General features: G+C 41.2%; 1 protein-coding gene across 4 annotated transcripts; it reads right to left on the reverse strand.

The window, feature by feature from the left end:
- Positions 1–1,237: 1,237 nt before the first annotated feature.
- On the reverse strand, positions 1,238–182,127 carry LRRC7 (leucine rich repeat containing 7). 4 transcript variants are annotated; one of them, XM_064454840.1, is made up of 25 exons: positions 182,032–182,127; positions 107,427–107,629; positions 101,732–101,849; positions 100,772–100,850; positions 99,925–100,014; positions 96,767–96,823; positions 74,008–74,071; positions 69,789–69,863; positions 66,949–67,093; positions 64,847–64,919; positions 59,035–59,164; positions 58,512–58,627; positions 50,430–50,499; positions 48,281–48,380; positions 47,411–47,535; positions 41,708–41,908; positions 32,860–32,971; positions 32,459–32,639; positions 29,785–31,462; positions 27,866–28,015; positions 23,228–23,347; positions 17,985–18,203; positions 16,610–16,702; positions 13,931–14,005; positions 1,238–8,539 (listed from the first exon to the last, which is right to left on the reverse strand). In XM_064454840.1, the coding sequence occupies exons 1-25, from the start codon at positions 182,054–182,056 to the stop codon at positions 8,432–8,434; spliced, it is 4,407 nt and encodes a 1,468-aa protein (XP_064310910.1). In that variant the 5' UTR covers positions 182,057–182,127; the 3' UTR covers positions 1,238–8,431. The 4 variants fall into 4 exon arrangements, with proteins under 4 accessions (XP_064310910.1, XP_064310907.1, XP_064310908.1 ...); XM_064454837.1 differs by lacking the exon at positions 27,866–28,015; XM_064454838.1 differs by lacking the exon at positions 27,866–28,015 and having other exon boundaries at positions 8,529–8,539; positions 13,931–13,988.
- Positions 182,128–219,885: the final 37,758 nt, after the last annotated feature.

Genomic DNA, 219,885 nt, shown 5'->3' on the forward strand with positions numbered 1-219,885 from the left:
GTCCTTACGGCCGCGTCCCTGTCCGTAGGGCGTGGGGGGTGCAGGCAGGGTGTGCGCAGGGCCCGCAGCCGCACCCTGAGCAGCACGGGCTGGGTGGCCAGGCGTGACGCTGGGCCAGGGTCGCCGCGTTGCTTCTGGTTCTGGAGCAGCGTCACCAGTGGCTCCCCAGTACTGCACTGTCCGCTCCTGCCAGCAAACGGGATTTACTGCTGTCCCTATGTATGGCCACAGTGGCTAACTGCAACCTGCTGACAACTTTGCATCTAAAATTTAAATAAAGCCAAAGCTTTCAAGTAAAGGGCATCCTCGCTGAACATTAGGGACAGACCCACACCTCACTCGCCCATTCTGTTCCATTCAGCCTCTCTATGATGGCTGACATCGACTGGGTATGTGTTTAGAAGGAGAAAAATACGTCTAACATCAGCATTTTCCTTTCTGTAACAGCAAAATTTAATATGGCTCAAAGTTAAACTTTCCAGGTTTTTAATGTGTCTGGAATTAACATAAAACACGCTTACTCAGCCTCAGGGTCTTCAGCTTTAGTGCGCGCCTTTCAGCACGCGGGAGGATGTGTAAGGCCCCCCAGGCCCCGCTGCGCTGGGCTGCGGCCCTGGTGGAGGCGGCCCAGAATGGGCCAGCACGGCTGGAGGCACCGGGGCCCTCAGGCCTGGCACGATCCGGCTCGAGCCGGAGCGGGACTGGGCGGTGGGGGGGAGGGGGACAGGCTACCTGATCGCATCTGTGTGCAGAATAATGGCTTGTTGGAGCTTGAACAGGAGCTGTTCTGTAGTGACTTGGCTGATGGAGCTGCTGCTCTCTCACCCCCCCCCCCAACCTGTCTTTTGCTTCCCTGGCTTCCACAAGGCATTTGTACCCAAAAAGCAGCAAATGCTCAGCTTTTCTTCACAGGCTTGCAGTCGCTCTTCCCCATATTTGATGTCTCACCAGTATCTAGGGCTGAACAAGGGAAACTGCTCAGTTTTCAAGTCCTTTTCTGACGTATCTTGTCACTAAACGGCGTCTTTCCCTCAACCACAGCTGTGTTGGGTGGTAGATGCCGTGGCGGTTCCTGACGCTGTACGTTACCTGGCTGATGAGAGGGTGTCGGTCCCAGAGACCTGCACCAGTTCCAGAGCGATGGGGCAGTTACAGCCCTCTCGCTGCCCGCAACTTGCAGAAGAGGGTTTTTGGAAAGCTCAAATCCTTTCCAGTAGTAAAAGATGACAGAAAGTAATTACAATAAGGTGACATTTTTATTATTTATACAATAAAGAGACCTTTTTCATGTTATTCAAAACACTTTTTTTTAAATACTGAAAAAGTTGGGTACACCAAAGCCGAAAAATGGCTCTGCTATACACTGCACAGCATTGTTTTAGTCCCTGTATTTGTTTTATGTACAGAAGCATCTGCAAAATGCATTCTAAACACAATATGCACCTTACGGATAAGTGTCATACATGAAATAAAACCGGAAGGATACAACCTGCGTGTGCAAATGAACTAACCATATAATTGATTGCACTGAATCAATAGATTTAAAATATAGTTTCGAAGTACCTTTTTGCACATAAAATGAAGCAGCTTTCAAGTTCAGTAAGTCTTTATACTGCAAAAAACATTAAGTACATTCACAATCTATGTTAATAAAGTAGTAAATAGTTCTTCAGTCAGCTTTATTTACATTAATACTGTAACTAAACTGAAAAGTACAGTTAGTCATTTGTAATATAGCAATCTTTTAACACATACAAAAATGACCATTTTTCTGTATATAATTTAAGCTCAAAATCACAATTATCTCAAAATATTAATTACAATACAGCCATCTCCATCATAATTAAACATGTCTTTTATAAAATGGTAAAATTTTTAATAAAGTAAGCTGTTGGTTCTGAACTGGATACAGTACTCACAAGTAGAAAACTGAACCAATGAGCGCGTTGGTTCTGCCCGGGGGCTGGGGCAAAGCCACGCGTGCCAGCAAAGAGACAGAGAAGGCCCCAGTTGACGGCGATGAAGCCTCTTGTGCTGCAGGGCTGTGGCTGGGTTGGTGGTGCTGCAGAAAACGCCTTACAAGGGCCGTGGAAAGTCGTATGCAATGCAGTGATGTCATTCACTTCCAGAATATTTGCTGGAATCGTCCAGGAGGAGGATTGGCAAAAGGCTTTTTTTTTTTTTTTTTTTTTTTAGGAGAGGCTATTGAAATGCCACGATTCGCTAATATTGTCTTTTGACATTCGCTTTCCATGCTGGTTGCCGTTGGCCGCCCTGCACGCCCTCCGCGGGGCAGAGCGTGGGCGGCCCTGCCTGGCCTCTGGGTGCCACTGCCGCGCCGCACACGTGGCTTGATGCCCGCCATCACACATACCCGAACCACAGGTGTTAAAAAAAAAAACAACCCAAACCATCAATTAATTCATATCCTATCCGAACTACTGGCCTGAAAGTTGTATCGTTACGTTGTATTCCACTCACACTGGCAAGACTGACAAGTGAACTAAATCCTTAGGTCTGATTTGCCTGAAAATGACGTGGTACGTCTTTGTGCGCCTGCTTGAAGTGAAATGTTTTGAAGGCAGACGACTGGGGGAAGAGCGCTGAGGCAGGATGGGGAGTTGGTACACGCTAGCCCATGGGTAGGGAGCTCAGACTTCAGATAAAATCTTATTCTCATTTGGAAATTCTAAATGTAAAATCCCACCAGTTAGTTAAAAATCCTGCTAAGGTAGGGGGTGACTCCGCAGCCCACGGCTGAGGCTCACCCCCACCTCTGCCCGGTTATGAATCTGGGGAGACGGATACTCGTGTCCAACCCTACTTGTCCTTCAAAGGGCTCGCCTGGCTGTGCGGGAGGGGGGTAGCGCTACGGCGCCACGCAGCACCCCACCTGCTCGTGAGCGTAGCTTCCGTGGAGGAGCCTGGGCAGCACGGACCCCGAGCGCTAACCCCGCTCCCTGCGCGCCCCGGGCACAAACACCCGGTACCCGGCCAACCCGGCACCGCCCCCGGCTTGCCTCCTGAGACCAGGTCCCGCGCCTGAGCAGGTTGAAATGTACGGTTTTTCACTTCATGCTGTCTTTGCATTTACTGTTGCATATATCTCCATCAGATATATACATATATACATGCGTAGCTATAAATAAGCATTTTTTTTGATTGCATAAGGTCATTAAATGCTATATTACAAGCCAGGGAGGTTTAACCAAGGACATCTTTACATTCAAAGTGCTTACTAGCAACAGCGAACCAATCTCCTGAACATTTCATGCTGTAATTTTTAGGTTTTTGGCTCATGAAGATTAGTGGTGTTCTATAACGTTAGTAATTTCACGTTTCAGGTGTTCCTATAAGAGCTAAAAATACAGCTGTTACAGCAATGTTTCCAAGGTCTTTCCATTCCTGTTCAGAAAAGGCCACCCTGGAAAAGCCTCGGCAGTCCTTCAGGCTGAGGGTTCCCAGTGAACCCCTGGAAGTTGTTACAGTTGCTGTCCCGCGGACACACTGCACTCAGCGTTCGGAACTTACCCCTCGGCTCGGCTCCCGGCTGTCCCTCACACCCTCAGCTCTGTCCTGCCCAGGCACCGCGCCGAGACAGCGGCCAGGCACGGCCGCCCTGGCTGGCACACCTTGTCCCCCTCCGGAGCTACCCTAGCGCCACGGAACAGAGGTGCAGACGTGGACGTGTTAAAAAAGATATCTTGGAAAACATCAAACCAGAGTTGAAGATGTTCAATAATCGCTATTATGAACAGCTGGTTACTAAATATCATAGTTTATCAACACCCAGATTTAAACTGCAAGCTGTGAATGGGATAACGGGTAAATTATCAAGCCTAGAGAGTCCTGCAGGCCTCCTGGTCTCAACGTTTTTCTCAAAATAAGAAAAGCATTTTGGAAGCAGCTGTTTTCCTCTTTTTTTTTTTTTTCTTCTTTTTTTCTGTATTTCCCTTTCTTTTTTCCCCTTAAGAGCTGCCTTGTAACATGACTGCAGAAAAGCAAACGAGTTCCTGCTGGTCTGGCCGCTGGGTTTTCGGCACACCTCGTACTCGGCAGCAGAGGCCCCGCAGTCGGTTCCGGGGTACGAGCGTAGCACAGGAATTGGAGCTCTGGCACCAACCACTGAGCTCCTTAAAACTTGTTGCTAAATGAGGAAAAGGGAATTACATCACAGGCCTTCTTTTTTTAACCTAACCCTTCCCTGAGGATCGTTAGTGAAGTGTTTATTGCGTGGGAAAAAAAAACACACGTAAAAAGGCCGGACTGCGGCTCCCAGCTAACAGCCCTGTTGCCGGGGGCACGCGTGCTGCAGCACCACAGCGGAAGCCTGGCCGAGCTTCCCCAGGGTACTCCTCACACAGGCAGTACCAAAATGCCCCTTAGGAGCTTCCGAAAGATACCGAGCGTGAGCGCCTAGCGCCTGCACAGTCAGTGTGGGAGAACAGCCGCTGCGTTCGGGAGTGCTGAATGGCCTGGAGAAAGGAAACCGCCTGCGCTCTGAGACTGTGTGGGCTGGATCAAAATTCATTCACACCCATGAAAGTGAACCCACGCGTGGGATTCACCTCAGGGTGAGCTGCCACCTGCCTCCAGCACTCGCCATCTAATCGTACTGAGTTAAAAAAAAAAAAATCCTAATTACGTTCAACACACGCACGTAACCTGGTACCCGACCGGCAAACCGGGTTGTGCGTGAGAGGTTACAGGAGACCTTCCAGGAAAGACAAAAGGCGCAAGTTATTTTGAAGCACTGAAGGAAAAATCCCAAGTAGTCCCATTAATTTTAATTGCTCATGGTACTAGAGCTAGTTAAAAAATCATTTTAGCCAATCTGAACAAAAATAACACCAAAAAGAAAATATTTGGCATTTTTTGGGCAGTGGGGATTGATGTTAAAGTTCCGCTACTGTATGTTTCAGCTGGGAGTCCAAACTCTCCCTCTAAGCCCCCTTCTAGGGTCGGCAGGAGTTTTGGCTAAGCTAAGGAGTTAAATGTGAAATTCTACTGCACTAACACAGCCCCGACTGATTATGCCACTGCGCTTTAGATCTAATAAACTCAGCATGCAGAAAAACACCCGAGCACAAAATACGGTATTAACAAGCACTAAAGCTCACTTGTTTTTTTCAGTTTACCAATTTTTACCTTTAAGTTGTTATCTTGGTTCCAGGCCCTAAGGCAGAGCCCTCCTCATCCTTCCTATATCTGCAACTCCCTACCACATTTTTAGTGCTACGTACATAAGATGTATATTTAATGCTGCCCAGGCCCCAGGAGTCTGTCTTGTCATTCTGCTTGCGGGGGCGCGGATGGGCGCACTGGGCTCTGCACGATGGCATCAGACAGCGTTACAGCATGATTCAAAGCTGCTGTAGTCATTTACTCCATGTTCCTGCCCGAAGCAGAGTCACGGGACGGGTTGCTGAGCCGGGGAGCTGTGCTGTCACGACATGCCCGTGGGGTGTGTAACACCAGACGCGCTGGTACTGGCTGCGCCGCCGCCTGGGTGCGCGTGCGGTCCCATTCAGGAGAGTGATTTTCTGCATGAAAAGCCAAAGGCAGCTCCACAGAGGAATTTCGGTGCATAAATGCCCATTCAACATAATTAACTGAAAGCTACGTAGGTGTCTACAATTTTCTGAACATGATGTTGAATAAACCCTTATCTCTCTTTTGAAATGGCAATGAGGATATAAGAATGGAAATTTTGGCCTCTGGAATGCCATGGAACGTTAGAAAAATTCTGGATGGGCTCTGCCAGAGCCTGGGTGATTTGTTGGCATGTTACGAAATTACACCCCTGTGATGGAAAACTGAAAGCTGAAAAAATTGAGCAAATCGCAATCCAAAACCAAATCGTGTGAATGCAGCAAGCTTTTTCAGCTTGTGGTATCAAGATGATTTTCATTTACTGGAAAGTATTAACTGTTTTAATTTATGTTCTGAATATCATAAAATCATTTATTCAAATCGTAAACTTTAGGATTAGCCCCAGCTACGACTCACTGTGGCGTCTGGAGGTGTGTGGCCACTCTGGTGGTGCAGAAGCTCTTCCGGTAGGAGCGCTTGCACGGATAAAGTAAAATTAATGTGATATGGGAACCTGCTCAGTTGGCCTGGCATTCATGTTTCATAAATATTTATACTAATAAACTTAATTGTTCCTGTTGATTGAGGACAAAAAGGGAGATGCCAACAACCAGAGCATGGGACTCACAGGCAAATGGAGAGGTGTCACTTTCCAAACGATTGCTAAAGCAATCCCTTAGTGCGGCCAAGCCCAGGGCTGCAGCTCCGCTCTGACCCAGCACGTGGGCTGCAGTGCCACAGCCCAGCCAGACTCTACTTCTCAGCAGTTGCTATGCAGTTTAAAAAAAAAAACAAACAAAAAAAAACCCAAAGGAAAAAAATCCAAACAGTTAAAAAGCTGGTGCTTCATAATACTATTAGAGGAGAGTTCCTACTGTACTAATTTGTCATTCAATTTTTATGTACGGGGTACTTTCTCTCTCTCCTTTCCTACGTGCGCAGGTGGTCTCCATAACACCACCCTCTCCCAGCAGGCGAACCCAAGCGATTGCTAGGCATTTTGTAACCTCAGCAGATTCCTCTCCCATGAATTCGTCTGGTTTTCCTGGAGCCTGGCGTAAGCCCCCTGCGCACGAAACCTCCTGTGCAGGAACCGCCTCCGAGTACGGGTGGTTTCAGTGACGGCAGGGACACATCGGCCAACAGGAATGCTGACAGCACCTGTCGTAGCTCAGCCCTTCTGCCTACTCTACACAAGACTGCAGCAGAACTCCACAAAGTATATTTATACCTCTGTGGGAGAAACATGAGGTCCACACAGCAGACAGGGCTTTATACGTGACAGCAGTGTCGTCTTTTGACGTTTAGCTTAATTTGAAGTATGATTACCTCGGTCAGTGTGCACTTGATGAGAACAGAAGAAAGGTTTAAGACTTTCTAGAGGCTCTTGCAAGCAGAAAAGTAAGATGTTCCTGGCGGTGCCCATGTGCTATAGCTACGCTCCTCTGACCTGGGTTTTTCAGGGTGTTGCTAATCCAGCTGGAAAAGGTGCGGGTGAGCCTGGCTCTCCCACAGCACGTCCCGGCTCTCCCCGCAGTCTATTGCCATCGGTGTCACTCCGGTCAATGGAAACTGGATCCCATGAAAAAATCTCATGGGAGGTTTTCTTACGTTTTCCCGTCTTGCTGTCAGTTATGGACATGACGGACACTTGAACTGCTGAACCAAAGGCAGTTTTGCAAAGTTCTGTGCTGTCAGTGTTCTCTGTTGGGAACAGCACCAGGACCTTTACCTTAACGGTTTTCAAAGTGCATACTTCCATGGGAAAGCTTTTCCAAAGCTCGCTCATCACCATTTGCTGCTCCCCCTGTGATGCATCATATCTTAGATTAAACCTGCTCCCATTAATTATAAAGAGACTATTACTCAAATAAAGGATTATATAAAGGTTAAAGCCTCACTGATAGCAAATGTAGTGAGCAGGGGCTAGCACAACCTGGACCAGAGTGAAAATGCAGAACAATGTAAGGCTGGAGAAATGGGGAATGCAAGTAAAGGGCCTATAATTTTAAATTAAAAAGTTAAATAATAAAATTAGCAGCAACAGAAGCAGCTTTACTGCCACCCATCACGACCTCCTTCCAGTGATGAGGCACACCTGTCTAAACTCACTGTTCGTCCATTTGGTGTGTTCACATGGAATCAACTGAATGTGTCAAACAAAAGGAAGTTAACCAATTTTTATGTAGGTTGCTTGTACCTAGGTCCCAGAGTTGACAGTACAATTTATTAAGTATCTCACCCTGTATAGTGACATTTTTACTAATTAATATGGAGCCAGCTATACACACTGCATATGTACAGGTATTTTCATAAGGCATATAATATCTTTGCATTGAAAATAAATGAACATTATTAAATTTAATTTAATATATACTTTCTTCGAGGTGTTTATGAAAATATTTTTTTCTCTATATTTTTGTATGTGACATGATAGAAATATTTCATGGGAAGTACAGGTTAATATATTTTATCTTTATAAAGGCATATACAACTTTGAGGCAGTGTTTCTGATGGACAGCAGAATTCCTAAAGAATTTGTATGTGCTTCTGTGTTTTGAAATCATATGAAATTGACCTTAAGAAGTAACTTGATTAAAAAAACGCACCAATGCACAGCCAGAGGCTGACAATTAAAACTAATACATAGCCACATGAACCATATATTTATATAGTTAATATATTTTTTTCGAGATGATTGGTACTAACATATAGTATTATACATTTGGCACTACTGTTTGCCATTGGTCCAGCAATTGGCAAAAAATTTGTTTCCTATGTATAAATCTGTCTGAACATTAGATCTGGCTAGACATATTTACTATTTATAAAAAAATATTTAGACAGTAAGCTCACGTTGAATAACTAGGTCTACTGTATTCTGGAAACTCTTCAGTAGTAATACAGCTTTCTCATGTTCCATATGTACAAAACTATGTCCATTTGCCTGTAACACAAAAACAAGAAGAGAAGAAATCAAATGATATTCTATTCAGTGTCTTCATTTTAAGGGTGCAAAGGGATATATGAAAATTAAAAACACAGCTAAGATAAATAGCAATCATATAATGATTTCCCGCAAAGAGGAGTTTGCCTGTACCACTGACAGAACACATTTCCCTCTTCCTGCGTTGCACAGGTACTGCACACCCCTGGTGACTCCATGATATTCCACGTATTTTCTTAAGAAACAATATCTCTGGGCTGTAAAAGTTTCAAATGCTGTGAAGCCCAAAGAAAGTTAATGCTGTCAGAAAGCATTGCTGACTACAAAGGAGGCTCTGGCTCAGATCAGATGCAGACATATTGCATATACAAAATGGAAAAAATTACTGAATAAACTGTTCTCCTTTAGTGCTAATTAAATCTTTCTATAACTCGTCTGCTACAGCACTACTTAAAATAGTCAAATTTTAAACATAACTACCAACAGTTTCTGGAGTGTGATCAATAAGCCGAAGTAGAAGATCCACCATTCTACAGAATAAAGCCAGCCCATGAAGGTGATCAGGCACCAAACAAAGACAGCGCTTGCTGCAGACACCGCACGTTTAGCCATCCATGAGAGCCTCAAGACTACCCCCTAGGTGCCAGGTAAGGCCTCAGACTCCCGTGGCCCTAATTCCAGGCTTGTAGAGAGCTGGGTAAATGCTCAGCTGGTTCAAAGCTCCCCCTTCCCTCCCCAAAGTCACCAGTGGAAACCTCCACTGTCCTTTGCCCGGGGAGCCCATTGCTGAAGGCACAGCAGGACCACGTCTGGGAACACGCGCGTGTGCAGCTGGGCCCAGCCCATGCAGCGCTTACGGAGGCTGCCGGGGCCAAGAAGGGGATCAAGAGACAGGCTATAGGGCTGTCCATGGCAGAATCTGGTCTTTCTAGCTTATAGCAATTCTATAAACACACTGCATTTTAACAAAATATATATGTATTTTAACTAACATTTTACAATAGGTTAGCAAAGCCTTCATGCTTCGGTTAATAACCCACCACTGCTGCAAAGTTACAGCCCCATAGAACAACTACCAGACATCTGGTGCACATATCCAGACCATCATACATTGATACCTTCTCGGCCACAACAAATCCATACTACGCCACATGATGTATGGAAGACAGACTTCAAGAGCCGCCCCTTGCCAGCAGTCAGCACGGCTGAGGTATTGGACAAGCCACACGAAGTGGCTGCCAGAGCCCCCCAGGGTGCTCACATCTCCCCCGCTCACCCGTGCCCACTGCTGGTCGTCTCCTCGCAGAAGTTAAGATCCTCTCCCTGGACCAGGCACTTGCTGAAAGGATGCCCCATGCCCTCTTGCTGTATTAAAGGATGGCCAGCCCAAAATTATAAATAAAAATGCTGCGCACAAATCTCTACAGGAAGCCTGTGAGTGCGGTGGTGCTTTCTTGGCACTTAAGGTTTCTGTTCAAAGGTATCAGCCGCTGTGAGCTCTAGTGCGGACAACTGCACAGGAACGGCAATGGGCAGGCACAGAGCATGGAGAAAAGGCAGCATCCAAGCAAGAGCGAAAAGTAGCTCACTTTTGCTCAGCTTAATACAGTAAAATATATTTTTACTGAGAAACAAGAATACAAATATCAGGCAGGAAAAGTTTTAAAGACATTGTCTTATGTGCCAAAATTAGGCAGCCATTTGGCATTCAGTTTGAGGTCAGCTCGGACTCTGATGTAATTCAGAGGGAAACTGAAGGAGTTCCAGTTCATTCACCACACAGCTCACTGGGACCTGTATTGTTAATTTGGGGAGAAAAAAATAAAAGGACCTGGAAATAAACCGAAGAGCAGGCCAGCTCTGCCTACTCCCCCTCTCATTTTCAAGCTGTGCAGTGAGGGGACAGGAAAACGTGCAGGTTCAGCTCTAGCTAGCAGAGAAACCTCTTTGCTGCAAGAAGTTTCTCAGTGGAAGAGGGCTGTAGGAGATACTCATCCAAAAATACCTAAGCAGGCCACACCCAGAGGGATTTGTTATTTAACATATAAATAAATGATAACTGGAATCTACTACTTTCATTCCTGGTGTGGTCTCACATTCCCCACAAAATACGCTATGAAGATTGAGTTATTATTTAGTTCTAGTCATTAGACAGAAAGCATGGTTTTTAGCTGAATCATGGAGCCACTAAAACGAGACTTCTTAGAACTGAAGGGCAGACTTTAACATATGGTGGCAAAATTGCACGACATGGCTGCTATTGCTGCTCTCTCCTTGCTGACAGACTTAGCAGCCGTACAACTCTGTTCCTCCTTAAAAGTCGCCTACTAAAACTGTGGCTAATTTTATAACAGAAGAATCATTCTTACTTATCAAATAAATAACTTAAGAGCTTATGACACAGAAAGGAAAGATACAACAATTTTGCTCCTCCCAGGATCCCAGCAGGGCCATAGGCTTCTGGACTTGTCAGGACCAGAATTTGTTCACTGCAGAAGACACACACACCCTTCTATCAAAAACAGGCAACGGGCAAAACCGTGTTTAAGAATGACAGTTTCTCAGTGAGTTGGGTAACTCCACCCAGGGAATGTCAAGCCTTTTAAAGCTTGCCTCCCTCTTTTACCAAAACTGCTTGGGGAGACGCATAAATGTGTGACAGAAACATGACTGCTTCTCCTGAAAACATCCTGCTAAGCAATTTCTTCTATGTAAATACTTTAAAAATTTCCCCTTGGAGTCTTGGTCTTCCTGCGTATCATCTTGAGTAAACTGAATTCACTGCATGGGGGCATAAAAGGTGCACGGACATTGAGGTGCTCCAGTAATGGTGACCCTGGGGTTACCTGACGTGATAAAATATAAAGGCATCAGCCAGTTACACTGCGGGAGAAAGCATCAGACAGACACGACAGGAGGGAGAGTCTGTAGCATGGATGATTTAGATGACACTAAGAGCAGACCATAGGGCAGACAGCATGAGGACAGAGTGGGCTAACACTGAGGAAACACAGGAATATGGTTCCTCCCTCAGAGACCCCGCAGCAACTGCTGTCATAACCAGGGCATCTGTGGAAGCCGAGTGGCACAGACAGCTACCGATGCCAAGGAAGAGAGACTATGGGTGAAGAGGAACCTCCTTCTGCGTAGTAACTGGTATAACAATGCCCTAGTCTCTGGCAGGGGATTGTCTCATAAGACAAACACAAACAGAGGTGCTAGTAATAGTGGAAAATAGGGGTGGAGGTGAAGTGATGCTAGTAAGTATCAATGATTTAAAGTTCTCATTGCCTAGGGACTTGGATACTTTTAGCTAAAGGCATTGTTTATATTTGAGAAGTAAAATATCCTTCACCATAGTTATGGATTTTTTTAATGTTAATTCCTTCATGAGATTAATGACCGCCCTTTTACTTGCCACAATATAAATCAACACCTGGTGATAGGTATTATGCATGGGTAGAAGTAATTACAAATAAAAGGAAAATGTTATTGCCAGAGAATTTGAAATGATATATGTACTGATAGTGACAAATGAGAAACACTGCTCCGACTGATCCACAATCCTACGAGAATGAGAGTGCAAAGTCAAACAAACTTCATCAGTGTAAGTGACGAATAAATTAGGAGAGTGAAATTTGCTATGTAAAAAAAAAAAATGCAGCAGTACCTTAAATGTGACTATAGAAATATAGGTAAATGCTCCTATTTTAGGACCACATGCTGAAGTATGAGAAATGCCAGCTCCTGCTGGTCTGTGCCCCTCAGGAGAAATGATTTGACATAACAATAGCTGTAAAATAAACGCAGGTCAAAAGTGTACATCTTTGATGAAGACATGCTGGGTCCACACACGCAACAGACCTGTCCCTGCAGAAAATAACACAGCCCTCGCACGACTCCGTGCGGACTACTCTCACGGCGTAGGCCCACTGCTTGTCCCCGCAGGCAATCTTATCCCCTTATTTTGATGTTACTTTTTAATATATTTTACCTATTTTTGTTTCTGTTACTAAGCTCAGCTTTCAGCACAGCACCTTGATTATTCTAAGTATCTCTAGTTAATTTTGTACTTCATTTAGCTTCACTATTTTATTTCACTGTTTTTTTAACATACTAGCAATTAAACATGGGTTGCCTGTTGTAGACTTCAGAGCTGATAACCACTGCAGTGTCCATGCTGGGTAGTAGGAGGGGCAGGGGGGGGCGTGAAGTGAGAGAGGGAGGCAGGAGGAGGGAGGCTACCGAAGATGTTTGAAACATCCTTGGTTTGCTGACTTTCATCATATAACTGATTAAAACACAGTTAACCTCTTACCCTTGATCAGTGTGAATGGCTTTAAAAACTAAGTGTTTCAGACAACTATAATGACCCTCTTCCTTTTGTCAAAAGTAATATTATTTGCTGCCAGTGGTAACACATTTTTCCAGGCTTAACAAAAAAAGAAACAACCTTGCAGGACATGGTAGAAAACCCTTTTCTACACGGACAGCTGTTATTTTCTGTGGATGAGGCATTGTTGAAAGGTATGTTCAGGAATAGCCTGTCTTTCTAGGTAAAAAGTTCACTGGAATCAGAAAATACTTGTTACAGAAACAAAAAAAGAAAACAAAAAGCTGAGATTTCTCTGTAAATTATGCAAATGCTTCCACGATCCAGTAGCGGCTCTGGTAGTGGCTGTTTTTCATGTGAGTGCATTCAAAAACGCTGAGGCAGTGAAAGAGAGGCAAAAATATTGCCAGATACAATTCTGTCAAAAAAATGTGCACATAAGCTGAAAAGGTGAAAATTACAAGCGTGTCTTGCTTTGTCCTGCACTTATGCTGTGAAACTGCTTGTAAAGCTCGTATCTCCCTGCATCTTCTTGTGCTGTTAGTGTGGGAAAGCTGGATATGATGTAAGGATTATTTTTACTGCAGAGTTTAAATTGTGTCACCTGGATCATTCATGTGACAGACTGTAAGCATTAACCTTTTCCCGCAGTGCCATGCCCTCCCAGAAGGCTGTTGCTGGCATCCTTAGTCAGTATCCCTGGGGAGGGAGCAGAAACTGCCAGGCAAAATGGACAGCCCAGCTCCTTGCTGTGCTGTGGTCCCTCTGCTCCCAGTGTGTTCCCTGGGTTTAATTCAGCTCCTCACTGGCAGCAGGGGAGGTGTTGGACAGCACACCCCAGGGCCTCTTTTTCACATCCTCAGTTTGTTTTCAAAGGGCTTTATTCCTTCCTTCTGAGACCAATTTTCAAAAGAACTGCAAGTAACACTCTGTCCTAAATCAATATTAAAGTACCATAATAACAACACTAGCAGTTAACTTGTACTGAAAACAGTATCACTGTACTTCTAAGATGCAAAGACTCCGTTCAGTTACAAAGCAGTTAAATCCATCCATACCTGGAGGATCTTATCGCCAGGCTGGAGCAGGCTGGATGCTGGTCCGTCAGGCTGAACCCTAGTAACAAAGATACCCTATAAGTCAGAAGTAACAGAGGTTAGGATGCTATCACCAAGAACTAGTTCCCAAAATACAGGTGTCTCCCTAACTGGTGTCTCGGGGCTTTGTATACTCTGGCAATAGTCTAAACACTAAACTCTTTTTTAAATCTGTTTGTAATCAAACAGTAGTATGGGTTTGTAGTAGCTCTCCATGACCTTCAGCTAGTTATCGCCTGATACAAATATAATTTTGAGTCATCTGAGACTAAGGTGCCACGTCACAAAATAATTTCCAATTTGAATAGGGCAAGGGTGACAGGGTTATCAGGATGATAATTAAAATGCAGCAAGCATTAATTTATTAATGTGTACCATAATCTATACAGTAATCTTTGTTTACTTCCTCTATGATAAAAAAAATTGAAAACTATTTCTAAAAAGCAGTCTTGATACTCAGCCCTTGAGATGTTCAGTACAATGGTCTGTAGGACTGTCACTTAATCCAGTGTCTGACGAGTGAATGACTTTGAAAGGGGAAAAAATTTTAAATAATAAAGGATATTTTTAGGTCTGTTTTCAGAATTTCAATAAAATACAGTAATGAAACCCAAAATCAAAGACTGAGTAGCTAGATGATGAACACATTTGAAATATTTCCCGTACAGCTCATGCCGTCCTGTCCTGTGCCATCAGTCTCACTTTCCCTGCTGCGCTTACCCTGCTGCTGAGGGGTTAATACCTTTAAGCAGACTCTAGAACTGAGCAAAGGCTAAATTTTAGCCATTTACATTGCTCCCAGAGACAGCAGAGAAATTCCCTGTTTGGTATCATCATGCAAATCATGGGCATCCTTGAGGGATTTTATAGCCTTCTGGAGCAAGGCACTGTCCAGTATTTCTGTTAACCTTATAAAAACCTGACCTCCTCAAGGGCAGAGCGATGTGCTGCTTATATTTCATCCACATGCCATTAACTTGCGACACAAGCCTGCCGTTCAAAATGACTGATTGTTTCTGTGCTTTCTACTGATTTTCCTGTCTTCTCCTCTCACCACAGTACCACCAGTGTGTCAGGACAAGGGAATATCACTCTGCTGAAGAGTGCTCACTACCATCCCCACTGATTTAATCTTACAGACAGAATAGTACCATATGTGTGACTTAAAACCATCACAAATAACTGGCATGTACGATGAGGGACAATATCACCCTCTTACCACTTCTGTGATATTTAAAACCTGATAAATCTGATTTAACAGTGTGGGAAACAATTTTTCAGAGTAACAACACATAAAAAAACTTTTTGAACTATTAATTCCTTCAATATAACCACGCTATCGCTCCCTTAGTACAGAATTTTGTATTTCTGTTATTGATAAAATCAAGTCCATCTACAGCTGTTACTGCACTGCACATATTACTGGTGCAGGCACATTCATAGTGGGATGTAGACTCTTTAATAATATCAGGCAAGTGATAGACACTGGAAGTATAGCTTAATTCTAACATCATACATTAAACTGTGGAAAAAAAGACCATGACGGTATAAAGTGTAATTCCAGTGTGCAGTCTCAAAGAAGGACACCAAAAATGAGCATGATTTAAGGGGTAGTCATTAAAATGCCTGATGGTTATGTACATTAAATGGAACTATTCTTGAAGCTCAAAAGAGGGATTATCAACGAGAAAACTAAAAGGAATCGTGATTGTGTTAAACTGACATTTCCAAGCATATTTTACAAAGGAAGGCTAACTGGAAATGTAACTCAGAGTGGTGGTGAAATTATTTTTGAGAACAGATGAAAAGATAGTTTTAATTTAAACATTTGCCATATATTATGGAAGTTATGACTGCCTCTTAAAACTGAATCCAGTATTATCAAACAATATAAACTATAAGAATATGTTTAACATACAGGTGCCCACAGTACTTATTTTTCAACAAACTCCAGTCAGTTTTACATCACAGAACAGATGAATTCAGAGGTCCAAGAGTCCATTTCCTAATCCTAACGCCCTGTGTAGCTGATAATCACCCGATGTTGTATTTTCCCTAGGCTTCCTTTTACTGTAAAGAGATTTACCAACCTCTTAAATGTGTAATTCCCAGAATCAATACTAAGTCTCCCTGACCATCATGTACCATAATGGTGTAATTTTTAAATAGCATTACAGAATAGAAATTGCTTGCCATGGTGCTTGTAAGAAACCACTGATCTCCAGACCAGTTTGCAGGCCAGACCGATTTTATTTGATACAGCTGCTATGAACTCTGGCATTTCAGCTACCTAGTAATGCTATTACTGGCTTAGTATTCTCTCTAATGACTTCAGTGAAAGTTTACTCAGGGCCTATATTGACTCTTAAAAGAAAAGATTCTCCAGAAAACAGTCTTAAAAACTTTCTTATAGATGGAATACAAGGCAGACACCCATGTGATTTCTGTTCTGATTCTCTCTTCTTCAACAACCAGAAAAAAAAGTGAACAACACTCCCCTAACAAAAAAAAAGCCAAGTATGGGAAAAATTCTTTCAGTTATCATAACAGAAGTGCATAAAAATTTCACTCATGTTATCTATGTCTTCACTATATGGCACTCTAAAATAAGGACCATTTAGAGAGAAATTTATAACTTACCTTATCAGACGGTTTGAATGGATTTCCTTGTCCACTTATTCCACCACTGATACTAAAGCCAAGGCCAGGATTCTTCTCTATTCTCACACAAAACTAGGTTAAAAAGATATGGCAAGATAAGTCAATGCCACCATTAAAGCCTATCTAAATAATGGCATCTTCTCCTATATCCCATTTCACCATTAACAAGATGAGTTGACCCTCTCAAAAGCTGTATTGCACAGTACAGTAAAAGTCAGTAGAATATTGTTATAAACTGGAAGTATTTTCATTATTTTAGCATGTTGTCATAATATTCACAGTGCTGCATGTATTTTTGCCTGCATCTTAAAATTTTATTTTCAAGAAGGAAAAAAAAACCCTTTAGACTTGTGAAAGAGCAGTTCATATTGGCCAAATGTTTCACTTAAACATTGGGATAAATCTGTCAGTGAGGCTTCACCTTGTGCACTTTTATTTTTCCAGAAGGTGTCACACGTGCAGCATCCCCGGGCGCCATGCTTGGGACAGACCCAGGGAATAAGTACTCTGAAGCTCAGAGATCTTCAGTCTCTTGTCACTACCAGGGCCACAGTCCTGACAGCCTGCACTGAGCACCAACCATTTTTACAAGTGTCTTTCTCAGAGAAATAGTGCTGAATCTTATCTTTTAGTCAGGATGACTCTAAATGGCATTGGGTAATTGAACACAGAACAAAAATTACTTCAGTGTAGCTTAATGACTACTCATTGAGCCAGTCCGAGCATGTACTGTGAGCCACACAAGCAATTGCTTCTGAATCTCAATGCTATACTCAAGGACTTAATACAGGCAGCTACTTGCATGGATCGTCCAACACTTTGCACAAGAGAAAGGTTTAGTAACGATTCTGAACCTTATTCTGCAAGTCAGGTGCTTCAGTTATTGCAGTCATTAAGTCCAAATATAATGGGAATAGGACCGCTTAATGAAGAAACTCATCAGCACCCGTTTTGTTAGACTGGAGCTACAGCTGGTCTTTCTTATGGCTAAACCAGAGCAGCCGATACAAATCTGAGGTCAGCACCTTGCCAAACATTCTGCACTGTTAGCGTTAAACAAGATTACCGGGGAATTGGCAGAAATTGCTAATTAATTCAATATGACCCAGTGATGTCAGCTCTGTTCAGGAATTTCAATGCCAAACTGTATTGCTTGGTCAATCCAAGAAAAAAATGGTATCACTCCCTGGTGCTGGGGGAGAGGATAGACCTGCTCACCTGCCTCCATCCAGCTCAACCATACCTCCCCCCGAGGCAGTCTGTCTCGGCCGCCCTCTGGTATTGCCCTAGGCTCAAGGCAGAAAAAACCAGAAAGTTTTTGTCAAAGAGTTATGTTATAGAGACACTTTCTCACCTGCTCCTGATACGCATCTGTGCTTCTCTGACCCTTGGTTTGGATTAAACATCGCCCTGTCTGAGGTGCTCGAGAGCTCTGCGAAGAGGGAATCTGAATAGGCAGTGGTGGCTGAAACTGCTGAATGGTGACTTTGTTCATGTTTCCTTCATACTGCTGCTCGCGGCTCCGATGCTGTAGACTTTGTGATCCCATTAAAGTCTGGATATGGCTACCTGCCTGTGGGTAATGTAACCCGTTAGGCCAGAAATTCAGGAAGCTGAAAAGAAGCAATTATTACAACTTACAGAGCCAAGTAAAAGCAAACCTCTTAAATCATTTCTGAGGTTTGCCTTTTGACCACAGCTGGAAACAACCGTGATTAAAAGCAGCATGGATATGCCCACAGCATTTAGTGATCCTAGGAGGTTTAAGGGAAATTGGCCGCACACCATACGTTTCACAAACAGAAAATATTTTTTTTTTCATGTCATGATATATGCTTCTGCTCCAGATGTTTTGTGAACAATTTAACAAATTGAAGTAGGATGGATTGTTTACCACAGCACACTCTGAAGATACTGGAATGTTTTGTTTTTTTTTTTTTCCTGGGGATAGTTTGGAATAAGATTTATAATCAGATTTATAACTGAAATACAGATATTAGCCAGCATTGCGCACTGTGTATGGAAAGCATAATCTGTTAAATCCTATGCCTTGGTCCTAGGAACAAATGTAGCGTTTACAAACTGTAACTAATCAAATTATCAAATTTCTATGATAATATCTACTGATTTGAAGCTCTAGTATTTTGTAAATATAAGTGAAATACTGCATTTACATTGACTTGGCCTTTTGATATTTTCAGGATAAAAAAGATGACTGCTATCATTCTTCTGTCCCTCCATCCCCATTGCCTTTCACATTTGCAGGTGAGGTTTGCTTTCTGTATTCGGTTCTTGACATGGTAAAGTTGCATACTTGCTTACTCTTCAATACACAGTCTCTCTTTAGACACATGAATTACATGAACATTTGAAGCAAATCTTTGCAAACAAACTCAGTTGAAACAATTTTATACATTACATATTCACAGGATTCAGATGTTGCTTCTAAATAATCACATGCAATTTAGCAGTAAGGGAATGAGCAAAATTCATGCTCCATTGTATGATCGAATATTATTACCTCCACAAAATATCACACCGTTACTACTGAGAGTTTTCAGATTAAATGTACCCATCAACCAGTGCTATTATTTGAACAGCCTCAATGTGGAAAAGCATTATGATTGCATGTTGCAATATCTGCAAGTCTCCATGGACAAAACAGACCTACTTAAACGATGTTTCACGTTAAGTTTACACCAACCAATGACGCAAACACATCTCATCATGAAGGTCTAATCCTCAGTACTACTGAACCTTTATGATCCTGGTAGAAGAGTCACCAACTGTGAGACTGTATTTTAGACAACATTAAATTTAATACAGCAGAAGATCAAAATATTTCTTACCCATTGGCCAATCATCTGGCCTCAGAAGTTATAGCAGCCAGGGCGTTAGAATGAATTGCTTGTTGCCATAGCAAAAATACATCTGAATGGATTTCCAAGATTTGTCTGCACAACACATCATTAATACAGATGCAGTTTGAGCTACTCATGTTACTGAATACAGAATCCCAGCAAGACACACAGTGGCTGCAAGCAAAACTGAGCTGCTCTTATTTTTTTGCTGACTACATTTGAAGAAAGGGACTAGGTCAGACTATGTCTGACAGTTCTTCATTGTAGTACAAGAGGGATAGTCCCAAAGTGAGTAATGACAGAGTCGTCTCTTGCTCCTTGTTCCCAAATCTTCAATCCGCAAACTCTTCTTAAAACACAGCTCACCTGTGTACATGAAAGTGCTTAATAGACATTGACAAACTTACTCCAAGAATAGCCTGGTGAAGTCAGTCTTTACTGCGAACATCCCCCTTTACAGGTCAGAGAGATCTTCAATTCATCCAAGATCAGAAGGGAAGAAAAATGCTCAAAACAGATGTTTTAGCTATTCATTAACAACCTAGCAGCAACAAGCCCTGCCTGCAGCAGATTGCTGAATCCATGTCACCTTGCACTGTGGAGATGCAAGGTGAGCAGGTGACCATATGCAGCATGGTTCTGTACTTCCTGTTGCGTCAGATACTCACCACAAGAGAATCTAAAGAAAGCAGAATCTCATTAATTCTGCTATTTGCCCCAGATACAATCCCATATCCACCACAGCAGTCCACAGCAGGTGCATTGCCTGCCTCAGAGGAAGATGCCTATTTCAAATTTTAAAAAAAATTTTGCTTCTTCACTGAAAAGCCTCAAATCTTCATCAGGTTAAAAGACCTCCGTACTGAAGAGCAGATGATGGCAACAAAACAGAAAGAGCCTCCAGCCTCTCAGTCACGACTAACAGAAATACTCACAAGTTGAAAGGGAGAGAAATGGTGACTCAGACACTTTTATGTGTCCCGGTTTTGAGGCAGCTGCCTTGCTCCAGTTCCATAGCATATGCTCCTTCCACATCCACTGAGACCATTACAGTCCATGCAAGGATCTCTAAGAGTTTGAATTGCTTCAGCCTTCATGGGGGCTGCTGTGATCCTGCAGCAGAAGAGGCCAACTAACAGAGTCCTATGCATCCCCAAATCTGTGTAGCTCATCATCTTAGAGGGTCGTCACCCTGCACCCAGGTTGGCCAGCCTGATGTCTGTTAATTTTCCATCTTCATTCTCACTCTTCAACCTCTCTTTTTCATAAGGAGTGATTTCCAGGTTCCCTTTTGGTAATCCCACACCACACTTCTAACCCTTCCCTTTTTATGGAGGAGCAGCTAACTCAGAATACAACTGATTTAATCAGGCAGGTAGCTGACTTCGGTCTTGTTGACATGACAGAAAAAGTCATCTTCCAGGAAGTATAAATACCGTGGTCTTCTAATAAATCAGTGGGTTATTCAATTTCAAGATTAAAATATCCAACTTTTCCGTAGGAGAAATAGCCCAGAAATTATGGGATGATCACATAAATGATCATACTTAAAATAAAACTAGCATTTAATCTGTATTCTGAACAGCAAAAAGGACAGCAACAACTACTCACACCCCACATAATTATGTAGTAATTACTGTGTAGTATTCCCACCCTACATAAGACCAATAAATAGCTACCACTACATGTATAGTAGCACTCTACGTGTGGATAATTTAGGAACATGTATTATTGTGTCTATAGACGTACTACATCAGCTGGAGTACAGAGTCCATCTGTGTACATGCTCTCCCCCTTGGAAGAACAAGTCCCAGCTCTTCTTCCAGCGATTTCCCAAGTACAGCTCTACCATGTAGTGACTCTGGTCTGCAGGTGTCCATTCACACTAGTACTATTATATTAGTGGAAAACCAAAACATATACTACAATTTATATTTACACCATTTAATTGTTTGTAATGTTGAACTTCAATTCTATAGGAGATTTCCTGAGTCTGACTTCAAATAATTGCTGTATTTTAATCCCCAGATGCTGGGAAACCAAGACACTAGGTCACTTTCAATGGATTAGCATTGTCGTAACAGCACATTGCAAACCACCTCCTGAGGATGGTGAGTAAACAATTTTCAGAATTCATTTTTCTCACTGCTCTTAACAGACTTTGAAGAGATCATATCACTACTTCTTGTGTATTCACACTGTGGCTCTTGCTGGAGGTGGATAAGCTGCCTTTCTTGGCAATGGTAATTATTTATTCTGCAGAAAAAAAATCTTGATTATGCAGACTGCTTCCCCAATTTCATTTGTATTCTTTACTTTAACATCCACCACAAAAGTTAATAATTTTCAGCTCAGTGTCCAATATTTACAGTATAATTAAAGTAGCTGACAGCGGATGTAACAATGGATTGCTCCACTGAGTTAAGCAGATTTCAGTACGGTTATGCAATGTTTGCACTTACCACATCTGAGCGGCGAGATTCTGAAATATTCAGAACAAAAAAGAATCTGCATTTTCCTATTATAGTAACACTGATGATGCACAAATGCACAACATAGACTGTGTTACGTTTGTGTGAATGGATAAAAGCTGGGTTTATCCCAATAAGCCAGTGAAGATAAGCAGTGACTCCTCTTAAATCCCTTATCCTAGTTTCTTGCATATGGGAGGAAAAAGAAACCCTTTGAATAACTTGGCTGTCAGAGCCAACTCCATCAAACAATGTCAGGGCCCCCTCCTCCTTGCCTTCCTATGCCTGGGAAGAAGACCCTGGGCTGCTTTAGGTACAATGGCTTTTGCCTCCCATTTCAAGCAATTCTCTTGTACAGGTGTATCTCTTGTCGCTACTTTTGTATTAAGGCAAGGGCTACTGCTTCTGAAACTATCTTTGGTAAAAAGATGTGGAAGCCAGTAGGGAGATATTTGCCTCATCGGTGCTGACAGTTAATTACGCTACAGAAGTTATTAGTGTGCACATTACAACTTTCACACCAGTTTTATTCACTCGTAAGATTTCATTTCAGGAACAAGCAGGACCGATCTCCACATAGATAGCAATCAATGCAATTATTGCTGCTTACATGTGCCGCCCCACCTTCTAAAGCCAATTGGAAAAACATTTTAGTTTGTCAAGATCCTCCAGTTTTATGATTAGAGCATCTAAAAATGGCAGTTTCTCAGTCAATGAGCAGAGCCAAGTTGGGGCTGTGAGAGAGCAGCCACTATTTTCACAGAACAGGCCAAATGCAAGCACTGTAATTTAATATCTACCACCACAAGGTACTAGAAATTAGACCCCTTTCTAGTGAGTTTATCAGCAGATGATGTGTGCCTAGGATGTCTCTGTGAAAATATCTGTAACTGTCCAGCCACTGGGCTGGCCTCCATCTCGACACATTTATTTTTGTTGTGAACTGAAGAATGTAATTGAAATGAAACATTTGTACGAAGACTTTTCAGGACAAGAGGGAGCTGACGGATGCCTGATATGTGCAGAAATACACCTGCCAAGCCCACTGTGCCCATTTCACACTCTATCGACTAGCATCTGCATAAATACAAAAATGGGTTGCAGGCATGAAAATACAATCCTTAGTTCATAATGATTACTGCTCTAAACTTTGAAACAAAAATATGTATTTCCCAAACCTGACCTCATTAACCTGTTCTCCTCCTTCCAGTGATTTGCTGGGAAGACAACCGCAGCTATGCCAGCAGCTTTGCTGTGCTGCTTACCTTCTTCGTGACAGTGTCGGGCGGCACGTCCCGCCGCCCCAGCGGGTAGGGGTTCCACTGGCTGCTCACAGACACCTCCTCCTGCCCGTTGTCCAGAATGCTGCTCTGCTGCGACGGGGTCTGTTGCAGAAATGGTAGGGCAGCCTTTAGTCGACACACCACAACAGAAAACTCTGTCCTCATATTTATTTCAGTAATCAACCCAGCTGAACTGCAACACAACATTGCTAAAATGGAAATCCTCTTAAATTTGTACAATATTTCATTAACTTTTAATCACATTGCTGTGGAACTCTCTGCAAGCAGGAGTTCTTGAAAGATATATATGAGAAATAATGAGAATAATGAATGATGAGAGAAAAGAAAATATTAATTTAATGTAACTCATTATTTTCAAATAAACAAATTTTGGCAAAGTTCCACATTTAAACGTGCAGTCTGCCATTAATCATTTGAGTTAGAACTTTCTTACTGGTCATTCAAGCATCAAAAACTTTTTTGTTAAGTATTTGCCACCAAGATAAATTATATGCTTGTATATTCTTCAGAAAAGATTCCTTACTGGCAATATTGAACTTGTGACTACTCTTACCTTGCACTATGCTCTGTGTATTACTGTGTGTGGTGTGCTTCACACAGACCTCTCTCTAGGCTGTGGCTGGTTTTGTTCTAAGTTAACAGGGTATCATATGTACAATGTTAAGCAGTAATTAAATGCTTCCCTGAATATGAATGGACATAACACACATTTAAAGTTTCCTAAATGAGCTTGACACTTTCATTATTATTTTCCACTTTTCTCTCCTTTTACACGTTTCTTCTTTGCCACTTTCCTGATTTATTTTACTCCTGCTTTCAGTACTTTTGAGGACTTTTGCTAACATGGGTATGTTTTTTTTGTGTCAGACTTTCCAAAATGCCAACACACTACTACCACTGACAGCACTTAGCATTATGTAATGCTTATTCAGTTAACTGCTTACTCAGTTCTGACTAACGGTAATCTGCAAAGAAAAAAAAAAAAGTCTATTCTTTCCCTCTGACATTCAAGCAGTTTCTTCTTCATCTTAGATTAAAAAAAAATCAGGAAGCACTTCTTTAGATGACTGAAGAACAAATGAAACTGTTGCTTTGAAATATTGAAACTGCTAACTGGCCACTTAAGAACTTCTTTTTATGCAAGCTTAAAAGTCCTTTAAAAGTAAATAGAAGTAAATTGTGATTTAAATCACTCTTCAGAGCTTAAGTAAAAAAATTCAACCATAATTATTTAAAATCAGAGAAAATTTTCATAATAATTCTCTCATCATTCAAGAAGTCTTCCAGAAAAATCAGGAAAGTTGTGATTTTCCTTATATTAAAAACCACTAGAAAACAATTTCCTGTTGAAACTACAAGACCTCCCTATAGAGCTTTCCTTATGCACATTAAAAATGGAAAAATGAGACCAATCTTGGCACTTTTTCCATAGATTACCCCTCACAGCTCAACAGACACTGGTCCCAGTGCCTGACACGGCAGTTCTGCTGCTCTCTCAGACAGCACACTACTCTCGAACGCTGGCAAATTTGGGCCCAGAGCCGCACGCTGGCGTACAGACATGCATGAAACCTGACGATATGGCTTTAAGTCCCTCACACACAGCTAAACCTTTGTGTCCAGACAGGCGTCCAGGACTGTGAGCAGCCTGCCTGAACACACTGCCAGGGGTTACCCATGCTGAGGCTTCCCAGCCCCGGCCATGCTGACCTGTTTGTCCATATCTCAGGATTTGGGTCCCAGTTTGGGCCCAGGTAGGGCTCTTTGTGCCTACGTAAACTCAGGAATCAGCCATTCTGCCTGCTTGCTGCACATCCCCACATAACTCTCACCCAAACGGGGGGGTAGACCACCTGAGACCAGGACAGCAACCAACTTCTAAAATGAAAAAGTACAATTGCAAAAATTTCTGCTCTGAGTATTAGTAAAAATACAATGGAAAAGAAAGACCATCATCATTGTGATGTGAATCATCCCTTCCAGAGACACCCACAGACCAAGGTGCCCAAGGCTGCGCTGGAAATATGCTCACCTCCCAGAGAAACAAATTTATAAAACGTGCTATGTGCCTTCACCATGCAGAGACAGAGGGGATTAATGAGGCAGCTTCCTGAGGGAACTTCTGTTTTTCCTCCTAAGTGATTATTCCTAAAGGGAGGTGGTACTGTACACTTCTGAGAATGAAGTGCACCAAACAATAAACTTTTAAAATAACTGTGAGATGGATGCCAAAAATTGAAAGCTTTCTTCTGAAAAGTGTTTCTTTTGTCACTGCAGACAGTGTTGTGCTGTTTTTATAAGCAACTGACTAATCCGCAGAGGTGAGTTCGCACTCAAAATGGAAAAAGAAAAAATATAGAGGGCGCTTTCTGCTTTCTCAATAAATATGAAAATTCTGTGATAACAGGTTTTTCTTTTCATTTTCTGCAGTAAAATGAATTTGTCTTCTTGTAATATTATTCATTTACAGAGCTCGGACAGACTGCAAACAAACTACCTGTCTATTAAGTCCAGGTAAAAAATGAAAAGCAGCAGTTCAAACATTTTATATATAGAGCAGAATCAATGTAATAAACTTCCTCAAAATAAGTAATTGCTATACTTGATTTCCTGATCTTCCACTGGACAAACAGATCTCACTCATTACTCTCTTGAATCTAGGCCACAAGAAAGAGGAAGAACAAGAGGTAAATATTAAGCTGCTGTGGCCTGGATTCATTAAGAAATGCAAATCCTTTAGAACATGTGAAGGAATACAATTAAACAATGCTAAACATTCATATTATTTGTTCAACAATTTTTCACTGCTCTCCAAACAGTACAGTATTAGAATACACCCCCTTCATGCAGTTGAGCATCACATTTCATATGGGTTTGTAGCAATGAAATGCTGGCGAAATATAAAGCAGAATAATTCACATAAGACCACACCCCAAAACATGTAACTTTAAGCAGTTTCATGAATTTCCTCAGACGTCCATTTATATTCATATATTCACTAGTATCCATATTCATCTACAGCCTAAAATTCTTAAAATGATATATAATACCTTATTCCTAAATGTGTGTGGAAAAATAGTACCATTATTTGCAGCTGATGTCAAATGGGCTTCTTTCAAGGAGTTGTGACAAGAATCAGTATATACCCAAGTAGACAAACAAATTCTTTGAAAGAAAAAAACAGTATGACCAACACTGGAAGGCTGTCTGTGTCCAAACACACACACATCTACAGTTAAGATGTCACCTGGATGTCATCAACTGAACAACAGAGAAGCACACACTGACATCAGGACTTCTTTAAACCCAGGGACAGCTGCATAGGACGTGTAAATGAAGTTAACATAAGTAAGTTACAGCAGGAGAAACCTGACAACGATCTCTGTGTGTGTGTGTGTGTGCATGCACGCGTGCACTGTTAACTTATCACAGCTTTGCTTGGAAATCCAGTGTACGATGCATATGCCTGTATTAGTATGCTAAGCAGTGCTAAGGCCTGTCCTCCAGCCAACCAGCACAATCTGGTCATGGTGCTGCCATTAAATTATCTTTCTCTTTTAAACAGGCTTGGATCCAAACTCTTGAATCAGGCACTGAAACCCTCCTTTGGGAATTTCTGGCCAGTGCTGGCTCCAGAGGCCGGCCAGGGATTGCCTGGGAGGGTGCCAGTTGGCCTGGGCCAAACCACGCCTGAGGCTAGTCCAGGAATTAACAGCGCAGATGATCACATTTCAGCGCCTAGATCTATGCTCTGTTACCCTTTAATTACTCACAGAGATGCTGCTAACTTGTACCAACAGCTACTGATGCTAATGCAGTATGACACTTAACGATGCTCATCACTTCTAGCACTGCAGCAGCCCCCTGCCATTACACTCAATCCCGACAGTGCGACTGCTTGCAAGTGTCTGGCAACTGGTTGTTGCTGTGACTCCGTTGTGGCCATACGTGACACAGACTAAGATCTCAGCATCCCCTCTCTGATACTCTGAAAATATTTCAGCAAGGTCCCTCTCTGGATTGTCATATGGGCTTTTCCCATCAAGCATTTGTTTGTATATAATTTTGTATGCATGTACTTATCAACAATATATCGTTAATAGTTGTAAAATAAACAGTAAAAATTGAGAAAATTATTTTCTTTCTATAGGCAACAAAAGTTTAAAATTCATTTAGGTGTGGTAGACACCGACTCAAAACTCATCAACTATTACCACGTAACCAATTCAAGTTCATATGTTAAAATCCCTGCCTCTTGGAGCCTATTTGAATGCACATTAAACATTTCTATGTTAATTTTTCTAAGGATCAAACAGTCACAAAACAAAACATGTTCTCCATTTCTGTGCACAGATTAAGTCATTGAAAAAAATGATTGCATCAGTCTAACACGAGAGCAGAAAGCAGTAATGACAGCCATGTGAGCTACTTAATCCAAAAAGCAAGATTATTGAGCAGGAAAATTGTATTATCATCTTTGCTTTTTGGATTGTGTATAATATAAGCATGAATAATAGGCAAAAGCTAAACCAGGAAAAAGCAAGGAGTATTATTAATTTATTTCGTAATGCTGGTATATGCTGGCTATCCCATACTTACTTTCGGTAGAGGTAGCTCTTGAAGCATTTGGTTTTCAAATTTAGATTTAGTCTGCAAGTTTAAAGTCATGCTTCTGCCGGCATGCATTGCTGAAAAACCTCCAGAGTGCAGCATGCCAAGGCTAACTGTGTTGTGTTTGTAAGCAGCGGTCTGAGTAGAGGAAACAACCACGTGACAGGATATGAACACACATGCTCATTGAATTAAGTATCACACATATATGGTTAATTTCACAAAGTTTTAGTTTAAGCAAACGAACAGTACCAAGGAATAAATAGCTTCTTGATGCATGCACTGGGTCACACGGAAGCAAATACATTGCTAATTATACATAAAATGGATACCATAAAAGACTTCAACGCTGACAGCAGATGAAATATGTCATTATCTGTAGTTTGAAAACTGCAGTACATAACACAGTACAAGTCTTTATTTTGCAAATATGGCCAAATTTTGGTACGTCTGCGCAACCATGGATGGGCCAGAAAACATGTATCTAGCACAAAAGAGCATCAATGGCAGAGGAGAAAACCCTCTACAGGAAGGCTCTGCACCATCTTATGAGCTTTGCCACTGCTCCCTGGCTAGCAGCTGCCCACAAGGGACAAGCTGCGGTTGGGCCCAGCACAGCAGGTACACAGGTCCTGCACAGACTGGCACCTTGCTGGCCATGGGCAGACGGGCAGCGTCTTCTCCTGCAGCAGCTGCTGCTGCAGCGCAGTGCCCAGGCATTCTCGTTGGCAAAATCTCCACTAGACAGCCCAGCTTCTTAGAGCTTTGCAATGTGTGTACATTGTTAACAACCAGAAACTAGCTCGCTGGCATCTGCAGGGATTACTATGAACTCAGTTTAACTAGATAAAATCACCAGTGTCAGCCTTCCACAAGAGAAAGTATTTCTTAAGCAAATAAAAAGTGTAAAGATATTTCTGAAACAAACAACATCTGGGAAGTGTTTCTTTCCACCAGAAATGTCTCTACTTGGGGTGCACTATTTTGCCTAGGTATTATGTATTTTCCAATCAGTTTTACACAACACAATGAAAATAGCTGAAGTCAGGAAAAAACTTCAGCCTTCAAGCCAGGTTTTAAAGTTTATCCATTTGATCCTTAATATTATTTTAATATGCATCACATCCAAGCAACTGGAAGCTAATGAATATATTAACACCAAACTCACGAGCATCTAGCATAAAATAGATATATGGACACATTTTGAAACTAACTTATGCATTTGATGACAGTAATTTTTCACAACCACTTCAGATTATGAAGTAAACCCGATTCATGAAGTAGGTCATTAAAAAGTCAAGATCATTATTGAAATCATGCGCTATAGTACTTGTTTTGTATAGAAGGTAAATAAGCATAACTTCCTACTGCTAAAAGGAGTTATAATCATATTCCTTGTTAAAAATAGTGGCAGTGTATATCCAGTGATATTTTTCAGAGGTAAGAGATACCTTTAAATCCCCTCCACTAACAGTGATATGAAAGCTAAAATACATTATTTTACTTTTTATCTGTTTTTCTTTATTGCCTTTTACTGCAAAGATGTACCTGGCGTATTTTAAAGCTCTGAAGTCATTACTGAAGTGGTAGACTTCAGCAGCACGTTCACATCTGTTGATAAGGAGAGATTTTTATGGTTTTTATTACTTCAGACAGTGCTGCAGCATTTACTACATTAGTAACATGCACTGTGGTGCGTTACTCATGTAGAGACTCTTTATCACGCATTTACCCCTCACTCCAGCTGCTTTTGAGCAACCCCAGACCCTTTGCGGGCCAGTCCCTCTGACACCAATGCAAAAATTTCATTACTGGGAATTCTGGTGGTTACCACTGTATGTGCAAATAGTTTGAAATACCGAAACACACAACTAAAGGCATTAATTGCAGAGAAGCGCCAAACATACCCTGTCTAACCTTCTAGCTTCTATATGTCTAAGTAGCTGTTGTCTCCAGTCAGCAGGCATTTTAGCACAGCTCTCATTTCCCTTCACAGGGGTAGGCCTTGTCTTTATATCACTGTTATCGGAAGGCTTGTCGCCATAGTTACCCAAGTTATAGTCTGACGGTATCTTTTCCAGCAGAGCTGCCATTGTAGGCCTCGCTGAAACCGGCCTGGTTTGCGATGTGCCGTAACTCTCTGTACTGTAGCTTCTTGCAGACAACGGCCTCCTTTGTGTAAGGTTTTTAACTGGAAAGCTTCCAGTCTGGGCTTTCACTTCTTGGTAGGAAGGATGCTCATCTTCATACCTGCCGTTCCTCTTGAGGAACTGAGACTCAGAGACCGAGATACTGCCTTGCCGCTCCACAGCTCCTCGGTACGAAGGCCTGCCATACCTATCACTCGGGGGCAGGTCATGGGGCTCACTGACTCTCCTGAACATGGACATCTCGGTGGAGCTGGCCAACGAATCCGCCCTCCTCAAGAACCCCGGCCGAGACCCCTGGCTCGCAAAGGGGGCACTGACTGCCTCCTCGTTCACCGAAGGCTGGGAGAAGGAGAACATGTGCTCCACGGGGGGGTAGCCGCGGTAGGCCCTCGGGCTGACCAGATCCTGGGGCAGGTTTTTACTCTGCTGGGGAATGTACTCAGGGTTGAGCTGGAAAGGTGGCGGTAGCCTCTTCTCCGCTGTGACCTCCACTGCTCCCTGCGGGTTGAAGCTTTGGTCGAACTGGTAGACCTTCTTCGTGACAGATGACTTCTGCTGCGGCTGCACCTTGACGCTGCCATATGTCAGCAGCTCATCGTCCAGCATGGGGACCGACTGGCTGCGGGACATGCTCAGCATGCCGTGCTCCGGGCCCAGGAGCTTGTCCACCCTCTCATGGGTTCCTACAGTATCGTTACCAGATGCATAGTTTTCTAAGGGTATATTATACACTTTGTATGTACCAATGTCTATCTCATCGATACTTTGTGACTTCTTAAATTTGTTAGTTTTTAAATCCCTCATCATTGGAGAAAGCCGTTCTGTACTCTTGCTGATTGAAATAACGCTTTTGGAAGGATCTGGGCGACAGTGGATATGGGAAAAGACATTTGTGAGGCTTCTGTTAGCATTTGAATCATGATATTCCCATGCTATTCCTGGAGTGAAGGTGCCAGTCATTTCAGGAGACTCTTTGACATGATTTTTCCGCTCAGGCAAAGGGCTGGTGGTGGGGGTGCTTTCCAGTTTGGAAGGAAAAGCTGTCCTGTCTTCAAAAGGACTAGGAGTTCTGGTCCAATTTTGCCAAGGATTGGGAGGAGGCACTTCAGATTCATGTGTGTTTCTGAGGGTCGGCTGCTCCAGCTCCAGCGGAATGCCAACTATCCTGTCTTGTCTAATCAACGGCCTGCGTCCGTGCGCAGATGTGCTTCTGGATTTCGTGCTCAGGAGGGGGTTAGCACTCGGATTCTCCATCGTGTTCTCCTCTGCAACGAACCCTGTGTTATCGTAATGCGAGCTGTCGTTCCAGCTGTCGGTGAAGGTGTCGCTCAGTGGGCGCCTGTCGGTGCGCTGTGGCAGGTTCCCCGCCGCAGTGGATTCCCGCTGGCTCAGCAATGGCTTTGTTTCAAGGGGCTGAGGAAATGACTGTGCCAGCCTGCAAAAACAAACCAAAACAAAACACGATAAAATGTCCTCTATTAGAGCACATAAGCAGTCATCAGAAAGATGCAATTATAAACCTATCTAGTATTCTCCAATCTATACCCTGACTTTGGGATGGTACTATGGGATGTGCACCTTGTGCCACTGGTTTGGCATGAATGCGTGCAGGAGTTCTTTGCACTGGAGCACAGATTCTGTAAGTACATACACAGAGAACCTAAGAAGTCAGTCAAAAGTCCTGGGTGGCTCAATGCCATGTTCATATAAATCCAGCTGAACATATTTTCCTGCTGTAAAAATAATCTTCTATGAGAACAGGGGAAGATTTTTCTAAACTTACATGATTCTTTTTTTAAACAAAAATACCAGATTCAGTTTGTGAGTGTTCTCAGCATCAAGATTTTTTGCATCTCTAGTGAGCAGGCTCCAGCTCTTTTTAATAGGGAAGAGCCTGTGGATGGAACTACCTTTAGGATGGAACTACATTAGGTGATTTATAGCAGGAATAGACAGGGCAGGGTATTTCTGGTATGGTACGAGAGTGTTTTCAGGTTGCTGACAGACAGTGCAAATTACAACTTTCAAAGAACTGTGTTTTCTTGGAGGTCCAGGGCAGAGTGAGCCTCAGGACAGCAATAATATGAGAGACATACACTCTGCTATCTATGCTAAACTACAGCCAGCTGCAGCTCAGGACCACACAGAGCAGAATAACTGCAGCCCAATTACTAGGCACTTTTAATGCATGGTTACGGCACATAGTTGAAAAACCAGCTGTAGAATTACTGACATTTATGGAGTGCGAGCGCGTGGCCAACTCTGCACAGCCTGGATTTGAACAGCTGTGTACACCTCTGCACAACTGGGGTAAAAACACTGTAATTTTGTAATTGAATGCCTTAACAGATAGCATATGATCACTTTGAATGCATATGACAACATAAAATGAAAGGCAACCAGAAGCTGTGTTAAGAAAGAAAGGAAACACCTGTTCCCCCACAAAGAGTTATTCACTGCTTCTTTAGCCGTTGTCTGCAAGGACCCCATTTTAACATGCGCGTTGGAGGACCCTGAGGAAGCCTGGGAAGGGGAATAGTCTGAGTAAGTGCCTGAGGAAACGCTGTTATTCAGACAATGGATCTTATCTGCTTCAGACTCATCTGTCGATTCTGAAACAAAACACAGCAAACATTTTCAGGATGTAGTATCTGAAAACTAAACTCCAGAAAACATTTTTAAATTGATACTACGGATGTATATATACACATGCACAAATATACACGTAATATGTTTTAAAATCCAAGTGAAGTGTAGAACATCTTAAGTAACATGCTTATCTGTGTACATTACATATGCTTTAATCTAAAATGTTGTAAGTCAAGTTAGTACCTTTCTTCTCTTTACCCAGAAGAACAAGTTTGGGTGGGTACAACGGAGTCTCTGGCATGGAAGGACGAAGTTCCCCTATCCTCATCTCACTGGCGGGATGTCCAAAGGCATCCTGAGGAATATAATAATGTAGAGTAAACACAGGAAAGAGAAGCCACTTCAAGCTGCAACAAAAAAATATTTCACAGCCTTCTTTTCATGAATGTGACAACACACCAAAACCCCACCATACGGGTAGTGTCTACTCATGCTGATATATCAGCTGAAAATTCTAATTAGTCCTACATAAACACTTGTAAAAATTATGGTGATGTGTTCATTCTGAAAATGTGGACAAAACAGATGGAACTTGCAAGATATATCAAGGCCCTGTAAACATTTTTGATGAAGTAAAGGTCACAAATGCAAGCTGCCAGTAGAAATAAATAAAGTTTAGAATAAACAACTACTTCTTATTTCTGGAGTAAGTATTCCTGATTTATTTATTCATGGCACAAGTCCTTCCATAGATTCAAGTGTCCCTATAGCTATATTTAATGAAAATTACTTTGTTGCTAAAGATATTTGCTAAATTAAAATGATTCAGATTTCATAAAGTTCTCATTGAGAGTTCAGCAAATCCTGACCTTCAAAGACTGCCCCGCACAACTATTTTGCTGTTCTACCCAGCAACCAGATATAAACTGAAAATAACATGACTTAAAAAGTGGAAAGTGAGATGTAGTCTTAGAAAGAGATATTTTAAATTAGGACATTTAAATTAGGTTCATAGGATAGCTAGAAGGGAATGAAGACACAAACAGGGAATCCATGGCATTTTTTACCCCTGGAAGAAAGTCCAGAAGTGAGAAAGACGCTGACCTCAAGATAGGTGTCTTGGGGAGAAGAGGGCAGGGCATGACACTGGGGGAATGATACTGGTAACACAGCCCTCAGGAGGGGACTTAAGGAAAGGGAGGTGGAAGAACGAGCAATATGGGAAACACACTTTGTGGGTGTTGGTGCATGGGCTCAAGGAAATGCAATGGAAAGGGAACTGATGGAGATGGGCATGGCAACACTGGGAAGCCGTGCCAATGACAATCAAGATCCTTGTGGGGAGGGGTACAGGGAACATGCATCATCTCAGAAGTGAGAGGACAAGCTGTGATTTTGTAAGAGGATGGAAGTTGGAGAAGAGTATCTAGTAAAAAAGAGGAAGTTTGGGAGAGATACTAGGAGAAAATCAATTAGTAGTATAAATCAGGAAGGAAATGATTAGGAGAAATATATTTAGGAGGGAACTTACACTAAAGGAGACACTATGAGGATCTCTGTACCCTGACATTTTGTTGTTAAAGGTACTCCAGTGATTTTGCAGACTGAAGTCAATAAAGGAAAGAGATGTAATATTTAGAGAAACAATTTAAAATGGAGTACCAAAATCAAAACCACATTATTAAAATGTAAAATGCTACAATATTTTCAAAATTTACTTGCTTTAACTCATAAGGAGAAAACTTTTAGAGGTTTACTCTCCATAAACTATTTTTTGTAGTAACAGTGGAAACAGATTTGTAGAAGTATTTGCCATGTCATTTATCCTTGAAGAATATTATTATATTTACACAACAGATATTTTAATCCTCTGCATTTGGTGTTCTACTGGAGGTAGTAGCATACCTAAACAGCAAAGAACAGGTATCTTCACAGCCCATTTAATTAATCCTCTCACTGCTAACGTTTAAGCAAGTATAGCTACACACTGATTCTTACACGGTGTAATATATCCAAGACTTCAAACTATTTCCACATGCAAAGACCCCTTGTTGTGTGGTATTTCTTACATAACAGTAGTGATGTACATACAGGTCAAAGCTAACAATAGTGCAACAGCATGTTTCCAGTGCAGCACAATCACCTTCTGGTGCAGTGTAACAAGCTTATGTAAAACCATTTTTGACAAATAAAAAGGTGCATAGCATTCGCAGAGTGTGATGTTCTCCACCTTGGAAGCACAGTGCATGTTAAGTTTCTTGTTGTACCTCTGAGCTTTTTGTATGCTCTTCTTTCTCCTTCCTGTCTGGGATTTCCAGAGTCGATTTATGAGCGTTGTCTGTATCAGACAGGTGACTCTTTTGGAATTCTTTAGTTTCTCTATCTTGAGCCTAGAATCCCAATATTGTGCCATGAAAATTCCAAAAGCTATAAGCTTAAAATAAAACTACTTACTGTAAGATAGGAAGAACCAGCAGTTCCATTTTTGACATAATGATGAACACAGGTTTTTATTTCAGGTGCATGATTTTATGAAGTTTTCTTTCTTTCTTTCTAGCCCCTAGTCCAGCTATTCCAATAAAAATCAATACACTTTTGAAAGAACTAGTCTGGCATTTGTGATTATGCCACGAAAGTGGAATGTGTTGTAAATAAACCAAACTCATATTCCATTTAATTCTACTCTGTTTAAGAGGACCTTTTTTGTTACAAGCCAAAGAACAAAAAGGTCACTAATGTGGGGGGGAAAGGACCAATTACCAATTACAAGAACAAAGGGAGGAGATAAATGCAACTGTGTTGTGTCAGAACTTATTCCTCAGGACTAACCAGAGAAAGATATAGGTAGAGGACAGAAAAATATGGTGAGCGATTTCCCAAGAGAAAATACCTGGTAACAACCATTAAAATAACTGGGAAAGAGAAATATCACCAATTATTCATGCTGACAACATAAGAACATTAAATTATAACCTGGAGATATGGAATTTTTTAAATACCCTCACTCTTAGAGTCTGCTTGGAAAGTATATAAAGCCTCCAAATAGAGCAGACTGGGGCGGGACTCTGGGCAGATGCAGCATGCACAAGGCGGAGGAATGCAGAACCATTAATGATATATTTATTCCAGAGGAACAATTAAATATACATAGAGGGCTGGCAGCACTTGTAAACTGGAGAAGGCTAGGTCAATCTGAAGAATGAGAAGCTGGCTATAAAGAAATGGAGAAGCAAAGAAATAAGCAGATTAAGGCAAATGTTACTTGGCCCAGATTTTACTAAAACTTTAATGAAAGAATAAAGGAGATCACGGAAGGTCTAGGGACAAATGCAACCAGATAGCTGTCAGAATATCCCTAGATACAAGCAAGACTAACTGAGGCATAGGCATCTTGCCTGAGAATCACAGTTAGTGCTGCGGTTTTTTAACAAAACCTTGCCGAGCCACTTACCCACATTACAGTCCTGCACAGAAAATAGCAGTACTTTCACCTCTCAGCTCTGTATGTCAGTAGCTTCAAAGTCCCACTAAATAGTCTTCTCCTGACAAAATCACAAAATGAATTCTATCCAAAGGTCAGCATGTGAAAGGCAGTCACGGTTCTGGATATTTTGCTGTCTAAGCTAGCTATTATCAGACTGATCTAAATAAAACTCAGTCACCAGTCCAGGAATGCAATGAGAGTCACCCCAAAACATGGGATTATCCCAGAAGAAAGCAGAGTGGAGGATCTTCCACCTGCTCCTACATCACTCCCACTCTTCTGGCTGCAGTGGCAGCATCCAGAAAGGCCAGTTTCAGCAGCCATTAGATCTGAAGGTTGTCCCAGACAGGATGTTAATACAAGATATAACCGAACCGGTAGAAGAAAAACTTCCGACTGTGGATATGGAATCTGAAAGTGGGAGAATGAAGGAATCCCAACACACTTCCTACTTGCAGAGGAGATAGAGCAGCCAGCACAACGTTATGGCACTGATGCAATGAGCTCTCACCTTTTCAGCTCCAGCACGCAATCTCAGATGTATGATAGAGTTTTCAAAGGACACATAAGTACATGAGGAACAGAGTGGGGCAGAGTTAGTTTTTGGAACTCCACATGGAAAGACATGGTAGATCCTGGAAAAAAGTTGTCATCTGCAGGTAGGGCATAATGATTATTTCTGCCATGTGTCTTTCTGCCTTGCGGTCCGGTGGACGGCAAGCAGCTGGAAGAATGCACACATTAACCTTGCATATTCAAGTGATCAGAAACACAGCCAAGGAGATGCATCCAAGAACTGACCAGAACTACCCATCACCAGATAAATCAAAGTTTAAGATCCCCAGTCTACAAAGATGTATTTTAGAATGAAAGTTTCCATTTGCAGTAGTTTAATCCCATACGGCCACGGTCAGGATTCTGCAAAAGTAAACTGCAGGTACTTATCCAGCCAGTTGTCAGTCATGTACTGCAGAGGATGGAAGACGTTCTAACAGCATCCTCAGTTATAAACAATGGAGAGGCTCTTGTCCAGCTCTGTATGTGGTCTTCAGTGTGAGGACAGAAATCTCAGTACTGCCCGGAGCTACAACACCCTGATATTATAATTGTGCTCTCTGTGCTCTCCTGCCTCTGGAGAAAACGAGCTCTTTATCTAGCTGGAAATGCACCCAACTCCATACATCTCACCAAGGCTGCTGCCAATAGAAAGTGAGTCTCGGGCCTTTTGCAAAAAAGCCACTTCGTGGTCCACCTAACATAAACCAGGCCTATATGCCCTGTGTATACGAGTTTATACAGAGTGTCATGTCCAGACACGTAATACTGCACCTCCTGAGTTCTCATGCAGGTGGGGACAGACAGAGCAGTAGCCTCAGGGGTCAACTAATGTCTCGGACTATTTTATGGAAAGTAGGCTTTATCTGGGAGGCAGCCCCAAATAATGCTCCTCCAATCCAGACACCTAGATATGGTCAAGCAGAAGTCAAAGTAACTCAGAATGAACTTTAAGACATTTGACATCCTGTCTGAAGAAAGGTCCCTTGTGAGTCAGATCTCCAGATGAGTAAATCATTACCTCCTTTCCCCTTTGAGAAGAAGGCACCAACGTCATAACCTCAGTAAAGATCTTTTTTTGCCATGGAGAAAACAGAAAATCTATAATGCTGAAGATATTTCTGACCCCTGGTAAAAGATAGGTAATTCTGTTGCAAAAAGCTTATCAAGGTATGGGCTTAAAGTAGATACAAACCAAAAATCTTTAGCATATATTCCTCCCCCAATCAGGAGAGACTGTCATTGTGCATCTCATTAGTGGAAAACAGCTCCCACAATAGACACATCAACTGAATCAACTGAAGCCAGGATCCTGAGGGAAATAGACGTAAGTCTTCCTAGAAAGGCAAGATGATCTTTTAACACAGTCTCTGAAACTTTTACTAAAAACAAAAGAAAAAGAACACTCTTCTTCACCCACACCCACCCAAAAGAATCCCACAACCCAAACCCACACAGTAACAAAGTCAGAAGTTAAAAGGATTGAGGTCTTATTTTGACTGAGACAAGATGGAGGTCTCAGAAGATCCAATACAGCTGAGGCGGTATTTTTCTAGCTGTTAGCACTAGCATCTGCATCAGATCACTCAAAGAATAACAATCTCTCCTTTTTACACAGTATTAATAAACCTGCTAGGAATTAACACAAAGGATGGAATGCTTTAGGTTGGACTAGAAAAGACTTTTTAATCCAAAACTGAGAGTTATATAGAAGTATTTCCAGTTTATTTGTCAATCCATACATATCAAGAATATTAACTATAAAGATCTTAATTGCTGATTTGTGGTATTTTTTCTCATAGAAAGGCTACACAACACACTAAGTTATCACAGACTTCTTTTTGTCCAAAATGCACATCTTTCAAAATGACTTAGGACAACAAGGAGGTTTATTTTAATTGATGATTAATTAAGAAATCGTTTGCTTTTTATTCCTGAAAGTAGAGGATGATACAGGGGATTTGAAATGTTGCTTGTTACTCATTTCAGATGCTCCCTTTAATTATTTAGAAAGAGTTTTGTGAAGAGACACGTGTAAATTAATTGCAAGAAAACCCAAAAGAGATCAGAAAAGAAACCAGCTTATCTGGCCTCTGACGATGAAAAAGAGAGCATTGCACCTGAAATTAAATTACCTTGTTATTAGAAACTCTCTTCAGTCTAAATGTATATCAGAAAAGACCTGTATTTTCAACCTGTATTTTAACTTGAAGCTTCAGATCATGTCTCCTAATTATCTGAAAAGCAAATGGAGCTCAATTATGTTTTATTTAATGTGCTACAACTGAAATCGTGCTAATATTCACCAAATTGTTCACACTTTTTCTACGATTTCCCATACCTCTTCTTTATCTGCAGGCAGGAAGCCAAAGAGAGTGAAATGTATACATCATTCTGCTTTACAGCCATAAAATTTTCCCAGTGTCATTATCTGTATGAATGACAAGAACACTTTTTCTTCTTTTCTTTAGTTGACGAGATGGTTGTGTTACTAGTCTTGACCAAGTACTAGGGAAATTAAAACCTGAAAAAGTTCCATCATCTTCACTATTAAAATAATAGAAGATGAAAAATACTTCTTCGTTGATATGATGGAAATACTCACGCACTCACATCAGTTGCTGTGGTAGAAAATTAACTAGGAAATTGCAATCACATTATTTAATTGCACTTCAGGAATTACCACAGGTTCTTCAGTAATTCAACTATTTTCACAGAATGCTTTTTGTGACACTCATGCAATTAACAGTTCATGTACATTCACAGAAAAACTAGATATGATTATTTTTCTGTTGCAAAAGTGAAAGCATTTTTATCAAAGAATGAAATTCCAGAGAAGGGCCACCAAGACGATCAAGGGACTGGGAAGCCTGCCATACGAGGATAGGCTGGGAGAACTGGGTTTGTTCAGCCTTGAGAAAAGGAGGCTTAGAGGGGATCTCATCACCATGTACCAGTACTTAAGGGGCAGCTACAAAGAAGATGGAGACTCCCTTTTTACAAGGAGTCACATGGAGAGGACAAGGGGGAATGGACACAAGTTGCTCTTGGGGAGATTCCGATTGGACACAAGAGGGAAATTTTTCACTCACATGAGTGAGAACAGTCACCCATTGGAATAATCTCCCCAGAGAAGTGGTTGACTCAGCCATGTTGGACACTTTTAAGACTCAGCTGGACAGGGTGCCGGGCCATCTTGTCTAGACTGCACTCTTCCTAGAAAGGTTAGACTAGATGATCCCTGAGGTCCCTTCCAACCTGAGATTCTGTGACTTTTCTTCATTAGAACACAGTATGTGGTCACACAAGCATTTCAGAGTAACTGTATTATTTTATGGTGTTGCTGCCATTTACTCTTTCCTTATACCTCCATAATGGAGGCTTCACTGGGCTCCGCATAATCACAGGACTCTGCTGTGGCTCAGGTAACTGGGATGTTGACATTTTAGTTTAATACCTTAACGTTCAGTTTAACAGCAACTATACCAGTGCAGCCACCTATTTCTGAAGTCTGCGCCACCAGACACAGCCACAAGACCAAATATCTAATGTCTTTGTCAGGCAACATTGATTCAAATTCCAGCTAGATAATATGTATGTGTTCACAGTAAGGATAATTAAAATCTGCAGAAACCTATTAAGAATACTGAAGTTCAAAAGCTAGATGAGACAAAATAAATCATATGTATTCAGCAACAACAGCAGAATATGTCAATACTCAGTCCACAACACATAAGTTGGTTCAAAGGCCAAATTTACACAGTAAGAAACAATTTAGTGAGTAAAAAGGAATAACGGTGGAATTTAAGATTTCAGATTTAGATAAAAACATGAATGATTTAACTTAAATATTTGAGTTTGAAGTACTAATCAAAACTGTGCCTAGATTTGAAGAAATTCTTCTGAAGCCATCTTAAGAGAAAACTTTTGTTTTGTTTTTAAGAAATTAAAATGTTTAACTGTAAATAAAAACACAGCACTGACAGAGCAGCTACAGCGCAGCATTCAACAGTGACTGTTGAATATGTGAGAACGGTCAACCTGTGTTAAGGATATGAAAAACTGAGAAGGAAAAATTCATGCATACATGACTAGCCAGACACAGGATATTTCAAGGACAATGAATTTATAATGTTTAAATAGCAAAGGAGCGAAAAGATAATGTGATAACTTTTTTCCTCGTTCATTTCTTTTGAACATTAAGACTTCATAAAGATTTTCAGGAATGCTGGTATCCTTGTAGACCTGTCCAAGCTTATAAACTATCAGTACATACTGCCAGCGTAACAGATTTCCCTTATTTATAAATTGTGCCTGCACAAGGTAAGTCATTAGTTTGAATGTTAATGAGTAGATGCCCTCTGAGATCACGCTTCAGCTATTTGTAACAGCTTTGCAGAAGACTGCAGTATTTAGGAATTTACCTTTCAGTAACCGTATTCATGTTAGAATAGAAGACTTTGTTACTATGCATACTGATCTACTTCTGGCAAACATACTAAGGGCTACATTCTGCAACTCATTGTAAGTCCCTATTCAGGGGGTGCCTGATGTAAAGTTCCCTGCAGTCGAAGAAGCGCTCCTGCTGACTTCATTAACTCTTGACAAAGTTAATTGGCTATCTACTACATGTAATGTGAATAGAAGAAGCAGAACCTAATGGCATAGCAGGGTCAGAGCGATCAACTAATTTGTCATGAACATATTTGGCGTAGAAATACACTTACTTAAGTCTGAGATGTACATCGTGATCAGGTCCATTCTCCTGCTAATATGCAAGTCTCTCATATCATTAAAATTTAGGAGAGTGCTTGTATATATCAATACCAAAATTCAGATCTAGGTAGATTTAAAACCAAAATTCAGTCTGATAAACTCAGCAGTATTGGGAAAAACAGCAACTCAGTATAAAACTAAATTAACTTTATGGAATGAAACTAGAAACTATTAGGTATGAAGTTCACAGCAGATGCAGAATATCATTTATTTGATGGAGTTATGTTAAAACCCCATCTCGAACTCTTGAGAGGAACAACGATCCTTTTACATTACCTCCACTGAAATCTCCTTTGGTGCCATGGGCCACTTGTGCTCATACTTTTCTTTCACAGTTTGTTCACTGTTCGCAGTTGGTGTTGAGTTCTCAGGCCGTACTCCATGGCTTGTTTTGCCCACCAGATTTTGAACTGATTTTACCATATTCTTTAAATCCTCCGGGTATGGAGTGGGATAACGTTTTAGATTTATTTCAACCTGAACATTCATAAAAAGAATTAAAGCACAAATACAAAATGAAAACAGCATGCAAACTAAAACCATGGTTACAGTACTATGGCTAAGTGTAAATTCCTCAAATTTTTAATTAATCTATTTGAGGTAATGTGTTACATATAGCTATCTTCATGGATTTTTGGACTGCAGTTTGCTCTCAGTTACACTATGTCAACCTATAATGGAATTTCAGTGACACAAAATAATGGATGGGAATGGTTCCCTATAAGCCTATCTTTTACCCTGTGAGAGTATTGTATTTTAATTCTACACTGTGCTTGAGAGTACTGACATATTAAATCACATTTTTTCAAAACAAAACTGATGTAAATGCAGAATTAATTTAGCTATGTTCAGTGTACTGAATTAATCTGAATTATCTATGGCAGCTGAGAACAGAATCTGATCTACTGGGAGCTATTTGCTCTTTGAGATGTAAAATGTACGTACATGCACTCAAGTGTATCTTACTCTTTTTATATACAGAAAATACAGGAAAACAGACTCAAACCACTACAGAAAAGTCACCCTAAGTCACACTGAATAGTACTTTAACTGACAGACCTACACATTTTCTAGAAAGCTCCCCTTTAAGTTTATAATTTTTATCACTCAGAAGTAGAGAAACATTGTATTTCCCAAGTCCAAAGCAATCCTAATTTGAAGACAATTCTACAAAATCTCAGGGTTGAGTTGCTGAGTTGAGTGACTGAGAAGGCTCATGGGTGACATCACCCCCTCCCCGTAATCTGGTAAGACATTACTCTATCAGCAAATCACTCTGTGGAGACAGTGCAGCAAATGACCATGTCAGGAATAATCCAAGCAGTAAAGATGGCATACATGATGCTGACCTCTACTTATACCTCCCCACCTGTGTACAGACATATTTTGTCTGCTGAACATCACACCACACCATGAGAAGAGAGGCTGAGGAATCTGAAGTGTGCATCCAAACGAAGCATGACCTTGGCAAGGCTTCTTGGGCTGTGGAGAGAGTGTGGGCAGCTTGTAGGTCTGTCCCTTGAGCCTAGCCTACGGCAGATGCTTCCCTCGCAGCACAGGGCCCTCTCCTCCACAGAGCATCTCCTGCCCTCCCCACTCTGTTCTTCATGCTGCAAGCCCACCCTGTCTCCACCGCCTTTGTCTGAGGTGTGAAAGATGGTTGTGGCTTAAGCACCAAACTTGGGACTCACAAGGTGAACCAGAGAGCACACCCTGCAGAGCAGCAAGCCCACTTCTAAGTGCATGTAACAGCTACCAAACGCAGTCAGCTGAAATGCAGAAGGTGCTGGCTGAGGCTACCACTCTCTCTGGGCCTGAATTTGGGGTGGAAATGCAATAAAATAATTCAATGGAGTAAAATTACATCTCCCAGTGCAACCTGTGTGTGCGAGGATAACTGTTTCTGATTATGAGGCTGTGAAATCTGAAATTACTCCACATTTACTAACCGATAAGTATTTGGAAGCATTTACCACAAAGAAGCTTTTACCTCATTGTGTACATGAGGTAAGCAAAGAGAGCTTACTCTTAGTAGCTCACTGCTATAGCTGTTGGATTTTCAATTCCTAAAGAGTAGGAAAAATGTAATTTTGGATTCAAATGAATACAGTCTGTTGATAGGAATATTTTAGAAGTACAAGCATGATCGATTTGGAAAATAAAACTATACGAAATACTAGCATACAATTCTGCACCACAATAGAATAAACGTTACGGATAATAGATTCTGACATGACTTTAACATAAAACATCAAAATGTATGACTATGATATCATATGTTAATAAAGAATTTCAACAGAAAAAATAAATCAAGTCTTTAAAGTGTTACTAAAGCTCTGGTTGATTTACGGTTGAAAGAAATCGTATTTAGATGTTGCCCAATTAGGCAATTGCTTTTTTGCAAAATTCAGGCAATGAGTTAAGTATAAGGTCTACAGACCAGCATAGCTACAAGTCAAGTCATAGAGCAAATCCTCAATACGTACCAGTCAAGGAAAAATTAACGGAAAGACTTCCATGAGATAGACAAGTCACAGACAGGGATTTCAGCAAGAGTTTCATATCACTGTGAGTATTAATATTAAACAGTAAAAATACTGGCAGCTGTGGTAGGTGATATCCACTAGAATGCAGGTATTTTCATCACTGATTGAGACTTATCATTACAGAGGAAATCTGTACTCCCTGACGATATAATTCCTGTATGTTTAATACTACATCAAAAGTAGCATGACCCTGAGAAGAGATTTTTGAAGATCAAAATTCTTGACGGAAGAAGTTAGTGAACAATTTCAATTACCAAATCTATTTTAACATACGAAATCATAGCTTCATACAGTGGTTTGGGCTGGAAGGGACCTTTAGAGGTCATCTAGTCCAACCCCCCTGCAGTGAGCAGGGACATCCTCACCTAGATCAGGTTGCTCAGAGCCCCCATCCAGCCTGACCTTGAATGTTTCCAGGGATGGGGCATCTCCCACCTCTCTGGGCAACCTGTGCCAGTGTCTCACCACACCCATTGTAAAAAATTTCTTCCTTATATCCAGTCTAAATCTACCCTCTTTCAGTTTAAAACCATTACTCGTTGTCCTATTGCAACAGGCCGCGTTAAAAAGTTTTCCCCTATCTTTCCTATAAGCCCCCTTCAAGTATTGGAAAGCCACAATAAGGTCTCCCTGGAGCCTTCTCTTCTCCAGGCTGAATAACCCCAACTGTCTCAGCCTTTCTTCATAGTTGGCTTTCATACAGCTGGCTGAGGGCTGTTTTATGAAAGATAAGAAGTGAAAACTATGTATGCTTTTACAGAACTCTACCAATGTTTGTGGTTACTGCCTATTGATAATTCAGGTTAACCTTCAAATTCATCCCATAAAGGTCTGACGAAACTGCTAAAACCAAATATATCAAAACCTCCCTAAGACCTCTTGCAACACACGGATAGAGTGACACACACCAAGTTCTCAAAAGGCTCCAGCAATTAGCTTTCAGTTCATGTGCATCCGTCTAAACACAGGCTGGTGAACAGTTCAGTCAAAGAACTCTTTACAACACATCTACGGTCGTTCATATACAGAGATGAATCGGCATTACTGGGAGAGAGCACAGACATACCAGAAGGTTGTAAATAAGCATTTCTATCTTATTAAGAGTAATTGAATTTGAGCTCATTTTTTCATGGCTTGGGCAAAAAGGTTGTTTTCCATGATAGGGGGAAAACCCACATACACTTTCAATGGGAAATCTTTTCCTTTCAGAGCCTAGCAAGATTTCCCAGGTTTGAATACTATTATTTCCCTACTTTCAGTTTTTACAAACTTACAGGTATTTATAGGTATCTGGTGTACACACAGTGAGATACAAGAGACCAGAGATGCACCCTTCAAGATACACAGATGGGAGGAAATATCTGATCAGCTCCAAGCTCCCTGCTTAGCTTTTCATTTAAGAATTCTTCTCTAGAAGCAGTAACTATAGCATCAGCTGCAACATCTAGTGTCTTGGCTGATGAGAAGACATTAGGATCATTATGGAGGAGAGGAACATTGGAAATGTATATGAGAATAGAGGAATCTCATGCAGAAACAGAGTCATGTACTACAGCATTGGTTTATACCCACTCTTTATGGATATGAGGGAGAACAGGTAAGAACAAACTCCAGGAAATATATCTTAGTGTTGGACTCTTCTACAACTAAGCAGCAGTGATACAAAAGAAAAAGACTGTCTTGACCTTTGGATGGCCAAGCCAGAACGCTTATGGAGAGATGCAGCCCTGTGGGCTGTGAAACACCCACGTGGTACAAACCACTCCTTCTGCTGGTAGCACGACTGGCTGCAGGCTGCCCCTCTCACGTTCTGCTGCAACTGGTCTGCGACTGCAGGTGACCAATGCACACCTCTGGGAATGCAGACGCTGCTTCACAGCGCATGACTTTGGCAGCAGCTGCCAGGGATGAGCAAACAGCCCAGGTAAGAAGCACTGCAACCAGAGCATCCACTGCATCCTGAACAGCTCTGGTACGGCCTGGGATCACACCACACAGAGACATCTGCCCACAGCATGGGCACAGGCCAACTATTTTTGTTAAGTGCTTTTCTAGGAAACCTGAAAATGTGGTACTGTGTCCCGGCTGTGTTTGCCTCCTCATTTTCCATACAGCAGATGGCAGCATTTGAACTGAAGTACAGGAACAGCATTCAGTGGATGAAGGGTTTATTTTTCCTACAAGAACAGTTTACTGAAAAGAAACATTTGTTTCATTCATTCATAGTGTTCTGAAATATATTAAAACCAAAATGGCTAAGTGATATAATTCATGTATTGCATTTCAATATTTAAAATAACGCTTGCAAATAACAATACTATTAAATTCAGTGATCTTAGAAATTGATATGTATTTCTCTGTTAATATTTCAATTGTTCTGCACATTTGGACAGCCATATTACCCACAGTTAAAATTCTGACAAGAAGTGGTGGAACAATATAAAACTCTCCCAGATGCTCTGTTTTCTATATATGACCCATAAATCTGCAGTTCATCTGGGGTAAAATTTCAGTTTATTTATTGTCAGGCAAAGGTTGTTTTTTTATTTAATCTTCTGTTTTACTAAAGCAGCAGAGTCCATTATCTCTGGTTACAAGAGGTAGATGAAAATTCCTAACAGGGAAAAATATTAAAAAGAAATATCAAAATTTTCCAAGATGATCTAAATGGAATGTTAAATAACTATTAATAATAGTATTTTTAATTTTAAAATTAAAATATTTTTGTCTCTGGCAATACATTTTACATTGGGTATCCTACCACAGTTAAAAATTTGCAATGTTTAATCATTTGATTTGGGGTAATTCCTTTATATTATTCAAGAAATAGAAATTTTCATGCCAGGTAAATGTAGATGGTCCTGACGATATCCTTATAACAATGTAACTGATCAAGAGCTCAACTGAAAACTCTACAATTATATTAATTTCAGATAAATGGAGGAGGATATTCATGTTTTGATTTTCATTTTTGGTAGGTTACAAAATTGATAAGAGATACCCTCTCCAGTGCACATTTCTGTGTAACTCCATGAAGTTGCAAAGCTCTTGTCCACTTCCACTTTGAGAGGAATATGGAATTCCCTATGTCGTCTAAATATTTCTAAAGAACCAGGTGGACATTAATTCTACATCTCCCAACATTTTGCATTAGTTTTGTCTTCGTGTCACAGCAGGAACCCAACATTAGGGTTATGGGCCTGAACTGACTTATGAAATCAAGGTTTTGCTGTCTAGACAATAGCAAAAGCAGACATCAATCATGCGTACTTTGGGGAGAACAGATATATTATTCTTCCTCAACTGCTGTACTTGAAACATGCTGATGAGTATTTTCTGGGTATTTAGAGAAAAAAACCAGTTCAAGTCAAGGTCTGTAAATTGGATCCTGTCCATAATACATGAATACCAGAATAAATCAAGCAGAACTTACCTTGACTTTCCCTGCATTTTCCTCCTCTTCCTTTTTTTCTTCAAATTCAAAGGCAACAGTCATACGTTGTTGTCTCTGCTCCTCCCATAAAGTAGGGTTAAAACTATCACTGTCTGACTGGAAATCTACAGTTAAATAGCAAGCAACAATGCACAAGAACAAGTAATTAGCGCACCCAACAGAAGAATGGAAATGATCCGAAAAGACACGCGCATAATTGATCATGTAATCTTGGGTTATTGTTTTAAAACCGTTGAAGGGGGGCAATGAGAGTCGTAACTGACAAACCATTACAAACAGAGTTTAGTATTAAAACTGGAATGAGAGTGATGGGAAGCAACAGGGTTTCAGGGCAGACGCAAAGCTGAGGGGCAAACTCTCTAACTTAATATAGGAATATCAGGAGCCAAACCCTCAATTCTGCCAGGCTCAGAGCTCTGAAGCCCCCACGCCTATGAGCTGGCCCACCCCCCAGCTCTCTCAGATGGGTCCAGTGTCTCTGCAGGTTGAGCTGGCTCTGGCCAACAGCCTGTCCACATGGCAGCAAGGCATATCATAGAATTTCTGTCCCGTGCACACTCAATTCACGGGTTGAAATTTTTTATACAAGGCCATTCTTCTGAAAATAAAAAAGCATTTAAGAAAATGTAAATCTGGTGGCCTGAGAATAACGGATCTGCAAACAGGATTCCTTTGTGTATGACAAAATATAGACTGTTATGTGTGCACCACTGGCTTTATGTATCAGAAGAGACACTCACACACAGAACCACATCTGAAACCCCTTCCCTCTCCCTCCTTCTGTTTTTTCCTCCACTATCTGAACAAGCGCTGTTCCTGCCTTTGTAGGAACTGCTGATGGCGTTTTACCTTCATCACTGCGGGGTTGCTGGGGAAACATGTAGTTAGTCAGTACTCTCTGCTTTGTTTCTGGGTGAGCCTCAGTTTGCAATGGAATGAGAGCCTTGGACTGTACAGAAAAGGCAAAATAAAGAACTGTTAACTCAGAGCGTGTCTTAACTGAGACGGGATTTTAGCATTTGACAAATAGAAAATACAAGATTAACTAAAATTTGTATAAAAATAAACTTCTCTATGGACTAAAAGAAGTATTAATCTGGTGGAAATGCCCCCTCTCCCATTCCTCACTTCTGTAATTTCTACCAGCATCAACAGAAGAACACTAAATGTCAGAAATACTGTCTGCATGTTCAGAGTCATATCAGTGAGGAAGTTAAAGGATCAGCAGAAGAAAGCTGCAACTACACAGTTAAAACACCCACATTATGGCTGTGATCTCTTTTAAGCTAGGGATAACAAGGAGTAAATGATAGTCATGGTTAATGAGAGTTATTAGTTCATCTGAGGGTAAACCTGGTGCAAGATACTGGAGAATTTACATGAAAGTACTCTGACTATTTGGATGTTTTACTTCAGTTGATTATTTTTTTATTATTGCTTTGGTCTAATGTAGTATCTAGGAGTGACTACCATAGTTCACAGAACAGAAATTGATCTATACTACATCGTAGAAAAGTCCAAATGCCAAAAAAAAATTGTATATTTAAAAGGAAGTGTATGTTCTGTGGCTGGGCTGAGGAATCATGCAATGTTATTTTTTGTAGTGGAAATTAGAGTGAAAAACCCAAGAAATCTATTTCAACTCATTAAAATTTACTCATAATTTTCTATTACCCCTTCTATTAGTCTCCCCTCCCTTCAGCTTTAAAATTTTTTGCTTAGCTATAAAAGTCGGAAGTACATTTAAGGAGCAGTGCAATAAGCATGTACCAATGTAAATCTATAGACTGCACGGCATTTGACTTTTCTATGATTTAAGGGCACAGCTGAATGGTACACAGTGGCCAGGAGTCAGCAGGAATTTAATCTGACATCTTGACAAAAAAACGACCCCGTCTGCTGGGCCATGCCCCGTGGACAGGCATGGGCTCTGCTCTGAGCAGTTCTGCAACCAGCAGTGCTCAGCACAGCCGTACGCACATGATCTCCTGCAAACAGGCAGCTGCAGGACCTGAGACCCTGTGGCTCTTTCATACGGATAAAAGGATGGATTAATTTCCAGTAGTATGATAATTGGCCCCTGAAGAATTATCCTCATCAGCTTCACTTAAAGAGGTAAAATATCTGACCACAGGCACTACTGCAAAGTGAGAAAGACGAGACTATGTGAATTTGAGATTATTAAAAACTGTTAGGTATGTCAAACATGTCTAACATTGAACAAATTGAGTTTTTCTCCTTTTAAAATATGGAACAGCAAAATTATTCTATCTACCAATTCTGGAAAGGATCGAGACTTATTTTAGTGCTCAGAGGCTGGTTGAACTGTTACATATCTCAGTGTTCATGTTACATAATTTGTTTTAAAATGGAATCCTATAGAATATATGGTAGTGAAACCAAACCCCTCAGAACAAAGAAAGGCATACTTAAATTTAAAAGTAACTTTTAAATGAGAGTTTTATCTAAAACAAGACTAAAAGTTCTTGTGCATCTTTTACATGTTTAAACTCCCACTGACTTTTAATGGAGTTTAAAACATGCAGGAATGGAAGCAAGGAAAAGGGAAAGGGAAGATGACAAGACTAGAGGCATAGATGGAGTAAAGGATGGGACAAACTAATAGCAAGTTTGATAACAAAGTCTTACCCCTTGATTTTCTATTTACAAAATATTCTCTTGACACTTTTGGCCTTGATTTACTACTTTTGTACGGACAGAGAAGCTTAGCTAGATGCAATAATGATGCAAGATGTATAAGGATAAGATGATATAAAAGATTATGATAAGATGTAATAAATCCTGCAAAGGTGATCTTTCCAACTTAATAAATGACAGCCAGCAGAAACTTTATCTTGTTATGAAAGTAGAAAGCTGGACCGGGAGCAAACACGTCTAAAATTCTACTACAATCATGTATTAAATTATAGGCTTCATTTACAGCCCTTACTAAGATCACTTAGTTACTAAAGAAAATATGAATATTGAAAGTAATTACCTGGTTGTCAGAAAGCCACAAAGCTGCAAGTTCTTTAAGCTTAGTAAAAGTGAATGGTAAATTCTTCAGTCTGTAAATGATAATATTGGAACAACATGAATCCTTCATTTTAACAATAGTTTCTTTTAAAGATTTGTATGTAGCATGTTTATCTTGATCCTACCGAAATAGCTATCATTTCATATCTTTATTTTCTCTCACTTTTTACTAAAATATAGTATTTTATTAAAGGCGTTCTACATTAAGAGTGACATGAAACAGTAAAAAAAAATTAGCATTTCAATTATACATGTAAACGCATTTCCTAAAAGTGATCTGAATGTCAGAATGGGGAAACGATGACTAGATACTTCTGGAAACTTCATTCATGTTTTTCCCACTAATTCTGAACTTATTATTTTTACTTTTCAGTCTGTACCACATGAGAGGTCTGTCCTAACCACACACCTTCATCTTTGTGTTACAGAAGGAGCTGGAGGACTGTAGGAAGAAATGGACTGACCAAAGGACTGTATTACAAAGACAGAAGTTAAACGTCATTTAACAAAAAGAAAAGAGAAAAAGCCCTTTTCTAAGAGAGTCAGATAACCCCATACCGTGGAAAAAAAGGGTGTTACAGATCTGTTCACTCACACCTCAGACAAAAACAGGCAATCCACCGTCAGGTACTCCACCTGCACGGCATCACCCGGAAAATCCTTTGCCCCTCTACCGGCAAATAACCAACAATACTCCTGAACTGCCTTTATATTAAAAACCTATGTGTATTTCTGGGAGATGAGCACCCCACAAGCTTTTGTACCATTGCCTTAATTGAGCGCTTTGAAAGTGCATCCATTATGGAATTACTTTAGATAGATTTTTGCCACAAAGTCATTACCATTACAAATTGTGCTATTTCAGAAAGCAGTGTGTACCTACTGCAAGTAACAGATTTTAAAGATTTTAATAAGAATACCTTATACTAAAAATGACTTATCTATAAAAGTGAAATAAATTGACACAACTGTATACACATACATAGTGTACTATGACATAAACTCCAATTACATGCCTGTATAGATTAGTGCAGCTTTACATGCATGTGCATGTTTAAACCTAGAATTAATTCCATAAGAAAGTAAGGAGTGCCTAAACTACCTGAAATTTAGTTTTCATTCCTGTCTCATAATAAAATGAATACTGCAATGTGGAATAGTGCAGTATGTTACATTTTTTTATAAATTCAGGTTACAAGTTTAAGCTTTAATAGTTAACATAAAGATTCTTAAACAGTGTTTATCCAGATGTTTTATTCAGAACTTTTTTTTATTGTGCAAAAAGAGACAAACTTTTGCTTTGCAAGTGATATCTTTGGTTTTTTACACTTTAGGATTCAGTACCTGTAATGTAAGTTTCAAAACTATACAGAAACCTTTGTCTGTAGAGGGTTACTGGTGATGTCTCCAATGCACTGAAGTTGAGAAGTATGTATCAAAGGGAGAAGCAAAACTGGTAAGTGTGCTTCAGAAATTACGTACGGCAAGGGGGTCTCCAAGCTGGTTTTCCATTTCCAAATTAAAACAAAACACAGAATTCTTGATTTTTAATTCTTCTTTGCCAATAAAGCCTGGATACCTGTTTTTAAACATCTGAAAAGGTCCAATTTTAAGGAGTCTTTAAAAGAAAAAATCTCAGCGATCAAAGAATGTAGGCACCCAAAATCATTCCTGTTTTTTGAAAATTTTCAACCAAGATAAGCCTCAGCCTCTTTTTCTAATTGCAATTTGTTTTTGCAAGTTTAAGACTGCTTTTTAAATTGTGTATTTTAGGAACATTCCTCCTTCATCTGTACTGACAATGCACATACGAAGACTCCGACTTTCATGAACAACTGAATTACTAAGTGATTTTGTATTATACCCACTTTCTAAACAAGGCCCATGATAATTGTCACTTACACTATATTAGTTTAACCATGAAAGGTAAATACATAAATGTTTTTCTAGCTTCATCAGACAAAATAAGGGTATAATACAGCTACAAAGGCTCTCAAATATTAGTTATGCATGGATGTGGGTTGATTACTTTCTACATACTATAGGCTAGACCCTATTTGGTATGAATCAGCATAACCCTGCTGATTTCAAAGAGCTAACTCACATCATCCTCAGTAAAGGATTTGGCTTCCTCTGAAGAGAAAACTGTTCATCAGTAATTGAAAAAAAGTGATTAATCTTCACTGCTTCCATTGATCTAATACATGACAGCAATCAGATATCACTACAAAGAAATGAGAAGTTTATGGCTGTGCTATTCAACAGAGTTTCTTCTTTATGCTTAAATGCTGAAACTTCTCACTGGACAGTTTGGAAAATTACATATGTAATTGTTTTTATAAATCTAAGGGAAAATATATTCACAATACTAGATGAAACTTTAATTGGTGCATAGATAGTTAATTAAGATGATGGCCAAATTAAATTAACTTACAATTCAAAGGCAAACTACGCTGTACCAAAATGAGTCATTCTTACTATGGATGGTATTTTACTCAGTCTGAATAAATAGCCTTTGCATGAGGCAATTTCTCTACTGGAAGGTGCTGTTTGATTGTTTCAGAGCAACTGTATCCCAGCAATCAGGACTAGGAGTAGGAATAATAGAAATATAGCCACAGACCCTGCACCCATTCCTTCAGGCGTCAGTTGAATGGCATCCAAAGACATGCAGTCTGTGGGAAAACAATATCTCTGAACCTTCAGAGCAGTTACACTAGTTCTAACACATGGCAGCCAACCACTGCGCATGCTTTCCTGCGTGAGCAACAGCTTCATTCCTGTGCCGTTTTTTAATCACTAGTAACTTCAGTTTGCAACCTCTTGAACTGATTTGTAAAAAGAGCTGAAAATGTGATAGCCAAATTAAAGAAATCACTTAGTGCTATAGAGATTATCTGTATTCATATTAATTAGGTAAAATTACAGGTAAAATCGTGTATGCCATTGGTAAATGTAAAAGTTTAGAAGTTATTAGTAAAAATTTTTCTTTTAAGGTAAATCCTGAAGCACTAACTGATTTTTCAGGAAAACAAATGTCTGCAGTAATAGTTTGGAAAAGCATGAAATGCATATATTAATTTTATAGTGCTTAATTTTCACATAAAAATGTTTTCTTATGAGAAAAAATGAGAAGTTTCCCCTGAAGTTCTTCAGGTAAATAAAACCAAACTAAACCAAAACCAGCACAGTTTATGAAATGACACCCCTAAACTAGTTCTTTAAGAACAATCTAAAACTAAAAGAAAGGTTACTTACCAGTAACCGATGCTCTTTGAGAAGTGTAGCCCAAATGTACATTCTAACAATTCTACCTCTCAATCACAGGACTCATACCTGGAAGGACTCTGAGGAGAGAGGAGAAGCAGATGGAAGACAAATGTATATGTGGACTACACATTGTGAAGAACACCGGTTACTGGTAAGACATCGTTTTTTCTTTGAATGAATCCCATGTGCACTCTTAACAGTGACTGAATCCAAGCAGCTATCCCCAATGACTCATTACACGGTGGAGGTCTCAATATCTTTCGTGCAAGTAGTAATTGCACAACTACTTTATCAAATGCTGCATTGGTTCTTGAGGCACTGGAGACAGTGTTATGCCTGGCAAAGGCAAGGATGAATCTCCAGGTAGCTGCCTAGCAAGTACCTGGAATCAAAACCTTCCTCACTGCAGAGGGTGAAGCCACCTAAGTTCTAGTGAGAGGCACACTAGCCCTCATTAGACTCCACCTTTGCAATCTGATAGCAAGTCAGGATTCAACCCATCACTGCCTTTTATTGTGCAGAGACAACTACATACTGCATTTCCCAGGGATGAAGAGCCTCTAACAGGGTTGAAAAGGTTTGGACCTGTAAAGATAAAAGGAGAGTGGACTCCCAACTATGGAGATGAGAAGTATATAGTCTTAGACTGTATGGCATGGGAAAGAAAAGCTGGAGTCTAATTCCCTGGTTAAAATGAAATTCTGACATGAATATTTGAAGAAAGTCCTAAACTAAACCAGTTTCTGGTCAATTAAGATCAGCAAGGTCCATCTTACAGTGATGAGGGGCTTCGGAAAACTTGGAACAGGAGCAAAAACCCATAGTAGCTGAAACCATAGTATTAAAAATGCACTAGAGAGTAACTCCAAACACTGACCCACCTTCGAGCAAAATGTTTCAACTCACAAAAATTTGGGATTCTCATTAGCCTGAGTGGCAAAAAGTCAGGTTTGCCTCCTTCCTGAAAGACATCCAATCGGGATTTTAGACCAATGCTCCCAAAACATTTTTGACTTTCATACCCAGACAGGCTCCAGGTAATGCGAAGAGAGAGAAGTCCTCTTTTCCTCTTTACATGCTACATCTCTTCATGTGTGCCTGACCATTCTGAGAGTACACCACAAATTTTCTACACCCTCTGGCAGGGCAAGTTCAAAGCCACCAATATCCCTGTACTCTAAATGCCTTGAGTCAGAATGCACTCCCCATGCCATGAGGACCTAGTCTATAATGAACAGTTTTGGTGGCAAAAGGACATCTCTCAATAAACACTTGAGTAGCTCAGCTATTAGCAGAGAAAGTCACCGGGATAAAGGCAATGACGTAAGAGGCTAATGGATACACAAGTGCACCATTTACAGTCACAGTTGTAGACAATGGAGGTGAAATTTAGCATGTGACAAAGTAGAAGGAGATGACCCTGAGGTATCATTCACTAGGATTAACTTGCAGTGGACAGATCCCCAGTGGAAGATTGCGTTTCTTTTGTAAAATTATACATCCATGATGATCAGCATGGATTGACAGTCACGGTGATGAGTCTGTTCCCTCTGCAAGGAAAATAACAAGCAAAGATGCATAAGCAACTGGACACCTGCCCAAATGGACATGGAATCCTCTCTGTTGTCAGGAGAAAGTCATCAAGGACTGACCAGATAAATTGCTGAAAGAATATGCAGTCATATGCACAGCCCATCCCTGTTTGTTATATAGTACAGGGAGTAACAGCTGCTCTTCAGAAGGTTTGTGCAAAGGTTGGAGCTTTCATGCAAAGAAGGCTGCATCAGCAGTGTTCGGTGTGACTGGGTCTGCCTTACCAGCGGAGCCCACAGAGGCCAGGGCTCAGCAGGTCTCGTAACAGGCTGACAGGGAAAAGGCTGACCCACATCCTAGGACCCAGGAGCCCAGCACCGTAGGGTGAAGCATATGCACTGACCCCTTGGCTCTAGAACTGCCTTTCCGCTCTGCTTGCGTGTCTGCGTCTCTTCTTACAATGGCTTGAAAGGGTATCCAAGAAAAGAGCTGGTGTGCTCTACCTCCTCTGTCATATCCAAAGCAGGAAGAGTAGAGGGACAAAACTGTTCTGGTAACATGGAAAGGTTCCTAGCAACAAGTGGAGCCCAAGTACACTCCTTATTAACATGTATATGTGGACTCATTCAAAGAAAGAATGGATATTACCTTAATGTTAATATGAATGTGAAAATGGGAAAACAGAAAAATGGAAAAAAAAATTTCAACATTAGGATGTTATCTGAATTTTGTCCAAACCCTTTGGTGCCAAAACGTTGAAACTTTTAAATTTTATTAAGGTGGGAAATTCCGTAAGAAAAGCATTACCACAATGTCTCAGCAGGACAACCTTTAACCTTAGCCAGAACTGATATCAACAAAGGAGTTAAAATTTACTCCCCAAACCACTCAAGAAAAGCACAAGACAATTCAACCAGGTTTAAAGGTTGAAGGTCTACAGTCTGAGTCAGTTCCTATCCCTCCTAGTCTCCACTGTGCTCTCCCATTAGTACTACAACGCTCACAACTCACTGTACAGTTTTTCAGGTGGTCTTGAGAGAACAGCTTCCCACCCCAACAGGCAAAGGCCCCGTTCTCCTGCCCTCCTCACACGTGCTGTGGTGCACAGCCGCTGTTTACCTTTAGCTGGCTTTGGTGTTTGCCAGACTCCATGGTGAGCAAATGGGCCATGAGGAGTGTCATAAAACGAACACAACAAGAAGCACAGTAGCTTCTTCCATTTCCAGTGAGATAAGTCAGCTCAGTGACTTGTCCAGTGAGCCCTGAGCAAGCATAAGGGCAGATGCTGGGCTACCAGCCAGCACTGACGGGGAGTGGGAACAACAGCAGCTGACACTTTCCACCCCAAGGAACATCACATCACTGGAATCCTGGTCCCATAATCAGCTTCCTCCGCAATGGAAATCCCAGTCCTTTTTTACACATGGGCAGCTGGAAAAAAGGAAGGTGGGACAGCACTGCTGTTCTAGTGACATCCAGCTGTCAGGTCAGCTTGGTCAGGAAACCTTGCCTACTTTTACCACCTCCACTGCTTCCTCCCAGCAGTAAGCCACCTCCTCCCTCTCTCTCCCCAGCAACAGCACTCATAATCAGTAATTACACATGAAGTCACATGCCTGAAATCAGCGGCTGACCTGACTGAAAAGTAACTTGGCAAAAAAGACTAGTTTTCTGTTTCCTCAGTGCAAACTCATTGCACAGTTACGGGTTTGAAAACAGGGCAAATGGTGATCCAGCTCAGACTGGTTTAATGTGCCAGGGAAGGCACCCTGCAGCTGATGATCCTTGGAATCTCAAGAGGCCCCGAACCAGCACCATCCTTTTGCCTCCCCACTCCTATGCCCACTCTGCGCCTCCTCCTGCGTGCCTCTACAGCTGGCTGTGCGGCAACAAGGTGGACCAGCCGCTGCAAATGTCCATCTGAAAATTCACCATATCTCTGATCAGCTGCTTTCATCTGTATCACTTAGGTATTCAAGATCACCATACGCCTGGACAAAATCACACTGGGACAGGACAGAGTATACGAATGCAGGAACTGTGAGGGGAAGCTGGACTGCCTTTGTTGGCAAGAATGTCAGCCTGAGGGAGTTTAAAGGGTTGCCTGAAATACAGTTTCATACTCTAGCTGTACAGATAAAAAGCACAACTGTAGACAGCTGTGTTGAGATACTGATGGAAGAGAGTAGTCCCTGTCCCTCGGAAAGCACTGGAATTTGAAACCCAAAATCAAGAGACCCAATATTTGATTCTGGGGCTTGGACAGTTTCAACAGAAACTAGAGTTAAGTTTAACTTTATATTCTGGTCCATACATAATGTATTTTATGATACACAATTGCAACGCAGAAAATCATCTAATAAAATTAAGCAAATAACTTTCAACAAATACATTACAGGGATTTCTACATTACTTCATCTTGTATATTATGGTCAACCTTAATTTCAACAATGAAACTGCTGACAGTACATCAGACACAGTCCTTCCTCTAATTTTTCCTGAGTACATAGGATAATTACCGGAAGCAAAATGGCATTCACACACCATTTGTTGCACTACTAAGCAAACTTCTATTTCGGTGGTTATACTGAAAATTAGCATATTCTTGGAACATACATATGGGTAAGTTTCAAGGAAAAGTCAGTCTTTACTGATGCCTGTGGCAGCACAGGATAGGTATCAAGAGAGGCTCACTGTAAGCACTCCTTTTCTCAGAGGAATAGTCATGTGCATAGGAACAAGAATCAGGTTTTTTGACAAAATCTTTACTCTGCTGAAGAAAATACAAAATTTTCTTTTCATTTCAGTGGAGTCAGGATAACATGCTAGTGTGCTTGCATTTAATGATTTCCTATATATCAGCATGTCACAATTTTTTAATCATTAAATATTACAAAGTCATATACTATTTTAAAGCCAAATATCACACTTTCACATGAAAACACCAGGAGATAAAAGAAGTAAACAGGTTTTAATCTATTGAAATACACTGAGACCCAGATCTTGGCCCCATTCAAGCTTTTCTTTGGATGTCAGTGGGACTAAAACAAAACAAAAATTAAAAAAAATCCACCAAGCTTTTTCCTTATAGCTTAAATAGTTTAAATAAAGTAATTAAAAATATAAAAATTACATTTAGAAATATATTTTATATATATGTATTTTTACAATTACATAGAAATAGTTTAAAATTAAAAAAAATAATTCTTAAAATGGCTTAGAAAAATTATGTGAACTATACCTGTTATCGCTCAGATTTAACACTCTCAGCTTCTGCATCTGACCAATTTCATCAGGAAGAAATTCTAGCTTGTTAGAGCGCAGAGACATGACTGTTATGTTTTTACAGCTTCCAATCTATAGGAACGAAAAAAACAAAGATGTTAGGATACCGACTTTGATAGAATTTATTATCACTAACTTTTTATGTCGGGAGGTAGCCAAATTGTGTGTTTACTATAATTGACAAAAAGCAGAAAATACAGAATCTAAATTCAGAAAATTATGCCCTCCTTTTGTCAGTAACATCAGGAAAATGTCTGGGGTTACTTGCGCTACTCTTCCGAGTGATACTCTCACCTTTACATGAACCTAGTAATTTACTGGTTTTACTATTTTGTTACCGAGTATGAAAGACAGATTCAGTCTTCCACATAGTGCAGAAACAATCAGTTTAACAGACACTTTGTCTGAGTAGGGATGAAATCTTGGGCCTATCACAAAACATTTCAATCTGTAATTTAAAAACAGAATCAGCTTCTCACTTCTCTGGGCAGTTCAGGAAGGAAATTCTCATCCACAGCCAACGTCCTCAGGTTATGAAGGTAGCCAATGGTAGAAGGTAAGGACTCCAACTCATTGCAGCTGCAGTCAAATTCTTCTAATAAAGATAAACTGAAATTGTAAATACACTTGTTAGATGCTATACAAGGACTGGATAACAAAATTTAACAATCTAAAACCTTTGAAAGTTTTAAAGCATCACACTACTACAGACATCATGCCCTGAAGAGGGAACCTTTATTGCATATTTCCCTAGTAAAAGTCTATAATAATATGATTTTTAGGAACTATTAGGGACACTGTTAATCAATCTTAACCAGCAAGGCAGTTTAAGAAAGACCACTTAGTCTCCCCACATTATCATTCTCACTTTATATAGTGAGGAAGCATTCCAAGTACTTCAAACAGATAGTCATCAGGGCAATTCACACTAAGCTGAAGAATCAAACCAAAAAGTTTATAATCTTAACGTACAAAGACAGACAACAGGTAGAGAAATACCACTGGTAAGAGCAAAGGGAAGGGAAGCAGAAATTGCCTCCAGGGTACATTCCAACTGATGCGCTTGACAATTTCTACTACAGATCAGTCACGAAAAAAGATGAACTTGGATCTAAACTCAGCAATCTCAGCCTGTTGTAGTAAGACACAGCTTTTGTAAAAGTGCTTATCTTTCACGTGTTGAGAAAGCTGGCTAAAGAGTGATCTTGAATGGGTATCTGTATGGCAAGGACTGAAACAAAGCAGACTAAAGTAAGTGTCCTTCTGACACTCAAATTCTCTCTTTAAAAAAAAAAAACGTAAATCATCTTCATTTCTGTCTTGTAACCCTTTTCCTAGATTGTTGTATTCTGTCAAACTGTGAAAAGAAAGAGACCTGACCTTTCCTCCACATGAGCAGGTTTTCAGGAAAGAGGATGAAATAGAGACAGCTGAACAAAACTCCCCTGTTGAACTGAAGTCCTGGTTAGCCATAGCCCGCAGTACCAGGGAGCAGTAAAAAGCACAGCTTCCTAGTGTGTGGAATTGGCATTCGGTATATTACTGCATTTTATTATCCATGAAGAGGTTGTGAAATGAGTTGGTGATTTTGTACTGAGTCCTAAACGAAAGGGGCCCACGCTGTAAAAGCCACGGCGTTCTCTGACAGCGGCTGGCACCTATGCAGGTTGAAAGCCAAGGAAACGCCAGGATTGCTGACCCAATGCAGAGTGCTGACAGTCAGCACTTGAACCTCCTCACCCACCACTGCTCCGGTACAAAATGGCCTTCAGAGGCATTTTTCTGCTCTTCAGGACCTTGTCCTAGCCAGTCACACAACCCTCAGCACTCTCTTCAGTGTTTGCTTTTCCCTGAAGACAGCAGGTGGTATCAGGCAACACTTCATCAATCTCACTTTGGTGATTAAGAATCAACAATTTGACCTTTGTTAATGCAAATAACACAAACAGAAATACGTATGTAATACATGTTATATATAGAGAGATATAAATATATATACATATTACATATATATTATGCACATACACACATATATATAAATATACTGAAGAAATATCTACTGAATCTCTTAAAAAATTAGGCTGGATATAAACATTCTTGAAACAAATACTGTACTACACTGCTCATTCAGCTCACCAAATAGAAGTTTTGTGACCCATTACAAATGTTATTGTTCCCTGCTTCTGCTGCCCTTTTTTTACTCCACGTGTACTATCTTCTTCTCTCAACTGACTTAATTAATAGTAAGGTTAAATGGCAAGCAATTATTTCTTCCTCAATGTGTGTCATCTACCTGTCCATTGATGAAGGCACTAAGTGCCCAGAACATTTTTTCCAAATGTTTTGGAAGATCTGATAAAAAGTCTACCTCTGCTACAAACCTTCCTCCTTAGTATTTATGAGTCACAGCTGCAGGACTGGACCTTCACTGTATGTCTAACTTACCTTTATTCCAGTTTTCAAGTCTTTTCGGCCTTCAAAGTTTATGAAACATGAAACCAGAAATAGCTATTCCTAACATGGAATTCTCAGAACTTTCCTCTAATTGCTGTATTTCAGTAGACTGAAAAGCCAAAGTGAGTCATAGAGTGATTAGTGAGAGAGATGCATGGAATATATCCAAAAGCTCTGCCAGGTTTGGTTATAGCTTTTCTTTAATATAACCTTTGTATCCACCACAATTTATTTCAAACTAGATACAAAGCAATTTCAGTAAAGGCAAAATTCAGTCATGTTTACCTACTTCATACAGAATATGTGCTTGACAGAGCAAAGTCCAACTGCAAAGGTTGTTAAATTGCAAGATGCACACATTCTTCCTTTTACTGATGATAACACAACCAAAAAAGCCTGAGAATAGATAAGCTAATTGAGAACTACTATGTTTCCAATGGTAATCAGAAAATCTGATATTCTGAACTGTAACTGTAGAAGTTTTCCTGACAGTGAAGAATGACTTTATCAGACAGTAGACTATTATTTGAAAGGTATTGTCTGGCACAGACATTCTCAGCTTCTTTCCTTCCTGATGACATCAGCAGCAGACAAATGAAGATGGCCACAATAAAAACAACAAAGCAACAAAGTCAGTGTGAAACTATATTTTATCTCTATAACTACCACGGTTAAAAAAAATATGCACTTCAAAAGTGACTTTTCATTCATCATGGATTGTGCATGAAAGTAAGCTGACAATAACAGCTATAATTTCGACAATGCTAATTTAGCTAAAATATTAACCTTACTGTCTTCTTGGGCTAAATTCAGATCATTCTTCATAGGTTTAAAGAAAGGCAGACAAAAATCAGATATGCACCTGCTGTTCAGTTTGGCACCCATTGGAATGAGGCAGTTCACATTACATAGAATCACAGCATCATTAAGGTTGGAAAAGACCTCTAGGATCATCAAGTCCAGCTGTCAGCCCAACTCCACCATGTCTCCTACACCATGCCCTGAAGTGCTGCATCTACATGCCTTTTAAATACCTCCAGGGGTGGTGACTCTACCACCTCTCTGGGCAGCCTGTTCCAGTGCCTGACCACTCTTTCAGTAAAGAAATTTTTCCTAATATCCAATCTAAACCTCCCCTGATGCAGCTTGAAGCCATTAATGTCCCAAGGTAGATGAGGAAAGTTTTTAGACAGGTTAGTAGAGAGAGAGATTAATGGACAATGAAGACTGCCATGAATGAAAGAGTAGTTGCAACCCATCTCAGCCCCATTTCATACAGTCACAGCACTTTTCTCCCAACAGCCACAGCACCCAGATAACTGCCAAAGCAGCCTAAACCCTAAGTGTAAGCTACCCCCCACTATTTGTCCAACATTAGGCAAAAGCAATTTTGCAGGCTCAGGAATAAAAGTTTACACTTTCCTTTGTAGCATCTGGACTGTCAGATATGGTATAGACTAGACACATGCACAAAACATTTGTCTAACACAACACACTGCAACACATGAGCTGCACCATTACCCATGTACCGGTCACGACTGCCCTTGTGACACCTTCCCACCCACAGAGTGGGAGCATGGGCATTCACTCAGGTCTTACAGATAAAATCTCCAGTCTTTGGGTCCAATTTGGTACCTAATCAACATGAATCCACTGATTTTATGAGGAATGTTTTATTAAGCTGGGTCTTCTGTGCATAGTATCTTGCAGGGTCAAACTCTAAATGCCACTTGCAGGCTTGCCCTTTGAACGAGACTGCCAGAAATGAGGGTGGCAGTTCACTATTAGCAACATCGACTCAGACAGCATTGAAGCACTCTGTCTTGTCATGAAATTGGTCCCTGGAGGGAGAATTCCCTCCTCCACTTTGCTAACCTTTGTGTGACAATAATATACTCTGCAGTGGGTACTACAACTATCATTTAGGAGAAAAGACCCAGTAGGAAACTATCTAAATGGATGAGTCAGAGGAAGAAAGTCCATTTTGATGTGGGAGACACTGTCCTCATTAAATAAGAGAAAGTACTTCATTTAAAAAGCACAACCAATCACTCAAAAATAATCTGATAATATTAGGTGATTAGCCTACTGCTTTGCATATACACCATTTAGAGCAGCAGCATGCATCTTTAAAAATGTAATTGATGCTCCATGATAAACAATACTGAACAGATATAAGGTTTAAAAAAAATGAGGGGTTCCCCTTCAATTTGAACAATTCAATAAATAAGACACCTTCATGACAGGTTTTATAAATCAACCCTAAAAGTTGTTAAAGACAATGTTGGACATTACATCAACCTTTTTGTAGAGTGTCCAGTAGAGCTTTGAGCCTTACAAGCTTTCACTGCCTATCAGAATTTATTGCTACACAATGTTTATAAGATTTCTGCTTTTGTGATTCATATAACCAGTTTTTAATACTCTCCACAAATATCACATAAATCTAAAGATACTGCAAGAAGTACAGCACGGTAAGCCAAACCTGAGCTTTCAGTTGCTGCAGTTTTAATAGTTCACAAATTTGCTTTTTTTTTCCCTGACTGGCATACCAACAACTAAATTATTGTTGAAATTATTACTATAAAAAGGGTGCAGGATTAGTAAAGCACTGGCTGTGCAGGTTAGAGATTATTTTCATTCTAGAGACCTCACTGTACTCTCATAATCATAGACAAGTCTAAATGAAGCCTTCTAAGCTTTACTTTTGGGAGCCTCAGAGCAGCCCTGGCTTAAGAAAGCTACTTCTAATGAAATAGTTTGTTGAGCTACAACCTGCTGAAGAGAGCACTGCGAGCAAAGACACGGAATCTGAGTGCAACTCTGCTCCCAGATGCCCCATTCCCAATGTTTCATGCTGACAGCACAGAATTGGTATAAATGGGATAACCATGTGTTCAGTCACACCAGACAGACAATCATTACTTAGGCTGAACTCTTTCTTCTGCATGAATATTACTGCTGGTGCAAGGAGGAGGATGAAAAAACTGGAGCTATAGCTGTAGAAGGCAGCAAGGGACCACATATTCTGCAAATTTTTCCAGATATCAGTTTATATAGCATTTCAGAAGTAAAATATGTAGAGGAACAGGCATCCTACAACAATATCAGTATTAAAGGTATGTTCTGCCAGAAGGGCATATGTCTAGTGTGAAACAATACAAAGAATCCCCTCTTACCGTATGTGGAGACGGGCTTGCATCCACCTTGAATTTTAAAATGAATTGCAGATCTCACTTAGCAATAAGCTCAAGAAGCACAGCAGTACAAGACACAATTTTGCACCAGTGGTCATGTAATATCTGACTAATGATAGCTAAAGGGCATCACTAGTGCTTTTCATTATAAGATTACTTATAAGATACTTTCACATTTTGATGTACACATCTATGAAATTATCATGACTTTTTAATTTATGCTACTTCAATATTTTAAGAAATCTTCCTACATAGGAGGTTTACAGCCATTTTCTTTTCAGCATCAAGTACTGGCTGTTGCTATGGAAACAGACGTATTCCCCCAAATACTTCTATTTCTTCTAATTTTGCTGCTCTAATCATCTAAAACACAAGTGATTCATACAGAAAAATATCTTTGTTCTTCTTGGAAAATGTGACACATTTCGTCTTCCTACCACTTCGGCCAGTATAAGTCCACAGAAGTAATAGTGTTGCTCAAATGTAAATGTTATAAGATGGGTGTTAGGCACACAGTTTGAAATTGTTTTATAATCCAGTGCATCTTTGTCTTATTTTCTATTTCAAAAACCCTGCATTCTGCAAACAGAAGGGAAAACACATTTCACTTAATGTTGAAAATCATGAGACTTATACTCACTTTCCAATTGCATTTGGCAGAATTGTAAGCTGATTGTCATCTACTTTTAAAGTTGTAAGCCTTTTCAACAGTCCTACAAAACAGGTAAGGAAGAAGTAATAGGAAAATATTTCACGTTAATCCTTTTTACTTTCTGTAATCTCCCATATCCTTAAACAAGCAATGATTTCTAACACTGAATAACTTTGATGTAGATTTTGGAAAACATCTGTATATAGGACAGTACACAGACACATTCTGGTCCCATTGAAAATGTTTCAACAAAATGAAGCACTGATTAAATCTTAAGCTGATCTGCAAGTAGAATATTAAGTGTATTTCTAGAGTCTTGGAAAAAAACTGTAAAAAAAAAAAGTATCCCATCTGTGTAGGAAGAGCATTATTTCTACTCATCAATTAATGTTTCAATGGAACTCAAGTCCTGTTGCCTTGATTAAAAGGTGCTCAGAATATAACAAGACATTAGGTGAATTATCTAAAGTAAATGCTATCTTTATAAAGCTTCACAATATGTAGGTATGGACAGAAAACCAGAATCAGACTGAAATCCAGAATCAATCCTGAATGCATTTGTATATGCAGTTAACTCTTATCATTAAAAGAACTATTACATACGTCAGTGTAAGCAGATGCATAACTGGGTAACATTTGCCAAGATGGGAATAAAGCTTCTGCTTTACCAGTGTGTAAGAGCAGAAAACAATGAAAAAGTGAAGACAGAAAAAATGGGAAAAATAATGCATTACAGTGCTAGAAACAGAGCTTGAAATAGATTTCTACCTCTTGGAAGTTTTTAACATTTCAAAATCAGTTTTTTCTCTGAAAGAATTCTGGATATACTGAAATAGCACTTTTTGAATGATTATTTATACTTAATGTTGGGAATAATATAAGTTAATCACTAATATAGAGAAAACCGTAAACTGAACGGGCCGTAATATGGAAGCCGAAGCAAATGAGAAGTGTAATTAAAAGCGATACTAGAAACACTACTCATTTCAACTGCAGAACGTTTTTGTTGAAAACTTTTTCAAAATCAGCATGCTCCAAGAAACATCTAGGTTTCAACAAAATGTTCTTTTAAGAAGAGAAAGTTCCACCAAAATGAATTTCAGGAAGCTCTCATCTGAAAATGCATTATTAAAAAGACTCCTTTTGCTTTGCTTCTGTTCAATCTATTACCATTCAGTAATAGGAATTTAGAAATGAGAACTGAATATATGTAATTGCAAGAATGAATAATTCAGAATGTAAACATTTATTCCTTTTGTACAGGAGCTAAATGCCCTTTAAAAATCAATCTGCATATGCATATCAGAAAACCACATAAAGCAAAAATTCTAGAATTTATGGTGAGATGTAGAAGACCAAGATGGAAAATAGCTGTAAAAGACATCTAGTAATATTCACATAGTACAGTATTATTATTTAGCAATACATTTTGGAATCTCGGCTAAGTTGATTTAATTGGGGAACTTAATTCCACATTCAAAGGGACACACTTAGGAAAGTGAAAAAGACAACGGTGATACAGTGGGCTCATCAGCTGGAAACAACAGAAGAGAGGAAAGACATCAAGTGTTTCCAAAGAAAATATAATGGATCAAGACAAATGAAATATCCAGATGTATAGAATGATATACCTACAACCACTTAGCTTCCAGAATTTCTGTATATTCTAAATAATTCAGAAATTCTATGCATGCAATATAAAAAAATAAAATTAATAGTTTGAACTATTTCTCTGTTTAACACTCTCATATGGAATTGCACTCCTGTACCTAAGTAGTGATTTCCTTCAAGAGTTTCACACTGTGAACGTAAACACTATTATACTTACTTTCAAATTTAGATCAGATCTTTCTTTGCTTATTTTATTTAAAATAGCAAATCAGACTAATTAATACCTTCTAACCATGGAATTTTTTCCTGACTTTACAAAACGGTCATCATGGACTGTCCAGACACAGATATTCTGATCTCCTTGGGAATTTAATGGCAGTTCTTGTTCCAGCTATTATGAAGTCTCATTGTTACCAAAAAATGATATAAATGAAATCCTCAGTTGTAAAAGATTAGAATAAATTTGAAGCTTTTCTCACCGATGGAGTCTGGCAGTTGCTGCAACATATTGGATGATAACAGGAGATCTTCCAGTCCTTCACATCCTGATATGTCCAAATCAACAGTTTCTATCCTGTTTTTTGACACATCCAGGTACACGAGCTGTTTTAACTTCCCTATAGACTTAATAGCATGTTACGAAGTGTTACTTGAACAGATATACACTGCAAGTCAGTGTCTAAGTTTAATTAAAGACAATAGTAATAAAGACTTATATTCAGTTATCTCAGCATACTTTTTACAACATTTATTTCACTGGGGCAGTTATCAGTGGTGGTCTAACAGCCCTCCTGTTCAGACAACTGCAAAACGACCTGTGCAAAACTAAATGACACGTATCAAACTAATTAAAGTGATCTGGAGTCATTAAATTTGCTGAAAGTTTGAGTTGTCAGTCATACGGCTGTATTATTTCTTCATTTGGACACAGATCCAAGGGACGTTTACTCACAAGTCACATCTACTCGTAAAAGCAGTCCGTCAGGTCACTGAGGCTAGGCATGCACGCAAAGCTTTTCTGTGTCAAACTGATTCTCTGAATTTTACAAAATCCAAAATCAGACTTTAGATATTCGTAGTTCAATTACGAGCCGTTAACCCCAATAGTTCATGTTTGTGAATAAGCTCTTTAACTGCAGCTATAACATCAATGAGCAACAGGACAGGAATTCTTCCCTAGTTTCTCTGAAAATCTGTGTCGCACGTAAGAGTTTGAAGCCTGTAGAAGCAACCTGCTTCTTGATCCACTATCACAAGATGGTCACTTCATCCTAGACATGAAATTTCGCCAAGAAAATCAACAAAAAAGATGTTATTTTCCCTCAACTAAAACCTACAAGTGGAACAGCAACGAGGTATCACTGCTGGGACTAGAGTAAACGAGCTGGATCTGTGACCCAGTGGCAGAGCTATGACACAGAGTGGAGGATTACTCGGTAGGAGTGACACGAGGCTGCACGACACTGCTATGGAGAACTACCATGTGGTTGCAGCACTGTGCATCCACCAAAATACGGTTTCAAACCAGACAAATAAACATTCATGGCCCACCCAGGAACTTCCTCCATGGATTTTGGGAAATCGTTAGTGAAGTGTATGCATTCTACAGAAGTTTACAGGAGTGTGTTTTTTAGTTATTTACATATACTTTTACTTTTTATTTACTGTATACATGAAAAAGGAAAATAGTTTCAGACAGCTTCATCTACAGGTACTTTCAAAACAATATGATTATAGCTCGCTTTTCATCTCTTACCTTGCTGAGATCTGCTCTCTGCTTTTAAGGAGGCAGTTTCATGCTATTTTTAATCGTATAAATCGTATAAAGGGAAAAATCTCACTTTCACCCCAACCTTTGCCATTCTACCCATATTAATAGCTGAATACAATCTTTGTGTCTAGCACAGACCGCTTTTTTAAAAACTGAATTATCAACATTGGAAACTTGGCAAATGTCTAAATTTTAAAATCAATTACCAGTTGGTATTTCCTTTCTATTTTTAGAAGTAAAGTTTTAAAGTTAATATTAACTATTTTAAATATCTTATTTCGGAGAAGGCTTTCATAAAACATCATCTAGGGTCTACTAGGATCAGATTCAGGAAATATGAATTATTTACTGAAAATAATTAAGCTCCTTGGGATTCAGTTCCACGATCTACCAAACTTATTCAACTGTAAATACCTTCCCCAGGGATTATGACAGCTCAGCAGGACTGTGTTTGGAACACATTTTGGCACGGGATGTATTAACCAATTTCATTGTGAACAGAAAAGAAACAGAATAATGGTTAAAATGTTACACCGCAGAAAGAATACTGCAATACTCCTGTTCTTGATTTCCAGCTTGTTTCAGAATCAAGAAGTGGTTTCAACATCAGCTTTTCTTTTCACTGATGGAGCACTCAAAAAGTGGATATCTGGACAGTGACTGAAGATGATACTTTTCCCTGCTTAATGCAAAATTTTAAAATTAATGTAATCTATTTAAGACAAAAAATAGTCATTGCTCAATGCAAAAAATTGCATTTTGATCAACAAATTTTCAAAGGTGAAAGTACTACTACTTCTTCCAGCACCTAGACATGTTTGTGCTAGATCTAGTTCTACATTTTCCCTGCAGCAATGAAGAGTATTATTGTGTGAAACATATGATCTGTCACCTGTGTGATAAAATGCTAACGATGGGGACTCCTTTCCTCAGTCAATCAGTCCAGGTATTTCAGAGTCATAATCTCAATTTATGGTAATAAAAATTGAAAATCAAAGTTCTGCTGTGGGGTAGCAACAATCCAGAAACAGCACTAATATGTAACCATGACCCTAATGTTTAGATTGTAAAATATTTTTTGTTCCATTTCTAAATGGAGCACTTTCCAGAGAAACAGATCTTCATTCCACTGCCTCAGAATTGTTTTTAGTATAGTTGAATCCATACATACTATCTGTTATTTTTAAGTTTACTTAGATTACTTAATATTTCCTCTTCCTTTTTAAAACTCGTGGGTTTTTATAAAACTGCTAGTTAATGTGTGGTGACCAAGACGACAATAGGAAATAATTTCCCCTCACAATGAAAACTACACAAGGCTTAAAACAGGCACATTCCCATTTAGACACTATCATGTAATAATTCAACATTTAAAAGGTTTTCGTATGAAGAGCTATGCTGAGACTTTTATTTCTTGATGATAATTAATGACTATATGAACTAGGAATATGTACCCATTCAAGAAAATGCATACGCATTTATTTACTGCAAGGTAAATAGTTCACTATATCACACAATAATTTAATTACATAAAATAAATGTTCATACCCCAGGTAGTATTTGCAAAGAATTATTGTCCATCCACAATTCCTTTAGATTCTGTATTTGTTCAAGAACCTCAGGCTGAAGAAAAGAATATAGTATTATGGACAGTTAAATAAATCAGTATTTTTTTTAGTTAAATATAAATCAATATTTTCTTAAAAAGAAATCCCTCTTTACTGTCTTTCTTCTTTTTATAACTCACATCAGACTTTCAGACAGTTGATGACATGAACAGTATCCTCATTTCATCTAATTTAACCACTGTTGCTCTTTTTCAAAACTTGTAAAATTTAAGAACCCTTTGGAAGAAAATTAATACAAAGAAGAGCTTCTTAGAAGTTCTTGTTCTAAGCAGCCTATTCGCAGTATGCAATTTATGAACAAGGCAAATAAGAGAAGTGAGAACTGTGGAGCTTCAGAAACAATGCACTGAAAAGACAGACCAAATCTCATCTTGGAGCACACGCGAAAGTCTGCCTTTTGCATGATTTATAGTCTTTAAAATAGCTTAACAGAGTCATATTGCTGAGCACTTCCCTGGATATACTGCATTTATGTACAATTTAATGTCTACAGTTGTCATATTCAGTAGTTAAAACAGCAGTATGCAATGATAAAGCCTTAAAATTACAATATTAAACTTTAATCTAGGATGTTCTATTCTTTTCAACACTATAGGATATTAGTGAGAGAAACTGAAAAAGCAATTCCCCAAATCCTTTCTCATTCATTACAGCTGTAAAAATCAAGAATTATCAGGTCACAAATATGTCAATGTTTCAGTCTAAGCAGTATTTTTCTTTTTCATGAAACACTTGTCACAGGTAAAACAAGACTTTGAATTTGCCTTAGCTCTGTAAAGTCATAGAGATTTTTTTTCACAGTCTGCCAGAAACTGGTATTAAATATTTCATTTGGTTCTGACTAAATCACATTCTAGTGTTTTAAAAGCCTGTGGTACTATTTCACTGGAATTATTTCAGCACAGCTAGAAACAAATGTATCTGTCTAGCATGGCAGGACTTTAAAGGAGACCATTATCTCCTGGTCTAAGTTCTTCGGAATGTTGTAATTCTCATAAGAAATATGATTTTCCCGTTGTCCAGGTCCCATGGTACATTATGGCAGAAGCTCCTGATGGATCATCAGGTAAGAAAGAACCTGCTAATCTGGACAGCTCAATCCCTCAGTGTTCCATGTTGTCACGTAATGTGCTTCTATTAAAAAATGATTAGTCAATACTTTAAAGATTATTTACTTTGTCTTGGCTAATTCTATTGAAGTTTTGCTGTCCTTCAATGGTTAAAACCACTTCTAATTTCCAGGCTAAATTAATTTTACACTATTTCATTTATACTATTTATTTTATACTATGATGATTACTGTTTCTTTATTCCCCCAGAGTGTTCACTGACTAATGTTATTACAGATAATAATAATTTCCCCTCTCAACTTTAATTTTCTTTTAAATTCCTCTCATTAGACAGACACCCTTCTCAAAGGCAACGGACTACTATTACATTGTACATATTACAGCTTGATTTGAAATTTCATGAGCACGGATTATGGTGTACCATTATTAGGGCACACCATGGATTATGGTATAGCATTACAGTATACCATAATCCAGATGAGATGTCACTAATGTTTTGATAAGTGGTAGTAAAATCTTATTTGTCTCTGTTAGAAATGCTTCTGCTAACACATTTTTGGAGAATATTTTAATTTTCCATGTAGACTGCCACAATTAGACGAGACTAGACTGGAATTGAGCAGCCTATTTCAGTTGGAAGGAACCTACAATGATCACCCAGTCCCACTGCCTGACGAATTCAGGGCTGACCAAAAGTTAAAGCACGTTATTAGGGCCATTGCCCAAATGCCCCTTAAACACTGACTGGCTTGGGGCATCAACCACCTCTCTGGGAAGCCTGTTTCCGTGTTTGACCACCCCCTCGGTAAAGAAATGCTTCCTAGTATCAAGTCTGAATTGAAGACTGACATTAATCTTTGGTAAAAGTATATGACATTTTATCCCTTTTCCTTTTCCTTTTCTCCCTACCTTTAACTATTTTCTTTCAAATTTTCTTCTAAAGCCTTGCTGCTGACAGCAGACTCCTGAAACTCTGGAAAGAATTACACCAGCCTTCCTCCTCCTTTCAGGCAGAGGTACTACAATTGCTTTTATCATTTGTCCAGTGCCATTTTTGACACTTCAAAGATTGGGAGATTTTAAACCCTTGACCCATACCTTGTGATTTAATGCTCCAGTTTTCCCTGAGATGTGTGACACATTGCCTATACCCTTCCTTGATTATATTAAGGCACTTGAATATGGCTGCTATTTAGGAAGTGGCAATTTCTATTTTAGGAACACACAGCTATCTCATGATTTGTATAAATTTGTTTCTAGAAAATGAATGAACAGACTTACTTCATTTTTGCAACTACCTTTATTCTTAACCCCATGCCTATTGCTCCAGTTTGTCTGTATGAAGAGCAGAGTCTCCCACTGCAAAGGGAAGAACTTCAATAGTCTAGAGATGGACTGTCAAGAAAATTAAGCTCTTTCACACAGTTCTAGGTAGTAGTTTTCTCCAATAAGAAGGAAGTTTCTATTGAAATACAAATCACATTTTCAGAATGCATGAAAAAAGGACCTTTCGATCCCTTTTTCCAGGTGATCTTGATTTAAACTAGTACGACTAGTACCACTTTTCCTATGACATTTCTACAGACGCATGCTGTTCCTTTGCCTCTTGGCCCATTCTGCTTCTGGTATTTGATTCTACTTCATACATTTTTGGACCAGCCTCCTGAATAATGAGTCAACTCGGGGAGTCTGGTCCTAACAGCAGGACGGGGCTACCAAACTCCTGATACATCATTCTTAGGGGACAGTATGCTACAGTGCAAAAACAGAGAATGACACTGAAGTCATCTAAAACAAAGACTACAAAAGCAAACCACCCCCCAAGCCCACCACCAAAAAAGACACACTCTAAATTCAGAAAGTATATATATGTTTCTTTTGATCAAAATTCAAAATACCACTTCTGAAAAATTTTTCTATTCATCTCTGCAAAAGATTTCTAGTTTTAATTAAAAATCTGAATTAAAACCATCTTTCTTCTCCTACATAGTAGTATAAACTAGCAAACATTAACAGGGTTATAACCATAGTGGTAGACCATAGTGCACTGTCTACAAACCAGATGTAGACTCTGCTACATCTTTCTACTACTAGATGACATTTCAAAATTTGTTTAAAGTGAAATTATTTTAATTTTAATTAAAACTACAGGAAATAAAATGCTTACAAAATTGTAAGCCCTGATTCAGCAGCACTATCTTTACAGATTGTTCTTCTATGACTCTGGAGGAAAGATGGTTCAGCTCACAGGGTTTAACAGTCACTGGACAGGCTCTTGGTGGATAAGACACATGCAGACATTTATTCTGCCATCAGTGCAATGGTAAGTGCCACAGTATTCATTTTTTATCCTACAAAAGCACAGGCCCTCCCAAATAGCCCTAGCACTAATAGGTCTCAAAAAGGATGTTCCTAAGTTTTGCTTCTCTTAACATATTTACATCTCCTGCAGGATCAAGTCAGTGAGCTCTCCTCAAAAATAGGCCCATTTTAAAACATAGTTTAAACACCCTCATACTGTTTCTGAGAAGTGTCAATTTCTATAGATGCAGTGGAAACATACCTAAAGGGACCAGAAACTTTATTATTTCCTATACTGAGATTAGACAAAACTCCCAAAGGCCATTAAATCTCAGGAAAGCTAATTCTCATTTTAGGGACAGAAACTGCTTTTAGAGCCAAAAATTTACTACTTCTTATAGCAATTTCTAATATTTGCAGAATATAGTGATAGATATTAAGAACTTAATACATAATTGACACAAATATTTATACTGAGATCACCAATTCATCCCACATCGTGGCAGTGATGCACTGCAGCAGTAGCAACCAGTCAGAGAGAGAATCATCTGTGACCTTGATCTGAACCACAGAAGCCCGACGTAGATCAAGCATGTTGTTTTACCAACATCTACCCCATGAACTACGATAAATTTTTTGTTCTACAAGGAAATGTGACCACAGCATGTGGCCACAATACAATAATGCCTTTTAAGTAAAAGTTTAATGCCCCATACACAGAGCATCCAAAACACAGAGGCTTTTTATTAAAAATGGTGCATTCCTTACCAGTTCAGAGAATTCATTATTGCCCAGATCAAGTCTCTCCAGTTGAGTCAGTTTGTGCATTGACCTGTAACAGATTAGGAGATACGTAAGATGAAATTTTTACTTGAAAAATGTTGGTCAAATGATACCGTTACTGCAAAAATAATTACATCAGACTTACGCTGATACACTCCACCTTTAAGACACAAGCTAAAGTTCTTGAAGTAAAAAGCTAGCAACAATTACATTAATAATCTTGGAATAATTTTGCAGAGTTGCTCACGCAAAATGACCAATGTTATATTTATAAACCATTTGAAAGTCATATAAATTGTGACATTTTGATACAGATTTAGAAAATCGTTATCAACTTCTTTATAAAACACTAGAAAGTGTTTTGCCACTTCACAGCAAAAGTACAAAGTATGATTGTTACTTCCCTAAAATTGTACCTAACTACAGTCACAATGCAAAATGACTTTTGTGTCAAGGATCAGCACAAGGCTTGCATGCTACATGAGCTAAGCTTAGATGAGGTTTGTTTTGAGTACTTGTGTTTCTTTAACAGAATGCACTGAACTGATGGGGTCCCCTCCTCTTTGGGTTGTAGTACAGCTGAACTGAAATATGGCCTCCATTGCAGGAATAAGCAAAGAAACTCTCACACCAATAAGCAGTGGTATTTAGCGACACTTGTTGTCCACCAGTAGCTTATGAAAGCTCCATCATTGTAAGCAGATAAACAACAGAATACAGATTTTTTTAATTAAATGACCAATCTCAGATTCAATCGTTTGATCTGCTGCAAAGCACATCTAGTCAAGTATTCCTCTCTCTGTGCCATGAATGGCACAGGAGCATGGCAGGGAGACTGTGTGATCAATCACACCACGCGTGGATGGGAGCAAGGTGCCATACTTTGCTGGTAGGTGTCTCCCTGAGAGCCCTTTTTTGGGCAGCAGCTCCTCTGAGGGCAAGAAAGGCTTCACACAGCCTCTGCTGCAAAAGACTCTGCAAATGACAGCAAAATCAACCAAAGTAGCTTATCCTTCTTCACAGCATTACAAAATAAAGAGTCAAATAAGAACGTATCATAAGAAAGTGAACCAAAAGTTAGTATCGCCCATGCTTTATGCAGTAAAGGCTTTAAATGAGGAATAATCTGGATTTACGTCTGTCACTGATCACCATGTGACAGCAGAAAAGGCACTTTTACTGCTCAGGCTCAGGTGATTAAAACAGTGAAATAAGAGGAAAAGTGAGAAATTGATAAAAATTACATGATTAAGTTCTTTATTTACTGAATTCAATGGGATAAATCTCCCAGGTTTATCTCTGAATTTGTGCTGTGAGAAAAACTTGTTATCTCAAGTATAGCTTAAAGTGACAAAGGCACGGATCACTGCATATGTGGACTGACTGTCAAAAGCATTTAAAAACTATCAATTTTGAATATAGGCAAACTTTTTAAAAATACACAGAGTAAGAATACACTTACTTATCCATAATTTACCAGTTGCTGTTTTGAAAATCAAAGTATTTTTGCTTAAAATAAATCAGTTGGACCCCTCTGAAGACTAGTCACTCGTTAGACAGTTAGGCAGCGCGCACTCAGCCCGAATGATAGAGTCGTGAAAAGCATTTCAATATTACCAAAGTTCCTTTAATAAACCCTGACAGTAGGTTTCGCTCTTTAGTACCACACAAAGCTTTTACACCACAGGAAACACATTTCAGCACGTGAGCATTGCAGGCTTACAGCTCTTTACACTTGCAGATATTACAAGTTTTTCAGCTGTAATATTAACTGTATACACACAAGCACTATGTAGTACAATGCCTTCACGATTAAAAAAAACAGGAAACATGACATACATTTTTAATGGGCTGTACAAAGCTTTCTCTCACAGGGAGTATTACTTGTGACTTTATCATTCTGTACTAAAGCCGATAAAAGCTTCTAGTGATTTTGATTCCCCACGCCCATGTTAAAGTGCTCAAAAAAACCCAGCCACAAGACTGAAAATACCTGCTAACTGGAACCGGAAACTGAACAGCAGTATTGCTTTGTTATTTACATACAAAATTACTGTTTATATATTTACGGAATTATATATTTTGAGATGTGAAATTCTTCAAAGATGAAATTAATGGTAAGCTAAGTTCCAATTAACCTGGCAAAAAACTAGCGTATTTCATGCCGTAGTCTACCGTCGAACAAAACTTTAAAAAGTTTGGTTTGTACTACTGCAAATTCATCATAAAAGGCAACTTTTAAATATTATTTTGTGGAATTTCCTCAGTCAGATACACAGTTTCAGAAACTGTAACATTTATATGGGGACAGATTCATTTCAGTTAGCTGGTACTATATCAAGAGATAAAGCACGCTGCCAAATGTACCCAGTGGAATATTATATGAGATTTTTCATTAGCTTGTGATATTTTTATCTCTTTCATGTATTTGTATTTTTCATATTTCATTACTTGTATTTTTCTTATGGAAAGATTAATTATATTTTTTATGTGGGGTCATTTTATGAAGGTGGAACAGGAAAGGTGCAATTATGAGTAATGCTCAGTTAAATATTCATTGCTTAAATGATGTAATATAATTAATATGCTAATAAAACTTGCAGCCAAAAATTTCACATAAATCTTTATCCATATCACATTTGGATCTATTCTCCCATTCGTAAGTAACTCCAGGAGTTATATGGAGAAGATCTGATTCTTGGCTATGGAAGCGGACCTCACAGTAGCTTCAGAATAAGGTGAATCTTTTTTTAATTAAACACAATAATGGAATACGATTCTCAAAAAACTACAAATGCATGAAAACCAGCATAGAGGGTAGCTTAGAAAGATTACTGAATATTTAGTGAAAAATTAACATTGCTTGCAATAGGTTTAAAATATTCACACTCTGTAAATTACAGCTTATATTATACAATTCAATGGTATTAATTATAATTCATGGTAATCACACATATTGCCTAATACAACGTTCTCATGTTCTGGCATGTTTGTTTTTGCTCCCTTATTTAGAAGACACTTATCTACACAGTGTCAATACTTCAAATAACCAGGAAAATGCCTTGCATTTACAGTTTCTGGCAAAACAAATGAGTCAACTGCCATAAATTATTTTAATGACATCACGGTATTCTCATCAAAATCCTGCTCAGCTTTCTGACAGATAGGAGATGGTGATTACATAAAGGTTTATCCAAACCTTCAATCACAAACTTCTAATCACATCTGAATTATTCCCACATATGAAGAACTGTATTTATAAATAACAAAAGTATCTCCAACAGGTAAAAATTAATGAGCGAAAAGCAGTTGTGTCAGAGACACAACTAGATTTACACAACAGTAAATACAATGAAAGAGGAAATATAACGCTGCCGCACAATTAACGCATGCTTTTTGTTGGGCATACTTCTACAAAGATAGGAAAAGTTATAATGGTTACATACTCCATTTCCTTGTGCAAAAACATACAGAAATATATTCTCGTTTATGATAAATTGATATCATTATTTTCTGAAGAAACAAAAAGCAAATAAAGGCAAAGATGTTGCCATTCCCGGATTATCTGCTGTATTCATTTAAAATAATATTTTCTCACACTTTTGTTGTACACAGTAACCTTTATTTCAAAGTTGTTAAAATGTCACATTCAGGAGTCTCTTCCAGTTTCAGTATTTTAAACCTTGCGATGTAACTTTAAATTCATTAATGAATCGGTTTGGAAGTTCCATTGTAAAATTAATACATAAAGTTAATAGATTACCTGTGGCAGAGTAGTTAAATCTTAACCAGGACTAATGCATTACATGATACAATCACAAAGAGCTATTTACTGATACATCACTTAGTGGATTACAAAGAAAACTCAGTCTCAGTTTTCAGTGAATCTCAAGATAATTAATATCATTTCTAGAATATGAAACACATATGGTATAAAGCAAACAACCAAAAACATAAATTAATCTGTCATAAAGTATTGAATCTATATATTATCCAGGCTTCAAAATAAAAGTCTGTTTAAAAACTGGTTTTGAGGATACAAAATACTGTTACATGTGAACTGAAATATGTAACAACAGAAAATGTCTAAAACAATGTACATAATATCTATAATAATGTATTTTCCATCTTTAACTATCAAAAATATTAATTTCAACTTTTAATCATATTGAAGAACTTAATTATTTTACAATCTGCAACATCAATCCACAAACCAGAGAACATTGCAGAGACCACGGGATGATGCCTAAAGCAATTAAATCTCTGTAGACTAAGTAACTCCAGAGCCTCTCAGTCAGTCACGTCAGTGCTCTTCGTTACTTTTATATAGTCTCGTCATTAACACAAAGAGAAGTCAGGAGCAGACAATCCACAAGACATACTGTTGCCTTGGCTGCATGGCAATACTGCTGTGCAAAATGCAGGGCTGTACACAACGTTACTTGGGTTAAGCATGTGGGAAAACCAGCCAACATATTCATCTCGATTAAACATTCTGGACTAAGAGGCAGCCTCCATCAGCCTTTGTATACCAGAATTGTTTGGTTTCATAATATAGTTTGGGAGAACTACCTCAACACAGTCTACTCGTGCTGATGCTCCTGATGCTGCCATTTCTGGAGCCCGAAAATCTGCTGACTCCACATCCTCTGCTGTTCGAGCCACTGTACACTCTCAGGCGATGGGCAAGGGCACTCTCCATCTTCAAATGCTAAGATGAGAAAAATCAATTTCAATGCCCAAAAGACGGAACTGCTGGTGCAGAAGGTGTCTAAACACAACCAATGCATCTATGGCACTGAAGACTTGTGAGACTTTACCTAATTCTGCATCAAAGGCTAAAATAAAAAGCACAACAAAGACAAAATACATACTGTCCTACATACAGAAACTGGAAATCAAGCTCCTTCATGATTCAGTCATAATAAAAACGCATGGACAACCGATTTCAGGAAAAATGCTTGCGTGCAAAAGGTAAGCATTTTAAAAGCACGCTACTCACTTGAAATATTGCCTTCCACATAGGATCCTAAATTCCTATCAGTTTTGTTTATGGATCAGATCTCTAAAATTAATCCGTTAGTTCAGGACTGAGTTATGAATCACTCTACAACTGGAAAGGTTTGCTCAACTGATTGTAGAGAAAGGTGAAATCTTCACAGTTTTGACCTTCGTTCACACACAAATTTCTTTCCCAACACAGCTTTCAAATCGTTGGGGAAGGGCGTTCTAAATTTCAGTTCAGATCCACCTCTGCTTAGCTGATTACATAAATAAACAGAATGTAGAGTAAATGTCATTGGCCAGTGCAAAACTCCTGGCAATATCAAGACTGTATGAATACATTTTTTATCTTTCTTTTTTTAAACTCCTTTTTCCCCCCTCTCTTTATTTTGCATCCGCTTTCTGGATTCCTCTACCTTCTTCCTGATAACTGGCTTTGCATGGTTAAAACCAAGGTTATTGTATGTTTCCACTTTCTGGACTAAATCACATGAAAATCTGCCTTACCTGGTGCACATATTTTCTTACGAAATGCCCTGTGGCACATAATTAGATATTCTTTGTAGATCCATCCCTATTTGTGGGTTCTTGCTCACCACACTTACGGAACATGCTGTATTTTGGAGCAGCAGCTGCTCTCTCAGAATTGCCTCCTCAACAGGACCTACCTGCAGAGTAAGGAACTTCTACCTACTGCTCTGTAACAGCAGGAAAATGGGCAGGGATGGGGTCAGTGGTGTGACTACATGGAAAGGATACACGTGGTACTTCTATACAATATCTTAAGACTGCTTTCCTGAATGTTGGAGCCAAATAATCCCTAATGTATATGTTCACAGCATGACCCTGAAATGTCCCATTTTGCTTAAGAATCACCACTACTTGAAGGATCCTTTGATATAAAAAACTGAAAATTTAATGTAACGTTTGGTATTTTCTACTTTGTACTGTTTATCTCAGAAAAAATCTGGAGGAACGCTATCTGGAAGATACAAGAATATATGTGCCCACTTGCAGGATTAAATGGACTCAATTAAATTATTGTCCTTTTCCAGAAAGTAATGTGTGTTTCTTAACCTTGTATCTACCTTAAAACACTGATTTCAATAGACAATTTGAATATATGAAATTCATGTTTGCAAAATTTCCAAGTATATCTAGTTTCAAAGTATATCTAGTTAAAACTATTCAAAAAACAAACAACAGCAAACATACAGCTATTCTGACAGTGAATTTCAGAATTAATATCCCTTGAGGGAATTATGAGCTTCAGCACATGAGAGCCACAGGGTAAATACACCCTAGCAGTCACTAAACCTTGGAGCCAAGTTCACACCTAGTAAACTACATGTGGCTTTGATAAGATCAATGACTTTGCTATAAGATGTCTGCGTTTGGACAAGGAAACACTATATAATGGTAACACGGCCGACATACTGACAACAAAAATTGCTCCATGTTCTGGGACAAATACACCTGTCTAACAGTTATGAACCCAGGACCCACTGCAGTCATCTAAATTCAAAATAACTGAAACTGAGCAAGATTGACTGTATCATTCACTGCCACAAAGGTCACCTCACTGTTTTTGCTTAAAAGACTCAGTATTTGGTAAATAAGGTATTTGACAACCATTGTTTTCAGTGTAATTATACAGTGGAAAGTAAACCAACTGATCTGTAAACTCTGCAGTACTGATCAATTTGAGCTTATTAAATTGATATAAAATGACTAGTACTTGGTATCTGGGTCTCCACCATCTTGAAGACTGAAGAGAACCAGGCTCTAAGTTTCCCACGACTAAAGGTTGCCTAAAAATAACCTATGTTTCATCAGGATATACAATATATTATTCAAATCTCTAAAGAATTCAGCACGTTTTATACTCTTCTGTACTAATCTTGCATGGAATGAATGAACATAAATTAAAGAGAGACCTGGTTTTAGCTTGCAAGACTGAAAATGCAATTTTGGCCCTGGTTTCCCATTTACTTTGCCCGAGAGCAAGAAGACGACCTAACTTAAGATGCTGAATAATTAACAGGGATGAACCAAGTTCAAATGGTGTTAATGAATATCTGATGACTAAAAGTTAACTGAATCAGCTAACCCAAAGAACAAGAGTAAAAGAATTTTACTCTCAACACAGGTTTCTTATTTAGTAAACCTTTTGATTCCTATTTCCGCTCAAATATGGCCTAAAGACAGCACGAACACATACCAAAACCAGGATTATTTCTAAAGGGAAAGCCAGAGTAATAAAATGGGGATGGGCTAGAAAAAGAGAAGGTTGAACTTGAGATGAAAAACATCATGACTCAGTAACTATCTACATATTAATTGAGGAAGAAGGATGGATGTAGTCAGAGATGGCAAGGAGCACCTCAGAAAACGAAAAAGCAGAAGGATAATCCCTGTTGCCACACATGAAATATGTGTATACAGTTATAGTTGTGCCCTCTCAGAAGAATGGTTGATTTCTTCATAGGTGGTCTCCAGGAGTTTTAACTGTTCATAAGATCTCTACTGACCGGCTCTCCAAGATAGTTACTTTACCACACTATTAATAATATGTTTGGCTGCAGCGGCTGTTTGCCAAGTGGGCTAGAGAGAACATCACAAGCAAATTAACCCCATCTGATACACACTGTACTCTGGGGAACAGGTGCCAAAGAGGAGGCCAGTGTAAGACTTCTATCTATGAGACATAGCTTTAAAAGGAAGAAACCAAAGCAACTGCTGGCCATAATGTGATCTTCTTATTAAGTTACTAGAGAACTGTTAAAGGTAGGCAGAAAGACGATATTCCATTACGAAGTACGGGAAATGTGGGCAAGATTTGTTTTATAATCCAGTGCCAGGAAGCAAGCTGCAACACAGAGCTTCTGAGCTTTAACTGAACCAGTCCATTGGAGACACCGAAATGGGAAAAGCATGGAAAAAGCCGTATGTGCTGAAAAGACGGCTGCAAGGCACAAATACTGGTTATTATTGGTGAATATAATCTGCAAATGTATTTCAATAGGAAATACAAATATTAATAGCTCATAAAAAACCCTCACTGACCAGCTACAGGAAAACACAATTGTGATAAAGAACCAATGACCATTGTAATTTCTTCAGACATATGTATTCTGCAGTTTTTCAAAAGTAATCATCAATCACATTTTATACGTGTTAGAATATAAGCAGTTGAGAGTCATCAAGTATTCCATGATTATTTTTACTTTCCTGATTACATAAATAAAATGCCTTGCAGTACAGTGGATTTTTCAAGGCGTGACGGAAATGGTAGCCCAAGGTAACCTTTTGCATACCACATTGCTGGCCACAGGTTAGGTGCTGTCTGCTTGTTGGCCTTTAGGGAACTTCCGATGCACTGCAAGAAGAGAGATCACAGGATACCCCTTCCCCCTCGTGTGGAGGGACAAATGGCCACTGCTGACATTCACAGCCCACAGCATCTGCAGGTACAGCTTCTACACTTTGTTACAGATAAGGATGGCAACAACTAAAAATGTCATTCTACATGTGTTTAGCTCAGAACCATCCATCCTTAATCCAACAACCTATTAAATGACAGAAACACACTGTCCCAAGGCATCAGGTTGAGCCATTACTCAGAGACTACACAGGAGAGTGACATACAGAGCAGTGCATACAGACACTCGGAGGAGGTGTGTGTTACCTGCAAGTCAACGCTGCATCAGTAGTGCAGCTGAGAAACATGTGCTTCTAGTAGTCTCCTATTCCAGCTGGGAAAAAGAAAAGGTCTCCGATGTTCATGGCAGGTAAAAACCCCATCCTGTTCTCAATGCATTCCAGCAGTCATCTTCTCTGTGTTTAATTCTTCTTGCAGTTTGAATTGTGTGCAGGCGTTTGTACTCTGTAGATTTTTTTTTAATCAAGTAAAATTAAAAGGATACTGACTTAAGGTGTTCTGAGCATAACGAGCAATTTCCTTGCATACTATAAAACAACCATACCTGAGAAAGCAGAGCACAGAGTCTAAGCGTAACCAAATTAGATCCCATTAACAACAGTCAGAGTGAACTCTTTGTGTGTTTAGCTCCCAGTTGTTCTGGGAGGAGCTCAGGGTTCTGGTATAATTAAGAACAAAATGAGTGTAAGGTGGGCTAGGGTAATTCTCCATGGTTATAAATGTTCACCCCTCCTACTACTTTGTGCTATGAAGTCTTTATCTGAAATTTAGCCCTACTAATCAGATATAAGCTCTTCTGAAAAAAGAAATCACTTCTGTGTCTGTTAAATGGAATTTTTAAAGAAGCAAATAAGTGATAAATTAAAAAAAAATTAGTGTACAAAAGAGGCCTGCATACAAGGCTCTAATTTCTGCTCTGTCTTTCCTTTACCCATTTGATACATTAAAATTATACAGCGTGAACACCACGAGATAAGAACCACTAATTGCAGTTTAAGTAGTATCAGGATTATCCCAGATGGCAGACGCAATACTGATGTATGTTCAATGCAGTACCAAGAATTTCTAGCTATGCCTTTTCCCAGAGCGTCTTTTATAAGAGATATGACAAAAAAATTGCCACTGCTGCCTTCAGAAAAGAATGCAATTTTTCAGACAAGTTTGACCCGCTACGTAGGCTGAAAAAACATTCTTACAATAGAAAACAATATAATACTTTTTTCTGCATCTTCTCTGAGCTGCAAATATATTTAGTTTAAAATAACTTAAAGGGAAGATATGTAGTAGTAATTGTTTATTAAAATATTGGCAATATTTTAGTAATGTAGTGCCAAAGCAGTAAGTCTTCTGGAACATGATTTATTAAACTCAGCCAGAGTTACTATTTGAAGAAAACAGGTCATAATGAATGCTGAAAATATTTGTAATCTCGAAGTGTGGGAAACAGTTTACATCTTTATAATAAACTAGAAGAAAGGGTAACAGCATTTCAAAAAATAGCAGTCTAAAGCTAAGCTTTTAAACCTATATTTAGATTCTGCTGGACAGATTCTCAGCTGATATAAATTGTCTGTTCCACTAACCTCAACACACTTAAGACAACCTGCGATTTTTGCAAATCTACTTCCTAAAATGGGATTTTGGAAGTGGTAAGGATGTTAGGAATACAAATGTTATTTAAGTCAATGGGACCAATGGTCTTAAATCACAAGAATGCTTTTTACAACTCCATTTTCAGGTTAAAGGAAATAATAACCACTTTCATTCAGTGAATTTCACATCTTAAAAAAAGGTAATGGATTGTGACATTTTCCATGTCTGAATATCTTTCTGGATCTTTATTGGCTCCTTCCTGCTGAGATGAAACTGAAGAAACAAGCAAGGCCATATCTACGCTCTTTCAACAGTGCAAAAGCTGAGAAATATTCATACTTACCTTTAAAAGCAGAGCAAGGTGGTATTGAAATCGGGAATAACAAATACTTTACCTGACAGCGTTTCAAACAACATTTTGATAAATCACTGAAGATGCTCTAAGTGATATAAGCCAGTTTTTATACTAAGACAATTATTTAAGAGGAATGTAAGCACTCAATACGCACACTGTATTTATACAAGAAGTGATTCATCTGTATTATTCTGCTTACTTTCTCAATTTGGAATAAAAGTCTTAGCTACAGGAGTGTAAGAGCTGTAGCTCTCTCCAGGTTTAGATACTTCCAATTTGCAAACTTAACCTCTGCAAAACACCTACTATTATTTTATATGTATTCTGCCAAAGAATAATCTAGTCTTCTACTTTTTATATTGTTCTAAAAGTGAATTACTACTACTTTTTATACAGTTTTTATGATGCTGCTTAGAAACCTTGATCCTTTGAATCTCCTTATACACCAATTTTAAGAAATAACCAGATAATAACCACAAGTAATTTCAACAAATCTGAATTTATGATCATTAGAGCAGGAACAGGACAACCTCCACCACTTTGCCTTGTTTCCATTGGATTTGTTTGCTAGACATTTTGTACTTGCAGATAACTGGCACATTAATTTGGTGCAGATCTACATGGTAACTTGGTAGTGGAATTAATTAAAAGTTTGGCATTCCCAGTTCAGCATTTAATATTTTGGCTTATTTTCCAGATTTGAAAGAGTTATAACATTGCTAAGTGATTGGCAAGGGAATAAAAGAAATAACAACCCATGACTCATACAATCTGTGATTTAATCAGTTTGTTAAGTAACATAAATAAACAAGTAAATAAGTAAATAAATAATCTGGGGTGGGGGGGTAGGGGGGAAGGAACCTGTATACTCCCCATCACCACTTTATAGACCTTCTACTTTCTAAGGTCCTGTATTTAATTTGGGGGGAAACAAGAAATGGAAAGAATGAATGTTAGAGAAAAATGTCAATTTTCACATAAAAGTACACTTGGAATTCAAAGGATGGAAAAAAATCAATTTTATGAAATTTTGTAAGAGTAAATTTTTCTCAGTGAAAAATGGGACTCTCCAACCCCTCCCACCCTCCTAAGTTTTTGTTACAATATATATTTAATTGTGAAGCCAAAACAGATACTTTAATTATATTATATATGCACAAAAATATTGTTTTCACACCTTCGTTTGCTATCCAGAAGAAAAAAAACTTAATAGATGGCATCTTTGTCGTTTCCATTTCTTTTTGAAATATTTTTCATGAGAAATTTTAGATAAGACTGACCTTCTGTGCTTTTGAATTATTGGATGAAAAGGTATTCAATGCCCTTTATCAAAGAAGATATTCAAGCATTCATAGTAAAATATTAGACAAAATAGAAAGGTTTATTTTTCATAGAATTTTTGAGAACCACTCTTTAGTGGAACTATAATGCACAGAAGTACTCTGGTAGTAATCAGTGGTAGTTAAAACCCAGATTCAACAAAACTTGAGACATTTGCAGAAAAAAGCAAACCAGAAGGTTACTGACTGGATGTTATATTGCCTACAATAGTCTGTCTAAACAACGATTTTTCAAGTAGAGTCTGAATTTTGACAGCAAGCATAATTAGCAGCAATTCTCAGAAATAAGAATGTGTGGCTATAACATATTGCCTGTATTCTCACATAGTTATATTTTATCACAATCAAATGTGCAATTAAGAATAGAAAACATTGGTTTACATTTTAAGACTGAAAACACATCCACATAAAATGGCTAATTTTAACAAAAGGAAAAAACACCACCCTTTCATCATCATCACCAAAATCATAAAGTCCTTTTATTGCTGACTTAAACCAGGAATAAAATTACAGGTATGTAATATTTTGGCAATGCAGGAAGATTGCAGTCAAACAGTTGCAAACCAAGGGGAAAGAGAGAATTGGAAAATAACTACTGTTCTGAAATGTGCTGATTTAAAACAACAAAGAGCAACAGAACAATGCATGCAAACATCTTCAAAAGAATATCAAAGTGCTGATCAACACAAAGATCTTACAATATAGTAACATCATTTGTGATAGAACTTACCATTTCTGGTTGATTTCAGCCAATTTACTTAATAACCACCATAATTTGCCTTATGCAGAGAGTAGGCTTAATGCTGCAATATACCAACAAGTCTGAAATGTCAGGACTGCAACATGTGCCATTCAAGTTTGACCTTTCCACAATTTTCTAGTGAAAATTAAGTTTGCGACAGTAGGAGGTCGGACTGGCCAGCCAGGGCAGACTGAATGCACGTTTCAGCATGTCCTGCCTGTCGGGACACGCGCAACCAGCTCCTCCGGCAGCTGTGGGACAGCCACCACTGCTTCCCCCTCCTCCTACCTCTGCAAGTCCGTACCGAGGAGAAGCCAGTGAGGACACCCCAAGCCAGAAGTCCTGCTTTTGCCTCTCAACAAAATGCAGAGTGATGTTTTTCAATCTTAAGAGGAGGAGAGAGAAGGCACTGATGACTCTCATACTTTGGAAACTTCTCATCCCTACCTCTCGTGGCCAGCCTATCCTTTTTTGTTACTCTGCTAACCACACACAACTCCATCCCTTGTCCAGGCAGAAAAAACAGTTCTTTTCCAAGTTGCCTACCTTGACTGTGTGTGTAGACACAAACACTAACACCTCCTCTCAAATTCTGTTTTCATAGATCAAGCAACACATTACTTTTAGGGCCCTTTGATACAATACACTCTGCATTCATTATTTTTCCTATAAGATCGGGACCTTCTTCAGCTCTTCCTCGTCCTTGTTTCATCTGGAGCTTTTCCAAAAGAGGTCTCCCGCATTTTTTATACAATGTCACAAACACTTCTTTGTCTTTAGTGAAAATACTTTGACAAAGAACTTTTGGCATTGTCGTGGCTCTATTAGATAGCTGTCTCATAGACATTTTACACCCTGCTAATACACTCACACCTTTTCTTTCCAATATGATTTCTTACTGAAGAACTCCTAATTTGTAACATAAATTTCTATTAGTACCTCGGTACATGACCTTGCACACTGTACTGTTAAATTTTATCCAGTTTTTAATTTCTCTCATCTTTGGAACTACATAGTTCTTCCAATTTTAAAGGCTGTGCTCGAGAACTTGATCTATAATTTTTACTCGTCATAAAGCAAATTAATTCTGAGCAATAGTTGAAGACCCACCCCTTCGGTAGCACCTCCCTCCATTGTACATTATTTCCTAATGGCACAGCAGTGCAGAAAAACAATAGCTGTGATACCTCCTGTCAAGAAAACCAAAGAAGAGATGAGAAGCCACAGCTTCAGTTGGGAAACAGTGAGTCATTAGGATGAGTACAACAAATAAAAGTATTTTCTCATCAATTACCAGCACCTACAGTTTCTCAGACACTAGTGACTCACCATTTACAAATGAGGCTCCTACAATTTTTCAATTTTACTAATATCTACTGAAAGAAATCCCACAAATCCTTGAAAATGTGTTTTCCTCAGCCCAAACAGCTTTAAGAGTAAAGATCATACAAACTACTTTAATTTACTCAAAGATTTTTGAAAAAATATGTGCAGGCTGCCTGGCTGCTTAGTGCAAGCAACATCATGGGTATAGTTTCCAGAGATATGAAATATTCTTGATTGCTCCTAGGAATTCAACAGGATGTTAATTGTCCCAAAACATTCAGTTTAGGAGTGGCAGGTCTGCTGACACTTGCTGCTATGAAGTACAATGAATATTTATTGCAGAGCCTGATCTCAGAAAATATAAAATTCAATGCAAATTAATGAACTTCCATTGGAGCAGTAACCAGATCAGGCTTAAATATGACTGCTAGATAAATTTAAAGCTTCTCTTGTTACATCTGAAATGTGCTCAGAACATCGCTTTCCCAACTAAGTTGTAAATTTAGCTTCTAGATTTGTTTGAAGAATTGGTGATTTACTTCAATTACTGTAATAACCGCGCTCTCCTGACACAACCACAGATCCTCAGCACGCAGACAAGCAAAGTGATGAACATTTGTGAGGGGAACGATCTCCGAGCTTTGTATATGTGCCACAGTTCCGAGAATGTTTGGCCAAAAAAAGTAGGAAAATTGGTAATTTAGATTTGGGGTTGGATTAAATTGCGGACTAGCTAGTTTAGGACAGACTATTATTTAAGAGCAGAAATTCAGAATGGACTTTTGCCAGGGCAGGCCAAGTAAGGCTCTCTGACAGCAGCAGTCACATTGCTCATGGGGTGTAAGTCCCCGGCAGCCAATACAGTCTAAACCTTGATCCTAATGCCCCTCTCACTTTCTTGTCCCCCTGATACTCTGCATATTCCCCATCTTCTCTTCTAACACTGACACTCAGGCTATCCTACTACCTACTGCTTCTTTTTTGGTTTGTTTTTGCTAGGTTGGTTCCCAGCCTATGAAATGACTGATTACAGATATATCGCATATGTGTATTTACATACAACCATATATATATACACACATACATATTATATATCTACATCTGTCTCTCTACATAAATACACACACACAAAACGCAGAGTTATATATAGCCTCTATGTATCTCGGCTTCCTAAATATGCTGGTGTAATTACGCTATAAGATATTTCAGGCTTTCTGATTCCCTCTTCTCTCCTATGAGGGTTCTTTCAGGAGTCTGAATATCCTCATTCCTTTGAACACCAATGCAATGGCGTGGGTCTTTATTACTAATACACAAGCCAAGCTATACTCAAACTCCCAGAAAACAGTCAAGATGGAAATGAAAATATAGTCTGCACTAATATGAAGTCTGCATAATATAACTGCCTTATCACTTACAAAAACCCTAGGAAAACAATGCTAGGATTTAACCAACCGTGCTTTGGTAGAAGGGAAATAACAATATATCCTTTTCAATAGTCTGGATTTATGTCCAATTTGAACACAAACTTTTCTGTTTCACTTATTTTGGGAGAATATCAGACTGTATTTGGAAGATCTACTGCCTAACAGTACATTTATTACAACCAAACATCCAGAAAATGGGCACCAGTCCTTGAACTGCAGTCAGAACTGAAGCAATCAAACCCAAAGGCTGACTGCAGAACACAGCCGCTGCTGCTGAATGATTTAAGGTTGACTCATCATGATGTAAAAGTTGTTTCCTATAGCGTAGGCAGCACAAACATGACTTCTGTATTTGTATCCACTGTGAACTTTCATTCAACTAGTTTGACATAACTTTCAAGAAACAACTAACGGTTGGAAAAGGTTTACTTTCTATACCGAATATATTTTAACACAAACAGAAGTGCTTAGTGCCTCTCGCACATTCAGTACAATTCACTTACCAAACAGCAGGAAAACATAGTAGTACTTTATATTATTGACATAACTCCTCAAAGAAAATTATTAAATATCCTGTGCATCAGAGTGGTTGGATTAATCATACAAATTAGAAAGTCACTGGCAGACCATTCTGTGGTTCTTACAGGAGTGTCCAATATTTATAGCCATTCATAAAGGGTAGCCTTATAATGAAGTACAGGCCTTGGAGTTCACAGCTCCAACACAAAAGGTGTTTGGTAAATGGCTTCAAAAACATCAACACAGACACTGCTAGCCTGATAATTATTTAACCACTAGGTAAAAAACGCCTCATTGTGCAATCATACGGGGAAAACAGCACTCCGATTTGTTCGTATCAGAGGTGAGACAAAGCCACACAAGCTGAAGCTACAATTGAGAGAGCGGGAAACAAAGAAGACTGTAACAGTGGTATGAAAGCTGTTTATCTGGACTGAAATGGGAATATTGAGACAATAATGTGAACACCTAATTGACCAAGCCAGGAGCATACACACATGCGGGTGTGAACATAGTTTAGAATTTTTCAGTATTTGCACATACACATACTTCACAACATTTATCAGAAAACTCATTAACTCCCAGTTCACCGTCATGATTTTAAAATAACAAAATACATTTGGTAAGTAATTATGCTCTCAATAACAGCCTCCTCCCTGTTCTTAAATTTTAGGCCTGTGACAGCTTGAGGAATAAGAACAGTGCCAGCAGAAATGCTACCTCCCCACAGCAGCCACGTGCTAGGTGGAGGCATTTTGGGGGAGGAGAGGTGCACCCACCACAGCATCCCCACGTGGCGCCAGGGCAACAGCAGAAGCACTTCCACGCAGTTACCACGGCCCTGATCAGCGTGGGTGCCTCCAAGTTGGCAGGGGACAGAAAAAGCATTGTTGTACAGGGAGGTACACATGCTAATGCTGCTCCTAGTATTGCAAGCTGGTTATAAGCACAGCACCTCCAGAAACCAGGTGTGTTATTACATCTCTTCACTAACCATTTTTATGTATACATACCTATGTGTGCGTATGCACCTATATATGTGTGTATATAAATATTTATCTGCTCTGACACATAACTGAAATGTACAACTAACTTAAATGGATTTTTCCTTATAAACTTGAGGAAAAAACCTTAAGTGGGGTGTTTTCTGTTTCACTAGACACAACAGATGAAAAGTGCAACTGTAATCACAGGTTGTTATAGCGCTGAACCCAGAGATGCTGACACGTTCACTGACATTCATTGACAACACCTACACAGACAATATAAAACACCCACATGGATAATACCGAACAACTCCCGACAAACAAGCAGACCTTGTACTGTTGGGGAAGAGGAAGGAAAGGTGGAGGTGCTCACTGGGCACATCTACCTTCCTGATTTTATGCTCAGGACAATTTCTTTTTGGTGCAAGTTTTCCTTGAGCCATCTATACATGTGCACACTCAAGTGCATCACTGGTGCTCTCACAGCAGTTTCCTTCCTGGTGAAGCCACGGTAGGAGTTGCGCTCTGTCCTCAGCGGGCAGCCTCCTACACGTGCATGGCACACGCCAAAGCCGCTGACAAGCACAGACTTCATTGTCATTAAAGATGCAATGTGGACATATGGTCCCAGGACTGCAAGATGCTATGGCAGACAGTCTGCCAGTCTGTCCCTCTCTGCATCAAACAGTGAGTAATGGACCCACACAGGGGGAAAGGTCGGGACCCACATGAAGAGACCTTCAGGAGTAATGTCTGGCCTCTGAGCTAGTAGCTCCAGCCTTTCTCTGGATGGCTCTGGACAGGTAAGAGGAAAATAATCACAGTGAGAAGTCCGTCACATCACCTAAGCAAGCTAAATCACTGCTGGGAGAAGATCAAGATGCTTAAAGCAATTCAAAATCACCTGTCAAAAGGACTTGAGAAAATCCAAAGCCAGAATGGTAAAGAAGAAAACACAGGAGACTTAGAAGACGTCCTTTAAAAAAGATGAAAACATGCCCAAATAAGGAAAATAGAACAGAATGGTTAACTATAGGAGACCAGAAAATACCTTCAGAAATATTTGAAAAAAGGCATAAAAAGTAATAATAAAACTTTTCTCAGGCCCCTCAGGAGCAGGAAGCCTGCCAGAGTCTATGGAAAAGATATAAAAGGAATGCTCAAAAAAAAAAGTCAGAGCAGAAAAACTAAATTGATTTTCTGCATTTGTATGCAGAGTTTGGGCAGGCTGCAATGCTTACCTGCAGTTAAGAGCTCAGACGACATGCATGTATGACACACAAAACCTTTCACACAGTGCTTCAGCGCTAGATGACTGGGAAGAGTGTAACTAATGTCAGAACAATTTTTAAATCGTTCCAGGATAAGCCTAGGAAACTACAGACCAGTGACTTTGACAAATGTACCAGACAAATTAACAGAAAGTCTTTTAAACAATAGAATAAGGGGATGCACAGACAAAAACGACACACTGGGGAAATTCAGCATACTTTTTGTGATGAGTAGGGATGACTCAAAATAATTCCAGAGTCTTTTGAAAGAGAGTGCTGGTTTTGGCAAGAGTACAAAAGAGCTGGACAACAAAGCCTACCCTCATTTCCAAGGGATATGTGCAAAGGTCCTTCACTGAGAGTTCTTAACCTAAGCAGCTATGTGACCAGAGAGGGCCTTCACATGGATGAATAAATGACCAAAGATTGGAAAAAATATCAATTTTAAAGGAGTGGGTGGAGGAGGAGGAGCTGCCAATAGTCAGCCTCGAAGCTGGGGCACAGGCTGGTTAGTTTATAAATGACACAGATTTAAGGATGTTAAGGAAAAGAGTTTTTCAGTCACCAAGTTACTCAGGTCCTGCCAGGTAAGTGTCGATCATTGCCACAAACAGGACTGAGGGCAAGACGGGCCCTTGGTGGGAACTGTGGGACTCGTCAACCTCCTAGTGCAGTTCTCTAAGTGGTTCCTCCCATGGCAGCCTCTTCTTTCCCCGTATCTTCCCATCCAGGCTGAACTACAGCCTTATTCAGCAGGATAGAAAAGTGCGAATTGCATCTCTCCACTCTGAGAAATTACTCAAACACAGAATAATTAAACACTGAAGCACAAACTGCCTCATTCAAAACCCATTGATGGGCTAATGGGAATCTGTCCACTGATTTTAATTGCTTCAGTTTGGGTGCAAAATGACTGGAAACATCACTGGCAATTGGAAAACCTCACCTGTAGCTTCAAACACATATTCATTAGGGTAGTATTACAGAACAGAATGCTACAGAGGTACTGGGAGCCACAGTCTATAGAACACCATTCTGAGCTATTACACAGTAATATGACATGTTGCTACAGTGAGTAAAGATCAAGTACACTTTTATCCAAACAGAATAATAGAAATCATCTTAGTTGGTTCTTCATGCCAACAGACAACCTGTGATCTAGGTGGCAAAACTGTTCAAATGTAAGAAACTTGGTCAGAATCTCACAAATGCTCTGAAAGATTTAACAGAAATACAAGAGAAAAAAACCAGATTTTTCTATTTTTGTTGCACAAATTAAAGCTTTAATATAATATTAGAAATTATTTGCAAAATCGGCCAGAGATTTCCAAATATTTCTAAATGCTCAAAAGATCCTGGAAACTGGTATCAATAATAATCTTTAATCAAACTGTGTAAGACAGAAAACAAATTACTGATTTTCTAAAACAGTATTGTGAACATCTACGGACTAAACATATGAATATTTTCAGTATGTTAAAAATATTTGTAAGCCTAGTAGTATTTCCTGCAGAAAAAGTACTGCTGACAGAAAATAGGAACATCCTGCAACGTTTTCATTTGAAGAGCAACTTATGTCTCCAGCCTGGTATGATACAGCAAGACAGCAGTATTTTAAATGTTTGGTATGCTTGTCAGAAGAAATCAGAAGAATCTTCAAAGCATTGCACGAACAATGCTTCACTAATTTTCTATCAGGAAAGTGTCTGAGAATACAGTGATATGTTTGGACGTTGTTTAGATGCCGTAAAATTATGTCAAGAAATTCAGCAAAGGGAAGCTCTCATTTTTTAAGGCAAGTTGTATTAAAGAGAGGCACTTTGGAGGTCTGTGCTCTGGTTAGAGAGCTACTCTTCAGCAAACTATAGTTAGTATTTACTTAATCTGGTATTTTTGTAAATAATTTTACAAAACATTTTACAACAATCTTGACTGTTGAGCTAGTATGAAATATAGCAGAATTAGAGCTATGGTAAACAAAAAGTACATTTAATTCTTATTTATGCCAAAATACTAAATGTTTCCATTAAAAATTATTTATACATACATTTTACAGCACAGAACAGATGAAATAATAGGATCTGCTTTTTTATAATATCTTTTAAGTTGCACTTAACACAGTAATGGTAGTGAGCAGAAGTTACTTAAGAGAGTCTTACAGTACATTTCACATCTATTTAAAAGCCAAATTACAATATTTAAATTACTTATTTGCCCTTCTTTTCATGTCTTTTCTTACATTATAACTACTGGCCAAATTACCAACATAATCCTATTATCTTATTCATGATACATCTATTAAATCACAGGATAAGAAAGAAAACCTTTAAGTATGTATCTGAAAGATTTGGATCACCTTTTTTTGCAGCTAGACTGTGAAATACATTAATTTATATTACTGCATTTGTTTTCCTAAGTGCAGATGGTTCTATTGTAGACACAGTTTTCCTGTCACAATTTTCTTTCTCTTATTGGCTGACAAAATAAAGCAGACTGGTATTTAACATTTGCCTGTTCCCCTGTAAAGCCTAAATGACACACCGATACTGCTTTAGCTCTACCTGCCGCACTACTGAGTCTGTGTTCACCCACAGCCTCACCACTCTCCTCCTCCAACCTCCCATGCTCAGCCCTGATCTTCTCAGGCCTGCTCTAGTATGCCAAGAGATGCTGCTTTAGACAAGTAGTTACTGTCTTTTATAAAAAGAGGTCAAATTCACTCTAACTAGGAAGCAGGACCTATATTCTCCAAATCAACGCTCTGCAATATGCGTTAACTCCTGTCCATCCGTTACACTGCGCACCTTTTTTTTTTTGCTCACAGGGAAAACGGCTCTAGAGGACAAAAGAAACCCAGAAACTCACAGATCTCCCATTTTTTGTCCCAGTTAATGCAAAAATGACCTCCTCAACTTTTTTCCCTTCCTTTTGCTTTGTTTTATAATACAGATGTCCCTTTTGTCTGGCAGTTTTAAGGATAGCATTTGAATAAGCAAAACCTGTTATTTCCAGTTCATCGCAGTCGTGTCTAGCAAAGCCTTCTGCCATAGCAAAAAGCAGACAACAAACATGCCCACAAATAATGTTTCCTGTGGTTACAAGAATCAAAGAACTTCCTTACTTTCAGAATCATACAGTGGGAAAAGTTGCACTCAGCCACCTTAACAACATTAGTGCTAATGAAACCAGAGGCTACTACGCTTAGGTATGGATCTTCCAAACGCTTGCCAAACTTGACAAATTTTGCCTGTTAAACACCGTGTATCGCAGAAGAAAACAAAAAAATTATTTTTCAGTAACAATGACACACAATCCCAACCTTGCTCCCCCTGAATTCAGCAACAAGTCTGTTACCATCTTCGGTGGGATTAGAGTTACACCAAAAGTAGAAAAAAATTCTCTTTGATCAAAATTATTCTTTTGTGGAATTCGGATTCTTCAATTTTAGCATGCACACATCCGTTTATTCCAACACGCACCTTCTGCATGCGAAGACTATGCAATTCCCTTCTAAGAAAGACTGATGTTTAAGAGGTAGCTAGATAACATGTATATAGCCTTTCAAGATGATACAGACCTCAAAGGCTGCAAATCTGCTGTTCTGAACAGGTCTCATTTTTAAATGCAGATAAACACTTTGGTAGCAGATTGAAGCTTTTTTGTGGTTGTTTTTCAAAATAGTAAACCTAACTCAGAACAGAGGAAATATAGAGTTTATACAAAAAAGCCAGATTTCAACTGATACAAAGAATATTGCCTGTAACACAAAAAATAGCTTTCCTTTAAAAAAGGAAAGTGCTGTGGATGAAAGCCCAGAGGAAGTAGTGAAAATGTCACTGTATCCCATTATAGGCAAAGTGCCTGCGTAGGATTTTGATAAATGCATGCTTGCTAAAAAGGGTGCCCTTTTAAAATGAGCTAAAGAATATGCAATTCAGTATTAGCAACATTTCATAAACAAAGTCTATTGCCACCACTATAAGTCTCATTTATAATGGCGCCATACAACCCCATTTATAACAATCCCGAAATCCATGGATATTTTTTCATTGGTTAAGTTCCCCATTACAGAAAACAATTATAACATGCTGGTCTGAATATAAAAACATATTCCTTGCTTTATGCAGCGCAACTTCCTATATTTGGCATGGCAAGTATATCAATGTATTTTTCATTTCTTTACTGTTTCCTTTCCAAAATACCATTTAAATGTTGGTCAAATTACAGCAACAAATTATAGCAACTTTCTTTTTTGGTAAATAGTACCAAGAAACACTACCAAATTAACAGTTCTTCAATATTCTGATACAGGTTTCTGAATAGTATTGTAAACCACCAGATATATTTAACTTCTGTACGGATCATATGGGGAGATTATTCTACTGAGGTTACACTGAGTATGTTTTTAGTACATCAGACTACTTCTTGATGAGGAAAATACTGTCACATAATTACTGACCAGGGTTATCTCATATGTTGTTTTCCAATTTTGTTTACATCTCATATTTTAAAATGTCATGTTATAGATTTTGGATATTGAGTTACAGTCAGCTAATGTACCAGCCTTCATTTCCATTATATGTTTGCTTTTTGTTAAAAACCTTCAGTAGAATTTCTTTAAACAGAGGAAAAAATACCTCTTAACAGAAATTACACCATTCCACTGCTAACAATAAAAATATTCCGCACTTTTGGAAATTTCAGGTGAAAGAGGCTTATGTAAATATTTAATCACTTACTTTGGTAGAGTTTTCAAGTGATTTTCTCTTAACTCCAAAATTCGCAATTTGACAAGTCTGGAAATATGATAGAAAATAATTAGTTCATACAATGAATTAATTCAGGAATTCAGAAGAATTCTATGAAACTACTTATTTCAACAAAAAAAGAACTCCGCTTAATGCACGACAGTAAGATGTCCAGTTATTGTGGGGCTGAATATGATACAAAATATATTCAGAGCCAAATAGCTTCATGTAAGGACAGAGCTTCAGAGAAGAATGTATCTGTCCTTACCTGAACTCTTCTGAAAAACTTTTACATACAGCAGTTCATTCACAGTCATCCTGAACTATTTTTATTAATTACTCAAACAAGCCAAACATAGTAGAAGTTAATTTCTCTCAAACATTTCCAGACCCGTTAAAGGATAAAAAGCAACTGCTATTTAGTTCACAACTTCTGCATTTTTTCAGCACTGAATTCTACAGCTCCACACATGCAGAACAATACTACAGAACAGATATCCACTGAATTTACTGGGACACTTGCTTAAGTGTTGGCATAAATTAGAACCTATACACAATAGTACTTCATAATTCCATATCATTGTGCAAACTTTAACTGGCATTATTATTTAAGCAATAAATTTCATGAAGTAGAACAATGGGAAGGAAGGAGGACACATCAGGTAAGAGATGAAGAAACTAATGTATTAGAGTTCCAGAATTTGGGACAATGTGGTCTAATTACCCATATTGTCTAGGAAGATAATTTGATAAACATGAAAGGATTTTGATTCATGTCACCCTTTTGCTGGCTCTTTAATCCCAAATTATAATCAATGTGGGGAGGAAAAGGAAGAGGATATAAAACCAAAAGGATGAACTAGGTCCTTTCCTCTTCATCTCAAAGTGTACAACTGCCCTCACAGAAAATCTGAAAAATCAACAATTTTTTGGAGGTACATTCAGCATGAGCTGACCATGCCCAGGATTGTTCAAAGCCTATGTGAAATTGAGCACCTCTGCATACCTAATTCGTAACTGTATCATTCCTAAACAGAGATGTCAGCCGGGAGTCATACTATTAAAGCTTTTAGGCTGATATAATAGTTTCTAAATGTGAAGAAATGTATTGAGCAACTTTATGGTGAGTTTCAATGATTTCAATAATTCTGCTTTTCATATTACTCTGTCTCTACAGTTCAGGTCCTTTACTGCTGTAAATGTAAACATGTGAAAAAGTTTTTAAAAATAAAACAAAGCTCTCAATAGTTCTCTGTCCAGCACACCACCACTTTTCTGTTTCATGGAACCTCAGAGTTCCCAATATTATGCTCTTCTAGACAACTGTGATTTTATCTCTTTCCTACCAAATAAAGCAGAAAATATTTTCAGTCATAGAATCATTAAGGTTGGAAAAGACCTCTAGGATCATCAAGTCCAACTTTCAACCCAACAATAGCATGTCTCCTAAACCATTCCTACAGCTTTGCTTAAGCAGGACTAAAGAGAACAACTCTAAATGAGAAATGTGTAGGGACAGCTACATGATGCTCAGGCAGACTCCGTTCGTGACTTTATTCACATGGCTAAATGAGACTATAACAGACTAACCGACTATTACTGTACCAGAAGATATAAAGAAAGCACTAAAATTTGGAGAAGAGCAATAAGTGAGATACAGTTAAAGAGCTATGTGTGACTAGTAACAAAAAAAAAAAAAAGCAGCAATGTCTTTATGCTAATGTGGGAAGCTTTGGAAACATGACAAGGATTTGTAAATGCAAGACACCAAATAGATAATACAGGAGCAGAATAATAATGAAGGAATAACAACCACAACTGGAACTAGTGTAATTTCATTTAGATAAAATATGCATTTGTAAAAAAAAAAAATTAGTGCTTTCTGCTAAGAGATTTAGAATACTAGACATGTCCTTAAGCGACAACAATTATTACACAAAGTACCAGCAAGGGTTTAGAAGAGCCTAATGAATATAAACACCTGATAAATTGCAGGGTATTTAATATATTTATTTTTCCTTGACATTTGAACATAATGTCTGATTCCAAAATGCAGAAGCAGGCTGTCTTAGGATTTACTCTGATATTTCAAACACTCATCAAATGCAAACAATGACAATTTTTCTTCCTTTTTCTTCAACTAGGCATTTTCTAAAAGGTATTCCAGCATAAAGCCCAGACTCAGCCCTGCATCAGTGACAAGTTCATCAAGTGAATGCTGATAAAGCAGCATTTCCTATTTCTCAAAGCCTGAGCCTACCATTGTCATTTCCAACACAAATTATGTCACCTCAGTATTAATTTGGGAGTGCTGAGTTGATGTTCCCAGCTGAACAACAAAACACACATATAGGTAGCTGGATGGACCAGGAAAAAACTACTACTAGGTGAATTCTGTAAGACCACCATATATTTTCTCTGTTATTCCTTTGTCTTCTGAGCTGTTTGCCCGACTGGACAATCTGAGGGCAGAAAGGCTATTCTCTCACCAGTGTAACAGGGGTGGAATAAACTTGACATTTCTGCCAGACCTGTGAAGTGTAAGCATCCACTAGTTTCTGCTGCCCTCTTAAATAGCCATGACAAACTGGGTTAACTTTGATCCCCACCTCCCTCTGCCTTGTCCACATCTGACACTTTTTGGCTCAGTTTCTGCTGCACTTATTTTTACTCTCATTCTACATCCTTTCTGCCCTGCTGTTTTTGAATCTTCTCCCTTGTTCTTGCTTTTTCATTTTTCCTTTGGTTACTCCACCATGCTCAGTCATTTCTTTCTTCCTTTCTGACTCACAACACTTTGTCTTTCTGTTCATTTTTCAATAGGCATAGATCATATTGTTATTTTCTGACCCTGCCATAATTTAATAACGCATTTGATCAAGGACAGGCCTTTTCTTAATTTTCTATTTCTTCTCCCCTTCTCTCTCAACCAGCAAACTGCATCATTTAATCATAAAATTCTTGCTGATATAACATTCTAACAACAATCATTCATCAAAATAGGGCTGAAAAGCCAAAATCTCTTTGGTTTTTGTGGTTTTGTTTTTGTTTTTTTTTTTAAAAAAAAAGAATACAGCTTTAAAATGGTCCCTTAAAGCCTAAACCAGGTTCGTGTGAAAAAGCAATGTGCTTTGATGAGTAATTCTTACCTTCCAAAGTTAGCTGGAAGAAACTCCAAAAAGGCATCATTTAGATAGAGCTGGGTCAAATTTAGAAGTTGTGTGAAGCCATCTGGCAGCCTAAAAAAACCAAGTTAAAATCTTAATGCTCACACCGAAGTTGCTATGGAAATAATAACAATATATATTTAGAAAGAGAAAGATGACTTTCTCTCTCACCTTCTATTTCTACCCAAATTCTGAAGAACTTACTGGTTACAGGCAACATTTTTGCCCATTCTCATCTTTTCCATGTTGCTATAACCACATGAAATTCAAACGCCTCACACATTCAAGTTACATCAGTCTTTTCTCCCTTCCTAGCTGAGGGTTTTAAGCCAAAGGTGTTTGTTTCCGTCTCTCTTTCTTTCTTTCTTCCTTTATATCTCCTTTTCCCCAAACTGAAATAGTAGAATTTCATCCTTTCACCTCCTTCCCTCCATTTTATACATCATGGGATTACAACACAGATTTTTTTTTGTCTATTACTGCAAGTTTTTTTAAGGAATAAAGGTTGCCAAAGTCCCAAGAGATTACAGTATGTGAGGACGCAGCATGGCTTGCTTCCCAAATACATAAAGAACCAGCCCCCTGTGTTTAAGAAGTTGCATCATACGGACTGCTTTGCCAACAATTTCTCTACTATGTGTAAAGACACCATATTTGTTACATAGTACACAGATCTTTTCATAGATACACCAACCTTGGATTTCAGATAATTAAAAAGAAATTTAGATTAATCCTGTAAATGAACTTGATACAATGCCTTTAAATTTTAGTTCACTTTGCGTAAATTTTCTGCACTTGCAGTAAATAAACACAAGCTACTGATACTCACTTAGAGACTGGATTGACACTGGCTTCAATAATTGTTAAACACTTACAACATTTAATATTTTCTGGAAAATCTTGAATTCCTAAAAAAATATTGATAGAATTATTATACGCATGTAAAAAACTATTTGTTTTATTCATACATCAGTTCATTGGGCATTTTCAGATCAGACTTAAGCTATAACAGGAAGAATACATATATTTTATTATCATAGTCTAAAAGATGATACTTAAGCACTAACTAAATACATACACCAGAACAGATAATATGCCGTGTACTAAAACTATTATGGTAATTCTTGATTTATATGATCTTCTACAGTTAAACAGTGACATAATTTGTACTGATATTTGTGCCTTTCAACTGCTTATCTTTTTCTTCTTTGCCACCACCTCTTCTCAGAAGAACATACATATAATCCCAAGAGTCTCTAGACCCATTTTCATAATAACTTTTTCAACATTTTCAAGAGTGCCTAAGCCTTGTTTCCAAAACAACAACACTCAAGTTCAGACATGCAAAGGTTTTTAGGCACATAAATATGTAAATGCGTAATTTGGAAATGCAGATCAGCAAATTAGTCACTGGCTATATAAATCCTGGTAGTTGTTTACCTGCAGCCTTATATGCTTAAATACATCACACAAGAGCCCAGTAAGTACTAAGCCACTTTAGAAAGCAGAATGGTTCATAAAAATGGACTCCCCCTCTTGTTTCTAATGGGGTTTTTTGGTCACAATTCATCACAGGATACTATGCTAAAGCAAACTCAATATTTTTTTACAGAAAAGTAAATGAGGTAGATATCTACTCAGATTTCTCAAAACTGCCAGACAGGAAAATAGTACATAATCTAGAAAAAGAACAAGTTTTCTAGAACGCTAGTTTGTTAATTATTAGGAATTAAAACTTCATTACTGTTTATATTCATTACAATTCTTTAAAATACTTTTGATCTCTTACCATTTTTACTGATATCAAGTTCTTTGAGGTTAACTAAGCTAGCAATAGTGGTTGGCAGACTTGAAAGGTCATTGTCTGGTATACTCAGTTTGCGTAAAGCTTGACAGTTGAACAGTTGCTGTAACATAAAAAGATACTTCACAGTGTTTCAGGAAAAAGATCAGTTTGGGATCATTATTTATACACAGAAGCAACAAATACCACAAAACTACACTTGCTACATGAGAATTCAATAATAAAAAAAATATTTTGAAAAGCCATAATCTGAGAACGCATTCTTACTGGCTGTTCAGTATCATAAACACAGCTTGTACACAGTTGACAAGAATAATCAGAGCAGTCGATCGGGAGAAGGAATGTTCAAAAAGAGCTTTCTGTCAAAAACTACATGCTCATTGCAATCAACTTTTTGTAGGTACATCAGATTTCATGTGTGTCACATCAATTGAATTTTTTTGAGGCTTATGGTAAATTAAAGTATTTTATTATTTAATTTCATGATAGATTTTAAAATATTTTGTCTGCATGCAGAAGAAATTTGCTACCTTCAAGAAGCAAAAGGCTTTGACATTATCAAAATGATATGTTCCTTAAGTCCCCCAAAATTCAGAACTTGATTCTAATTTCAATTCAAATTTTGTAAAAGGTCAGAATTTCCACTGCAAAAACAATCCTCCTTTCAACCTGAAGTATTCAATAAGTCACGTTGAAAGCACCTATTTAACATGGCTGCTTTCCTCAAGAAATAACACTATCTCATATAACACCTTACACATTAATAAAACAGCCATACTAAGAGAAAGCAGCCATGAAAAGTGATTTCACGTTTAGGTACATCACACTGCAAGGTTAGAGGTGCAATATATGAAGAGCAAGCAGGTGCGTTTTTTAGATCGAGTAGCTTATAGCCTCTTGAAGCCCAGCACGCTAGGTATAAGAGGAGAATGCAATATAATTGCTTGGCTTATTTATTGCCATGCTTCACATTCCCCAGCAACAGTACTGTTGAAAATTGCCTGTAAAGAGTAACAGGGAAGGGTCACGCATGGCTCCCCGCCTTGGTGTGCGGTACGAAGCCTGGTTTGTGCACCCAGCACAGCGTCATTGCAGCTGGCCCCCAACCCCCGGTACCAACCACTCCTGCGCTACCCATCACACCGGACTGCAGGAAAGACCTGCTTCACGTTACCCCTTTGTGGCTGCGGGCTCTAAAAGCATCGCTCTTTTCAAGAGTTAAAAGTTACCAAAACCTGCAGGACTTCCTGCGAATATGAATTCACCAAATGGCACCAGAAAATTCAGCGGGTTCCAGAGAAGAACAGTTCTCTTTGCAGGCATCTCAAAAGCATTCTTCAAATATTACTGCTATGCTTACAACAGATTTAGTCTTTCTTTCAGACTTCTGTATCAGAATAGTCTACATACTCATCTACAGGCTATTTAAGAATGCATAATAATTTGATTGCCTAGATGAAAAACTCAGCCAACTATCCAGAGAAGAGAAAATTAACACGTAAATGGCGTGCAAACGCCAACCTGGTACTTCATTTGAAGTAAATTTTAGATTATTTTGAAACTACATCTTTCTGCTGTAACTCACAACCCTTTAGAAAAATCCAGCTTTTTGTTCAAGATAATTTGTTCTCAGAAAACTGAGAGGGAATCACATGAATAAAAAACGCTCAGAATGATGCCAAATCAATTGGCACCAAATCTGAAAGGGTCTTTTTACTGAAAGACACTTTCCAAAATGCCTTTGAATTGACAGTCTTTTTCAGATTTCCTCTTACATGAAACATACTTGTTAATTCTCAAGACTGCACAACAGCCCCCTCCCCACCGCTCACCAGCCAACGCCAACGGCAGGCAGAGAAGCCCAAGGCACTGCTACAGCCCAGCAGCCCCGCAGGAGGAACAAAGAAAACCGTTTCCATGCTGGGGCCTGCAGTTCCCAATCTAATTCATAGGAACAGCCAGAACATTTGGAAGGCAAAACTGGGTTACACATTTCTGCTTGCAGACAATATTAATAAAGGGAACTATCTCTCCAGAGAAAGAGGAATTCCTTTGCAATGCATCTGAGAGCACCGACTCTTTCTCTTTTTTAAGGAAGCACATCATTTTGGACAAAACCGGAAAGTAATGAAATTAATAGCCTACAGGGTTTGCACTTAAAATTTCTAGCCACATTACTGCATGAGAACAGCTGCAGACATTAGTGATGTTCAGCATAAGGAACCTGCAGAATTTTAGTACATACACAAACCATACCATGCTATTATAACTGAGCACAGTTTCCCAGCCGTTTCCCTGGAGAATTCATCTTTTAAAAGCCAGGGAAGGCTTGGAACTTACAGTTTTGACAATATCTCAACAGATGCAAGGCTTTTGAACTGGGGAATGAAGAAGTTCAATAAAAAATATTCCCTCTGGAGTAATTTTATGATGCACTGTTGTATCATAAATAATACAAGAGTGTGAATACAGGTACGTAGGCCCAAAATTGCTCAATTTTTTTAACCCAGTGGATTTTCAAAAAGTGTCTTTCTCAATTTCTGGCACTTTATGGCCTTGCCATCACGATCTTGATGTAATCAGCATACTGCATGCCTATATACTACTTTTATTTCTTTCAAACTGGAAACCAAGTGGTGCTAACAGTGCTGTGATTTCAGTTATAACAATGGGCTATTATTCTGCATATCTCAGTTCTTGACTACACAGCAGTAGAAGTTGTTGGCTTCCAGGACCATAAGAAATTTCTGCTTTTTACTTTCCATAGGCATAACCAAGAAATACATGGGGGGAATTTCATGTCAGGATTTGAAAGGAAGAACGCTTCCTAGCTTTGCAGAACAGAAACATATTTCTTATTGGCAGATCTAGAAAAAATATTCAATGCCTTTAATGGAAACTGTAACATATAGCAAATGCAATGCAAAAGAAAGATATAGTTAATTAACAATATCTACCCATCTATGTGAGCTATACATTAGTGACTACCTCAACACCATTTATATATTGGTTGCATTTTTTTGTCCGTTGCAAATTAGTCCAGATTTTACTTTATATTTATAAGGGTGAGCTGCTGCGGAAAATTTTAATCTCATTCATATTTTTCTGATTGCCAGTGACTCCACCTTCATTAAAATCTATATTAGTTTTTATTAGTCATTGATTCATTTGACTCACAAATAGGGACATACTTGCAGCAGCAGCTCAGGAAAACGAAGTCAAAGGCAAACAAAATAAAAGACCTGGCTAGTTTTAGGGGAGAACAGAGAATAAGAATTATACAATGACCCTATAAATCCTTAAAAGAAAAATATTAGAAATTAGGAATTCGAAATACATTTCTAATGAAGACAGCAGGAAAAAAAGCATAATAACGATGCATAAAATCTAAGGTAAAAAAAAATTCTTAAAAACAGACAGAATGAGTTTAATATATCAGTTTAATGCAGAATAATTCATTGGTTTCTAGTGTATCATGTATCTAGGTAGATAAGGACTTAACAGATTTTTTACCTATACGTTTTTCATTAAATTTTTAAACAGCATAAAGTATTCTGGTCATAGAAAAGTTCAAAAGAATATTGTAACTTCAGAGGCACATAACATTTGGTAAATAACAGAAAATTGACAAAACAAGTTTTCTTGGAAGACGTAATTTGAATTCACATTTACAGAGAGAGGAAAGTTCTGCCTGTGGTAGATCATAACGTATAATGCGAAAGTTAGTGTTAAGTTATACGGTGCCATTTTAGGAAAAAATGGCATTTCCTCTCCTAGAATATTAATTCAATAACGAAAAAAGTTCAGATACCTGCAGCAAAAAAATATATGAAGAAAAAAACTTGACACAGAAATTATTTGGACTGTTTAATTTATGATAATGATTAATAAAGGCTTAAGACAAAAATTATGAATGGTATGCAGAAAGCAAATTAACACTCCCATTAATCATCTCTCATACAAGGCCAAGACTATGTTAAACAATGCATTTACTCAAACTCAAGACCAATTAAAAGGTTTTCTTCAATACATAGTATTTGCTTCAAAATATTATTTATAACAAAGAAAAATAAGAAAAGAGAGGTGCAGAACAAGACTCCTATACATTTAAATCTCTCCAAAGTATGTATTTATCTGCTGTTTTGTTTCTCAGATAAGAAATACAAAATAGATGATACCACAACACAATGCAAAGGTTTCATTAGCATTCCCATTTCTATTGTGACTGACGCTAACAACTATGACCTTCATCCCAGTTTCATAATTTTGGACCCCTTACCTCTGGCCCTCAGTTTTTCCACATAGAGTTATGCCATATTGCTCTTGTTCTATGCCCTGATATATTTGTCTTCCATTATACACTGCAATTTAGTTTGAATAGCATGGCGATGCATACTTTCAAGAGACTCAAAACAAATATTCCAAAAATCCCTAGCTAAATTAGACACTTTATATGTTCTTCAGTAGCATAATTAAAATATACAAGGTTAACCATATATTATTAAAAGAGAAATAGTCCTGAAACTATTTATCAGCAGTAAAATGGCCTCCACCACAATCCGTTTCACATTTATGGGGACAGAAAAAATATCTGGCTCTCTTCTGTCCTTTCTAGCAGCAGCAGAGATAAGGCAGTTCACTATATCATTTTTCTGTGACGCTTAAAAGATTGCAGGCACCCTGTCTCACCATCTGTAAAGAATTTCTTGACCGAGTGAGCAATCTTAAGCAATGAACCATCATATCCGAATAAAGGAACTCCATGTATTGGAAAAAGTATGTTTTCTACATTTGTAAATAGAATTTAGACAAAGTCCGCATGCAGTGTAAGTGAGAAATATGTTGAGAGATGATGAAGAACGGATTACAGTGAACAATGTTTAATTAAAGACTTGTAAGCATCTTTCATTATTGTTGAGAAAAATTCAATTAAGGAATGGATTACATTACTTCATGCTTCATTATGTAGCTAGCACCTACTATTAATTGGTTTTTCCACTACCGTGCCCTCTTTTGTTTCCAGAACACTTAAGTTACAGTAACTTTTAATTCCTTATAGTAAGTATTCATCAACAGAAGAACAGATTTAAAGGCTCTATAAAATAAGTTTTACACAGGAAGGATAACTTAAGTAATCTTATTGCAGGACCTCATTTGCAGTTATAAAAATATTAGTCAGATAGTACTGGCATTTCTCCCACAATGATAAATGGCTTATCCTGACAATAAGCCTGCTTTTAAAAGCAGTGCTACAGAGGATCCAAATGTGAGATCATCTACCCCACATATTAGTGTACTCCTGCTCAAGATATCAAATGCCATATTAATTACTTGTTGTGCAAGAAGTACTACTTCTGAACATTGTTAATTTCCCAGTTTAAGACTTCATTGGCTGCCCCCTGTTCTTGTGCTATGAAGCAAGGAGAGGTAGGTGGCCCTGCTCCTCCCCATGCAGTACCACCTGCAAGAACGGTGTCTCAGCTGTTTGGGCTCTTCAGAGAGGGCAGAAAAAAAAAACTGTAAAAATGTAATTGAATCTAGTCCTAATAGCCATGATTCCTCCCACAGCAAGCACGTCTCCTGGTCAAGAGCAAGCCCTGTTTCAGAGTTGAAGCACATGTTGAATACACATTTAAGAACACAACTGTGACATCTGTATTACAGGCAGAACACTGATTACCTTAGGTAGCTCTTCAATTTGATTGGCATCTAGGTAAAGTTCCTCTAACGTCCGTTCAAAGCTAAAAACCTCCTTTGGCACCTGCTGTAGGCCACAGTGGGAGTAATCTAACACTGAGACAATTTCTTCTTCACCACGAAAACACCGGCAGGGCACCAAACGGCCAATAATTTTCCTTTTGGTTGTCATCTCCAAACAGCATACTGAAGGAAAAGGGGGGAAAAAAGAGGTTTTTTAAACTATCAACAGTTTGGGGACAATTTCTTTAAAATTATATATCAAGATTGCAATCCATTAAATACATTTTTTCCCGAGGGATATCTGTACTCTGCGTTTCTTATTCTACCTTTCTACTGAACATGAAAAAGTGAGATTTACCAGCGTAATCACAGAAAGCGATCTCAATACATCACCTATTCCCCTGCACCGTGACAGAACGGAACATGCCAAGACCATACACAACTGTTACTTTCCTTAATGATAAAAATCAGCTGTGTCAATCCCACATGTATGAACATGTTCATCAAAGTACAAAATGACAACATTTGTACTCCATGGTTTAGTCCCTTGCTCAGTTCAGACTGCCAGTCACTGAAGTGAATCAGTCATTTGCTTCTGATTTGCCCTGATAAATGCCCCATTTCTCTGATTTCTCCGAAAACAGAGTTCCTTAGCCTTCCACAGTTACTCCTGGAGTATATTTGCTGTCTTCTCAACCATACGAATAAAGAAGAGGATATGTAAACTTAATTGTTTACAAAATATAAAACTAGAACAAAAGTAACCCAAAACCAGACCGTTTGTTTACGTGTCATTCCTGCTTCTCTTTTATTACCTGCTGAAAACTCAGATAAAAGACTTAAGAGAAATACCATTTATTTCTCTGCAGTTAAATAAACGTCTGGGAAATTTCACCACAGTCTGTCCCTAACTTCTTCTCATCTAGACACCAAGTTCTGCAGATCTTCCTTGCATACACCGTTTGTATGAGCACTTCTAACTCATATGAGTAACAGTTTACACAATTGTATCTTCTTGTTTTTCAATTGAATAAAAATACTTTAACTCACTACTCTTGAACAAAGAGAACACTCAACAAGGAGATTTTATACACATCAAGCAGTCTCTAAATCTAGAATAGTTATTGACATTTTTTGAAGTTATTTTAACATGATTATAGATGAATCAGGCTGTTCTGAAACATATTACCACAAATCCAAGAAGGGCTAAAACTTCAGCTCCCATTTTCTAAACCACTTAACAAGGTTTTTGACTTACATTTATGAAAAAAAAGCTCAAAACTAGTCCAAGTAAAGCAAAATAAAGCTCCTCAGGATCCTCTTTCACAGGATGCCAGTGAAAATGCAACTGTATATTCATGCAAAATATCAGTGGAGATAATTTGTATTTCACATAAATAATGGCTTAAGCAATGTAAGATAAAAAAATAATTGGTCAGACAATGCTCCATTCATGGATCTCTCTGACTTTTTTATCATGTAATACATTGATATTTTGGAGATAAAATACTCAAATGTTTTATTTCCTTTTTTAAATTTTAGTAGCACCTAATCTGCCTCTAGCAATCCCAAAGAGATGAGCACACGTATACTGTCAAAACAAATACTGTTTTCTCATGTTCTCAAGAAGACCGAGATGTTGAAACAAACAGGAGGGAAACCAGAGTGCAGCTAGTTATTCATTTGGCAGTGCCAATGACAGGCTTTCTGTTCACTGATTCTGGCTTAAGGGTAAAGCTTAAAACAGAGAGAAGGCTATAGTAATTTTGTAACTCAGCTTGACCAGGCGCCAAGTTTGTGGGTATAACATAAAAGTTGTATCTTAATTACAGTCAGCTGTTGCAATGAAAACATCTGCATAATATAGTGCACATAAACTTCTGACAATGCAAAGATAGAACATTTTAGGTATGAAAAAAGAAGCATTAATTTACCAGCCAATAAATCACAGAATCTAAAAGTTTTATTTCCGTTCAACGGTACAGTCCACGGCAGAACACAAACAGCCACACAGTGAAAATTTAAGGGTGCCACATACCACTCAAATTTACTTTGTGAACTTTGATTTTAAGTGTTCTTAATTTAAATTCCTTACACCAGGAACACTAGAACCCCAGTCAGAGTTCACACTCAACACTGTGGCTGGACCTGAGTTCTTGACTAGCACTCAAAATTTCCTGTGATAAGGAAATGTTTATTTTAACATCACCCCTAATTTTCCCTCTGGAAATAAGGCTACTGCCTTCACAGCTTCAAATCTGTCAGTCAATTTCAAACCCATCTGGGGGGCAACGACTTTTATAGTTTTCTCAACTTCAAAAAATTTTGCATTTGATATTTATTATTTAAGGCAGGAAAAGTCCCAAAGCTCTGCTCCGAAGCAAGTCCAGCAGGAGAATGGCCCATCACACCAGAATTTCTCCCAGTTCTGTCTCAGATCAGGGTTTTTTCCAATTGCCATGTTATCTGCACTCTCCAAACCTTTTTCGCTGTATGTGTTCCCACCACCATAGCACAACATGCAATCAGCTCATCTGATCTTGGAAAGCCTGTATTTGGATGTTGAAAGCAGCTTTGGCCATCACTACTTAGAGTTAGTCACCCCACCCCATGTTGTACCTGACTTTAGGATCATCTGCACTTGCAGCAACTGCTGCCTTCAGCAAACTCTCCCACCTGGGAAGCAGCAAGGAAACGAGGCAGAGCAATGAGAAGAGGGAAAGCTGTCAACATCAGCAGGGCTGTAGGAGGGGCCAAGGGGAAAGGACGTGAAGCCCACAGTGTCAGGCAGCCTCCAGCTGTGTTCCCCAGCCGAGGCTGCCTGTCCTGTCCCTCCCCTCTGAAGGAGCACCCCTGTACGCAGCAGGGCAGATGTCCGTGCTGGAGATGAGCCAGCTGCAGGAGCCAGCCAGGGAAGGTAGCACAAACACCTCACAGCTTCCCAACCGCTCCGCCCGCCAGTATTTCCAGAATCCAGGCACAAGACAGAGAAGGGGTGCAGCACAACCACTGACACCAATCTGCACTGCATCTTTAGCTCCAGAAATCTTCCCCAATAGCTCATTTGAGCGTACAAGATGAAAACTGATGAAAATGGTAAAAGCATTGGTCACAGAATATGAAATTAGCTATCACTCTGCACAGTCTCTTTGTACTCAAGCATAAGAAGTCGCATTTGCAACGGCGTATTTCAAACCTTGACACAATAAAAATAAATGCCCCTGGAATATCAAATTATTTGTAGCTTTTCAAGCCATTTGAAGATAATGAACAATTGAACAGTGACATGTACTTCAAAAACTACTCAGAGAAACATTCTTCCCATAGGCATTACAAAGCACTTTGCTTTGCATTATTCTCCTCTACTGTAGGCACACACGTAAAACAAACCCTGCATTTCATTTAATAGAAACCTGGAACAATAACAGTATAATGGAACAGCTACAAAGTGTACAAATAGCGAAGTGATAGAACTGTACTAAAAATATCAATTACAACAGCAAAAACATTTTGTAAAAGTTTTTTCTTTTGCTTCTGTAAACGAAAGTGTTTATTGCAGTTCATAAAAATATCCGTATTTTCTTATTCAACAGAAAATTGTTTTAAACATTAGAAAGAAAAAATCCTCAGAGGATAAAGAAAAGTGAATTAATTACGAAGCCTTCCTCAAAATGATAAGACCTGATTGTCATGATACATTATGTTGGTGGGATTAATTGGTTATCTATGGGAGCTGTCCTCTTTAGGGGAAAAAAAAAACCCAAAAACACAAAACACCCAAAACCAAAACAAAACAAAAACCAACCAAAAAAAACCAAACCAAAACTTAACCAAAACAGAATGTGATTTGGATAGATGAGCAATTTGTATTTAAGAAAAGATCAATACCGGAATAAGAAAGGTACTTGAACCTGAATTATGGTGCATTGCTATGATTTTGTGAGAAAAATCAGAAGTAACTCCACTACAGAAACTTCTGCTTACAGAATATTAGCTGGAAGAATGACCATGGGAAAGTATGAACTTAGATGTATTTTGAGAAGTGGGTTTGCATGTGTCCATTATTAGTCTCTCCATTATTTACCCTTAGTAATTAAGAAGAAAACAAACAAAAATGGTAAAAGAAAACCTGTAAACACATCTCCTGGGATTTATATTGTTCTTTACAGTCACTTCAGAAAGTACCAGTACAGAATTAAAGATCTTGCGGTACAATTGAAAGGAGTAAAATTTAATGACCTGTGGACTAATGGTAATTAAACCCTTTATTAATTTCAGTATTATTAATTCCTACCCTGGACTAATTCCAGTTTTAGTAATTACACTTTTCTTACCTACATTTTATTCCTTCATAATTTTGATAAAGCTTTTCTTTTTTTCTGATGGTTACTTACTGTAAGAGGATTGCTACTTGAGATTCTTGGGAACAAAATTTAAGTCAAAGAGTCAACAGAAAGCCAACCTCCCAACTTCGGGAAGTTGAGTCATCACACACATCGCTGCTTTATAAAACTCCTTAATCCCTGTAAGTGATATAGAAAGTCTTCCCACTTCCTCCTAGGAACACCAGTGCTTAGTACTTTTCCCCATTTAAACTAGTGAAAGAAATATCATTCTCCACAGCTAAGTGCTAGAGGTTATTGCTCACCATATGCCACATGCTATAAGTTAAAGACTATATACTCTAGAAGACTTTTATCACAGTCAAAAATCAAGATATCTCAAGGCTGTCTATTCAGTCTCACATGTAAGAACAGTAAATTTTCAAAGTTCATCAGACCACACACAGAAATGCTCAGCAGCTTGGAAGGCTACAAAGACTGTCCTGCAAAGGCAGTGGGAATAAGTGGAATATATATCCTTTTTTAATTGTGATTCTGCTTAAGGAAATTTATTGACACCTTAACTAATAATTCTATACAAATGTATTCATAACAAATTGAAATGTGCCATTTTTCAACAATTCAGAAAAGCAAAATGAAATACAAATGCACTTTTCGCCACAAAAGCTTACAAATGTTATGACCTGTCTTCTGAATGCTTTTTAAAAAATATATTTTCTCAAAGAAACTATGAAAGAAGCATAAATATAAATTGCTATTTATCAGCTTCATGCAAACATCTCATTATCATTATCTGCAGTTCGTTCTCTTATAAAGAAAATTTTTATTCTAAGAATAACAGTAGTTTTATGGAAATTAATAATAAAATCTAATCTCTTCTCAATTAATGGATCCTTTGTGCAGTAAAACCACTAATCCCCGTTTCTCAGTAATCAAGAGAGAAGATGTTCTCCTCACCTATTTAAAAGACAGAGGCAAAGAAAATTGCTGTATGGCTCACAAAACTCCGATTTAAAGATGGAACAAAATAGCTCAACAAACTTCAAAACTTCAAGTATCTTGAAAGGACAGAAGCAATTTGTTTCAAACGACAAGATAGAAGAATTTAGTTTTTAATCTCAAAAGCTTTTTCCTCTGCAATGGACCTACATATCATCAAATGTAGCCATTTTTCTTCTCCCCTCACAAAATAATTAAAAATTTGCTCATAAAAAACAAAAAAAGCGCCATCTCTTTCTGAAATATTTTTATCTAATTGGTTCAGTTTTATGTTAAAATGTGCAATGCATTATCTTCAATGTACTTTATTTTTCCATTAACAGTGTTAAATAACCAGTAACAACAAGTAGCAAGTGGTAATTATTGGACAAGCAATTTGAAAGAATTGTAACATAAAAACTAGTTTCAAATTGCCTTTGGAATCCACTCGATTTCTTCTGCATAGTGCATCTAAAATAAGAATTCCCAAATACCATATTTGAATGATCTGACTGTAATTATGAAGTAAATTCTCTTGATCATCTTGGACCTGCAAAACTTCAAATGCATGTATTTATACACGTGCCAAAAGCAAAACAAAACAAAACAAAAACCCAAACAAACCACCACAACAAAAACGAACACCAAACCCAAAAAAACCAAAACCAAACACCAAAACCCCAGGACAGAAAGCATTGGTAAAACTATTAAAAAAGCTTTGGGATTCATAGGAACTTTGGTTTATACCAGGCTCACTGGCTTATATCAAGTATGACAAGAATCATTCAGTTTCCATGAGGAAACCAGCTCCTAAACTGATGGGTGTTACTGAATTCTGTGCAGCTCATTCTTTAAACAAATGATATATAAGCTTTCATTTAAAAATAGTCTAGGCTTTACAATAATCAAATCAAACATAATTTTTAAAATGGTTACCTGTAGAAAATAGAGATTTACCCTGACCAAGAAGTACCAGGTGTGATTTTTCCAGCATATTCTGCTGAAAGAACAAACTGAGCAAAAACAGATGAGAAATAAGTGTGACACTGACATTATACATTTTTATTCCACTACACAGGCAGGACCGATTACCTTCACACAGCCTTAAGCCTACTCTCCTGGTACAAGTTCCGCAGGATTGATGTGTGTTAACATGACTAGCACTACAGAGCAGCTGCCCCATATATGCATGTTCTTCAAGCCTTTGAAAGTCTTCACTAAAACCAATTTTAAATCATTGTAGGTGATTTAAATTCTTAGAAGCAAACAATAGGTTTCTGACATCTTTTTCTAAAGTGTCAAGTAGGTATATGAAGAAGAGAGGTAGTTAAACTGCTACTGTAAAAAACTCCAGAATTTGTCTCTGTGTAATTGGTAGTATAAACCAGCTTATTTCTGTTTTTCGGTATAGGTTCATTATGAATTTAATTTTTCTACCAAACAAGCTTTCAATGTAATACTTCATTTAAGTATTTTTATCTCAGGGAGGTCTTAGTTCACCAATGCACTGCCAAAGTCAATGGCCTGAGCCAAAACTGAAACAGGAGGAAAACCAACAAGTCGTAAGTACTGTAGGACCAGCCTGTGTTGCCTGACAAGGTATCGAATGTTAAAATTGTTCATACTCTTGAAATTTCATTCTGAAAACTGCAAGAAATTGTGAAGTTTAAGTGATCTGGTAGTGCTAGAGAGTTAATGAGAAATCCTGGAAATAAAAAACTTAGGAGTCCAAATGAGAGCATTACAAGGCTGAAATGAGTAATAATGCTAACATTTGCCAGAGGGTTCAGAAAATATTAATTATATTCAAAGCAGCAGACAATTCGCTTCACTGATTCCTTTGTCATACATCACAGATAAGTGATTATTTTTCTGTTCCTTTTTTCTTTCTCTTATTATCAGCATAATCAACATTAACATGTTGGCTCTTTGCAGTGAGCTATCCTATCAGGCTTAGAAATCACAAATATATCAATCACTAAACCAATCGCAGCTTCCATCATCCCCTCCCGTTCTCCCAGAAATCTTTCACTACTCCAGAGTGATGAAAGCGGAGAGCATTTCCCTGAGAGACCCAGCGAGCCCCCAGCGTCCCCAGAGACCAATCCCACTTGGAGCCTCCGAAGCAGACACCCTCACCGCGCCCCCGCCACCCCGCTCGCCACGGACAACTCCCCTTGCGGCGATCCGGCTCTCCCGGGGCACAGTGCTAGCCTGAACACTGCCACAGCACAGGTGACTGATCACAAGAGGCAGCTGCAGACCAAACTCTTCAGCTCCTATTTCTTTTCCTGGTATCATACCCTTCTTTAAACCACATCTTGTTGATGGTAGTACCACTTTTTTCTTCAAATCCCATTGTTATTTGAAACAGAAGCCATTTCTGAAGCTTTTAGCACGAGTTGTGATTCTACAAGTGCTGAAGATATGGTATCCCTCCTCGGATCTTAGAAAGGCACTGGGAGTTTTCCAGTTCATACCAACAGGCCAGAATTTATGTTATATTTCCTCTGCTGAAAGAGATTTGATAATAGGGACTACACATATGAGCATAAGGTTGTAATTAAAATTTCCCTCAGCCAAAAACCTTTCCCACACTGATATTCTCCTAGCACTGGCCAGACATCCACTTTTGTTTTCTAATTTTCTAATTTAGTCTCTGTATTTCAATAAATCAGTGATAAGACCTATGCAGGAAGGGAAGGAAAAACAAGGGCAGTATTAGAAGACTTACAGGAGGAAATAGCTGCAGGCAAGGCTCTGAGGAAGCATGCTATGGAATTTCAGAGAAAGGCTTCACTCTGCAGACATCTGACTCTGATCACGACTGGCCAGGGAGAGCGCAATTTCAGAAAAACAGTGTAAAACTTCAGTGCCTTCCAATTAAGGTCATTTTTTTTTGCAAGATTCCAATTAGTATAATTTAAAAAGGAGAAAGCGCACTGCTTGGTTCGACCAGAACTCTTTCCTTTTTACCTCATTTTCTCCACTGAAGTCACTACATATTTTTTTAAGTTACCGTTTTACATATCCTGTGTAGAAGCAAGAAGCAAATTCTACTGAAATTTCACACTTGAGCCAGGTGAAGGAGCCAGGCGTGCTGCTTTTATGTTCTAATTGGTAACTCAAATTTAGGAATTTAGATATTCAGTTTGTATAACCCATTTCCAATAGTTTTCATTAATCTTCCTGAAAAGATTAAGAAACTATTGTTCTAAAGACAAAGACACAAGAGCAGAATTATTAGAATGCTTCCAAAGGGGAATTTGTCTTATCAGAAAGAGGGGTGTGAAATATTATCTGAATTGTTTTCTTGCACACAAATACCATGATAACCAGCATATCTTACCCAGAAATGCCTGTAATGCATGATAATTGAATTCTCTTCATTATATTGTCATTATAATATTCTGCATTGAAGTTCATATTTAGATTTTGCTAATCCTAAAATAAAATAACCAAGCATGAATAATCAGATTTCAACTTTACCTGTTGTCTCCCAAGAATATTAATGACAGAAAGTTTCTCTGTCTTTGCTACAAGATTTGGGATGTCACAACTTGACCATCACGAGATCTGGGAAATTTGTAAAAAGAGTAAAGTAAAATTTAAGACAGAATTCTTTCTACAAAATGTCAGTTTTGAATTACCAGACCTTTAACACCCCCCCCTCACACAGGATGCGATCTTTACCTTTTCTGATAAGATATTAATGTATTTTAATTAAAAAGTTTACTATTGGTCTTACGTTGAAATTCCTAAATGACATTTTTTGAGTAAATGTTTTTAGGTTATCTTAATCATAGACGATGATGACTCCAAGAACAAAGACCGTTTAGTGACAGCAAAAAAAGTTGCTGGGGTTGGTTTTTAAAAAAAAATAATCTGTACCCTATTCTCCCTAAAGACAGTTTTTGCATAACCAGAAGGAAAACTCCAGTTCAGTTTTGTTCAGTTTCTTTTTATACAAGAACTGACAGAATTTCAACAATTTGTTGCATATTAGTCAATTGCAATGCTGAAAATTAGTAATTATGCTCTTAATTGTTAGAAATTACAGTCAGTTTGATGGCCCACCCTGCAGACATTCAAGTAGGAGAGAATCCCAATACACTAAGACAAGAAATAGCCTTCTTTGGAAAGTGTGCGCTTTCTGGAAGCTGGAAAATTTACATTTAAACTTAGATCTTTGATGTGTTTCAGCTTTTACCTCAAGTAATCCTTTAATTTAAAAGATTATTTGGTATGAAATTTAGTATGAAATATGCTTTATTTCTTGCTTTATAGTGTAATGGATTTTGCTGCCCATATGATGGCTAGAACCTCTATTCAAAGGAACAGTATAGAAAACACAGTTTGCCTTCTAAATACATCAACTAAACAAACTGGTATTTAAATATGAGCTATATAACTTCCATTAAGTCTGGGTTTCTTCCCCATAGAGGAAGAGGATCATACAGAATACCCAATTGCTTTTCAGCAGTTTACATCACAATCCGTCTGCATTATTCCTGACATATTAATCAGCTTAGCAGGAGCTTACTGCAGGAGAACTGTATGCATTTTGCTGAGTTTGCACAATGAAAGTTCCAGAGATAATAATGTGCAACTACAAACTGCAGCTAGGAAAGAAAGTTTTAATTAAAAGTGACAACTATGTCTCATAATGAAAGCTGAACTTCTGAAAAAAAACAGGCAGAAATGTGCTGGGACAAGGGACCTCTCTCTTCCTTCATATTACTGCTACCTTGCTCAGCATGTGTATGATAACAGTTGCATTGGGGCAGATATTACTGCAGTCCAAAACAGAGATTAATTTTTAACATGTCATTAACACTTCTTTGTTTAAACATCTGTATTTCCAAACATGGTTACATTTGAAATACATGTAACAAACTGCCTAGAAATGCACCCTGCTCACTCACCATGGTAAATGTTCACATGCAGTCACAAACCTTTTTCAAAAACTTTTTCCTTTTTGAAAAATAGAAATTTTTTAATCATTAAAAAAATACAGTTCTGATTCCACGTGAGTTTTTCTGCCAACCTCCTCCACCACTCCAACCCTACCTTGAGACAATTCCTGTCCCTTAAGGTCACCATTCCTGCTATTCCTTGCATTTTTCACGAGGTCCAGCCTAGCCCACAGCCCGCAGGACTGCATCTATGCTTCAGGATGCAGACTATGTCCTAGCTCCACACCAGAATGAAATCTGCTTGTGCACCACTCCTTCTTGTCTGCGGTTTCTTTGCTTGCATCAAAGAAAATGGGGCTATGCAGGCCAGACAGAAACTGAGTAATATGGCACTGCCACAATAATGTAGATCCCTTCACTGAAGACATTCCAGGGCCCAGTTCAGCACGCACTCCGTGTCGCAATACAGCAGCGGCAGGCAGCTCTGGGCTTCTCCCTTCCTGTTTGTGATGCTCCCAGATGCCTCCTCTTGACCTTTTATCAAACCGTTCCTCTGTGAACAGCCCTGTAACAGAGGCTTTTTTTCCCATCACTCTCCACATTATTGCCAGTATAGTCCATCCAAAGCCTTTTTTGATCCCTGTCTTCTTCACCACGCTCTCCTTGTATAGTCAGTGTTTGACTTCACCTCACATTCACCTAGTTCAACTCTTCCACTTCCCAAGTGACTGAAGTGTCAGAAGCACTGCTTACTCTCCAATATCTGTTGCTTATCTTCTCTCTTCTCTCAGTGTCTCCTGGTATCCTTCTATATTTTGCATAACCTGTTCCCCAGCAGTCACCTGCCTTTTTTAGCCTTTTCTGCTCTTCCAATCATCCACCCGCAATAACTTCTCATCTGCCCCATCCTCTCCCTCCTTCCTGATCTTAATACAGTTCTCGATTCACTCTGCTTCATACATCCCCCTTTGCCCTTCACATCCCAAGGACAGGTCTTACCTCCAGACCCCTCTTCTGGCTCACATCCTCTTTCCTTTGCCTCCGCAACCCCCTGCCCTTGGCTTTTAAGTTATGCACTACCAGAACTTTTTCCAATAATCATTCTGGCTTTCTTTACTACATAATTATTCTCTCTTCTATGAGTTCCTACAGTAACATTCAAATTCTCCAACTGAATTGCATAAACACATAACTTCATTATTAACATTGTTCACTCACAACTAAAAACCTTCCCCCCCCCTTACTCTCTACAGAAGATTTTACATTTTGCCAAGAAAAATATAAAAACTTTTATTGTCCATCAGCTCCTCTTTCTTCTTTTATTCTATCCTCCTTCCTGGCTACAGGTGCAATTTTGTTTTTCAATGCTCCCCATTTGTTTCACCATACCCATTAATGCTATGCACCCATGCTGTAATATGCTTGCATATATGTTCATAAATCAGATTATCAACGTGCAAAAGCCTATGTCTGCATACCAAAATGTCAGCACAAGTAAAATCTTAAAAATGTCATTCCCACAAGTACCCATGAAAATTGGTTGCTTGAAGAATACAATTTTCCATCTAACCAGACATTTATCTCTCTAAATACTTCACTACTCATGAATACCTGAGCACATCTCCCCTGTATTTCAATGCATATAGTAGCTGCTGCATTTCTCTTGCGTATTTTTAACCAGAATCAAGTGATAAATCTGAATTTTGCCCTTTCCCCCCAACACCAACTAGGCCCATCACTAGCCTTGAGCTGTGAAGTACTGAGCACAGAGACACCCTTGATTAAAACCCTCCAGAACTCAGGGGAATTGCCTATTTCATCTTCAGAGTTTAAAGTACATTTATACTAGAAAAAGTTCATTTCATTTCAGTAAAGGCTATGTAATTGCAGAACTACAAATCTTTTATATGAATTCACAGGAAAGATCTGCAGAGAGTATTCTCTTTCTGTCCAACTATACTGACTTCTCAAAACCTTGCAAGGCTCAAATTCTATGGCAGGAAGCAATCTTGGGAAAGTCAAGGCAGGCATAACTAGAAATATCAGAAGAGAAGAAAAAAATGTGGACCAGGGCAAAAATTATATATCACTCTTGGAAAATGTTAATTATGCCATGACAAATGAGCCTTGCTCTTTACTGATTTTTCATAGTAAATATCACAGTTTATTAAACACATACAAAGAATATTGAAGACCTGGAAAAGACACCACTAGTGACCGGACAGGGGAGACTTCCAAAATTATGGTTGTCTACACAGCCACCAGAGATCACAAGAATGATCTTTTTTTTTAACATTATCATGATATAAAGTATTACTGGTAAACGGTTTCTTAAAATTTCACTTCCCTAAGGAACTTTGTGGGTGGCATATTGTCACTTTCTTTCAGTAGCCCAGTTTTTCACACTTAGAGACATTTTGCAGTTTTCTCCATTTGTGGTTTAAACATGTTTTGCCAGTGTCAGTTGCCCCATCACCTTGAGATGAATTCAGAACAGCCCCACCGGCAGAAGTGAAATCACCTTCTTTTCTCCGTGGAAAGGGGGGGTGTGGGGGAGCTTTCTCTGCCAATGCTGCAGTCACCAGCCCACCGCAGACCAGCGCAACCGGCCCAGCCCACAGCGCTGTCCGCTCCGACCCCGGAGCTGCCACGGTCTGTTAGCTGTGCCTTGCTCTTGGTGCACCCGTTTGGCAAGGCCGAGAGCAACTGACACTTGTACAAGGAAACGACAGGTTTAAGGGCAGCTTTAGGCCAGCTCCTCTCTTTTCCAAGTAAATGACTGTGCCAGAAGGCCTGGCCTTTATGAATCTAAGTAAACCCCTCCCAGACCTCTTTTTGCTTCAAATGTTCCAAAAGAACAAGAAACAAGGCCTCTGAGCACCTGACACAAGCCCAGTTCCTGTTTTTAACAATAAATTTAAAAAAAAAAATCCATTCAACAATTTTTGGATGTAAACTCCATCTCAGAGTCCAGGAAGTCTTACCAGCTTAGATCAGTCACTCTCAAAATGCTGGAGACAATGGTCAGTCTAATATTTTAGATACTGTAACGCTTCAAAAGTCAGGTTTACTATGCAGTAGGGATAATAAATATATTTAGGGGTATCATGGAAAATAAAGAGGTCTATTTGGTTTGTTCCATCCTCCTGTATAGCCACTAAACCCACTCCCAGCAATAAGGCATGCTGTGCTGTAGGGGGCTCAGGTTCAACCACTGATGTTGAAAAACAAACAAAGGGAAGGCAGGCTGCAAAACACTGCTTCAGTGTTTGTGGGGAAGGTATAATCTGTTAGTACATACTCTCTGCTGGTTAATTTTCTAGCTCATGTCTATTCTCTCTACTCTTTCAATATATAAATCAATAGTACTCAGCCATTTTTTTGATCATTTTTTTGCAGAATATGTAACTTACTTTACCATCACAGCCACTGCTGAATGAGAACTGCCATCCTTGCAAAATACACTGGCTAATATGCCTGGAGACACACTTGCTAAGAACAAGGAGCAGATGCACCTCACCTCGTCTTTGGCCATGTGGAAGTTCAGGGTCTGGAGCAAGCTAGTTCTTTAGGCTCCTTCTTGGTCAACACCACAAGAAAGCCACCGAAGTGTGCGGATTTATTCTACAAGTTAGGGGTCTGAAATGGATGGGATGAGTAACACAGGCCATTCAAAAAAAGAGCATTTGAAAAAAACTGTATTTCTAAAGGTTTTCATCAGCAGAGGGCTCTAGAACGACATTCCCTTAAGTATCGTGTTCCCTCCCATGATTAATCTGTCCCAGTTTTTTTTAGTCAATTAACATGCTGTTCTTATGGTACAAATGTTCTCTAAAAAAATTCTCACAGCTGAGCTGTCAAACACTGAAATTCAGTACATTGGAATGTCAGGTTTTTAACAAAGTCCTGGAGTTTGTAAAGTATAATCAGAACTTTAATGCCCAATTATGCAATCTTAGCAATGACTTTCTGAAGAGAATTTTATCACTTTCATTGTAAACTGGGATCATCAACCAGAACTGTACTGAATTGTTCCACTCAAGAAATACAAGGGCTTGATTCTTAATGGAGGGCTTTGGAAGCTCTGGAAGATGCAAGCACTTCGGCACATTCTTTCCGTTCAGCAACAATGATTTTCCTAGTTTTGTTTTGTTTTTTTTTTTGTAGTGTTTCACTTGCTTTGGCATGCTTCTGTCCAGTGGTCATAATTAAATTGCTAACTGTTCACTCTTACAAAACATAAGGTCTCTCCTTGTCTCAGCTCATTTACTTTAGCAGACATTCTTCAAGGGGTAAGATACCTCCCTCGAGCAAGCACAATGAATGCTGAAAGTCCAATGTAATTTCTCACAGCCTGCAACGAGATGAAAAAAAATGTGGACAAGGAACTAAGCAATATTTTAGCACCTGCTAAATTAAGTCTTAGCTGTATATAAACAGTGATAGCCTTTTGGCAGCAACTTATAAATAGACATACAACTTCCATTGTACAATCTGCTCTGGTGACAAGAAGTCTAAAAAGGAGTGCAAGCTTTGCCCAGAGGGGTGTTGTTGTAAGCTAGAGAGAATTGAAATAGAGAATTTCCTGTCCTTGACTGAATTAGCAAAACTATGGTATTTTAATGGACATGCTTTCTGTACCAGCTATCAAGTATTATAATCATTTGGACAACTACAACAAAAGCAAAAATTCCACTGAAGTAGGTACTAAGCTAATGCCAAAGAAAACTGAAAAGATATACCCCGATCTGACTGAATTACAGCTGTGTCATAATATTCATACTAATATTTGTAAAGGTGTTAAAATATAGTCCTTATCCCATTTTAAAATGTTCAGATTAATTCTTGCAGGAGCTGTCAATAATGTAACTTCATCTGCTTCAGAATACGACACTCAAGCAGATGCATTTTATAAAGATTTAACTAGTTTTTCTGAGCTGCATCAATGTGGTATTTGATATCTCTTTCCATAATCAAACTGAATGATCCCTATTTTGTCATTCTTACAGTGTAAGAAAAAGAATCAAGGATTTTCCTGAAGGTTTTATAAATTTATCTAGATAGTTTACGATTTCATCAGTTTATTTCAAGTTAAATTATTCCAGCAACATTTCTACTGGTAATTATGACAATCATGTATTGATAAATTTCTCCACATCAGCAGCATAGCAGAGCACAGTCAACAATACCTACTCAAGTGTTCTTTCGCATTTGAGATATTTCTCTTGCTATTGCCTGACTCATCAAAACACTTTAATGCTAATTTTTATTGAAATATTTATAAATATTTGTAATTCAACAGTTGAAAGATGCTTTGCCACTTTTCAGTCTCTGTCTATATGGATTCTCTTTGTGAGCCCAGGGAAGGCAATGGAAAGGGCTGCTGTACGGATGTGGGTGTCCACATCAAAAAACAAAACAAAAAACCCATACGCTTGAATTATTTACATTAAGGTCCTTAGTTCCAGGTGATTTCTAAACAACACTGCACATACAGAAAAAAAATTAGAAATCATGCATGCTATAGGTAGTCAGCTCTTATAACTTGGAGATGATTCTGCCAACATCTAGTTATACACATTCTTTCTTTGAGTTCTATAACAGCAAAATAAAAATTCAATCCCTCTATAGCCTAAAATTATATATAGAGAGAGCCTATATATATATATATATAGCCTATCAGGACTGGATTTAGAAGAAACAAAACTATTTTGATAACAATCTAGGTTTTAATTCCACTGGTAAGCCAGGATGTCTTTAAACCACCGTCAGAAGACATGAGGGAGAGAGGCAAGAGTTGTTACTGCTTACGGCTTGAGCAGCTACGAACATGAAGAACAGCATTTAACTGTAACTGCTGCAAGGACTTTCAATATGCAATATTTCCAACTCTGAGCTATATCAGATTTGACAGTTTTACACAGTGTTGACATGCAAGAGAGGGACTTGCAGAAAACTCTTCTGCAGAAGACACTGCAAAAGCCAGGAAGAAGTTCTGAAGAGTACTTTTCAGGCTTAAGCTTCAGAGCCAGTTTCTCAGCCTCAGCCTTTTGGTGAAGTTCACTGATTTGAAGACATATAACTGCAGACTGGAAAAACAAAATAAAACTACCACTGTGCTCAGACTCTCAGCTGTCTGTTGAAAAAATACATTGATCTAAATATGAGGACAGGCAAGATGATGGCTGCATGAACAAGATCAGGACATTGTCCATTATTTTAATGGAGAGGAAAATAATTTGGAGTAGGACATGAAAGAATCTGGAAAAGCATGAAAAATCACCAGTAGTCAAGATGATTACAGAGAAGAAATGTAGGAAATGTAGAGGTAGTACAGAACTGGAAAAAAAGCTGAACAAAAGCTTAGGGGAAAGCATTTAGACAATACACAAGAAAGTAAATTGTAAATCCAGCAAAGTAATGCAGCGATAGCTTCATTGATGAACCACTGTCTTTTGATTCTGTAGCTACTGCCTCAGACCTTTTTATCTCTATAAACAGGTGATTACAGCTTTGTTGGGTCAAGTGGCATATGGATCAGGACTGCCCAGAGTACAGTACTCTAAGTGCCACTGAATCACATTAGAAACTGAACATCTGAATTTCAGCCTGAATGAGAAAAAAACATTTGGAACAGCTTGGAATGAATCCCATTTCTCCCTCCCACCAAGGAAAACAGATGGTATCAGAAAGATGAACAACATCCTAACAGTCTATGCTACTGTTCTTAAAGAATAAAAACAGAGCGGCAGAGGAGTATAGGATGGGAAGGAACTTTTCTGGTGAATTATGATGCCCTACTACAGCTTACAACCACGTCATTTAACGTCCTACCAAAACTCTTCCAACTCCACCTCCACTCAAATGTTTTCTTGCTCCTGGCTAGTGCTACTGGAATGTTCTTGTAGAACCTCACTTCTTCTGAGTTTCATACTACTATTAATAACTGGTCTAAATTCTTTCAGAGGTTATTTATACCTACTTACTCCTTTGCCAACATACTAATTTATAGGTACAAGCTTCATAGAATAGACACAAATCTAAGAGAATAAGGAAATTCAGAGGAAGCAACAGAAAATCCTGCAAAGTCATAAAAACCAGATACAGAATCACAGAACGGTAGGGGTGGGAAGGGACCTCTGGAGATCATCTCATCCAGCCCCCCTGCTTGAGCAGGCACACCTAGAGCAGGGGGCACAGGAACATGTCCAGGTGGGTTTTGAATGTCTCCAGGGAAGGAGATTCCACAACCTCCCTGGGCAGCCTGTGCCACTCCTCTGCCACCCTCACAGGAAAGAAGTTTTTTCTCATGATTCAGTGGAACGTGTTGTGTTGCAACTTGTACCCACTGCCCCTTGCCCTGTCGTTGCGCACCACTGAAAAGAGCCTAGTCCCATCGTCCTGACACCCACCCTTTAGATATTTATAGGTATTGATGAAATCCCCCCTCAGTCTTCTCTCCTCCAGGCTGAACAAATCCAAGTCTCTCAGCCTTTCCTCACAAGGGACATGCTCCAGTCCCCTGGTCATCTTGGAAGCTCTCTGCTGGACTTGCTCAAGCAGTTCCTTGGTCCTTCTGAAACTGGGGGTTCCAGAACTGGACACAGTACTCCAAATGTGGTCTCACTAGGGCAGAGCAGAGGGGGAGGATAACCTCCCTCGACCTGCTGGCCACACTCCTTTTAATGCACCCCAGGATACCCTTGCCCTTCTGGGCCACAAGGGCACATGGCTGGCTCAGGGTCAGCCTGCTGTCCACCAGCACTCCCAGGTCCTTCTCAACAGAGCCGCTTTCCAGTAATTCAGCCCCCAGCCTGTACTGGTGCATGGGGTTGTTCCTCCCCAGGGGCAGTACCTTGCACTTGCTCTTGTTGAATTTCATGAGGTTCCCCTCGGCCCAGCTCTCCAGCCTGGCCAGGTCTCGCTGGACGGCAGCACAGCCTTCTGGTGTATCAGCCACTCCTCCCAGCTTGGTGTCATCAGCAAACCTGCTGAGGTTACACTCTATGTCATCGTCCAGGTCATTGATAAATATATTGAAAAGGACTGGACCCAGCATAAGACCCCTGGGGAACCCCGCTAGTGACAGGCCTCCAACCAGTCTCTGACCTGTTGATCACGACCCTCTAAGCTCTGTTGTTGAGCAGTTCTCTGTCCACCTCACAGGCCCCCCTCATCTAACCCGCACTTCCTTAGCTTGCCTATGAGGATGTTATGGAAGACAGTGTCGAACGCTTTACTGAAGTCAAGATAGACAACATCCATTGCTCTCCCTTCATCTACCCAACCTGTCACACCATTGTAGAAGGCTATCAGGTTGGTCAAGCATGATCTCCCCCGGTGAATCCATGTTGACTACTTCTGATAACCTTCTTTTCCTCTACATGCCTGGAGATGACCTCCAGGATGAACTGCTCCATCACCTTTCCAGGAATGGACGTGAGGCTGACTGGCCTATAGTTTCCCAATACATGATTGTAGAATCTTTTTTGACCTTATCTAGCTATGTAAGGGTACAAACAAAACAAATGTTCTAAAATACTGTCATTTAAACTAACTTTTTTGTTTCTTTTACCTTAATTAAAAGGGAAATACAGCAATAAAAAGTGATGCATGGAATGGCTTCTCTATCCACAAAATGTCATCATATAAAGCATTCTTGGCGCCTCCCTGTGAGCTAGAAAGACAGCCTTCTAGCTGCCAGTGGTTCTGGTGGTCTGGGTTCAAGAGTCTGGAGCACAACATATAGGAGAAGCTGGGGAGATGGGTTTGCTTAGCCCTAAGAAGAGAAGGCACAGAGTGATTTAACTGCTCTCTTCATCTACATACTGGGGGACTGCAGAAAGGAGAGATCTAGACTCTTCTCAGAGGTGCACAGGAAAAGGCCAAGGTAATAGGCACAAGTAACAGCACAGGAAATTCTGACTAAATATAAGGGAAAGAGTCTCCACAATGAATGTGGTCATGTACCAGAACAGTGGGGCCAGAGAGTTTGAGGAATCTTCACCCCAGAAATACTCAAGGGGATGAGCAACCTAATCTAGCATCAAAGCTACTGTTGTTTTGAGAAAGGGTTCAATCAAGGCTCTCTACTTCTCAACTTCAGTAAGTCTAAAGTTCTATGATTTGGTTTATTTATAGGATTTCTTTTAGAAGTTCAGTTCATACACTGAAAATATCTAAGACTGGGGAAAAGAATTTAGATGAAGGTAATTTTAAGCTCTCCTTTTTATCAGGTGTCCACTTTCATTACATAATACAGCAGCACTGGAAAAACTTTCTTGGAGAGAAAACATAATTCCACTGTTTCAAAATGAAGCAAAAAATATCTGCATTATTATGCTCCTCAGAAATGGAATAGTGCCGTCCCATTCTAAATGTTCTGTAACCTAATTTCATAGCACAGGCAAGCAAATAGGCAAAACACAAATGAAGGGGCTCATATCCCAGTACATTTATTTCCATTAGCAGAAATTTACAACACATTACAACTCTGACCACTTCCTGGCTTTGACCAAACCGTTGGGAAGGTTTAAAAGGAACTGCCTTAATTATTCAAAACAGACAAGTCAAATGTAATTGGCTATTTACTGTGAATACAAGAGATTGGAAGGGATTTGGAAGGGGGAAAAATTACATGAAAACAGTTCTACAAACAGTATGCGGATGTTATTCTGTGTAAAGGACTAGTCTGGAAGAATGGATGAAAATACTTAAGCGAAAAGAGGGGAAGAGACCCTGTAAAATGAAATCTCACGTGAGTTCCTCACCTACAGTATTTTAAGCACTGTTTCTCCCCATTCATTTGCCAGGTCAAAGGAAACATGCTTGTGAGCCAGAGGAACCTGTCAGCATTCCTTCAGTGCACTGCAGAGCTGACCGAAGCTCCTTGGTGTAGGGTACTACAGCAGCACACTGGTGAAGCAGGGCTATTAAATTTTTAAGTAGGGTTTACTGTTTATTTCTAGTCCAGATCAATTGCAAGCTGAGTCAAGAATATACGCACATAAACACATACCAAAAAAAAGAGAGAAGCCTCTGAAGTTTGAAAATTTCTAGAGATAAGGATGAAAGTTGCTGAATTAGTACTGGGAGATTTGTGAGCATCAGCTCATAACAGACAAAATTATAAGAAAAGAATTTCATTTTGTCACTTTCTATGATAGAAAAAAGATATTATTTAGCTGACAAAGAACCTGTCTTCTGGATTTAGAAGATGATTATAATAGGTGTCAGTCTGCTGGAGAAAGAAGTTCCTATTGGTTTAGTACAAGTTTTTTTCTTAAAATTTTCTTTTTTTTTTCTTTTAGGGAATTTTTTTTAAAAAGAACTGTCAGTTTACAGAGAGACTTCTGAAGTTTGAAAGCTTGCCGAAAGAGCTGCAATATGGCATAACTGATGCACTGTGGCTCCCTTGCATTTTCATAAAGAAAAGGGTACCAAATATTTTTCCTGTTTTATGTACATGGGCAGCAGCCAAATTTGAACCCATAGTTTCATCATCTTTTAAGCTGTTGCATTTGTACACAAGTAGCCCATTCAACTGCAGAATGCATGTTTTACAAGTGAAGTTGATGCACCTATTAAAAAGTCTGGCCTGGTCTTTATTTCTAGAAAAATCATGCCAGCCTGACATTATATGTTACTTCATGAGCCTGTGATATTAAACAGAGATAAGGGAGGAGGTAAACAGAAGATGTTCACTTCTTCCTCTCCTCCACTTCTGAAACACTCCATCAGTCAATAAAAAATTTAAATTGGCTGAATTCCTCCACCTAAGCATACAGTATTTGCCCTTTCCAAATAGAAATGTCAGACTTTGCTATGACTAAAGATGACTCACAACCAAAATCTCAGTTCTTAACACTCAAATGAAATCAAGGTTGGAATTTGTCATATAAACATTTACTTTCAAAAGTACATAAACATATACTTTTAAAAGTACATTTACATATTAATATGTAACCACCAACATTAAAATGCAAGCATTCTAAATAATTTTCCCCCTCATATTTAGCCGTGTTCAATTTGTTTGCTATCCTTGTTCGTATAATTAGCAGTTCACAACTTCTTCATGTGTCACAGTAGGTGACTCTTCCCCTCAGCACTGCTAAGGCCACATCTGGAGTGCTGCATCCAGTTCCAAGCTCTGCAGTACAAGACAGACATGGGCTTACTGGAGTGAGCCCAGTGAAGGGCCAGCAAGATGATTAGGGGACTGGAGCATCTGACATGACACCTGAAATACATTTTTAGTGTGACTGTAATTGAACACTGGCACAGGTTGCCCTGGGAGGTTGTGGAGATATTCAAACCTGACTGGACACAGTGCTGGGCAACCCCCTCTAGGTGACTCTGCTCCAGCAGGGTGTTGAACTAGATGATCTCAAGAGGTCCCTGCCAACCTCAAGTGTCCTGTGATTCTACAGTTCTATGAACTTTTCTAGTCAAAACATGTTATATAGGAATTTCCAGCATAAAGAGATGCAGAAGCTCTCTCATCTTTAAAGAAACAGAAGTGAAAAGTTACACAAAACCTGAGTCTTTCTTTAATGAGAAAAAAGAATCTTAAGACAAAGCCCCTGTCACAGCAGGCTCCATTTCTGGTTAAAAAGCAATTGATCATTTACCATTAAGGAAAAGGGAAAGTAAAACTTCCCATAATTTAATCTGAAATTAATATTCCAACAATGGTGTTTTAAATATTTTGTATTTTACAGAAAATAGTGATGTGCATGTATCTGTGTTCCCAAATACAAACGAGTCATAAATATAATATTGTGCACAAAAAAACCCAGACTAAGCATTAATTAATATCTTAGATGCCATTAAGTTTCATGAAAATCAACACACAGAATATTAGATTTATCACTGTTGAAAACACTCGTTTGAACGCTTTGAAGACATTGTTTGAGGTCACTGAAACTCAGTTCTTCTGTTTCAAAATAAAATTTCAAAGTTGAGACCAATGCCAGAACCAAGCCTTTGTTTAAAAATGCATTTAGTACATTTTATATTATTTCACGTTGTTTCAATTGTAACAGTGCACAGTATGGCATGTCTTATCATCTCAAGTCATGTAGAAAAATGAAATACTCACTGAACTAATTAGAGGAGCAGCTGTTTTTAACACCCATGTGTTAGACTGTGATAACATTTCTAGACTACTGAAAATAGCTGCTCCTCCAATTTACTTATAAGGTGTCTCATATTTTCTGATTCAAACTGTCAAGATGTTTCATTATAACACAAACAGAAGGCACTTTGACCAAGAAAATAAGGCAAAATGTATCAATTTGTTTGTAGTGGTTTAAAAATAAAATAAAATTTAACAAAGACAATATTTTGATTTTCACATATATGGCATCCATATGCCACCTCAAATAATCACAGGTGACATCAGATATTATTATGAACTTTTAGTGACAAGTAATTAATTAATTGAAAGAACAATCAATATATTTCACAGAAAAAATTTTAGATTAAATTCTGACTTTTTCCAAATAACTTAGGAAAATACCTTCATTTTAGAATTAGCTGTCCAACTTCAAATTTTGACAATGCAATTCTACTCTCTTTCAAACAGAATGAGAGATCCTGGTCCTGAAGGGATCCAAGTGCTACTAACTGTGAGACAGTAAAAGTGGTTTTTATTAGTCCACTTTCATATGGTGGAAATGTTCTCATTAATGCTTTAGGGGAGTGGACTTTGTGCATGTTGATCTAAAGGCACAGAACTGAAATCACTTAACACTTTCCAGAAAGACGTATGAGCATTTTTAAGAAGTCCTGATTGACAGCTTTCATAATCTTAAGTATCCACACATTAATTTCTTTGATGACAAATCTCTCTCGTCCTAGCAGATTTTCTTGCATCTCTACAATAGCAAGAATAAAGGAGTTAGAACCTAAACCAGCACCTACCTTTTACAAGATGGTGCCATGAAATTAAGCACAACATATCAGAAGATGAGGTCCTCTGCTTTTACTGTGTTTCATCATGAGGATGAACCAGCAAATGTATGGTTTAGTATCACTGGCACATTAGCTATGGACTTTCCCATAGTGATCACTCACTCTGCTGGCAATGGTAAAACACATCACTGAAAACCAATCCAAAATGCTCTAGCTTTGGGAAACTTAACAAACACCAAGTTTTTAGCTTTTCAGCATTGCTCTACATCAGACTTACGATACAGTTCTGTGATCTTTTCTCTACATGTGTTGTACGAGACACAGACAGTGGACCTTGGAAAGAAAAGCCCTTTTGTAGGAAACACCTCAAAATCACATAGCCAATTAATGCCACAATTTAAAAGACATTATCAGTGGTACGGAGACAGAAAATCTACATGAATCTACACCAAAAATATAATTGAAATTTGCGACTCATCTCCAACACTCAAATAATATAGAACAACTTTTTTTTTAAAGGAAGATACCTGTGGTTTTTTGTACATCTAGTGCTGTGAAAACTACACAAGATGAACCAAGAGGGCTAGCTCAAAAATGCCATGAGCTCTTTTTTTCAAATCAACTCATGTAGAAGCCTTAGATTTAAATTACCATTGGCAGTTCGTGCCAGAATATTATCTTATTCTTTAGCAGTTTCATGCCTCCTGATTATAAGTTTCTTTACTACACATTTTTATGCTAGGAAAGTAAAACTGGCATGCCTGCATCCATAGCCAAATCCAAAGAGTGAGAAAGCTGACAGAAAAGAGAATCACTGAATGTTTGAAGTTGGGTAGGGACCTCTCAGGATGATCTGGTCCAACCCCCTGCAGGGCATCAAGCAGGGACAGATGGAGGAGGTTACCCAGGATTGTGTCCAGTTGGGTTTGGGTATCTCTATGGATGAGACTTCACAACCTCTCTGAGTAGCCTGTTCCAGTGCTCAGCTACCCTCCCAGTAAAAAATTGTTTTCTTATGTTCAGGTGGAACTTCATGTGTTTCAGTTTGTGCTTATTGCCTCTGGTCCCATATCTGGGCACCACTGAGAAGGGGCTGCATCCAACTTCTTCACTCCCTCCCATCAGGTATTTATATATTTGTTTAGATGCCCTCTGAGCCTTCTCTTTTCCTGGCTGAACAGCCCCACCTCATGAAAGATGGTCCAGGCTCTTAATCATCTTAGTGGCCCCTTCACCAGACTCGCTCCACTAAGTTTCTACATTCAGCCAGTGTCTATGCAATAAAAATGACCAGGTTTTTAGCTGGCCTGAATTTGCACCACTGTGTTGATTTCAGTGGGAACTTAGATCTCTCTGGATAAGAGATGGCTCCATTTAACAATAGTAAAGGCAACCAGTGTGATGGTGGGAGTAAACATAAAAACATTCACCATAAGGTAAGTAGTATATATCCAGTGGTAGAAGTTTATGCTAATAAATAGCAGTATCAGTGCTGAGTAAGAGGTAGTTGCTAAAAAAACACAAAAACAAACAAAAAACCCCCCTCTTCATCTTCAGTTCAAATTCCTCGTAAATATAATAAAAGAAAGATTTTATAGTAGATAGAATCCCCTTCAAGGACAGGTGTTTTATAGCTGTTTTGTGTCTGTAATGCAATTTTCCCCCTTTTTGTTCTCCAAATTATAAATGAGTTAATCTCAACCCATCAACTAAAATGTATTCTGTACTGGTAAAAGCAATCACAGATATATAGTTAGCTATTAAATTTGTTGCTGCAATTTGATTTTGTTTTCAGTTATAATATACACATCAGAGAATAAGTTTATACCAAAACTCTTACAAGCCAGATCAACTTGACAGAGGTACTGATATCATGATATCATTTTGATAAAGTACATATAGGTATAGTATTTTATCAGGCTTTGTGGTCATGAATTAGAGTGTAATATTTGTTTTGAACAGCTCTGAACTTTTTTTTGCATTAATCACTTTTTCCTTGTGAAAAAGGATGCAAAGGAAGTACAAGAACTAACACAGAGGAGCGGAAGGGGCGTTTTACATTCACTTGGCCTGACTACAAAAGACAGCTCACACCCTGATTCATCACTGCACTGCTCAAGTATTAGGGTCATGGTGACCCCAAGGTGGAACAACACATTGATCTATCAGGCACCAGACACAGGACAACAGAAAACACACGTATTGCCTTGATGCCACTCTGAAAGCCCAGCCCCAATCTGAGGAAAAGCCTGCGTCAGTGCAAAGGCACGGTCACGTTCCCGTCCCGCTTTGAGCAGTGCAGCAGGGGTAAGCAGGAGGCTATTCTCTCACTTTTCTGAATCCACTAGAGTTGGCAGGAAAAACAAAACACACTTAAAAAAATTTTTGTCACATTTTAAGTGAGTTTTATGTTATGGATGAAATCCTACTTTTGCTGAATTCACCTAGAGTTTTGCCATGGAATTCTTCCTAACATGGAAGCAGGACTCGGGGAAAACCTGATTAATGCAACATTCTCTCAGAGGAGGAGATTTTTATATTCCATCCTGCTTATTGCAAAAATCTGCTTCCTCAGTATGATCCAAGAAAAAAAAAAACAACCATGGCAGTCTAAGAACTTTTTTACTCTTAAAAATAGTACCTATTACAGCAAATGCTTCACTCTGCAAGGATTTGACAGCCTTAGTTAAATCTCTTGATCATAACACAAGTTTCCTCCCTTCTGTAAAACAGCAAAAATTCCTTAACTGAAGGTGACGTATTAGTTGCCGCTACTGGAGAATCTACTCTGCTGCTTTATTGTATATACATTTGTACATCTATGCTAAAAAGATTATTTTACTAAAAAATCAGTATATTATCATCAGGAAACAGTTTTTGAATCTTGCAGAAGAGTTTGCAGAAAAACAATTATATATTCCCAATGAGCAAAATGATGTTGTAAAACAGGGATTCCAGACCTGCATTTCGTTATGGTATTTTCATTCATTCATTGCCCACATGCCAAAGCACAGGCAGAAGTTCAGAGTGTTCCAAGTGCTACTCCCACCGTACTTGCCTTGACATATTTTGACATCTGTTCCTGGTTCTTTTCCTTTATCAAGATTTTACACAAGTATAAAATCAAGCTGGATGTTCTCAGATCACTCCCTTTGTCAAGCAATTTAGAGACATTAACCAAACCCACTTGGGCTGAATTTCAGAAACAGTAAAAATCAGGAAGATATAAAGAAAGCCTCCAGTTTCTGCCCATACAACCCTACCAGTAAATAAATGATGTTTTTAAAGAAAAATGTTTCTTACTAGAAAGAAGCAACAGAGACTACTGAAAGCTTATTCTAACACTGCTACATACAGCTTATTGTTCATTTGGTACCTTCCTAATTCACTTTCATTTGAATGCCTGCTTTCCAAATAATCTCTCTTACTTCACTTCAAAATGCCATGGCAATAAAAATACAGTAAACCCTTCTGACAGATATAGATTGCTATTCATTATTTGCTTGCATTTTAATTAATTGCAATATAACCTTTTAAAGTAGATTTAAAACCTATTAAACAAGACAAACCCTTCAATTTCAAGATGGAAATAATTCAGTGAAAGGTAAGTTTTCATTGACATTTCAAAGTTAATCCAGTATACTTGCGACCTTAATGACACTGGTATTTCTCCCTCATCAACAGAGCATGCCTCATGCTATCCGAGCTATTAGATAATAATCAGCAGGTAGCCGGAACCTACTCGCAGCTGTACTTGTGTAAATCTGTAACAGTGCCATTTATTTCAGAGGATTTCGTCTGACATAACTAAAAGCAACATTTGTTTTAAAACAAATGGGGAAGTCTTAAAAGTACTTGAAATTTAGCACTCCCCAGGCTACACACACCCTGCACACTACGAAGTGATATACTGCCAGTTAATTGAGTGAAACGATTCTTTAATGTTCTCCCTCTTTTGTTTAGACATTAGAATGAAAATCTAGTGACTGCTGCTGAGCACCTTTTCAGGATCACAAATGTACGCCTGGCTAACAACTGAACAGCTCTGATTAAAAGAATATAAACATTTATTGAGGAAAAAATGGAATATCTACTTGCTAGTTATTCCTGTAGCTGTAGATTTCTAAGGACCATTTTGATTCACAACAGTTTTTCACACAGTGGGTTCCTTTAAAAAAAAAAATTAATTAACTACAGTTAAAAAGGACCTAATTTAAAGCAAGTAGGTCAGCACCTGCTTTGAATGAAGTCACTACAGCAATGCTGGTGCTAAGAGCTGTGTACCTTTTAATTCACACTTTCTACTCTTAACATAGGCCCAGCCTAAGCAGTTAACTTTAAAATGCATGAAGCAATATGGAAATAACTTAAAAATGAAAAAAGAGCTAAGTTGTGTCTCCAGAATGGGAGCTTTCTGCTGTCAGTCACCTAACATGATTAAACCACGGCAGACTGATAATGTCACAAAATCATATTTATCTTTATAGTAGGCCAGTTCTGGTATCTTGACACTTACCATGGATCACAATGGGGAGAGATTAGTGTAACAGGCATTTGAGACTGAAAGATAAATTTTATTTATTTCCTTTAGTGGTGCAATAGAAATACAAAAAAAAAAAAATGCCCTACACAAATCTGCCAGTAACACAATTTAGGATGAAAATAAATGACTGAGAAAGGGGGAGAAAAGGAGTCATTCTGCATCTTATGAAAAGTTCTCCAGTAATTAATTACAGAAACTCTATATATAGTCTTCATCACATTTTCATATTAGTACCAGGACAATGTCAAAGTGCCAACCATCAGTCCACATCCCCCTCACTCAAGCTTCTAAGTAGATATGAAAAAAGCAGACCACAAAGCTCAAAAAATAAAAGAAAATCTCCTTTGCGTCAGGTCTATCTTGAGCTCAACACAGCACAGTTGCTGTTATTTTGGTCCAATTACTATCAAATATGCCAATATATGCATCACCCCAGACTGAAAGTACTGCAGTAAGATTTCCTAAGCCGACTGGGAAGTCTGTTTAATGCTAGACCACGTTTCTTTGTGTCACTGTGAGGGAGAGAGGCTTGGGAGCTCCCCACCGCTCCCCGGCACCTGCAACTGCCACAGATACGCTGGAGTACTCCCAAGGAACCGGGGGTGCACAGAAGCCTTCCCCAGGCCACAGCAGCAGGCTGTGTCCAATACCATCACGTAATAGTTGTTCTGGTCTTCTCTACAGGGCAGGCAACAGGACAGAGTATTTCTCAAATTTTATACATTAAAGAAAGAGGGGAGAAATACACAACGCTCCTGAGTTGAAAAAGTAATGGGCAAGGATTAAAACATAGCTGGACTGGCTTAAGCATGGACAGAAAGCCAAACGCATTACAGAAACAAGTACAACCTCCTAAAAAATTTCCAGCTGAACATTTTTTTCAACTGAGAATAATATCTTGCCAAAAATGAAGCTTTCCATACAAACATTTCCCTACAAGAGCTTTGTTTTCCAAATAGGAGGTGTAAAAGTGTTTTGGTAAACTTGAGATGATCCATTTCAACCATTCTAGAACAGAATACCAAAATAACTCTTCATGTAAATGTTCTACATCCTCTGCCAGACTCCAAATTAAGCATCTGGATTACATTGCAATGAAATATCTCAACTGACCATTTCTTTGTGATTTTGTAAGAAATTCTGCAGTCTTTGTTCCAACTCAAAAGAAAAAAAAAAGGAAAACCCAAAATTCCTCTGGAACTGTAACTCCACAGTTTGACCAGCTATAGTTTCCAGGCAACCAAATCTCTCCTCAAAGTAGGATGCTTAAAGTAGGCTGTGGCTTGAATGCAACCTCTCTAGAGAAATACAGTATACTTAGCTGTACCTCTGACAAGTACCTACACTCTTTTTGAGGAAAAAGAGGCATATGGGAATGAGAAGGTGTCTCAAGCAGCCACAAACACAGCCTGGACAACTCTGTCACTGAAAATAAAGGTAGAATTGAAAGAAAAATATCTAAATCTCCCCATCAGACTAAGCTACTCACTAAATAGTGAGGCCTGTACATTTATTGCCTTGCATGATTTAATCTTATCACCCGGCAGCTGCATGACGTACAGCTAGCCAGTGCCAGTCACCCCACATCCATAGTTAGACATGATCCAGGACAAAAAAATACCTCAGAGGGGGGAAAAAAAGCACATGTCAGAAATGTTTTTATTCAGTATTTTTAGAAGACTGACAGTAAGGAAAGTAACAATATTTAAAAGCCTTGTATTAAGGATGTCTATATTCTACTACAGATTATTGTTGCTTTGTACAGTACCCCCAAGGGAAAATCACTTTCATAAAGGCTTTTAAACAATATTTATAGGTCCAGTAAAAATCATATTTGAAAGCCTTTGAAAACCAGCCTTATACCTCTTGGCTAGTCTCCTTTGTCATTTTCCCATTGTGCCTGGCAAAATGGCAGCACGTGATTGTACTTTTATACAGTCCCCCACAAAAACTAATTCAAAGGAAGCTGGAAAATCAAGCACTTTAGTTAAGAAATGCCAAAAATAGGTTGCCCTTACAACCTTAACTTTACCCATTTTTATGACTACAATGTGACTCAGCCTTTAATTGTACAATATTATCAATTTGGTCTGAGCTCTTTATGAGGCAAGAGTACCCTGAAAATCAAGTTGAATGTGTAATAAAGCCTGCCAAGTATACAAAAGACCTGTACATTACACAGCTCTGAATTCTTTTTCATAAACACGGAAAGAGGAACAATTTAATTTCAGAATTACTCACTGCCAGATTTCCACATTCTGCACCAGATACCTGAAGTGCCAGAATGTCCAAAACTACTATAAAAATGTTTAAGAACAATAAGTAAGCTGTTTTTCATTGGTCCTCAGAAGCTCCTCTGATAGTTAGCAAAACCTGAAACTTTAAAGGAGGGAAAAAAAACCCAACCACATAAATCAAGAATTTAAAAAATTAGCCAGAAACAAGCCTGGAAAAAAAAATATCAGTCAAATGCTTCATCCACCCAACTTATAAAAAACCAAAAGTGTGTGGATAGCCTGGAAATTATTCAGCCTGCTTAATTATGCATATTGACACTGTTCTGTCTAGAAACCAGAAAGGAACAGATGTAGCATTAGAAATTCAGCCTCAGACGAGTAAACACCAGTTTCAATATAACTGTAAAGTAATTCTCTTTTGCATGTAATTTTTCATTAAATTTTAATGAGGGAAAGGATAAAACAAGAAAACAGTCTAACAAATATGTCCACTAAAGGTGATATAGTGAGATAAATGATTGAGAACCTGTTTCTGCAAGTAGCAACTATATTTAACCATAAAAGCCTGATTTCTAGATATTCTCAGCTATAAATATGTCTGAACATGGTCTAACACATATCAATATTGCCTTCCAAATATATAGTTTTTATCCCTCCTACCCAGTTCAGCCTGCACCTAAGCTATCACATGGAGTACTTCACTGATTTCCACTTTAAAACTTTGCACAGAGCTGAATGTATTACAGCCACTCTTATTTAGGTAGAATCCATCCTCTGGATATCGTAAATGTGTATTTGGATAAAAGAATTCCATCGGCATCGTAAGTAAATCTTTTCTCTTCTTCAGAACATGTAATACCTGGAGGCACTACAACCTGAAAACAAAGTACATCACAATCAGTTTCTTACAAAAGGCATTTATTTTGTTAGAAAAGCTGTTCCAAAGGGCCAAATTCTTCAGCCACTTAAAAACATATTTCCTCCAGAATAAATTGTTCACTTTTTAATGTCTAACCTTGATTTACAGCCTTTAAAATAAGAAGAGACCCAGGCTAGGAGCATGATGGCAATTCTCCTATGATGCTGTGCTCTTCCCTAACAGGATGTAATAGCTCTGTTTGCACATTACTGGTTAGAACGCAAAGATTTCTGATGCACTTACAAAATGTTTTTTACTGCCAAAACATCTCATATGGATTGAGAAATACAGATAGGTATCACTTGAAAGCGTCATAAATTGCTTCAGATTTGTAAATGTGGCAGGGTCTCGTTCTTGCATAACCAAGAGCTTATCACATGACTGGATTACTGATAATTCTGAAACTCTTTTTTTCCTCACTTCTTGACACGGCTTACTTGCAACTTGTAAATAATTTCTTCCCCCTCCCCCTTAAGCACTCAGTGCCGTGGATTTCACACTCCCAGAGACAGCCTTTCATGGCTGGGTCTCACAACTTGAACAGGCTGACGAGAAAAGCTTCAGCTCAAACCGTCTTTCAGTACACACCTGTGCATAACTGGCAAGCAGCATAGAGGAAAAGTATATTCCTGATTAACTTCGTTTAGCTAAGCCCTAATGGCCTGCCAGGAACCCACAGGTATACAGCAAAGGGCAACTCATACAGCAGTGTTGTTATCTCTAATTATCTATAAAATTGTCAAAACATTCCTGTACAAACTAGAGGAGAGTCTGGATATACATTTATATCACAGCTACTGGAGTTCACCAGACTCCCATTGTCTTAAATCTGGTAAGGATCTGACCTGCATGTATACAGTTTGTAATATTTCTGTTCTTTCCCCTTGAATACTTTTGCTATCAGCAGCATCCCTCTTTTTTTCTCCATCCTGTTTCCCGTTATGACCACCGTTATGACAATTGCCTTCTGGAACCAAGGCTTCATACTTACCAACATACTACCACAATAACAAGACTGAATATTGTTGTAGAAAGTACCAAACCCATTTTTCATTATTTCACTGCTGTTTTAGGAAAGAAACTTTGTATCAAAGACAGCCAATCCTACTAGAGGAACAGAACATTATTTCCTGTAAGCATCAATAAGGTGAATGTTCTATTTTAGGTGCTGTGACTTTCCAAAAGGAGACAGAAAACTGTATACACTGTAATAGAATGGATTTAAAAAACAGTCTGATACTTTGCATTTCCTAATAAATCCAATACAAACTATTGGAAAGCCATTCTCAGAATGGATATATCACACTTAATTTCCAATACGAACATTCAAAAAGTTGGGGAAATGTGAAGAACTGCAGCAAAGCTTTACAATCTCGGACGACCATGGAAACAACACATAGAAAATGAAGCACTACCGAACATCAATCTGTATACAAGAGATGGAATTTGTTTAATATATCATTTAATTTGAAATATTTAAGATGAAAAATTAGATGCATCTATGAAGAGTACCCAAGAGAGGACTCTACTCTTATACTGGGCCCAGTCTGGTTCAAAATATTTATCAATGACCTGGACGATGACATAGAGTGTAACCTCAGCAAATTTGCTGATGACACCAAGCTGGGAGGAGTGGCTGATACGCCAGAAGGCTGTGCTGCCGTCCAGCAAGACCTGGCCAGGCTGGAGAGCTGGGCCGAGGGGAACCTCATGAAATTCAACAAGAGCAAGTGCAAGGTACTGCCCCTGGGGAGGAACAACCCCATGCACCAGTACAGGCTGGGGGCTGAATTACTGGAAAGAGGCTCTGTTGAGAAGGACCTGGGAGTGCTGGTGGACAACAGGCTGACCCTGAGCCAGCAACGTGCCCTTGTGGCCCAGAAGGGCAAGGGTATCCTGGGGTGCATTAAAAGGAGTGTGGCCAGCAGGTCGAGGGAGGTTATCCTCCCCCTCTGCTCTGCCCTAGTGAGACCACATTTGGAGTACTGTGTCCAGTTTTGGGCCCCCCAGTTTCAGAAGGACCAGGGAACTGCTTGAGCAAGTCCAGCAGAGAGCTTCCAAGATGACCAGGGGACTGGAGCATGTCCCTTGTGAGGAAAGGCTGAGAGACTTGGATTTGTTCAGCCTGGAAAAGAGAAGACTGAGGGGGGATTTCATCAATACCTATAAATATCTAAAGGGTGGGTGTCAGGATGATGGGACTAGGCTCTTTTCAGTGGTGCCCAACAACAGGACAAGGGGCAATGGGCACAAGTTGGAACACAGGAAGTTCCACTGAATCATGAGAAAAAACTTCTTTTCTGTGAGGGTGGCAGAGCAGTGGCACAGGCTGCCCAGGGAGGTGGTGGGGTCTCCTTCCCACCATTCTGTGATTCTGTGACTCCAGCCTGGGGAAAAGTACCTAGCTTACCTCTTAAAATCTGAAACTGCTGTATTCCATTACCAGAAAGTTTATTTGCAATTTCTACACAATGAGTTTGGAAATTAATTATGTCACACACACAAAATGGATTTTATCTGAAAACAATCAATACCACAGTTCAGCAGAAACAATTCTACGTTTTCAGATGAACAGCTTTCCTTGTGACATTTATTAAAAAACAAGGAGCCTTAAAATTGTGATTATGTTCTAAAATTTCAAATGGAAGCCTCTAATTAAAGAAAAGACAAACTTTAAAAAGAGCAAGTGAAACCAAGTATCCTGTCAATGTCTGTGCCCCATTCTTCAGAGGATTCAGACTTTGGAAAAATAAGTAATTTCATAATTCTTAGTAGTAGAAAAGCCTGCTTTCCAATGGATACATGCTTTTTGTTAAATGTCCTTCTGGTCAGCTGAAGCTTTTTCTGCAGTAAGGATATTTACAAGTCTGTTTGCTTTGGGGTTCTCTCCTGTATGAGTTCAAGACTCCACTTAAAAGTTTTCTTTTCCTTCTGCCCCCAAATGTGTAAATACTGAAGTATTTTGGAGAACTCTGTCAAATTTGACTGAAATCACTCAACAGGATCAAAAATTCACAGAGCAAGACAGAAATAAATATATACACATACACTCACGAAGTATGACTCAATGAATCTAAGAGTTGAATAATAAAGTTTGCTAACCCGAAGGCACACCTTGTCCAGCTATACAGTGCCACTGAAGTCAGATCAGAAGCTCTGATCTAGAGCTAACTGAATCCCAGGAGGTCGCTAACAGCACCACAGAGAGCTCTGGGTCCCCAGGCTCTTTTGACCAATACCTTACTTCAAGGCAATTAAAAGTCTGGAAAAGTTTGCAAAGCTAGGACCCGTATGAAAACTCACACAAGAGTCAGTGCCACATCTGGAGGTACCTTTCAGAAACCTCCAGTATTTTTATCACAACCTTCAAACCGGATGTTCCTGAGATTATCTTCCTAAAACTAATTTATCGCCCTACTAGGTTTGCACTGGAAAATCAGAATCATGGTAAGTAACCTAAATATATATATGTATTTCATATGAATCATACCAGCATGAGCTTATTTTAAGCAAAGGTAAGCAAGTGCTATACATCCTTAAAAAGAGGCCTGGAAGCCAGTTCAGCCAGCCAGTCTCATTCACTATTAGTAGGAGCTTAAACTGCATGAGATGGAATCTTGGATGGCACCTTCTGTAGCACACTCTGTGTATCTCATTGAAGTAGCAATCACAGAAAAAGTATTTATTTTCCAGCTGTTACACACCTTGCCTATGCCGTGCTTTCATTAGATTTTCTCATGCAATAGAAGTGTTTATAAAAAACAAAACCAAACCAGAAATGTAGCAAGCCACAAAAATTTAAACTGTTCTTAATGAAGGCAAATAATAATAGATCTTGTTGTACTGACTTACATGCAAGCATCAAAGTCAAAGTAACCATAAGCATTTGTAATACCAAAGTGGTCTCAAATGCCAGAGCATGATACCAAATTAATTTTCATAGCGTCTGCTGAATTATATAAGCACCTGGCAATATCTATAATCTTCTGAAGTCGTAGAAGGCAGTTTTGAAAAAACTGAATGCAACATGAATGATATATGCATAATTCCAGGCTATATTTTGTCATCCACTACACTGTAAATCAGCTTTGCAGCTAACTCAACTGACTCTTGCAGCCTTTCTGTTCAGTAGCAAAACCCTCCAGAGCACACTTCTCCCGCAGCTGTACACGTTCCATTTTTTTCAGCTGGCTTTCAATTATTAGCATTGTGGTGACAGAAAAGAATAAAGGTTTCCTTAAATGCAGGAGTCACTGTCTTTAAGAGCAGCTAAGCATACAACCACCAGTTGGGTGAATGTAGTGGCACATTTAAGGACAGGGGAAACTGCCAACAGCATGAAGAAAAGTGGAGACTATGTATCCCGGGGCTGAAATATATTTTGGATTAAAATGAAGCTTCTTTCATTGTCTTAGCTTGCCACAGAATCTCTGCAGGGAATGTCCGATTCATAGGTTAGTATGTCTGGCTTCATCCACTGATATATTTCTGAAATAACTAAGATGAAGTTGCTTTTATTCAGACCTATCTTTTACAAGTATCGGGTCAGTATAAGTTTTATGTACAATCCTATAAACAAAACAACACTGCCACTTTTTAGGCAAAATTTTCAACATCTTTGAAAGTCCCACATGCTGTCGCTTGGAAGCAGTGAACGATATGTTATCACAAGTCATCTATATATCCAGCTGATTAATATCGCCATGAGCTATCAGAAATTGAGTTGCTCACAAGTCCCCAGTAAAGAGACATGCCCATTGTCTAAGTCCTGGAATCACTCTTGTTCACCCCAAATCTGTGAGTGTCTGTCACTAAAAAGATCAGAAAATAGGGACTTTATATGAGTGATATTTCCAGCAATTGAAATAATTCAGTTAGAACTTTGAGTGCCTAAAAACAGCACATCATTTCCACAGAAATGAATTAGCCGAGACATGCCTCTCAAATGCCAGACAGATCTGTATGCTGGTGGACAAAACAAAGTCGTTTCTGTACTTTGTTGCTTGCTGTGGCTTGGCTCCTTCTCTTCTGGATGCGTGGAGAAACGTATTTTCAAGGGATCTACCTTCCAGTTATTTTTAAGTCAAACAAAGCATTTCAGACTCTATATCAAGCTTGCAAATAGCTCTCTAGAATGAAACCTCTAAACTTCACTTCTTTTTCTGAGAATAAAACATTATTTTCACTTTAGACAGAATGATTAAATTCTTAATTACCCGACTTGCACGTAAAAATGTCTTTCAGTAGAAGTAAATGCAGTTTTTATAGATAGAGGTTAAAGCCCAGTTTGAAAATATGTCCCCTGGCATCTATTCAGTAACTACCAAGCCGCTAAAAACTTGGAAAAGTACATGTACCTACTTAAATCATGTCAGACACTCCCTCTGGACATTCAGTGAGGTGCACCACACCTCTATGTTTGCCAGCAAACAAGAACATCTCTACACTGCAGTCAGAAAGCAGCAAGGGGTACCACACCCCGCAAGCAGGCCTCAGCCCCTGATGAAAATCACAGATCTCTGCTAACGTGAGAGGCATATTTATGTGCTCTGTAAAGGTAAGACTTAAAATAGCTTTAATTTCACTTAGGAAAACAATTTTAGCAAGTGTAAATGCAATTGTACTGTGTAACACTCTAATTATATTGCGGCGTCTCTCCTAAAAGGAATTTTAAAAAGGGATTTTCATGTCAGATAGTTCATTGGCACAGTATTTACCATCAGAGGATGCTTGCTGCAATATGCAGTAGGTATCCCCGTAAGACATTCAATTACATTTTAACCACAAACTTTGAATACACTTGAAAAAAATGACTAGACACACTGCTTTGAGAACTGTAAGAAAGCTGAATATATGGCTAATAATAACATTTAATGGTTAAAGACGGTCACATCTTTAATAATAAATATTACTCAAAGTGCGGTATAATTTCTATAATTCAGTATCTCATTCAAAGATCTATTTCTCTTTCAAGTGCTCAAAAACTACACAAAGATAACACTGATTTTATCCCGTGCATGACAGCAACATGGAAAAGAGACCAAGATGAGCAACATTTCTTTAACTCCTTGCAACAGAATTGTATACATGCTAAGATTATAAATAGACTTTAAAAAGCATTCAGACACATGTGAGGGGAAAAAAGCCAACCAAGGCCAAGTGATACACAGACATAATACCTGGTTCAGGAACTCCTTAAGGGGCTTCATATTATTAGGATTTAGGAACATATAGCAGGGAAGCATGATCTTATGTGGTATTACTACAATCATTGTGCATTTATAATAAGAGAGACATAAATGCCAGCATACCCACTCCAGTTTCTGCTTCTCTCTGCCACTACCTACCTACTGGCAAATTTACTACCACGTATCACAGGGAATATGCACTGCCACCAAATCTTTTCAGAAGAAAAATAGGACAGGAAAGGGTAAGACTATACGAACTCATGGTAGGAAATTATTTACTTGCACTGTTTGTATGAGCAGAGACAAGTAAAGCTTTCCTGAGAGCATGTTGTAAAACACCTTTGCTTTTGGAGATCCAGACTTCTCCTCTCCCTGCACATTCCTTCCCCAGCATGTTGTCACCCGCAGCCTCTTCCTCGCTTAGCTACAGACGTGCCCTACAGCGAGCAGCAGCATCACCATCCAAGGAACGGCACAGGCATATTTGCCCTTATCTGATGTCCTGCCCGGCTCTTCAGTTGTGCTTTCGCTACTCATACTTTCCTAACAGTGAGGTTTGCTACAATCCATTATCTTGTTTAAGCAATATATGTGAGTTCTACTGAAATCAATACAATTTTGTTCAGGTACTGAGGTCTGCTCATAAAGAGAGCAAGAAACATGCTACAGGATGAGGTCACCAGAGCCCAGTGCTGCCAATATCCTCTCTGAGGCATTCACAGGAGGAATCGCCTTTAGCAAATACCATGTGATAATAAACATTTGACAACTTAGGTCCTCAAAGATTGCAACTAAAAAAACCAAACAAACAAAAAAACCAAACCCCCAAAAGCACAAAAAAACCCCAGAGACTAGTTCTACATTAAGGAGAGAAGAAAAAATTTGAAAGGGTTTGTTTAAATATCTAGCAGGTTCCTTCATGGCACTGCATGGACAGGACTAAAGAAGATAAATCAGACATATATATGCTGAGCCAGGGATTATTTTTCTTTTTTAATGAACAAGGAGTACATACAAATGTCTACTGACAAAAGAGGCTGATTAGGGGAACACTGAATCCAAGCGGGAAAAGGAGCAAATACTTCCCAAATGTGTAAGACTATAAAAAAAAGACAGAAGGCCTTATGAAAGAAAGCTGAAGTCCACATGAAAGACAGAAAAGAAAGCTAAAAATGACAATGGGACAACTGCCCACCATGCATATGAAAGAAATACATAAGTAATAAGGATAGATAAGCGCCGTGAGAGTAGGGTGATACAGCTACGTCATGAAACAGACTACTTGCTTTGAGGAAGGGAAGGCAACTCTTTCTGTTGTCCCTAGAGCAACGCATTATAGAGAATGTAACTAACTCCGCAGCTCAGGATCTAGTCCAGTGTCTTTGCTCGTGGGAGGAAGAAATAAGCTTCCTGCAGAAAATACTGCAGCCCAGGTTTGCGTGCACACATAAGGGTCTTTACTGCCAAGAAATGAGTGAGTAGAGTCAGGACCCTGCTTTCTTCTATTTCACTTCCCTTCAACTTGCAGAAAGATGAATATAGTAGTGGCAAAAATTGGCTCTAGAAGAATCAGGAATCATTCATGCAAAACATCGAAGGAAGAGTGAAAGGGACTAAAGTAAGGGGAAAAGTGAGGTGGAACATTGCGTATGTCTTCGGTGGTCATGAGGGAAACCAGAAATGGAGGAAAAGCTTTCTCCAAAAATTAACAGTTAAGCACAAGTCTAATATGAGAGAAAATTACTGCAAAAATCCTGAGATGCAAGAGATTATACCTACTAAATATTCACTCCACATTAAAGGGAGAAAGGAGAGATGAAGAGAAAAAAAACCTAGCCCAAATCTCTAGGAAGGGCTCCTACTCTGGAAAATTAGAGAACTTAGAGAAACATGTATTGAGCAAAATTAATCAGCAGTTTTTCCAGATGACAGATGATACCTAAGCTGTCTGATAATGAGTACAAAAAAGGCATGAGAAAGGAAAGAAGCATGAAAGGAAAATTTGTTGTGGCTGCAAATCTGAATAGCGATTAAAGAGAAAGCACAGACGTCAGAAAACCACATTTTATGATTATCGACAAATACACCATTTAAAACCATCTTGCCACCTTCATGATGTCATAACATCCAACATTAAACTTTTAAAATGGAGGAAATCACAGAAAATTATGTTGGGATAATTCCTGAAAAGAAGATAACGTGGAAATGAAATCTTCTTTTGTATAAACGGTGATGACACAAAAAGATGATGACGTAAAAACAGAAAAAACAACTGGTTATTTTAAAAGGCAAATGTACCAAAACAACGCAAGTACCCCAAAGTTAACCAGAAATACCTCATGTTCCTAGAATAAGATGGCACTCTGCATGCCTTGGATTTCTGCTAAAGAAATCGGGTTTAGCATCCCGCGACGTGGCAACGGTAAATAATCCCAGAATGCCCTAAGTGCTTCCCGCAGAAGTCTGCAGGCCAGAACAACACAATAAGCACTGCATTTTGCAAGAATACAGCAAAACAAAGGATACAATAGAAGTTCTAAATAAAATAAGAAAAACAAGGCAAAGACAAAACAAGCTTGAGAGGCTATGGATTAAAAAAGAAGACACTGACCCAATGGACAACATTCAATTTTCACCCCACCCATTATATTTTATATATTTTCTTCAGTCTTCTAGTTTTACCATGAGAAGTTTTGAGCAAATGCACTGGTAACATGTAGCATGGAAAAACAAGTCTAAACCCTTAACTATGTGAGCTACCAGCCTTCTCCTAAACCACTGGTTAACTCCACCAAGAATTTGCGTTTGTGTTTCAAAGCCATAAATAATGATTTCCAAATTAAGAAAAACTAGACATGACACCTGGAGGAGGTGCCTAGAATGGCAGAGTTCCAAAGGACTGTAATTACGTGAGCGGACAAACCAGTCTATCAGTTACAATGTTCCCAAGAGAGAATATTAAAAAAAAGGAGGAGTTACTGGGACAATGGTAAATATCAAAGCCATAATGTGCAATAAACGATAGTGTCAGCTGTATAGCTGGCTATATAGCTATAGGAATATTTGCTAGTAACATAGACCAGCAAACTCCATTCTCAGAAACGCTCATGCCACATCACTTCAGTAACTTGAAAAATGAATCAAATATAGCTAGACCTTAACACAGGACGCAGTTCAAGCTTTTACCACACCCGTTACCCAGTATTCGGCTTCATCTGTATGTTTCAGAATATTAAAAAATGTAAAAGCACATTTGGGGAGTAATTTTCATGTTTCTTAAATTCGAAAGTATGATAAGATTCTAGTTGCTGCAACAAGGTGTAAATGTAAGTATATTAAGAGTACATATTGCAAGGAAGCACATTTCTAAAATCATGTGCGTATTTTTAATTTATTTTTAAAGAAAAGAAAGATTGAAAAAGTAAAAGCATGAGATAAGAAAGTGAAAGGAACAGATGACAAATGGGTTTGGGACTATAAAGTTCCCCTGAAGCTCATGGAAATATACTGGGAAACTGCAGATAAACACTTGGCAGCCCACTAGCAGAAATTCTGCCTACTACTCTATTTACTGTATTAACAAGAAAGAGCCACAGAGGAAATCTTGGGTTTCAGACTACCATCTTAGCAGGAGTAAGAATATGTAAGCCGTGATTTTACCTTTCATGCCCAACTTAGAAATCCAAGAATTAGCTTCTACCAAACATGCTCACTGTTTTGCAAATCTCTGCCTGACTGGATGAGTGATCCCCTGCAGCACCCTCTGCTCCCCTGGGACTGGGTAAGGGCAGGAGCGGGGGAAGGAGATCTAATTACCCTTTTTATTCTACATCCAGTTAGCTTCCTTTTTTCAATTTTACATACGAGTGACGAGAAAGAAAAGAATAAGTACATATAATGTTAAAAGAATCTCAAATAATAGAAGTATTAGTATTTTAGTTGTTTTATATTGGCATATCAACACACTATAGTTCTCTGTCTTCGCCTCAAGATACTCTCAGAGCTTATTCTGTGTTAAGTAACTTAATTGAAATACCTTCAAAGTAGAATTGTCTGTAGAAAGCCATAATTTACCAAATCTCACTGAGTGAAGGAAAGGGGAAAACACAGACCTCAAGTCATTACTAGATGGTTACTCCTTTTCTCTCTTTTTTTCTGCTCTCCTTTTTCTTTTTTCTTCCTTCCTACAAAAACACAAGAAACATGCACCTCTGCTATGACCAGCTCGCTTTCTTTCATTATTCAAGCGCTGCTCCCGAGGCAGCAGCTCAGTGGCTCTCCAGTGAGCGTTCAACCGCTAGTTAAGCGGCAGCGAGCAACACACTGCTGCTCTGCCATGTTTTCTACTCGGACCCATGGGGAAGCATTCACCACTGCAGAGGGATGTGGCTTTCGCTGGAATGGCTCACGTTTCATCTTGGTAATTTCATTTCATTAGCTTCCACTTCCAAAGTGCATACATTTTTTCCCATTGTACAGATGTTCATACTGACATAGGCAATACATCACTCTTAGTTTAACAGCGCTCCATTGTTCTGCCACCAAGCCCTCCTAGGCGCTAATGAAACCTTATGAAACCACTCGTGTATAAAGCTGAAACTTATAGCTTTGGTTTCAAAAGTATAGAGAGAAGAAGTTTAAGAAAAATATATTTAATAAAATCTGCCTTTCTTGGGCACTCCAAAACCGAAGGTAATTAGCCTGAACGGGAGTTACAAACCGACCGCACTTTAGATGCATGAAATCATTGGACTCCCATTTTAAGCCTAAATTCCACACGCTAGTGCCCAGAAAAAACAATGAATAAACTGTACTTTCCTTTGAAGAAGCTATTTCTAAGCCCACTCGTGACTTCCCAGTGAGAAGCCCTGGAATTCGTTTGTGCTTTTATTCCAGGACCAGCCCATTAGTCCTGTTCTGGTACCAAGATGCAAACACGCGTCTGCAACTCAAGAGTTCCCAACCAAGGGAGGGACAACCTGTGGACTCCCACAGCGAAGGACTTAACTCACAGCCTACAGCACTACAGCTCTGTATAGCACTGCCCTTCTGATGCACCAGATGCTCTCTCTCCCCTCAAAATACAACAGCAATTTAGAAGAAAAATACAGACATACAAGCAGACACATTCAGGCAGTTATATTCTCACATTCAAATAAGCCCTGTGGGGTATCTGTGCTGGAAGCAAACCAAGGACAGACTTATTCTTCCAGTTTTGCCCATTAGATTTTGATTCCAATATTTTCTTCACCAGAAATGCCAATGCCCCTACTACCTTCACTCAAGAGTAAACGCAGCAACATCACAAGCGTCCAGCAACAGAGCAGCCTCATGTTTATGCGCACTATGTTTATATGCACCAATGTTTATAGGATTGCATACATGCAAGTATGTGACCACACGCTTCCCTCACAAACTTGGTCAGACCTGAAGAGGAAAGGGACTGTAAAAGCTACTGCTCCACTGCTGCGTCAGCAGTCGTGCACTGCCAAGGAGGACTTCTACAACAGAGCATTCCACCAGCTTCCCACCTCCAACCTTCCAAACACTGGTGAGGTCACCCTGAAGGCTTGGGCGGGTTCCCTCATAGCTCATATCATCATGTCAGATGATTACAGATCAGGAAAACAAGAGTTGATTTTTAGTACGCAGCTATCTGAACTTTTACTACAAAATGACTAAAATAATCTGCCCACACTTTCTTTTTTATCAGAAGTACATTACTTTTTAGCAGAATAAGCTACCTAGCTTCCTAATCACACAGATGGCCTTACTTCTTTTTTTTCCTTTTTATTGTTTTTTATTTATATAATTATCTTCTGGCCCTTTTCATCGCTGGCACAATGACAAAATAGCAATCCTTTTATATTAAGAGGTTATTTATTGAAGCAAAACACACCTGAATAGCTTAAATCAGATTAGGAGAGGAAATGCAATCTCAGGGCCAAAGCATCTGGTTGAGCGTCTGGAGATGCGCATCATTTTTTGGCTCTGCCGCAGGTGACACATGACAGCGGGCAGCTGGCGCTCCCCGAGAAGCCGGCTCCGGTGCGGCTGCCCAGTGCAGCCCCAAGGCGCCCCACTCACGGCACGCACAGACGGCTTCCCGCTCCGCTCGCGCCGTTCTCTGTGTACCAGAGGTGTGCACCGTTGCCCCTGCTGCTCACAGCCTCGCTAGCCCCGGCTGGCTGAGGCCGTGGCACAGTCTGACTGGAGAGGACTGCTCGAGGGAAAAAAAACCTGGGGCTTGATCCCTGAGCCTTTGCCATTAGCTGATGTCAGGGAAACACTGATGTGAGCGTACTGCTGGGTTCACCAACCATCAAATTCCACTCTTGCTACTGGAATCTTACCACTAATTAACCTGATACATATTTATTTCATATTTTGTATGGTATGTGGCATTTGGAAACAGGCTGGTTTGGTGCCTGACTTCCTTAGCTGAAATTACTCGTGCATTTCGCACAGAGGGCTGGAGCAATTCCAAACGACCATGGATACCGGCAAAGGCACTAAGTGCAGACTGCAAGACGCCCAGGGAGCAAGGGCATGCAAGATTGAGAGAACCCTCAAAGACAGCTCCTGATTAACTCTCCAGGACTAACCAACTCTCCTTAAGAGAGTAAAGAGAAGCCTAAATTCACCCTCACAATAACCTGGATTTCAATAAAATTCCAATATATTTTCCTTTCACAGAGAGCTCTTCTTGTGCTACTGGGAGTTCCGCAGAGTCAGGCTAGCTGGCTCATAAAAAGTAAACTCTAAAAATTGAACTGAAAAAAATGACTGAAAAAAGTCATGAGTCAGCTCCACCACAACACAACTGCTTTAAAAATGTTGATAAAAGGTACCAGATCTTGCATTCTTTTTATTCCAGTCTGACATTTGAGTCCTTACGGACAATCCCTTTATGCTGTTCTCTTCAACAATAAAGGTGAGTGCCTCCGCAGAGAAAGCTGACATGACCTTAGGGCTCCAGAGCCTGGCGTTTTAACCCAGCACGGGGCAGCGCAGACTCAGCCCTCCTCAGGGGCGGCAGCATGGCTGGGCTGTGAGGAGCCGCGCTGCCCGCGGCCACTCTGGCTCTGACACGGCCCCCTCCCTGCCAAAACCCGCCGGTCAGAACCCCCCACCCGACACAGGGGCCTGGAGACGGAGGCCAGAAGCTTGTGTCATCAGAATATTAATTGGCAAGTATTAATTGGCAAGAAGAAATAACCGGCTGAGCTGAGACTTTTTGCCCCATGGTGATACAGAATAAAGGGTAACTTCCCCTCATACAGCTAGCGCTACTGCTTGAAGGCAGGGCCGTCTCTGCACTCAGAGCAAACACAACCAGCTGCGAAGATGGAAGGTAAGCACGCCTTTTTCACATGCAAGTTTCCCATACAGGCAACAGCATGCGCTCCACCAGACTAAAGCCTTCTGGAAGGACAAAGCACTGACTATATGACATGCATAAGCCAGCCCACAGTGCCTCGGTGCAGTAATTAGGAATGCTGCAAGGAGTACTTCAGGAGAAGTATAAAATAAAATGTAACAGGGGGAGAGGAGGAATTTAGCTTTACACAGCAAATTCTCGTGGAAACAGGTCTCTCTATAAACACCTGTGACTTTGTCACATCCAGACCACACTGCTGCAATGGACACCTCTGCCCTCTCCTCCCAAACTGACCTGCTGTCTACAGCCACTACCGAGCAGTTCGCTTCTTGGGGCACACGGATGGGTAGAGCTGCGCTCACTCATCTCCTCCTGTGTGGCCAAGGGACCAAAGAGAAAACCCATGTATCACAGTATCCAAAACTAGGCAAGTGTTTGAAAAGAAAGCACATTACAAAAATATAAGCAAAAGACTTATATTTATATTTGCATGTTTAGATATTTATATTTGTTTATATTTACATATGTATGTTTGTGTGTTTACATATTTAAATTTCTCTGATTATATTTTATATATTTATGCATGGTTTGGATGTTTACATATTTATACGTCTGTATACACTTGTATATTATGTGTTTATATTTATACACTTTTATGTTATGCATTTATATTTATATATGTATATTACATATTTATATTTACATATTTAAAAGATTTCACATTGTAACTAGAGAAACACTGGAAAGAACAATTGTGGCTTTTTAACTGAATTTGTTGCTTAAGAATTAAGACATTGATAAATTTATATTTTCATATTAAAAATGTTATTTTTCTTAAGTTCTAGAATTTCTTTCCTGTGCATCCTTTATACATAACTCCAAGTGAGGTGATGGGAATAATACGAGCACTTTTTAAAGAATGAACCTTTTAGCTGTTAAACCTTTAGGTTTATTTGGTGGATTTTAGCCCCTGGCGATACCTGAAGGTAGGAGCTCTCATGTCAAAAAGGAGATCTATATTTTACAAAATGCAGGGAAAGAAAGGTTGGCTGCCACATCAGGCAATAATGTTTCCTATTAAAGGTCAAACTTTACTTCGTGTAAGTCAGGTTAGTCCCTAGACTGGGACAGTTACTCTGGTTCATAGCAGCTGGGTATTCAGCTACCTGTGTTGAAGTCCATCATTCTACCTTAAGCTCTACAAAATGTTCTGCTGTGTATCAATGACATTCAGGGCAAAATACATGACGCAGCATAGCAGCATTGCAATGTATTACACAAAGCATTCCTGAAAACTACTGTGGCTTCTTCTGTCTACTTTCAAGCTACTGAGTATCATCTTATTTGCATACAGAAAGATTGGGAAAATTATGGTAAGACAATACAGGCTTTAACCTAACTATGTTTTAATTCTTACAGCAGACGAGGATATTTTAATGTGAGAAATGTGAAGCCAATTCAATATGCAATTTGCTTGTCATCTATTTAAATTATATTAAAACTGTATATCATGATCAACCACCATCAGTAGAGATCTTAGAAATGCTGCAGCATGTCCCCAGCTTTTCTCTTCTGAGCAGCATTGTCAGGTCTTGTCTCTCTTCCAGACTGGGTACTTAAGGCGAGCTTTTACAGGATTGAGATGTACAGTGTGATCAATTCAACCAACTGAACCAGAAGTCACCTCCAACACATACAGTAAAGAGATTCTTGGCATATTGTGGTATACTCCCAATTTCTAAAGGAGGTTACGGAGTATTGTATCAACCCCGCACAGTCCATTTTACTCACTGATGCAAAATACCAACTGAACATTAGTCTCTGCCTAAGGCTATGCATCTCTGCATCACTGCTTCTGCTCATCAGCTTCATTCAGTCACTCCTCCGACACGGAATAACGGCAAGTTCATTCCGCAAGTGCTCATCTTTGATTTCCCCTTTCTCCTTCCATCCCAGCAACAGATCACAAAACTGAAAAACTGCAAATATTTTTCTCCTTATTACAAAAGCATTGGCCAATATTCTCCAACTGCAAATAAAAAAAAGTAACTTCTTTTTATTCCAGCAGTCAGTCAAATAGAGATCGGGCTCAATGTTAAATATTAATGATTCATTTTGTTTCCATTACAGACGAGCTAAAAGGCAGCAGTTCAAGACTGTTTAAGAGCCCTCCATTACTTTTAGCATGCTGTGGATGTGCATGTGTGTCTGTCACAAGAGATTTTGCTCCAACTTACTGACATTCTCCTTGTGTATATTGCAGGCACCAACTAGAATTTTTGGGTCAGATCCAAAAAAAGAATTACTTTACTCTCCCAGACACATGTGATTTCTAATGTTATTTAACATTCATGGCTGCTAGCAATAATTAAACACTCAGTGGATCTGTAAAGGATGCTCCTGGTACTGGAAGAGGAGGAGGACAGGGCATGAAAAAGAGACAGAAAGGGACGGGTGACCAGCTCAGGGCTGGCTGTCCTCAGTCAGCCTGAAGAACCATGACTTCTTTGAAAGAGCTCCTCTCAGCTTCCCATCTGAAGCACGATTACTAGAAAGCGCATTGCCTGGAGCCTCCACGGCAGCACGCAGCACTGGCCCGCACGCCTCGGCTGCTGACGCATGCCAGCGAGCTCTCCAGGCCCCGCCGAGAGGGGCTGAGCGTGCCAGCGGCTGTCTGGCACTGCGGGGCTGCCAGCGATCCAGGGCGCTGGCATGGGTGCTGTCTTGGAGCGACCCAAAGCAGCTCCAGATCATCCCTGTCCTTCTGCCACCTTGCATTCTCTCTCTGCAGTGTGAGGACATTCCTACGCTACGTTCTCAAACACAGATTTGTTTACTGTGAGTTAACTTGTGCTAACTAGTACCTGTAGAAATACTACTGCAGAAAGGACTGCTGTGGGACCCCCGGGGGTTTGTGGTTTACACTCTGCCTGGCAGAAAAAGAAACAGACTGCAATCCAGAAACAAAACCAGAGGAGTCCAACCTGCTCCCAAGGAGGAACCAGAACTTCTGAGAAGAATCGAAATGCAGAAGTTACAGGTATGAAGAACACCTGCCCTTCTCCTTACAGTAGACAGCGGAGTAGTGCTGAGCACATGTTTTGTGAGCACAGGCTGAGGTAGGAGGAGGCTGACACAAACCACTAGTAAAATGATGGTATTTAATATCTCTATAAATTTCCACACTGGAAGCACAACTCACTGGCCTTGAGCAACTTTTTTGTTTCCTTTCTGCCAGAGTTTTGCGTGATTGCCTTTTCCTTCGCTGTTACCATAACAACATCACCCTTAAATCACTGTCCAATGAATAAGGCGAGTCACTTCATTAGCAGAACCCAAAGGATGGCAGACTTTCTGAACGTTTGAAAATCATTAACACAACTTTATCAATCATTAACACAAGGCATAAAAGTTCACAAACAACTCTGAATTTTAGATGCACTAGGAAGTCTGAAATAGAAATTTGGTGGTTTAGGTGAAAGATGTCGCATGGATATCACTGAGTTTTGAATATCACAAAACTGTGTTTTGGATTGGTTTGGGTTTGGGGTTTTTTTTCTGCTTTTTGCAACACTTTACAGCTGGGCCTTCTATCAGAGGACATCCAGGAATGATTTAACTACTTACCAGTTTATCCTCACACCTCAGAGAGTGCCTAGCACAAAGATAGCATCTGAGCATCCCAAATTTGTTTGATAAATCAGAATTCCGCTTAAAACTTATTTCACATTGTGAGCTTGATTAATATTTATTTAAGCAGAGCTGAACAGCAAAACAAAGCAAAAGATAAAAAGATTAAAATAAACCAAACAAAATGTCCATATAGGTTATATTTAACCAAAATATTTATCCTTAATTATTCCTCTGGGGATCTGGAAACCAAGGGCCCAGCCCTTCCCCCAGAGCTATATAACCTGTCAGGGCATTCTGAGGTTAGCTTCTCTTTGGGCAAGAGAATTTATTAACAAATAATTCCATCTTTCTTACTTTGCTTCCTCTAGGAATCTCTTCCCTCTTTTATCTTACAGAAATGCCAGCAATGAGCTTTCATTTCCAAACACAATGGCAATAAGAGACCGGTTTTCTCTCGTGTGCTGTCTGAGATTGAGTTTCTTCCCCTCTTCCTTTGTTCTCCGCTGCACAGTTACAAAACGCAAAGGTAAAAAGAACACATTTCCCTTGTCCCTGGAGCTTCTCCAAGATTATGCTCCTACCATAGTCTTTAATTAGCAAACTTTTCTGTAGCTTAAACGGTGTTCTTGCTCCCCTCAGCACTGCAATACTCTTAGAGCACTACAGAAATATGCCATGAGAAACACCCCGAACCCCCAGTTTAATAAACTTAACAGAACCATAGAATCGTTTACATTGGAAAAGACCTTTAAGATCCTCAAGTCCAACCATTAACCTAAACTTGTAATCTCTGGTCCTTCAAAGACATCATCCGTGATGATCAGCAGAGGACAGCTTGAGAATTCAGAGTGATTTCTCTACCTCGACATTCCCTGCACTAGCCCCTGCAACCACCTCTTTTGGCAGTTTAGCGGGTCATTCTGCCACAAAAACTGTTGAGAAACATCCCTCTTTTGAAGGCATCCCATTTATCAAGCCTGCACCGTGGTGCCACCCATGGCCTTTGGCGAACCAAGAGCAGAAGCACAGCACTGCAAGTGTTTCCATGCCACGGCCGCAGCGGAGAGGCAACGAGTTACGGGCCACCAGCCTGCACAGCCCACGCTCACCCCCAGACCTTTTCACTGCTCCTCAGAACAAGCCACACTGCAGCTCTCAGCAGCATTCAGACCCAGCAATATCTGCACGCAAAATGGAAGAGTCTGCTGATCTATAAGTGTAAGGCAACTATAAAGCATTCCCCACCACCGAAAACAGAAGGACCTTCATGTATCTGCATTTTCTGAGCCTGTCATAGGGCTAGCAGATTTCTGCCACCCAGCTCAGAGCGGGTGGAGTATAGCTTTGTTGAACTCCTATTTCTGATTCATTCCCAAACAACAGAGCTCTTTGCTATGGTATTCTCCAACTGCTTTGAAGGCATTTTTGAACAAGAGTGGTTGGCATAAGAGAAGAGTCCAAAATTAAATTACTCCAGCGACCAATGCAGAGCATCAGCTTTGCATCATTTTCCAAGTTTCACCAGACGTCTAAAGAAAGGTAGAAAATCTTGCCCTGGTGACTTCAAGAACACCTCAGCACAGGCTAGCATTAGCTGGAAGACATTTTCATAGTCTCTAAACAGCAATGGGGATTTCTCTTCCTTTAACATAGATTTTCTTGTTTTGCAAATCTGGCAATGGCGCAGTGGATAAGATGAGAAAGTATGAATTTTCCTACAGTACAAGGCCAGCATATCCAATCAGCCAAAAAAGCCATTTTATTACCCAGTGGTTCATATTCAGAAAATTATATTTTATGGTAATATTTTCCTGACAAATAAATTATCAGTGAAAAATATTAAGAATCAAATGGTAGCTCAATAGCTATTACCCCTTCCTTTACTGCTGAGTTTTGACAAACTACTTTTCTTGTAATAAGCAAACAGAATGACATTGCCTGTCTAAATTTGTAAATAACATTACATTTTATTTATATGTTGCCATGAGATATTGTCCCCTTTTACTACTCGTATGTATATCCTGCAAGCGATCCGTGGTGTGTTAAATCATCCCAAGAACAGCAGCCCGCTGCAGTGAAATCTAAGCCTCAGCAGTGAGCGATGGCCGTGTGGCAGGTGAGCAGACAGCCTGAGTCCGGGGTGGTTTCCAGCATGTCTGACAGAAGCTGTTCTGGCTGTGATTACACACTAGGTAAGTGTAGTTTTCCACATCTCGCAGGAATTATTAGCCTGCACTCCAAATAGGATTCAGAAGTGGTCAGGCCAAATGGCTGTCCTGCTGCTCGCTGCCAAATTTTAGTGAGAAATATACAAGTAAAACAAACTGATCACTTACTGGAGCAGTGAAAATACTGATGCCTCTGTAGGCTGTTCTAGCATTGGCTTAATGCTAATTTACAGGAACCTCTGGGGGTTTATTTCATCAGGAACCACCAGGACAGCGCAAGCCAATCTTCTCAGCACATTTCTACTTTAGATTGGGCCTTTTTTTCTAAAAGCAGTGTCTTTAGAGATTTTGTCTGTATATACCTGGAGCCTTTGACTTGTGTTCTAAGACAATCGATAAGTTGGTCACAGGTAAAATTACAGTAACCTCTTTTGTCACATATTGCACATCTTTGGCAGGGAAAATTAGAATGGGCCAGGCAACTGCTGTACCGAATGATTAATAGAGAAAATGGGATAATCTGAATAGTTACAGGCCTGTCAGCCTGCCACTGATACTGCACAATGTAATGGAATAAGCAATATACAACATTATTTATAAGGAATTACAGCAGCTTAATAAAATTAATGCCAGCACACGTGCATATAAAAAAAATGCAGTGAGAAACTAGCCTAAAAAATTTCTTCTGATAAGATTACAGGTAGGATAGTATGGGATACCAGTGCCAGTGGTAAGGCAACGTAATTCAGCAGGCATTGGATTTACTACTGCACAACTTCTGACTGAGAAATCAGAATGCTATAAATCAGAATATATTACACTAAATAGACTTGAAACTCCCAAAAGAAAAATTTGTAATAGAAGTTTAATTGTAAATGAGGAACCACCACAGAAGGAGTGTGTTTTTAATCCAGGTCCCAGTTCGGGGCTTTTGTTAACTTTACGTCTTCTCCAGAGCCTTAAGATGACACGAATTCATTTCTGTGCAAGTGAAATAAAAACAGCTGAGCTGAAAACAACTGAGAGAGCAGGCAACAGCCCTTTGTTGGACAAGAAGGAACAAGCAAACAACGTACATTACAACGTGGCCACTGTCCTATCAGTGGGCAAAAAAAATAACAGTATCCAGCTGGACCCAGCAGAGTAAAGGACTCAAAGATGGGAAGCGGTGTGAAAGAATTGCAGACTACGCAGAACTGCTAGGTACAGCACAAGCAATGTGAGGGAACGGGTTAACGTAGTCAAAGACAGAGAAAGTCAAAGGGATGAGTCCCAGCAGCTGTCTGGACCGCTGTGTTGCAGTACGATTCTGGGACAGCAGGAAGCAGTATTTGTTTGTGGTATTATACCATTTGGAATAAAAATAGCATATAAAATTAAGAGTAAAACCATCAACCTGTTCTGTCTGCACTCCCTGCAGCTGATACTTCTTCTGCAGGAAAAGGCTGCTCTCGTGAACTGGACTGTGCATGGTATGAGACCCACACTCCAAAGCACCAGCCGCAACAGCAACGTTCTTCTGAATTAGGATAAGATCCAAATATCCATTTGCTACAGTTCAGTTCTTGTAGAAACTAATTTCTTCCTAATAAAGCTGCAAGAGATTAAACCTCAAATGTGAAATGTTAGCAGAAAAAGAAACGTTCAAAGAGCAGGCACTAAAGGAAAGCCATCCAAGTCCATCAAGTCACGCTAGATGCTGGATAAGTCAATTAAAAGCAGTGAAAAATGCTCAGATGTGCTGAACACGGCTATAGGTTTCTCATTAACTGTGACTATACGGAGGATAAGACACATCCACTTAGCTTGAGACGAAAATTAATAAGAATATTCAAAGAAGTTTCAGTATCACCCTGAGGCTGATTATCGCAGTCTTCCCCCGAAGAACAGTTTCCCTTTCAGTGTGCTTTTTGTCCAGAATGATGAAGGACACAGTTATTGATGTCTTCCCTTCTATAATTCTTTTTAACTACTTTTCCTTTCACAGAGCCAGAGGAGACACTGACACATCTCCAACCTTCTTAGAGATTCATCAGCTAAAATAAATCCTACATGTGTGAACAGGCTGTTTAATTAATTCACAGTCCTTTGATTAACAAATGTAACAAGTTAAAATAAAAACATTTAACTCTTAAGACTTAATAACATGTTTTTTATGGTAATTTCACTTCTCCTACAAGAAAGTTTCCTTCTACCAAAACTGGGAAGGATATTTTTAAAAATTGTGAAACTGGAAGTAATGTTGTAAATTATCAAAATCAAGAAAGCCTTTCAGGGAAAATTACAATGGCTGAGGATTACCTTTGAAGTTGTTTAAATGCTTACATTAACAAATGTTTAAGTTCACAACAAGTCCATTATGAGGAATGCCACAGGTATCTTTATTCCAATAGTAAATGTATTAGTCCACAAGCTGGCATTTCAAGTGTGCTTAAATATCATACTGTTCATTTTGGATCACTCTTCCCCACACGCTCTTGACTGCTGAGTTCCAGCACAAAGTAAAACAGTCATTTTAGGGTGAAAGGTCTCAGAATGCGTAAAATGACTGGCCTTAGGTTTAATCTTACCCTTAGAGCATCATCCACTGAGGACAACTAATAAAACTCTCATTCAGCTATCAAGTGCAAAGAAACATATGCTCAACTTTAAATGACGGCTGTTCTGACCAAACCAGAAAGGCCCCAGCTGGTAGAAAGAATCCCAAATAATTTTTTAGGAAAGCACCTGCTAATGCCAGTGTATACTCAAAAAAAAAAAAACCCACACAAAAAAAACCCAAACCCACCAAAAAAACCAACCAAAAACCAACTGCTGAAGGCACATGGGCTCAGATTTCTAAAATGTTTAGTCATTGCACTCCTAGTTTTGAAACAAGGTCTGACTTACACAAGAGCTTAAGTCATGCTTTTGAAAAGCGGGTCTTAATGCTTCTCCACCAACTCAGACAAGACAGACAGGAGTGCCAGCCTGAGATGAGTTATATAAATGAGCATAAATCAGGATGAAGAACAGCGGAATGCAGGTTTGAATTGCTAATCAAGAAATGAATACAACATTTAAAAATACTGAAAAGGTTTAACTACCATCTATTAAAACTTACTGGCAAAATGTCAAGGGTTTCCCACAACTGCTGGGTTTCTCATGCTCATAGCACTTCCCCATTGAAGAAGGAAGAGGTAAAAGGTCAGAGAAAAGTGTATGACTGTGCAACGGTGTAGGCAAGATGACAACTGTCACTCCATGGCTGCATTCCACAGGAGCTGTCAGAACATGCCAGCTTTGCCTTATCTTTCTTTTCCGCCTACTCGGAGCATGGTCCTGCATCACAAGCATTAACCAAGCAAGCAAGCAGCCATCTTTCCAGATCACTCTGCACACATTGCATGGAAACCTTCACAACCCATGTACGTGAAATTAGGCTGTGATGTTTACATTTTTATGTTTTAATTCCGCTATAACCTATAGTGAAATACCAATGTGAGGTCCCCAAATTTCTTAAATGCCATTGATGTCTAAACTAATGTTATTTTTTAAGGTCTCAGTGCTTCTGAAGAAAGATGAATTTTTATTCTCACAGTAAAACGAACCAGCTAACTGAGAGCAATCAAGTTAGAGGACTCTCCGAAGAACTTTACAGGCATTAGTGATGACATTACAGATTCTAAAATTATCATCAGCATTTGTCCAAATGGAAAAAGACAGATTTGTTTTAAGTGAAAACTCCTCCTCAAGCTTTAAGGGTTATTATCTGTAAGGCAAAGTATACAGAGAAGACTGTCTATAAATAAATAATATATTCACATAGGCAATAAAGTGCTTATTAATAAAAATGTATAATTACCCTAACACAAATTTGGGCTAATGTAAAATAGCGATTATATTGTGTAAAATATGCAGTCAAAGTTGATAACCTCTGTGAGAGGGCTATAAACTGCAATGAAAACAAAATCTTGCTACTTCACAGTAAGTTCAAAGGAAGCAATTCGATTGTTAGATACACAGCTTCAGGGGAGACAGGGAATTTACAACATGGAGGAAAAATACCAATATTTGTTCTCTGCCACAGTCGCTCCCACCATTTTCTTTATAGAATATTGCATCAATTGAACAAAGGAAGCAGGAGGGGAAAAAAACAAACAAACAAACAAAAAAACTCACTAGTGTAAAAACTGAAATATTTGTACTAGATCCATAGCAGTGGCAGCTTGCAAACTAAGTGCCAATCTTTGACAGGCTATGGGATTCTTGGGCTTTTCGGTCTGCCTGCTGTTCCCAGTCAGGAAAGTCTTCTGAAAGCACTGAAATAATCTATCAAAGACCAGCAAACGGTAAAGATGAATGATCCCATCATACTGCCTGCTTTCTTGGCCTAGAGATGCCACCTTTGTTTAATCATTTCCCCAAGTTACTTATTATCTCATCCACAAGTCTCCACTGCTCCAGGAACCTGACTGAGGCTGATCTAGGCACTGTCCCAGGTGAAATGAAGCTGCAAATTAGAGCAGCGTGAACCTTGGTCAGGCCTGAGCTGTTGTTATGCCTGAAGAGGGGACTGGCTCAAATAACCAGTGAACAGTCTGGCTCATCCTTCGTATTAAAAAGGAAATCAAAAGAAGGAGACAGGTCACCTTATGCAGACAGGCTAATGGCCACCAAGCCATAAACATCTGTCGTCTCACACAGAGGACCAACACTTGGTCACTCAATGGGGAGAGCGATGACAGCTGGACACAGCATGGGAAGGTATGCAACTGAGTGGACGCCTATTTGCAGGCATGGTCTTACAGCCAGAGCCCACTCAAGCCAAGGACAGATATCACAGCTGGTTCCTGATTCTTATGGACAGTGTCTAATCCAAATATTTCTATGAAAAAGGGGGCTCTTAATTTTCAGCTAAGGATGCCATACAGTAAAATGAGACTATTACTAACTTATATGAGTACATAACTGTCTAAAATAGAGATTTTTGAACTCTTACATGTCTTTTAAGACATTTCATCATAATGGCAGATTTGGCAAGCACCTCTTTTGGTAGGTAAGGCCACATCGTTGTTCCAGGGTATTACAAAACTCTTATGCCTAATTCCATAACTCACTGTGGGTCTTACTCTAAGAATCTAATTAGAGTATACAGTGCTAACGATAACTAAGGTTATCTCTGTTTGGGTGAGACAAGTTAATTGTTTTCAATATTTTTTTTATTTTAGATTTTTCCTTTCCCAAGTCAGAAAACCCCCTACTTGTTGCATAGACTTTGGAGTTTCAGAGACAGGAACTGTGACACTGAGCTGTGTCAGGCTGAGACACTGAACATTGCTAAAGCAAGACCACTGGAACGAATTTGTCAAAACTAAAGTCCTTACCAATACATTTCAGATGCTTTTGCTGCTAATCTTTTAGCAAGAGGTACAGCTGAAATGTTTTTCACTCTCAAAATAAAGAAAATATATAATCTAAAAAAAAGAAAATACTGAAAGAAAACAAATGCCTCATCAGAAACTCCATGGAAGATACTCACCAAAAGTGAGTATTTCAGGTTACAAGTTAAGAAAACAAGCAGCTATAATGCACTCTCACAGTTTTACCCGACACAGCAGCGCCAGTCAATTATTACTGATGCCGACATGCTACAGACACATAGCAGTAAAACCAAACGCAGCCCTACAGCACTATTAGCTAGATCCCAGTGTATCTGCCATACGGATGAGGCATGCCTCTGCCTGGCTCTTCTCCCAACCTCCACAACACGCCTTTGCCAACCATATTCTGCAAGGAGAATGGGAGAAGCCAAGCTGACATTCCTAGAATACAAAAACAAACCTGGACGAAAGGTGTCCTGCAGCCCACCCCATATTTATGGCTATATTATGTATCAGCGTATTAATGCCACTCCTGACAAAAATGTTTAATGCTGCCACAAAGCCCTTTCTAGTTTAAGACAATAGCAGAAAACATCTTTATTTTAACATACCTAAAGATCTCAGCCAGTGTTTTTTCTTCTATGAAAACTTAGTTATGCCAACAAAAACTTGCAAGCCTGCATGCTAAAGAGCAACCAGCGGTCAAGGAAATTGTATTTGAAGCTACACTCAAAAGCAAGCTATGAGAAGGCCACGGACTGAGCACATGGCACTCATGCAGCAATGTGCTATGGGATGACGGTTGGGGACATTTTGCTATCTACATTTAATTGGCCTGTGACTCTATTTTGATCCGTTCTGGACAGTGCTTGCAAATAACACAGCTCTGTATTTGGTGCATGAAATGACTCCTGTTGCTATTTAAAGAGCACACCAAAAACAAAAAAAATACAGTGATGAAGCTTTTACATCTGTTCTATACCAGTAAGCATTAACAAACAAGCTAATCTATGCAAAACTAACGCAAAGACGTCGGGCAAGTACTTTACGTAACTTGATTGGTGTGGAAGCTCTTTGCAAGCAGCACGGGTGCAGGCTCTTCCCGCCTGAAGGGATGCTTGCCGGGGAGCTCCATCCCAGCAGCAGAGCTGGCCTGCCTCTTCAGTTATCTGCCCCTGGTTTCCTTGCCTTTCCAGAAGGAGTGCAGTCAGGTTTTGGGATTTGGGGGTTTTTCCCATTTAATTCAATACAATTTAGTTGATCTCTGGTTAAAAACCACAACCTTTCTTTTCACCACACACAACTTGCAAACCAGATTGGATTTTCCTGTAACAGGCCCTTGATTTAATCACACCGAGCTGTTGTAACTGGTGTTTCCAAACAATCTTTTGCAGCAAAAAAATGAAATATTACCCAGGCACGGCACTGTGCAGAATAGTTTTTGAAACAGTGAAAGGCATCTAAGAAAGATCTCTTTCCAGTATTTTCATATTTTGGTTATACTATGCGCTATTTCAAGTACAAATTATCAGCTTTGTTAAAAAACTGTATTTAGCTTTGTGCAGAATAAAACCTCTGATAAAGCTGTGCTAAATACATACGTTTTGGCAGCCTGATTCATATGCAAATTTTAATGATCTCAGGGAACCTTTGGATCAAGATCCTGTTTGTGTTCATGATTCTAAAAGCATGAAGTGACTCACAATTTCCTATCTATTCCTCAATGGTTTTAGAAAAAGAATTAAGTTATTTGGAAGTTCTTTTACAGTCTTCAAGAATCAAGGCATCATACACACTTGCAAAAACAAAACGAAAAGCCCAGAAAACCAGCAATAACAAAATGGAAGACATTATTTATCTTGGGTTAACATACTGCACACGGCCAATAAAAACTTGACAGAGGAATCCATCATTAGAAAGTCACCTATGCGTTCTTCACATAGCACATCTTGATACCTTAAATGACTCTTGATCTTCAAAGCTTTACAACAGTGTGGGGCACTGAATTTATTCCACTGCCTATATGGTACAGGCACTGCTACAGACACTAGCTCAGATTAAATCATACAGGTCACATGTCTGTCCTGTATTGCCAGGTCATTCGTGTGCCTGCAGAACAGCCTGAACATCTGTGAGATTTGTGTTCCAGTCTTGTCACCATACGTGAGACAACAAGTTTGCTCAAGCTAATAAAGGACAGACTATAAAACATTGGGACCTGCCAGTCCTTTTCTGGTGCTTCTCAGAGCTCTGGCTGATCCCGGGACTTTCACCATGAGGTCTGCTCCTAATACCTGATTGCTCAATAGCTTCATACACATGAAAGCAGAGAATTCAGTTCCGCTTTCTGTGCCACGTCAAGTGAGCAACTCCTGGTTTATGACCATCAAGGAAAGCAGAGCGGGCTCCTCGTTCTGTGCAGCTCATGGGCTGCCTGCACATTGCTTTGCACTCGCTATGGGTTCCCGTACACGCCCTTCGTCGTGAATGACAGAGCTGCAATTACACGGTAACTCCAGAGTAATAATTTTATTTACACTAGTGAAAGGCAAAGATAAAGAACAGACACAGCAGTTCCTAGATGCAATGAATCCAGCAACGTTCAGTACAAAATATAAAAGTAAATATATTCAATAATATGCCCTTACAATACAGAGTATGTAGAAGACATTTCAGCAACTTAACCCAGCCCCCTATATATTTCCATTAATGTTGTGCGTATAACCCATGGCTAGAGTTGGCTTTCTATCCATTATACTTCATTAAATATATTTTGTTAAAGGACTCAAATACAACTACTACAAATAAATACGGCTTTTGCTCACCTTCTTGACAAATACATCACAAATATCTAGGATGCTAAAATATAAAATTAAAAGTTTTGCTGCAGGAAATAAATTACAAATTGACTACTGATATTGCAAAAGACCTGGATTTCTTTCTTGGCATGCTTTTCTTTCAGGATTGGTGTTTATAAATTATTGTACCGTGTAACCACCAAGGTTACTGTCTCATTCTTTCCCTGCTTGGCTGCCGTTCGTGTGTGTAGGAGAAGCTGTGAGGATGCAGCACAGCACCCTTCAGCTCTATCTTCTTCCCTGAGAAGAACGCGACACAGATACTGACACAGGATATTTTTGTAGGGTGAGTGTTAAACCAGCCAAAAGGACTCCTTGAATGCCGCTGGGCCAGAGCAGATGCAACGCAGGCAAGAACAGGGGTGGTCTGACCATGGTACGTGAACCAACTCCCTCATCTTACACTGACGACTTGCCTGGGGTCTGCTGGGCCCTCGTGGGGCTCCCATTCCATTCCCAGCAGTACCCACAGCAATGCCGATTTTCCAAACCAGCAGTTCTCAGGTGAGGTTTTAAACTGGTGCAGCCCTGAAGGCCAGCACATCCCATCAGCTCCCTCCTCCCTGCACACTCGTAAAGTCGTAACGTAGCACAGTATATATAAAATAAAGAGTAAAACAGACAAGAAAGGATATCCACACAAAGCATGCAAGAACATCTTCTAAAAGGAGAAAATAAAATGTAAAAAACATCTGGTTTGCCAAGCAAGACAGGGTAAGCTGGGCAAGGCATTAGCCACAGCCTCCCATGAAGAGCTGAACAGTGGCACAGCCAATGCCTGGGCTGGCACAGAACAAACCTCTGCTTTGTACATACAAACTTAGCACCAACTCACAATGGTAATAAGTCAAAGCAGAATTTGTCCCAACATAATCGGAAAGATAAGCAAAAGGAGTAAAAAGCTAGAGGCACAAAATGTGGGAAAAAAACCCCTTAAATTATGTTTAGTTGTGGACTATCTTTGCTTTCAAAGTAATTTTAATAACAAAACACTCAACTCCAGAACGATGTCGTGATGTAGCTTGCTAATAAGCTTTTTTCACCCACTAATTAATAATAAGCATTCATGTTATATCCCCAGTTAAACGGTGTCAGTAGGCACTACTCTTTATTTTAATTCTATTTAAATTTAAAATTCCTATGTTAATTCTACTAGCTAAATAGTAGCCGTTCCAGCTGAAATGTTGGAAGCTTTTGTAAGACAAACATCGTCGGACGACTTTCTCAATAGACCCGCACCCAATTCATGTGCTACCATGTCTACCTGAAATTCAGTACCCTCCCATACTGCGCTGGTATCTAATGAGTGTACTTTCATTTATACCTATACAGCGCTCTCGACTTCAATTGAATTATGAGGATAGAAAGGAGCAGAATTTGACCTTCCGGGTTCATCCACACAGAAAGAACAAGCTGCATGATATCTCGGAGTCAAATCTCATACATCTGGTCATAAACTCCTTTCCAAAGATGAATTAAATTAGCCTGCGTAACAGACATCAGAGCAAAAAGCTTAATGTGTTTTGATGTTGAGATGAGCTACACACAATTTATTAGGAAACAAATAATCATAGTAAATTACAGTTCACAGCTGAAAACAAGAGAAAGTGCCTTAATATTAATAGCTTTTTCCACTGTACAATTTCCAAGTACCCTTTCTGTTCCTCTCTGGATCAAGCAGTGAAATGCAGTGTATTACTGCAGTACCCTCACCACAGCAGCAAACAGAAATCTGTTTTACCTCCTGAAACTTGTGAGCAGGTTGCCTCTCTTTTGTATACAGTCTACCTCAAAAAGCCTTTTGTACCGTGGTCTTGAACCTGGTATGTCAAAAGAGATTGCAGTTGGTACCCTCTGTTATTGCTTGGCAAGAGCTTGTTACTTCACTTGTGCAAAGTGCTCCACAAACCTACGGTGTGGCATGCGACATCGGTACTCAGGTATCACTGCAAGGTTTTGGTTGATCTCTGCTCTCAGCTATAAATATGAGTCCTCAAAGGTCAGTAAATAATGTAAAGTGTGTCTTCAAAGTCACAGAAAAAAAAGGAGTTCAATTTTTCCTCTGTGTCTTCTTGGAGCAGAGTTGGTTGAAATGAAATCACAACAAAAGTAGAAAAGAATTATTAAAAGACTATACAGCAGATCTGGTTTGCCCATTAATGCTCAAGCAGTAGTTTACAACTAAGGGTTACATGCCTAAAATGAAATAAATGAAGTATTAAATACATTACAGAACTGTAATATGAGTTTTAGAATATAGCAGCAGACACTATATACAAAAAAATAATATTAACATGCTCCATTTTCCCACATGAAAAGTCACATAATCACAAAATGGTAGGGGTCGGAAGGGACCTCTGGAGATCATCTCGTCCAACCCACCTGCTTGAGGAAGGACACCTAGAACAGGGGGCACAGGAACATGTCCAGGTGGGTTTTGAATGTCTCCAGGGAAGGAGACTCCACAACCTCCCTGGGCAGCCTGTGCCACTGCTCTGTCACCCTCACAGGAAAGAAGTTTTTTCTCATGATTCAGTGGAACTTCCTGTGTTCCAACTTGTGCCCATTGCCCCTTGTCCTGTTGTTGGGCACCACTGAAAAGAGCCTAGTCCCATCGTCCTGACACCCACCCTTTAGATATTTATAGGTATTGATGAAATCCCCCCTCAGTCTTCTCTTCTCCACGCTGAACAAACCCAAGTCTCTCAGCCTTTCCTCACAAGGGACATGCTCCAGTCCCCTGGTCATCTTGGAAGCTCTCTGCTGGACTTGCTCAAGCAGTTCCTTGGTCCTTCTGAAACTGGGGGTTCCAGAACTGGACACAGTACTCCAAATGTGGTCTCACTAGGGCAGAGCAGAGGGGGAGGATAACCTCCCTCGACCTGCTGGCCACACTCCTTTTAATGCACCCCAGGATACCCTTGCCCTTCTGGGCCACAAGGGCACGTTGCTGGCTCAGGGTCAGCCTGCTGTCCACCAGCACTCCCAGGTCCTTCTCAACAGAGCCACTTTCCAGTAATTCAGCCCCCAGTCTGTACTGGTGCATGGGGTTGTTCCTCCCCAGGGGCAAGACCTTGCACTTGCTCTTGTTGAATTCCATGAGGTTCCCCTCGGCCCAGCTCTCCAGCCTGGCCAGGTCTCGCTGGACGGCAGCACAGCCTTCCGGCGTATCAGCCACTCCTCCCAGCTTGGTGTCATCAGCAAATTTGCTGAGGTTACACTCTATGTCATCGTCCAGGTCATTGATAAATATATTGAAAAGGACTGGACCCAGCACAGACCCCTGGAGAGCACCACTAGTGACAGGCCTCCAACCAGTCTCTGACCTGTTGATCACTACCCTCTAAGCTCTGCTGTTGAGCAGTTCTCTGTCCACCTCACAGGCCCCCCTCATCTAACCCACACTTCCTTAGCTTGCCTATGAGGATGTTATGGGACACAGTGTCGAACACTTTACTGAAGTCAAGATAGACAACATCCATTGCTCTCCCTTCATCTACCCAACCTGTCACACCATTGTAGAAGGCTATCAGGTTGGTCAAGCATGATCTCCCCCTGGTGAATCCATGTTGACTACTTCTGATAACCTTCTTTTCCTCTACATGCCTGGAGATGACCTCCAAGATAAACTGCTCCATCACCTTTCCAGGGACAGAGGTGAGGCCTATAGTTTTCCAGGTCCTCCTTCTTGCCCCTTCTGAAGATTGGAGTGACATTTGCTTTCCTCCAGTCCTCAGGCCCCTCTCCTGCCCTCCACAACCTTTCAAAGATGATGGAGAATGGCTCAGCAAGAACATCCACCAACTCCCTCAGCACTCGTGGGTGCATCCCATCAGAGCCCAGGCATTTGCGACGATCCAGTTTGCCAAGGTGATCTCTAACCCAACCCTCCTCCACCAAGCAGAGGTCCTCCTTTCTCCAGATTTTTTTCTCTCTCCTCTGGGGGCTGAGAGGCCTGAGGGCCAGCCTTAGCAGTAAAGACTGAAGCAAAGAAGGCATTCAGTAACTCCTCCTTCTCTGCATCCTGCGTCACCAGGGCCCCTACCTTGTTCAGCAGCAGGCCCATAGTCTCCCCAGTCTTCCTTTTACTGATGATATATTTGAAGAAGCCCTTCTTGTTATCCTTGAGATCACTTGCCAGATTTAATTCCAAGTGGGCCTTGGCCTTCTTCATTGCATCTCTGCATGCCCTGACAACGCTCCTATATTCCTGTCTGTTACAGGATCAAAACAGCAAGACAAGCTACAACAACAAGAATTAATGCTCCTTTGGCATCAAGGCAGTTTTGCTCTGTGTTTTCATGACATCGTCTTTAACCACACAGCCTCACACCAATTCTTCCACAGAACAGCTGTTTCAGTCCATATAGGGATGATACTTTATGGACAGCTATTCTTATCTTTGTTTTCTCATCCTTGCTTAAAGAACAGTTTTATTTGCTGAACACTCTTTAAAGCCCCAGAAACCAGAAGGACTCTCCATATGACCCTCCATGTTTCTACAGGTATCACACAACTGCTGCAGCCCCTCCTCTTGCAGGTGCCATGCCAGTCCTTGCTCTCCTGCCCAGAAACATCTGTTCTCACCCCTGGGACACTGAGCAGCTCCGTGATGAGCGTCCCAGCCACTCAGGGTGACACGGCTCCCAAAAGTCAAGGGGATTCCCCATTACAGCGTAGGCTGTGTTCTTCCAAAGGCTGACATGTTGGTAAAATCCACCTGGATTCTCAGGAAAGTGGGAAAAACCTCCCCAGTGAAAGAATGGCCATCCCACACCAAACCAGTGTGCCCTTCTTCTAAAAAGGCAAGAATATTTCAGAACAGAAGGCCACCAAAAGTTACTATGCTAGGCGGAGAATTGTGGTTTCCCCCCCCTCTTGTCTTAAATATTTTCTTCTTGAGATTGTTATCAGGGAGCAATTATAAACTGGAAAAATTCAGTTCAGGACCTAAAGTTTGGTGGATGTGCAAGCTTTTTCGTAAGACTGAAGAAGCAAAGAGCAGGTCTGGAAAAGTCCTTGTGTGCCTAAAGAAATCTACTTTTTCATGTAGATGTTTCAAAAGTTCTCGGTAAACTTGAAAAAGGAAAAAAGTCACCCCTAAGCACTTTCTGAAGAGCCAGTATCCATCCTTGCAGCTCTTCCACAGGGAACAGCTTTGCCCTTTAGTCTTCACAAAGCTCAGCTCTAAGGCATGAGGACGGTAGTCCACACAACAGAGCGTCCCAGTCAGACTCAAAGATCCCACCTGCCATCTCAGCTCTGCTGAGATGGTGCTGGGGCTGCTCTGAGACACTGCAGGTCTCCAGACACTGCCCTGAACGCCCAGCCCTGTGTTCTGCATGCAAGCCCCTCTGCCAGGTCAAGCCAAGGGCTGTACTGGCAGTCATTTCGCCTTTGTCTCTAGAGAAAGCTTTCAGGTGGTCAGCGCTGATCACCATTTCAAGGTTAATAGGCCACTACAGTGCAGCTGAGGAGGAAAAGCACCACTCAGAGTATGCTGTTGTTCAAAGTACAGCTTGCCTGAGCTGGGGGCTGCCGCAGGTTGCTGCTGCGGCACGTGTGGGGATGGGAGCCTGACCAAGAGCCGCCCGGGGCTGTCACCCGGCTGCTGTGCTCCAGGAACAGCCAGAGCGGTACGGGTCTCTGCAGCAGCCTCTGTGCACTAAGGGCTTCCGGGAAAAATCAAGCTGCTTATTAGAAAATCCTGAAATGGCAGCAAAGCCGCTACAAAAACGTGACTCAACAGGGTCATTAGGACATGGAGGAGATAGGTGCAACCTCCCGCTTTCGCAAGGAGTCTGAGGGCACTAGCTGCTGAACCCAGCCCCAGAAAGGCCTACATGCAAGTAGTTTGCCCTTCCTGTCTGCAATAAGATAACATGGAACACTAATGCTCTTTGGACTTTGAGGAGAAAAAAATTCAGCTCCAAGATCTCTTCATTGTGCCATTTGCTTTCATACTGCTTCATGGAGTCCAGGTCTTCAGTCATTGCCTCCTGCCAAATACGCGTGTGTGTGTATCGTGACAGTTCCTAAACACACACATCGTCTGAAACACGTTCCGCTCACCCCATTTCCCGTTTAATCTGTTCCAGCACAAATTATTCCACTACATTTCTTTCTCAGAGAACCAAGAAGCCACAGGAGATAAAAATGAAGCCCTGGCTCCACCACATGCTGATGATTTTGAAAAGTCATAAAACTCCTTAATGCTTTGCATTTTACTTGCTGAAAGTTTCCAGGTCCTCTACTACTGTGAGAATGGAGCAATCTCTATGATCAGTATGAATTCAAATTTTTATGCACGCATTAATACAAATCTATATTTTTATATTTATACATACATACACACAAACTGTGTGCTAGAGACAATGCCCGATAACGTTTTGACTCAATGCTAAAGTGCTTTTTCTTAACCCCAAAGAAAGAAGCAGCCAAGTTCTCTACTGTGAAGTAGATGGAGAAAGAGGATGGACAGAAACTAAGAGGTAGCTTCTATAGAGGATTTAATATTCAGACTTATCAGTTCATTAGAAAGATAATGACCGTTCTTTTTTCTTTCTTGTCAACTATGAACATTGCTCTTAAAGGGTATTCTATTTTAGGTAAGCATTTATCAAGAAGAACAAACTCATTGTAAGCTGTTAATTTTATATTTCTGTTAATACCATTATGTTTTTTCATGCTGTTCACCCCATGCTGCCAAAGTCAGCATATTCAAACTAATGGACTAGAAAAATGCAAAGTATTTCAGAAAGGACACAACTACTTCTGCTTTAAGGCTTCCCTGAGCCATTCTAAAGCTATAAAAAAATTATCCCCTCATTGAGTAAAAGGGAAGGACATACTAGATATAGAAAAATGCTCAAAATAGGACGAAAAGGACGGGCAAAGGTATAGACTTCCCTGTGAAGAGTCACTAAGTAGGTCAGTTTGTAAGAGATGAGTTGAGGGAAACATGACAGTCATCTACCAAATCCTGAGCGACATGGAGAAGATAGATTGGGAGCAGCTCATCATCATCTCCAGTGCAAAAAACAAGAGCTCCAAATAAACCTGGTATCAGAGAAAAATTTCTGCTAACACAGTATGTTAATCCTACCTCTCAGTTTCTCCCTAAGTAACCCTATAACTTATTCTAATGACTTTAGTGTGACTAGTCAGAATCAAATCTAGCAAAAGTAACTAAGATTTATCTAATCTCAGGCTAATCTGACAACCAACACTGATGAGGTTTTTTTCTGCTTTAACCAAATTTACGGATGATATCCCAATTGCAGGAGCTGCATAGAAGATATTAAAGTCCTGAGAAATACCAGTCTCCTGCGTCCTTACTCATCCTAATTTCATTCCCTGGGCAGTGCCTGAGCAAGTAGAGGGGCTGGAAGGGCATCGAAGCAGAGAACAAAGATGACCACGTAAGAGTCGTTCTGCTAAGACACAATATGCAATATTGAAAGGAGGAGAAATTAACAACAACAAACCAAAACATTGAAACATCACTCTATAAAGGAATAAAGAAACTTTAGGAGTTTGTTAAAGTACCATATTCTGAATAAGGGATGTAGACCTCAACTTTTCCAGAGACAGCTATGGTCCAGAGCCAAACCCAGCAACAACTAATGTAATCCCATTTAGCTCCATGTGCTTTGAATTTGTCACAAATTAAGCAGCCCTTTAAGTTACTGCACAAAACATACACCTCACAATGAGGGTCATCACTTCACTGTATAGGAAACTATCTTTGCTGTATTTCGCACCAAGTCAGTAAAACTGAAGGTGGGGGCACAAATTATACAAGTAGGTATTGTTTCTCTGGTTTTTTCCACCTACTGCTCCCCATGGATAAAGATTGACTTTCTAGATTCATTTTATACAAAGAGAACCATTCCAAAACTAAGATGTCTCGGACAAGGACTAAATATGGTATGACACTTTGCATCACACCTATTTATGCTAAATCTGTCCACACAAAAATAGCAGTGATGATTAAATAATGCCAGCAGCCCTTGTGCTCTGACTGGCAGTTCCAGGATCTTAATTTTTAACTTGTCGAAGTTAACGTATTGTTGCTATTATAAATGGAAATAATCATTCAGCAGCAGAGTGTTAATGACATCCCATTAAAAAGAGTGCCTTTCCCCAGCAGAAGAAAGACACAGACACCAGTTAGCCTTGGAAAATGCACAGAAATACTTACTTTAAAGGAGCTTCTGTGCACAGATTTGAAAGCTGATGTGCTAGCAGAGGTAAGCATTTCCGTGTTCATTTTTTAGTGTGGCCTCTTTGGCAGATACTTTAACAGGAATCCTGAAATGTGTCTTTACTAGGAAAAAAACCCTTAGAAAAAAATACTGTAGCATCTGCATCCATGGAACAACCAATAAAGGAAACCATATTTCATGGCACTAAGAAAAATTCCTAAAAATACAGGCATATTAGCTGAGGTTTGTTCGCAAATTTCATGGAGACCATTGTTCCCCAAAATGGCACATCAGGCAGAAGCCCCTCATGGTGTCTAAGTCTGTGACAGCCCATGATGTCCTCAAGATAGTTCTGAGTCAAATCCTCTGTTCTAGGTGACATTTATAAACCACAAACTACACTGTAATTTAGACCGTATCAGTATGTGGCTACAAATAAAATATATCTATGTTCTGGCGTTCTCACATAAGCTGTTATTCTGTTAAGTATTTGGTTAAAAAAACTGTTCAAAAACCATTAAATTTTGTCTCAAAACTCCCACTGCTTCTTCTTTTCAGGAAGCAAGAGACGGTTCTACTTAACTGTCACTCCAAGACGACACTAAAAATCATACAGACTTTCATGGCATTTCTGATCTAATTTGTTTTGATACTTAAACCCTACCCTAAAAATTAAAACAGTCACCTGTGTAAATAAACAAGTTTTGCTCAGTGGTAGAACTTTCAAGAAAATTATTAAACCTTGGAATGCTATTATCGATCATCACTAAATCTCTATAATATAATGATTCATCTTCCTGCTCGTATACAGGATTACAGCATTTTCTTAATTCATGAGACAACCAATGTATCTATGAATCAACAGTAGCATCTCTGCTACGCTCAGACGCCAGCAGGGAGGAGGATGTGCTTCCGCACAGGAGGCACAGCGCAGCTCCCTCGGGCACCAGAGGCAGGTACAACCCTGTGCTGTGCAGACACAAACATGTCCTTCCCCCCGAGCAGGAGATGGGATCCAGTAGACACAAGTCACCGCAGGTGCCCAGCGCTATTCTACAAGGATGCAGAGGTGCAGGTCATTCTGCAAGACAAGCCTTTGAAGCAATATTTTCTAACCTGTTCCAAGACAAAGCATGGATGAAAAAAGGAAGAAGGTACCCAGGGACCATCAAGGAAATGCAGAACGTGACCTTCAACCCAGGAATCCAAGAGGATCCTGGATCCCCTGTTCAGGCTGCACCTCTAGCTGCTTCCCAGCACCTGCCTGACACTCTCCTCTCCCCGCAGATCCCTACAGATCCCCACTCCTCCATGCCTCCACACTAGGCCATCTCCTTCCCTTCTTGCCACGTGCCTGTGGAGGTGGGGATGAACATGCACAGCTCCTCCAAAAAAAAGGGTGGTGATGAAAGTGCATGAGATGACATCACTTACCCAAGAATAACAGCATCCATGCTCATGTCTCCCCTCTCTCCCATGCATACTAGATGGGTGCCCTTTACATCAGGTCACCGCCCTCCAGATTGGGTGACCACACAGGCCAAAACACCTGTACAGCAAGAACCCTCCAAGCGCAGGCGGCACCATGCCACGCTGCTGAGCTACCATGGCAGGGCTCCTGCCAGCTCCAGCACGCCCATCCTCAACCTCCAGCTTTCCCACCAACCGGCATGGATGAATCCTCACGCCTCCTCCTCCTGAATATGACCATGAGCATTATATAGCCTTCCTGTTACAAACCAACAGGATTTTGGGGTGCGATGCCACTGGGCAGGAATATCTAATGCAAAAATGAGTATTCCTCAACAAAATCCATCTGAAGTTAATTCTGCTCTTCCACCACCCTAAAGAACTCTTCACCCTTTATTTCACATGTTCGTGAACCAACCTTCATTCCAAACATCACAAGGTACCTGGGTAACTCATGTATTTCACAAATCTCACCACAAAACACGGCAAGATACCTCCTGGCACACAACTGAAAGGCATGGCACATCCCCGTGCAGTATGCCACTGTGCCATGACATGCAGAAATCTTAGCTGCTTCTACAGCGCTTGACTGTAGGTGACTGCAACTCTGCTGTCAAAATGGCTGAACATGAGGAGGAGCATGGAAACTCACAGCAAAGATGAGGAAGAGACGCACAATACCAGACAGCACCCTTGCTGCTTTCAGGTACTTATCTATTAGTTCAGCATCTATACATTGATTAGCTGTTGAAAAACGTCAGACACTTCTAGAAACAATTTCTGAATGGTTTACAAGACCGAGCAGGTTACACTGCAGGATACTTTTGCCAGAAAAAAAAAGAAGACCATTTCATATTTCTGGTTCATAATCAATATCCAGCCTACAAAGCGCCAGGAAGATAAAACTGCGTTATTACTGCAGGAGAAAGCACTGATGGATTTAGGAAAAAATCCCTCGCCTTATAAGGGCTGTGAACATTTTCCCACTTAAGACAACGTGTGGGATCATATTCACAGACACAGAAATATGTTCTGTTCCCTGACACCCACAGTCCTAGAACACCGGGCTGAAGTGCTGGCAAGAATAAGAACCATTTGTTAAGTACAAAAAATGTCTCACATAATTAGAGAACTGCTGAAAGCTACCAATTTAGTACTCAGGCTTTGAAATTTAAGAATTTTTATTGTAACAACAGCTAAAGCTTCAGTGTGCCTAGAGGTGGAAACGCCTAACACATGCACCATACGGTTTGATCAGTGTATCAAATACCTGAGGCAAAATTAAATGCAAGGTACAAAGAGATTTTGACACCACTCAAACAACACCTTTAGCAGATTTTATGCTAATTATGAAGTGAAGCTGCCCACCAGGTACCAAGAGGCCCCTTCCCACTGCGGTGATGCATTCCCCTCCCAAGCCTCATCCATTTCACCACCAGCTCCCCCAGCCTCCAGGCACTGCTCCGTAACCATTCCCACATTTTCCTCTTGTCAGGGTGGTGCTCCAGCCTGTGAAACTGCCCTTTTCTCAAGAGTAATGAGGACCACAAACATCTCACAAAGCATCTACCAGGGATGAAGAGCCTCTGCCCAAAAGACTCTTCAGTGGTCAAACACTGAGAACAGCAACAGTGAGAAGATGGGAACATGGTATTGAAAACAGAACATATGGTGTCTGAATAGAGTTTTTTTAAATACATGTGAGAATAAAGTGATGCAAGAAGAGCAGACAGTGGGAGTGACAGGTGGGGTCTGACCTGGGAAGAGCTGGAGACTGAGCTCCTGGCCCCGCCAGAGCAGCTGCTGCTGCCACCCCTTGCTCTGCCACCAGGACCTGCCAGACACAGCCCCGCTCCTCGGCCACCAAAGGCACCGAGGCCTCCCCGCTGACAGCTCCTCTTATCTCCTTACAGTGCTTTCTTGGCCTCATGGCTCAGCTCCCGCCAGGGCTTGTTCACCTCCGAACACAACCAAGACCCAACACCTACTGCAGAAGAAATAACGCACGCTGAAGAAAGGGAAGACAGCACTGATGATGGCCTCTCACATAACAGACCACCAGTAAGGTATAAATCCATTACGACAGCAGGTTCCTCTCAGAGCAGTTTCTGGTATGCCATCTTTCTCCTGGCATGCAATCATCTTTCTTCCACAATCTTCCCTAAGTCAATTGCAGTAAAAATTTTAAAAGTACAAAAAAAAAAAAAAGAAAAAAGACAACAACAAAGCAGTATTTTAAAATCAGCAGCTGAAAAACAATCCAAGTCAACCAAAGCTCAATTCTCCACTTCAGAGCAGCACTCTTGGAGGAGGAGAGCATCAGCTACGTGACTCGAGGTCAGTGCCCGCAGCCCGCCGACTCCTACCGTCAATGAGCAGACGGGCACACTCTGCTCCGCTGCGCTGCTCGCGATGTCACACAACATGAACTCCTGAGCTCACACGTATTTCTGTTTATCAAAATGCTCTTTAAGTGCATATTTTATACCTGGAAGATTGCTCTATTGATTGCTCTATTTATAGTCCATGTCATATCTTCCAAGCATCAAACTTCGGTGGTAAACTAAGCATCAAAGATTTCACAAGTATGTCTTTACATCTTAAGCACGTCATCAAAAAAATAGTAATGACTGACAGTTTACATGACATAAAGCCAAGTGTTTGTTTCCCATCCATGGGAACTTGCACAGCAAGTGCCAACCCACAGGAGTCCCACAGACTGTTTCACACATCTTGATTATTTGATCTGAATAAACAGTACGGCTGTCCTTCACCCAATTGAGACAGATTCAGATTTTTTCTGCCCACTGTGTCCTATGCTTACAAAAGGTCAAACTTGCTCTCCTCAGATTTTCATCTTCTCAGCTCTCATCTTCATTTCTTTTCCCCAGCAAAATATTTTGGGGGGGGGACATTTTCCTCCAATAAGCTTAAACTCAAACTCCTGCAGCTATATATTCATTCAGTCTGGATACAAGTTAAGTAAAGGATGAAGAATGTTCTCCTCCTCATAATAAAAAAGAGCAGCCTTCCTGAGCTTATGGCTTCCTTTCCTTTTCATTCACCATAACTTGACCCATTAACATTTTACTTGCTCCACCTCACCAGAGCACCTCCAGAGTTGTACGAATTTTATACTCCTTTACTTCCCTAATTTTGCGCTTAGCTACAAAACTGCCAGTGGCAGCCTCTCCTCTGGGCTGCCAGACTTCTTACGCAAAGTTTCACCCAGCCTAATCCACAGCTCCTTCCATGCGTTCTTCCTCCTGACTATTCCGTCTCTCCACCTTTGACTCTTCCCCAGCTTCTAAGCAGGTCACGCTAAAAGGTTTCTATCTGCCCAGTGAAGATGCACAGGAAAACACGTAGGATTTCTCTGCCATCAACAAATTGCTGCGTTCCCAGAAAAAAAAGATCTGACAAAAAGCTAAAAGTCCTGAAAGACTTCTCCTAGGATTTGATGGTAATCTGCCTTGTTGGCAAATTAAAGCCTACAGAAACCACGCTAAAATTAGAGAGAGCTGAGATGAAAAACCAAAGACACATGGTGACTCTTAGAAATCTTTAAATAGGGCTTAATACAACATTTAGGTTCTTGGTCTGTGCTCAGCTTAGATCTATCAAGATCATTAATTTATATTATAAAGTAGCACTGACTATTTCTGGGACAGTTTTCTACACTGCTTTTTACAGGGTAATCGGTGTGGGCTTTCAGACACTGATCTAGAGGACCAGCCTATTTTCAAAGTGCCTGTGATCTGTCTGATGGATTCATATACCCTTATTCAAAGGCAAGCATTTCCTCCTACACCCACTTACAGAGGTCTGACTCTGAGGTCACCAGTTGAAGCAGGGCCACCTGGGGCCACCTGCCCAGGACCACAGCCAGGGCCTCTGTGCAGCTCCAGGGATGGAGCCACCACCCACACATCACCCCCCCAGCAGGGCAGGGTAGGGGTTGTATTAGACTGGTGTCTAGTAGGTTAGAATTCTCCATTTCTGAAGCACTAGGAAATCTTTGCTGCACGTTGGTCCCCCAGGCACCGAATGGCCCATCCTGGGCAGCAGCTCCAGGCTTTGCCATAGGACCCAGCAGCACAGCCCTGGCTGAGTGCAGGCACAGGACAGTGCGGAGCCCACGGGTGGCTCAGCAGGCACGGGGGGGGCTCTGGGGCTGCCCCCACACCGCTGCAGCCTGCTCTCCCTCAGAGGCATCTGCTGGCCACGTTCAGATGTGGGTTAATCCCTGTTTTCCAGGTCTATGATGAAGTTCGATGCTCTGTTGTATTTTGCATCACTGGCATTTCTGCTTTAAGATCAGTGCACACAGCTGAAGCTTTGTACAGATGCAGATACCTCAGGGGGTATTAATTCCTCGTTACTCTAAAGTTTTGTGGCTTTAATAGCGCACACATGCTGCCATCTTGAAATATTCCAGAGATAATGGACAACCTTCCTTTTAAAATCCCCTTTTCTAAGCAGCTATGACTTTAACAAATTTTTAATGGGGTGATGCATTCCCCATTAAAATTATTTATTTATTCCTGTGGGATCAAGCATTTACTATTTCCTGTGAGATCAAGGAGTGAAGAATTTGCTCATGACCATGCACCACTCCTCCTTTCGATAGCCTCCCACAAGTGTAGCGAGCACCAGTCACGCCGTGTCCGAGCAGCTGCCTCTAGCCAGGCTTTCCACAGCGAGGAGTATTTGCTTCCAAACTGCTGCTCGTTAGGCATCCAGTGTCCAGTGGGCAATTAGCGATGATTGCTGCTCCTTCAGCAACTGCAAAAATTGGTTTAATGTAAAACCATTTTTTAAAGTATTTCATATTATTTGTATAACGGAAGCAAAGAGAAAAGCTCCTCCTGTGTGAGAAAATTAATACTGTCTTACCAGAGAAAAAGTTTTACACATCAAATACTGGCAAAGGTTAAAGTTCACCTGGACATCAAGCTAACATGACATCCAGATATTTGGTTAGAAGATCATTAAATTAATACGGTTTTGAAATAAAATTACCATAATTAATACTATTTCAAAAATGAAGAAACCTTCTTTCACTGCAGTTGCACAAAAAGAAAGATACATGACCTCCTCGGGAAGCCGATTCCCTTTCCCTTCCCCTACCCGTGATCTGTAACAACATTAATATTCTCGAAAAAGAGGTCATGATTTCCAAGAAGCACAATTGATTTAGATTTATTTAGATTCTGAAATCAGCTCCTCCTATTTCTTTAGCAAGTCTCGCTACTTCCAAAAAAGTGCCTGCACTCTGCGACGTGGAGGTTGCCATGGCAAGCATACATCCTCTGCTGAGCATCTGAGCGAGCAGCCGCGTAACGGCAAAACCCACCAGATTAAGTCACTTCTCTCACCATATAACGATGAGGAAAATGCTTTCCATTTCACCTGTTCCTAAGGGTTATAATTATTCAGGACACCTGAGGTTAAAACCAAGACCAGCACATGGCTGGAGTCCTCAGCTGAAAATCACAGATGTACAAAAGCAAAATGACGGTGTTTAACGGAGTGATAGGCGTACCACAAATACCCAGGAGAGGGATCAGTTTTATTTTCCCCCAAACCAAGGAACTTTCCACCGTGCTTTCACGGACAGGACCCTTCCCCAGTCCAGCCTCACCGAAAAAATGGGCAAACCCGGCCGTTTCCTCGGGCCCCTCGGCACACGCTGTCCCCTCTGCCCTCGGCTGGAGGTGGGACTGAGGAGACGCAGGCCCCGAGACCCCGCACCTACGCCCCGGCCCAGGGGTCGGGGAGGTGCTTCTAAATTCCCCAGGAAGAGGGATGAGCTTGTACCTATTGCCCCGAGGCTCCCCGAGCCCCTGGCAACCAACTTCTAGCACTGGCTAGCCTTCTTCTGAGCGGCAGAGATTCAAAAGGGGGCTTGCGTTAGCAGAAGGATGACAGCATCTGAGCCACACGGGACCGTGAGAAGCCGCGGGTTCTGGAAAGGCACAGATTTCCCCACCTCGGAGACGCTGCTGCATCTCGCCACGTCCCCCCGAAGCGCCGGTGCTTCGGGAGAAAGGCACAGAAACGGGAAAGGGCGCAGAATTTTCCAGGAGCCGAGCCAAGCCCGACGCCTTATTTCGGGCGGGTTGAAGGGAACGACAGCGCAGATACACCAGAAATGTCATTTCGGTGCGGGAGCCCCGCGGGGAGCCGGGGAGGCGGCGGCGGCTCCGAGCGCGGTCCGTGCCCGAGGGCTGCGCACCGAGGGGAGCCCCGCCGCCGGGCCGCGCTGCCCCGCCGCGCCTTTGTCCTCGGCGGGGGCTCCGCGGCCGCGGACCCGCAGCCCGGCCCGGCCCCGGGGGCGCCCCGCGGCCGCGGCACCATCCGTCCCGCACCGGGGGCGCAGGCGGCGGCATCCCTGCGCGGGGGAGCCGCTGCCGCCCCGCGGGACCCCGCGCCCCCCCCCCGCCCCCGGCTCGGCGGTACTCACGGTGCAGGCGGGAGCGCGCGTCCATGCGCGGCCGAGCCGCGGTCCGGGGGCGCGGAGCCTGCGGGGGCGCCGCCGAGGGCTGCCCGCGCCCGCGGCTCGCCGCCCGCCGGCCCCGCCGCGCAGGGCCCGCCTCCCCGTGCGGGGCGGCGCCCAGACACAAAGGCGGCGGCGGCGGCGGCGGTGGGGCGGGTCCGCTCCGCGCCGCGCCGCTCCGGTCCCGCTGCGCGCCCGCGTTGCGCTGCGCAGGGGCGGAGCGGCGCGGAGCGGCGGGGCTCGGGAGGGAGGGGCGGAGGGGGCGTGCCGCGGCCGCGCCCTCCCCGTGGTGCGGTGCGGTGCGGTGCGGTGCGGTGCGCGGAGGTGGTGCTGCCGGTTCGCGCCCCGACGGGGCGCCCCGCGGCCGGAGCATCACCGGCGGGGCCGAGGCATCCCCGCGGTGTGGGGGCGGGGGAGATGCCAAAAAGCCATCGCTCTTGTTCCCCCCGGCTGTCTTACAGCGCCCTCCCGCCCTCGGTCTCCCTCCTCCCCCTAAGGCAGGAGCCATTTTCTTCACTTTGGATAAGTTGCAGGGGCCGGGGGCGCGGGAGGGCGATGGGAGGTGGCTCGGCATCCCCGCCACGGGACTGGGATGTCGCAGGCCACGGACTAAAACAGTATGGGCGATGAGGAAGACCTTGCAGGGGCGTCGTGCCCAGGGGTGGAGGCTGTCCTCCATCACCGGGAACATCCAGCCGCTGCGGGAGAGTAAGGGGCGAGCGCGCGGGTGCCAGACCTCCGCTCCCGTTAGCTAACCTGCCCCTGTCTTTGTGCGCTACCCGGGAGCGGTGCTGAGGACCTGCCTGAGGGGTTGTCTGCAGCTTCCCCTCGTGTTCTGCAGAGCAGTTGTTGCGACTGGCAAGTGCAGGTGCCGCTTCGCTCCTTTGTTCTCACGCTTTGTTTCCAAACGCAGCAGCACCCCGAGCAGCGGCCGCGGCCCCCGGCGCCAGCCCGCCTCTCCCCCGCGCAGCGCCGCGCTGGCCGCGGCAGCTGCCGAGCACGGCTCCCGGGCAGGCCGCGCCGATGGCGCCTGATCTCCTCGGTGACAGGGTGGCTTTACAGCCTGCCAGCTGTGTGCTCTGTAAGGTCGTCACCTTGCTCTTCCAGCACTGCGGGATCTGGCCGGCGTCAGAGAGGGAAGGCATGTCGCGGGAGCTGGAAGAGGATCACAGGAGGGTTTAGACCCGCAGTGAGTTCTCCGCCCTCGTCCCGCATGGCGAATCCCTCAGCGCAGATAACCTCTCCCCGTTGCTGGTGCAGGGACACCTGCGCTGGGGACGGGCCAGCCCGGGCAGCTCCCAGACTCTCCCGCTCTCGCCATCTCCAGAGTGGGAACTGAAATTTGGCCCAGAAAAGTTTTGTTCCACCAACATTTTTGTACTGTTTGAAGTGGGCATTCACTGGTTTGATTTCAGCAGTGAAATGGGGAGGGGTCTTCAATGGATCTCCCCCTCCACCACAGCCGGCCCGAGAACACCCACAGCCGCCTCGGCTTCCGGCACGGCACCAGCCTGAGCCCTGCTTGCAGCACCTTTGGGGTTGCCTGCCTCCAGCAGGGAATGACCACAAAATAAAATATTCTTTCAGTTAAAACACATCAAAGAGGAGAAGAAGCGTTTGCTGTTACAACCAGCTGCACATAAAATCGGTGCCAGCTGAATGCGGGAACACATTGGGTGCTGTTCACATCATAGGCAGCAAACTGCCGTCTGCACAGCAGCGATGGGTACGGCAGGGACAGCTTCTCGTGGGCACGGGATGGAAATCTGTCTCCCAGGAGATATACTGTAGCATGAGATATGGGGGGGGTTTTTTGTTATAACGGGGAGTTCTTTTCCTTTCTTATATGTTCCTGATAAACATCTCCAAGATGTTGCAGAGCAAAAAGACTTGCAACAGGAAAATCCCTGGAAAAGTCTAGTCCTTATCTGCAAAATACAGACATATCTTTCTCCCCAGTAAAGACAAGTGTTGAGTGGGAGAAACAGTTGTGCCATGGGGGAGCTGCAGAAGGATGGGGTAGGTGGGAACCTTCTCCAGGGGGCAAAAACCCTGCAAGCCAGGGCCTGGGGAGGGGATGGCTGGGGCACAGTGTGGGAGGGAGGTTCAGCTCCGGGCTGGGCTTTGTTTCCTGCTTAACATTGCTGAGATTCCCACCTGTGTCACCAGCCTGTGCCCTCATAGACACCCTCCCTAAATTCCTGTCTTTTTAGCAGCACGTGATGGGGATCTTCCTGCCTCTCCTGTGCATGTGGCCTTGGCAATGATGGAATTAGGAGCACAGAGGTTTTCTCTTCTTCTAGCTTCAACCTTGTCTGTGGCTGACCACTGAAATGGGCTGCCATGTTGGTTTCGTCGATGTAGAGATGGGACGACTTGGGGGGCATGCTGAAGAGGTGGCAGCAGCGTGGGGACCCGGGTGTGCAGTGAGAGGTGGGACCCAGCTGACTACCGCCTGTGGCAGAGCAGTGGGAGCAGCTCTGTTTCAGAAGCCTGGGGCTGCAATGTGGGACCTGCTTAACCCTCCAGCGGGATGGCCCAGGAGCAGTGAGGGAACGACAGTTTCCAAACGCAGTACCTGTAACTCCAACCATCCCAGCGCCTTTCTCTGTGTGCTCCTTAGAGAGAAAAAAAACGACAGACACTTTCAAATGGCTGGGGATGGCTCGTGGCACAGTTTTCTCCACGAGACGGCGGGAGTTGCTCTCCGTGACTCCCTGTATTGCTGTCGCTGGCACAATGAGCCACTATGGGTAACAGCATCCAAACAAGCAAGAGCCAATTTATTGTAGTCTTGTATTTTTGCAAAGCTTTGCTGTGTGCCAGCAGCCGCTGCACTGCCCAGTGCTGTGGGGTGAAGTGGCCATGTGAGCAGTGAAACCTCCGGAATCTGGCGATCGCTAGCGAAGTAGCACCTGGTCAGGCTGGGCTACGGCGTCCCTCTGCGGGGGGACGCAGGGGTGTGGGAGAGAAGTCTGATGCTGTTGTTAACTGGTTTTTGGTGTTTATGTTTTACTGCTCCTCTTTGTGGATAGCATGGAAGCAGCTGAATATCATAGAGAGAGCATCAGGGATCCTGAATTACTGCTGAACTTAATACCCTGATTCCCTTAGTCTTACAAGAGTTTCATAGTGGTTTTACTTCCACTGACTCCAGTGGAGAAATTAAAACAAAGGCAAATAAAGAGCACACCAAAATACTCACTTTCTGAAAAAAATTATCATCCCGGCACATCCCTAAATGCTGCTTAATGCAAAACTAAAGTTGATTAGTTGAACAAGTCCATAGCCTGGGCTTCACCATGTGTACACACCATGTGTATTTTCACTGACATGCACATATAAATAATCCCTGTCCATGCTGATTTCTATTCATTCATAGACATGGCTAAGGGAAGTTCTAAAATAATGAAATTCCTTCACCAAATTTTATAGGAAAGCTCGATGCATTCCTTAAGGGGGTTCTGCAGGTTTGGGGTCACCGATGTCTGGCAGAGTCACACTAGCTGGGAAGACGGCGTGGTAAATCAGAGCACATCCTTAAGACTGATAATCCTGAAATAAAGTTACTTTTTCTTCTCGTTTTTAAAAAGCCTGTAATATGTAGAGGAGTTATTAAGGACACAATTCATTATATTTAATAAATGCTCAGCTGCGCAGCTTTGGAAATTTTCCCTGTAGAAGTCCCAATGTTTTTTTTCTTCCTTCTGGTTGTACTAAGTCCTCTCAGTGCTACTTTATAGATTCCCAGACAATGACAATCTCCATTTCTGGAAGCTTTCAATTTTCAGATTGCAAAGAGTGAGTGAGTCATGGGCTGTTGTGGTATAGATGGATGCTGATTTTTAGGCCAGCTTCTAAGTAGGCCGTGGCGGGCGGTAACTGAAAGTCCAGCTGGGTGCTGCGAGGTGGTAACAGTGGTTCCAGGTTGGGCGTGTAAGGGACGTGTCAGTGCAGTGTCTGGCAAAAAGCATCAGTAGCTCAGAAAAAACATAAACTATCAATAATGGACCTTCTTCTTGGGAGTCCTGGGTGGGGAAAAGCAAAGCTGGGAGGGACAGCATGGGATGGGCGGGAGAACCCTGTCTGCGTCAGGAGTCAGCGCATTGCTGCAACGCCACGGCCACGGCCACTCCTCGCCTTCCCGTGAAAGGGAAGGCAGATGCATGTGGCTGTGAGGTAAGCACCTTTACCTGTTTTCTAGCATTTTGAAGAAAAAGGCTCTGCGATCTCTCTGTCTGTGTCAAAAACTGGGAGGCAGAGCGATGGGGCCATGGCACAGGTGACAGTCAGAAGAAGGAGCAGGTCTCAGGAACAGACTTTGCCCGAACTGTCCTTTGCACTCTCCTGATTGTCACCAAATTTAGTAGGCTGTGTAGAGGTGTGAAAAAGTATGGTTGAAAGGAAGAACAATTCTTAATGGAAACCCAAAAAGCAGGCTACTACCAGAGTTCGCCTTGCCCAGTGCAGCTCCTCCCTCCGAAAGCAGGCTGCCACCCGGGTATCACCCTCACTCTTGACCTCCACTATGCAGCTGGGTTTTAGCATTATCAATGAGATCTTGCAAAAGCTCTTGCATCAGGACACCAAGAAGCGTGTCAACACTTTGCGAGCTTTCCTCCCTTGCAGTGAGCTCTGACAGCAGGCTGCGGGTGCGACAACCTCGTCAGTTACATGAGACTTTGGCAAGGTTTGATGTTAAAAATGGGTTGCAAATGGAGAGAAGGAACAAGGGACGATGGGTGCTGAGGGACTGGGGAACTCACTGGAACAGCTTTGGATATTTGAATCTCTGCGGCCTGTGGTACATCAAAAAATTGAAATTACATTGGATCAGGTAAGGGGAAAAGTTAACTTTGCTGAAGTGTATGACTTCATCAGGTTATGACGTCAGAAGTTATAACCCTTTTTCAAAATGGAACAACTAATTTCTTCTCCTTAATAGTGAAATTATTTAACTATATTATATGGAAGTGCTTTACAAACCTGTTATAAAATATAGCAACCAGGCATCTTAAACTGCCCCTCTTCCCCGCCAGGAGAATTAAAACACCTCCACGGGTCCCTGGAGGATCGTGCTCCTGGATTCAGCCCACCGCCCTTTCCAAGGCGTTTGCCGCCCGGGGGCTGCAGGCAGGACACCGCGGCGGGAGACCTGGCTGGTGCAGCACCAGCAGAGCCGCAGCGGCTGCCCGGGGTGGGGGGACAGCCAACGGCCACTGCCCACGGGGATTAACTCCTCCCCTGCACCCTGGGTCATTTCCCAGGCTATTTCACTGCTGAACCTCCTTCCAACTTGATACTCATTAGGAGAGCAGGCGTGGTTGCCTATTAACGATAAAGCAAAAAAGCTCATGTGGGTTTTCTCATCAGAACGGCAAAAGAATCTCCGAGGAGCTGGGACAAGCCTGCATCTCCTGCTTTGTGACTCTCCCCGCAGGAGCCCGTGGCCATGCCAGGGGGCTCAGTGGGCTTGGGGAGTTTGAGGGGTTCAGAGGGCTCAAGGGGGGCTCAGGGGACTCGGGGCTGCACCTGCCCCAGCAGAAAGGGCTGCAGAGGCTGCTACAGTGGGGCTGGGGTGAGGCCCCAATCGGGCTGGCTCACAGCCACCCTGAAATGTCAGGCCAGAACAGTGCCGAGGTGAGCCCAGACACTTCTGCATTTCCTGAGGTTGCAATCGCCTTCAGATTATATTTTTAAAAATGCTGACATTGTAGGCAAGGTATGGGGCCACTGGGATGTTCGGTGCTGGCCACAGGGGTCAGGGCTGTGGTCAGAGGAGTCACCAATCCTCTCACTTCCATTTTGTTTTCCTCTGAACTGTGTACCTGTCTCCCAAGATCCGTTGCTCAGGTGGCGCACAAAAGTCTTTGGTACCATTTAAATTCCGCCCTGGAGAGGCTGAGCTCTCTAGGTCAATCCAGCAAAAAGTATTTAAATGTCTGCTTCAAACCTAATTACAGCTGTCTCTCAAATCCATAATTTCATCTAAATTTTCCACAATTCATGCATGACTTTCCCTGTCAGAGCCGCCTGTATGAAGAGCAGATGAAGGTCATTCCTAACTCTGCTGCTAACATGGGGAAATTAGAATTGCTTTGATGCAGAGGCTTCCCACTAGTGTTTTCTGTCAGTGCTGGCAAAGTTGTTGGCTATTACATTTTTGCTGTACCTCTCATCAAAGCACACACACGGCGCTTTCTGCCGAGCACAGAGGGAAGAAAATTCGACTTCCCTCCTTTGCTGCAGTGGGCTGCACTCTGCAGCAAGCGTGTGTCAAAAATACATTGCAGATACTGCAGCAGTAACAAATACTCCCCATGTACTCCATTATATTTTCATAGAAATAGTCTGTGTTTATTCCCTGTTTCATATCCTTCTGACCTTTAAGATACTTGAATTCTTTCTACCTCTAAAATCAAAATATACACTGTGTAGGTGAGGTGCTTGGGGGGGGAGAGCTGCCAGGAGGCACCTGCACCGAGACCCCCGGCAGCAGCTGCCTCCGCCATGGACGGGCTTCCAGCCCCAAAATGCTGCAGATCCCAAGAGGCAAGGTAAAATTAGTGATAAATAATAATTCTGAGCCAGGTATGGACTGACGTGGCAACAGGAGGGGAGATGGTGTGAGCCATCCGGAGGATGCAGTGTGAAGCCACATCGCCCCACCGCAGGAGCATGGCTCGCTGGCAGAGCCTGCAGCGCGCTCTGCTTCAGGATGCCAGGTGTTTCATGGTGCTCACAAGCGAGTACGTGGCAATGTACAGCCACATGTTGGTGTGCAAAATAGCATGTGTGCACATGTCTGGAAGGAGGACTGGTAAAAGCTGCACTGAAAGAAATGCCGCGAAGGAGGACTTGATGGTGAGACCACCATGAGTTGCTGAATACATCCAAGAGCAAATAGTTCTTCACAGACATGAGCAATGTAAATCATCTTCCAGGTAATCCAGTTTACTCCTCCATAAAGGTTCACTGTTATGATCACCCTGGCTTTATATGTCTCAGGAAACTCTAATTTTCACACTCAGGACTCTGTTCGTACCATACCTTGCCTCATTTTTAAAAAACCCTGCGTATTCTCCTGACATCCTTTTATTATTCACAGCTATCAAAAATGCTCTAAATAATTTTTGGGATTCTGGATATTCGGTTACTCACCCTACTTTTCTATCTGTAGATGGTTTTTGAGTAGGTGCTGTGCACAGGTTTCCCCTTCCCAGCAGGGCACTGCACTTCCAGGGACCCTCCGTGGGCAGGGAGGAAAGGAGCCGGCAGCAGAAGGCAGCTGCAGCCTGGCAGGGCTCCCAAAACAGCGTCACTGGGATATCTCAAAAAATAAAGCAGCCATTTATGTTCTGGCTTATTACTTTCTTATTATGACCATTTTGCAGCAGGAATGATATTCGTGGCAATCAAATGTATACACAGCAAATGGCTTTGCAGTTACCAAAACCCTGAGCCTTGCACTGGCATCTAATCAACCACAAAACAATTGATTTTTTGCACATATTTAATACCATATCCCTTATACAAGTATATTAAAAACCCAACAATAGGTGATGGTGGACGAGTCTTTAGGGACAACCTGTTAGCAGAAACACCAGCTCTTCACTGGCCCCAGGCTCTCCCTTGGCCAAACACATTCATGTCCCTGAGGGATTTCAATGGGTTTTTCTGCCGTATCCTTGAGAAAGGAAAATCACTAATAAATGCTGATCATTAGACATAGATGGAGGGAAATACGCTGTCTGCTGCAAATCCCAGTAAAGTGAATTAATTTTCCGTCACTTTCAGTGGATTAGGTGCAGGGGTTACTCCAAAACAACTCATCCCATTTACCTCAACATTTTTAACAAGGGAAGGTCACATGAATGGAACCATCCTGGTACTGCTGTGGGGCAGGGTGGGGAGCAGTGGGACAGATGGCCTGTGCCCCTGTCTCCATGGGACTTGCAAAGCAGTTTCCCAAATCAGGTGCTCAGGACAGTATTTCAGGAGATTTGGATACTCCTGGAAATATATTTTAGCAGAAGCTGTAAGAGATTTCTTTCCAAAGGAACGCTGGGGTGGAGGCAGATCACCCAGGAAAGGAGGGCAGCCGGCAGGAGCCCCCGAAGAGCCCCTACTCCTGCTTCCCAAGCTCAACTATCTGCGTCCATGCTCTCCTGCCTCATCAGCCCACCTGTAGCTGCACTAGGAAATTCCCATCACTCATTTTGATGGTTTTATGTGCCTGCTCTGGGAGGTCACCATGAGCTGAAGACACTGACGAGTGCACAGAATTATTTTATTTTATTTTTTAAACTCTGCTGGAAGAATTGAAGGCTGGTGGGAGCAGCTCTTGGCACCGACAGCCTCCTGGCCCACCAGCACAGGGCTCACCGCCTCTGCAGCCTGCCTGTGCTCAGGCCAGCTCCCCGAAGACCAGTGGCCACATCCCCACTGAGCTTCCCCATTGAGCTTAACCTGCGTTAGATCATAGATTGAGTAAACTTTCTCTTTTTTCGGTCTAATACCCTCAGCATTTAAAAATAGAGCTGTTACTAAGCAATGGCAGTAAGTAGAAAGCAAAGCCTATTGAGAATCGTTTCTGTGTCGTTTCTGTGAGCAGGTATTTTTCCCAGCCTAAGTACTGTAAACATTGTGGGCTGACAAATTATGAATCAGAGCTCTCCCTCCCCAGCCCGCGCTGCCTCTCTCCCATTATCCCCAAGAACAATAGCAGCAACCATCAGGAGGTGTTTATTTTCACTCTGGCTTTGAACATCTTGGTTTGCAGGTCAGATTGTCAAGCCTTTCCACACATTTTAACATCTTTAAAAAAAGGAAAACAAAGTGGGATGATATTACCATATAGTGGTGTAACCATGGGGGGGCAAGAGCCGGAGAAACATCCATGGTCCTCAGGTTTGAAAGCAAAGTGCAGCCCTGTGCAGCCACCTCTGTGCACCCACCTTCTGCCACCCCAAGCATGTCCGTGCGTCCTGGCAGCCCAGCCTCATCATCTGGGATGGGAACCCTCTTAGATGATGGCAGGCAGGAGCAGGGAAGTGACTGCAGCTTGATGTCAACATTGCTGCAGAAATTTTACAGTCTGCATTAAAGTTATGCGTTGAGGAGAAGAGCGAGAATCCCAGTTTCCCAGGATGAGCTCACCAGGATGCAGGCTGAGCATGCAGGGGCAGGAGGACACGGACTGGCATTAAACCCAGTAATCAGCAGCAGGGCAGGGAGAGAAATCGCATCATGAGGTGCAGAAGATAAGTCCATTACTGCCAGCAGCTTCACGGACTCAGCTGAATATTTTCCATTGCTGTTTGATCTCGTTTTTTCAGCTGCCCTTTCTATTCCCGCCTTAAGGAGATGAGCCAGGTGGGGATATCCAGCCAGAAGAAGATGCAGCAGGAGGTTAGCAGTGCTCAGAAACTGCTGCACGGGCTGCACCTTTGCAGCGCTTACTGTCCCATGTGGACCCAAAACTAACTTCAGGATGAAAACTGAATTTTTTAATCCTTAAGATTACTTATGTCATTACTGTCTTGCGGTTACTTGCTCTAAAGATGGTATTTCTTTCAGAACCACCGTTAACGAGAAGTTCAGTGAGATTGTGTCCACCTTTGACCATGGCACGGTGGCTGCGGGCAGCTCCCGCCCCGTATAAGAAGTGCGCTGCATCCAAAACTGGTCACAGTGATGCTTAGCCTCCGGTGGAATGTATTTGGAGATGTATCTCCTGGGGATAGATTCTGCTCTCAGCTTTAATCGTGGAGACCAAAATTATCTTTACTGATCTCAGCAGGGCTACTTCAGTTGTAAACTCTAATTCAGGGCAGTACTTATTGGCTTAACTTTCCTAGCATGCCGGAGGTTGTTCGCCATTGGCAGGTGTTTGTGTTGGGCTCAGGTGGAGGGAAGCCCAACGTGCCGGTGGTCCGGGACACCATTGCACCCACCCACTCACTTCTCCCTGAGGGGTCCCCAGCACAGCGCTGGCACCCACCTGCTGCCCAGCCCTGCCGGGCTGGGTCAGACCCCTGCTCCCAGTGGCAGCTCGGCTCGTAGGACCTTAAAAATGAGAGATGGACTTTTGTGATCAGAAACCTAGTCAAATCATGCGTGCACACCTGAAAAACAAAATGCGTCCATGATGCTCTTTCACTCAGGCACCCAGGGATGAGCATTGGCCGAGGAGCAGCTCCACTCCCCTTTATGGCTGCGTGCTCCTGCGCAACCACCACCCAAATTCCTAGAGCCCCACTGCTGCATCATGGGGCTGCTGCAGTCCCCAACCGATGCGGGCGACGGGGAGGGCTGCGGGACCCTCAGCACCCACAGCCTGACCCGCCCTGCATGATCCTTTTTGCTATTCAGGAGAGTGCACACAGCATTTTCTCACTGCAGTTGCAGAATGGGCAAGGAAAAGGCAGCTTTTTCAGGCAAATTGCGTCTCTGTATGAAATCAGTCTAAATTTCCATCATTCAGACGGTGCCATTGAATAAGAAAAATAAGGAGGAAAGGGAAAAATCACTGTAAGACAAGAGCTGGCAGAAAGGCACGGGTGCCTGCAACTGAGTGAATTTTGCAAACAATCCCTGGCCGCTCTTCTGAAGCCCCCCGGGCTCCTTGGTGGCCCCAGCCACAGAGGGGATGGGGAGGAGAAACGAGCCGTGAGCCCCACTGTCAGCACAGCTCTGGTCAAACAACGGTGCCTCGGTGACCTTACCCTTCCTATGCAACATTGCATCAAGTGTATTTGATGACTAACAGTGATGGCTAAATAAAGCAGGAGCATTCAGGTTGTATCTGAATAGAAAAAGCCCAACCCAACATACTGAAATAAAAATTTTAAACAAAATCTTTAAAATTACTGTCCTAAATAAAGAAGTGACTTGCAGTGAGAAGTAGGAAAATCCTTAACGGCTTGCGTGTGAGCTACCTGCATGGGACCACTGCCTGTGGACAGGGATCTCCTTACAAGCAAGAGTTACGTGTATTTCAGCATCACACAACTTCTGCCTTGGTGGGCTCCCCGCAGTTGTGCCCACGCTGCTGCCAGCTGTTCTGACGCCCGTTTAAAAATTCAACACGGTTGTATCGCTCTTCTGAAACACAGTTATATCAGGATTTCTCCTGACACTAAAGCTTTCTGTGTATTACAAATACTATTTTAATGCAACATGAACTGCTGTGAAAACTGCTTCGAAATGAAAATGCATGACCTCCATCATTCAGGTTGAACTGTGAGCAGAGTGTCTGTCCTGGATGGGGACCTTAAAGCCGTTGCCCACAGAGGAGTGCTCCAGCAGCTCCCAGCATCGCACCGCCACTGGGATCTGCAGTTCCTTATGGCAACGTCCCCATGCTGGAACTGTGCTTGTGCTTTTACAGGCGTTTGAAGGCCGCAGGCATTTTTATCCAGCTTTTGCTGTTCTCATACCTATTTATGCTCTTTGATGTGAATTCATCAATAGCTGTATTCAAATTGGATACAACCCTCCCAATTTTCTCAAAAGGAGAATGGCAGATTAAACAAACTAAAGACCCATCCTCACTACGCTGAGTGCTTTCTTCCTATTTAAACAACAACTTCATGGCACTGAACCACAGATGGTACCTGCCCTGGGAGAGGTATTAAGAGGGAGGGGATTCCTGTGCCGTGGGGCTGGGGCAGGCTCATTTGGCACCAGATGCCAGGTCCTTGGTGTGTCCTGCTCCCACTGCAGAGGGGCAGTGCCCCGGGCCGCCACGACTCAGCCGGTGGGAGTGCGCCCTGCGTGCTGGCTGCGCGCACGTCGAGGACACAGTGCGACTGTCAGCACTGCCTTTTGCTGACACGCCAGCTAGCAGCCCTGACACTGGAGGCTGTTGCAAAGAAATAGCCTCTTCCCTGTTCCCAGGGACTGGAAAAATCAATGGTTTTGAACTGTCTGGTGGCACAGGCACTGCTGGTGCTGCTTTACCTGCACCGAGCAAACCACCGCTGGGATGCACTCAGCCAGCTCAGCACACAGGCAGCGGGGAGGGCAGGGAGCTCCCCGTGTGGGGCTGGGGGCCAGCAGCTCCTCCTTGCCAGGTGGGACAAGCAGCAGGATGGGGCAGAACTTGATTCACTCACAGTGCTGAACAAAGCCTTAAAAGCTTGGTGAGATGTCCAGGTTTTAACAAATTATTTACAGTTATCTTGTATTTCTTATAGGGGGGAAAAAATGTAAGATTCATTATTTCATACACTAATTACTTTGGTTAACTGTCAAACCTGCACAATGTAGTGTTGTGTTTTCATATATTAAAGACATTAATTGCCAGGAAACAGTGTGCCATGACTAATTCATTTAAAAAAAAAAAAAAAGAAGAAATCAATATTAAGTATTTTGACTATTAGGAGCTCAAGCAGCGCAAGATATCTGAAGTCAATGTTTCCCTACTGAGCTGTACTGGCTAAGGACTCAGGCTTAGCAATTGCATTATTGTTATCAAAAACTGTTATTGGCTCCACAAATCATGTTACTGTCAGGTTACCATGTATGAATTAACACGATAGTAACACCCACAGCCCAGGCGAGCGCAGCTGGAGATGCCCAGGCTCTGGTGATGTGGTGTGGGGGGCTGAGGGCAGGGCCAACCACGGTAGCAAACATGCATGGAAGCGATGTCCTTGCTTCTCCTTTGCTTCTTTTTGCTTTTCAACAAGTAAAATTGTTGAAACTGGTAAGTGACTGTTAAATGAAAAGCAAGAGGCAAGCCTGATTGCAATGACAGAGAGTAGGGCAAAAGACAAAAGCAGTACCTTGTTTTGTCCTTTCTTATGACCTACAGGTTCCCCTAATCCTTGACTCCTCGTACCTCTCTCGGCAACCCATTAAAATAAAACTTTTGCACTGGAATTGGTGACCTGTTCACTTCAGGAATTTAACCACATATTTCAAGTGTCACTGTGAATTTCTATACAATTCAACTGATGGAGAGAAAACCAGCCTTTGCTCTGCAAAGCCTCGGGCTTGGCATGCCCAGCCCAAACCAGCCTCTTGGTCAGAGCCAAGGGGAAACCCCGCGTAAATGGAGTTTGCTTTAATAAAGGCACTGCAAACTGGAGCCTTACTTCTCTGCTACGTTAGAATAAGTTATAAGGTTTGTACAAGAAAAGCAGCTGCCTGGGTACAGAATATAATAATAATAAGGTAGCTCGTTGGATCAAATCTCTTGCCAACATCAGATATTCAAATTTTACTTAATGATGTTTCTGTGCAAGCTCCACAAACCCTGGGTCCCCCTGTGCCGCCCCGTCCCTGTCCCTGCAGGCTGCTGCCCGTGCCCGCGGGGCAGCACAAGCTCCTCTCCAGCCCTCCCAGCTGTCAGCATGGTGCCACAGGAGCATGGCAGCATTTTTTCCTCTACTTGTAATAAACGCAGTATTTCTTCACATGTGGTCAGCCTGTGTGCAGACAACCCCCCCAGGCTCCTCTCCCCCGGCACACAGCCCAGTCCTGCCTCTGGACCAAGCCTGGCATCGCCCCCAGGGCCTGTTGGATACAGCTCGAACCAGAATTTCCATTTCTTTCATCAAATACTTCATACTCGGCAAGAACCTGCTACAGGCAGTGGCCAAGCTATTTTATTTTCAAAGCCCCCGCTCCTGAAACCTTTCTGCTGCTCTATCTGGGAGCTATTTCAGAGGAGCTCTGTTGCCCCCATACCCCGAGACCACCCATCCTGCCTGTCCCTTGCTGCCCCGTGTCCAGCTGACTGTGCAACCAGTGGGCAGGACCCAACACGTTGGCTCTTGCTTGTACAGCAGTTGAGGCAATGCAGGGCGGGTTTCTGGACACTGCACGAACACGTATATTGATTGTAATATTATATATTGAACATAAACACAGAGCATCTCCAAAGCCTGGGCAAATCTGCTTTAGGAGCCTGGGCAGACATGGGGATGCTTTTCCTCTCCAGTGATCCAGAGGAGTAGGAGCTCTTCACTTCTGACTGCTTTTTCACCAGTTCCCTCTTCGCGGGTCCAGAGCCAGCTGGGTGCTCCCGGGGAGTAGAGTGGGTGCTGCCTGCCAGCAGCACGTCCCAGATTGGGGGAAATAGCCATACATCCCATTTTCACCCAAGCTTCTTGCGCAAATAACTGCTTAATGATCATCTCCATTGAAGGCTGCAGTATGTAAGTAGCATTTCATACCCCATAAAATCAAAGTCGCACTTAATTTAATAGTGTCATTTTTTATAAGCCATAAACCGTTGTACTTGCTGCAGGCTCCTGCCTCAGCAGTGTGCCATACAGCCCACCCACGGCTGGCCCCGCAGTCATCTGCCGCCAAGAGACAGGCAGCTCTGAACGGGAAAACCCCAGTTTTGCAGTGGGTGGCATTTTCAAGACACCACAAGCACATAAATTTCCTGGGAACTGGCTGGGCTTGTCACTGAAGTACTTTTGGAAACTCATGGCTATAGACAGTAAAGAGAAGTATCAGCTAATAAAGGGATGTCAGCTGAGAATGGATTTTAGAGAATATTAAATATCACAGGTTGGCACCAAAAGGTGCTGAGACTTGAAGGATTCCCGTTCCACAACCAAAGCAGAATAACAATTTCTGCCTGAGTGCAGAGCTGTTCTCCCCGTGCTCATTTCCCCTCCTTATTCATTTCTCTTTTCTATACCCATTCTTTGCTAGCCAGGTGGTGAAGGACAGTCAGATAAATGTAAGAAAAAGCACATATTTGAGAATAATCTTGTGCCTTGTCAACCTCTTTCATGACGATTAGGAAGGCGGTTTGGACAAGATGCAGAGTGAGTTACGTCTGCAGCCAGAGAATAAAAATGATACCGTGGGTAGACTTTTCTTTCGATGATGATGAGAGGGTCATTGTTCTTTCAGGAGAGAGTGGTTCACAGGTCCTTGCTCAAATTCAATTGCACGTTTTCTTCTGCCTTAATTTTCTGCTACTGATAAAGCTGAACATTGCCTGAAAGTCTGGAACAGTAGAGAGAGTCTTACACTTCCTAGTAACTCCTGCATCTTCCCAATGCAGCAGTAGAAGCAGCAATTTTAGGGGTTTCAGATCTTACAGGAAGTAAGCTGCAATTGTCAATTTTTTTTTCTATAAATAGTTCCTCCATACAATCCCCTACATCAGGCTTTTCAAGAGGATCGAATTTTAATTCTTAATCATACCAACCCGGATAATTGACCCAGACAGCTCCTCAGTTGCTTCCCCCATTGCTACAGTCTGCTCCCACTGTGCTGCTTCTTCCCAACGTTCAATTAATTTTATGAAACTTAGCCAGTAAAATGAAAAATCTAAAGTTTTTTTTTTTAATCTTTGACTTGTGTTTGGATGCTTTAGGAAGCTGGGAAGGGACTCACTCCCCAAAATTTTACCATCTGAAAGCCAAACATCTAACAAACTTCCCTGTACAATAGCGGAGCAAACATCTCCAGGGATTTCATCCCAACCTGGAAAGACTGCCTGTCATCTCCTCGGGGCTCCGGTCCTCCCTGATGACCGCAGGGCAGACTGGGTGGCTTGGGCAACCTGCCTGGCTTCAATGGCTACGTTGAGTGGAGCTGAATCTTCTCGCTGGCTGTTTCCAGGCACCTCTGATACCTTTGAGTGCAGATCCCCAGCACTCAATGCTTTAATGCAGATGCTGCAAGCAGCACATGTCCTGTTTCATCAGACTTTTCTAATTTCATGGGTCTTAATATCTCTGTAAGAACCCAAGAAAAGCACTGGTAGAGATGTAAAATATATGAAACTAAAATCAAGACTAAGAGAAATTGGAAAAATATCTGTACTTTTCCTACAAAATATTAGATACATGAGAACTGGGGTTTAATTCCTTGTTAGCTGAAGTAGCTCTCCTGAATCCCTTATTGATTTATGGCAGCTCAGACTTTTGCACTGTGTCTTTATGACTAGATTTAGGATAAAATCTCTTCTCACAACGATCACTATCACAGCCAGAGTTAGAATAGGGGAGAAAATAACATCAAATAAAATAACTGACATTTTTCAATTAACCAAGACTTTCCAGAGGAAGAAAGAAACTTAGAATTGATAGGTCTGCTAGAGAAAATGGGGAAAAAAGTACAGCTCTTGGTAATAAAAATTGTAAGATGGAGCTGGAGAAGAACAGCTATTAAAAATAAAAGTCATACATTAAAATTATCAAAAGATTTGTCCATACTCCATGCTCTTTTCTGTCAAAATACATGCACAGAGGACAAAAAGCAGATGCTTTCCCTAACACATATAGCCTCCTATAGTGAAATAGGCACACATAGCCACAGCTTCAGTAGTATAAAATGGTGCAGCTCAGCTGGTCTTAATGGCTCTTTGGAGGTGAATAACACCTCGGTCTCTTTTCATTTTTAGCAGCAGGATTTCTGGCACTCAGTTAAATTGAGGTGTTCAGATTTGCGACCATAATTAGGTAACTTCAGGAACCACATGTGCAAGGCTATACACCAGGTAAACGTAATTGCTTTACTGTTCTGAAAGAGCAATATATGACTTGTATTAGGTTACTAAATAATTAAATACAGTATACTGAACCAGTTTAGTGCAGGTGAAGGGGTAAAGAAAAATGAAGAGATGAGCAAATGATTCACCTATCAGATTCTTCCATCTCCTTTTCTGCAAAAGAGACAGGGGTTTCTTTGGCATCTGAAAAGTCCCTGAATTCAACTTACGGGATGCAAAATTTAGATGGAATGACCCTAATTCATTAACACTCTCAACTCCTTCTGCTTTGTTACAAAGCAGCTCATAATCTGAGAAAAGGAAACAGGCTCAAGACATGGCAGGGGAACGTGGGGGTGACCTCTTTGCCAAAAACACATTGCTTCCTGAGAAATCGCTGAGGGCTGAGAGCCGGAAGCATTGCTACCGCCGGCCCAAGGGTGGCATGGGAGCTCAGAAGTCAGCCGGGGGGGCTTCATGGCCAGCCAAGCAGGGGAAGGGTCTGCTGCCTCACAGGGAGGAGTCCCATGGGCAACCATCAGAAAAACTAGCTCCTGGCTGGAGACTCCCAGCCATGGCCTGTGTAAAGAGGAAATCGGAAACAAGTGATGACTTTAAAGTAAACTTATTTTTTTGAAAAGTTGCATTGTGCTCCTTGCAGTTTCCGTTTGATGAATTTCTCTTCAAGTAGAAAACTGAGCAATAAAAGAACTCAAAACTTCCATTAAAGTTTGCTGCCGGATACATAATTTAGCACACTGGCTCTCAGGGTGCACATGCACCCACGCTGGGTTTAACGTGTCCCTGCAAAGCAGACCTTCTTCCTCACAAACTACTTTTTCCTTAAGACAGGTTTAATTTGTCATAAAGCTGACCGCCAAAGTGCTGAAATACCTGAAGACCACAGAGTGTCCATCTGTCCCAGGAGACCACTAATGTCTGCTGACAACCGCACATCCTCCTTTAATCCCAGCACTCATGAGGAGCCACACGTGTTCAGGATTCAGGTTGCTGCTCTCAATTACAGATTCAGTGTGAAACAGCTGAAAGGCACCAAGCCCAGCCCGATGTGCACCCTCTGCTTTCCAAACAATAGTCTAATGCCAGACAGCCTTTACACTGCCCACGATATGGAAGAGGATGATGAAGGTGACTTTGCTGCAGTCAACCCTGCCCCAGCATTGTGCCAGGACTCCCTGATTTTCTGTGTTTATTTTTATATCCTGATTTTCTGTGTTTACAACATCCTGGGCAGCCTGCTGCATGTGAAACCAGCAACCCAACAGAGCCATCCCACGGTCCAGAAATTGCTGGAAGAAGCTTTACTTGGGGCCTAAACCCCCACCAAGCTGTGGTGCCTTGGCAGAAAGAAGGATATGGTGTGGGCAATGGAGGATTGAAGAGAGCTGAGCCTACGTGGGGAGTGAGATGGAAAAGCGCAGGTATCTCAAGAAGCCTGTGAGGCCTTCTGCACCGGCTCCCAAGCATTAAACATGCACAGCAAGGAAGTACTGCCATCTTCTCGCTGACCAAAGTGTCCTCTGATGAACAGTTGCTGCCTTTGACAAATTATTCAGGTGTCCCGTGTTCATTTTCTGAGTAACTTCATGACCGTCAGCATAATACTCAGTATATAATTAACTGAACAACAGTTTCCATCAGTTAAACTGTTCGTGCCAGATCTCAAATACATGTGTCGCATTTCAGCTTCCCATCCCAGGGCAGGTGACATTCCCAACGAGCAGCCACTCTGTGCTGAGAGCCGGCCGCCCCGCACACCACTGGTCCTGCCAGAGAGTGGCTTTCCAGGCTGCAGCCACACTCATGCCTAGAGCGGGAGGCTGGTGCTGACCGAGCTGCTGAGGCACCACCGCGTCCTAATTTTCCATCTTACTCCGTTTGTCCACAGTCCTTTTGGAGCCTGTGCAACGTCTGCAGCAGTTTTCTTCCTCCCCTGCCCTCTTTCCTGCACGAAGCTCATCTCACAGCCCATCACCAAAAGCTCATTTTCTCCATCAATGAGTTGTCATCCCTCTCATGTTGCCTGTGGAGAAACCAATCTTCTGCACAGAGAGACAAAAGGGAAAAAAAAAAAACAAGGAAACCTGGGCAGGGGTGGAAGGCTACAGCTCCAGGGCTGCTGTGCGGCTTGCACAACTCGGGTGCCCATGGATGAATTACCAAGTGCTCAGCAGTCAGTTGTCCACCTCCCAAAAGTGAGGGCATCATGTCGCCAGGCTGTCCTGAGGTGGGAGCACAGTGGCGTGATGATTCGTCCCTGGGCAGAGCTTTTCCCAGTGTGTTGATGCAGGGGTGGGAGCGAGCACGCAGGCAGTACATGCACGTGGTGAGGACATGGGGGTGATGCACCACGCTGGCCAGTCGGCAGCTATGTCAGCCATCTGTCATGCACCAAAAAATTGGCTGAATTGATTAAAAAGCTGAAAAGCTGGGTGGAAGCTGAGCCTTCCTCTTTGGACTCATCTTCCAGTACAGAGCACTGCCCAATTAAGTATTTCTATGCTCAGATGCTGCTTTGATCCAACTGCCTTTGCTGTATTTTTCATTGCCCTGACAAGCCTCTGGAGCTGCTGTCAGGGCTGGCTTGTTGGGCTCACTGCCTGGCCAGAGGCGCACAGGCCGCTCTCCCATGGGCAGGAGTAGGGCTTTGGTGGCCTAGCGGGATCCCCATCTCCCTTGGCTCATCCCCATTGATTGAGGGTGCTGCTGCATTTCTCTTTCTGAAGCTCCTTGTATTTTCCTTCCCCTAACAGGGGACACAGCTCTATATTATTTATAACTAACCTTTCTTGTCCATGGTCTAGGACAAACACAGTGAAAAACTTAACTTAAAAAATTTATTTTCTCTGGGAAAAAATAGCAAGTGAATATGAAAAGAGATCGTCTCTTGCATTAGCTGTTCCATGTTCCCAGCCTGTCACGGGGGACACGCTATGCACATATCCTAGCCGAGATGGGGGACGTGGCCAGGGAGTACAAAGATTATGAAGCCTCATTTTTCATCTCCTTTTCCATTTATACACTTCTTTTTTACATAGTTGCATCCTGGGGCACTGCAACTTCTTTAAGTAAGGGACTAAATCCCCCGGTGCTCTAGCAAAGCTCTCCCCATCCTGCCTTGGGAGGGAGGGAGGCTCGAGCCTGGTCCCTTGGGGTGACACCCCCATCATGAGAGCAAAATGGAGTTTTCAAGAGGGTTGATCTATGCTCACCTGTGATGCCCATCTGCAAGACTCAGGGTTCACAGAGAAGGTCCTGGTGGCTCACAGCACTTCCAAACACCAGGCTCCAGGTACACCCACTCATTGGGACACACAGGTGATTTCTGGAGACCAAGCTTCTGCCAGGAGGTCACAGGTGTAAAGCTGCCTACACCTGCGGCAGATTTTGTCCTCGCTGCCAACAGTTTTTAGTTGAATGGCACCAAGTTTTCCATCTCCTTCCTGCCCCTCAGCTTCTCCCATGCTCTCCTGCCCTCCCACTCCATCAGCTGGGGTGTAACGTAGAACATAACCTTCACCAACAGTGAGGGTGGGCTCCTAAAATTTCATTCCCACCCTAGATATGCCATGTGGCTCCACTGCACTGCAGTGCTAAGTACTGCAGGTAGTCATCACTTCTACAGCTTTCCCAAACACAACTCCCTTTCGTCAGTCAAAACAAGTACAAGCTTGTATCCCCAGGCTGGGCAGCTGACATGACGCTTTCAGTGTATTTTGGACCCTTGAGGTCATGACTTTTTGGTGGGAAACTGCTGGTGCATCCAGACACGTGTCTTGCCTGGAGGATGTTAGCAGTGTCTCCATGGGCCATTGCAAGCAGATGCAAGATCCCATGTCACCTGCAGGTGAGAAGCCAGAAGTCCTGTTGGTGCAATGTGTTATGTCGAGCGGCCCTTCACTGTCCTCTTCTCGGTGGAGGTGGGAGTGGTGGCAGCTCTTTGGTGCTCCTGTGAACACCCCTACATACAACACCTTCCCCTCAGGTGCAGGAAATGTTAAACGGCTGTTTGGAGAGCTGTATCTCTAGAACCTGTCCTGATTACACCAGCTTTGATGATCATGTTTCTGGTCAAATTGACAAGAGAAATGGCATCTGTAGCTCCAGAACCATTCCTGGATGTCTTCCAATTCAATTTTTCCCCTTAATTTTTGACAAAAAACCCACTTGTTCTTCATCTCCAAACAGTCAAGATGGCCCCTCTCCCTCCTTGCCCCTATGAGGACAGCCCAGGAAGTTCTCCTGTTATAAATCTGAGCTTTCTTACACACGGGGTAACCTGAAATCCTACTGCTGTTTATAGAGCAAACTAACGCAACCAGCACATATATAAGGCAGTAATTACTGCAACTCAGAATATTTACTTGCCACCTAGTTTCGTATCTGTGAGTATCTTTGGAAGAGCCCTGATAACTCTCCTCCCCTCCTATCTGTTTGCCAGGTGCTCCTCTGCTCAGCTTCGGCCAGGCTGGGATGGCAGCTGGGATGGATTAAATCTCATGGCAGGAGAACGCAGCCAGATCCCCCAAAAGAGTCACTCATAGCTGCACAGTGAAAGGATGGCTCCATGACACCCCATCCAAGGAAGGGTTCTCCTCAGTGGATTTCAGGAGATCTACAGTTGATGTGCTGTGAGCGTACACTGTGGAGCTGAAGGAGGTGCTCACAGCTGCCCATGGCAGCACAGGCAGTGCTTGGTGCCAGCACAAGCAGTAGGAAGGAGAAACACTCACAAAGGTGTCTAAGCAAAATGTATTGCTCCTGGACCTGCCACTAACTTTGAATACAAGCCCATGGAGAGAGATCATGCACACTTAGTGCTTTCTTATGCATACAATCTAAGACCCAACTCCTAGGACTTTTTAAGGTCTTATGTGGAATCAAGGTGAGCAGCAAGGTTTTGGCTAGAAGTAGGCTATATCTCCCAGAATGAACCTATGAATAGGACATCAGTGATCCTACACTTTCATCACATCAAAGCAGCATCCTCACACATCTGCAGGAGAAAGAGCCTCCAGAACAGCCACAGCAGGACTTTGCTGTGGGAACAGTGCAATTACCTTCTCATCTAATGCCCACTGTCATAGCTTTGGCTGAGCTAGATGGGAGCAACTAGCATGGTATTTTGCTGTATTAAGTCTTACTTTTTCCTTGTAATCTTGTTTCCAGTATCTGGAAAGTGAAACTTAATATACTACTTCACTCTTCTGGTAAATTACTAGGGGTTTCATTTTTATAGTAACTCCTAAAGTAAACCCAGAGAAAGCAGCCAGGCTCTGAGTGCGGCGCTCACAGGAAGGTGGTTGGTGGAAAGCAGGGCACACTGGTGGTCGGGGAGCTGATGTGAGTGCTGTGTGTGCTCGTGGGGCTGTGAGATCGGGGACGTCCCTGGGTCTGCAGGTGCCTGTGCCAGCATTCGCCCTGCCAGCTCATAGAGCATAAAGTCAACTATTTCCAACCTACATTTGCTTTACATAAATACTTGGAGATAAAAATCCATACCAGGTTTCAGAGCAGACAAACTCCCAACCCCACCCCGCCCCAGGGAGCACCCAGGAGCAGGCTCCTTTTCTCCTCCCCTTTCTTTTCCCAGAGAACAGCTTTTGGGTACATGGCAAGGGTATTTTCATGTTTACCACAATTTTGCAATGGCAGTGAATTAACCATATGTCTTCTGATACTCAGACTTGAAGCAGCAAATGAAACAGCTTTGCTAACTCAAGCTCCTGCGAAGGCAAACATTGGTGTCAAGGGAGCAGATGAGACTACGTCAGAGAGTAGGATCGCTGTAGGGGCTGGCACTCACAACAAGGACAGAAACCTAAGCCTAGAAGGCCAGGCTAAGAAAAGCACCACCAATTAACAAATAAAAACATGTTTTGCTTCTTGCTGAAGCACAATGGTGTTGGCTCCCCTCTCACACCAGCTGTGCATGATTTCCTGGACTCAAGTGGAGTTATCCCTAGTTTGTACAATGCCACTACACGTCAGCATCACCTCTCTGTAGACTGTACAAATAACGTGTAGCCACTGTAGACTCTGAAATCCTAAACTGCATATTCTGTAGCAGAGCAAAAGCATTAAGATCAGATTGTGAAAAATAAAATGTAACCATAGAGTAACAGCAGCAAAATCATACTGGATCATATTGGACAGTACTTATGGTATTTGATATTTGCTGTATTTAATATTGCAAAATAACCATGTTGTCAGTAATATGCTGACCAGCAGCGAAATAACAGCCATGAAGGGAGTGAACGAGAGCACTAAGGTTTCAGCAGCAGGGCCAGGCAAGCACCAGTGCACTCAGGAGCTCTCTTCACATTTGAAATGAACTGTTTGCAAGCCACAGGACAGAGATGTTGGCAATGGAATCAGGCGCAGAGCCGAGCTGGAGCACACCCGTGCAGGTGGCATGACCAGCCCCATGCCTCCCAGGAGGTTTTACAGCTCCTGGACCTCAGACAGCTGGAGGTCTGCATAAGAAGTTACACTCCTTAAAGGCAATAGCATGCAAGTAATTAAAAAATGCAAAGTACTGCCAGAGTACTAGGAAAGCAACGCTAGAGTCTTGTTTCACAGTGAAACAGCCTTAAGGCACTTCCATGCACACATGACCAGAGTTATGCTCTGCTCTCTACTGAGTAAGCTCAGGGGCTTCTTTTCTCACTTACTGACAGCAAGTTTCCTGAACCACCTTGTGTAATCTTTTTTTTTTTCCAAGCTGGGCTTGTACAAACTTCTTATATTTCTGATCAAGGAAGAAAGATCTTGAAAATACTCTTCTTAGACATATCAGGGACCTCAATCTGTTTGTTCCTGGCTTTGCGTTAGGGCCTCTGGGGAGCTGTATGCTTGTATGCTTTTGCAAGCTCTAAGTCTTTAATTGAAAAGTAAAACAAAGCCCGATTTCAGGGGGAGTGAATGCAATGCCTCTCTCCCCACCTCCGCGGCTCGGTGTGCGGCATTACTGACATGCCATTTCCAGGCTTTCTGGGCAGCTCTCAACAGCCTCAGATCACATGAAAATCAAAATGTCCCAATAAAACAAGACAATCCAAAACCCAGACCCAAAAACTTGCACAGCAAAGGCCCTACAGCAGTTTCTGCCTCTTACACCTCACATGCGAGGGCTGGTCCCATAAGCAGAGCACCATGGCACAGCATTTGCAGACCAAGCTCCTGCAAGCACCTCTAATGACTTGCTGTCCCCTTTGGGACATTTTCAGGGGACAGGTCCTTTCGACCCAGCCCACACCATCCTCACTCCTGCACTGCAGTACCAAACCAGGGTGAGGAGCTGCTCCCTTGCCCCTTCCCCCAGGGCTGGTGCCCACCGATCGCACCTCCACCCCCTGGCACGCCCCAGCAAGAGCTGAAGCAAAACTAGGGCTCCCCAAACCTTTTGCACCCTTCAAGGCACCCCGGCACCAGCGTCTGGCTTACCACGGGCAGAAAGCACATCTCTTCCCTCCCAAGGAGAAGCCCCGTCCACCTCCTCTTTTAATGGCAGCTCCTTGATGCTGGGCAGCAGAGCATCCTTTGGGCAGCAGCTTCCCCAGTGCAGGGTCTGGCAACAGTGAGCCGTCTCGTCCCCGTTTTGGTGTGCAGCCCAGCTTTTGGGGAGTGGAGACAGCCCCCGCTGCCGGCTGGGCTGGGGAGCGGGGTTTGCAAGGAGCGCCTGCGACAAGAAAACTCCTCCAGCCACCAAGAAGCAAGAGCGGGTTGGAAAACTGCCTGGAAATGATTGTGGTACACAAAATGTTTCAATAAGGGCTGTGAAAGCCTGGCACCGTATCTCCTGCCCTCCGCCAGGAATGCATGACAGATTTTAACATAAGCCAACATACAAAAATAAGCAGACGACAACACTCCAGAGATCTCTAGTCTCCCTTAATTACAGTTATAAAGGTAAAATCAAGTAGACATCAAACTCATGCTTGATTTAAACATAGCATCAAAAGCAGAGAACAAAGGAAAATGCTCTCTTAGTTTACTGCGTTTGGCCATTTATTGACAGCTTTAACATATTCCTGCATTTGCTTTGCCTTTGTGGCAATGGTGTCATATTCCCGCTCCTCCAGGATTGCTTTTGCCCTGTGGACATAACCACGAGGTTTTCAAGGAGCGTTTTGCCCATCTCTGCAGCCCCAAAGCCAGGGGCTGCACCTACACCTGCCCCATGCTGGGGTGCCCATCGTTTGGGCTCACATTAAGGCACCCCATGGGGATGCATTCACAAGGGCCTGAGGAGGCATGTCTGGGGGCCAGTGTTGCTGTGTCCCAGCAGGATGGTTGGGGTGGGGGATGCAGGGGGCAGCCTGGCCCCGCAGCGGGGCTGGGGGCGGCTCTGTGCCCCAGACTGGGATGCGCTGGGTTGCGCAGTCCTGATTGCTCTGGGGAAGGCAGTATCCATGGGAACACGGAGGGTTTAGATGCCAGCTGGGCTTTGCTTTATTACCGCCCCAGTCCTCCACTGCCACTCAAGGAACTGCTCTTCCTTGCTTCAAGCAGCTCATCACACCTTCAGAGAAATGTCAGCTGGGAGGATGTCCTGCACGGCAGGATGGACACACAGACACAACAGGATGAACAGGCAGATATGGTGGGATAGACACACAAAGCCCAAATCCTCTGTCTGTGCACCCACTGCTTGTAGCCACTTTCACCAGACTTTGGGATCCCACAACCTCCCAGCCTTTGGCCAGGAGAGAGGCAATGTCCTGAGGTGCCTTGGCTCTGGCCAAGGGAGGGTCCCCAAGGGAACAGGAATGACCGGCAGAGAGGAAAGCAGATGGACACACACAAGGCCAGAAACATAACACCCATCAGCATCTCCTAGCAGAGCCTGAACCGCCAGGATGTGCTGCTTGACACACATTTGGCACTTTAATGGAGTTCAACAGCAGAAGTGTTAGCATGAAAATACTGTGAGAGAAGGAAAAAGCCAGAGGAGGGGAAAAGGAAAGCACAGGGAAAGAAAAAAGAGAAGTAGCTATGGAGATGTTGCGCAGCCAGGATCCAGGATGCCTGAGGGGACACAGGAGTTGATAACTAGGGTCTATATAGAAACTCCTGAGGGAGCTGGTTTATGATTTCTGGACAGTATCCTTCACCGCGAGATGTCCTGGAGCTTTATCACTCCTAAAGTCAGCCAGGCACAGATGACCTCTGCAAAGGGATCAGTTCTGAGCAACACCCAGTGCTGCACAGGCTGTTGCCCTGAAGGGATGGGGCTTTGGTCTTCCCAGGGACAGAGGAAAGTTCTTTTATAGTATGAGTTCCTGCTAAGTCCAACAAACCTTTATATCTCCTAATGAAAGGGCCTTTGGAGCCACCACCCTAGCCCTGCAAAAGGGTGGGAATGAGACGGGACAGGGCAGGCAGCTCTCCCCAGCCCTGGGGGTCACTGTCCTCAGGTTATTATCATTGCAGAAAGGTTCCCTGCAAGAAGAGGAATATTTTTTTCACCTCTACCTAAATTTGGCTGCAAGTTTTAAAAGCACTAAGTGGCCCCAACAGAGCCTTAATTTGCTATTTTGATGAGCAAGCTTGGTGCAGTTTCCCCTGAGACTGTCTACCAGCTGGTGAATGCTTGTGCTTGAGATACAGAAAGCTCTGGGTGTAGAATTCATGGAGAGGCCTACTTATTCACAAAAAATGTGGGTACTGCCTCAAAAATTAGCTCTCCACCTCGATGTTGCTGAAAAATTAAGAGGTGTGAGCTCAGGTACAAGGTGTAGCAAATGTATTCCTTAGAATCCCCGCAGCTGAAGAGATGACAGTATCCTTCCAAACTTGCTCCCTACCATGCTGCTGTCTCAGGAAACTGTGTGGGCTGGCATCTTACCACATTTGAACCCCTCCATTTGGGTTTTTTTCTTTAGATCTTACTTGGTTCCCTCTTAGGCTGCCACATGACAGCCACTGCCTTCCTGGAGCAGAGTCAGACCTTCAAGGCTCCCAAAGAACAAGAAAACTCCACAGAAAAGGGATGCAGGATGCATTTGGATCAGAGGGGGAGTGTTTCCCAATGCATGAAAGTGCAAAATATGCCTTTTTTTACATTGAGAGAGCAGGAGTTTCCACTCCGTTGGACCTGCAGATGATCTCTGTTGGTAGCTGAAGACCAGGAGGTTCATGACAGCAGCAGCATCTTCTTCGTGAGACACAACTGTGTGCAGCGGGGTGTGATTTGTGTTCAGGCTGTTTCAAACTCTCCATTTATTTTTTGCCACTGATACTGAAGGAGCTGGCAGGAAAGCAAGTTTGTTAAAATTCAGCTCAGACCATCCTCCCTGACAACTGAGGGAGAAAAGTTAGGCTGGAAAACCTCCACGCCACTGAATCATTCGCCTCCCTGCATCGCAGAAGGGGCTTTCCTGCAGTAGAAACGTCTTTCCTCTAAATGAGCAGAGAACAAGCAGAAAAAATCACAGACATCCTTCATACTAAATATCGTAACAGCAGGAGAAAGGCATTAATTCCTTTCTTTTCCCTTTATAGGTCCCATTAAAGGTTTGTGGCTGCACAGGTTTCCTCCCATTTCAGAAGGTGCTCAGTGCTAGGAGAGGCCAAGTGCACGGGCTTCTCTCCAAACCCTACAATTACAACACTGATTTCCTTCAACAGACCATGGATGAAGTGCATGGGAAGGTCAGTGGTGGAAAGGACACGATGCACACACAAACAAGGATAAAAAATGTATCCCTGCTGTTGGTTATGCGGGTCTGCTCCAGCGCAGGGGCCTCTGACTCCATATCACACTGGTGCAAGCTCCCCACTGGTGGGGACCAGCCCTCCTTGCATGTCTCCATGCTTGCCTCTCCTTGCATTCAGCACTAGCCACCTTGCACACCCTGTCTGTCCTCGCTAGGCTGCTCTTCTTGCTTAGACAGTATTATCGTTATTGTTTTTATTATTAGCGTTATTATTGTTGCCTTTCCATTCTAAGCTGTATTTTCAGTTTCTTACAGCTTCCCAAGGTAATTATTTTGGGGGCTGGAATGTTTCGTGTTTTCAGAGTTGAACAAGTGAAAGATTTTTTAATTTCAGCTGGTTTTGTTTGTGTGTGAACACGTAAAGAAAAGCCACGGATTAGCAAACATATATAAATATGTTTGTTTTAAAGGTTTTTCATGTTAAATTATATTTACTGTTTTTACTTTAAAGCCTGTCTGGTTTCATTATGAATTCAAAAGGATGCTGATGAAGCAGAAAGCCTTGAGAAAGGAGGAGTGGAAAGTGTACAAGCTCTTGTTGTTTCTTCCTATAATGAAGGAAGGACAAAGCCCCAGGGGGTGCAGTCCAGGGACCCATTGGTGACAATGTGCACTGGGGCTGCGTTGCAACCCAAAGCCGTTAAGGGCCAGGAATAGGCTTAAGTACCTGGCCCTCGGCTCTGTTGAGATGTTAACGGTTTGGCGTAAATCAATTATCTCATGCTGGCCTAAAAATAAGCATTTGAAATTATTTGGAGTGCTGAACAGGATTTTGCTTCCTCCTCACACTTAGTCATAAAATTCTTTAATCAATATTAATGTCATAAACCCAGGCACATTTTCGCCTTGTGCAAAGAAGCAAAGCATGGACCTGTTCTACATGGGGAACGCAGGTCTTGGTGGGTACCTGCTGTGGGGTGGAGGACATGCAGTGCTGTATGTTGCGTTAGTTGCCATGGTAAGAGCTCCTTTTTTTTTACTTCAGTTGCAGAGTAAGTTGTTTCTAAACCCCACATTAATTGTTGCCATGCACTCCAGGGCACTGAGCCACCCTCTCGACATGGAGCTGCTCTGGCTGCTGGCCCCTGAACTCGCGAGAGAGGAGAGAGAAGCCAGCACGTTTGCTTCCAGATTAGACCAAGCTGTGTAGAGTTTGTTTAGACCTCTGGCAAAGTTTAGGGCTCCTTTCTACAAAGCACAACATGGCAGTGGTATCTCACCATGTAGGTGCTATGTCAGATTTTTAACGCATGCACAATATGTGCAGTAACCAGCTTAGATATATAGTCATTCTTAATTTTCATTGTTTCCCAACTATAAACAAAAAATTGTTACCTGCTCTACAATACTGATACAGTAGTAATAGTTGAATAACACTATAAATCATTATTAACTATTCATTGAGTGGCTGCACACTCAAAAAAAAAAAATTAATGGCCCGGGACTGTCTGAGTGGCAGTGTTGGATTTACAGTGCGTTATCTGCCAATTAATTGGAAGATGCTTTCAGTACAGAAAAGCAAAGACTGTATCACATTAATTTTTCATGGGCAAAAATTCCACAGATCAATTTAACATTAATATTAAACTTGCTGTGAATAAACATTTCATTAAAATGAAACTTGATTTTTCATGTTAGCACATCTATTTACTTTTCTGCCAGTCTATTATAATAAAAACATGGAAATCCATTCATCAGTGAACAGTGCTTTACTAAGGACTTGCTATGGAGCTGTCCTCCCTCGTGCCAGGCCAGCTCCTGTAAATCCCTACTTCAGCAGGGCTGCAGGAACACAGCATATTCTGCAGGAATCCATGATGGACACATAATACAAATATGAAACAAATACATTTTTGGTCACATTCAGACTTTATGTGTGCTTGGCAATCCCCAGCATCCGACAGGCTTGTCACAACGAAAAATGTTGCTATAGTTTTTCAGTGCTGGATGCAGTGAGCACATCTGGGGATGTGCACAGGGACTGCATGCCACCACCAAGTGCTCAGCAGGACTGAGGCTACACCGAAGGCTCGCTGCATGGCTGTTCACCACCAAATGGGAAACCACTACTGTCCTTCAGCTGCAGAGAAGTGAGGTTATTTGTGACACCAGCAGCACCTATGTACAGTTCAGGAAGTGTCACACTGCTTCCCAATGCACTTCCCTCGCTAATGCCACGATCCAGCCTGGCCATCCTAGGCTTTCACTTTCTGAATAGACTCAAGCTGGTACGAGACAAGTTTTCTCAGCTGCAAAGATGTGCTGAGCTGGCTTTGGATAGTGCTCATCCCCGCAGATGCAGGGATGTATTCTCAAATCTTACCCATTATCCATCACCCCTCAAGTCCCAGAGCATGTGGAGGTGGGCAGAGAAAAGGCTGGAGGTCCCAGCCCGGGGGGGTGAGGCTGCTGGCCACGGTGGCTCAGCCCTGGGCACCCTGCCACACTGCAAAAATTCTTTGCATTTCAAAAGGCAGCAACCATGTGGCATTAACTTCTGCTGGGCAGGGCCCACAGGCGTTGAGTGCTTGCTCCCGGGCTTCAGCTCATACAATATTTTATGGGAAACATTAATGGGAGAAAGGAAACCAACAAAAGACGGCACATTTAGAAATGCAGGCTCAGCATCGGCCGGTTTCAACTCAGAAACGCAAAAAGAATCAGAAATACGACTTATTCATATGAATGCAGCTTTGAGCTGGAGAAAAATGAGGACACTGAAAGCGTGTATGTATGCATGCAGCAAATTTTCAGATATAGATGCACCAACTTCCCTGTATCTGCGCGTACACGGAGTGCTGCCCGAGGCCGCCTGTGCTGCCCCAGGCTGTCGGCACAGGCTTGCCAGGGCTGGAAGCTTTGCCCCCCCTCCACGCCCCCATGCGCAGAGATGCTTTTAGACATAAGCCACATCCAGGATATATTCCTGTGGAAACTCACTATACTATTAATAAAATTAGAAATATATTCTCAGTTTTACAACATCAAAGCTTCAGCCTTGTGTTTTCACCTCTAGTTTCTGTATAAATATAGAAGCTGTTTTCCTCTATTTTTTTTTCCGCTTAACTTAACTTTATTGAATTGAGTAAGGAACTAGCCTTATTCCCTCTAATAGGGAATGTGGATCCTGAAATGAGTTCCAAGGGGCGTTCCAGATGGAGACAGGAAAATATATAGAGTATAAAAAATTCAAGTTATGTGGTTTCCAAAGTTTTAAAAATAAAGCCTGGCAAATATATTTAGTGTAAAACAGGGGGAAACAAAATCAGAATATGTCAGTAAAAATTAACTCTAAAAGGCAGGACTAAAGGGTGAAATTTTGGATTTTAGCAGTAACTGCATCCAAGGCACCAGGGAACACTGCTCGGTTTTCACGCTCCAGTGAAAGGCAGGGAAAACTGAGCTGCAGGCAGAGGAGGGGCTGCTGGACATTTTGCAGGCACAGTGTGGGACACTTCAATTTAGGGTTTCCCTAGCATCATATTAACTTCCCAGGGGTCGATTATTCTCCCTTAAACTACCCAGAAAGACACTGTGTTTTCCCAGTTCACGTTTTGAAATGATCCTGTATACGGATTTCCCTGTATTGCCAGTGGTATCTTCATTATTTCCAGCTCATCTTCCACTGGAAATCTTGAAATCTTGCTATTACAGTCAATTTTGTGGGTATAGAAAGAGCCTGCAAGGCGCTCTGAAAGCTATGCAATCCCAGAGTAACATATTCCGTATGCCTAATAAAAACTGAGCTAACTATGTCTTATGCAGCTTTCTGCATTTTAGCTGATTTTAGACCACTTAACTGAATTTTCTTATTTTTTGCTTCTTTGTTTCAGAAGCATGGCAGCGTGGGGCCCGGGAAGGCGGGGGGCATGCCTCTGTGGGTGGCTCACGTCTCCTTGCCTGGGCGTTTTATTATTTGATGCCTTAACCTACTTTCAACACATCAAAAGTTCAGCCAAACCACCTGAAACGTCCTGCGATCGTTCTGTGCCTCCACCCCCCTTTGCTAGCACCTTGCTTGCAGCAGAGACTGGAGAAATGCCCTGAACTCAGCCCTGGGGGCATCAGTGACACCATGGCCTTTGCTCTCTTGCCTCATTCACATGTTTCTACACCTACACATAGCTCGGTAAAGGTATTTTTAGCTCTACAGACTTCCACAGCAATTTCTCTACTTCTGTCCATCATGTTTTGATCCAGGTCCCTGCTTTCTATTTAGTAGCCTTTATTTTTTTTTTCAACCCCTGCCATTACAGCTGCTCTTTCAATGGGAGGCTTTTGTTCATCATCTCATCTTGCACACTGTGAATAGATACATATTTGTTTATTTTGAATGCTCAATGTTATCTTTATGTTAATTTTGCATATTTTTTCAAAGCAACTTGCTGTTAGCACAATATGAAAGACAAGTGGTGGTTTCCCAGTTTCAAGCCATGCCCCAGCCACGAGCACTCTGGTTGGGATGCAGAGGGAGGGATGCTGTGGATGCAACTCCCCTGCTTAGTGCCTGGCCTCGGCACCACTGGCAGCACAGGGCTGTCTGGGGACACCAGTAAGGCCCAGTTTTGACGGGCTTCTGACCGTCAGCCCATGGCCTGCCGCTCCCCTTGCTTTTAAGTTTCTTTTAGTTTGTTTTTGAGGGTGAGGGGTGTTATACATTAGTCCAATCCTCCCTGCCTGCCAAAGCTAGTATTTTAGGCTATTCCTGGCTTCATATGTAATATTATTCCATATCTATATTGCACTGACTACTCCCACCTCGTGGACTGTCTTCTTTACAGGCTTCAGCCCAGCACTTCAGCGTCTCACTCATCATCATGATTTAGACAAATTTCAGCTGCTCGATGATCTATTTCTGCACTCCTGACACCCTGCTGCTTATCCATCCTGCCTTGGCAAAGGAGGGCAAGCTGGAGCTTTGCTACCTTATTATTTAGTTTTTTCTATGCTAACAGTATTTCCCCTTCATTCCCCTCCTCCCCCCACCACCTTTCCATTTATCATTTCTGGTCAGCCTTCACCTGCAGCAACTTTCTGATTATCTATCAGCATCTCCTGCACCCTCCTGCGCTATTCTTTATTGCTTAATTATTTTTGAGATGTTTAATGGTGGTACCTCTTGTCTCTAATTTTCTTATTATTATGCAGAACACCATATACAGTTCATCCAAGAAATGCCAAGGGACCAGACTGGACACTAATTGCATCTTTTTTTGCTTGTGCTCCTGATTGCACTGGTTTTCAGCAAATCGCTCACAGCACCCACCCCCAAAAAGTCACAAAACACAGATGTTCATCCATGGAAGAAGAGAGCTGAGGCTGGGACTGAGCAGTTGCACTGACCCCCATCTGCACCCCAGGTCACATGTGGGTCCCCATTCCTTGTGTCCCCATCCCAGCATGCCTGAGCCTTCCCGTGCCCTCCAGCCTCCTTCAGACTCCTGCCTGGCTGCGAGGCAGTGATGACAATTGCAGGGCCAGGTGACAAGCAGAGAAACTATTTGACTAAAGAGGAAAGAAAAATTACCAAATAATAATAAAATTCAAGTGGCAGCATTGATTATGGTTACAAGGGTGTACTTTGTCCCTGCTTGCAGTGTGAGCTGACCTCTTCTAGCACGTGGCAGCGCACGATCATCTCCTCCTCATCTCCAAAAGCAGTTCCTACACCACATTTCTATGCCACCATGACTAAAACATCTCCTCTCACTCAAATTGGAGCTCAGTGGCTCTGGGCAGGGCACCCAGGCCAGGTTACCAAGCAGCTTGAAAATCTTTTGGGAGAACATTTTCAGAAGGTAAAGCTTGCTTTATCATAGCATCCCACCTTGAACCGTATCAACAGCTCCTTTTCCCTAATTGCAATCCACAGCACAACGCCTAAATGTCCTAAATGTCACTGGATTTCTCTTGCATCTACCTCCATTATTGAAATCCCTGTAGCTGCACCTGTTTGGGTCCCGCTGCCTGCTCTGCCATCACCAAGCCTGGTCAATACACCTTCCTGGCCACATACTTCTGGAGAAGCTCCCTTGTGCCATCGGCCCCTCCACTCACCAATGGCCAAACCCTGCAAACAGGGAGTTTCGCCCAGCCCTACCCACCCTGCAGCAGCAAGAGTGGGACAGAGAGAAGAGGGAGGAGACCACATGCTGTAAAAAAGCATCCACGGAGAGAGAAAGCACATTTGCTTATCTGAAAGATAAGGAGGCTTTTTGCCATTGAAATTTCTTATCAGAACAAGTCTTGTTTTGCAGTAGAACACAACTGCCTCTCACACCAAGGATAAATACGGTGTTAAATGGGATGCTATGACCTAGATTTTATGTATATTGTGTTTTGTACGCTGATAATGAGCAGGGAAACCTTGATATATTATCACTTACTAGGCAATATTTTTCCCTGCTTCCCTCCTTAGGATGTTATATAGCAGTTCTGGAACATGATGTATTTTCTTTAATTTATGTGAAATATTGAACCTTCTGCAAACATTACCATTCAAAAAACTACCCAGGAACACTCTTTGATAAGAATCTTTCTCTTTTTTTAGTTTGAAAATGCTCATGAATTTGCAGACAAAAATACAGATTACAAAAATAACAACAGCAGCCACGTTGTCCTTCTTCACACTTCTTCTGTTCCAGCCCCAGAAGCCCCAGGACTGAACAGTGCTGGGCCGTGTACAAGCCCTGAGCTGCAGCACGACAGCCATGGAAAGCTGGGGAAATCCTGGAGTTTTGCCGGAAGGCTCCAAAACCTTTGTGGTTTCTCCTGGACTGCCTATTTTTTTTCACCTAATGGCCAGCTCTCACATCCCCCTCTGTGGGGAGCACCAAGCCAGGGGGCTGGGCAGCAAAAAAACCATTTGAAAGCTGGGACTGAGCGCAGTGTGCCCCATCCCAACAGCCACGGTACTGCCCGCCACCGCCCACCAGGACGAGGCTTGCAGCACAGCCATGCCACACACGTGCTGCTTGTGCACGCCGGACAGGCACTGGAGCTACGTGAGGCAGAAGCTGCAGGACAGAAATGGGAGCAGATGCAGGAGCATCGCTGTCATTTTCCTAACACAGAGGCAGCGAGGACTGGTATCCTCCCTGCCCTGTGCCAGCCTCCGTGCAGGGCTCCCCGGCTGCCTCTCCAGTGCTGGCTGGAGCAGTCGTTTCTCACCACGATGCTTCCCAGTCCCCACACAGACCACCACAGAGCACATCACAGCCACTCCCCAGCCTTACCCCTTTAGATGGGACTTAGCCAAGATTATTGATATATTTTGATTTATACTGTGCTTCTGGTCTCTTTCCAGCCCTTGAACAGCTGTCTTCTGTACACAGATGAATGTGCTTCTCACCAAGATCTAAGCAGTGCCCTGGCTGTCTGTGCCCATCTCCTTTCTGCAAGATGGCAGCAGGATGAAACACAAATGATCACAACTCTTAAAGGGTACAGAAGAGCCACCCAAAGACCAGCCTGGTGTCTCCAGGCAGGCAGAACCCAGGAGCGAGAGCAGACCCTTGGTAAAGTCTCCATAGCTGGTACTCCTTGACCTATTGTCCCCATACATTATCTTGACCAACCTGCCTGGTAACGCCCATCTCAATGCTTGAGAGTGAGGAAAATCAGCTTTCCCTGCTCCAAGGTCTCATGCTGTGCATTGTTAGTCTAGGTCAACTTTAATCAGGCTCTTGCTGAGCTGTGGTTCGTTAGCTGCAAGCACCTGTGCTACAGCTCTTCCCAAAACTAGAAAGTTCTGTCTGCTCAGCTGCTCTGATTCCCAGGCCAAACCATCATCTATGCACAGGTCAATACCTTCTACAGCATCAAATACATCGTGCTTTTTTTTTCTTGGAAACACGAAAGATGGATGCACTAGCAAATATGATTAATACATTCAGACATTCAAAAAAGTGCCCAGCAACTGCATCCCATGGAAAAATCACGTACGCTTCGAGGCATTGGAGCTTCACAAAGGAAGCCATGGTCAGTCCTCAAAAGCAGCAATCACTTATGATCCTACATATGCACGACTGTATGTATATGGAAGTTCCTTATCTCACGCAACAGCCAGTGATGGTCACAGACCAGGTTTGGTAACTAAGGCTGGCTGGTGCCTGAGCACCCGTTCTGCATGTGGGAGACGAGAGGAGGAGTGAGTCCTTCTGCAAGAGGCAGCCTGCAGCCAGCAAAGGGAGCATCAACACGTCCCTCATCACATGCAAAATGAGCTGTGTTAAAAGGAGTCTTTTCAGCTTGACATCTCTCAATAGACAACATTTATTTGGTCAAGGTGGAGAGAGAAACCACCTGTGGAGCATTTAATAAAATCTGCTTATTATAAGAAAGATTCCTGGTAAATAAACCTTTTCCCATTGCTCTCTCACTGCTCCACCTCAGTTCCTTTCCCCAGACCTTACAAACTTGCCAGGCATAGTCTTCACATGGATTATTACAGATTCTGTTCACTATTTCATTTTCTCTCTTTAATATACAGAAGTTACCATGACTGGCATTGAGTTTTCCCAGTTTGCCACCCATGGGTCCTCCTTGCTTTTCTCTTGCAGCCAAAGGAGCACTGTGGCACATCCTGCGCAGGTTCTCGCACTGGCACCCAGACTGGGCTTAGTAAATGACCATGCACTTCCCAGCTGACAATGGTTCTTTTTTCATGTAACTCCCTATCCTTTTCTGCCTGTCTTGTTTTAACATTTTTTATTCCAAGTCATGTCCAAAGCACCATGTGGCTCCCAAAACTCCACAGCTCCCGTTGCTTGGCACATGGTACCTGCCATCAAGATGGTTCTTCTGGATCCCTCCACGGTCTGTCCCCAGTGTTGCTGTCACAACGTGTTCTCCTACCTGAGGATCCATCAGCATTTCAGGATGGCAGAGATGCTCTTAGCTGGGATTGATACAGGTTCATTTTCCTCTCATGTCATCAGGTCTCATACCCAACTGGAGTGCAATACCTCTCAAATTTCCCCAGTGCCATTCACAGTTTGGTGCATCTGCCTGAATGAACAGAAGAGTCTTGAATCCAGAAGCTACAGGGGGGGCTGGCAGAGGCAGCTGCCTGCCCCGCCCTTGGCTCTGTGCTAAAGGAGAGGCACTGCTCCAGCACCTGCCAGGCTTTTTCCTCCTATTCCTGCTCAAGCACTTAGTTTCTGCCTCTTTCTACTGGAAGCCTTTACTTCATCTCATGTTATTCCTTGCACAGTGGTCAACCGGGACTTGAGGGGCTGCAGGGAGGGTCCCAGTAGCCCAAGCGGCAGTTCTGAACTCTTTCACAGTTGGACAATGTCTCCCCAAACCACCTTTACTCAGAATGTAAAGCATTTACAAGTTCCAGTGTCAGAGGATCAAGTGCAAGAGAAGTGGGTTTGTACAGTGCAGATGTCTGTTCCTGTCCGTTCTCACTCCTGTACAATTTTGAGTGGTGCATAATTAATATCAGCAGTGCCCCAAACATCAGCTCCTTATTCATTTCTAGATAGACCAGAACTGATAGCTCAGCATAAAAATGTGAATGTCCTAATGAAACGCTCCTTTTTCTCTTAACCACTTGTCAGAGTCCCACAGATGTTTTCAGTAGAGAATTTTTAAATCTGCCATGCTACTGAAACACCAGCTACGCTAAACCAAAGGAATATATTCCTCAGAGATAAGAAGTTCCTGTGCCTGATGAAGCCCAATGCTGCAGGCACTTTCTATTCAAAATATTCAGTGCCATGAAGAGTCTCTGCATTTGAATTAGAAACAACTGTAATCTGACCATCCTTCTTTTTCTTTTCACTTGGCTCTTGATGAGGGAACAGGGGAATATTTTTCAATGGATGAAACAGTACTCACACACTGGAGTTATGATATCTTTTTCCCAGAAGACTGATTATAAGAACTCTATTATTCTCCCCACCACACCTATGCCTGCTCAGATGAATGTTAATTAATGCGATAGGTTACGTAAAATGAGTGGTACATTTTAGAACAGCACCTTGGTGATTACATTTATTTCCCTGACAAAAGGGAAAGAGAAAATACTTTGAAGAGTCAGAGCTGAGCATAGGTAGGCAATTTGTAGAAGCAGAATTTGGAGGTCCTTCCTGAAACCCCAACTCTAGCTCTCAGCATGAATGGCCCCACCATGAGATAGCACATCATCTTCCACACTAGAAGTAAAGATACATGAACAATAAGTCCCCTAAGTGCTCAGAAAGGCCCAACAAACCTGGAGCAGAGAACAGACAGACTGTGACATGTACCCAGGCCCCACAGTCAGCAGTATTTACCCAGGGAGTGCAGAATCAGTGCAGGGTTGGTAGGGTGGATGTGGACTTCAAGGATGAGAAAGCAGCATCATAACAGAGGAATGGTTGGCTGCAGGGGGATCACTAATGAAGCTCCTCAAAGACCCCTGGTCTTGGCTTCCATTTAACTCAGCATTGCAATTTATGGCCCTGGCATGGAAAGAAGAACATGCAGATGGCCGAACACTGGCAGGCTGCATCTAACACAAAGACAGAAGAATTGGGATGCCCATAAGGACTGGGTAAAGCATGCACTTCAGGACTTAAAAAACAAACAAACAAACAAACCAAAACAAAACCACCAAAC

The sequence above is a fragment of the Phalacrocorax carbo genome, chromosome 6 (assembly GCF_963921805.1).
Source record: "Phalacrocorax carbo chromosome 6, bPhaCar2.1, whole genome shotgun sequence".
NCBI classification, from domain to species: Eukaryota; Metazoa; Chordata; class Aves; order Suliformes; family Phalacrocoracidae; genus Phalacrocorax; species Phalacrocorax carbo.

Bases quoted from the DNA above. Each gene is read 5' to 3' on its own strand.
- LRRC7 (XM_064454840.1), bottom strand. From the start codon at position 182,056: ATGGACGCGCGCTCCCGCCTGCACC. The intron at 47,536-48,280 runs GTAAAACGCCAT...ATTTAACTGTAG, and splicing joins GCAACCCCGCAGTGATGAAG to ATTTCCAGTCAGACAGTGAT. The intron at 14,006-16,609 runs GTAAGTTATAAA...TCTGACTTATAG, and splicing joins CATTCAAACCGTCTGATAAG to GGTATCTTTGTTACTAGGGT.